Source organism: Anas platyrhynchos, chromosome 2, assembly GCF_047663525.1.
Source record: "Anas platyrhynchos isolate ZD024472 breed Pekin duck chromosome 2, IASCAAS_PekinDuck_T2T, whole genome shotgun sequence".
In the NCBI taxonomy this organism is placed as follows: domain Eukaryota; kingdom Metazoa; phylum Chordata; class Aves; order Anseriformes; family Anatidae; genus Anas; species Anas platyrhynchos.
The window spans coordinates 155,307,054-155,589,682 of record NC_092588.1 but is presented as its reverse complement, the minus strand read 5'-3'; the positions used below and the strand labels follow the sequence as shown (position 1 = coordinate 155,589,682).

General features: G+C 38.4%; 3 protein-coding genes and 5 long non-coding RNA genes across 19 annotated transcripts; 3 read left to right on the top strand and 5 right to left on the bottom strand.

Annotated features, from left to right (window-relative positions):
* Positions 1-618: 618 nt before the first annotated feature.
* LOC140001643 (uncharacterized) lies at positions 619-3,930 on the bottom strand. The gene is made up of 3 exons (XR_011807131.1): positions 3,204-3,930; positions 2,266-2,401; positions 619-1,278 (listed from the first exon to the last, which is right to left on the bottom strand). It is a non-coding gene; the product is annotated as an uncharacterized lncRNA (long non-coding RNA).
* Positions 3,931-17,963: 14,033 nt separating this feature from the next.
* LOC101799908 (growth hormone-releasing hormone receptor) lies at positions 17,964-43,884 on the bottom strand. 5 transcript variants are annotated; one of them, XM_038175642.2, is made up of 13 exons: positions 43,714-43,881; positions 36,840-36,942; positions 35,079-35,186; positions 33,797-33,897; positions 30,485-30,582; positions 28,664-28,796; positions 27,629-27,782; positions 26,651-26,711; positions 25,838-25,907; positions 24,122-24,213; positions 23,396-23,525; positions 22,508-22,549; positions 17,964-18,833 (listed from the first exon to the last, which is right to left on the bottom strand). In XM_038175642.2, the coding sequence occupies exons 1-13, from the start codon at positions 43,768-43,770 to the stop codon at positions 18,711-18,713; spliced, it is 1,272 nt and encodes a 423-aa protein (XP_038031570.1). In that variant the 5' UTR covers positions 43,771-43,881; the 3' UTR covers positions 17,964-18,710. The 5 variants fall into 5 exon arrangements, with proteins under 5 accessions (XP_038031570.1, XP_071889978.1, XP_038031571.1 ...); XM_072033877.1 differs by lacking the exon at positions 35,079-35,186 and having other exon boundaries at positions 43,714-43,884; XM_038175643.2 differs by lacking the exon at positions 24,122-24,213.
* LOC110351486 (uncharacterized) lies at positions 18,841-60,203 on the top strand. Of its 3 annotated transcripts, none has more exons than XR_011807129.1 (5): positions 18,841-20,719; positions 23,336-23,552; positions 24,644-24,727; positions 52,682-52,725; positions 55,666-60,203. It is a non-coding gene; the product is annotated as an uncharacterized lncRNA (long non-coding RNA). The 3 variants fall into 3 exon arrangements; XR_011807128.1 differs by having other exon boundaries at positions 18,841-21,060; XR_011807127.1 differs by having other exon boundaries at positions 18,841-21,236.
* Positions 28,688-30,371, top strand: LOC140001642 (uncharacterized). The gene is made up of 2 exons (XR_011807130.1): positions 28,688-28,826; positions 28,964-30,371. It is a non-coding gene; the product is annotated as an uncharacterized lncRNA (long non-coding RNA).
* Positions 60,204-74,742: 14,539 nt separating the features above from the next.
* AQP1 (aquaporin 1 (Colton blood group)) lies at positions 74,743-93,223 on the bottom strand. The gene is made up of 4 exons (XM_005012459.6): positions 92,708-93,223; positions 77,844-78,008; positions 77,353-77,433; positions 74,743-75,842 (listed from the first exon to the last, which is right to left on the bottom strand). Exons 1-4 carry the CDS (start codon positions 93,095-93,097, stop codon positions 75,663-75,665), a joined length of 816 nt encoding a protein of 271 aa, XP_005012516.1. The 5' UTR covers positions 93,098-93,223; the 3' UTR covers positions 74,743-75,662.
* LOC110351485 (uncharacterized) lies at positions 91,133-103,240 on the top strand. The gene is made up of 4 exons (XR_002398990.4): positions 91,133-91,285; positions 93,376-93,570; positions 97,693-97,893; positions 102,967-103,240. It is a non-coding gene; the product is annotated as an uncharacterized lncRNA (long non-coding RNA).
* A 25,853-nt stretch (positions 103,241-129,093) lies between these two features.
* On the bottom strand, positions 129,094-229,847 carry MINDY4 (MINDY lysine 48 deubiquitinase 4). Of its 6 annotated transcripts, XR_011807123.1 has the most exons (20): positions 229,191-229,841; positions 226,759-226,878; positions 224,776-224,984; positions 219,862-220,120; positions 218,496-218,914; positions 201,273-201,331; positions 200,758-200,873; positions 199,526-199,642; positions 196,546-196,634; positions 191,261-191,362; positions 190,177-190,240; positions 188,753-188,818; positions 188,459-188,526; positions 172,242-172,305; positions 169,823-169,984; positions 157,839-158,019; positions 153,810-153,882; positions 138,584-138,773; positions 133,357-133,469; positions 129,094-132,511 (listed from the first exon to the last, which is right to left on the bottom strand). XR_011807123.1 is itself a non-coding variant. In XM_027450343.3 (18 exons), the coding sequence occupies exons 1-18, from the start codon at positions 229,251-229,253 to the stop codon at positions 148,928-148,930; spliced, it is 2,280 nt and encodes a 759-aa protein (XP_027306144.3). In that variant the 5' UTR covers positions 229,254-229,837; the 3' UTR covers positions 142,069-148,927. The 6 variants fall into 6 exon arrangements, 3 of the variants coding, with proteins under 3 accessions (XP_027306144.3, XP_071889977.1, XP_027306146.3); XM_027450343.3 differs by lacking the exons at positions 129,094-132,511; positions 133,357-133,469; positions 138,584-138,773 and adding an exon at positions 142,069-148,976 and having other exon boundaries at positions 229,191-229,837; XM_072033876.1 differs by lacking the exons at positions 129,094-132,511; positions 133,357-133,469; positions 138,584-138,773 and adding an exon at positions 142,069-148,976 and having other exon boundaries at positions 229,215-229,493.
* LOC140001641 (uncharacterized) lies at positions 207,836-211,318 on the bottom strand. The gene is made up of 2 exons (XR_011807126.1): positions 210,770-211,318; positions 207,836-210,669 (listed from the first exon to the last, which is right to left on the bottom strand). It is a non-coding gene; the product is annotated as an uncharacterized lncRNA (long non-coding RNA).
* Positions 229,848-282,629: the final 52,782 nt, after the last annotated feature.

The window sequence follows — 282,629 nt, the reverse complement described above, 5'->3', positions numbered from 1 at the left end:
AATAATCATTTTGGAAAGTCTTTATAATTTGAAATTTCATGTTTATGTGAGCTTACAAACTCATGTTATTATTCTTTCCTTAGTCTCCTCAATTACTTTAACACCACAGAGCAAATAAATTGGTTGTTGGTTTTTTTTTTTTTAGACTACTTGGAAGGTGCTTGACATAGATACGCTTGATTTACAGAAGCAAAGGAAAGCTTTTCTGACATTCCAGAATGTGTACAATCATTGAGTTTTTCTCTCTGCTCTTTGATCACCATTGCACTGAGGACTGTTTTTTTTCCATAAATAGCAATCTTGAAGACAACAGGTCTAAAATGAGTGCCAGAAGAAATGTGGTAGGATGGGTAAGCACCCATCTGAGCAGGACTCCACCCACTTGATTAATATGTAGAGAGACAATTTATGCAATATATTAATGAAAACAGCTGTTGACAATGATATATATTAATGGTTGGATCTGTAATTAAGTCCTGATTGATTACATGACAAAAATAAAATAAAATAAAATAAAATAAAATAAAATAAAATAAAATAAAATAATAAAATAAAATAAAATAAAATAAAATGTTTAATATGCAAAATCTTTTGGAGATGGAAAGACAGAAAGTTGAATCTTTCAACTGTCCCTGCTTCAAATCATCTGAATATTAACTGTTCTCGTGTTCATTTTCATTGTTTTCATTTCCATGCCACCTGCACTTTAAAGTAAGGAAATAGTGCTAGGCTGACCCATCAGGCAAAAGAAACTCCTGATGCTCAACTGGTCTGAATAGTTCCATGTTGCTATTAACTGAAATTATCCTTACAAGTCAGTGTTTAATACAAGATGATAAGTAGGTATGTATGTAGGTAGGTAGGTCGGTAGGTAGGTAGATAGATGGATAGATATAGATAGATAGATAGATAGATAGATAGATAGATAGATAGATAGATAGATAGATAGATAGATATTTTGCTATGTAGAAGACATGAATAGGTAGATAGAAAGACAGGCAGGAAGATGAATAAATCTGCTGCTCCTTGATTGTTTCAGATGCCAAAATTACAAGTCTTACAAACTGACTGATTGATTATCTTCCTCTGAGAACCTTAATGGTTATAATAATAGCTGGGGTCAACCTGCCAGCAGTTGCTCAGGAAAAGTAATTAATCTGGTTCATACCCTTACCCAGGGGAAAATAAATAATGTATGTATCTTCTGTTCGTTGTCTTTCCCAGGCAGACTTCTGCAGCTTCTGGAGCACTCTCAATCTAGATATGGTGTAAGCGTTTCTTTATGAAAGGAAATAGAAATTTAAGGTCTGTGAATGCTCAGAAACAAAATATCAATCAACTGAAAATGAAAGCAATTCATAAACTTGAAGTCCTCTTCATTTCTGCATTTGTACTCTCTAGTATCTAGAGGAAATCAGATTCTGTGAATGTGCCATTCTCATGCACTACAAACTGCACTTGTGGGTTAACAATAATTTTGGGAACATCTATCATGTTGGTTTGGGCAGACAGACGATGTGGAATTCAATTCATCTAAAAGCTAAGTGTCTTTTGCAAGTAACATTTTTAGGCTGCCTCTATAGTCAATGGAGACATACACTTCAGATGTCAACTCAATCTCCCCTAAGGTGTGACTAACAGAGATTAGATGAAATACATGTGGGAAGTTCTAGATTTTATTTCATTGTATTTCATTTTATTCATTATAGAGGATTGACACAACGAGCTTAGATTTCATTTCTAGCTTCCAGGCAGCTAATGGAAGGTAAAAGAACTTCAGTTGCTTACTTGTTTTGTTTGAATTACTTGATTTTCTTCACTCACTAAGTCCTCTTTTACAACTATGAAGAACTCCTGCACATAATCTTCCTACTCCCATTTCCCACAGCCTTCCCTGAAGCAGTGTCTAAATTTTGCAATGCAATCTAAATGGAAGGTTTTAAGCCTGTCCACAGCAATTAACAGTATTAGTTTAATTGCTACACAGGCTGATTTACGCATCAAAACCAATTATGAACCTTTGAAAAATCTCTCCCACCACCTATGCAGGAATACAAACAACGAATATTTTCTGATTCAGTCCCTCTGTCATTTAAGAGGACTAGACACTGCAGTGATGCTCTATGGGACCATGAATTTTGATTAATTCTTCTGCAATTTGCATGTATAATTAAACAGCTTGCCTTCATTGTCATCAGTGTTTGGGTTTATGTTAAGTTCCCTTACAAAGCTTCATTTTGTTTGCACAGATTTTAAATGGAATACCTCATAAAACAAGATTCTGCTGTTTCAACTTCTGCTTCTCTTACTCTCTCAGTCTTTGCTTTTCCTCAGTCTCTGAAATGCTTTCATTGTCATCCTCTTGAGAGTGAGCGACTAGAATGAAGTCTTGCTTGTTGTTCTAACCTCCAGAAAGATATTAAAAATAAAATTTTATTTTCTCGTCTGTAACAATAGAAAAATGTGTTTCCATAGTAGCAAAAATGCCATTGGAAAAGAAGTCCTCACAGATCCCATTCAGCTCAGTTGTTCTGTCTTATCCTAAGACAGAACATGTCTTAGGATATGCATGGCTGGAGATCACAAACACCCACATTTTTGTCATCCAGCAAGGGACAACAATAGTCCCAGTCAGTAATTTCTTTTTCTCCTAAGATGCAGTTTTCAAAAATAACCAGGAGATTAAAAAAAAAAAAAAAAGACCAAACACCTAAATTAGTGATAGAGAACAGCAGTAATTATATCTAAGTCAGTATGACTTGCACTCTCTAGCAGCTTCTGAAATTTGTGTTAAGTCTTTCATTTTCCTCACTAAACTCTTACTCCCCTGGGCATCTAGCAACTGGTTCATATCTACCACCTTGAGTAATCCAAGGTATCTCACGTTATACAGAGGCCTCTGTGTAGACAACTGGATCAAGTCCTTGACATTAATCTCACATTTAGAGGTAGGATTTAGATCTAAATACAGACAGGTTTTAGCAGCGAGAGACTGCAGGTGTGGCCTCTGATCTGTCAGATCATAGCCAGCTCCAGCCAGCTCCAAAAGGGACCGACCACTGGCTGCAGGTGAGCCATGAGTGGTGCTGCTTGGGCCTCTATAAGAGCAGATTTAAGGAAGGGGAAAAAAACAAAGAAACAAACAAAAACTGCTGTGCTACAGGAACTGGGAGAGAGGAGTGAGAAATGGGAGAGAAGCAGACCTGTAGCCCCCAAGGCCAGTGCAGCAGGAGGGCAGGAGGTGCTCCAGGCATTCAGCAGCAGTTCCCCTGCAGCCTGTGAAAGGAGAGGCCCCTGGTGGAGCAGGCTGTCCCCCTACACCCATGGGTCCCACATGGAGCAGATCTCCATGCTGCAGCCCGTGGAGGAGCCCCCGCTGGAGCAGGTGGATGTGGCCTGGAGGAGGCTGCGGCCCATGGAGAGCCCCTGCAGGAGCAGGCCCCGGGCCAGAGCTGCAGCCCGCGGAGAGGAGCCCACACAGGAGCAGGGGTCTGGGGGGAGCTGCCGCCCACCCGTGGGGGACCCGTGCTGGAGCAGTTTGCTCCTGGGGGATGGACCCCGTGGGACAGAGCCGTGTGGGAGCAGTTCTTGAAGAGTTGCTGCCTTTGGGCAGCCCCTGCAGGCTCAGTTCGGGAAGGACGGCATCCCGTGGGAGGGACCCCGTGTGGAGCAGGGGCAGAGAGGGGCCATGAGGGAGCAGCAGGCGGAGACAAAGCCTCAGGACCTGACTGCAGCCCTCATTCTCCTGTGCTGCTCACAGGGAGGAAGGAGAAGAGGGTGTATGAGGAGGGTGTTTTTAGTTTGCTATTAGTTTCTCACTGTTCTGGTCTGCTCGGGATAGGTAATACATTATGTTAATCTCCCTTATGCTGAGTCTTTTTTTGCCCATGACAGTAACTGGAGAGGATTGTGCCTTTCCTTATCTCAATATATGAGTTTTTTATTCATCATATATTCTTCCCTTGTTTTGCATGGTGGAGCTTAGCTAGTCACCAGCATGAAAACACCAAAGCTAATTGCAGGGTTTAAATCAGCTGCTTGTGGAAATAAAGAATATTCTAGAACAGTTAACTGTCTCTTTTCTGACCTAGGTCCCATCTGTCAGTCCTATAGAACTGTCCTGGAAACCCTAAAGCATCTCATATGATGAGCATCTTATATAATATTCATGTAACAGATGACTGTACTTGGGCAACTGAATCACATCTTTAGACACCACCTACTTAGCTCCCCTCGTGACACGTAACTCCACTCACACTTCTTGTCAGGCCACAGGTTTCATGCAGCTCCCGTGTGATATTTGTGAACACATCTATTTGCACATATTTTAATCTTGCTGTTTGTGTATGAATTTTACAAGGTTATGTCTAACTGATACTAGATACCCATCTCTAGATAATATAAGAACACTTACACTCTTTTATGAAGCTGGATATAAATGCTAATAACTACAAATTATTATTAACGGGTTAGGAAGAAGAAAATTCTCTGCAGCACTAGAATGCAGGAAGACAGAATTCTTCTCCATCTCCTTTAACAAAATATTTAAGGATTGGTTCCCTTGGTCTGACACAGGCGTCCTCTTGGTTGCTTTTATGAGTTTAGAGAGACAGGCATCTCCAGAGCACAATTTATTTATTTTCAGGATGAAAATCCTGAAAACCTAAGATCAGAACTGCTGGAAGATGCCTTCTTCTCTCATCATCTATCCCTGCAGCGTTTTTTGACTAGTGAAGATTTAGAAGACTAATCTTAAATTGTCTAAAGCATGTCCTACCCAATGTGTTTGAAATATGTATGCAAATCACATGAATATGGGTCAATACAGTTCATACTTGAAATACATTAGAAAGCTACTAAGAAAAAAGCATGCCCTAAGGTAGCTTCAGGGTGGAACAAAATAGAAACCACAGAGCTGCAAATCTGACACTTTCTGTATTTTGAAACTTAAGTCTTGAAGAAATATTAGAAGAGTTAATAAGGTAGGGTTTTTCTTTCTTTCTTTTTTGTTTATTTTTTAATGTAAAAAATGTAAAGCTTCCCTTGATCAACACTGTCCAAGCAGAGCTGTATTGGAGAGCAAATATGAAAAACCACTTCTAAGGACCATATTTCAGATCCAACTGATATTCTTAGTTTGTTCTCTGGAAAGAAAATCAGAGCATACAGCAGCACAGTTCCCCTCTTCAAAGCCCTAACATCTTAAGAGAGAAAGGAATAAATTAAACATGTTACATGTTGAAAGTGTTCAGGGTTGTCTCCCCCAACTTCTGCAAAGGACTGTCAAATGAGCAGGGAGGCAAATGAGAGACAACTGAAGAGGCTTTGACACTTTTCAGGAAGTTCCCTTTGTTTCACCTGATACAGAGCAATTGCCTGGACCTTCTGTCTAATGTGTTAACGTTTGTACCTTCTGATTCTCCTTTGTGGGCAGTGCCACTTACCTTCTTTCCAATTTTTTTTTTGTGTGTGTGTGTTGTTTTTTTTTTTCTCCCTACTTCTATATCTGCAATGTCTCACAAAGTACCTCTCTGCATTAGTCTTTTTCTCCTTTAACTTTCCTTCTCATGCTCAGTATCATATATGTGCCTTGTTTTTCAGAGATTGATGTGGTGCTGAAAAACATCCATCCCACTTCCAGCTGAAATTTAGTGAAAACAACAATAACAACAACAACAAAAATTAATACAAATATAGACAGTAGAGACAGAAGTAAACTTCGATTCCTGAATTGGGATACATATGCTGTAACTTAGATAATTAAAATAACATAATAAAATTTAAATATCTAAATTAAAGGTAGAACCCTTTTAAAGCCACTGGTGAGTAAGAACCGTGACAGCATCATTGTTCATCTCACTGTCTTACATGTTTTGCTTAGGGAAAAATAACCGTACTCTGGAGCTACCTGTATAGCCTGTTGATTATGAAGGAAGCCTGTGATACATGCTTTGCTTTGGATCAGATGAAACCCATATGTAACAGGATTTCTGATCCTTTTTTCTTTTTTTTTTTTAATTATTTTTTCAATTATTGCAGATTATTTTATCGAAGCTTAACAATTTTAATTTAATTTGTCCAAAACTTTGAAAAGAGGATCAGAAAGGGAAATGCATGAGTCAGGAGGGCTTAGGTGGTATTTTAAACAATACACACCTAAAAAAAAATGAAGAATAGCATGTATTTTTCCAGTTATATTTTCAGTCTGACTTTAACCACGAAGAGGCCAATGCTTAAGCTTGATCTCATTTGTATTTCAAGCTTTGTCTGAAAATTCAAAACTGAAACTTTGCATTTAATTCATCTGGTTTCCATTGCACAAATAGGCAAAGGCAGTTTTCTTCAGACTTGGATTTTATCCTAGATGTCTTGGTGACTGACATATCTCAGGCAGTATTTTAGGTCATATTGTCATCCCTTGTGCAAGGGAACTCCTCACCATCACTCACCCCATGTCATCTGCTGCTGCTGGGGCTGATACCTGCTCCCCAGCTGAGCATCTCCAGCAAAGCAGTTCATGACTGCTCACTGTGCTTGGCTGCCTTTTTGTGCACAGCTCTGGCACATCTTACATCTTGTTTTCACCTGGCACATGTCAATTCCTGCAACTCCTTCACTTACAAGGTAAACACAGACTGACCATAAAGGCTAGGCACCCCCCTGCTGCCTTTTCCTCTGCATGTTTACCCAGTGTGAAATCAGCTACCTGGTGTTGGTCCTATTTTGCTGGTAAAATCCCTGTTTTGCTCTCATTAAAAAAAAAAAAAAAAAAAAAAAAAAAAGCTTTATAACACTCCACTCCAAAAAACCTGTTTGAGATTTTTATGAGAATCTCTTATCAAACAATATTCCAGTGTTGCCTATATCCCCTCCTGCTGATGCTGCATACTGTCATGGCCTCCGGCTACAATTTCTTTATTGAGATATTTCCAGTGGTTACATTGTCTGGAGCTATTTTGTAAGTGCTCAGGTAAATAGACGTGCAGAGGAACAGTAATTTTGAAGAGGTGAAGGTGTGTGGAGCTGTATGACTACAGGAAAGAAAGCACCTCTATATAGGAAAAAAACAGCATAGGTATTGAGTGAGGCTATTCTGGAAAAAGTGTGTGTATGCACTGTACTATTTTTATATGCTGTTAAAACATAAGCCCTATTTTTTTTCCCCTTGAGAAAAAGAAACTGAAGAACTTAATATTTCTCTAAGTCTGCTCCATGAATTTAAGTTTCAGGTCCATATTTTCAAATGGTTTACGATTAAACTGTATTTGTGAACAGTCATTAGGGCATAAGCAAGGCTATATCAAGCAAGGCTATATCAAACAATGCTTATTCCAGTAGCTCATGAGAGCCCTAAGGAAGATGCAAAAGTAAAACATTCAAAATGATTTCATGGAAGGAAATTGTATTTAGATAGTCTGATATTTGGGTCTGTTTTTTACTTTTTCAGACTGGTCAAACATTTCAGCAGGAATTCAAAAATCCTTCTCCAAAATCAATAGTCTGTACAAAACATCTTTTGGATCAGGAAGGAAATCAGGAAGGATTTTTGGCACATGTACTGACCTCCAAAACCAACCAAGAAATCATTAAAAAATGTTCCAGCCAGCTCTGATGGAAACATATTACTTCATTTTTCTTTCTGCTATTTTAATGCCATTGTTCAAATGTGTAGCTATAAAGAAAGAAAAGTGGAGTGCTGATAGAAATGTAGTACATGGCCAAATCCTGAGCAGTCACCTGTGAAGCAAGAGCAAAAAAATTAGAGGAATTTAGTTTTTTTTTGTCTCAGTGTGTCATTATATGACTCACCAAATGTTCCCCTCCATCACATATCAGAAGTGGAGGTACCAATGTTCCAGCAGTTTTCTTGCTGGGTACAGAGGTAACCACTTCCTGCTAAAAGCATCTGAATTGTTTTCAAATAGCTGATAAGTGCAAGTGCCAAGAAGGAAGTAGGGGGAAAAGAAAGAGAAAATATATATATATATATAAATGGAGGAAAAATAATAGAACCCAACAATTTAAATATGAGACGTGGATTAATCAAATTAAATTATATTCTCCTTTGTGTCTCTGGGAGGAAAGAAAATTACTGGTGTTCCAGTATTTGCTACTTTATTAAAAGCTACTCTATTTTTTTTCCCCAAAGCTTTTAAAGCAGAGACCAAGATTAAAATCTGACCAGTAGTTAAAAGCTACTTTCCTTTTGTTACCAAGCTTCTGAAAGGGTACTCAGGAAAACATGCATTAAAAGCTGAGGGATGAGGATAGACAGTGCAGGCACCTTGCTGCTTCAGTGTGTTATGTCCCATATTCAGGCTAATGCCAGAAACAGCAATACAAAGCAGAAGCCACATGTCAGCAAAACAGGCAAGCACCTGCTTAGCTTAAGTTCTGAAAACAAACAAACAAGCAAACAAAAAAGCTTAAAACCTTTGAGATTCACTGTGTAATTCAAAGAGAAATTGTGATATTAAAAGGCATAGGGTATACTAACACTTATTATATGTCCATACTGGTGCTGGAGATCTATTGATTTTCTCAACCAAGACTGGGCTATCATTTCATTTTCAGCATGAACTGGAAACCTTCTGCAATACCAGGAGCAGACTACAGAGAGCGATGTGCTATCACTTTGCCGATCCATGACAAAATTGGCTGTAGCGCAATGATTCCTGAGCAACAGCCTCAGCACAGTGAGGGCAGGCTGTCTTTGCTACTTGCTGCCACATGTTTGTGTGCAGAAGAGCATGGTGGGAGGTATCATCTAGTTAAACTTCAGTACAGCTGATGCAAGTGGGATCATTTTATAAACCACGGTCTAGTGAGGGAAGTCTGAGATAAAGAAGGGAAGTCTTTATAAACCATGGTTGAGATCTAGTGTGGGAAATCTGTGTTGAAATTCATCTAATTTTAAAGCAGAATATCTAAAACAGATCACATCTCAAAATGATCTCTTGTGACTATAAAAAGAAATGAGGTCACCTGGCCTGGATTTAGGGAGTGACCCTTTTAATGATTAAATAATATCAAATTAATTCCTTCTCTGAAGCTGACCAAATGATTCCACTGGGATTGCTTCTCTAAAAAATAAAAGGTTCATTCTCCCGTTACTAAGACATCTAAATCCCAAAGCACACACATCTCCGGCAGGGGAAAAAACAAAAACAAAAACAAAAACAAACAAACAAAAAAACACACTAATAATTATCAAAATTATCAATAATTATCAAAAGGTAACCCTATGATAGACTTCTTAGGATGATAGATAGGTGTTTTATTTTCCATGGTGGTAGTTGTATGCATTTCCTTCTCAAAGTTACAAGCGCAATTTTTTTTCATCAAGAAAGACACACACACACACACAAAAAATAAATAAACTAAACAAGCAGACAGACAAACAAACAAGCAAACAAAGACCATGCTCTTTGAATTAATGTAGTAGGCCCTGTTCCGGGAACAGATTTAAGCATGTGTGCCATATTAACCATGTGAGTAGGTCCAGTTGTTTTCCACAACTGGTGTGGACTTTTATACAAGGATCCAAGAAACCCAAGAAATGTTACAGAGACTGTAAAATCGTTAGGAAAAACCAACCAACCAAAACAAAAAAAAAACCTTCACCTTTCAATAAACCATTGACATCTCCAAAATTTTCCATCTAGTCCTGGTTATGAAGTAAGTAAGTACGTTAATGTTTCCAATATGTTTCCAATACCTTCCAATACCTTCGTCATTGCAACCTTTTCTGTATCGGAAGGAAAGTAAAAAACAAACAAACAAACAAAAAAAAAACAAAACCTTTTTTCAGCCAAATTGAATGATTTTCTGTTTTTTAATCCCCTACAGAAGATTTAATAGCTTTGCAATCTGTGATGATGGTGACGTGGAAAATAATTCTATTAACACTCATCTAGGTATAGCATTTACTTGTTATTGCTTTTTTCTCCTGCATCTACCCACAAACATCCAAAATACATGTTTTTAAAACGAACTCCACAATCAAACAATTGCCCACTAGAATCAGAATCCACCCACATTGCAGGTCTAGCCCTGTCACCAAAACCGACCCACACAGAGTACACTAAAAGCCTACCTTTTTTTTTTTTTTTTTCTAAAATCCATTAAAATCTATTAAAAGAACATAAATGTACTAGTAAAACAAAATACAGAGAATGGACTAGTAAGGTTTTGACACAAAGCTAGGAAAAGGGACACAATGTGATTTTGGGACCTGACAAATGTGGATGCAAATTCATCCACTGCGTTTCCAGCCAGGTGACTGAGACATCATGGGTACACCTGTGAGGTAGTTTCCTACCACTGTAAACAGACAAATTCCTGCAGCACTAAGCCCAGGTCAGCTGTTAATTTATATTTTTTTCTTGCCATTTAAGGTGGATTTTATGGCTTGAATTGAGCTCTGTCCAACTACAGCAACAATACTGGCTGTACCTGCAGTGCAGGTTTTTGTACTAAATCCACACTTGCTGCTTGATGGGGTAGACCTAAGTGAATCCTGCTTCTGGCAGGAGTTGTTTGCTCCCAAACACTAGCTCTGAGGCACTGATTGATACATTCAAGTGATTCAGCCTTTGCTTTGTCAACTTTGCCATCTGCTTGCTTCTCCATCGTCTGCCCAAATGGGAGGGAATAGCCTTACAGAATCCCTTCTCCCAGACACTACCACCAGCAACACAAGGAGTCTTGGCAGTCCCCAGAGAGATTGTAATGTGTTCCCTTCATGCTTGGAGGTGGAAATGGAAATTCTCTATGGCCCAGACTGGTCTCTATTGTGGCTGTGAATGTAAAGTGATATATATAGTGCTTAGATGTCAGCCAATAGTGGGCTTACAAAGAATTTGCAGGATGCTCTTGTCAGGTTTGGTGGTCCAGGAGCCTGCAGACCATGCTCAGGGGTGAATACAAGCTTCAGCCGTGGCTGAATCCACACCTGTAGTCACAGAACATATTGAAGGGGCATCCTTGGTTGAGATGCTTTCCTCAGGCGCATTTTTGGCGTGCTCTACAAAGGGAAGTTCAGTGTAAACACAAGGTACTACTCTGCAGACAGCCCTCCAGGTGCCTCTGTGATCATTTCAGGGATTTAGGGCAAGCAGAAAGGGAAAGAAAAGTGCAATGTCCTGGCTGTAGGATGGATAGTGGAGTCCATTGGTGCTGTATTGATTGCCGTGAGTCTCGCTGGAAAGACAGTGAAATAATTCATCCATTCATTAGAACATCTTAATTGGTATATGCCAAGGGAACTCTCAAACTGTAACCTGGTTTCAGTGGGATCAGACCTATAAAGGTCCCGGCTGCCATCTAGTGGAACTGTGATGTGTATATAGACTAAAATAAATATATAAATGGTACATCTGGGAATAATAAAAGTTTTACCTGTAGGTGAAATATCTTTTTTACTTGAACAAACAAATAAACAAAAAGTAGCTAAAAGGGTGCCTAGACACCAATGAAACTGAGGACAGCACCACATCATAATCACAGAAAATGGGCAATAAAGGAATGCCAAGGCCATCTTGCCCAGCATTTCTGAAATAGGTTTTCTGTGTCAACTCTATGGAAAAACACACAGTTCAGTTTTCATTCCCAACTAAAGAAAAACTGGTCTGCTTCCAGAGTGATTGTATGGTGCTTCCCCAGCTTGTTTTGTAGCTTGTTCTAATTGCAATCACAGCTGTACTTGTTTTACTAGAGAAGGTGGCAGACGTTTTCATTGAAAGCTCACTTTGCAACTTTCTGAACAGTGATGTGCATTGAAAAACACCAATCCTTTTCATTCTCGTACCAGACCAGCCTGAATACTCTCCTAGTTTGTAACTCATCACTGACAGTGACCAGAACTCACACCTTGAAAAAAAAAGTGCAAGCATGGAGCAGGCACATAAACTGCTTCCCTGAGAACCTCATTGACTCCAGCCCACTCATAGCTCTGGCGTTTCCAAGTTTCGAATAAAGAATTTCTCTTCCATTCATTTGTCCAATCTTGTCTTGAACACATGAAGACTTTGAATAATCTGACATAGCTTTGTAAAATAGAGTTGTACACAGGGTGAGTGAAATTTTCAGGAAATAAACCTCTCACTTCCACACTGCCACATCATCACTTTTCCCTTTAATGTACTTTTATGTTCCCTTGCAAAAATTTACCTTATTTCTCTAGACCCTGTAGTTCCTGGATGGAAACCAACCTGAGTGTTAAAAAAAAAAGCTTGTGCTTGGGCAGAGTAGGAGAAGCACTACTGCACCCTCTCATCCTTTCCTACCTTTAGTTTGGCTACAGCAGCTATAGCTGAGTTCCATTCCTATTTTAATGATGTGGTTATAGCTCTTTGTCCTGCACATGGGGTATCCAAGTAGTAATTTTAGCTTCACACATTCTTTTAGGTGACAGGGAAATGGACCACTGCAGAGTGCTTCTTTCTACCTCCCTAACACAGCTCTATCAAACTACAAGATGAGCATTTGCTGTATGTAACATAAAAGATAATTGGTGGAAGAAAGGCAAAATTTTGCTAATGTTTTACACATGCAAAAAGCATGGAGAGATCAATCTGACTCAAGTCAAATTTGGGAAAAGGAAATGGATACCAATAGCTTGGAAGTGTTTTGACTAGGAAAAAGAACCATATAAGCTAAGCTTGGAACAGGGAATATCATAATCTTCTAGATAGCTCTGCACACACCAGACTACAGCATAGACGATATGTCAAGATAAGTGAAATAGGGGAAATAAGGAAATATTTATTGCAGATATTTCTGTGTGCACTACAATATTATGGATTTTCTACATGTTCTCCAGTAATTAAAATTAATTAATTAATTAAAATGCAACTGTTTACTTTCATACATGGACTTTTATACCTGGACAAACTAGAAAAGTGGGCCTATGTGAACCTGATGAGGTTCAACAAGTCTAAGTGCAAGGTGCTGCACCTGGGTCAGAGCAATCCCAGACACGAGCACAGACTGGGAGAAGAGTTCATTGGGAGCAGCCCTGCAGAGAAGGGCTTGGGGGTTCTGGAGGACAAAAGTTTGACATGAGCCAGCAGTGTGCACTTGTAGCCCAGAAGGCTAACTGCATCCTGGCTGCATCCCCAGAGGAGTGGCCAGCAGGTGGAGGGAGGTGATTGTCCCCCTTTGCCCCTGTGAAACCTCACTTGCAGTACTGCATCCAACTTTGGGGCCCCTAGCACAAGAAGGATGTGGAGCTGCTAGAGTGGGTTCAGAGGAGGGCTGCAAAGTTGATCAGAGGGAGCTGAGAGAGCCTGGAGAAAGGAAAGCTCCGGTGTGACCTTGTTGCAGCTTTTCAGTACTTAAAGGGAGCTCACAGAACAGACGGAGAACAACTTTTTGCTCAGGCAGACAATGACAGGATGAGGGGGAATGATTTTAAACTAAAAGATGGAAGATTTAGATTAGATTTTAGGAGAGTGTCTCACCACTCAGAGGGCGGTAAGGCAGTGGCACAGGTTGCCCAGGGACGTTGTGGATGCCCCATCCCTGGAAGTGCCTAAGACCAGGTTGGATGGAGCCCTGGACAACCTGATCTAGTGGTTAGCATCCCTGCCCATAGCGGGGGGGTTGCAACTGGATGATCTTTAAGGTCCCTTGCAACCCAAGTTGTTCTAAGCTTCTACGATTCTATGATACATCAGTTTTTTCCAATCATATATAAAATGACAGAGAAATATTATTGCTATATAAAATTGCAAATAATTTTTTGACTTGCTTTTCTTATATTATAAAATATAAGAATTGGTTGGAATTAGATGATTTTTTAAGCCATTTCCAACTCAAACCATTCTATGATATAATTCTATGACACAATACATATTAATATATATTAAAAATTGATAGCAATTGAGCCAAAATGTAGTGCAAATAAACATTTCCAGTCATTTAATATGAGGATGTGTAATATGAACTTGATGTATTTTTATTTGCTACTAAATAACATTGATATTATGCAAACATATAAATAATGAAATATTCATATAAATTGAAATTCTCTTTTAAGCTTTTCAGTTATTAGATTTTCACAGTATGTTATAAAATCATGTCTGCCAAGCAAAAAACCACAATCGTTCTGTTTGAACGTGCTTTGCAGTAGGCAAACCGATTAAAAGCTTTATTCTTTGTGGAATAATTGCAAGAGTTCTACCTTAAGGACACCATGCTAATATCTTAATTTGATAATATGAGAGTGCAACTCAAGCTAGACAGTGATTGCAGAGATGTGATTGTCTCTCTTGTAATCAAAGCTGGTATAGATTGCACATCTGATCTCAGTTTTAATTTTCAGACCTCTCCCCAGTCATCAGGGAACAGTGCCATTATAATTAAAAGCCTTTTCATGCTTGTGTGCAATATACTGAAGATAGACAGAGCTCTTTTCCTACAGATATACATGTATACAGGCAACACAAAAGATATGGAATATCTTTTGGAACATGGAATGTTTTCAGGCTCTGCATATCGGGTAAGGTAAAAATAAATCTAATGCTCGCTAAACATATTGGGCTACTTCTATGTTTTTATGTTTGTCGTTCTCTACAATGTCCTATTCCAAGGTCAATGTCCTTATAAATGATGGGCACCCCTTGGTAGAGGTGGTAAGCATTTAATGTATTACAGTTTGAATTGTAATTTAAATAAAGAAAAACATTGAAAAAGACACATAGAATTAGAGTATCATATAATTATAGAATATCCCAAGTTAGAAGGGACATCTGAAGATCACTGAGTCCAACACTGTTCTCTCAAATCTGAAATTATTCAGATAACAACTGATAAAAACAAACACCTACCCTGATTTTAGATAAAGCCAGAAGAACCAAGGTTGATAACTGGCAGTCACGATATAATGCATCAATTCATTTTTTAGTATAAAATATAGACTGCTAATAGGAGGCACTTTGCCATTTCTATTGATATCTGTTGAGGTTATTAGTAGTTTATACACTGTTTTGAAGCAATATAAGGCACTAAGCTACATAGTTTCTATGATAAACAGTGTAAAAGGGTGGTTGCCTGCCTCAGAAAAGATTTAAAAAATAAAAAAAATAAAAAATTGAGGACAATACAGATGGACAAAAGCCTAATGGAAACTATTACCTGAATGTGTAATGTAGAAGAAACTAATCAAATACTCTACAATGGGATATTTCTGGTAAAATAATTACATGGAAGATGGAGTCTTTAGTGATGCCATGCTGCCAAAAACAGTGTTTATTTTTGGGAAGCTGGTAGGTGAATTTGAGGGCAGAAGGATAAAACTTAATCAATGTTATACAATTGGTTGTGATACAACATAAAAGCCAAGTCCGGATGACTGAAGTCATTTGGCAGTGGCAGAAACTGCTCACCATTTTGTTTGCTGCAGCCTGTAGTGAGATGATCTCAGCCATCATGCCCAGGAGCTCTGTTTTACTTCTGTCTTTGCTGCAGGGATTACACTGTAATGGGTAATTTCCATACCCTGAGCTTGCTCCTCTCTCTTCAGGTCAATTTTTCATTGTTCTGGCCCTACTCCAAGTGAAAACAAATCATACTTAGCATAATTTATTCTTCAAAGGTCAAGGAGTTTCTGTTACTCACACTTTTCATACCTATTTTATCAAAGTTTGCATGTGACAGACAGAAGCTTGCAGAAACAAACTTATGCAATAAGCTTGCATATGTTCCTAAGGTAGGGTTAAGCCAGGTGAAAATTATCTGAAGTCAATGCAATTCCCTTCCTGAAAAATTAAAAATTGATTGTTTTTTAATTTTGTGTAACACTTCAAAATCATGATTGAATTTGCTAATATTATAATGTAACCTTAATGTCTATGCCATGATTAGTCATAACTGATATTAATATTCTAATTAAATAGTAGGAGTCATATATTCTGATTTTAGCCACTTCTGTTTCCAGTTTCAGCTATCCTACAGGAAAGTGTTCCCTCTATGTTACCTATTTATTTTAGGAAGGAATGAAGTGCTCTGAAGATTCACATTCCTGTTCATGTTAGAAAAAGTTAAAGGACTAGAAAAGGGCAAAGGTCTAGTTTTTAATGGCCAAATTTAGGTGTGAATGGATGTTGCAAATACTTGAATGCAGCCAAATATCCTCCCTATTAAATACAGTAGAAAGCAAAGCAACATTGTTTGGACAGATTGCTAGTATGCTTGACTCAGACGGATTTGGGGCCAAACCTTTAATGCAGGCTTCTATAAAAACAGAGGACAAGAGCCCTAAAAAGTCCATGTATTCATGTGCCTTCTTATTGTTGGGGTTTAACCTAGCAGGCAGCTAAGCATCACATATCCATTTTCTCATTCCTCCTCCAACCCCTATGCTAGGATGGGAGAGAGAATGGATGGATTTAAAAAACAAAACAAAACATATATATATAAAAAGAATATAAAAAGCAATGCAATTGTTCATCACCCACTGACCAGGCCATCCCTGAACAGTGCCCCCCACCCTAGACAACCACCCCAGTTTATTGTTCAGCACCTTATGGTATGGAATATCCCTTCAGCCAGTTTGGGTCAGCTGTCCTGTTTCTGTCCTCTTCCAGTTTCTTGTGCAACCCCAGCCTCTTTGCTGGCAGGATGGTATGGGAAGATGAAAATTCCTTGACTTAATGTGAGCAATGCTCTGTAACAGCCAAAATATCAGTGTACTATCAGCATTATTATCTTCCTACATCCAGAATACAGAACTATGGCAGATACTAGGAAGAAAATTATCTCAGCCCAAACCAGGACAGTATATGTTACACAGGTGTCCATTTAATATCAGTATCATCAAGGTAACATCATTTCAGAGTTTTAGGACTTAACTGCAAGTTAAAAAATCCAATTAATATAGCCAAGACTTACAAGAGATTTAATATGACATGTTATACCTCTGGCTGAGACATAGAGAAAAGCAGAATGCCATCACACATTCAGAAACTGAGTGAGCCAGGCAATGACTGACCTGTTCATTAGAAGAACAAATTTTATTTGCTTTTTCTCTCTTCTTCTTTTATCTTTCAGTTAGACATCATAATAGTCTTCAGGGGAAATTTGCTACTTCACAGCTAGATATACAACAACAAAAATGCAGAAGCTCTAGAAATTTTTCTGTCTAAATATCTGTGGATAGATATAGGTAAAATTTAGAGTTTTTACTCTGACCTATTACTCTGGGCTTTCTAGCTGATAGAGACAGTGATCTGCTAAGGTTGAAAAAAAAAAGTCTATCTCCAGGGAAGAAGACTCATTCAAATACCTTGACATTCATGCCTCTTTTTCACATTAGCAGAATGCTATATACAAACTCATCTTTCTGTTAGTCTCTTTAAACAGATCGTCAGCTGCTCGACACATTTCCATCTAGCTCACCTCAAATCCCTCTGGAAATGGGAAGAAAACCAACATAAACATTTTAGGCCCCACATTGCAATCTGTATTCTAAGGAGTCACTGAAGAAGTGGAAATGAAAACCTTCCTCCCCTTGCTCTTTCAGACTCTTCTCCCACCCTCAGATATGAATTCAGACATTGCTGTGTTTTTCACAGACTAAAGAAAAAACAAAGAGAAAAAAAAATGGAAAGGAAGAAACCCCTTGGCATCTAGATTTTACATGAAAACTAGCTAGCATATCATCTCACTTCTTTCAGTTAGCTATAATTACACTAGCTGTACACAGCAAAGCAGAAAGGAAGGCAATTCCACGTTCCTATATTACCATTTCTTTTGTTTAATAGGACTCAGAAGCCCACTGGAATGTCCTGAAGAGCAGAGTGAAAACACATTGGCCTGACGGTCCTCACTGTTCAGTACAGTTTAGCTTTTCTGACTCCTTTCCAAACTCTGATATTCCCAGCAAAGAAGTTAATCAGTCTGTCCATCTACAGATTACAAAAGCCATTTGAAAAAAAAAAAAAAAAAAAAAAAGGCACAAACACTGGAAATGCAAGTTTATTCCCAAGCTTCTGAATATTTTACAATGCTGGAGAGCAAAAACAGTCAGACATGAGAAAATACTTTGCAGTGTTCCTAAAGCTCCCTTAGCCCTTCTCCTGTAGGTCTCATTCTTTTTCTGTGCAAAACTAATTTACTGCTTTTCTTTTTAATTTGCTTGCAACTTTGAGTCTTTTTGCTTTTAAAGAGAGAATATAAGAAGACAATATAAGAAGACTTTTTAGGCATGTGTTATAGTTTGACAATGCATTTGTTTTCCTATTTGCATCTCTACTGAATCAAAACAAGGAACAAAGCTTGAACGGAGCTGGATAGATTCCAGTTCCCATTGTGTAGAGATTGAATAACAGTTTCCAGAGGTCATCTATAGTGTCACTGAAGGGTACTACTGGTGTCCACTCCCCAGACATATTATGCTCGTATGTTCTTTAGTAAAAAGAGTGTAGATAGGGAACCTAAAAGAGGTGATATTTGTGTTTGCTGTTTATCCATGAGTGGGCTATTTTGATCAGCCAGTCTGTCTTTAATACATCACTGTAATGCTTGTTCTGCAAGAGATAGCAGGTAGGCAAAATTTCTTTAGAAGTGGATTCTCCTCCGGTTTGCCTAGAGTAAGCTGTAATCCTCTTTTTTATTATTTTTATTTTTATTTTATTTTATTTATTGTTGTTGGTTTCTTTTTCCTAATCAGGCTTCTATACATGATTACTCCAGCTTCTGAGGCTGCCTTAGCACACAGATGTAGTCATTTTTACTCCAGAACTGGTTGGCACAGTCCATCTTGTCCTTCTCCAAACTGGCATAAGTCCGTATCTCTTACCATGCCACCTCCGACCGATTTCCGTTTGCACCTCCAAAGAAAAAGAGAATGTTATTAACAAACACTGTTCAAGGAGGACATTGGTGGGAAACAGGAAAGACACAACTGGCGGTTAGAGAAGCATAAAATATTACCCTTTCCATTTCAGAACAAGCTAGCTCCTCTGGGCTCCCTTTCTATCTGATACAGAAAATTAGGATACTACAAAGAGTGGTTCAGCTGGCCTGCCCCAGACTGCTCATCCCTCTGTGTTGACAAAAAGCCTAACGTGGCTAGCTCAGAGTTGGTCTCCTAGGTTGAAAACAGTAAATAATTCCAACTCTAGCATTCAAGAATTAAGGACACATTCTCTCCTGTGTTTCTCCATAACAATTATGGGCCCAAAAATCAAAGGCATCAAATTAGAGGTGTCACACAGAAAGAAGGTAGGTAGAAAGGAAGGAAAGAATGAACAAACGAACTTCTTTCTCCCATCAAAATAATTATACTTTGGTCTACTCTCAAGCACTGAAAAATATTTTTTCCACCAATAGAATGTTTTCTCAGCTTTTTTCAGTATCTCCTTTCTGATTGCCTTTTTTTTTTTTTTTTTTTAATATCCCTTTGGAAATTTATTCTAGTGTTACCAACACTTCCTACACAATTAAGCATATTGTCTCCACATTGCTTGCTCTTCCCAATTGCTAAGAGATGTTTTCTTGTTCCCATCTGTTTCTAGAACAGTAAAATTTCCAGCAAGTTCCTTAATCTACACTTACCAATTTGTGGCTAAGAAATAATACAACTTTGATATTTAAGATGGCAAGAGGAAGAAGACACCAGCGATCATTTTCTTTCTGTTGTTGACAAGCATACATGCCATGCCTTGTCATGCTCACAGAAACACACACTGGGTCCAGACCAGCAACTAAGGCCTGCTTTAGAATCTGATTCTTATTAGAAATGTGCCTTCCCAGATGCTTAATAGGAAGGAAATACCTACATTGGAGTGCTGTATGTCTGGGACGGCAATCTGTATGTAAAACAACTGAGACTATCATCAGAAGAGACTAGAGATTATTAACAGACTGGTGAGGAGGAGTAAACTTTAAATTGGAAAATGGAGATCTAGTCAATACAACCAATGGGATCTAAAAGCTGATCAGATCTAACACAGATGATTGCAGTTTGTAATTTGAATCTTTCTCTAAATTGCACTGACTGTGATTATTAGGAATAGGATTCACCTCCTAAACACACTTTTGACATCCTAGGCGGAATGTGTGTGGGAGCAAAAACAGTCTCACCCCTGTGGGGTGGCATACATGAATCAAACTCTCCTTTCCTAGGAGCAACAGGTAGAAAGTGTATGTAGAAGAGTGCTCCTGTAAGGGTAAATCATCAAGGCCCTTTTCCAAGGCAAGAATGGATAACGGGAAAGGGAGGAAGTAATGGGAAGTGATGGCCAGTCACACTAATTTATGAGAGCATGTGAGAATGTAGGAAAGTTTACTCCAGCAGAGTTATCTGATTGAAGACTTCTAAGCTGGGGAACAAACACAAAAAATAAGCCTCCCTGTCATGGTAGTTGGTGGGCTAACAAGCTACAAGTGCCACTTCTGGGAAGGATGAACCTTGCCCTGATAAGATGTGCACCAAGAGTGCCCAGACTGGAAGGGTGCAGAAAGTGCATAGTACTGCAAATCCATGATGGTTGTGTATGGGAAAAGGGGAGCAGGAGGGGTGAAGAATGGGGATAGGTAGAAAAGGGTAGGATAAGCGCTGGTTGCTTGTAGAACAGGGACAGCCAGTGTACGTGTCAGGACGAGCCCAGTGCTTCTTAAATTTCCTTATTAAATGTTTTCTTAACTTTCACTTTGTTCATTTGTGCTCTCTCCTGAGTGTATGTGTACTGCAAGTACTCTATGCCAGCTACAGGTAAGAACTGTGTGTGTGTCAGTGAAAGTTTGTGCCAACTACTGGAGTCAGGCCAGGGGTGTAGGCCCTGCAGACTGTGGTGCCAGCTACTGGAGCAAATGGGAACCCAGCATCATGTACTGGAGTGACTGGGGGTCTTCTCCCTGCCAGTTGGGCAGTGTGTGTTCCCAAACCAACTACTGGGGGGGACGGCGACTGCAGAGTCATTCACCAAAGCACTGAGGTGCACGTGGAGCTCTGCACCGGTGGCTGGGGTGGAGCTGCGGGTCACAGTGCTGGCTGCTGGGCAGCAGGGTATGGCTGGCTGAGTGTCTGCATCTTTCACAAATTTGGACTAGCCTGTGAGTAGCTGAGGCCTCAGGTCTCTCCTAGAGTATCAGGCATGTGTGGGGTCAGTGCTGTTAAGAGGAAGGGAACTTACTAGCATGGGGTATGTGAGGGGCAAGTGTGTGAGTACTGCATGTTTGCAGTGAACTTCAAGCTGAACTAGCCAGTGAGCAGGCAGCCTGTGAAGCAGGTAAGGGGCCTGGGATCCATGTAGGGGTGCTGTGTGGACAGAGGGGCCGCAATGGTACTTGAGGAACCCATGAACTTCAAGCTGGACTATCTGGGAATAGGTGATCTGTATAGTGGGAAAGGAGGCTTGCGTTCAGTGCAGGGGTACTGGACAGACAGAAGTGCAGTATCTGCAAATAGTTGAGAGTGCTGAGTGTGTGCCTCAACTGGTGAAGTTCTGTCTCTACCAGCCCAAGAGGAGGAGGGGGACTCATCTGTCTGTGTCTATGGTTTGTGAGAGTGCTGTGCGTCACTGCTACTGGAGGCAGCCCTTGGCTGGGGCAGCCTGTGGGACCGGTTGTGTCAGTGTCTGGTGTCTGTGTGTATCCGTGTGTCTCCAGGATATGTGCTCAGCTTTGCTCCGTGTTGGGCCTGCAAAGGGGAAAGCAGCAGCCGTGTCCTCCAGCCTGAGCAAAGATCCCAGGTCCCCAGGCACCAGGCTGGGCCCATCAGCCATGCAGGAGCAGTGCTGGGCCGGAGCAGCTGGAGGAGACGGCCTTACTCTTTACCTCACTTAACAGAAACCAGCAGACTTTTAGTGTAGTCTGAAACTGAATCTCATTCACAGTCTAAAATAGCCATCTCATCTGCCCTGTATTATGAAAAGAGGGGAAAATTCCAGGTTTTCAATTTCTTCTAAAATATGGAAGATAAATGAATTATGTAGGCAACAGAAGAGTTCAAAATGCATCCTTATTACAATGTCTAGACTATGTGAATGGAACTGGATACTAAACTAAGTGGGACAATATTTGTCCCATCAACAATAAAGTTCTGACTTAAATATTCTACATGGAAAAAAACATACTTATCAATGCAAGAAAATACTAGGGAGTTTCATGAGCATAATAAAACACTACAAAATAATATTTTGGTATGGGGCAATCTGTATAAATTTAACGTTATTTACAATTTAGTCATTTAGAAACACATTGCTTCACTTCAGAAGCTTGTACTGTCAGGTCTGGACCTAGAATGGGTTTCCCAAGCCCCACTATAGTACAAAAGCATGCAGAAATGATAAAAAAAAGGCTTGATGGAATAGCTCGTTTCTCCACTAGATGGCTTCATTCACATGAAGATAATTTAAATGAAATTCATCTTCACTGATTCCCATGTTAACAGACAATCCTGCAAAACTGAAAGATTGGATTATCTACTTGCATGATACTAATTATTAACTCCATAAACCTGTCAGTGAAATCAATATTGTAAAGAATATAGTTCCCTTACCTCTTGGTTCAGGAAACAGTAAAGAACTGCTACAATAAACCCCTGAGGAAACACACAAACAAACAAAAAACAACATTTAAGTGTTAGCACAGCTTGAAAAAGCCACTTACACTACCTGAATGATAGTACTGTGCTTGTGAATCAATTTAATCAGAGTATTTTTACAAATTTCTTATGTATCAGCAATAAAGCTAGTCAGATAATCAGCTAGCTAATGGCATTTCACCTGTCAGAAAGGCCACAGAAATTCACAAGAACAGGGGATAGGACAAACTCCAAGGTTATGTTTACAAAAGCATGTCCATTCCACAGCTATGAAGCTCATGCAGCTTTTAAGTCAAGTTTTATGCCATTATATCAGGTGAGATAAAATTCTGGCCTACTGAATACATTTTTTAAGTTTCTGAACTGAGACAAAGCCAAGAAAATCCTAGGAGGTCAATGGATCAATGTGGTCAGATACACGCTAAACACCCCATTTTTTTATTCTGTTTACCTTCTTCTTACGTTATTGGTTAACAATGAAGAACAGATCCAAGTATGGAGGCTCAAGAGTAAGTTGTATAGGGTGGATTGTATGGAACTGACACAGTGAGTTAACTGAAGTTAAAAACTGAACTGAAATGTCTGAAGTTAACCCAAGGTCAAGTGTACACATGAATATGAAAGACTTGGCATTGTATTGACAAAACCTGCAAACATATCGGCTAACCTACAGCCAGGTAGGATGTGGGTCACATCTTCAAATTTGTAACACAGCAAAGAACCATGAGGAGACATTATCTTCAGTACATAATTATTTTTTGTTTGCTGCTATTTCTCATATAGAAACTAGATTAAATGAGAAAATCTGCTATGAAGAAACTGAAGATTCCTCAGTGATTTTACCTGAAAAGATCCAATGCAGAGCTCTAAATAAAGCCGAACCTCCGGGCTGGTATATTCCGGAAGAAAATTGAAGACAATATAATGGGTTCCAAATAAAGGAATTAGAAGCAGAGTTGACCTTGAGAGACGTCTAGCACAAGGCATGAGAAGAAATAAGGTAATATTATTTTTCCAGAGCAAAGACCAATGCATGCAATACATAATAGAGATGAACAGAAGTTAATAATGGGATCTAAATGTCTAGGTGTGAAGTTCTTATCTCTTGGGATGACAGTGCTGGAAAGCATAATGAGAAAAATATCTGGAGAGAGTTTTCTCATGCTTATTACCTTATTAGCAATACTATGTTCATGACTTTTCTTATTGTATTTTGTAATCCATTTTTTCTGAATGTGATTGTAGTTCAGAAAGACAAGCAGTAGAATATATTTTAACCTATCTGAGCCACTGAAAATTTGACATTTATTTGTAGACAGATACAGAGGAATTAATATGCAGGCTCCTTGTATAGTCCACATCCAGAGAAAGACACCTCTAGAAAACAGTTTACTCCTTTGACTAGTTTCCTTAGGAATGGGGTAACATTGGGAATTTCTAAAATGAAATGCCAATCAAACTGAGTCTGGTTTTGGCACTGGATCTCTGCTTCTGTTTAGAAAAGGTGATATGAACTTTTGTGACTTAAATCATTGATAAATTATTTTTTGTTTTTGTTCCATACACTACCTGTACTGAGATGAGTTATTGAAGTTGATTTGTCTAGGGTCTAGTTTTTTCAGCAAAATTCTGATGATGTTGATAAATAGGACAAAATTGACCTGTTTAAAATATTTTTGGGGAAAAAAAAGGTTACTTTCTCATATGAAACTTTTCAATGACAATCATTATTTGACTTCTATTATGTAATTTGTACCATTTCAATGAGACCTGTGTGTAAGATAATTAATATAATCCCTGTTGGCAGCATTCAAGTCTCTCAATAGGTTGCATTCCTTCTTAAAGAAATAGATCAGGCTGAGATCTTGAGAATTTAACTCCGTTAAGCAACCTATTTTTGTCAATATCGTGTGATTTTTTTTATTTTTGTTTGTAGCTCATATAATTTTAATTCTTCTCATTTGAGATTCCTATTGTATTTAATTTTGGCTAATATCTTTAGACACTTTTAGTAGAATTCACCTGGTTAAATATAGTTATCTACAGTGACCTGGCTGTATCGGAGCTTATCACCCTGTTCTCCCTTTGTAGTCCACTGAGAGTGAGCCAACCAATAGAGCCTCAGGTGGATTTGAGGATGAGTCATCTCCTCTGAACATCGACATCTATTGTCAGGTGAGTCAAAAGTGCCTATTTCTCTTTGTTAACTCTGAAAAAAGCTGAGGAGCATAAGCTCAGCTCCAAAGCTAGCTAGGGTCAATCCTAACCGGCAAAGACAATTTTCTCTAGTTGCATTTTGACACAGTTGTACTAAAGTCTATGGAGCTGCTTAGTGCTTCACAATCAAAGAGTTTCTCCACGTGTGTTTTGTGTCCATACACACCAGATTTTGTTTAGGTGAGGCTAAATGCTTAATTTTGCCTAAGAATGTACATATTTCACCAGAATGTCTCATTCTATCCATCAGTGATACATTAAGTACATTGCAGCATATCATCAGTATGATCCCCTGAATCCTTTTAACTCCAAAAGTGAATGTCAGGTGGGCACTAATAAGCAGAAAACTAATAGTGGCGGAAGGAAATGCAATATTTTATTGAAACACAGTAAATTATGAACAGAATTCACCTTGAGATTCTCCATGCTTCTTGTTTACTTATATATGTCTTATTTGTATGCATCTGTCCTCCAATTAAATTAATCTTGTGATAGATGGTCTTAAGGCCATCCACTAGCTGCTGTCTCACACATTCCTTTGGCTTAATAACATGTGGGAGTAATCATATGCCATAATCATTTAAGGCCTATCAGTTTATTCAATATACATCAAGCTCAACAACTATTATTATCACCTGTGAAAAGAACTTGTTGCTTTTGAAATCTTGTATTGAAATCTATGCCTGATTCTAGACTTTTAGGTAAAAATTCTGTTATCCTATTTGATAAGAATGGTTTAAGCCCTCATCTGCCATTAATTTCAATCAGACTGAAAATTTTATGAAAACTTCAATTTCTTTGAACAGTGTTTGCTATGGGTGATAGGGAGAGGACAGTTCTCTGCCTCCTTTTGGCCTAAATTTTTTGTAGGTAAGTGATAAAAGCGATAAAATATTTTTACAGAACAAATTCTACCATTCCTCTTCCTTATTAAAAAAAAAAAAAAAAAAAAAAAAAAAAAGTGTAGCAAACAGTATTTTTTTTTTTTTTAATTTGAAAGTCATTTTTTCTTATAACTATTGTTGGCAGAGTTAGAAGTACCTACCCCAACAGAACAGAAGTACTTACCCCAACAGAAATTATAATAGGTCCTTTGATTAGCCACCAGTAAGGAGAGCCCTGATTAATATCCCAGCATCTGAGAAAATAACAGAAAATTTAGAAGAGAGGTGTATGTAGTCACTACAATCAAGACACCACACAGCAGTGCCAGTAAAATTCTTAAGAGATATATTTTTGTGGAAGTATCAGTATAGTGCAAGTGTATAGATATTTAAGTTCTGCTTTGTACAGGACATGCTTTTTGTAGATTATTCTGCCTTTTCAAAAGGATATAGAGCTTTCTCAAAGTGTTAAGTGAGACATGGATGCAACAATTCCAACAAAAGATTTGAAAAGATGATGCCACGACTGATAGAAAGGTACTGTTTTAAAAGACAATTATTTAAGACATGAAAAACATTTTGTCTGTGTAAAGTAATGAGCACTCCAGCCCTCAAAAATATCAAAAGGTATTTTGTATCACAAGCTCCCAAAGTTTTGCTTTCTCACTCTGTTTATCTGATTGGAGTCCTTTTTTCTTTTGCAGCTGAAATAAATATTTCAGCTTCCTGAGAAGCATGCCATGCACAATTACAATAGTACTGCCATATTATGCTCTAGTGGACACTGTAAATCCCTATTCACTGTGTCTATACTGTAATGGAAATTCAGAACTCCACCTCAGGCACTTATCTAAATGGTAATGTAGGAAAAGGAAAGGTGTGTAATATACTGATATTATTTTCCCAATGTCATTGAAATGACATGAGCCTTCATCACTATCATTATTTCAAATATATAATTTATGTATGTAGAATAATGTAAGAAGTAGTGACTTACTCTGTGTCTTCAAAGTAGAATTTTGCTAATATCCATATAAGGGTGAAAAGTGTTGGAAAACCTGTCAGACAATTAAAAAAAAAGTTTTCATTGTCTAATTTCATCAGTTAATCCAAATCTTGTCCACTTAAATTCTACCGTGATGATGAAGGTCACCTGTTTTCAGAACAGGGATTACCCTTTGTGGTCTACCGATACCCATGATGAAATGAAACAAGCTGTGGCATTGACTATTTATTTGGTGATCATGCATTACTGTGGAGATATAAAGGGATACAGAAGCTACTTGAAGCTTCGTACCTACATGAGTGCAGTCCACATGTGATATTACCTGAAGTTAGCACTTGAATGCAGATAGCACATTAAAACACATTTTTTTTTATTGTGTGCTTTTTACATAACAGCATATTAGTGAGTATTTTTTATCAAATCCTCAAATAATAGCAATATGAGCAGTTTATGAATACAGACTGCGATTGTAATCCTAAACATTCCTAAAATGGTGCCCGAAATCTCCCTAAAACACAAAGAGCAATTCAGTCTTCTTAGTTGTAATGCTTACCTTAGCTGTAGTGTCAATATGCATGGATTGCCTTCCCGAACTGAACAAAAATTCCCCCTGGGCAAGTACGTCACCTGCCATATATCCTCAGGGAGGAGTACTCTGATTTTTCCTTTACACAGCACATTTATATTGGCAGTCACTTGGTTTGGATCATCAAATGTACTTAGTTTTCTACATATTTCACAGGGACTTTAATGCTATGCTTTTAAACTCTTGATTGCTCTTCACTACTCCATGTGTAAAAATAAAAGCAAAATCAATGCTTATTTATTTATTTATTTATTTATTTATTTATTTATTGCTAGCTACTTCAGTTAGGCAAACTCAGTTCCATCCACACCTAGGATATTTTACTGGATAAAGCCTTTTGTAACATCTTGCCTTTATTCATTTCATGTAAAATCCTTACTTACCCCAGCCAAAGAGAACCAGCCACCAAAAATATCTTTTTCCATGAGAAAGGGATGAGAGTAGTAGACAGTTTAGGTAGAGAGCCTCTACCAGCAGCCACATGAAATTCGTCATCACGAAGTAGTGACAGAAAACAACTGAGATCTTGCATTCAGTCTATAGATCAAGAAAGTCATAGTTTTGGCATTACATGTGCATACATATTTTTGATTTGCAGATGTAGTAAGCATCTGTAATTCTGGCTGAGATCTAAAAAGAATAAGATCTCACAATTACAGGCATGTTTAAAGGGAGATCATAAAATGTAACGTTGCTTTCTGAATAATAAGACTTTAACCATCATAGTAGCTTGGAATCTCTGTATTTTGATTTGTATCTCTTCTAGGAATACAGCCTGGTCTCCCAAGTGTGCAATTTCTCCCATAAATGCACCACTTTCAGTGTAGTATACACAAGTATATATAGTGTGTTCTAGGACCCATCATATTTCACTTTCCCTCCTTATGCTCAGTTTTAAATTTTTGTGTGGCCATGAGCAATGCAGAAGAATCAGCTGATAAACTTCTGTCTGAAAACCTCTTTAATGCCAATATTTGTGGCTGAACCACAGCTAAGTTGATTGCCTAGTATCTTCTATATCCTGTGGTCTACAATTACATAGCTTCTGGTCAGAACATGAAATCCAGAATTTCTAGAATTTATAGAATCCAGAATCTAGAATTTATAAAGATGTAACATCTTTATAAAAAAGATGTTACTTTATAAAAAGATGTTACAGGATATTCAGAGATCTTTGGTTTTAGGCTTTAGATCATAGAAGGGTAACGATATAATGATACTACTTTTTTTTTTTTTCACTTATATATAGTCATGGTCTAAATAAGATTCAGACTACTGCATTAATTACTGTTCATTACCACATCAGGAAAAAAAAAAAAAGTGGTAAAAAATAAAAGGAATGATGAAAAGCAAATCCATATATAGATGGCATGTAAAAACATCCAGTACCAGAGTATCATGCCTTTTCATGTGCTTACAGTAGAGAAGCTGCAATGGTCAATGTCTTCTTCTTGGAAAAGGACAGAATCCTTAATGAAAATGGCAATAGCTTTTAAGATAAAAGTGAAAAAGAGCTGTATGTGGATATAATTCCTGGGACAGCGAAGCCTCCTGGAAGAAAAGAAGAAAGGTTCTTCTGAGGTAATTTGCTGACTTGTGTTGTGTAGAAAGTAACTTTTAATTGACTGAGCTCTTTCTGCTAAACAGGCAGAGACAGAAACCTTCCTCATGTAAAGCAATTCACCCACAGTCTACATTTTAATCTCTTCTCTTGTTAGGTGGTGTTTCCTTGTTGGCCTGATGTCGCTTCTGGTCTACCAGATTCCAAGAATCTCAGCTTTGTTATGTGTTCAGTGTGCCTGAGCTGAGATGTCTTTTGGTTGGCATTATTTTGGGGCAAAAAGAAACTTCCATATGAAGAATTATTTCCATCGATATAATTTTGACTGTAGCTAAAACACTCCCAAGGAAAGAATGCAGAGATATTCTGGACTAACTAGAAAGTTTTCTCAATGCACAGGGTAATGATTAGCAAGATTTTTACACATCAAAATACTATGTTTGAGTTAAATTGCATTAAATGTCTGTGTAGGCTGCCTTATCCAGAATTAAGGAATACTTCCCTAGGTTACCAAAGTTCTTCTTACGAATTACATGAATAATTGCTTTAAAACAGTTTGGCACATTTTTAAATTTTTAGATTGAGATTTATTTTTTTCTTATTGTTATTATATACAGACTTTTGGAGGGAGTTATGCAACTTAAATTTTCATTTGGAGCTGAAGACTTTAGATAATTAGCAAAGAGCCCCATTAAAAGCTGAATTCCCTCCAGATCCAGTAATCTCAGGGTCACCTAATCTGAAAGCTCAGTTAGAGTGTGCAGAGTTTTACTACTGAACTGAAATGCCAACCCCATTGTTGAACTGTAACTCTTTCCTCCATATTGCTAAGTTGTTTTCTGTCAATTGTTTCTTTCTTTCCCCTTATTTGAGTTGGTTTGTTTTCTCAAGGTCATAGTAGATGTCAATACACATAATCTGTTGACTTCCAGACATGAGTTAGGAAGCTGCAGAGGTCAAGAAACTTTCCCCAGAGAAAGCTAATTCTTACAGCATAATAATAATAATAATATGTATATATTATTACTACTTTTCCATTTTGCACAAATGCAAGAAATATAGATTAATAAAATAAATCTTACGTCAGCAAACATCAAATTACATTAAATAAGAAAACAATAATTTTTACTCAAAATTTTGTACATTATACATGAGAGTGTCTAATAGATGGGCAATTCAAAGGGAAAGAGATGTTACCAAACTTGCCAAATTCAGCCCCTAACTTTCAAAGTATGTTTTTTGTTGTAAAGGTTTCAGGAGTCATATATATACAGTGCCATAGGAGCGCTGACTCAGAACTGAGGTCTCATATTCTTCTTATTAATACAAGATTTACTGAGTCCGCATAAGGCAAGAATATATGGTTTTATAAAAAATTCTCTTGATTCCAGCTAAAGCAAGCAAATATATGTAGTGGTTATTAGGATCTGAGTTGCTGACTTCTGCCAGCAAACAGCCAAGGTTTATTTCACAGTTCTGATTCTTCTTATTTCTGTGTTTCTCTGATAACCTTTCATTTGTAGCCCTCAATTTAATATGATTAAACCAATACTGCCTGAAAGTTTTATTTTTATTCTTCTGAATTTCTGTCTCATTACTTTGTTATGTCTAATGTTTCATACAAACTAAGATATAAAGAACTTTTAAATGAATCAAGTTAGAAGATAACTTCACATACCTGAATGCAATAAGAACCACCACAGCAATAATAAGTGAGGTGATAGATACACTGTATCCTACAGTATAGATGATCTTTATGGTAGAAAAGTAGGATTGCTATAAAAGAAGAGAATGATCCATCATAAATTGCAGCTAAATGGCACCTATTTAAATGATTTTGGCAGTTTTGCTTTATTTGATGCTTCCAATCTGTTCACACCCCTGAGTGCCTCTTTTGTTCCTTTTAATTCTGCAGCAAATTTCAACTGAAATTAATCATTAATGCTTCTTTTATGAAGACCCATTCTATGGGTACATGGATATTGCCCAGTTTGATAAAGAATCATTTATTTTTTAAGATGGTTTCAAGCTCATTCATAAAACCCTGAAAGACTAAGTGAGTCTTCCAAGAAAACATTGTAAAAACTCAAGCATTTTTTTAAGCATTTTATTTCATAGTGTGTTTCTGCACAACAGTAGTGGAAGGATAATCCTTCTGGCAGCTGGCTACATGATGAATACAGAGTGCTGTAAGCCTTTTCTTATGCCTCTCCACTTTCTTTTTCTCTGTTTCCTTACTTAGAATTTTGCCATCTATAGTCTTTTCCATTTTTAAAAATTGTTGTAGTTATTTTTTTTTTCCTGGGGTTGTATTATTTCCTATTTCTGCTTTCTTCCATATTCAACTTTAACTTAAGAGTGTCAATCATAATCCATTTCTGTTTAAATGGAACCTCTATCAGACGTGATCTCTGAGTAGGGGTTATCTGAATTCAACTATCATGCATGGAAGCAGAAAACAAAATGAATAAGCTCTAGGCTGCAGATCTTTCCCTTTGAACTCATGTGGTGTTTCTCTTGATCCCCAGCTCAATATTTGGATGTCGTACATAAGATCATTATAAGGCTGAAACTGGGTAGGATTTACTTCATTTATTTTAGGTACTTAAAAGTTCGCTTTCTAAGTATAAGCAGCTGAGTCTATAGTAAAATGAGTAGTGTGAGACCATGGTCTCAGGACTGTGCTGCTCAGTTGTTAACACAGTTCCATTTCTTGAAAGCTCCATTTCTGTTTAGGGAAACACATCCAGAAGGCAATTCATCTCATAAAATGAGGCCTGATCACTTTCCATCAGCAAGAAAAATAATCTGTCACTATGTCTACCTTAGTAAGTGGTGCAAGGCAATAGCTTTGGTTTAGTAGGATGAAATCTTTGGTGCTAAGGACCCAACATGCACAGTGTGTGCATTTCTGACTAGCCACGGTAGTCAGCTAAGTCCTCTAGGCTGGACTTTTACTATTGCTATGTGCAACATGCATCTGTCTTCCAGTTTAGTGTCATTCATACAAAACCAGACCAGCCTTTCTGAAAACATGCCTCAGTATAAGTGAAAGTGCAAAAAGTGCCAGAGATTTCCTTGAAAAGCTCACACCTGATCATGACCAAAGCATTAATGTAGATCCACCGTGTAGTCATTAGGTTAGACTTGCACAGATTTATTTTATTTTATTTTATTTTATTTTATTTTATTTTATTTTATTTTATTTTATTTTATTTTATTTTATTTTATTTTATTTTATTTTATTTTATTTTATTTTATTTTATTTTATTTTATTTTATTTCATTTCATTTCATATCATTTCATTTCATATCATTTCATTTCATTTATATTGGTAAAGTTAAATGATGTGGAAAGTGCACAGTGGCCTTTTCTGTCTGGTGGATGAACTGTGAATTGTATTTGATTAGCCATGTATCTGACTGCACACAATTAAAACCAGAGCTCTGAGAAGGCCCTGAGAGCTACAAAGCTATCCAGTAAGTCTGGAAGGCACTGCTCCATAAGAAGTGTATCAAAGCTGTGCTGGGCCTGTCTTAGCTGGCAACTTCCACTTAAAAATAAAAGATGAAAAACATAGCAAGCAATAATCAAACCCTTAAGTAGATTTACTGAAAGGTAAAATGTGAGTTACTGCTTTAAAAAAAAAAAAAAAAAAAAAGTTTTAGATTCATTTAGGATTGCTTTTACACCAGAAATGCAGGGAAGCCCTAAAAGAAAGAAAGAGAAGAATTGCGTTTCAGTGGAATTGTTATTCATGCAAAGCAGCAGGTACTGTCCCTCAGAGGCTGGAAAGGAAGTTTGAGTTAAACAGCAGGACAGCAATCAGTACAGAAAGTAATGGGAAGACAAGAGAAATCTCTCTGTAAGCACATAAAGTAAGCTTCCTCCCACAAGTTGAATGGATTTCGACAACTACATGTTACATACATGTTAGTGGACTAAATAAATAAATAAATAGTATTCATATTACTTGTGAAGCTGAAGGCAAAAGTGCAGTTTAGCTGGTTCAAAGAGTGGGCAGAGGTCAAGAATTAGACAAGACAACTGGTTTTTAAGCATGTAATGTGATTCCTACCTCCTCCTATCAGTTTTAACCTGGTGGAGATTTAATCTGATTCTTTCCACTTATTCTTCATTTTCTCCACTGCAGCTAAAGCCTGGTCACAACAGAGGCTTTATATAATTCTAATATTTTTTAGGAATGTGTTATTTTTCACTAAGTGATGTATCTTGCAGTATTTTAGCTGGCTTCTTTCCTCTGAAGAAATATATTCAATATTTTTGCATCTTTATTAGATCAAGAATGGTTTTGTTTGTTTGTTTGTTTTGTTTGTTTGTTTTGTTTGTTTGTTTGTTTTTGTTTTGTTTTATTTTTCCTATACAGATAAATTCTAAATATCACTGAATGTGCAAATCTAGCAAATATAGCTGAAGCAATATATATAAATATGAAGCAAAAATACAGATACAGATTTTAAAATATTCTTTGTTTTTATGTCCTTGTTTTTATTTCCTTGTTGAATTAGATACTTCGTGTTAGTCAGGATGAGAACTCATACAGCCCTCTTGTCCTCACATATTGCTGAATTTGGAATAGTGATGTTATAACAGCACATTTGCTGTACAGGTGCTGTGATACCACAGAATCGTCTTGCTGATTGGTCTTATTGAAATGTCTTAATCTGTATTTTATGAATATTTTGGGAGATAGCCTTAACTGTTATATCTGTAAGCAAGTGCAACAGAGCTGCATGATTTCATGGAATTTGAAAACAACTTTATTTTCATTGCAATCTTATACCTGAAAAATAAAATGTCATCAGTAGTTCTGCAAAATATTTGATCAGAGTAAAATTTGAATCACATTCCATACTTGGTAAGAAATTTTAGCTTCAGCTGAGTTTTCTTCCCAAGTGGTCTTCAGGAATAGAAAGGAATCCTGTAACGTCAGCACATCACTCACATATGTTTATTTAGTTAAACTTACTTCTTCAGGGGGAATCTCATCTTCAACAGGACAAGCAATATGATAGGAAGGGAATGGGTCTGACCAGCCTTTCTTTGTGCAGTTTCTTCTTACTATCCCAGCTGAAACAGAAACACTTTTTACCAATGAAAAGCTGCATAATGAAGGAAAAAAAAAAAAAGCCTAGTATGGAGGTTATACTAGGAGAAGAGGACCGCCATCCTCAGAGCTGACAGGAAACTTTGAGTGTGTACGTCCAGTTAGTCAGGTACAAAACTTCTAACTTGTTTCTGACAATAAAGAGCAGGAAGAAGTGAGAGAACCAAGGACACAGAGGTAGAGGTGAAGGAGCAAGGATGAAATCATATTAGGGGCAAGGAACCCTATTTAAGAGTGGGAAGCACTGCCCCATAAGACTCATTCAGAGCTAACCCCTCTAATGTACCACTTCTCACTTCTCACTGTCATTTTTCTTGGGGCTTACTCTGATCTCCAAAGAAAGACACTGGAATAAGTAGTTTGTTCTCTAAGGACAGTAGATTTCCACAGAAAGATTTATGAGTCAGATGAAGGATAAGTAAGAGAATCCCAGAACAGGAAATGAAGGTACACAGATGAAAGGGATTTTCCTTATCCTTCATTTATAGCTAGCATGTGCTGGGTGAGGCAGAGGTTGGGATTTGCAGTTTCTTTTCCTTGTGAAACTGCCAAATGTAGATCTCTCTTGGAAGATAATTTCCTCCTTATGGGCTTGCAGTTTGTTCCTGGCCACATTTACCCAGAGAGTAAACAGTCACAAAGGCATTACTTTGCACAGTCTTGCATTTGACCAAACACATATGCTACTTTAATGACAAGATTCTGCTTTGTATTTCCAACCTTGGTCTTAAAGAACAATCACGTTATTCATTCCTCCGTCTTTGATTTCATCCCACACTAATCAAAGCATAAACCTCATATAGACCCATGCTTAAGTTCTGACCTAAATGACCCCTCTGCAAGCTCTGTAGAAAACTTACCAAGCAAGCTGATATTGAAGCTCATGGAAACCAGTGGAAATCACGCCATTGATTTCAGTGTTCTTTGGCTTGGGTTCTCATCACAGTCTATGGGATTATGTTCAGTTATACATAGTGCATGAGATGTGAGATGGACTGCAAAGTATCCTCAGATCTTACTGCATGCTGTGCAGTAAGGCTTTGAGCAGGAACTTGGAGTAGTCTGTCTTTACTATTCGTTATTAGAAAACCTTGTGCCAGGTATGCAGCATAATAATAGGAGTACAATCAAAAGAGTACATCACCTGTCTCCTTCATGAAGTGAAAGAGAATATTTGGGCACGGTAAGGCAAGAGTCTCTCCAGCATCTGCCTCTGGCCAGCACAATAATTTGTCCCAGGTTCTCTTGCAACCTCAGATAAAAAGTGAAATATATTTTTGAACTTAATTATATCTGAGCAAAATCAAAGATATTTTTTTCTGACTTTGATCCTCTGCCCCTTACATTTCTTATAAAAATACATGTAGTTAATCCTCAGATTTTATTTTATAGTGAAAGATAAACACCTCCAGATGACTACTTACTCTACTTTAGTTAGATACTTTTTTCAGACGCAATGCAACAAATGATAGTGTGCTGTGGAAATGGGAGGAAGCATGCTGCTGGAACACAGACCAGGTTATGGTTCATGTTAAGTGGCTACCATGTTGTTAAAGGTTAACACATCTCCACTAAAAAGTATGATGTCATGATAGCACCCAGTCAGAATCACAGAATGGTTTGGGTTGGAAGGGACCTCAAAGCCCATCTAATTCAACCCGCCTGCCATGGGTAGGGACCCCTCCCACCAGCCCAGGCTGCCCCCAGCCCCATCCAGCCTGGCCTTGGGCACTGCCAGGGATGGGGCAGCCACAGCTCCTCTGGGCAGCCTGGGACAGGGCCTCACCATCCTCTGAGTGAAGTATTTCCTCCTAGCATCTAATCTAAATCTACGCTATTATAATTTAAAGACATTACCCTTGTCCTATCCCCACACCCCCTGACCAAGAGTCCCTCCCCAGCTCTCCTTCAGCCCCCTTCAGGCCCTGGCAGGCCGCTGTGAGGTCTCCCTGGAGCCTTCTCTTCTCCAGGCTGAACAACCCCAACTCCCTCAGCCTGGCTCCACAGCAGAGGTGCTCCAGCCTCTGAGTGTCTCATGGCCTCCTCTGGACTCACTCCAACTCTTTCTTGTACTGGGGCCCAGAGCTGAGCACAGGGCTCCAGGTGGGGTCTCACAAGAGCAGAGCAGAGGGGGACAATCCCCTCCCTCGCCCTGCCGCCCATGCTGCTGTTGGTGCAGCTCAGGACACAGTTGGCTTTCCAGGCTGCCGGCACATGTTGCTAGCTCATGTCAAGCTTCTCATCCACCAGCACCCCCAGGGCCTTCTCCTCAGACCTACTCCCCGCCCAGCCTGTGTTTATGCTTGGGATTGACCTGGCCCTGATGTAGGACACACAGAATCACAGAATCACAGAATTTCTAGGTTGGAAGAGACCTCAAGATCATCGAGTCCAACCTCTGACCTAACGCTAACAGTCCCCACTAAACCATATCCCTAAGCTCTACATCTAAACGTCTTTTAAAGACTTCCAGGGATGGTGACTCCACCACCTTGCACTTGGCCTTGCTGAACCTCATGAGGTTCACACAAGCCCACCTCTCAGGCCTGCCCAGGTCCCTCTAGGGACATTTCTTCCTTTCCACACCACATAGCTTGGTGTTGTCAGCAAACATGCTAAAGGTGCACATGGTCCCACTGCCCATGTCACTGACAAAGGTGTTCAGCAGGGGAGGAAATAGGACAAAGACATAAGTTATATAGACTGTCCACATTTGAACGTGAAAAAAAAATGTTGAAAAAAAGAGAATTGAAGGTATGAGAGTAGGTGGAAAAGAGCTGAGCAGAGCCCAGGAATGTTGAACAATGAGTAAAACATTAAAACATGCGTTGGCAGCATGGATGTATCCTGATTTTGGCAGGGTGTTGCTTCTCTGTCACTCATTTCATCTACCACTCATGGATACCTGTTGTTGCATTCCCATGCTTTTCTGACTCCTCCAGACATTCAGCCTCCTTTTTCTTCAGCTCTGTTATAAAATCACATTCTGGATGGACATTCCCAGCAACCTACAGGGAGAGGAGTTTCAGCTAATTAGGAAGAAGGTTTGGGGAAGGATCTCACAAGCATCCATGAAATCCAGCAGCTATGTTAAGCTGTATTAAGGACACAGAGCATTGTCTCAGTGCTTAGCATCCAAAGAGATAAAGCTCTGCCTGCTGGCAGACAATGTCTCTGTACAAACCATGATGCTCACAGCAGGTGAACCCGGCAGAGCCCTGTCAAAGGCAGCTGAGCTGTGCTACAGTCCATCAGAGGAAATACTTAGGCAGCATAGCTGTCACAGGATGATAGCTACAGCCCAGCTCTGCCCTGGGAAGTTTATAAGATTTCACTGGTTATATTCATACTGAAGGAAATCCTTGCTAAGGCCCAGGTATGAGTGCAGGACTTAACTTGCACCCTGACTTCAGACCCTGCCAAATCTGGATCCAAGAAACTAGAGTTTGAACAGATTCCTTTTCTTGATAGTGAAGGGCATACTGCAGAGCCCACCTGCTTCTGGGCATAGACATGTCCCTGCCAGCCTCCAAAGAAACATTTTGAAACTACATATGATTTTTGTAAAATTGTCTTCTGAATGAGCTCTTGTTCTAAAAGGAGAGAATCTGATCTCTCCTTTCTGCCATCTGCCTTTCTTTACACTGGGTGGGAGACAAAATCTTCTTTGAAATAAAATTCTGCACCAAAGCATTGGTATGATGGTGTAGATGAAAAAAATGACATCTAGAGTTTTAACATCAGGGAATGCTGCATCCCTTTGATTGTTTTAGTCTTTATTAGACGTGTGCCTACATGGACACCATAAGAGAATTTGAAGGGATCCAGAGTAACCTTGGCCACCAAAAGATACTGTTTGCAGCAGGTTGTTACAAAACACAGTCACTGTGGGTGTCCTGACCGTAGGTGCCAGTGTGCTCTGTAGGTGTGGATATAGATATAAACACACAGATACACACAACAAAAAATAAACTCAGGATGAGAGTTGCATGGTGAACAGGTGGCTGGCATATGGCTCAGCTTTGTTTTATCCAGGGAAGATTAATATTCAGGGAATTTGGGAAATAAATAGCTCACTTTCAGGTCATTCAGAGGGCAGGTCCTATCAGTTCCAATAAGCATTGCTTCCCCTCCATGCTAATATCCTTATCGCAAGTCGATCTGCAGAGCATTTGAACTGCGTATTGGCTGAAAACTCAAGGCTCTCAGCCTGCTTCTGTGGACAATATTGGATTCATTGCAGAGCCTTTGGTCTCCTGGGTTTTGGACCCAGGCGGTTGGAAATGGCATGTATCCACATCTGTGCACTTCAAGAAGCTGTTTTCCTTCCCATTTATTGCACTTTTAGGAGGTCGTTGTTTTCCTGCCAAACTAGCAGACAGCAGTGCCATGGATCAATTTGAGGCAGCAGTGAAAACGCAGGCTCGATACTCAAGCTTGGTGTATGAGAGAAGGGTAACTATGAGTGAACAGGACAGAGGCCAGCTCTTAGCTTAGCGCTGGCGGGTGGACATCTGATGTGTGGGTTGTTCACTGATACCAGCCATCATCAGTAAAAACAGATACTCCAGGGAACCCCTCCTCTCCACACTATTAAGAAATGCAACAGTGGGCAGCATGACAGAAAACTGTGATCTGTCTTGAACACCTCTGCTCATCTGATAGCTCTTCTCATGCTAACATGTATTTTATTCTTCCTTATATTCACCCTGGACAGTGAAAGTCATCTATGCTGAAAAGCTCACTACATGTCACGTACAGCAGCTATTACAGAAGTAGCTTTATTAGTCGTTAGTAAAAACAGTCATCCCATTTTACTGAAAAAAACGTTTCGCAGCATTCTCTTGGACTGGTGAACTGCCCAGAAAAATCTCAGCACACAATAAATGTACTCGTTTGTACAGTCCTAAATTATTTCTCCTGGCAAATAAAATGACTAGATCTTGCCCGTGAAAACTGTCTTTGCTCACTGAAATGTTCATGGTGAGAACAACGAAAGTTTGGCTTATTCACCAGTCCTGAAAATCTGTTTTTTCTTTCTGTCTCCAGACTCGTGAGAACACATTACCGCATGCTTCTGAAATAAAAAGGTGAGGTTGATCAAGTGCCAGCTATTTAAATTATTACCTCTTCATCCAAGAAGTCTTGATCTTAAGTGATGCTTTCACAGTTTATACTCAAGTCAAAGGTAACTACTGCTTAAACAAACACTGAGTACAAGATCTATGACAGAAATAAAATAAACTGAAAATATTTATCCCACTCCTGGACTCTGTTCTAGGTATATTCGTACCCTTAGAACATTGGACTACCACTAAAGTTTTAAACAGCTCTGAATACTAATCTGAAACAAGGTATAGAATTAGTTTCCAAACCAAAACATCTATAGACTTACTTGTTTAATCCCATTTTATACCTTTTACCCTTCTTACCATCTCTGGAAGCATTAAATTATGGGGTAGAGGTGTGAGCCATTCTTTCAGACAAGAATAAATGTGCATATATGTGATTCATCTCCCTTTGGTTTCTATACCTACAGAGACATCATTATCTCATCCAGCCATTTTTGGTTCCTTTCATGAAAATATACAAGAGATGACAGCATTTTTGTGCATAGATAACTGAATTACCTTATACATTTACTTTTGGATGAAATGAGCTATGGTTTAGTCTCAGATCAATAGGATTCCCCTGACTATTAAATTCACTGTTACTTACTAACTTTCGGCTTCAGCACTGAGTCAGATGAACCCCAATTACCACAGCTACTGGCATTATGCAGACTCATGCATGGATCATCACTGCAGAGCTATTTTGCTTGGTAGCTCAGATGATAATAAGCCACGTTATTGGTTTCTAGGATCCCCAAAGAAATGAAACTCCCTAAAGTTATTTAGTTTGCCATTTTGCTGGTTCACTTGTTTTAGGATTGTTTCTACAGAAGCTCCCTCTGTAGATCGCAGATCACATAATCTAAGAATCACTGACTGCTTAAGTCTGGCAGGAACCTCTGGAGATCATCTAGTGCAACCCCCTGCACAACATACGGTCTACATAGAGAAGTTTTCTCAGGGTTGCATCGAGTTGAGTTTTAAGTATCCCCAAGGATGAGGACTCCACAGACTCTCTGGGTAGCTTTTTCCAGTGTTGTACACTGTCACAGTAAAAAGAGGCTGCTAGTATTTAAATTGAAGTTTTGGTACGTCAGTTTGTACTGACTGCTTTTTGCCCTTTAACTTTATAGCATTGCTAGAGGGCCATTCAGATTACCTAGGAGCTGAGTTGTCCTCAGGAGAGATGCCTCTCTCAATTGACTGGGCATAGCTCTGAATAACTGCAATCTTATTTTAGGCTCTTCAACAAAATGTTTACCATTACAGTATGTGAGTATGGATTCTCTCACCACAGGCAGCCTCTTGTTTAGGGTAGGTGAGACAACACAGGAATCCAAACTTGGCTTGTTTCTTTTTCTGAATTCTCTAAATTAGTAGAGGAAACATGAAATAGAGGTTCTAGAAAATTTAATGGTTATTTACATGTGTCAATAATGATCACTTGACAGATGTCAAGTGATACTTCTCTGATAGACTTAAATAGGTATTTGCTTTAATAGAAGCATGCCAGTTTTGAAGACACTGCTGAATTAAGGAACATGCTCAGGAGATAATAATTTCTGATGTGGGAAGAGGAAGATGGAGATTTTAAATCAAATAATCCCTCATCATGTGATGTCTTTTCTGAGTCAGTGACCTCCAAACACCTCTTCTATCTATTTGCAATCTAGAATCTATAACCCAGATTCTTCTCTGTAAAGTGATTATCTGCAAGCATTTCACAAAGCTGAAATGCTTTTAAAACTGTGCTGCCACATGATGAATTGCTCACTTTTTAAAGATTCTAAGAGGTTAAAATGTTAATCTAGAAAGCATTTGCAAATCCCAATGAAACTTGAATAATTTTCATTTCCCATTTCTCAGGAGAATAAGTATCCCAGTAAGGCTTGGTTAGGGAGAAGATTCATAGTCATGCAGTGTGAAACCATACTGTATCTGCACATGCAACTTTCAAGTAAAAAATGGGATGTGCCTGATGAATTTTGGTAACTGTTAGCAGAACTTGGAAGAGAGGAAAACAGAAGGAGAACAGATGGATGGCAGTTTTGAGATGTATAACCCCAAGTTCATGACAGTCTAAAGACATCAACTTTGTAGCTAGTCTTTTAAAAGACTTTTTTTTTTTTTTTTTTTTTTTTTTTTTTTTTCCCCACAATAACTACTGTTTGGCATCAGTGATGGGCAATCTTAGGACCTCTTAGAGGGCCATGATTTTCCAACTGCTTTATATTCCCAGAATATCCATAACTGTCCTTCAAGACATAGTCTTTTGGATAGCAAACTAATTGGACGCAAGGCACCTCTTAAGGAGGTGTTGAAAAGTCAGCTGCATCTTCAAGTTTCCACTGGCCTGAGACAGAATAAAGGAATAATGACTTAATGCCAAAGCTAAGCTGATGTCAGTGCCTCTAGTCACCCTACCCAGCCTGCCGTGGGGAAGCCCACATAGGCCCAAAACCCCTTTTCAGCTAAGCCCCTGCCCCAGTGATGCTACAGGATGATGGTCACAACGTCCACCACAGGCCTGCTCTGCCAAGCTGTGGGCTGCACTGATGTCTCAGCCTGACCTTGCTCCAGTCCTGTTCCCATTGCCCAGTAAACCTGGGCCACGTTTGACCCTGATTCCCTCACTGATCCTCATCCTGACCACCCACAGACTGCCCTGCTTCCTTGCTGGAGGTGGTGGGTTGAGTTTTGTCTGGCAAGATCCACCTCTGTGTGTCAGCTTATAACTTACAGTATAAATAGAGCTCAGAAAAAATATAAGTGCTTTTCTTGTTCTTACGTGCATATGCTAATGAAAGGGGTATTTCCCCAAATCCTTTTTGAAGGGCAAAAATTAAAGGAATTGTGTAACAAGAGCCAAACTCTTTTTCTGATGGTATCATAGATAATATTTCAGGTTGCCCTCCTGAATAACTGTATCCAAAATTCTCCCTACCGATGGGGAAGACTGAAACTGCAAATGAAGTAAATGCTGATAGGTTCCAAACAGAAGATTATTTTGTAGTTGCTGCATCCCTTAGTTACAGTATTAATGAAGTTGTGGGTAAGCATAACCTCTGAAAATCAAGCAAATCTTTGCCCTTGTCATAAGGCCCCAGCTGAAAGTCCTATTAGTGCAATAAAAACAAAAACACAAATTGTACCAGATCATGCTCTAAAGAGGGGCATGAAATGCACAGATAGGAAAGAAAACTTTTTTTTTTTTCCTGTTATTCTAGTTGTTTGTTGTTTTTTTTTTTTCATGCAAAATTTACTGCTTTCATGTTACTTCTCTGTTTTCTGTCATATATATCAGAATGGCTCAATATTTGCATTCTTTTCACATTACAGTAAGCACCACACAAGTGATGACAGTAAAAAAAAACCTCAGTTTATAGAAGGTGAGAGTCAGCCTCTTAAACATTTAAAACCTCTCCAAAAGTTGATTTCATCTCTTCCAAGGAAAGTATGCCATTAAGTTATACTAACAATGAAAAGAGATGTCTGCTTTTCCACCATTTGCTAGGCACAATAACAATTGTTACTGTAAGATATGCAAATACACAATAGGAGATTTAGTTTATACATTTCTATGTAAACGTGTGGTTTTTGATCGGTGCATAATTCCATCATAATTCCATCATAACCAGCACAACTATGTAGAAGAAGATGCTATTTCTCTTGCATAAATGGTACAGGTCCTTACAGAGACCTTCAGTGATATTATTGCCTATTAGCACTGGATCCTGATATTCCTTTTATAAGCATTCGTACTCCTCACACCACAGGGAAGCAGAGTTTGTCACACAGGTGATGCAAAGGAAACCATACCCTTGCATGACCAAAAAGTATTTTCAGTCATTTCACAGTACTTTGTTTTTCTTGATCCATAAAAAACAGGCGGCTGTGCCATCCCTTGCAAAATGCTTAATCAGAGAACGGATGCTCTGGGTTATGATTCCCAGGAAAGAGGGAAGGATACAGCAGAAGTATAACAAAAGGAAAATGCTGAAAACATCATTAGTCTCAAAAGCAAAGCAAATATCCTTCCTCCACTTTTGACATACCTTTCCTGATATTTGTGTGATCCTGAATGCTGTTTTTCTAATCATTGCCAGAAGCTAAATATCAGCAAGACCTCTAAGCTATTTAATGGCACCAGACATTTCTAAATCTGCCATAAGTAACCATGCTGATTCAACTCATTTCTTACCTGTAGTATCTCAGCTGCTCACATTAGATAATGTTCCACCAAAAAGGCAGATGAAATGATAACCAATAAGACTGCATATTCTGAAATTTAAGAAAACTGTCAAGACTCAGCTGCTCTGCTGTAACAGCTCTACTCCAGTTTCTTCTGCTTAGTTGCTGTCTTTTATAGCCTACACACACACACACACACAAACAGGGCTTTTGCAGATTATGTTGTTTCTCCTTAGCCAGCATGTGGTAAGAAAGCAGTGAAGTGCACTGATACACAGATCCTACAAATTGTGTCCCTTCTGCCACCATTCACACTTTTCATAGCATCTTGCCTCATTTAATTGGAATCCAAAGCAAATAAAGACAAAAAGCACCCATTCAAAGAAATAAAGCTCTATCCAACCATCTGCTCCAAGTAGAAAACAAACAATTATTGAAAAACAATGATGTAAAAGCTAATTTCATGCAATTACTCACAAGCACTGCAAGAGTCAAGGTATACAGGACACAGTGGTATAACATGCCAGAGTCCATGTTCCAAAGAAAGAGTTAGAATTCACTTCTTTAGCTTTCCTTAGCATCTTTCACCTTCTTTTTCACTTCCCTTTCTCCCATCAGTTGCTGATCTGAAGCATTTATCTTTTTGCACAGAAGTGACGTAACAGTACAGTGAAGTGGGAAATAAATATTAACAACTCTCTATCTAAACTGTTTAACCCGCTTTCTACTTTTTTTTTTTTTTTTTTCTTTATGTTTCTGCATGTGCACAGGCTGTAATGGATTATTTGAGTGATTGTTTCCAAGATTAAGAGAATTCCTGTATGTCCTGGAGAGACATTTCTTTGTCTTCTCTGTAACACAAAAATATTTTAAAAGGGATGAACAGTTCCAAGTATTGCTAACACTGCATTATAAGAGCATGGTTCACATAATTGAAACCCTTTCCTAACAGCTATTGTTAATACCAATTTATTCTAAGAAAACATGCTTCTTTCTGTAGCTTCAGTGTATCTGAGTGTGGGCATGTTTATATGGCATATAATAATCATGGTCATACATTTTAAAATACAAGGTCAAAATCTACTCACAAGCATGTGAGCACAAGTTATGCTGGATACATTTTGTATGTTGATTTGAAGGTAAAAATCACAAGGACTTCATCTCACTTTGTTTCAGACTTTTGAAATTTCAGTGCCTAAATCTGAACTGATAGTCCTCTGTGTTCAGAACACATAAAGATATACACTCAGTTCATTCATCTCATCCAAACATGATCTTTAAGACGGATAAGATGAATGCGGTTCCAGAAACACCCATTTTGCTTTACTGCCAAAAAAAGGTAGTTTCACTTGGTGCTACATGTGTAACATCTAGATGCCATCAAGTCTGATGTATTCTAGCCATCTGGTGTATATATTAAATTTTGTCTATCAGTATGTACTGTCCTGAAGGACACCAAATTCCATATCAACATTAAGGAAATGTTAATATGGCAAAAGAAGAGGTACAAGATATGAAATACCTTTAGAATGTTGATCTCTGCTCTTCTCTCTCCATATCATCCCATTCCTCATAGTCCTTAACCCCAGCTCCATCTTCCCACAATGGTCTATACTACATGTCTGCTTTCACCTCTAACTCTGCTTTTTCTCCATCTTCTCTATCTTCTGCAGTTTGTCTGCACAGCTTGGGTAGGAGAATGGCAAGACCTAGGAAAGGAGCTGCCCAGCTCCTGGAGCCACCACAGTCATTAAGAATACCTAAAGTTGTGCTTATGTGCAGCTGAACTACACTTGGAAACATCTGTGGTGATGAAACAGTCAGGGTTTGGTTGCAAGTTGGAGCTTGCATGAGAGGTGAGCCTGTGCAGTGCAGAAAGTATCTTCGGAGAGATGAAGTTGGCAAGCTTTACTTTTAGTGTGTGCATAAGGATTTTTTCCCCAGAGACTTTTACACTGCCTAAATTGGGGAAGCTTTCACAGGGCTGTCTAAAACAAAATTAGAGCTGTGTTATTGCCAACTTTCTTCATCTTGTTCCAGAGGATGAAGCTCTAGACTTTGTAAATGAACACCCATAAGTGCTCTTTGTCATTGTCAAATTCCTATATTTTTCTTAATCTCATTTCAGAAGCTACAAAATCTGGAGAGCCGAAAGATTTCCCTGCAGAGGAATATCATGAAAAAATAAAAAATAAAAATAAAAAATCAACCCCTAGTGTTACATTTACTTTTTCATCCAGCAAGGCTATGAAAAAAGTTGGTAAGAGAACTTTAACCTACAGAATCTTAATTCACCATGGAACATGATTTCAAAATAATATCTGGCAACAATATTAAATTCCTACCAGTATTTTACTGATTACCTCAAATTACTATTTGAGGAGGTAGATGGCTGAATATTTGACCTACTCAAAGTGCTGTCAGCAGTAAGACTAGAACAGGGAGTTTTAGCAGTCTTACCAATATTTAATATTGTTGTATTACTTGAAAATCTTGTAAAACTGTAGCAATGGGTGCTGTCATCACAAGCTCATGCCAGTAGAGGCTGTGTTATAGCCTCTTCTTTCCCCTTCACATTCCCGCTCCTTTGTTCTCCACAGAGATTGCAGACTAAAGGAAAATCCTTGGCTTAGCATCCATCAGGCTTCCTGTAATATGTGCTGTTAAGACCAATGGACTTCATATTCAGACTATACCACAAATGGTCTAGAGATAGTGTGTCCTACAGCCATGTCAACCAGTGTTTGAATCAGAATCATAAACTTCTTCATATGAATTACACCTCAGCATTTCACAGGGATGCGCTTTTTCGGCCTAAGTATTAGGAAAAAAAAAAAAAAGAGTTGCTTATGAGTAAGCTTTTGGTGTACATATCAGAAATTTCCATTTCAGCCACAACATTTGTTTATTCAGTACTGTTGAAGTCATGCCTAAAAATAAGACAGAAGACATTGCTTACCACTTTCCAAGGCACCAGAGCACGTAAGAGAGTCCTATGTAAGACATCTGAAAAGTCTTCCGTTTTTTAGGGTCAGGGAGCACTGATACAGAGAGCTCTTGCTCACTCTGAAATTCACTATACTGAAATACTTGTGACCATGGTTCATTTTGGAAAACCTTGCTTTTCTGATTTTTTAACATTATTTTGCCAATCTGCAGCACAGACATTCCATTAAAATGAGTTCCTTCCTACTGTCGCTGTTCTGTGCAAATTTGCAGCTGTTTGTGATTAAGAAGGACTTGTCTAAGAAGGATGGACTTATGTGTCCTTTTTTCCTTAAAAAAAAAAAAAGACTATTTTGTCATTAAAAAAAAAAAAAAGTTTCCTCAATAATTTGCAGAACTTGAGCTTCTTCATTTCACCATAAAAGCACATCTGAAGGACTAGTATGCCACAAGCACAGACAAAAGTTATCACTTCCTACCAGCTCTATCAAAGCTTTTCACTCTGGAATATCACCACCCCTGCAAGTCCACTCCCACACTTCTCCTGAGCAGAGACAACTATTTGATGCATCAGTAATTCCTAAATCTTTTCTCCCCTTGTTGTTCTGACTTCCATGATCAATGTACTCCCTGGTGCATGATGTTTCTCTGCCAAGTTCTTTCTAGTCATGGCAGATTGCCTTTAGGATGGCAGAGCTGCAGAGGAGAGATTGAATATGCAGCGAAGGAAATATGCTTCTCCCCACGGGATCTCCAAAGGTGAAAGCCTGACATTTTCACAGATCTTTCAAGGATTGTCTTGCTGCTCTTTGTGGAATGGCTTTAGGCCAGCTTGTGCTACCAACTCACTTAGTTTGTAAGCTGCCAGCTGCTTACATAGCAGCTTGTTGCCTGCTCCCAGCCTTCCTACCAGTTCTGCACTCTTCTCCCTGCACAGAACAGCACCCCCAAATGGTTCTAAAACCTTTTTTTTTCCTCCCATTTTTTCTTTCTCTGAATGATCATCTCTAATACTGAGACCACGAGGAGATTTACACAGAGATCAGTCCAATACAGATAAAATGCAGCTATGTATTTAGAATTCAGCATTGAGAAAAAAGCTACAATTAACATTTTGCCCTGAAATTGTTCATCCCATCAGCATGGCCAAAACTAAGTGGATATGAACTCAGGGCTACTTTTGTGGTCTACCAAGGTCAGATCCATGGGCAGACACCATCATGATGAAGCCCGTAATACTACTGCAAGTGTATGGCAAATCTCCTGTGGAATAAATGGGAATTTTCTGTCTCTAAGGTTGTCTTTCCAGAGGCTCTTATTGCCATGACGATTCTTTAAAACTATTGAAATTTAGAGGAAAGGTGTGGGAGGGGAGGGGGGGAGGAAAGTTGGGTCTAAGTCATTTAACCACAGCTCCAAGAATAGGCAATTTTGTTGTGCAGACGTGACAGATGAATGTTTAGTTTCTAGAAAAAAAAAAAAAAAGAATGCTTGAAACAGGGCAACACAATCCAGACCTTCAAAAAGTTTTAGAAATAGAGCTTTGAATTATCGTTTAAATACTGAAGAACAAAAATATGTAAAGTCATATTTATGCAGGGAAATTAATTTTTCTTTCCAACACAGTGTAAAATGATGATTATTTTACTTGCATTTTGTACACAATGAACTCATGGATTTTAATAAAAGCTGTTTCAACATAACGCAAAATGTAGAGCATTAACTCATCACCATGTTAAATAAAGTTAAATCTGTTTAAGCATCTGTATACTAGGGGTTTGCACCAGCATGCTTGATTGATTTTGTTTCCACTGGGATAAATTTTTTAGCTTGGCAGTAAGGCTGTGGCACAGTTATTTGACCACAGTGCTAGCTTCAGCACTTCTTTCGTTTTCCCTTTCAACTTTTTGGGCTGCTTACTCCCCGCCAGAGCTATTTGTGGGCATAGTGGGGAACTGGAGCAGGATCCAGACTAGAAATAAACATTTTTTGCCCCAGAAGAATCAGTTCCCCATCCACATCACCGTGTGTTGTAAATGCTGTCAGTGTAACAGAGCAGGCAGCCTTTGGAAGAGGAGCCAGGGCCAGTTCTGGGAGAGAGCAGGCGCTACTGAAACAAACCTGAAACCATATCTTGTGGCTACCTAGGGAACGTCAGGTGATGTTTTCAGACACACACCTTGTCATTTGAGTGCTGTATTTAAAACCTGTCTTAAGGCAGGAAAAAAAAAAAAAGTTTTTACATGCAGAAATAGGAGATAAACTCATGCACATGATCTCTGTGAATGATCAAAATAGACTACTTAGCTTTTAAAATGGCAATCTACTATGGAGAAATATAGGTTGAAGCAGATGCATCATGTATGTTTATTGCCTTTGTCTTTGGTACACTGCAAGGTTAAGTCAGTGACATTTGACTTAACTTTACATGTTAAAAAGTTTTCTTCCATATGCTTGTTAAGAAAAGTCAAGGCTACAGTTCAGTGGTAGGGCTGTTAGTTTTTATATGATAATATAATGAGAAGGTTTTTATTCTGCCAGATAATCTACAAAAGTCTTCATCAGTTAAAACACATTTCATAAAACTTATATGATATTAGACACTTACAAAAATACCAAGAGCTTGAAAAATTTATATATGTGTGTATGTGTTTGTTTTTTTTCATAGTGCAAATAGAAATTTTGAAGGAAGGAAGTTTTCTATTTCAGAGGGAAAAAAAAATCAAATTAAAAAAGAAAAACAAAAACAAGCTGAAAAGAAAATGTTTGTTTTTTGTTTGTTTGTTTATTTTTGTTACCAAAAATACTGGAATATAACTGTAAAACAAAACTTTATAACATCAGATTTTCTTTGCAAGAATAAGAAAAAAGTACATAGTTATCAGCTATGATGGGTTTATTTCATATTTTGAGGTGGGAACACCATTCTCCTCTGTAAAAACTTTGAACGATTACTTGTTTGACTTCTCCATTGATTAACTATTTTCTAAAGTCCACCACTGACTGTCTATTGTGCCACAAAAAAAATAACAAAAGTATTAGTTTAAATTTTAACAAAAGTATGTATTAACCAAATAATTAATAAAATTGTCTCTAAAACATTCCTCTATTTCTTATGAGTTCTACAGAAGATTTCAAAATTTCAAGTATAGACCATCAGAATTTTTGTGTCCTTATTTTTTTACCAGTTTCTCCTGTTCTCTTTTATTTGGGCTTTACATCAATAGATGAATGTAATAAACACTCATTTCCAAATCTAGTTGTTATCTGGAATCAATAATAGAATCTTTGAAATTTTTCAGTTGAGGATATTCAATTTAATTTTTAAAAGAAAAATTGGCTCAGATGAACAGAATGTTCATCTTTAACAAAAAAAAAAAAAAAAAAAAAAAACTTTTTCCAGACAGAGAGAAACATTAGTATTATATTGTCCAAAATTACTCTCTCTTTTGGTTCTCATTTAATCAATTGTTCATAGAGAACCTGCAAGATCTAAAAATGGTCCTTGTTTGATTCATCGCCCATTATTATTATAGAGAAAGAAAGTAATCCATTTTCTAAATGAGTATTTTGGGGATGTAATTTAACAGAAAACTGCAAAATGCAATACTGGGCTGTAGAAAATCAGGTACACAAACACAGTGGATGAAGTTGCTGTTTAAAGAGCAGCTCTGCAGGAAAGCATCTGAGGGTCAAGGTGGATAAAAGGGTAAGTAAATGATGTAATTGATGCTATGGGACAGAAAGGCAAAATTATTGGGTGTATAAATAAGGGTATCAATTATTACATGTATAAAACAATGCTTCATACTGGTGGGCAGTCAAATGGCTAGAACAAGAGGACTGGTCAATGTTTAGGGCTGTTTCTGAAGTGCCATTCAAGAAAGACTTTGATGTGCTGGAAAGAATCTAGAGCAAAGCAAAGTGTTCAAGGAGAGGCCAGGAAACAGCAGCATAACTGCAATATGGTTTTGCCAAAAGAAGAGAAGATGAAGGGGACACATGAAAAGTTTTGTATTATAAAAAGACCTTTTGAAATGCAACAGGAATAATTTTGCCCATGTCAAACAGGACAAAAAGAAACCGGCTAAAGCTACCATAGGAAAGTTGTGGATGGGATGTCTGCAAAAAATATTTCTTACAGTAAAATCAGTAAAGCCTTTGATAAACCACAGGAAGCAAATGTAGACTCTCCAACTTTTAAGGTCTTTAGAAAAGTGTCCAAAAAACACCCATGGGAGTAATGACTGAGACTGCCTTGGGGCTGGAAAGTGGATTGGTTAATGTCTTGAAATCTCTTCAAGCCATGTTGCCCTATGCTTTGAAGGACTTCCAGCAGTCAAAGGCGATTGATCCTCAAAGTGCAGTACCAACAAAGATCTCTTCAGGGGTGGGCAGAGTAAATAGCCTTTGAAAAAATTAAGAATTACAGGGGATTTGAGGTATATACATTTATAAGTTTATACATGTGCAATATTTCCTGTTCCCTAACAGTAATACTTTTCCTGTTCAAAATGGTCAAGAAAATTGATTTAATTTTTCCTCCTTCTTTTTTAAGAAAGATTTTGTTTTGTTTTGTTTTAGAAGTTAATGGGAGAACGTAGCATTTTTTTCCCCTTTAGAAAACAAATAAAAATCTGGCACCGCTTACCAAGCCATTGAGATGAATTTCAGTACGAACTCTATTGTGCAAATGTTACAAATCTTATTAAATCACAAAATGTCTTCACTGAAGTGACAAGATTAAGGTATAAAACAACATTACTCTATGAATTTAATGGACCAGTTCCTACCAAATAAATACTAGCTGGGGTGAACAGGAGTGTCAGTCACACTTAGTAAGGAGCAAACCTCTTTGTGCTTGATACACAATACTCTAAAGAGCAGTATCCTGTCCTTAGCTGATCCCTCTCCCAGAGTTGCTCTCCTCTCATAAGAATTCATCTAATCTCACTGGTGTAGAGAATGTGTGTAAAGGAACCATGGCTAGAAATGTTTGGTGGACCATGTTGCTGATGGAGACAGAAGATGGTGCTGTACTTGGGAGAATTTTGGTTATTGCCATGATAGCATGAGTTTTCTGCATTTTAAGAAATCTTGTGGAAGCTAAAGTCTATGTATTTCTTAGCTGAACACCATGGACTTTGTCTGCTACCCGTGCCTCTGTTTCCTCTTTTCACAGTGAGAACAGTGATCATGAAAATTGTAGAGTAGATACAGTGTCACATTATCACAAATAAATTTCTGTGTTAATGTACTTGATTATCAATAGAAAATGTGGAAAACAACATAATAAAACAATTTCCCATAGAAAGACAGATTTAGGGAAAATGTTATGACAGTAGGACTGTCATATACATATACATACATTTTGGACTAGTGTTAATACCAAAGAATGGCAGAAGAGCATGTAGGAAAGGATGTGTTAGTTTCTGAATGCTGAAGTCTAATAAAGAATAGGACAGTTATTAGCACAGCCACATACAATACAGGGAATCATTTATAGCAGCAGGATGTTAATAATAAACTAAAAAGCTCCACAGAAACAGATATTTGTTGGTTTTATATTTTCATTGAACAGACCAGTAGTGAAGTATGATTTTTCTTACGATATTCTAATAAACACCTGTTTTCCTGACCAGACACTGAGTAAAAATCACAGATGAAAGAGCATTTACTTTTAATTAAGAGCAGGTGCATAGTTACTTCATTACCAGCTGCTAATCACCAATAAAGATTAATATTCTTCTTGCCAAGGAAAAAAAATTTGGCAATTAAATCTACACTGAAAAGTATAAACTAAAGGCTTTTTTGTTTGTTTGTTTGTTTGTTTTTGTTTTACAAAATTATATTTGTTTCTTTTGAGCCACTACAGAGTCTATATTTACCTTGGGAATTAAGAGTACAAAAAAAGATTTAAGACCTCATGGTCCTGCTGTATTGCTCTCTGTCCTGCCCATTACCAAACCTTATTCTCTTTGCTGCAAACACATAAATTTTTCTATCTTGTGATCTTGATTTACCAGTTGTGTGATTTGGCTCCTGCCTATTAGAGATGGATGAACCTCTTTCTTTTGGCAGTGAATTTTTTTTATTATTTTTTTTATTTTTTTTTCTTTCTTCCTAATGGAAAATTGCCTCCTTACATATTGAAAAGATCTCCATGGACTTTAATGTGAGTTCTGACATCTGGGACAGGATTCAGTTACCTGAACATATGTGGCTATTGATATCTTCGATGTTCTGGTTCATCCTATTTAGCTTCCATCTGGTCAGGAGCAGTACAGATGCTCCCTCGATCCACCAGTGTGGGTGTCTTCAGTAACCTGAAGTTTCTCAAATATCAATAGATGCCATATTAGGACAAGTAAACTGAGCACCTGGGCCAGAATTTTCATCTCCTGCATACCTATATTTAGATGCAGAAAATAAGGTGTCCAAATATCAGTGTGGCTCTTGTCCCTAACCTAAAAGCCTAATTATGATGTTCTTTTTCTAGATTAAAGTGAATCATCTCCAGAAGGAACATCAAACAAAGCTTGGGTGAGTTTCTTTATATTTTCTTCTTGTTCTTCAATCTTAAATCTAGGGACTTAGAAATTAGTAATCAGATGTATACAGTCCCCAGCAGAATGGGAGCTCAAACTGGAAGAGAAGCTAGCTCTTAATGCAATCCGTAAGTTACAGCAATACCCAAGAGGTGGTCATGATGTTGACTATGCACTGTTAACACCAGCGCAAGAGGAGTTAAGTCAAGTGTTCGCCCATGGTGGTCCTGGGACCACAGATAAGCCTGAGTTTGTGGTTATTCTGCAGATGGCTTAAAACTGTAAAAAGTTTGGCCAAAAAGTAGGGGTTCTGTTTGCATTGGTTACAGTAGTAATGAGAAGAGCAAGAAACATATTATTATTTTGATTACACAGTAGTAACTGAGGAATTACACAATGTGGTAATTCAGGAATGCTTAAAGAGAAAAGGGAACCATAATTAACTAGTCTATCTTGCAACACAGTCCCTTATTTGAGGAAATGACATAATAATATGGGAATAATCTCTCCTTACAAACCTAAGTACCATAGAAACAGTTCTCAGCTCAGACAATTTTGTTCACCTTAGGAAAATACTGGCACAATGCTTTTTGAAGGAAAAAATAAATAATAAATGGAGATGGGCTAAACTATGATGGTTATTATACATTTTCAAGTTTTGGGGGAGAATACGTTCTAACTATGACTGTTTTCCAACTGGGCATCAGATTCAATGTCTTTTCATGTACAGGTTGAAAACTCCTTTCAGTGTTTTACTTTAATTCTGAAGACTATATAATTAGAATCATGAATCTACCTTCAGGATTCAGGAGAAAGACCAAAGATAAAATTAGCCCAATAAACAAAAACTCTGTTTTTGCCATCCCAGCCTCTATTTATTTATGTTATTTATTTATTTATTTTGATGTCTTAGTTTCAGCTGGGATAGAGTTAATTTTCTTCACCCTGGCTAGTATGGTGCCATACGCTGGATTTAGGAGGAGAATAATGTTCATATACCAATGTTTTAGTTTGTAAGGGGTGGATTAGACACCAAGTCTATTATTTTGTAATTCAGAAGTTGGATTAGCTGCAGTATCTGTTATTTTGTAATGAGATCCAGAGACCTTCTCTGATAGTGCTGCAAAGTGTTGAACAGGGCTCAGTAAGCATGTGCCAGGCCCCAGCACGCTGCAGTGATTTGTATAGCCCTGGAACTGCCAGGGTGACAGCATACTTTTTTTCCAAACATTTTACTAGTTTTTCAGGATTCTGCACTTGTTCACTCTATCCCAGACAAAACCTGGACAACTTATTAATTTATATTTTAAGACTGCATCATAATGTCACAGAGTACAGGATATCTATGATCTAATTGTTATGCCATCTGACCCATGCAGAGACTTAAACTCCATCATTTAATGAGGACTCTACATATTCTCAGGGGTTTTCTCCATAAGAACTTTATTTTTTTTTTTTTCTACAAATTCTCTATGTTCCCACTCTTCAGGACTATATATAAAAATTAGACTTTGTGGAGTAAGCAGAGAACAATGATGACAAAGCTTCTAGTACCTCCCAGAAGTATACATGCTCCTTGACTAAAGTCCTAAGAAAAATAACATTAAAAAAATAACTTGCCCTGGAAAAAAGGGAAGAGATCTATCAAAATAATGACACTCAAGTTCATCCATGGAGAAGTTCTGAGCCTTGAGTCTATCCCATAAAATTGAAATGTCACATCTAATTGAAGATCTTCCAAAAGAAGTTGTTCCACAACTGATGAAGCTCTTTGAAATATATCAACACATTTCTATATTGTCCTTGCAGATCCTCATCCACCTATACATTATATTTGCCATATTTTGATGTCTTTCAGTGACAGATATATAGTAGAAAAAAACAATAAGTACCAGTTGTTTTATTATTACAGTCTCCCATAGACACAGGGAATAACAAACCAATCAAACAAACAAAACAGGTTTCTCTTGGATTACCCATAACTACAAATACCAGTTTTGCAAGCCTCAATCTATCTACAATAATTAAAGCAACTATTTTAACCCCTCTTCTAACACTATGATAATGCTGATTTTATTCTTGTATGACAGATGTCTGCTGAATTTCATAGATCTGCACTGATAGTGATTCACATCCTCCCTTGGCAGCTAATTCTACAGCCTAATCCTTCTAGTTATGAAGTTTTTCCTAATATTTGATTTAATGCCTCCCTGCTGTCTTGTAAACCCTTAATGATGAGAGGGAATAACTGATGCTTGCCTCTTTTGTAACATCTCTTTTAACCATTCCCAGTTAATCACCTCTCCTTTTCTCTCTGGAATCACGAGCCCAATTCTTTAAAGCTTCTCTCTGAGGTCTTATTTGCCCAGCTTCTTCATTCTAACAGCTTTCTTTGAGCTCCCTCTGGTCCCTCTGTCTTATTTAATAGCAGTTGCAGTGTTTACAAGCATATGGTAACAGAAGGAAAATATAAGAGAACCTTAAAAAAGTAATAAAAGTAATCCTGGGATATTTCCCCCCCCCGCCTTTTTTTTTTTTTTTTTTTTTTTTTTTTTTTTCCCTAGATCAGAGCCAGGAAAAAGCAGCTCTGCAGAGACACTTAATTTTGGAGATTTCTTTTGAATGCCATGTTAAAGGCTGCTCTTCTATTAACGCCTAAATGTGATCAAAAGGGCCACGACACTTCACCTGATGATGGCATAAAGGGAGCAACAAACAACTTGGAACATTTTACATATTATTGCAGCTACAGCTTTGCCCAACAGACCTAGAGGAGTTCATGCAAGGACTCAAGCTGTGCTGCACATCAGTGCCTTCATTCTTGCAGACTCATTGAACTTGAATCTGCAGTTGCTGAGGTGTTTCAAAAACTGACAGAGAAACATATGCTCAAAAAGAGGAAGTAAAGTGAAATATATTTTTTATTTTATTTTAGTGTCGTGTGCACCACAGCAGCTGTGCCAGCAGGGACTCAGGAAGAAGTTTAACTCCTCCAGGCAAGGCCATGATGAAAAGACCATGTTTGGGAAGAGTTGATACCTTCCATCTTCCACCTACAAGACTTTCTCTCACTCTTTCCCTAACATGTTTGAAGTGTTACCTGGCCATACCTGTAGCATCCTGACCTCCAGCTGACTTGTGCCTGCTGCTTCTCTGCAGCTCCCTGTCCCCTCCTACTCACTGAAATCACCAGTTTTGTAGCTTTTGGTTTTCCAGATCAGTGAACTGTATAGAAATACTTAACTTTTTTGTCCAAAAGAAAATGACTCTACCGTTATTATCTCCTATCTGATCAAAAGCCTGCAGGAAGTTGGACTGAGGGCATTCTCTCAATGTTGTGGTTTTCCGATCTTTGTTCCTCATGAAGACAAAGGGAGAGGGTAGAAAATGACTGAACCATACTATCGGGAATGGATAGTATGACCAGCTGACGTCTGAAATAGCAAAAGTCATAAAACTTCTTATTTGTTCTCTGATCAGAAAGGGGGAAATGTAGTAATTTCCCTCTCCAATTCCCCTCTCCCTGTGTCAGGACACCCACGTATTAGCAAAACACCAGATCCATACCAGGGTGGGGGCAGAGACTTGTGCAGGAAGAAATAAACTGCAAACAAAGCAGACTGGTAACCTTATCAAGAAAGCTGTGTCAGAGGCAGGAAGCTATTTACAAATCTAGTCCACTGCTGGGAAGTTGGTGTTGTCAGATATAAGTGTGTCAGAACTTGTGGCAGCGGTGATTCTCTTCTGGTACGTTTTTGGTGGATGAGCAAGGAGGTTCAAAAACTGCATTATTTGTCACGCACAAATGTATGACACATTGCAATGATGTGCAATAATCAGCATCAACAGGCGGTAATTGAAGATTCAGCATTCATTGTGTAACAGCAATAACCAGCATTTCACATGGCTGGTAGTTGCAGTGAGCTGTGTTGCTTTGCACTGAGGAGTGCAAAAAAATACACATTTCCCCCTTATGTGAACGGCAAGGAAGATGCAAAAATCCGCCTTCCAGTCTGATTCACCATTTCTGTTAGTAAAACGGTGAGTATCTCATTTCCTGGGAAGTTGCAAGTAGTGAAATGATTCTTGATGCGTAGATTCTACACACGAACCAGTAATGACTAATCTGGAGTTTGGATGGGGGTAAGAGGGCAAAGTTTCAGGAATGGCTTGATTTGTGGGACATAAGACGCTTGCACTCTCAACTGCAAAGGGCGTCTCTAGACCTCCAGACTTTGGTATTGACATCATGTGCCTCACCATGGTTATTAGATCAATGTTTGCTTCTGATCACACATTGACATGGTGTTACTGAAACTCTTGAGTATCATTACAGAAAGAGATTGGTTCCAGGTGCTATAATGTGCAAAGTAAATTTTGAAAACATTCCAGAAGAAGGTTCTGGCTTTTGGTTTTTGTGTTTGGTTTGTAGCTTTTTTGTTGTTGTTTTGTTTTATTTTTGTTTTCAACACACGTATAACTAGTTTTGTCTTTGTCATTTATATTTTATTTTTATTTTTTGTTAGGAAATATTTTTTACCTAGATGTTACCGTAGTATGCACATTCTTTTAGAGGCCTTTTTTCCACAGACCATGTGAACAATATCTTCATTTTTTTAAGTCTGTTTTCCACTTACTATAGAATAAACAGCATTTATGATGGTCTGTTTGGAATTTCATTTGCCTAAAAAATAAGAAAATATTTGACCTTTCATCTGCTACATAAACTACACAAGTTACAGGAACCTGGTTTCCTTTTGTTTTCACGTTACCTTATTGATAGAAATAGGTGAAAAATGAGTCTTGGGCCATATCACTGACCCACCATTCTATTATAAGACATTTCCTGCTCTTTAACTGAATAGTTTCAAATAGAAGCAGTGGGCAACCCTAGTACCTCGTTGTGCCTCATAAGCTCGGCTCCTTAGGTTCAAATAATGAATTCAAGGTATACTAATTAATTTTGCAAAGTAGATTTACTCTAAAAAAAAATTCTGTCTGCCCAGAATATGCCAATCAGTTTTTTGTGAACTCCCACCAATGATTTACAAGCTGAAATGGTCCTCAAACTTCACTTCATCATACCAAGCTCTGGCCCACTGGGTAAAAGGTGCCTGTTCTCATAGACTTGTGTGCAAGCTGTGTTTTCACCAGCTCTGAGTGTGAATTAACTCATCCCTTGATAGATTCATCTGATTCACACTGACGGGACATATATGGGCAATTACCAGATGTCAGGTGATAAATTTGCAACCCTGACAGTTTCCCAAGAATGTGTCAGTTTGTGTGTTAGGTCCTCCACTACTAGATCTGTCTCCCACGTTTGAAAAGGTCAGAAGTTCATTCCACTTGACTCAGGCAAAAAGAAAATCTTGCAACCAAAGATGAGAGATTGAGCAATAATTTTCAAAAGGGTGAAGAGCAACAGCTGTGAAGGAAGGGAGAGCACTGTTTATACAAAGTGGTTTATTGTAAACCTTCAGTGAGATCAGAGCAGTGCCAGCCCAGTGGTTAAAGGATGCCAGTGAATTGGAAACTATATTTAAAAAGAACAAAACAATATAAGCAGTATCTTCATCTGCTCAGAGCACTTATAACATTATGAAAGAGAGTGATTAAAAAAAAATAAAATTCAAAAGGCACAAAGTACTTGATCATAGTGCTATGAAGAGAAAGTCAGGCATCTTACATACTCAAATATTTGATGCTTAATGGGTTTTATGTCTTTGTGATTGTTCTAGCCTAGACAAGGAAAATAGAGTAGCTTAGCTACATACTTCTTCAAAACAACATTTTATTGTTTCTTCCTTTTGCTTCCTTGATACTGGTTTTCAAGAGAAGAGTGGATACAGAGTTCAACAGGTAATCTGTTGGGGCCTTTCAAACTCAGCCATTTCAGAGAAAAAATAAATAAATAAATAAAATAAAGCTAGGAGATTGCAAATACTACAACAACAACAAAAGTTGTCTGCACAAAAATTGTGGTGAGGGAAGAAGAAACTTCATATCAAGTCTGACACCAGAGTATCCTTTTAAAGAGGAATGTATTATGTTGTGTCGTGTACAATGCAGAGAGACATTCCCCTGCTCGCTACCATATCTTTTTATAAGTATAGGTCAATGAGGATCACGTTTAAACCCTCAACACCAGAGTGTTGTGGTTTAGCCCTGGCAGGTAGCTAAGTACCATACAGCTCATTCTCCCCCCACATGGGATGGGAGACAGAATCAAAAGTGCAAGAACTCTTGGGTTGAGATAAAGACAGTTTACTAGGTAAAGCAAAAGCTGCACACACAAGCAAAGCCAAACCAGGAATTCATTCACTACTTCCCATCAGCAGGCAGATGTTCAGCCACTCCCAGGGGAGCAGGGCTCATCATGCATAACAGTTTATTGGGAAGACAAACACCATTGTTCCAAATGATCTCCTCCTGTACCTCCGCTTTTGTTGCTGAGAATTACCCCATATGGTATGGAATGTCTCTTGGTCAGACCGGCTCACCTCTCCTGGCCATTTCCCCTCCCAGCCCCTTGCACACCCCCAGCTGTCTCATGGGCAGGGCTGCATAAGAAGCTGAAAAGCCTTTGGCTCTGTAAGAACTGCTCTGCAGCAACTAACAGCATTGTTGTGTTATCACCACTGTTTTAATCAAAAATCCAAACACAGCATCATATGAGCCTCTACAAAGAAAATTAACTCTATCTCAGCCAAAACCATGACACAGACTGATAAAAATCCATAAATACTGTCTCTGACTTCATCCTGTCAATCAAATAATAACAATAAGCATGATCTGAAAACTATAGCTCAGAGTATTTATGAGTCAGGAAGTAATTAAACTTCACAGAACCTTTCAGAGATGATAAAAAGTTATTTTTGCAGTTTTAATAATAAAATAATCAGGCATAGCTTGTTGGTAGTGTTCTAATTGCTGCATAAATAATGGTAATTAATGTCCATATTTTGCTCCTTTGGCATAGGCATTCTCTCCATGTCAAAGAGAGGGAAACAGAGGCAGTAACTTATTACAGGCAAGGTTTTCAGAAGTATCTGAGTGAATCAGGAGCAGAAGTCACTGGAAAATAATATCCAGATTTGGGTTCCTAATCCAGTCCGGTGTCTTTGAAAATCCCACCTGGTGGAAATAAATGAAATTTGGGTGCTAATCTTGTAAATTCATATTTAGGTGCATATTGTGGTTTGACATTAGAGTGCTCTGAAGTTCTGCAAACGTTCTCGGATTTTATTTACCCGCTCTTACTTGGACATCACATCTTTCTTCCCTAGGATAGCAAATATTGCCTAATGTGGTCTGCCTAAGATCAGAAATGGAATTGGTGACTGGGCCAGAAGCAAAATCCAGGGCCCTTCCTCTGCTCCCATTTTCTAGACATTAGCTCATGTTCTTTGTAAACTGCATGCTTCAAGTTCACTGCTATCACAGCCTGCATTAAAGTTTAATATGGGATGACTTGGCTTCTGTTGTGATTGAATTGAACTCTTATCATAACCCAAATACAAGTTCTCGCCGTGTGTTTTCCCAGAACACAACAATATTGGCTTGATACCAAGCTGGCACTTGGCAGTCTTGCCCTTGGCTAGGAAATGATATTTACAGATATGTACACATGCGAACACTCCTATATACACATGCACACACACCCTCACACAGGCACATCCGCACACCATTTCAAGCACTCAGATAAGACAGTGACACTGGGGACCAGGAAATCTCCAGAAGATGCATGGGAGCTGCACGTTTATTTGAGATGTCAAAAAAATGCCTTGATCCAGTTTGAAACACCCAAACACTTGTCCGCACTCTTGGTGGTTGAGAGACAGCCAAAGCCTTTCAGAGACTGGTATTGAGTCTGTATGAGAGACCTGCTACAAATATTTAAATAAATTTTAAAAATTATTAATTTTACCTTTTCTTTCACCAGGGTCTACAACCCTGGTGGTATCCAAGACTGTCCTCCTGCCCCTGCTCCCTTCTTTACTGTGTGTGTTCATTAAAAGCAGGCAGCCCTGCCTTCCAACATTTTGGGGGGAAAGGTGGAGAATCCACACCGAACATCCCATCTATTTGAACACTGGAAAGTCACTTGGGGCTACTATCTTCTTATTATTCTCATTCACAGTACCTAGGTTTGTTAAAGAATGGAGCCCTTCAGACTGATTAGTAATGGGCTGTGTGTCCAGATGCCAAAGGGACAACACAGAGACACTTTGTACAGACACGGGTTGGCTGCCTTTTCTACTCAGAGGGAGAAAGGCCTAACCCAGAAATGCACTTGGATGGCACTGAAAGCAGTCTGTCAAGCTGTTTAGGGGTCTCTGCACCTTGTTGGAGCCAGTTTTGGGAGAGGGAGGAGGGAAATCTCCATCCCAAGACTGTCTCTGTCACACTGGGAGATACACAAATTAACCTTTGATTTTGGTAAAAGTTGGGAAAGGGAAGGGCAATTGCTGGGAGAAACCTCACAGTGTTCAATGCACTTAGGCCATCATCCTGGCAATTTACCCTTAGCTTGGCAAACCCTACTTATCTTATTCTCCCTGAGATCTTCAGGCTGCTTTTTGACGGCCTTCAAAGGGCACTTCTCCTCAGCTGAGTCACGGTGTGCTTTGTTCAGCCCTTTCCCAGACAGTAAAAAGGATGCTTTGCAAGAAGCACCCAAAGGAGCTAAATGTAATAAACAACCTCAGTGCAGGAGAGCAATTGTCTCGTAGGACTCTGACACACAACAGCTGTGAAGGCTGAATACAAAATGCACTTTCCACTACAGTGAGCCTTCGCTTGGCAAAGCTTTTACATGAAATGACTTATCTGTGTGGGCAGCAATACTTCCCTCTCAGTCTCATTCTCCCAGCCTCCCTCTCCCAGATCAACCATTGTCAACATTTCAGTCACAACTGCAACATAGTCTACTAGTCGTCATTTCTTGGCCTCATTTCAGACCAAGACTGTGTTTTTAAGTTATCTGACAAATCTCTGTCAGGTTCACAAGACCCTGAAATGACTTAATCTAAGGAGAAAATGGTTACAGGTTGATAGTGGAGTAAACGCTGGTTTTAGATTTCCTTTCCGTCTCATATGAGCTCAGATGAGGAAGTGTGTTCCCCTGTGCCATAATGCCAGCCAGCAACAGACTGAATAATGTATCCACCCTATGGTGCGATTTTCTGCTGCACACAAATTTGCACTGGTAATGATCTGCAAGGGGCTCACAAGCTTTGGGTTCTGCCTTGACAGGCTGGGGCTGTGGTTTTCTCTTCATTTCTGCACAACAAAAATGTTCCTTAGATGTCTAGCAGCAAGGGATTGCTTATACAGGCTTAATCACTCCAACTTCATTGAATGTCTGTCATTAGCTGGATGTGGGCTTCACCACCAGGTAGTTATGTTTGTGCTATGTTCCCTTTTATTTATCAGACCAAGTTCTGTAGGCACTTTGTTTTCTAATGAGGTGGTGGGGTAAAAGAAGAAAATGAAGCAGAATAACGAGGTATTTTCAGCCGGCTGTTAGGCAGTTATTAACTGCTTAGTATGCTATAGAAATGCCCCATATGAAAAATAAGGAAAACCAAGCATATAAAATACATTAGGACACATTTTTCAACCTGATATATTTGGGGAAGTTTGCTTTCTTCAGTGACAAAAGAAAATATAAAGAAATTCAAGCATAACAGAAACAAACAAAAGGCTCCGTCATGTATGGTCCTGGTCAAAGCTGTACTTCTGGGAGCTCTAGCAAAATAATGAGGAGGGAAAACACAAGGAGAGGTTGACCAAGTGTAAGTAAATGCATAGTACCATTAAAAAAATGGCCACAGCACCCAGACAGCAAGTACACATATCTGCATGTGTCGTGTGTTTCTGGAACACTTTAAGAAACAACAGATTAACTTCATATGTTAAAATGTTGGGTTTCTTGTCTCCTGTCTCCAAAGAGAGTTGTATAACCACCCTCCTCCCATTCAATCATATCTTAACCACCCTTTCCCTTGCATTTTGTACCTGAAGTAATTAGACAAAACTTGTAGGCCTATATATACATGTATACACATATATTTCAGGAGGAAAGGAGTAAGCGGAAATTTCTTACTGAGATATCCATGTTATAGCACATGGGACCTCAGGCATCAGGGTCCCAAGACATCAGCAAGGGAAAGGACAAGGTGAATGCATGTTCCATTTTAATGGTAAGAGCTAGTGTTCCTCAAAGGACTTAAAGGAAAGCATACATTATTTGTATCAGCTCAGTGGGGCCAGACTGGATTCAAGACAGCTATTTGCACTGCCTTCCACACTGATCAGTCCCAGATTCTGCAATTCCACACATCAACAGAATCCAAACTTAGCCTTTGCCTTTTCCATCTGCTCATTGTCCAACATTTCACTCCCCAGTGACTCCTCGGGCATATTATTTCTTGCAACACTTGTGGAGGTGATTAGTGAAAATTTGGAGTCAGGAACTTGGAGGTACATTGTATCTGGCAAATGAAGAAACATTAGAAGTAAGAGTTTTGGAAAAAAAAAATGGGGGAAAAAAAAAAAAGTATATACAAGTGAAAGTCAGGTAGTCTACGAAGTGCCTAGAAATTGCCTTAACCAGGCTGTTCCATGGAGGCTGTCTGTATTTCAGGCCAAGTCTCTTCAAGTGCTAATCATCTTTATCCTTCCTTTCACTTTCTATCCCAATGTTTGACTAGTAAATTTTCCCTACTCCCAAATGTCTCCTCTCGGCAGTCTGGGCTTTAATCCAGCTCTGTGCTCAAGTCCTTTGCCAAGTAGGGGTATGCTGGAATTATTGGACTCGGTGATGATCTGAGAAAAAAAGGGGATTAAAAAAAGAAAAAAGAGAAAAAGAAAAAAAAAAAGTAGAAAGAGGAACGAGAGTTCAGTTTCAGAAACATGTTTGATGCAGGACAGAGTAAATCCAGAGCATAGTGGATGTTCCAGGAACATAGTATGTCCTGAAATACAGAAGGTGCCAGAAGCCCTTTTGAAAGGATGGGATCTAAGCAGCACAGTTCCTGTTTGTGAGGTGTGCTGATGGATGAGGAACATCTGCTCTGAAAGGCAAAGAGGAAAGATGTTGCTGACCAAATGTCAGCTGAGAGAACAAATTCATGTTAAGGTAGTGACAAAGATGTGAAATCCACTACCATTGGGGCCAGGTACTTAGCAAAAAGTACTGATCCAAAGATATGTTCAGGAATAAAGCAGAAGAAAGGAAAATTATATTGAGATTAAAAAAAAAAAAAAAAAAAAAAAAAAAAAAAAAAGACCTGCAATCAAAGAGGATGGAAAAGTTACAGGGTGCAGAGGAAAGCAGAGATGCAAAAGGGATAGTGTTTTGACCCAGGATGTTCCTCTTGTTCTTCTGCAGCAAACTCAGTCACATCTCCAGTCTGCTGAGCTAAAGGGAACAAAGCAGAGCAACCTTTCTTACAGTGTCTGAAAAAAAAATAATCAAAGAACAGTTCCCACTGTGGCTCATTTTTCAGCCTCCAGTTCAAACACACCATGGCATATTTGTTCCCACAGTGCAAGGCTGACCTTAAAATCTTCCACGAGCTTTTGCTAACTGCAGCCCAGCTGGCTGCAACGTTCCAGCCATCTGCTTCTATTTTTAACACCCCAGGTTGCAGACAGTTTTCTTTAGCCACTACTCTTCTGGGGATTGCCTTAAACAGAGCTGTACAAAGCAGCAAGGCCCCCTGTTAACATCCCTGGAATCCTGAGGGATTGAAGTAGAGCAAAGAAGGCAGGACTGATCTTGTGCAAACGAGGATGTTTAATGGAAGATCCATTCTCAGAAAATCTCAACTCTGGAGGGACAGGGAGGATTCATGCTTCAACATACTCCCACCAGGCAGCAGTTAAGCCAACCCAGTGAAGTACCAGCTGAATTTGGGAAAAGAAAATGTGTAGCCTAGCAGCTCATAGGCTGCCCTTCCTACTTACATCTCTGTTAGGATCCAAGCACTCCAAGTTTAACTTGGATATCTTGTCCCCTGTCTCATGAAAGACCAAGATCTTGAAAATATTAACAGAACAGTCAAACTATTTCCACCAGCCAAAGGGACAAATTAATCAGATGACAGTGTAGTGACATGTTAGTGTGCTCCTGGTTTTCTGTTGTAGTGTAGTCATAAAATCATAGAATCATCTAGATTGGAAATGACCTTCAAGATTATCAGCTTCATCTACCATCAAGCTGACTTACGGAGTCTCATCATTAAACCATGTTCCTTGGTGCCACACGATTTCTGTCTAAAATTAGATATAATTAGAAGGCTGTTGACACATTTGAATAGAAAGTCCTTTCTCAGACTGGCTTTCTTGACAAGACTACACTGAATATCTTGTCTGGTATTTTAAATTCGTCATGGCAAGGAAGAACATTTTATCTTTGGTAATTTATGTTTTGCCTTTAAGATGTTAAACTGAAATACACGTTTTCAAAACTAAAGTGTAACAATCAAGGTCAAGTATTGTAAGCGCTCTTATTTTTGTTATTTTTAATGATTTTAAAAATATTTTATTTAACACTACAGGTCCTGTATTGGTATTCTTTTTCCATGTATACATATAAGAATATGCAAGTGAGACAGGTAACTGAGAACCTTTTAGTTAATCGAGGCCTCATCAATACTGTCAGTGAAATCTTCGGTTAATTCAGCTAACCTTAATTTTTGTCATTGGAATAGTTCTTCATGCTTTGCTAAATGAAATCAGTAAGCCTCCATTGACTTTAGTGGGAGCTTAGAAAATCACATGTGGACTCCCGTTTTGGAAATGCCTAAATTTATGTGACCTGGCTTGTGAGTCAAAACACATCTCTGGAATAATGGAATTCCATTCCATCTCAAACATTAAAAATGAAAAATTTACAGAATATAGTGTGAAAAGATCATGTTTCTCTCTTCCACAAAAAAAAACACAAAAAATCAATCAAACAATCAATCAATCAAAAAATAACAACAACAAAAAATTAAAACAGATCTGTCTGAATCATTCCTGTGAATATAGAATCAACTGCAATCTGAGTCTCTATCAAAACTCACTTTAAAAACTGTGTTACATTTTTGCTGGGGTAACAGGACATAGAAAAGTGTGTTCAACACAGATTCATTAGTAATTTTAAATAACTCTGGCCCACATACATGGTTTTCCATATGTATGTCCACATGCATTAAAGTTTATACACCTACACATACACACTTTTTACTGAGTCACATGAAAGTCACACACTAGCCTGAGAATCTAGTTTGGCACAGTGTGCCTACCACAACAGTGTATGATCCCACTGTGTTTTCCATATCTCAGCTATCACTCATCTTTGGCAATTAATTAAATTTGTAGACTTTGCAGCTCTTTCATTCCCATTCCATTTTCTTGATGCATACAAAATATTTAACTGAATTTACTAAACTATGCCCAAAGGATTGGGCACCATTTAAATCAATTGCCCTGATTTATATTTGGAAAAGTGCACTGGTGAAAGTCCTTAGTTTTTCTAAGGCCATTATTAAAAATTAACAATGATTTCAATGTTTGAATGGGCTCAGGAAACAGCTATTATTTATTGAGAAGCTAAAGTCAAGGCTTCTTAACAATATTGGACAAAACTGACTAACTGGACAAACAATCCTTTAAGGAAAGAAAGAAGTTATTGTTCATACAGTGAAAACCCTAACATAATAATTAACCACTCTGAATGTTTTGACAGATAGTCAGTAGCAATAGAATTCCAAAATGCTTGAAAAGTCATGTGGAAAGTTCTCATGTGACAAGGCAATGTACTTGAAAGTGGACATAACAGAAATCCAACACGTAAGTCTGAAGTGCCTAAATCACTTAAAAGTTTATGCAAAGTACAGATTGCCTTTCAGGTCCCTCAAAGCCAGAAGTTCAAGTTCCAACAGATCTGCACCTTCACTCCTGCCAAGGCTCAGTCAGGAGCCAGAGATCAGTTATAAGTCCTTTGAAAAAAGACATTCCCAGATTGCATTTGATCCATATCCAGAGGATCAAGACTTACCAAGCTGTCATTTACTTTGCTTGATTTTAGTTTTCTAAAAGCTTATTTCCATATACACACTGGACAGAGAGAAGTGACAACTGAGAGCAAGTCACTCTTTACTAAAATGTCACAGAGACATTCTCAGTTAATTCAGGATATGTTTGTAATAGTAAATAACATTGGCCAGTGCCTGTCTGATGGGCAAAGCAGAAGTAGTGCAATATGATTTGCAGCCATACAGCTAAATTCTCCTCCTCCCAGTCCAAGGAGGCTTCTTTCAAACTGCACATTTAGAGCAACTTAAGGCACATGCATTGTATGAAATGTACATGTAAGTGTATGTGTAAGTGTATGACCTGCACTGTATGAAACAGAGTCAACTTACACCTGATAGTAATTAAAAGTGTCTGGATAGAACCAGAACAATGATAGAAGCTCTGGTCTTAGTTTTATAGTGTAGATGCAATCTAGAAAACATCTGTAGACCTCTAGGAGAAAGAGAGGGTTTGGGGCAGTCCTAAAGGAGCTGGGTTTGGTTAGGCTGGACCCAAATTAAGTTAAAGTAGCACCTCATCACAGTCTTCCACAACTTATGGGGGGGGGGGGGGAGAAGGGGGAAGGAGAAAAATGTTCCTCAAAGGTGCATTGCAAGATAATAATAATAATACAAAGACAAGAGACAGCAGACATATCAAAGACATTCTTATGAGACATAAGTAAAAAAAAAAAAAAGGTCTGAGGCAGAATGGAGAAGGAATAGGAGTGGTTTCCCTTTTCCAACAGGAACGGTAAGCATGTTTTGAAATCTTTGCCACTGAAGATTGTCAACATTTAATTTGAAAAGACCCTCAGACATCTATTCTAATAGTGAAGCTAGATCTGCTTTGAGCATGAGATTTAACTAGATACCTCCAGATATCCCTTACTACCTAAATTATTCTATAATTGTATGAGTTGTACCCTTATCTGCATTTGTTATATTCTAGCAACTTTTTAGTTACTAAAAAGTAAAAAAAGTTTAGTTACTAAAAAGTTGCTAGAATATAACAACTTTTATATATAAAACTAGTACTAGTTCAGATGTAATGATACTCACAGCAGATGTCTTCATCTGGTTAGACGAAACTTCTAGGTATGTAGAAGTCTTTATTGACTTTAATCTTGAGATTTCTACTCCTATAAAAAGGGGTTATATAGCTCCTAGATATGATTTGAGTAAACATATATATTTATACATATATATTCTATATATCTATTCTAATTTTCCTAACCTGGACTGTCTCAGTCTTGACTGTTTCAGTCAATTATTCAAAATTTTTAACTTAACAGAAAATTTATACAATGTCAAGTTAGATTTTTAAACACTGAAGAAAACACTAAATTGAGGGATTTGCAAGCTGAAACCAGCAGATATTAATTCCTTAAGAAATGTATTCTGTATCTGAAGAAAAATGTTGGGTCTTGGCTGATTGGACTTGAACCATTTTTTTAATAACTTTCTAGAGTGTCATTGCATCTGAATGTATTGCTTCTCAACCCTTCACAATCATTACTGCTGGCATCAGACTCTTGTGAAGTGGGTTAATATATGACTTTATGAGGAGGGAGGCAAAGGCCAAGGAAGAGAAATTAATATACAATGTTTTCAGCAAAGCAGAAAATGTGACCAAGTTCTTCTAAGCAGACAGTCTTGACTTTTGCAGAAAACCATAGCTGATTCATGGGCATGACCACTGGGATTTATGCTATGCTGGGATTTTTTTTTTCTTTCTTTTTTAAAGGAACATTTTAGATAAAAGTATTTTCTTTCAAGTACAATGCACTATATTCATCTTTGGCTAACATCCTAAATAGCATATGGCAATAATTTTATTGACAATCACAAGATAGGTGAGCTTTCTTGATTTTTTATTTATTTATTTTGAAGTAGTGAATTGCAAGTTTCACATTCCTTCCAGTCTTTTACTTATGAGCCATGTAAATGGAAAAGTGAACCCAGATTCATAAACCATTCCCCCTAGATTAGACAAAGGCCAATGCAAAAAGAGGTAAATCTTCCAGCCTCAGCAATGACAAGAATGAAAGAAAAATTTACCCCAGAGCCAAAATACCGACCTGTAGCAAATAAATCTCGGTCTGTCAGTTCATGTGTCCTTCATCAATAACCTATGCAAAGACATTGAAGCTCACTTTGAAGATTAACAGAAATGAACTAAAGTGGATTTGCAAGGAACAAGACCTCCAAAACCAGAGTTCCACTGGGTAAAGAAAGCTTCTTGTTGGATTTTTATTATACCCGTAGCAGATGTGGTAGTGCTCTTTGGGAACAAGGTAGCATATAAAACTGAAATATCATAGATCTTTCAGGATTTCACAGATTAAAGAAAGTGCCTAAAATTTATTCCCATGCCTGGCTAACAAATGGCCAGAGCTGAGATCAGATTTCTTACAGCAGACATGAAAGTACTGATCCCCTGTATCACAAAAGGCTACACTACCATGACAATCCAAAACAGTGTAAAGCCAGATAAGACTGTAATTTAGCTCTTCTTTAATTCCTCAAACAATGCAAAAAGTTTTTGGAGCAAAATGGATCTGGCTCCAATATGAAATAGGCACAAGACATGCAACCTTTCTTCCCATACAGGGACCAATATAGGTAAATCTATCACTTCCTCTTCTCTCCTTTAATTCTTCTTAAGTAATAATATGAAATAGTGAAAAAAGAAAAAAGTTAGAGAAAGCAAGTGTGTACTACACCTTGTCATTTTTATAGCCACATCCGCCTTTTGCCCAGATTGCTACCTGCAAGTGCTCCATTTACTCTTCAGGAAAAAAAAAAAAAAAAGTATGCTGTTTCCAGCAATTGCACTTAGCGTCCAGTTTTTGCCAAAAGCTGCTGTTTGGCTCCCATGCTTTCAGAGAACATTGTTCTGTTTGTATTCAATGGCAGAATAAATAAATAAATAAGTAAAGATGGGGGCGGGGGGAGAGGTAATTAATAGCTTGTCCCTTGAGATTTTTGTCTAGGGCTAAGGATACACCCTCTAAAAAAGAGAATTTACCAGGCTAAATGGAGAATTGGTCAAATGAAGGGACAACCATTAACTGTTCATAGTCCTTCCCATGACATTGAAAATTAAAAGTGTATTAAAAAAAAAAAAAAGATAAAGGGGATAAAAGCTTTTAGAAATGGGCAAATGGTATCATTACATTGATCATATTTCACAAGCTGCTTAATTCCTGCCCTAAGACAAAAATAGAAACAGAAAGGAGGAAATGGCACAATGAGGGCAATTCATGGTAAATTATAGAGCGCAACAAATCAGGAAGTTCAGGAGATCATAAAAAAGGGAGTGTGTTGAGTTTCTGGGTTCTTTTATTTTATTTTTTTTTTTAATCAAAATCTATAAATCTCATAACACAAAGAGTGAAAATGTTGAAGACTTTTTATTGAAATTGGCATGACTTAAGGGCAATAGGGTGTATAGTTCAAGCAGGGTGAAAGTAGAATATTCCCTTTGAATACTAACAAAATCCACAGATCGGTTGCCTTTCCTGCAGTCTGTCACTTCCCTCCATGCATTCTTCATTTCTGTGTTCATTTTGTGCTCTGCCTCTTTTCTGAATTCCAAGGTATACAGTATTTATTAAAGTATTACAGGCAATAGGGCTGACGTCCTTTGTTAACAAGTTTGGAGTGTTTTGATAAACAGAGTTATATAAGGGTTACATCATTGTTATATTCTACCGTATTCTATTTTATTCTCTTCTATTTACACATTGTTTTTCTTTATTGCCATAGAACCCACAAGGTTTCCAGCAGTACTTTATGGCTGGGGACAGCTGTATTTCATGTCACATACATGACATTATTTTCCTTTCCCTTAGTGTGGACGAGAAATATGTTCAACAAAGAATCTTGTTTGGTAAGCTAAGTGCTGCGTTTGGCAAATATATGTATTTTTGGAAGCTGTACATTTGCAAGGTATTTCTGTCAGAGGAGAAAATGTGAAGTGGGAGGTAGGGTCATCTGTTTGGACTTCATTCTTAAATTCTTTAGGTTCCGTCTGAAATTTAGGATCCATCTGTACTACAAAAAATGGTTCTTGATACAGAGATAACTAGCCAAGGTGGTGTCAGAGCTGAATTCAGTGTGATTATATTAGTTTGGTGTACTGGTTAATATTTGCAAAGAATTGGCATGGTATGATCTCCTTCTTTAGCTGTTCTATGAAACTCTAATTCTATGACATATCTAATACAGTTATAATACAGACATCCATAATATCACACATGCTTATCTTCCGTCTTCTCCATATTTCATCTTCCTCTATTCTGTGTGACTATCCAAAGAACTGCTTGTGGTTCTCAACACAGTGTTTGAGAAAGTTCACAGCTTAGGCAAATGAACATTTTGAAGATCAGGATTAAGATCATGAAAGTGATTTGATATTTTAGACAAAGCAAACATCAGGGCAGATTTAATGTGTTTATGGTATCCCTGATTGCTGAAATATTCTCCTGACTTCTCATTAGTTGGAATCTCCCCAGCACTGAATTTATCATGCCCAGGTATGTAATTTTTATGTCAGTCAGGTTAGAGGTGACTACAGCGTGAAAGACAGGTTATTACTCATGCTTCAGGAAGGAACATTTCCTAGGCAAACAGTAATGATAAGAAACATCATTTAGGAGTCCTGCAATAAGACTTCAGTGCTAGGAAGGATTCAGAAATATGCTCCAGATATGGATTGACTGTGTCAATTGTAGGATTGCTCTGTCTGCCAAAGGAAAGCCTGCACCATTCCATATCCTTTCCTCGGCCCACAATTCTTCCACATTTTTCTTCCTCCAACATGTTCTCAGAGAAACCTTTCTACATTACTCAGCTGTATTTGTCAGATCACCCAGCCTTAAAATTATGATACATTCTTACTTGGTGAAAGACAAGTCAAGTTTGCAGATTATCTGCTCCTGACACAGCACTCTGCACTGAATCACTGACCAAGTAAAAGGATAAAAAGAGAATAATTGCACAGAGTTCCTCAGGACAGAGGTATCAACAGAAACAATGGGAATCTGAAGACCCTAAAAGCCCAGGTAGCTAACTAGCTCTGTGAATCACAGTTACCTACCCATCTCTCCCTGCAGATGGCTATACAGGGTGTATAGGAATGAATGAACAGGAATGCACAAGGCAGGCATCCGTGGTTATATGGAGTTGTCCTATTTAAACAGAGGTTTGAATTGCAATTAAGGTTTGGAAAGCCTGTACAACAGTGCACTTGTCCCCAGAAATAGTTCTGTGCTAAATCATTTTTGTACCGTCTTGACAATTTATAAACAAAAAACGCGGTCTTTTCAAGGACGTCAGGTTTAAATAAAATGAAACCCAGAAGCGTTCTTGACACAGATGTTTACTAGAGCCCAGACTTCAATTGAATCATAACAGCTATATTCTTAATGTGACTTTATTGTGTGACTTTTGGCACATCCCAGCTTCAGCTGGGTAAAAGGAGGGAAAACACTGAAATACTATGAGAAATTCTTTATTAGTATTATTGTGTTATTTTATATTTTAAAAACATTAAGCTGTGAATTGTGACTGGTGCAGCTGGTGGATATGGAAAGACAATGGAAGCTTCCTGGCTTATTGGCTGTCATTATGTTATATTTCAATCGCCTTTCTTTCCTTGCATGTGTTAAATGTCGACACAGAGTCGAGCAGTGTGAAATCTAAAATTAAATTGCCACAGTTACAATGGGGAGGTGGAGCACGTATTTACTTCTAAAGATAGATGACTGAAGTTAGGATCAATATCTCATTAGATTGTGTATAAAATCAATGGAGTGGCAAGGGTTCCTCCAGAGATGAATACAAAGTACCCTGCTTAAGCTTCTTCTAAATTGTCTTGTGCTGGAACATGTAAGAAACAGATGATACTTGGTTCCTGAAGGTCAGGAACTATTAGTGCATACATAATGGGAACTCTTTTAAACAACTCTGTTCCAGGCTTCCCCTTGACTCTAGGGAAATTTTGCTGAGTTTCTGGGTGACCTCGTGTAAATACATTTCTCCACTTGACATTTGATAGTGGGTTTCGATACTTACTGCTTCATTTTTTTAATTCCTTTTCTGGGTATCCTCCAAATATTTTAATGGATACTGATAACTTTTAAGTGTGCTTGTGCAATACAAAGCAAAACCATTTGTTCCAGGAGTGGGGAGACCATTAGTAGCTATGGCTTTGTATTGTTTAGAAACTACTGGTCTCAAATCAGGATCTTAGTACTACAAAAGCACTTTATGTGAGCAATTAAGGTTTTCCTTCTTTAAAAAGAAGGGGGGTGGGGGTGGGGATTTAAGAGTGGAATTTTGCTGTGAAGTGTTTTCATTTAGTTTCCAGGATCTTTGGAAACATTTTCATTGTGAATAAACATACCAACAAATCACACATCATTTATGTTGACCTATTTTTTTAGTCTCTTCACTAGCAAAATAGCTATTGTATATTTTGCTTCTAATTCCTTTATTAGCAGGATGATCATAAACAGCAGCTAGAGCAGTGAATATGGCATAGGTTTATTACAGACCTAATACAATTGCAATATTGCTTGTCTTCAATGTTTTATATCTTGAGGGGTAGAAAATAGTCCAAGAACATTTCTTTGTACATGAAGTAGATGAAAGACCAAATTGTGAATTTCACACTTTTACCATTAGTATAGGTGTTGAGTTAGAATCATATCATAGAATATCTCAAGTTGGAAGGTACCCACCAGGATCGTTGAGTCCAACTCCTGGCTACACATGGAACCACCCCAAAATCAGACCACATATCTGAGAGCACTGTCCAAATTCTTCTCAAACTCTGGCAGGCTTGGTTCTGTGACCACTGCCCTGGGCAGCCTGTCCCAGTGCCCAACCACCTCTGGATGCAGAACCTTTCCCTAACCCCCAGCCTGACCCTCCCCTGTCCCAGCTCCATGCCATTTCCTTGGCTCCTGTCACTGTCCCCAGAGAGCAGAGCTCAGTGCATGCCCCTCTGCTCCCCTCATGAGGAAGCTATATGCTTAGAGGTGGGCACTTGAAAAATATTATAGCAAAGGAAATTGTGTTGCAGAACAACATAAAAAGCAGAAATCATGAACATTTCATATGTTAGCACAATTGATTTTGTTTATTTTTAAACCACCCCAAAATCCAATCATGCTGTATGTACATAGACAATACATGGGATAAGACACCAAAAGTAAACATGAAAGATAAAACACATTCTGTTTCAGTTTGCTGGTGTTTCTTCATTTTTTATTTTTATGTTTCTTTTTCATTGTACATCTGCTCAGCTCAGTGAAATGATCCAACCTATATGGATTCCCATGTCAACCCTTTCTCAATTCCTATTTCCATGCTGTCTCTATCAGGAGACACCCATCATATTGCGTCTGGGGTGCTTGTCTGAATGGTTAAGTGTGCAGTTTTTATATAGGCTTCTCTGGGTCTCATTTCTTATGCAAAACAGTTTAGTGCAGAACAAGTATATCAGCACCTATCTGCTTGACCTATCTTCTATAGTTAGTATGTAAGACCAGCTACTGCTATGGGTTACTCAGGAAATCAAAAGTAGCGCACACACAAAAACAAAAACAGAAAATAGTCTTCCACATTGTTTAGAGTGTTAGTTTTCTTTACATTTCCAGTGTCATTTATTTTGCTAAGCACTTCTGAATTTCTTTCCACTTATCTTCTGCTCTTATTTTCTTACAAAACAGTAAACTAAACTTTCTGTATAAAACATTTATATAAACATATATATATATATAAAAAAAAACAAAGAAATGACCCCCAAAATGGACTTACACACAGGTATGTATTTGTCACTTTTTAGAAAATATACTGTTTGTATATCTATTAATTGTCCCTGAATGTCATAACACTGGCTATTAAAATGGGGTCAGAAAGATAGGGGCTTTTATTTTTCTTTTTTAATGTAGAGTTAAATTACAAAAGACACGGAAAAGCAAGACAGTCACAGGAGCAATCATGTCCTGTTTATGTATCAGGACCATGCTGTTTCTGTTGCCATTGTTACTATTACTTTCCAATTTCATTTCTAGTTATTACTTCCCAGGAATTCATATAGCTATACATTTTTTGGTCATATATTCTCTCTCTTCACAATGGGCTGGATGCAGGTTCAGAGAGGATCAAACACTGGAAAATGTAAATAGATCTGGGGACTCTGAAGGTTCTTGTTCCACTCAACAACATTTCTGGTCCTCTTTCTTGAAGATTATCAATCATTTAGAAAATTATGGTTCGTTCTACATAAGGAATAGTTATTAGTGGTTTTTTCTTCCAAAAGATGCTTCTGGAAAATGATAAAAGATTTTTTTTTTTTTTTTAAGCACTGCTGACATTAGATACCAGCCTTGCATGTCTGTATAAATACATTTATTTTTTTTCTGGTCCAAACCCTCTATTATTGGTACAGTTGGCTCTTTGTCCTATGTATTTATTCTTTCAGCAAACAGACTTCTTACCAATACTGCATGATGTGCTGGGAGAACTAGCCACGCAAAATACACCAGCAAATTTGGTGGCGGTGAGGGAAGGGTTAAAATTAAACCCAATTTATTTAACTCATGCACAAGTGTCTAATGAATTCTTGGCCTGTAGACTTTGCAATTGGAAAACCCCAGGTATGAAAGTGTTATTAAGACTGGGGGCAAAAAATGGACAACCATATTGAATTAAAAACAAACAAACAAACAAACAAAAAAACAACAAAGTACTTCTTGCTGGTTTACAAAAAGTCTATAACACTGATAAAATCTTCAGAAACCCATATGTTCCCCCCTCCCCCCCTCCCTTTTCCCCCTGTCCTTCTTTATTTTGGCTTCATTTCCACCCTGGAGTTCATATCATCTCCTTCCAGATCGTACTCTTCTACTTGGCCGCTGGTCCACACCTTCACACGGTCAGTCAGGTCACTGCTTCTGGGTGCCAGGATGAAGTCGTAAATGAGGGCAGCACTTGCTCCTCCAATGATTGGGCCAACCCAGAAGATCTGGAACACAGGTCCAAGCCCAGTTAGAACCTCAGGTATTAATGCATTTGAAGCTGTTCTGAAAATCTCCTCTGAAGTTTCTATGCATGATATTTCCAATGAACACATTAAAAGTGTAGGCTATCACTTGAATATTTCCTTAATTACATAGGCAAGAAACTGGGAGTTTCTCACCCTGAATTGGACAACAGACAGAGAGATGGACACCTGTGACTATGCTATCAACATCTGGTATTTAAAATTATGTACCTATTGGTAAAACATCACTGTTGCTCAAGCTATATTTGGCAGGGAGAGGGGGAACAATTTCTAAAAGTAGCAGAGGTATTGGATTCCTTTCTCAGTGTAACCTTCAGTGATACTTAGGTGGATTAGAAAGTAATACTTATTGAGGATGTAATTATGGTCTTAATTTGCTACTAGCTACTATTTTGTTAGTGATATTCCACATAAGGCAAACGAAGTTTGGAAGGAGAGGTAATAAAAACGTTTTAGTGGACAGGCTGAATTTATTGACAATAATGGAGGGTTTGGGGATATATACAACCAAAGAGATACTAGGTCTGAAAAAAAGTTTTAATTATTCAGCAATATCAGAGGTTTAATATGAGTTAGTACCTCTCCTTTTTTTACTCTCTCTCTCTACAAAGGCAAATAATTTTTCTACACATTTCTGGAAATATTAGCTATTTCTTTAGAAACATTATCTTAGAATTCAATAGAAGTGTTTAAGAGGGAGATAATGACAAAATTTCAAGTGTCCTCATTTTATGTGTTTTAATCTTTAGATTAAAATGGCTTCCATACCCAAAATTTCAGAACTATGCTGTACTGCCACCGGAATTCCATGAATTCTTATGCAAATAGCTGCCAAAATGAGTAGGAGAGTTGAAACAAACTAAATTTTAAATATCTAAGAACACATGTTCATTTAGGGCTTTTATATTAGTTTGCTTTATTCAGTTGTATTGAAATGAATTTTAATGAAATATCTCATTTTAACCACAAGGAATAATTGTAAAATCTATAGTGTTTCCAGTGCACATATCCATGCATAAGCAAACACTTAGCAATAGGCAGATAAGCATTTTATTAGCTTTCAAATATTGGATGATCCATTTCAGTTCATAAACATGTTTAGGAGCCTTCCTAAATTAGGTTTGACTGGATTAAGCAGCAACAATTTGCAAACTCAGTTTAAACAATATATGCCCAAAACAGGATTCAATACAATGAGGCTTTAAAGTTTAAAATAAGTTAAATAAGTAAATAAATAAATAGATAATGGGAAATAACCAAATAATATCAGCTGTGTTACTTTGAACATAAAAATTCAGTTTGAGGAATTATCAGTCTCCTTAGTGAGCACCAAAGGAGATTATTTTTTTAAATGAAATAGAAACAGCAGTTCACCAACTCAGTGTTAATGATATGGATTTAAATGTTTCTGATCTTGAAGATCATGTATATGCAGAATCTTTTGTGAGCTAAACTAATTTCTTCAACTTACCCAATGATTTTCAAAGTTGTTAGCAATCAGTGCTGAGCCAAAAGATCTGGCTGGGTTAATTCCACATCCGGTGTAATCAATCTAGGAGTTGAAAAGAGAACCAGTGGTGAGGTACTGAGGCACATGTGGCATCTTCATTACACAGGAGACTAAGTAGCTGCCTACAGAATGGATTAGATGCACATAAGAGCATCATTCATCCCACACACTTTTACTCAGAAAAGGGGGGAAAGACTGTTTGCCACATTGCTGTCCCATCCCAACCGGGAAACAGGTCCTACTGCAGTGACTCCTTCTCACAAGTGTTCAATCTCAGCACTTAGAGCCACAGCTCCATGGCTCAAGGGAGCAGGGCCATGTGTGTTGCAGAAACAGCCTCTGAAGAGGAAGGAGAAGGATGAAAGTACCATGTTGCCCATCATCTACCTGCATTCACTGCCCCGTCTTGTTGTGGAACATAGCAGGTATCAACTGTGAGATCTAAAACTTACAGCAAGAAGGTGTCCCAGGGCAACAGAGAGACCAATGGCCAGAGGTGCTGATCCTGAGACATCAGTCCTTCTCCGGTCTGTGGTGGCAAGGACACACAAAACCAGCTGGAGGGTAGCGATGATTTCAATTCCTAGTCCTTGGCCTGCATTGACTCCACCTGAAAGCTATATGGAGACAAGAAGGAAAATGTCAGCTGATATTCCTACCTGTCTTCAACCAGACATCAAAGTTTCAGGATGTCTCAATAGGAAACACATTCTACTGTACATAAGGGTAAATGTAGCCAGCTTTTGCTGTTGATATAACAAAGTTGTTGCATCCAGCCAAAGTGAACACTCAGCCACTAGACACAATGAGAATGTAACTGGTGTACGTGTGAAAGACAAATGAGTCAAAGATTTGCCTTCAATAGAGTTTACCCATAAAAATGAACTCTAGTGTCATGACATTTATTCATTGCTTCTAAGAATGAGGATGTTGTGGTCAGGTTAAACATTGCTCAACTTGGCATTGGCAAAGATTGCCAAACAAGCAGGGGCAGGAGGTGGAAGATACAAATAGAGTAAGAAAGGTTCATAGCTCTGGGTCGCTTGAAGAAGGTATCTATCTCTGTTATTGACAAGTGACATTAATTGTATTTTCTCCCATCACTAACTATTTTCTGCTGTTCAGTATGAAATCTTCAGAACAAGGACTTCATGTGGGCAATTCCCTGCAGAGTGCAAGCACCATGGGTAGATTTTCTCCTGAATATTAACTCACCTATACTGTGATTCCGTTGCCTGAAAATATGCATCTAACATGCATTTGAAACACCCAGGGATATTGATGGTGTTCATGTGGGACTAGCAGATGTGACACAGGAGACCAAAGGTATCTAAAATGGCTCTAGAGGCCAGTGTTCAGGCAGTGTATCTCTAAACTTGGTTTGGTGGCAATGAGCACAGTCAATGGGGATGAGCTGTTCAGCAGGTGAAACGTAGGTGATAATTTGAGAGTCAACTGAATAGCTCTGTCCTTTATTGACTGTATTTCCTAGATCACATCTGACTATAACTAGAGCTTTAAAACAATTTATACAAAGACTAATTTTGTGTGTATCTTAGACCTAAACTGAATCCCACCCAATTTCTTTGGGAGTCAGAAAAAAACATCCACAATATAGAAATCGTACAGGGCTGATGGAGGAAGCAATTCAGTTTCTTAATGAAGTAAAGTGGGTTCTCCAGCAAAACTTACACTGTCAGATGTAGATATTCCATCTGTATTGGTAACCATGGAATCAGTAGAGTTTGTTAATAAAGTAAATTTTGTAGAATGTACAGAAGCCACAGTAATTTACATAAATGAACATTAAACAGTAGAAATTTCATATATCAGTAGTACTATTAGAAACTTGTGCTTAACAAGAAACCATGGATGTAATGCTATAACAGATGTGATCTGCTTCTAATCTCTGTATTCACTGGCATGCTACTTAAGACAAAACAAGCCTGTATTTGAGCTGAATAAATTGTTGTTAAGCAGAAGTAATTGCATTTCATGGATTGGATAAAACATGAACTTGGACAGAGACCAGAGAAACTGAGAATGTGAGTGACTCAGTGTAGGAAGCAAGCTCTGCAAAATTTACACTCAAGAGTAGTGCTATCAGTAGGTTATCCCATCTGTCATAGCCTCTGCACAAAAAATTGCAAGGTCATACATAACAAAAACATAATTGCATGTTATTTTGATCTCCACAGAGTAATGAAAGAATGGGAAATCACATTTTATTTATTTTTTTTTTCACGGTTTTACAATGTTATTTCTCTAAAACTAATCTTTGAATAACCTTAAAATATAAGGATGTTTAGCTAAACTCCTTCACTTTCCACCTCATTTTTCTTGTTTCTTCTATGTAATGTAGGATAATATCACATGCCTAACACTGGAAAATACTGCCTGGGTCTTCAGCTAATATAAATTTGATCAGGTACATTACTAAGAGTGAAAAGATATTGATTTCTAAACTTTGGCAATCCGAAGCATAAATATTTTTATATCTCATTAATATGTAGAACTGAATTAGAAGCAGTTTATCCACATAAAAGGGAATTTTGGTTGAAATGATAGTCATTTTGGTTCCTTCAGCCTCCATGCAGTAGAAACTAAAATCAATTGATGAAACCTTCAACGCAAATAGGACTTATGTGTGAGAAATAAAAAAATAGACATAAATATACATACATATAAGCTGGCAATGAAAATTACATGTTCCAGAAATTCATACTGAACACCTGATATAACACTAAATTAGTATTGTATTACTTCTGCCATCATCCTTTTAAAATAATCACTTTATTTGCTGCAAAGACAGTGGGATTTGTGAATCAACAATCTTGTCTTCAAATACGTCCTACTGATATAAAAGAACTTGTAGTATAGACTCTGGAAAATTGTATCTCACATTTGGAGGGCCAAATGGTCAATATTAAAGGTGAGTGTATTTGCAAATGAGTGAGTGATATACAGATTCCCCAAAGTGGATATGAAACTAGGATTTCCTCTATTATAACGAACCGTTAAACCCCAGAGAGTCTAGATCTGAGATGTGACGTGTTCATGTTAGTATTAGAAAAGACCTTGGCATTTGAGATGATTAAACACTGACCTATCATAAGTCTTTCTCTTTGCTTTGAAGGGCTTCAAGAAAAGAAGAAAGACAATAAGAGCAAAATTACGCTTTCAAAACCTGTGATAATCCTTATCTTTGAGAGGCGGAAATCATAGTCTTCCTTTCCCTGCAGGAAAACACATCCTAAGGTTGACGTGACTTGAGGTCATTCTCCTTGCTAATCAACAGTTATTGATGGGCTGTGTGGAATCAAATAAAACCTGGAAATGTCATAGGAAACCTTTTGCTTTCCTGTAGCATGTAATTTTACGCAGCCTGCCAGGGACATAAGATTACCTTGTGAGAGCAAGAACTCTGGGCTGTGTTCCAAAATACTGCAAATTGAGGCAAGCCTTGGATGTCCTTGTTTGCTGTGGTTTGTGGATATGCAGTATATAAGTATATTATCACAGGTGTTGGTTATTTGCCTACTCGTCAGAGTGTCACTACAGCAGCGCCCTGGACCTATCAGGATACAGTAACACATGGAACATCATGCACCTTTACCATACTAACTACGTCCCATCACAACATGAGTAGTAGCAAGGTGCATGTCCTGATATTCCCATAACCAAGGAGAGGTGTCAAGTTAAAATGAACATATATATACATATGCATATATTTATATTTGTATAGTCCTTGGTCACAGTAGATTTGTAAGGGTTACCCAGATAACAGATAGAGGTTGGACTAGGTGATCTTAGACATCTCTTCCAACCTAGATGAATCTGTGATTCTGTGATTGCAGAGACCTGACTATATGAGTATATAAAGATACACGAAAGTAAATATCAACTACTTGTCTTAACATTTAGTATTCTTCTATTGATTGTATCCTGAATTTAAGGTGACCATATCTCTGGTTCTTAAATAGATATAATAATGTCTTGAAACATAAGATGTAGTCACCTCTATTATGGTGTTGAACTGAAGGAGTCCTTTCCAGTGACCTGCACCCATACTGCAATGACTTGCTCTGCTGTATTAGTAGGCACTTTACTGGTGGTCACAACAAGGTAGGTGGGCAGGGTCATGGGCTGACACTGCTTTTGCCCTTTATATATTCATGGGGTGGGGAAATCTCTGGCCTCTTCTCACCTTAGGCCAATAACCCTCACATGCTCTGTATTTTGGGTGATGCTCATTAGGTTGCAGAAAAAAATGTCAGAGGACAGGGAACAGCAGATTAATTCCCCATCCACTTCATGCTTCAGATTTGTAAGGCTCAAAGGCAAATACAATGCTTTAAGGAACTAAATCTGCTCTAAGTGAATAAAATGAAATGCAGAAGGTCACAGTGATTTCCAACAAAGTTTCCATACTGTAAGAGGCAATCCAGTCCTGTACACCTTTGTGTTCTCATTAATTGTTCCACTGAAATTCATTTCTAAGTCACTCGATTATTTTGACGTGAGAAGCACCAGAAACATACCCAATAAATGGGTTACATTATTGGCAAGATCTGAGAGTTATATGTAGACATAAATATATCTGATCAGCTGAATCACTCTCTTGTCTGCAGTAACTTGCGCTGAGTAATTTTCTTTGACTGAAATAGCACCCAGACCACATGCAGAAGCATACATGTAGACAAACATAGTGAGGTGTATCCTTCTGCGAGCTGAATCCCATCATCACAATTTTTACCTGAGTTCAGTGTGGTATTAGACAGGTTAGTGGGGAAAAAAAAATCCAGTGGAATTTGATAGATTTATAGAAATCACACATCATTCAGAAAGTTTCTGTAGCCCAAGCTCAGTCTGGTTGGAAACTAAAGAAATACTTCAGGCATACTGAACCCTTCTTTGCTACATTACTAGAGATAGGGATGAGGCATCATTTTCCCATTCAAAGATTGGTTTATCTGATAATGCAGCTGTTGCCCTAGAGCAATCTGATCTGAATGTAGTGCTGACTCTGCTTTGAGCAAGGGGCTGGACTGGAGACCTTCTGAGGTCCCTTCTGTCTTGAGCTATCACATGAGAGACCTCATTTTTTTGGCGCTGTGGGAAAAATTGGGAAAGAATTGTCTCACCCTTGCTGTGGCTCAGCTAAGTTAATGCACAGAAACAGTTGGTGACATACGTAGGTAGTGGAGGCACAGCTGGTGGATCAATGACTGTGAAGGCTCTGCACAGATACAGTCTGTAACAGTGAGTAAGCCAAGAAAGAGGTAATATGGTGAGGACTATTAGACCCGAATGCAAAATTTAATGAAAAATCACTATCCAGTTGTGACCATGAGAGTAACTATTTGAAATGAGCACCTGCTTTTTTGGTCGGAGGAAATGTGCAGCAGTCACATTACTTCCATTTCTCTACAACATCAAACAGTTTTGATTTATTTGTGACTGGAATTGCGGAAGCTTCTTTCTTATAAGTGCCCTTAGCTGCCATGTTTAACTGACTGACTTCCATAGCTTCAGGCAACAATGTGGGCAAAGTAATGGTATGTTTTCTCTGTGTTTCTTTGTTTGTTTTTTTTTTCTTCTTTTATTTTTTTTCCTTTTTTTTTTTCTTTTTCCTTTTCCAACATGATATTTATTAGTTGTCTGCCTTCAAGAGAAACAGGGACAGGAAATTAAACTGGCCCAAGGTAAACCCAACTGTGCACTTCTCCAGTGGTTTCATATTTTTCTCATTAGAAATAAAATTATATCAAATTCAAACCTGTTTCCCGTTATACGGATAAGAGAGTTTGTTATGCAAGGTGGTTTCATCATGTGATGCTGTGCCTGCCCTATGTCATCCAACAAACTCGTAGCAATGGATTGTATCTTCTGGGGTTGAGCTTACTTTCATATAACAGGGATTATTTTCTCATTATTCCTGAAAAATGGTAGGCCTCTGGAAATGTACAAATCTATTTTTCAGTAGGGGAATGTCACTTTTCTCCATCCTTATGAAACACTTCACTGTAAGTCATGATGGTTAATGTTTTTTTTTTCAAGAGAGAAAAATGAAACCAAAGCCTCATAGCTATATCAACGTATATAACAATGCTGTTGGCTGGGCCTTCTCTCCTTTGAATATCCTAGCCATCCCCTATGTTAGGCTAGCTTTTGGAGAACCCCAGCAACAGTATGTCTGGGACATAATAATAAGAGTGTTGTGGACCACCTATGAATTTGCTACCTTCAATAAAAGTGTATTTAATGCTCATGCTAGGAGAACTATGTTCTTCTGTCCACACAAAATTTAACATTTTAAGTAGCATTGCTGCCATAAATAATGTCTTCATATCAGACAAACTTTGTGTACTGAACTCAAATAAAGAGCCAACAATTTGCACCAGGCCTGATGTTTTCAGCATTCCAAGTTATTGTTTATTTCTGACATGGCAGACTTTCCTCTTAAAGCAATATGTTTGGCATCTTCCTCAACCAAATTTGAATCTACTTCCTTGGATATATTTCTTGCTGGCTATTCAAAAGATAATAATAATAATAATAACAACAACAACAACAACAACAACATCTGTCTTCCTATGCTTTCTTCTTGTAGCTTAAATTTTTCTATCTTTCATTTTCCTTATTTTTCTTAATAAGAAAAACCCTTCACATGAGTTTAAATGGTTCATCCTCTCTTCTTCATCCCTACACTGGAAATATCAGTTATGCTTCTTTATACCAAACTAAAATTTAAGTGTTTAACCGGGCAGTTATTTAATAGGATGTTCTTTAAATGTAATCTCAGAAATTAATCTTCCTACTTCCCTTAAAACTGCCAGTAATTTTGTCTGACTCCTCATTCTTTCAGCTCCAGGCTCCATCATGAATATAAGTTGGTAACTCCTGTCTGGATGACACCCCTTTCTCCTGCTGGAAGGGTATTCCAGAGCTCCATATATATATATATAAGCTTTGATTTAACTGACAGTCAACGAGCTCCATATATATATATATAAGCTTTGATTTAACTGACAGTCAACGTGTATTCTGAGACTTTATCTGTTTAACTACATTTATTATCTTCTTTCTTTGCAATTTAATAGCATTGCTCTGAAATGGATGTTTCTATACACATTGTTTGAGTGTTATGGATTCAGAGAGTAGAAAAGTCACATTTCTTTAATAAGCAGAGTCAGGTAAAGATCTAATGAGTTTCACTTAAAATTATGCAACAGGAGCACTCAGATGAAGCTGCTTATGAAGCAAAGGATTTGCTTTGGATCATATCCTAGATCAACAATAGAAGCATTTATCAGAACCTAAGGACAAAACATATTGTCCCCTGCTAGATTATCCTTCCTATAAATACAGCCTTAAGAGCTCTAGAGGGGGCACATTCAATTCCCAAAGCACAAATCATATTTTCCATTCTTTGGACAGCAGACACCCTCCAGGAACAAGACTAACCTTCCTCCCACCCTATCTTCAGGCTGATGAGAAACTAGCCAAGGCTTTGTCTTGCAGCAGGCTGGTATGCCATAAAGAGAAGAGTGATGGCTTCATTTATATTAAACGAGCACATAAAGCTTACATATGAAGCCAATGACAGACAGTAAAAGTCAATAGCTCTATAGGACTTTCATTTAGCACAGACAGTTGGAGATGAACCACTTGTTTAACTGTCTCATTTGCACTTTTACTTTTTGACGTGACTGTGGGAAAATTTCTCTTGGAAATGTTGTTGTTGTTGAGAAGTATAGCACTTCCATTCAGAGGATAAAGTGATTTTTTTTTCTTTACCCAGCCAAACTCAAGTAAGTAGTTTATTTTCACTAATACATTTGAAGCATTTATTTATACCAGTAAGTTATTTATGATTGCCTGTATTGTCAGCCAAGAAGGAGATGGTGTTTCAATAGGGAGTTGGGGGCATATCTGAATTTTGAGTTTTATACAAACTACTTTTCAAAGTTGTTACTGGAACAACTATCCAGATTTGCACAAACATCACAGTGTGGTTGTTGGCAGTTGCGCCAAAGCAATATTCATTTTATACTTCTAGACAAACACTACAGCCAACCTGTGAAATTTTCAAACTTTCCAAGTCTGAGGTAGTTCAAACAGTCAGTCTTGTGCAGAGCATTCAAGACTTGGTATTTCCATGGAGTTAAAATACAGCTCTGGATATATGCACTGGACTTCAGAAATTAGGGGAACAATTCCAGCTCCTTCTCCACCTTGTTCATCAAGTAAGAAGTCATATCAAAGGAAGCAATAGGGGCAAAGCTTGACTTTATTCATTCCTCAATTCAAATACAGTCATCATTAACTTCAAGGGAAGTTTTGTGAATATGTGAAAGGAAACGTGCCACAGTTCTGCTTTCAAAGCATTCATTGATTTCTCTTGGCACAGAATGTGTCAAGAGCCTGGAAAAATTTGGTTTTCTGTGGTACCTCTCAGTGGTTCCTGGAGAAAGGATGCACAGCACTACCAGGAAAGTACATATAGGATTTCTTGGCTCCTTTCTTATCCTCAAATGCCAAAGGAGAAACCCCTTGCAGACTTTTCAGCACACATTTTTGCCCTCTTGCTGTTTAAAGAGTTTTCTCCAGGATGCCTTCCAGGCTCTGTGTATTTGATTTAACAGGTTAATACTGTGCTTTAACCTCACATCATTGACATCAGCGGAGTTGCAGCAGTTAAATACCAACACTAGCTTTGGCTCTGAATGCCAGAAAGAGTAGTACTTTCCCATCATGTTGTATATTAATAAACACACAGAACCATGTACTGCTCCCAGCCAGGAGAGGAAAACCTCCAGGAGACATTCACTTGCTCCATGGCGTTATTATTACATTATTCCAGAGGCACTGAGGAGCACAGCCACAGCCTGATGTCTCATTGTGGCAGATACGACGTCAGCCCACAATGAAAAGGCTGCCTATACCTCTGCATGTTTCTAATCAAAAAGCAGCATTTTAAAGGCAGGAAAATATAGCAACACATAGTTTGTATTCATGAAGTTATGCATTGGTGTAATAGTTTGGTCTAGTTTTTTAACTCTGGAACTCTGGAATTTTTCTAAGAATAAAGATTTCTTCAACAGTTTTAATTATGATATCAGGTAAAGATCTCTCTGTTATTGAATACTTCCTATTATGCTAGAGGATGACAGATAAGCAAGAATGTACTACTGCTGTAAAGAAAACAGGCAATTTCCTCTTGAGAAAAACAGGAAATTTTTAAAGGCATATTTTTTCTTCCTTTAGTAGTTGTGATCTAGTTTGGTATCCTTGTTTTTAAAAATGTTTCTCATAAAGGTAGCTATAATACAAACCAGATAGTGACATTTTTTAGGACTAAAGAAATGTTATTCTCAGCCCACTCAAAGGTCCAAATTATCTGCTGAAGAGCTCTGCTACAATGACTTATATATTGTTTTTACCACCACAAATTTGAATTAATCTCATCTGAAAAATCTCTCTATCCATCTATCCATCCAGCTGTCTCTGGTGTGTGGGAGCATGTGCAGAGATAGATGTGCATACTGATACACAAAATATCCAAATATATATGGCATAATACATAGGGTGCCAGGTAAAGTAAAATAATTTTAACTATTTATTCACCAGTCAGGAAGGATGGTGGAAAAACGAATTTCCTTCTTTGTCATACTTAATCCTTCTTAGTTTGACAGCTAGTCAAACACAGGAAAAAATGTGTTAAAAAAAAAATAATAATAAAAAGACAAAACCAGCATGAATTAATTTGAATTATAACATTAACCATAATATTGTTTTAGGTCTGATGCAATTCAGTATTTTAAAACATTCCGTGCACACTTTTCATCAATCTATTTCATTTCTATTCAAATAGGACCTTAATTAATGCCTGCAGAGTGCTTTTCAAACAATGCACCAGTCATCCTTAGATCATCCGGACATGGACCCTGTTCATGGTGTGAAACCCACTTTGAACCACTCTACTGTAGCTGTTTAATAAGATTTAGAGTGATAACCTCTGTTATTGTCAAAGGTACTGGAGGATGAGTGATAACCATCAGTTTTAAATCTCAGCCCAAATGTTTCTGCTTTGTCTGGGTGAGCTTGTTAGAAAGCAGCCATGACTATGGCCATTTCTGAGCAGGTGCCTTTCCTGTGTCCCACCTCCCTGGCATGGTGCGATTTTCTAAAATGCTGGCATGCCATAAAAGACTGCTGCTGCAAGATCGAAATCGAATAATGAGGTATTGTTGTGGTGCTCTTTGTTAAGAACTCAAAATCATGGACTAATCTCATGTACAGGAACCATTTAGAAAATGCAGCCACTTCTGGTCCCATGCCGCAGGTTGGACGCTTAAGGAGCAGATGTCCCAGCGCAGGCAAGTTTGGCAGAAGGACCCTAAATCTAATCAAAAACAGGGAGGTCGGAGGACAATGTCACGGAAAATGAGGCTAACTGTATGGAAACTTGAGGAAGGCCCAGGACATAATGTGCATTGTAAAAAGGCGTCAGAAGGTTTTAATAAGCACAAGAGGTCAGGAACTCAGCTACTGTCTCATCCATCCAGCGGCACCTCTGGAACTACAATTCTCCATACTGACTCAGAGGAAAAGCAGCATCACTTACACAATTGTCCACTCACTCTGTCAAGCTCTCGGTTTATTTTGGAAGTTCTAACACCACAACCAGACTTTGCTTAATTTGAGGCTGGAGGAGAGCAGACTCAGAGGGTGTGGGCACAAAGGGAGGGAAATCACAAAGGGAAGCACTGAGTCATCAGCACCAAGCATGCAAGTCCTGCTCCCATGGTCAGAGGTCCATCGCTGGTTGCTTAGGACCAGATGTGGTGGAAAGTCTGGTGATTCCTATCATCCATGATACCCCCTGAAGCAACTTTCCAAAGGATGGGAAAGATGTGAAAGAAAGGAGACAGAGACACAATCTCACTGAAAATCCAGTGTTCCAGGAACAAATGGATTTCCACACTGCTGGAGTGGTATCTATGGCTATTCATCTGTCTTAAAAAATTAATCCAGATCTCTTAATCTGCTGACCACAGATCTCTGGCTCTTCTAGAAAGTTCTTCAGTTGCACAAATAACATTTGTTGGTCTATGAAGCGGTTCTGAAAACAGATTTCTTCTATTTGTTATTCTAGGTTGTTTTTCTTTTCTCTTTATCTACCCTGAGCAAAACTACCTTCAGGTTTGTTTTTCTTGCCTACAGTTTTTGATCCACTTGGAACTTTAAAATAATATATTTTGTTTTATAAACTGCATGGCAGAGTTTTTCAAACTGTGACCCATGAAGCTTATGGGGGCACATTTCCTGGCATTTTAATTAGTATACAGAAATACAGAAAGTATTTAAAATTATGAAATTGTAAAGCCAATGTCTGTATTTTTCATGAAACGATTATTTTCACACAAAATTAACAACAAAACCAACCCTGAGATAAATTTGTTCAACATGCTTTTAATAGCCTGATAAAAGTTCTCAAGATAAACATTACTGAACAGCAAATATTGTGTTACCTTACAGTACAGACATCTCCTCTCACCCGCCTTTCCTGCTTGAGCTCTTTGTTGGTCATTAATTGCCCATGATGAATAGTTTCTTCCATTACCCAAACTACAGATCTGTCCTCACTAGACAATAGCCAACTATGTTGGCAGATGAGTGCACTCTGGATCAGATTTTCTCTACTCTTACAGTTTTACCAATGGAAATTTGTAAAATGTAGTAATCCAGTTGAAAAAAAAATAAATTAAATTAAATTAAGAAAGATATAAGACGCTGAAGGAAAAATATTCAAATATTTAGAAAAATAAAAAAACATTGCATACTTTCAGCTTTTCCAATTCTCAAAGTTTTTACTTTGGCAGCCACACCACTATCAAAATATATGGGAAGTTGTGTCTTAACAGATTCAATAATCTAAGTACCTTTCTGAATATTGACCAGAATTTCTTATTTAGAACCAGACAAAGTAACTAAAAAACATTTCCATTGACTTCGGTGATGTTTAGATCAAACCCTTCGTATGTGACCATTTTGTTTGTCTCTCAGGGTAAAACAGACCTTAATATTGAACATGTTAAAGGATAGTCCTGCTTTGTACCTTCTTTCTCTTCAGCATTGTACCTTCCATGTCTGCTTTTTGTGCTTCATTTGCTTTCATACCCTTTTTCACCTCTGAGCAGTAAGGCGTGGATTCATCACACTTTAATTCAGGTACTTAACAGGGACTCTCAGGGCTGGAACGTCATCATACCAAATTGTCTCTACAGCCAAGGAAGAGAGCAAGGTTTCTCTAGAGAGGAGAGCTGAATGGATCTAAAAGCTGAAGTAAATTTATTTTTCTCTCCTTCTTTGTGAACTGGAGGGGAACTTTAGAAATTGAGCTCATCACTTTGGCCCCTCAGTGCAGGACTTACAGCTGGGTAGGATGAATGTAAGTGCATGCAGTCCCACCCAGCATCAGTGAGGACACTGGATAGCCACTGACTGCACTAAATTGCTCCCACCACAATTTTCCTGTCAGAAACACCTTTCCAAGGCCATGGCACTGTCAGAACAGAGGCCCCAGCCACAAATATCCAAGTCTTCTTCCCACCCTTGCCAAAGAAACAACACTCCCTTCCTTTCTATTTTTTTTCTAAGTAGTGAATCTATACCTTCTTTCCTACCAGAAGGACAAGAAGACAAAGCAGCTGGCAGGAATGCCAGCTCTGTCCCTCCCCTCCTTGTCCTCAGGTTAAAAAGCATGACAGGAAAGACAATCTCTGTGGTTTCTCCCTATCCTGTTTGCTGAAGAAGGCAGAGTGCTGGGCTGCGATTCCAGGATGCACCCCATTGTGATCAGCTTTGCACAAGGAGAAGTGTCCTGATGTTCTTCCCTGCACTGGGCTCAGACCTGCTGCCCCCTCAGACCCTCCCCTCTCCTCTCCAGGCAGTCCCAGCTCATCAGTGGGAAATGAATGGACGTGCTTTCCTCTTGTTCTCTACCACAAGGGAAAAAAACAGCTGCTGCAGTCCCCATCTCCTGGGAAGTACCCCCCACTGCTCTTTTATCCAGAGCATTTAGAACTGGATGAGAAATTAAATTAAAATAAAATAAAAATATAAAATCTCAGCATTTGACAATGACAAGCACTGAGACCAGAGCTTTTCACAATATTTGAGAACCATTTTATCCATTAATTCACAGAACACAGAAAGTGTTGCCAGATTTGTAAGTAGGCATGGTGGAGACTTACCATATGTTTCCTCTTACAGTCAAGTTTATGGTATTGGAAAGGATGAATTTGACCATATTTCAGAGGTGTTCCTAGAGGGAGGAAAAGCCTTCCACCCTCAGATGTAATTTTTGAGATTCAAGGAATCTCAAAAGCTCCTAGGCTTACCAAAATCAGTGAGGCTACTGTTTTTCTTTTCTGAGGCGCCCTTGTGCAGGACTCTGAATTGTAGCTTTGTAATTTGGAGAATCACCGACTGAGGAGCACGAGGCTGGGGTGGTCACCTACACCCACTTTACAAATGGCCAGTTTCAAGGCTTTGGGATGGAGCAAGGAACCAGCCATTAGCACTTTGTGGCAAGCAAAAGGCAAAGCCCAAATGCAAACGGGACCTCCCGTGTTTAATGGCAGCTGGCAGTCAGACCTCTCGAGGAAACCACTTGGGCGGATACCCTGTCCCACGCAGCTGAGCAGTTCCCCTTGCCAGTGGTTGCAGAGGGAAAGATCACGTATCACACACACAGCCAGAGACTTCTGGACTTAATAAAAAAAGATTCCCTCTTCTTCCCCAAAATGTTTTGGATTAACCCATCAACATTTCTGGATTGATGACGTGATGGAATCCCTGCAGGCACCAGGCTTCAGCAAGGGAGGTAAGCGGACAACCCACAGAGTGACAAAAGGGTGGATGATACTGGGCTACTCAGGAATGACCTCAATGTCAGCTTTTGTTTTCAAAAACTTCACTGCCTTATTTTTGGAGATAACTAATGTCACAGAATGCTAAAACATATATTTTTTTTCATCCTTTCTTTCCTTTTTTTTGCCAAAATGTTTTCTGAAGAGATATTGTATTTGGAGCTTTATGTACCAAATATCACAGTGAAATCTAAGAGGCATAAAATTTCAAATAAGTTCAAGTTTCAGACTGCAGCCAGGAATGTCCTGCAAGAAAGGGGCCACAGAAAAGACATGAAAAACTTATTCTTAACAGAATCAGGTGAGATAAGTGACAAGAATGGAATTTCCATTTATAGCACTCCTCTGTGTATTGCTGTGGCTGTAGGACCATCTCACTGACATCCACTGACAATGGGATGATTTAATGTTTAAAAGGGTAACTACCACTTTTGCTCCTGTTATGATACAATGACAACAGCAAACGGACAACATGTTGAGGAGGAGGAGCTGCAGTCAGGCAATTTTCTGTGCAGCGTGACTGTCAATAGCTGTGAGCAGCTGGATGGGAGAGGGCTGAAACCTGCACTCCTGTTAAGTGTGGCTTCCTCTTTTTTTTTCCCAACCTACACTTAAGAATTCGGTTTGCTGTTGTTCCTTTTTTTTTTTTTTTTTCTCTTCCCCATTTTTGCACAGCTAAAGGAACAAAACAAGGAAAATGCAGCTGGGATTCTATATCAGGCAGGATGTTAGCACTTTGCCTAATGCAACAGGTGATTCTCACACCTTTTGTGATAGAGTTTCTCCTGCTACCCATCTCTCTCACTGTTCCCATAGCTTCTTTCACTGCAGTCATCATCAGCTTACACAAACAATTAATTAGGTATTGGAAAAAAAACACATTCATAGAAGTGAATACAACATCGATATATACTCATTAATCAGCATCATGAGCCAAAGATGTGTTACCTGAGACCTACAGAACCAGCAAAGGGACTCAGTCATGCAAGTGCCAGTGATTTCAAAGTTAAATCGGTGTCAAAAGGCACCTTTCAGCAACAAGGATGTACAAAATTGAACATTCGCAAAACTGATAATAACCATAGTATCCGATAGATCTGAAAAGGGGGTGTGGAGAAAGGACCATTCCTATGACATCTCTTACAAAATAAAAGGATTTTAAAAGTGCTTAAATTGATGTCAGTTAATGCATCTACCCTAGATCTACCCTGGCATCAGCCAGGACTGGACCCCCTGCTAAATAAGCAATTGACTGCCTGAGCTCACCACCACACCACCACCACCACCCACATCCTCTGTAGCTTACAGGTGTTGCACTCACATTTCTACTTGAAAAAAAAATAAATAAAGAGGGGTAATAAAAAGTTTCTGCTTACCGCATTGAGTCCCAGGAGGTTGTTTGGGACAGAGGAGGTGACTCCTGACAGAATAGCTGTGGCCACCACTGCCCCCAGGCACTGGGCAATGATGTACATGAGCGCCTTGAAGATGCTGATCTGGCAGCTCAGCAGGAGGCCCAGGGTCACGGCTGGGTTCAGGTGGGCACCGCTGATGTGGCCCACACTTTGTGCCATGGTAGCGATGGATAACCCAAAAGCCAGCGAAACCTTCACGTTGTCCTGAGACCTCGTCGACGTTTTGTTGCCCACCACTGGGAAGTTAATACCCAGAGCTGAGCCTATGCTGATAAAAATAAAGAGGCTCATGGCAAGGAACTCAGCCACCACTGCCCTCCAGAACATTTTCTTTTTGAATTCACTAGCCATCTTTCCTCTTTCTCTCTATCCCCTCCTCACTTTTCCTTCTCCTCTCTCCCTTCTCCTGCCTGATATTTTCCCTCTGAGGTCTGAAGAGAAAGCTGGAGAAAAAATACAGTCCTTGGATTATTTATAGGGCTTTGGGTGGTCTGTAGGAGGGAAGGGGTGTTGCACAAAAGGAGGAAAGAACATCTACATAGATGCTGACTGCTAGATTGATGTAAGACACTGCACGCTTGCCAAAGTTTTTCTTCCTTTTTTTTTTTTTTCCCCTGCTCCCTTAACAGCCTTCGATCTCCGCTGCCGTTTTTAAGAGGCTTTTAAAAATCCTTGGAAAAGCCTTTAGGAGCGCCTCAGGAATTTTACCCCGACTTGTTTAACTTCTGTATCGCCATTCAGCACACAGATCGGAGTGAGAGCTTTTGTGGGATTTCTGTCTGAAGCTGGACTGAAAGGAAAAGGAAAGTTATCTGTGCAGGCTGGTAAGTTATTCACGCTCAGCTTCACCAGCGGCTGGTGACATCCAAAAGTAGTAAATAAAGCTGACAACTAAATCTGCACTCTAGAGATGGAAATATCTCTGTTTCATTTGAAAACAGGTAGAAAAAGTCTCTTTTGCTGGCTCTGTGGAGACGTGGATGCATTTCTTGTGCCAAGCCTGACGGCTGTGCGGACAAACACACTATTGACACAGGCTAACACAAGCTGATCTTAGCTGACTGATGGTAGGGATCACTTCTAATCCCTGTGACTGCTGTGTAAATCCTACATAACACCACTATAAGCGGAAACTTTCTATCGATGTGATTTGGATGCTGAGGGACAGATATTTTTGTTTATTTTTTTTAATTTACTTAATTTCTTCACTTTTTTTCTTTTGGACACAGAGGTGTCTCAGGGTTTCTGCAGGCTTGCCCTCCTGCATCTCATCAGATCAGCAGGACAGAAGCCAGTCTGGGGGCTTTCTAGCCCATGCTCTGCAGTGAAAGTACATCTAACACTGCTCTGCTGAAGGTCAGCTGCGCCGGTGTCACTGGGCAGACTGAGCCATGGGGCTGGACAGACACAGGGACAGAAAGGGAGAGCGAGGGAGAAGGGAAATTACATGCTTGGTTTTGCAGACAAAATGAATCTCCCAGCAGTGCCAGAATGTCCTCCGGAGCAAAAGGTCTAATCGCTTCTGGTTTTATCACAGCGGGACTTGTGTACACGCCTCAGATTAACCCCTGAGTTATCGGACCTGTGTGGGCTTTAGCAGCTGGTGTTACTCTGTAAGCCAGGGGGGTTGCTCTGGCTTCAAACTACACAAAATCTGATCCAGAGTCAGAAGCAAAGTCCCCAGGCACAGGTCCTCAAAGAAGAGCATTTCAAATCAGCCTACCTCTCTGCCTCCCCCCCTTTTTTTTTCACTTACATCAGTGCACTTATGTTAAATTCTAAATTGTACTTAAATTAACTCAAGGCTTTTTCACTTGGGCAATAAGTCACTATGAAGATAAAAACAAATACACACCTGCATAAGAGTGTTTTGTTTTGCTTTTTCCTTTTTTTTTTTTCTTTTTTTTTTTTTCCGTAGTATATTCAGCTTTCTATTCAGCTTTCAAAAGATGATTCAGATACAAAGCTGAAAACAGCTTAAATAAAAATCTGGATGTCTGAAGCCTGTTGTTCTCAAGTTCTTATTCTTTCTAGTCATCAGATGTTTTTGATTTTCCAAATATCCAGTTTTATTTCATTCCATTTTATTGTGCACTTACACAACAGCACTGTACCATTGGGGGGAAAAATGTGAAGGAATGGGGACAAATTAATTATTAGTTTCACACTTCTAATTACAGAGGAATTGCAATGAGGAACAATGTGACAGACAAATCAAAAATCAAATTTAGCCAGAGACAGTGTGTGGTGGAATTTTAGCATAAAATAAACTCAATGCTAGCTGTATTCTGTTCGGCAAAACTTTTTTATTTACTGTAGACTGTCTCTGAGACTAGAAGATCATATGTGACCATGTTCTCTGGTCATAACAACCAGATGCCCAAGACACAGGGCATATGTCATCCTAGGGAACTAGGGAAAGAAGAGTCTAGAAATAGTTCACAAGAGCAAGTACTTTCCATGTGTCCCAAACTGGCACCTGTGGGATGGAGCTGCCCATCCTATTCAGTTGTGTTCACAGGAAATTCCCTCTTTACTCACTTCTTCCTACAATTAGGGTCTGGATGACCAAACAACCCCTGTACCACTACTGATAAGGTGAGAAGAAATCCCTCCAAGGAAAATTACTAGAAGCCAGGAAAATGGGCTGGGGAAGTGTTACAGCATGCTTGTTTGATTCCTACGGTTTCCCCTAGGTACTCCTGACTGGCCCATCCTACAGACAGGGTACTGAGCAAGCAAGACCTTTAGTATCACCACTGAGGTACCCTTGGCATCCCATGTTCCTCAAGAGCAGCAGATTGAGGAACAATCCCTCCCTTTGGGGTTAGCTAATATAATATATTAATATTATATATAATGTATGTTCACCCTGGGACTCTCCATTTGTCTCTTGATAGCTACTACCCACCTTTCATATTTTGGAACTAGATGCCACCAGAAGAATAAAACTATCATGCAGACTAAAACAAACAAACAAAAACAATAAATAATAAAAAAATAAAAAAGACAGAAACTTTTATAATATATAGAATCATAGAATCATAGAATATCCTGAGTTGGAAGGGACCCTTAAGGATCATCAAGTCCAACTCTTGACAGCGCACAGGTCTACCCAAAAGTTCAGACCATGTGACTAAGTGCACAGTCCAATCTCTTCTTAAATTCAGACAGGCTCGGTGCAGTGACCACTTCCCTGGGGAGCCTGTTCCAGTGTGCAACCACCCTCTCTGTGAAGAACCCCCTCCTGATGTCAAGCCTAAATTTCCCCTGCCTCAGCTTAACCCCGTTCCCGCAGGTCCTGTCGCTAGTGTTAATGGAGAAAAGGTCTCCTGCCTCTCAACACCCCCTTACGAGGAAGTTGTAGACTGCGATGAGGTCTCCCCTCAGCCTCCTCTTCTCCAGGCTGAACAGGCCCAGTGCCCTCAGCCGTTCCTCGTACGTCTTCCCCTCCAGGCCTTTCACCATCTTCGTAGCCCTCCTCTGGACACTCTCCAACAGTTTCACGTATATACATACACAATGCACATCTGAAAGAAATACGGGGAGCTGTTAACCAATCTTACCTTTCTAAGCTCTGATGTGAACAAACTCATGATCATCACTGATGTGTTGTTATTAATTGCTAACACGGTGATTATACCAGCACCCCCACACCTCCCATACTGCATGAAGAGAAGCAGCAAAGACAGCCTTGTCCTGTGTGTGTAGATGAACCACCAAGTCGGGAAACATAAGGAGATATTGGCAAAAGAACAAATATTCTGCACATGAAACAGAGGGAACTGACAGATAGCAACAACATAGTAGGGAAGGAGAAAAGATAAGATGTGAGTAGAGCAGCAACACATCAGTGGAAGATTCAACCCAAAGTGATGACTGCAGTCCAAGGGCACCATAGTTCCAGGGCAACATCCGTTCAGAAATGTCCTCCACAACACAGATCTAAATGTCCCTTTTTCCACCAAATGATCTCCTTTCTTCTTATTCAGGCTAAAGGCAAATGCCTCAGCACTTGGCCAAGGGCTCTGAGGCCTACATGCCCCACCTCCATAAACTACCCTGAAACAAAAAAAGGCCAAATTCCAGTCTCCCCAATATCAGATGACCTGGGGTTTGTGCTGAAAGTTTGTCTAGGCATGACTTAAAGCTTATGTGCCAAATCATGTTTGAAGGTGGAGTTGGAGTTTTTCTGGAACTATGTATCTAGAAATAGAGGGAGACGACTGCCAACCTCATGTAAGCGTTTAGGACAGGCAATGAAGAACATATCTGATGGGAACAAGAGGGAGAAAGTAGCTTTTGAGCTGAGGGCTGATTCTTCACAGATGATTTAAATCAGTGTACTCTCAACATTATTTAGTTACGCTAGAGACAGTTGAGTGAAAACTCTAGCTCACAGGACTGGATATTTAATTGCCAAGATCCCAGGGCCAACTTTTTTTTTTTTTTTTTTTTTTTTTTGTCTGAAACAAATCAGGTTGTGAAGGTCTGTAGCACAATCCTCATTTAACATTTCAATCAGAAAACAAATGTACTTGTTGGTTAAGTGGCAGGCTTTGTTCTGTGCTCCCACATGTCAAATTGGTCAGGATCTCTCTACTATTTGAACAAGAAACAAATGTTAGTGACGGCAAATTCGGTCTTGGCTAGCAGGACTTGTCTGGGAATTTTCCACTTAGGTGAAGGAACAGTCAAAGTTGAAGGGCAGACGTGCCATATGTCGGTCCAGAGGCCAAATGAACAGAGGAATCAGGGAAAGTTTAGCAAACTATAGTTACTCTTCTCTCAAGAAGGATTTGGTATCCTGTAACTCTGCCAGCCAAGTGCATCAGCAGGCAACCAGCAATTGCTAGGACAACTACGTTACAGTTTCAGATACAACACCAATTTCTACCTTCTGCCCATAGATTTTCACTCACAGATTTTCTGGCACTTCTTTTCAGGCACTTCTGGCTGGAAGGAAAATGTTTTCCCATATATTCTGTTCAGTGCTGTCCATACAAAAAGTTGGAGTACAGAGGCTGTGTTTCCTGTAAGAATGGCACTGACTTAAACAGATTTACACCAACATTCAGGAGGTGCTCCTTGAAATCCACTGTCTGGTGAGGAGGAGAATCTGTCTTGTTTGCCAACATAAGCGTGAGGTGAGTGCAAAACCACTTGGGAACCTCTCTGCAAGAAAGGTGCCTGAGCACAAATGGCACCTTACACCATGACTAAGAGTAGTAGCCAAGAGTGGTTTTAAGTGGGAGTGGTTATAGTGTGAATCCTTGACTTACACTCCTAAATCCAAGAAAGAAGGAATATTTTAGACACATCCCCCTCTTTAGCATTTGCTATCAGCCAGTCTTGGCACCCACTTGCTCCATATGCCGACTGCCGGGAATTTCCCTCCTAGCTTCTCATCCAACTGTTCACTGTACGGTAAACTCTGGGTCTGTAATATCCTCTTACAGAGCTGGACACCTAAATCCCTTTGGGAGGCTGGATCTCAGCTCTCAGAAACCTGTCCGGTAGTTATTTGTGAATTGCCTCATGTACCAGGAACCAACACGGTGTCATGCCCTATAATGAGCAAGATTTAAAGACATAAAGTCCATACAATTTATTTTCATTTGGCTATTTAATTATCTATTGAAATCAAAACAGGTCCTAAAGACCAACCAAGTTTTTCCTTTTCTTATGAAAAAAATCTGTAATTTCGCCATGTTAACCTCATTAGCATAACCCTTTTGACAGATTTTCTTAAAAAATAAAATAAAATAAAATAAAATATATGTGAGCATGCTTATTACAAAACTTCTCAATTTCTGCTCTTTTTCCCTTTTCTTTCATTTTTTCCCCTCCAAGTCATAAGAGTAAAAAAGAAAACTTTATCAGTGAATATATGAAGTGACAAAATCTGTTACTGTATGAATAAATTAATGAAATTCAGAGCAGATGTATAAGCAGACATAAACCTATTTACATCAATGACAAATTTAGTTCAGATAGATAGAGAGAGATGATGGTTGGACAACTGTTTCCTCTTGAAGGAGGTATCTAAGGCATCTGAAGAGAAGATCACTCAGGAATGTCCTTGGAGTGTTTGCTTCAATTTTCATTTAAAGGTGTTCCCTTCTCTGAGAGGAAAAGACCCTCAGTGTCAAATGCAGAGGTGAATGTGTTAGCACAGCAGGCTTTTTCATCACAAGTACAAGGAAACTCCAGGGGTGGCATTTGCCTCCCCAGGCTGTAGGTATCTACCATGAAAATGGCTCTAGCTGAGCTGGTGTCCTTCAGCTGCCTCTTAGTGAATGCAGCATGGGCCTTATCAGGGTGTGATCACTGATCAGTCTTAAACATCTATGCTCCACAGGCTCCATTCACACAGCTATTCAGGGTTCCCAGGCTGCCCAGCTCCAGAATAAACATTTACTTTTCTCTGGAAACCTCAGTTCTATGTCCATGAAAACTGTACAGCTGTACAGGATATCATGTTGGTGAAAAGTGATATCCTTTTTTGACACTTCTGTGACGTGAAATAATAAAGATGACTGTCTTCCAACTGGAACACAGAAGGGAATTTCCCAAACAAGTGCTAAATAAACTTGCATAAGGAATCAGCTTTTATTTCACCATGATTCTCTTGTACCTCATAGCCTCTCCAAAAGAGGAAGCGTTCTGCGTCATGAATCTTTCAAACTGCCTGCAGAGTGCGTAGTGTTAGAGAAAGGGTGCGGCTAAGCTGGCTCTCATCAAGATCATCTTTTGTTTGAAGGCATCTTCCAAAATAGGCATTTGTTCTCCCTGAGCTTATGCTGGGGAGAGAGAGCCACACACTCTGCTGCTTAGCAGCAAGCAACATGCAGCAGCATTAATATTGTCCCTTTTAGACTAGCAATGTTATTTGTTAACCAAACAAATGTTATTGAACTTTAGGAGCAAGACATTTTTGCAAAAAAAAAGGGGGGCATGAGTCTCTTACCCTAATATAGGATAATATCTTATGTCTTTCTCCAAACAGATCTTGTCATATATGGGTTATTTGAACACGGGTGTCTTGTGAAACATTTGGTTTCTCTGTCAGTCCTAGAAAATGCCACCACACTGAGGGTTAAATTCCAATTATTATGTTTTCTAAGCAAACATATTTAGCAACAATTGTCCTTTTGAGTTTCCTGTGCCCAGTGCATCACTGGGAGGTTGACCAATTTTTTTTTTTTATTTTTTTCTTTTGCCCTGCACATTGTGTTATATAAAACGACAAGTCTGCCAGGAATACCGGGCATGACACATCAGTGACTGTACTAATGAAAGCCTTGGTAATTCATTACAAGCACAGGAGGTGAATAAACCATTGTTACTGCTATAGGAAAGTTTTCAGTATGGATCAAAATTCACTTGTTGTTTTTTTAATGTGTAGGGAAAACCAGGTCAAATCTTCTACTCCCATAAGCTGCAAAGCTCCACTGGAGCAATGCTGATTATTTTGTTGTTTTGTTGCTATTTTTGATTTTTTTTTACCCAGATTTCAACATTGCTCTATATTCTATGATCTGTTTCACCATGGCTCAGCTGTTCAGGCTCACAGCTTGTCTTTGGCACAGTCCAAGGTGCTGATTCAACATCAGAGACTTCTTTATAATAGTGAATTTCTTTTAACTGCCAAGTGTTATAGGGCACTGGATGTTGAAATGATATGAAAATAAAAGGGAGACCTTGAGATGAAACTTGCAACCTAATTCCCAAGCAGGAAAAGGCCTTGAGGTGAACTTTGGTAGGGTTATCACAAAGCAACAGTCTGCGAAGTGTCAGCCAGATGTGTCAAATCTATAAGAACACATTGCAACAGCAAAGTAGCTTACTGTCTTCACACAGGCTGCAGAAATAAAGTGGTAAAATAAAGTATCCATAGGCAGAGCACTGGTATGCCTTACAGAGTGCTGTGTCAGAACAACTTAGTAAACAGAGAATCTTAGGAGTTTACTTAGTGTTTCTCCATCTCCAATTACAATCCTCCTGACAGCAATTTGTCCAGGCTGTCTTAAAGACCTTCCTTAAGGATGGTGGTTCTTGTCCCCATCTAGATGATCTAGTACAGTGCTCACCAGTAGGAAGGTCTCCTAACATCCAAACTTCCCAAGTCTCCCTTGTTGCAATAAAAGCCCTATATGCACATTGGAAAACAATTTATTCTCTTCCGCTCAAAAATGTTTGAGATCTTTGAAGACTAATAGTTTTTTTGTTTGTTTGTTTTGTTTTATTTTTCCCTAGACTGAAGAACTCATTTGCTTACAATATTTTCTCTTTGGTCATATTTCCTTTTCTTGACCTGCAAATATAATTCTTTCCTATTGGGCTACTGGGTGTTCATATGATTATAATGCTTGCATTTTCTCTATAGGAAAACATCCTTTGTACATCAAACCAGTTTTACAATTTAGAAGGTTCATCCTAAACTCTCATTGTGCGTCTTCAGTCTACTGCCACACCTTCTAATTTAATAACATCTGAAAATTTAACACCTGTTCACTACTCCATCATTCAGGATGCAATACAACTGAACAATACCACACCAGAACAAGATCCTAGCATAGTCACTACCTCAATAACACCCTCAGTTTTGACAATGAACCATTTATAACTGTATCTCAAGTGTAGTATTCTGACATTTATGCATTTGTTATTATTAGACATGATTGCCCTCATTTGCTTATGGAGACAGAATACTCAAAGTTTGTCTAACATCAAAAGATGACGCATTTATGACAACTCACCTATGCACAAGCCTTAAAACAATAAAAAACCTTCACAATTGTGGGACTCATATCATTTAACTTCAAAGGGTTAGCCTTATGTTAGTCGTACTTGCTTCCCTTACAGTCAGTGGAAAGAAATAGACATTTTTTTTATGCTTGACTCACTGAACCTCTTTATACAACTACTTTGGGTGCGTGACACCAGAGACAATACTGATCACGGCTAGATTTTTATTCAAAGGGAATTTCAGTACTATGTATGTTGTGACACAAATTATTAGCAAGACGTACTGTAATTCTCCTGGAAGAAGAAAAGAGCAGAGTGGCACTGGGAAAGCAGTAAGAAGATCTGCCAACATTGACTGTTTTGGATGTAACAACGATGTATGTCACAACTGGGAATTGGTTATGGTCTTGTGGACTTGAACTATTCCAGACTGAGTGTGTTTTCTAGTGCTTGTATTTCATCAGGAAGCACTATATTTAGCCTTATGATTAACCAGAACACATGCGAATAAGTCTAATGAGCCTCAGGAAATTTAGTTCCTTAATAGAGCATGAACCTATGAAGCCCAAGTATATGAGCACATGTAGGCAAAGTATCTGGTAGTCCTTGTGCTATAATTTGTCCTTTTTTACACTGCATCTCATACTGTTTGCATTCAGTGCCATTTGCTCTTGCACAGCTATGGCAAGACAGGACATGACTATTCATTACATATTTGGCACCCTGAAAATCCCCTAGTGATCTTGGTCTGAAATGACTGAAGATGGGTCTATAGGGTGGATTTGGAGGCAATGCAGTGACCTCCACCATGAGGAGGTTCTACCTTTCTTCTGCTACACACCAGGGTGACACAACCTTTGGAAAGTGTCTGTCTTCTTCTACTGGCAGTAGAGGGACCTCAGGCGATCAGTATGAACTCAGTGCTTTACTTCTGGATAGTTTAAATTAGGTGAAATTACAACACAGTCCCTTTCAGTGAGTATCTCAGATCAAGAAACTGCCTATATTTAAGCATTTCTTTATTCTCAAGTGAGTGGAGAGGGGTTGTCTCTGGCACAGCCAACACACAGAACAGCTCACACTAATACTCTGAGTTCACTGCACAGTCTCCTGATGCACTTTCGGTGATAAAACTCTCCTATACACTGTCTTCTCACTCTTTTTTGAAGGTAGCAGCTGTCTTTCCATTTCTGGATAGGCAGGAAGAATAACATTGGGCATTTGTGAACCTTTGAAGGCACATTGTATAGTTTCATCCCTATGCCTATATGGATACCATAACTGGCTTTAAACACTGTCCAGCCTTTTGCTGAGTAGTTTTTACTATGTCTTCTTTGGGATCACCAACATTTTGTAATGTACATTTGTATGTAGCCATTTGCTTGAGCACCCTTCCCTTCCTTTCTCCTTTTGTCTATTCTTTTCTCTCCCTCATTTTTATCAAACAGATACTCTGTCTTTCTTTCCAGGTTTGAAAATCCTGTTCATCTGAAGCTAGACTCATATGCCAAGAGTGAGAGTTACCTTTTGGTATGGCTTGTTTTTATCTCTAAATGAGAACACGATGACACCTGCAAAGCCATCAGCATTGAAGCCAACTAATTAGAAGTGAAGTAAATATTGTGAGTAACCTTCAGCTCTATCACTACATGATAATGATCACTGCAAATATCTAACCATCATTATGACTTCGGATCCCACTTAAATGTAAAAAAAATAAAAACAGACTGAAATAAATTAATTATTTCGTGCAGTGGTAATTGTAAGTAAATGTAGCAATGTCTCATTCTTGATTCTGTAAATTCACACTTGTAATATGGATATACATATAGGGATCACTCTTTTACTTCCTAGCAGAAAAACATAATTGTGCAGAATCATGGAGTCTCTTTTGAAAGTTTTCCAAATAAAAATGAGCTAAGTTGCTACAGAAGTAGTCTGAGATGCAAAACTAAAGAAAAACAAACAAACAAAAATGCTTTAAATTATGTTAAGTCTCAGTTTTCCTTCAGAGAAGCAAAGCTGAGATCTACATGCAGGAAGCATTAAAAGAGTTGGCTTTTCCTCAAAGTCACCTTCTATCTGTTTTGTGGTTATATAATTCTTTTCTCATCTCACCAGGGTGAGAAGTGCATGTGGATTTGCACTCTGTAAAGGCATGCTAGCACCTCAGTGACACTGAGAGCATTCACACTGCTTCATTGATGCTGCCTCAGGACAGGAAAAAGCAGTGCTGGCATAAAATGAGCTTTTACAGAGCTTACTCTATCAGTTTAAGACATGCCTGCTTCTAGAGTCATCCATGCAGTGGACATTCCCCATCACACAGGTAAATTAGGGTCAGGATCTGTGTTCAGAGGAGGCTCAAACATGCTTACCCAGCAGTGATTACAATAAACCCACTGGCTTGGACAGGAATAGATTATGAATGTGCACATCATGTGGTGCTGTGTCTCAGCTACCAGGGGAGAAACTTTCCTTTAAAGGATGGTAAAAGACATCCAGAGAGGAACCCACTTCAGCTGTGTGGCATAAAGAGAGCTGAGCCACACCCTTAATTTCAGTAGCGTCACATTCATTCCTTTCATTCAGTGGAAGCTGGGATATTTATATTCCCAGCCAGGGTTTGCAGAGCTCTCAACAATTCCAGACTAAGTATTTATACTCTGCCGTGAAAGTGTCCATGTGGTTTTACCTTATGCAGTTTTCCAAGCTTCTTTTTCTTCCACTGGGGCTATCTGAATTCCTGAGAATGGTGCAAGCAATATTTTTGTATGTAGCTCTCTTCTTAGAGAACTACAGTATATAGACATATAAGCATTGTGTCAATCTGTTAAATACCAGAAAGTGAGTTAAGAAGCAGAATAAAAACCACTGGCATGTATCATGAAGGATGGAACAGATTCAGATAAGAAGTCTTGTAAGACAAAACCTACATAAAATCATGTCACCACTAGGCATATTCATTTAAAATCTGAATATCAGTTAATACTGGCAGTGACTTAAATAAGCCTTTGAATATAAATTAATAGGGGCAGCCTTAAATAATCCTGCAAGAAATTGTAGTTTCAAGATCCAGCCTTGCTCTGCATTCCTACATTGTCATATGGATTACGTGGTAGGAAGCTTTATGTATCTTCAGTGAGCGTGTACATACGGAAAGAGGGTCACATTCAACTGGGGAGACTTTCTGAACAAAGAAGAGTGGTTTCACCCTGCTGGACAGCTGAACTCCAGCACTGCACTCTCTCATCCCCTTCTTCAGAAGAAGAGAAAATATAGCAGCAGAGCACTCAAGGGCTGAGATAAGGACAGGGAGAACACCCACCAACTACCATCACAGGCAAAATAGACTCAGCATAGGGAGATTAATGTAATTTATTGCCTATTGCTAACAGACTAGAGCAGTGAGAAACTAAAAGCAAATTAAAAACACCTTCCCCCCATCCACTCTCCCCTCCCTCCTCTCCCAAGTGGCACAGGGAGACAGGGACTGGAGGCTGCTGTCAGTCTCTGAGGCTTCATCCCTGCCGCTCCCTCATGGTCCCTCTCTGCCCCTGCTCCATGCAGGGTCCCTCCCACATGCCATCCTTCCAAAACTGAGCCTGCAGCAGCTGCCCACAGGCAGCAGCTCTTTAAGAACTGCTCCCACATGGCTCCCTAGCACGGGGTCCATGCCCCAGGAGCAAACTGCTCCAGCACGGGTCCCCCACAGGCAGCAGCTCCCCCAGACCCTCTGCTCTTGCATGGGCTCCTCTCTACAGGCTGCAGCTCTGGCCTGGGGCCTGTTCCTGCGGGGGCTCTCCATGGGCCGCAGCCTCCTCCAAGCCACATCCACCTGCTCCACCGGGGGCTCCTCCACAGGCTGCAGCGTGGAGATCTGCTCCATGTGGGACCCAGGGGCTTCAGGGGGACAGCCTGCTCCACCAGGGGCCTCTCCCTAGGCCACAGAGGAACTTGTGCTCCATGCCTGGAGCACCTTCTGCCCTCCTGCTGCACTCACCTTGGGGACTGCAGGGCTGGGTTTCTCTAATTTCTTGTGTTTCTCTCCTAGCTGCTGTAGCACTGCAGATTTTTCCCCTTAAATCTGCTCTTGCAGAGGCCCAACCAGTATCACTCACAGCTGAGCTCTGGCCAGTGGCAGGTCTCTTTTGGAGCCAGCTGGAGCTCATTCTGGTTTGACAAGGGACAGCTGCTGGGCTCTGCTCACAGTGGCCACCCCTGCAGCCCCTCTGCTACCAAAACCTTGCCAACACATAAAATAAATAAATAAATAAAATTGGACGTTTTTCTCCTCTAAACTGAAGATCCGTTTCAAATAACCGTACTTTTCCTCATAGAGAAGAATCACCTCCCCAAGATTTCTGCAATACTTTGGGATTGGGTATCTACTTGCCTCAGCTCACAGGGAAAAGGGGATGTAAATGAAACACAGTTGACTTGCATAAGAGTTGGATCAGGTCAACATAAACTAGGATGGGGACTGATTTTCTTAGTAGGCAGGGGCTGCACATCCCTGTTTTTCCATGGCTGTGCAGGAAGAAAAGTGAGAATCACCTACTGAATGCTCCCTGATATCTTGAAAGAAAAAGAGGAAGCTCCCTAGTAAAATGACATCCAGAACTACTCAGGGTTTGACTCAGTTTCTGAGGAATTTCTGAGGCAAAGATTTAGCCCCTGCTTCTCTCCCCCGATCTGATTCAACCTTGGAAAGGAGGATGAAAATACATGTAATGATCACACACTTCAAAATTTGCTGCAAGAAAGATGTGTGTCCTAGAAGGATGTGTCTCTGCTCATCTGGTTGTTTGCAATGCAGACATATAACAGGGTCTAAAAGGTATTCTATAAATCACTTTCTCATAATGGGTGGATCAATGGTGAGAGAAAAACAATGGTGAGATTGGATGATTTTCTGGGGCCTGAAAACCTTTAGAATTTGGCAGGTTAGAATAACCATGCACCTTGGACTTGTAGGTCAACTGTATGAATGCAAACACTAGCTGTGAAGACTTCTTATATTGACTGGTCTGGAAACAGAAGCCTCCAATGCTTCTTAAAACACAGATGAACTTCTTAAAAGTCTGGGACAGTTTCTGCAACTACAGAGCAGTGGTAGTTCTATTAGCAGAACATCTACAGATCTGGATTAGGATGTGATCCTGTTGTCTTCAGTTATACACCACTAGAGATTTGAGTTGCATAAAATAATTATAACAGGATAGAGTATGGTGAAGGGAAAAATGGCAGACATTCTTACAAAGGGAACCTCAATGGAAGTAAACAGAAAAGAAACAGCTGACCATTACTACTTGCACATACAGGCAGAGTTTTGGCTGGTGTCATTGTTGCACAATTTGTCTGAGACCTAAATGTTAGCCGAAGTTCAGAAGGTCTTGCTAAATAGCTTCTCTTAAAATAATACATCCATTAGCATCTTTTCTATCCACATGGAAAAGTTTCTTCATTGCTTAGAACATGAGCCCAAAGCTTGAGTTCTAGCCTCTGAGCATATCAAGCTTGCCTTCCAGACTACAGTCCCCTTAGTGCCATGCAACTATGAAGACCAACCACAACTTGGGTTTCCAACCATCTTTGTCTTTGTAAAGGTCATCAAGTCATTACCACTATTTTGGATATTCTTGACAATTAGGACACTGTCTGCTAGAAGAACTCTCCAGCCTCCTCAGATAGATTGGCAAGGTAGTTCAAGGTGGAGATATTGGGACTGCTTCAACTGGTGAACTAGGAGCTTTTTCATTAGATGGTGTTATGCCTTCCTTGAAACAAACTGAAAAGTTATGCTTCTTAGACCCCATATTGAAAGATTTATTTTCCTGTCATGGATTGCATTTGCAGCTCTCCTTTGAACTATCTCCACTGTTTAGACGTTTTTCCAGAAATGTGTACTCCAGAGCTGGATACATCATTTTACAAATGTTTCAACTGGTGTAGTTTAAAGAGGCAAGGTCATTTCCCATTTTCTATGGAATGTTCTCTGTACACATCTAAAAGTTGCACTGGCTTCTTTTTTGGAAGTTTATGTTGAGCTAGTTACTGATGCTTCACTTGCAATTTGCCAGACAAATTTCTCTCCTCCCACACATAAAACTTTCAGTCTTCTCTCTCAGACATATTGCCCTCAATATGATTTCATTAAAACAAATTACACTGGAGTATGAATATTTAGACATTCACTATTCTGTCCTATTGATTGTTTGCTAAGCTACCTTTGTTATGGCAACTGCAAACTGATTTCACAGACAGTGTATTCTCATGGAGCGGTTCCTAAACATTAGAGAGCACTCGACCAAATTAGCTTTATCTTTTTCTCTCGTAGGTGCTTTCCTGAAGCCCTGAGGACTTGAAGGGTTTCTGGAAAACTGGGTTATGTAGAGTCATTGTTGACATGATAAATCACTTCTAAAAGTGTGTCTTCTTCTGGCCATTCAATCTTGTCTGTTCTTGGTGTAGGTCCTTCATTTTCCTATCAGGGCAACAGAGAACTGTCCTGATTTTGATTTTATTATGCATTTTATCATAAGGATAACTTGTCTTTCTTACCAAGTTCTGTAGGCATTTTAAAATCTGTCTGATGTCTACTGAGTTTAGGCTGAAGAATTTATCAGTTCTTTCTGATTCTCCAAACTTTCATTTGCATTGACTTTTACAGCATGCTCAAAGTGTCTTGTTCCAGCCATAAAATCTATGAAAGAAGGGGAGAAACACATGAAGTCCTAAATGAGAAATATCTTTTATGCTTACAGGAACTTTTGTCATCAGTGGTGGGTACACTTTGGTTTGAATTGCCCAAAGAATACCCAGCCAAGTACCTAAAGTCTTGCTATCTTTGGCAGGATCACATAAATAATGTTTGTGCTTGAATAACATGTTCTTGAACAGTTTCTCCAGTGTATTTTCTGCACATATGTTTCCCATCAACAGCAGACAGAGCAGGCTTACCCAGAAACACTTATATGTCCAGTTTACAGAGGTGAAAAGAAGAAAACCAAAAGATTTCTAACATTGTCTTCAATTCTTCAGTGGACATGGGTGTAGAAAAATGCTAGTGGATCAGCACGTTTATATCAGCAACAAACTGCATTTTACCCATATTGCCCAATGAATTTAGTCAGCATAGTCAGTGGACACCAGGAGTTGGTCAGTGGACCTGTACATGATGTAATTCATCTGCATAAACACAAGTTCCAAGCACCATTTTATGCATTGCAGTGTCTCTTGCCTGGCCTCTGGCAGCTATGCCACAAATGTTTGGGTCTCCTGAATCTCTTGTACTGTCTCCCTTCACATCTGACAGCCTTCTGTGGATATGTCAGGTATCCAGTGATATTGTCAAATTTCCTAGGTATTTAGGCTAGATGTGTGGGAAGCTAGAATCAATGTCCAAGTAAAAGACAGTTGCCTGGGTCTCCTTTTTTGACAGCAAGCACCGATATGGTCAGAGCTACGTGAACCCTGTTCCGATATATTGTCCAAAAGAGGGGGCATTAGCCATTCCCTGGTAGTACCAACCTCTCATAGAATCACAGAATCATAGAATCATAAAATGGTTTGGGTTGGAAAGGACCTCAAAGATCATCTAATTGCAATCCCCCTGCTATGGGCAGGGACATCTTCCACTAGAAATCCCTTCCCTACAGAGGAAGCTGCTCCTTTATATTCAGATAACTAAAGCTGATGTGGGTCCCAAACTTTATATCACACTTGGTGAGCTTTCATCCCATAGTGTTTCTCTTACCAGGAGAGTATGAAATATAGCTAGGCCATAAGGAATCACTTCAGTCTCACCTAATTCTCTTAGGAAGGCTCTCTGACACGCATGCATGCTAGTGCTTTCCACCTTAACAAACATACAAGACTGACAGAGTCTCATTCCAGGGTTGGAAACATAGTTAATGGTGTGTCAGAATGACTCACATCACCACTTACCTAATGTTTCCCTTTCTACATCTTAACTTCACATATGCTCATTTTCCAGCTGCCACTCCTGTGCAGGTGGCACGCAGACATGGCAACTCGAAATCTCAGTGTGCTCACTGAGAGCACACTGAGATTTCGATTTTCTTCCCAGATCCCTCACCTCACTCCTTTTCTATTGTATGAAACAAACTGCTAATTTTCAGTTTCAGAGCCTTTCATGGAAGATATTTCTTCTGTTAATTCAGTACTAGCAAATTTGCCAAAAGAAGAATGCTGAAGAATATATCATATATAACAAAATCTTTGCAGTTGTTAAGAACCTCATGATTTTTATTTTTATTATTTTTATTTTTATTTATTTTTATTTATTTTTTATTCTTATTTTTATTTTATTTTTATTTTTATTTTTTATTTTTATTTTTTAATGGCTATTTCTGATGGTATTCAGCTATAAAAACAAAGACAATAACAACAAGAAAAACACAGAAATCTCAATATTGATATCGACATGTAAACTAGCTGCCCCAAAACTTCTTATATTCAGTTGACATTTGGGTTTTTTACTCAGCTACTTTAATACATGCATCAAGTTGGCATATTTTTGTTTCAAGGACATTTGATATTCCTTCTCCCACCTGATCACCAATTGCCTGTCTGCACATTTGCAGATCTCCTGTATGCCAGTATTTCTGTTTAGATTCTTTTCAAATGGCATTATTTAGGCAAATGAATCATTTAGTAAAAACAGTGGAGCCTATGGACTTATTAAGCTTATGCTGTAGAAAATGCGTGCATTTGATAAAATAAATTGTTCTTTAGACTCCCCTGGTTGTACTGGCCAGCTATCCATGAATTGTAACTGCAGATGGTGCGTTTCCACGTAGACATTTAGATGTTGGCACCTACATTTAGGTGTCTTAATACATGAGGTGAAACCCAGTTCAGATTTCTAGACAACCTGCTGCATAATATGCTGCCTGAGTCCCACTATATTTTGCTGCTAAGGCACAGTTGCAAATAACAGCTGGAAAAAAACTTTGCAACAACAAAAAAAATACCATATATTTGTCACATATTCTTTCACAGAACTATTTATTAATTCATTTTGGAAGCAGAAGGTTTGGAGAACTTCCAAGGAAAGTGTAATCAGTAATATTATATTTTGTTCAACAGCCAATTATTATGGACAATTCCAATTATATATGAAACTGAAAAAAAAAAAAAAAAAAAAAAAAAAAAAAAGCATATTGAAAGGGTCAGTTTATTTCTTTTTCCAAAAAAAAAAAAAATCTCAGAAATAATATCTAGACTCAGACATTGAGTAAGTAAATACTTTCAGATTGTTATGACTTTATTCTAACTGCAGTATTTATATATTGACTCTGTCCTTGCTTACTACCTACAGTATTTTTATAATCGTCTGTCCAACCTGGACTTAGACCTCTTAAGTTTGAAGTTATTTTAATACCCTTGGAAAACTGAGAACATGCCAAATGTCACCATTATAAAGCTGTTCATTGTACATTTAAATTATTAGTTTCTTATTCCATTCTGTTCCATCTTCCTGATTAAGTTCTGCTGCATTAATAGTGCAGAATCCCTTTTCCCCTGCTGCACTTACCCTGCTCATTACTTTAAGATTGCTCCTAGGCCCTTCAACCATTGTTGGATTAGGTTATTTAAAACACTTATTTTTTATCATAAATCTTAGCTCTTTCATAGCTTTTGCTGTTTCTCTGAATTCTTTCCAGTCTGTCTCCATCTAGATTTAGACTACATTTAGAACAATGTAGTTCATAACAGTTGTTCCAGCCACAATATGTCATATGTAAGTATTAAGAAAAATAAATGTCTTTATGTGGGTTTTCTCTGACTGTATTTCTGTATTATGACGTTGCTATTTCCTGCACACTTAGCATCTTTTATTATTTGTCAAACACGATAAGTCTAAGTGTCTTAGTTTTGAGTTGCATCAGTTTTAAATCAAGTGTTCTCTTCCACAAGGAGCTGTATCTATTCTGAAGAGAAATGAGAGGTTCTGCATAACGTTTTCCATCGTGGATTTACAGTGCCATTTGGCAAAGTAATATACAAGTTATTCATAAGAACAAAAACAGAGTGAACTCAAAATAACCAGCTTTTTTTTTTTTTTTTCTCCTTTTTCTTACCACAGGTTAAAATTAGAATAAAATAATCGGCTAGATATAAACTTGGTGAACTTACAGTTTCCAGCTGCATTTTTCCTCTAACACCTGAAAATATGAAACTAACATCCCTGGGTCTGATTACAAACCTGTTTACCCAGATGTAAATAAGCAGTTACTCTATTGAAATGGGGAACTTAAAGAATTTAAGAATAGTAAGTTTGGAGCCCTGGTGATAACATTTGCCAGCATCGATTCTTCCAATACAATAATTGGAAATGATCCAAGAGAAGAAAACAATGAATCTATCTATGGTGGTGTACTACAGAAGAATAACAGACAAAAAGCATTGTTGTTGTGTTTTGGAGAGAGCAGCTGGTGTTATAAGGCTACCCTTCTGGCAATACATTTGTGGTCCTAGTATCAATTCTTTAAAAAGCAGACATAATGAATGGGCTTTTATGCAGTAACTTACTCCAAGGTCCAGTTCTTTTCTAAATCATTGTCTGCTTCCCCCTGCTTGTGGTGTGAACGTGTTGGCCCTGGGCCCTTGATTGAAACCTAAAAGTACTCTTAAAAGATGTTCCTTGCCAGTGTAATCCTCCCATACAGTCCAAATTGCAGATTCATGGTTAGTCATTCTGCCACCAACCACAGCAGGACATGATCTACAGCAAAGCCTACACTCAAAGACATTAAATAACATATAAACTCTCTTTAGAACAACGGTATGTCATGCAAATAATACACTAAGTCCTTTCTTGCTATGTGGCAAGCCCACTTTCTGCTTTAAGTTTCCCAGCATAGCAGAACTTCCCTTGTGTATGGTCACAGGAAAATAGGACTGGGAACCAAAGCTCCAGTTTTGAGGGGCCACACCATTTGTTTTTTATTATTACTCTAAGAAGTTACACAGGTTAAAAAAAAAAAAAAAAAAAGAAAGAAAGAAAGAAAGAAAGAAAGAAAGACATTTTGCTGCACTTCAGAAAATGTACTCATAAAAAGTCAAGTTAAAGCAAAATAGTCTCAATCACAGTTTCTGTGAAGACAATGCATGGAGACAAAAAAAGAGTCCTAGAAAATAAGAAACAGAAATTCTTCAGTGACATATAGCCTGTTGAGGATATAAAGTGAAAGCAGATTTCTTGCATTGTTTTGAAAATTTTAACAGGGAAAAAATTGAATATTTCAGACTGGGGTTTAACTGGTATTTGGAAGACTTCCAGTAGTTACTGAGTGATTAAGCCTTGTGCTTTAAAAGCAAACACAAATAGATTGACAAACCACTGGGACTTTGCATGGCCAAGGAAAAATAAAAGGGCAGAAGAGACACGTTCCTAGCTCTCATTTGGATGGGATGTTGAGTGCACCAGTCCTTGTCTTGTGTCAAGAATTTCTGGTAAGAAGCAAGTCTGGCAATGTAAAGGACATGGGTGCCACAGAGCTCTCAGAGCAGTCCTTGGGTGATCCATAGCCAGGGCCTTAGTGTTCACTGCTCTGCACATTCACTGCTCTGAAAGCAGTCAGAAATTCTGTTTACCTTTTGAGCATGCCGAGTAACATATACATAAGGCAGAAATGTGTAAATGAGTAAGAATTCAAACAGTTCTGTAGGAACTATGCATACGTGTATTCAATACAGGGAATTAAAGCTTGAAAATTGTTCTTAATAAAAAGGAATCACTTAAAGTAAATAAATAAATAAAGGGAAATAAAGGTAGATGATGCATATAATCAGCGATGGTTGTGCTATCAGTGCCAAGGGACAGATGGCATGCAATGACACATGCTAATAAACATTCAGATTGGCTTTTAATACACTAATTGTCAACAAGAGAAGAAAAACATTATAAATAGTATATTGGTATTTTCTATTATGCTTATAGATTGCATCTGGGAAACATATTATTGGGATCAGCAGTAGTGAGCATTCAACTGAGCATGGCTCCAAATGATGACAGAAAGTATACTTTTAATTCTCTTGCAAAATCTATTGTATTTTCCTCCATGTTCAACAAGGATTTGGGGACTATGGGGCCATGAGACCACACTAAAATAAAATGCTGTGGTGCCTATACAAGTGTCTAAAGCAGTATGTGCTGTTCAAGAGAAAAATATTTAGCCCAAAACCATGTAGGCTCAGCTTTTCTATACACACAGTGGTGGAACCAATATATGAATGGAAATTTAGCTAGTTGTCTTCCATCAACACAAGCAAGAAACCAGTGTAAAACAACATGCCACTCTTGCAACTGACGTGAAAACTAGGTTCTCAGCTCTCAGCTTCAGTGTTTCATCCAAAAAGCTTGATGTGTTGAAATTCCTCTCTGCGTCTCTGAAGAGTTGCTTGGGATGCCTACTTCTCTGAGCAACAAGTAAGGAAAGCCAGCCACATCATGCTGACAACTGTGTTGTCAACTTAATGATAAAAAAAGTTTTCTGCTGGAGTCATAGCTCTGGCACTGTTCAGTTTGCTAGTACAAACAGAAGCAATGTTAGTCACTTGGATCCACCAAGCATTGTTACAAGAGACACAGTTCCATGTAGACTTCTTCCAGGACTGCTCTTTGTGCACCTGTGCAGGCATTAGGATAACATGAAATATTCCCCATTTTAAGTATTTTTGCTTAAAAAATTAGGAGGCCAAGATGACACAAGATGACATTATCAGCAGAAGAAACTGGATGAATGTCTTTTGGGCAGACATTTAATTTGGAGGGCTCTTCCTACTTTTGCAAATGAAGGTAGATATGGTTCTTGCTCCCAAAAGCTTGCTCCTAATTACTGTAGTGAACAAGCTATGCTATAGGGTACCATAATAATTTCTCATTTTTCCTAATAGGCTGCTGTATTTTTCCATTTCCTTTAGCTGGCCTGACAACAGGGCTTCTGTGTTTCTTCATGTACTTTTATGTAACAAAAATATCAGGTAATAAGATCAAGTGGCTGATTCACTACTTAGGTTTATTTAGCTAAGGTAGTCGTTGTGGAGCATTAGAAGTAGGTGGGTGGAAAGAGGGTGGGATTGGCATGAGATAATATTCACAAGTTCAACATCTTTCTTTTCTTTTCGTATTCAGTGTTCCAAAACAACAAACATGAGTCTCTCCACACTTTAAAATGCAGACAAAATTCCTATATTTTTGTCTTTTCTCAAATACGGGAGTAATATAGCATGTCACTTACTAGTAAACAGCAGAAGTAGAAAAGTTATCAGCAAGCAGTAGAAAAACTCCTAGGATGACAGCAAAGGGTTTGTGTAATACAAGAGATAGAAATATATATATATATATATAATATACTATATATAATATAGTATATATATATATTCATAAATTACTTGGATACTGGACTTGCAGGTATACAAAGTTTGCGGATGACACAAAACTGGGAGGAGCTGTTGACACTTTTGAGGGTAGAGAGGCCTTGCAGAAGGATCTTGACAAATTAGAGGGCTGGGCAATCACCAACCATATCAAGTTTAACAAGAGCAAGTGTTGGATTCTGCACCTGGGAAGGGGCAGTCCTGGATTTATGCACAGACTGGGGGTCAAGAGGCTGGAGAGCAGCTCTGTGGAAAGGGATCTGGGGGTTCTGGTCAATGGCAAGTTGAATATAAGCGAACAGTGTGCTGTAGCAGCCAACAGGTCCAATGTACCTGGGGTGCATCAAGCATAACAGTGCTAGATGGTCAGGGGAAGAGGTTGTCCCACTCTGCTTTGTGCTGGTGCAGCCTCACCTTGAGCACTGTGTGCAGTTCTGGGCTCCATACTATAAGGACATCAATCTATCAGAGAGTGTCCAAAGCAGGGCTATGAAGATCGTGAAGAATCTGGAGGGGAAAACATGAGGAGCTGCTGAAGTCCCTTTCTTAGTTGAGCTCCGAGCAGAGCAGGCCAAGGGGAGGCCTCATGGCGGCCTGCAGCTCCCTCACGAAGGGAGCAGAGGGGCAGGCGCTGAGCTCTGCTCTCTGGAGACAGCAACAGGACCCAAGGGAATGGCATGGAGCTGGGACAGGGGAGGGTCAGGCTGGGGGTTAGGGAAAGGGTCTGCACCCAGAGGGTGGTTGGCTGCTGTGACAGGCTGCCCAGGGCAGTGGCCATGGCACCAAGCTGCCAGAGCTCAAGAAGCATTTGGGCAATGCTCTCAGACATATGCTTTGATGTTTGGGTAGTTCTGTGTAGAGCTAAGAGTTGGACTTGACAATCCTGGTGGGTACCTTCCAACTCGGGATATTCTATGATTCTATGATAAATCTGAGTCTTTTCTATCCTTTAATGCCAATGTAGTCTAATTTAACTTGAAATCTCCCAGGCACACCAAAGAAAGACCTTCAGAGGAACAGCTGTATCAAATTGAACTTAAAAGCCACCATCTTTGGCATTGGTTGGCAATCTATAAAAGAAAGGGCTAGCACAGAGATCATGTGTGTTTTTCCAATGGGATAAATTATAAGTTGCTTCCAGTTTTGATTCTGTTGTTTCAAAATCATGAGCTGACTGAAAAAAAAGGGCTCTGATACTGTTGAATGCAATAAATTGGTCTGTGAATGAGTACTTTTAGGTATTCAACCCCAAAGATTGACTGAGATATCTACTTAATTTTATTAAACATAAAACAGTCTCTTCATTTGCTTAGAGCTACAGCTTGATCTCAAAAACTGACCTCTGCTGAAATCTTCCATATCCTGTCCCTAATCTCCTAAACCATCTCAGCCCTAAAGCACAAATACTAGGAAAAAAATACACCACACACAAAAAACAGGGAGATACATTTTTCATTTCATGTGCTTCCTCTGCTTGGATGTGAACAGTGTTCACAATATCTTAGCTAGCCCATGTGCAAAGAGGACATTTGGTTTTGTCAGCATCTGTTTCTTGGAAATGAAGTGAACTGCGTGACCTCCACTAGCAAATCTAGTTCACAACTGTCAAAAAAAAAAAAAACAAAAAAAAAAACCAAAAACATATTCTTGCTTCAATAAATACATAGAACTCCATATTAGAAACAGTTCTTTCTCTCCTTCCTCTGTTTCTCTTATTAGGATGCTTTCCACAAACTACAGTGAAAGTATGCATGCGAGCTTCTAATTTAAAATATATATATATATATATATATGTATTCAGTATCAGCTAATCCCTTTTATTCCTGTGCCATGATTTACCTTTTAAAAAAATCTTCTCTTTCTGTCCTGCATGTCTCCTCAAAGTAATTATAAAGTACAGCCAAAGTCCTTCACAGTCATTATCTTTAACCAAGTTCTTACTATCTCTGCTCTGAAGCCAATCTGACTGATTTTAAACAGGAGCAGAAACACTCCATAGAGGAGTCTTCTACATTTGCAAGATTTTAAGTTTATAAAGATGAACTTTGACTCAGATAAAATTCTATTTCTATTAAAGTTCATTCTGTCTACTGATATTCCAACTGTCTCTATAATTTCTAGTCTTACGATTGTCTAGTGTTTTGGCATTGAATTTAAGCAACCAAACAAGTTTCTCAGTTTAATCTAGTTTGCTCCCATAAAGGGCATCTTTTGATATCATGGTAGCTTGACAATGTCCTTATAAATTTTTATTTAGTCAATATTCCTAACAGGAAGCACATTCTTCCTTTTTTTTCTTTCTGCTTACACTCATGATTATAATAGGGGGTCACTAAGTTCCTCTTTGCTGGCCAGTTTAAGGTATATTGCTTTACCTTGTTTGTTTGTTTGCTTGGTTGTTTTTTGTTTGTTTGTTTGTTTGTTTGTGTTTTTTTTGTTTGTTTGTTTGTTTGTTTCTTTTGGAATTGAACTAAATTATCACCCAGTTCCATTTCTGGCCCTAAAGTATGAAAATTAGGTAGTCTGTGTCAGGCCTAAACTCTTACTGTTTGATGATACGAATAATTGAATTGACATTGAATGTGTCTAACAAGAACAAAAGACAAGGATGCAGAAGTAAGTTCCCCATGGCTGGCTCCAGCCAACTTCTGAATTTGGACCCTGAATGCTGTGGTTATACTAGGCATGGTAAAGGGCATGCCTAGTATATAGATGATAACTCATTAATGCTCCCCTCTTTAAAGCACCCTCATTTATATGCAATTCAAACTAAATAATGGAAATGCAAAGCTCTGGAAATTCTGCAGCTACAGCTTTCAGACCTTTTTTCTCTTTGGCACTGAAGACATAGAATATGTTTTTTAGATATGCTGTGGGCATTTTCCTTGGATGCTAACCAAGACTGCCAAGCACTTCTGTGCTCTCAGAGAGTTTTAGCTGTTCACTTGGAGTATCTTCTACTAACCAGAGCAGAAGGGTATTGGAGTTAGGATTAATTCTCCCCATCCCCCAGCACTGAATCAAATAAAACCTTCTTCCACCCACACATTGCTATCTCAGCTTAACAACAAAAACAACCTGCCAATCTCTCCCCACACAAAAACCTTCAGACTTTTCATCAAAAGTAAGGGAAAGGTACTGAAAATTTTCTGAAGTACACAAGGCAGAAATTGCCATCATTCCTTTCAAATCGTCTGCTATTATTTTTATTTATTTTTTATTATTTAAAAAAAAAATACACTAATGAATCAGATGAAGTGCAAGGGAGTGGGGTATTTCCTGTATGCAAAAACATGCCACCAAGCAAGATGAGAATTTTTTGCTCCCCTCTAGAGGAGCACATTTTGGCCAGAGATTCCAAGTGCACTGAGCAAAAACTTTATGTCAAACAGTCAGAGAAGCGAAAAAAACTGTGAGACTTTAAATGCAAATGGTGGTATAGGGGAGAATAATATGGCAAAGGCTACAACGTTGAGGACAAAAAGTAAATTCGGGAAGTACCAACTCGGAACAGGGACAAGAAAGAGGACGGGAAAATAAGACTGTGAGATTCAATCTTTATAAAGCTGAGAGTCAGGGAAAAGAAAAGTATCCAAAATATTTGCACTGACATGGAAAGATGAGAACTAAAGATGAATGTTCAGAGTCTGATGGAAAGAATATGGCAGGGCAAGAAGTTGAATTTAGGTCTTCTGGGCTGGCTTATTGCTGTAGTCATTGGACTGTGGTGACTTACTGGAAGCAAGCTGGAGAAATTCATGAACATTAGTAAGGGACTCATAGGAATCATTTGTTTATCCAAACTGTAGGCTATGCAAAGCTTTGGGACATCATATTGCTTAATGATATGTTAAAAAATAAATAAATCAGGAACTTATCTGAATCATCCACATTTTTTGAAATCCTTTTAAGGATGCCCCTCCCTAATCTGCAAACATGGCCATGAATTTATCAAGAATCACAATATCTTGCAAGTCTTTGTTGGCCATGTGCATGTTAGTGAATAACAGTTCAGAGCCCATTCTCACGACAAGATATGGACAAATGATTAAGGCACCCTGTTAAAAATTTAATCGCCCTTCTGCTCCCAAGATGGCCTTATCCATACCCTCCACTGGGAATGCATCCCTATTACCCAAATTATATCCAGGCCCTTCCTGAGGTGGTGCTGCTTATCCCAGGCCAAAAAAAAATCATTAGGGGTCATGCTGGCAAGTTACACAGTGTGGACAATTGTTAGCATGTTCCTGAGCCTCCTTCCTGGCCATCTTTGCTTTTATAGTGTAGGTGTAGCCTAAGAGTTAGAGAACCAAGAGACAAAAGTATGAGAAGTACACTGAATGGACAGAAGATGTTAGAATATACATGAGCTTGAACACAACTCTTCTTTTACCAGTGAGTCACTTACAAAATCAGTGTGTTTTGTTTTTGTTTTGTTTTGTTTTGCTTTGTTTTACCTTTTTTTTTTTTTTTTTTTTTTCCCCCATGGTCTTCACCATCATTATGAGACAAGCTTAATTACAAGCTGTATAGGACTTTTCCTATATAAGCAACTGCTTCTTCAGTTCATCTCATTTTCCAGCCAAGTGCCATCTGCTGTGTCATAGGGTGTACAAAACAGAGTCCTGAAAACCAGTTAACTCCTATATGTCCTTTGAGTAGTTTCAGTGATGTATGAGAGTGTGCTTAAATTAATGTATATGTTTTTGTTTGTTCATTTGTTTAATCTAAACAGTCTAAGGCTGGTTTCAACTATGTTTAAAAGAAAGGAGGAGAACTCAGAATAGGTAAAAACAATACATGTTTCCTAAACATGTATTAATAAATGTAATAAATGTAATAATAAAATAATTATGTAATAGTTAATAAAAAATAATTAATAAAATAATAAAATGTAATTAATGAATGTAATAATAATGTTATAAATGTTTCCTAAAACATTTATTAAAATAGGCAGCTGAGTAGAAAAGTCCTCTTACTGAACTTTAATCAACTTTAATGAAATTTCCTAGACATCCCAAAATCTACTTATTGGGGAGAATGCATGAGAGGGGGGAAATACACATGTAAACATGTCCAATGTAAACCAGTTTACTCCATTTATAAACCATTTATAAATAAAATCTAGTTGTTGTTTTTTTAAAAAAAAAAAGTAAATTCCATATATAAATAAGCAATTTATCCCACTGCTCAAGAAACTAATATGTTATTTATTTAAATTCAAGTCTCATTATATCTTTAGCCCTTTGGCATTTCATGCAACTCATTACATAAGAAAGTATATTCATCTAAGATTCCCAGCCATGACACAGTTTCTGACATTCATACTGAAGTGACATCCATGCAGAATAGGAAGCCATTTGCTAACTGTGTTATATATACATGAGATATAAGCTGTGTCATTAGCATTCAGGTTGTTTTAGACCTCTTTTGCTGCCATTGCCATAGTTTCCCAGAATTTCTTTGTAATTTCTTGTCAGTTTTCTACTATTTAACTTTAGAAACTGGAAAACATTTGTCCATCATTTCATTTATTCATCTTGACATTTCCCATTAATACTGCATTAATTTCCCATTAATACTTGCAGAGGAAATAAATAAATAAATAAATAAATAACAAAGCAAAACAAAATAAAATTAAAAAAAAACAATCAACAAAACAACAACAACAAGAAAAAATGGCAGAACTAGTAAAATTTAGATATATGTGTGTATGCATATATATATGTATATACTCATATATATAAACCTTGGGAAAAAAAAAATCTCGGATAAATTCTCAAGGTGGAGGGGAAGGCTTCAGAGCAAGAAAACCTACTGTGTAAAAGTTACCCTAGGGAGGTGCCCTAGGGAGGTGATGAATGCATAATTGCTTGAAATACTGAATAATTGCTTTCTCAAAATTAATGAATAAGTGTGCACTAGAGAGAAATCCCCTACTGGCAAGGTACTGGACCATTAGTAGTCCTTTCCCACAGTTCCTAATTCTGTGTATATCTCTGTGGTCTAAATGAGCCACATAGATTTTAACAACACTTTCCAATAGATTTTTATCAGCTGACAGTGAGAAAATATCTGTGGAGTTACTCCAGCAGTCCATGCAATTTCCCAGATCAGGTCAGACTAAGCAAGCTGTCACCAAGACTTCCAAGGCTAGAAGTAATTAATACTGTGTAGTATCCAACTGTGCTTTCCATACAGGTCTGCCATAAAAAAAATAATAATAATATATTTTTTAAAAAGTTCTCTCGTTAGCAAAGACATTATTCATTAATTCTTTATTCATTTAACGTGGAAAATTCAGGGAAAAAAGGTAATAAAAAAATAAACAAGGATGAAGACAATCAAAACTGATGAGGTGCAGGAATAACATTTTTCCAAGCTTCTTTCCAATACAGCCCTATTAACCCACCAAGCTCGAGGTTCTGGTCTGCATCCAACCAGCCAAGGGCAGCAGGTTTGCTCAAAAAACAAGCTTGTATACCCACTGCGTATGGGTTTTGACTATGAATCACCTTCTGATGTTTTTCCATTTATTTTTTTCTGTGCATTTTCAAATGCAAAACATTTCAGGAGTGATATGGACATCAAACAAAAGATGCCCTGGAAAAACCTGCAGTTTCTTACGGAATTGCTTCAGGATTTATCAGTATGAGGAAACTGCACAGATGGTGTATTTCTAGGCATTAGCTTATCATTGAATAGACACTGTTTCACATAATTTATATTTCAGTCTTGGGATTTCCCTGACAAGCTCCTCCAAATCATTCCTAGCTGTTAACGTCCTGTCAGATTTAATGATTCTGGCTTCTCTGACAGTTTTATCCTTAATGTGAAATAAATGCTTTCCTGATGCTCACAATGTGCTGCTAATAGTGTGGGAGCTCAAGAGATTTTATTCATGTTTGTCTTTTGCTCTTCAGAGGCTAATCAAAGCTGACCGCTGAAGGCCATGAAATGGATCCTGCTGGCTTCACTGAAAGTTAGGCAAGCCAGACCCAGTACAGCCTCCTGGCCAGGTGGGACTGCAGTGGTCACTGAGGCAGATGTGGAGGGGATAAATCTCAAAGGAAGCCACTCCTACTGGATAACTAAAGACAGACAAGTTACTTGAGAGACAAAATATTTTTGCCAGAAGCTGTAGGAAAAGGAATGCATCTTTGGATATCAGCATGGGCTCAAATCAGCTGCATGAAGCAAGATGGAAATGTTTTGCTTACTAAAACTTGGTTTTTTTTTGGTTTTTTTTTTTTTTTTTTTTTTTTTTTCACTCTTTACAACCAAATATTCTGGTTTCACAGTGGAAAAAAATCTAGTCAGAGTACCACAACCTGTATAACCAGCCCTGAGGTATCAGACACAGAAACATCAGAGACCTGATGTTTCCTTGCTCATGCTTTGTAAGAAGCAACATCCCTGACGCAGGTGAGTAATCTTCCATATGGCCATCCTGGTTCCCTTTACACTTGCATAGTGGGACAAAAACTGTTCAAAAACATTTCTAAGCAACAATTTCCTGTTCTATCAAATATACCTGATGACACCACAAGGCAAATTGTCCTTTCTGGGAAGTTCTCTTTGCACATCTGGTTCTCAGGATCTGGTTGTGCTAGGCAGGAAATCTCTGAACCCTAAGCCCTAAGAAACAACTGTAATTGAAAGAGGGTACTTCTGCTGGGTGATCTTCCTCCTTGACTATCCATGAAGAGAGAAGCTCCTCCAGTGACTGGATCCAAACACTCATCCCTCCTCACTGAAGGGAGAAGTACACAGAGCCTAGATTACTGACTTCTAAGTCAAACTTTCGTGCTCAAAGTTAGATGCTATGCAGTGTCTCTGATACAAGCATCTTTCATGAGGATTCAGGAAATTTGAGGTTCTTAGTTACATGGGTGGAAGAATGTGTTCCCATCAAGAAAATGATGACATTCCAGGTGCCACCACTCCAGGGATTTTTTTGAAACATTGGCAGCAAGTTCTGATACTGATAGAAGATGATAGAAATTTCCAACCTAGAGCTTGGGACTAACTCTTTTCTCCTGTATTATGCAAGTTACAAAGGGATGCACATTCTTCTATGAAAGTGAGGGTAGAAAAGAAAGACAATCAAAGAAGCATTTTTCCTCATGGCCAGACTTGATTCTACTTTATTTGGATGATATTTTTGTGCCACTTAATGTAACCCAAACATCTTCAGAACAAGATTATACAAGAAAACAAGCACAGCCAGAATCATAAAATGTGAGGTGGAGAAGGGACTCCTATCTCTAACATGGCAAGTACTTCTAACACAGAAAACCTAATTTTTTCATACTGTTTCTTCTCTGATTTTTTAATCTCTTTTTCCACAGGACAAGCCAGAAAAAAAAAAAATCTCAAAAGGTCAGAATGAAAAATAATATTAGATATTGCAGAATGTCAAGCCATTGCATTCCTTTTTCAACAACACCAGAATCACATAAAAAAGTTTGCAAATACCATTTAAGATAGCACAGAATGAGTCACCTTACATAGGACCTTATTGTCCTATTTAGGCAATTCTCAATCTAGCTAAAATTAAATAACTGGTACCAGTTATCACTATTAGTAACAAATACTCTATAGGCAGGTCATCCGTTAATCTGCCAGTGCTACTGTCAACATTTCATTAATCTGCATAAAGGCCTCGTGTCGCTTTGGTGGGGTGAAGGAATGTTTAGCCATTGATTTGGAGCCAAAACATACCCTGACTGCCATTTGCAGGCATTTTAACACTGTCTGTTTTTGCAGATGTGCCACACCACTCGTTTCAACAGCATAGACACCTAGCTGTTTTCTTAACATGTTCAGAAGCTCAGTTTCTGAACTGGCAAATTTTTGGTAATATTTGTAATGTTTAGACATCTGAAGCTCTGATGATCCTTTGCCATCATTATTTTTCTTCCTTCTGTAATGAATAGTCATGAAATTACTAAATCCCAAGGCAAAATGTAGGGAAAAACTACTTCTATTCCATATGCTGTTTAGGTATGTGAAAAATACAGGTTTACAACTTTTCTTTCCAATTCTTTTCCAATTCAGTCATCCTACTGGAAAGGGCATTTGTTCCAGAAACCAGTCTGGTATGAAACCTATTCATCCCATAGGCTGATCTATAAGAAGTGCATCTTATATCCTCCTTTGTTGGCTTGTTTACTCTTGAAATATAAAAGTCATCACTACATATGTAATTACTGTTTTGAGATCACAGTAGTCTTTTCTTTATTAGTATTTTCACCAGCACTTTCAGCAATCACTCATAGAGTGAAGTAATTCATACATACTAGATCTAAATTTCATACAAGTCCTTTCTCAATCTAATTTTTGAATTGGAATCATTTATTTCAGAATAAGTAGAGTAATTATATTCTTGGGATTATCCAACAATCAGTAAGGCAGAAACACAGGAAATAAGAACCCAATTACTTTTATAAAAGTACATACATTTGCAAACTCACCCCTTTTGGCCAATGACCACACCCAACGCAACCTGGAGTTCATCCTGTATCCATTTGTTTAACAACTAAAGAACAATGAAATATTTCTGGACATTCCTCCCATTGCCTTCTATCCATCAGTTCTGGCAGCTGCTTGGCAACTCTTTACTTGGCCTCCAAAGTAAACCCACCCTCTGAAGAAAACACTGCAAACCTCTACAGCCAGCCTGTTTGCCTGCAAAGTGATTAATTTGGAGTGTATTAAAACCAAAGCCAGTGTGCTGATAACATGAAGCAAACAGAGGGAGTAGTGTGTTGAACAGCTCGGAACGAACAGTTCCTGCTCTGCAAGCCAGGCTGATATTCTCACCACGCATTACGTTTTCCAAGGGATGAGAAATGAGTACCCCGGGTAAGTTCAAAAGGCTCAAGAGATCTTCCTTGTTATCCAGCTCTTCATCTGAAAGATTGTGGAGACACCTTTGATAAACATACATTAAAGCTCTTCACGTTGCTCAAGTCTGAGATCAATCTCTCCAAGTGTTTGCTGAAATTTAGGGGTTTCCATCTCTGAGATATCCCTGAAAATTCCTTCCCTTATTCTACTGATTAAATAGGAATTTTTCGTATTATAGCATATGATAAGACAGAAAGGTTGAGATGAAGACAACTTTTATAAAAAACATTTAAGAAATCTTTGGGTTATCTTAACCAGATGTTATTAAACTCACCACTGGAATTACTGGCTTAAATATGCTGGCCTGTGTTAGCCAAATATTAAAGCCATGATAAAAGTACTGCTTGGTTTTGTTTTGTTTCATTTTAAGCTTTAAAATACACATATCCTTGCAGCTATTGAATTTGCTACCTCTTCTGTTCTCAAATTCATGTGACAATATGTTTATACCTTTTTTTTCTTCAGAAAAGTGTTTGCAAAGAAAAGTTTAAAAGCATCAACAGAACAAAAGATTCCCTTTTTGTTTAGTATTTTTCAAGTCAGTAGCACAATCTGGAGGGATCTGCCACAAGATTTGAGTTGTCTGTAATGTTAACCTACTTATCTGCCATACACACTTTTAAATCATATTCATCCCACAGTTTCTGGGCATGCCTAGTTGTAGCCAAGGAAAATAATTAATCTAGACTAAAGTCAAGGTAAACAATTTAAAGCATTTGAAAATGCTCCCTGGGGAGTAAAAAAAAAAAAAAAAAAGCAAACATATTTCACTAATGGAATGAATATGTGATTTCATTCCATAAACCATTGCAGAAGTTTCTTTCTTCTGTTTGGTTGAATATCTGTAATAATTGTCTAAAAGAGAAAGAAATAAGTATTGTTTTTAGTTAAAGGGTTTGATTTCATGTCCCATATGATTTTTTCCTAACAGCTCTTGAGATGCTTGAATGTCCTGGTGTATCACGCCCCCTGTCTCCCCCACCCTCCCACCTCCTCCCCTCTTTCATGCATGGCAAAGTGTCTGTAGGAACCCCAACAGACAGGAAATGGGGGTGCCACCTGCTTGTTCACTTTAACTAACAGTATACTCACAGCATGTTATACATAACATTAGACATATGCATGGGGATGGTATATGTAGGGTCCCTCTAAAATGTAGACTTCTTGCCTAATTGTTTTTGGTAGGATCTCAAGTTCATGTATCATTGCAAACAGCTTCCTGCACGCACCTGTGTTTACTTAACTTCAGAACCAAGTTTGTGCTGGATGTTGCTGAATAAGGTGTTATCCTCTAGAGGGTGGTTAAACTATATTTTCCTTATAAAAACACTGAAATTAAATTGTTAGAGACATGTTCTGAATACGTTTCAGAGAACAATGAAGGTAACCTAAGTGGGTGGCTTACAGTTCATTGAACTATCACACATCCAGTGCTCGTGTAGCCTGGAAAGACTTCCAAGAAATACAGACTGAGCAAAAAGGTGTCAGACAGTTCAATAGGCCTACCTACCTGGTTGTCAAGGCCCAAGCATGACCACTCTCCTTCCCAAAAGCAAGAGAGTGACCTGAGAAAAGCTTTTACACTGAGAACAACGAGAAGTCATTGTGCTAGGGCCTGCTATTAATAGGAACCTTAAAAATGTCCATTGACTTTTGCCAAAGTTTGATAATGCCATTGGGAATCCAATCATGACTCCTAACTTCATCTTTCCTTTAGAGGTGACAATAGCAACCTGCTTGGTCCTTGTCCTAAACCTCAAAAGCACAACAATCATCACATCAAATTACCAAACACAGGAACATTACACTTAGAGACACCAAAATACAGCTTCTAAGGCCCTTTAAGAAAGAATATTATCTGCTGGTCTGTCTTGGGGCTTGGCATCCTGAAAGGAAAAAGTGAAAGCTCACTGGAGGAGGTTGGCTTTTGTTTTTTTTTTTTGTTTTCAATGTTTTCACCCAAATATAAAATGAAGGGAATTCCCTGTTGCTTTGTACTGGGCATCACAGTTCTGGGCAGCAAAAAATTGTGATACTAGCTTTCAACGCAGAGGAAACTGTACCTTTAGAAAGGTGAGAAAACTTCCCTTTAAAATTCTTAAATAGTCTTAAATTTTGCCAGTTACAGAAAAACTTGATGAGAGTTTTGGGAAGGAGAATGATTTTAAGACAGTTAACTTTTTTGTTTCACATTAAATCTAAGTTCTGTTATCCATCACAATGAAAATATGGCATAATTTAACCATACTCAGATGAGTTCTGCATTTCTTTATTCTGCCCAAATCCGAATCTTTCGTTTCAGGTAAGTATAGAAGATCACAAAGGTTTCTCAAACCAAGCAGGAGTGAAACATTAAGATATCGTCATTGCTGCAAGGTCTAAGCATCAGAATCCTTTTGGTTTCTGAGTTTATTCACATGTTTAGTTATTTTGTAGCCATGATTCACTTTCTTTTCTTTTTCATTATTCTTTAGTTTCAGGCACTTATATATTTATTTATTAATACATATCACTTCCTCATATTTGATTGATATTATGAATTGTTAAAGCTATTTAAAACAAAAAATCTATAGAAAGGAAGGGATTTTTAAAAAATAGCAGAAAGTACTATCCTGGCTGTGTATGTATATGCTTCACTTCTGTTATTTATTCACTTTGGTAAAATAGATTCATTTGAAAAAATATGCACCAGTACAATTTTGACAGATGCCATCTGTGTTTTTGTTTGCTTGCTTTTGAAGATTTTTTAATGTATTTTTTTTTATTTTTTGCAAATGAAATTATGAATGCTTTAAAAATGTAAATGAAAATGATGCCTATGAAAAAGTAAGATGAAAAAATAATTTGAAATACCCACATTCTGTGCCATTGCCCTCTTCTGGATGAAACAGCAAACCTGTCACTGCTTTTGTATATTTTTTTACTTCCCAATAATTGTTGTGGGGGGACAGAAAACATATCTGTTGTTGTGGGGGGACAGAAAACATATATATTTCCTTCATGAGCTGTAAATTTCAGGTGTCACAGTAATAAGCACTCACTCACAAACAGTCCACACATATATTACAGCCTTTAAAAATGTCTCATTCCTATTTCTTGCTTTCTGTAAGTGGCAAATGCCAGCATTGTAGTGTTGGTGTCTAATGTACAGAGAAAAAAAAATCTCTCAGCAAAATAATTACCGTGTGCTGATATTTGTGCTACTACAGCTTCTTCAGCTTGAGTGCTGGCTTAATTGAAGCCTCGAGGCTCCTCATGTATATATTTGCTGTGACATTAGATGTGTCACATTCACATTTCACAACATGGCTTTAGAGCTCAGTTTCAACTTATTTGTTGCAAACAGGGATTTGTGAATGTAAGGAAGCTGTTTAGGAGAGGGTTTAAACAATCAAAATTTCCCAGCCAGCATTAAAGATCTACATGACTGCAGCATTAGAAAGGTGAGGTTTGGGATTCCTAAAATCCCATGCTTGCTTTACGTACAGTGGAAAATAGGGAAAAAATAGAATGGGAGAAAAGTTTACCTTCCAAGCTGCCCACATATCACTACCGATAAACATGTCTGTCCTCCCTGTTCATGGGGGCATAGCCCTTTCCCTCTGTCCCAAAGGAAAAAATGTCAGAAGGTTATTTAAACCCAGCAAAAATCCCATGAAAGAGGCTGCCATAATTTGTAATCCTCCACCTCGTGCAAAACATGCGGTCCATCCACGTGTTCCACTGTACAGCAAAAAAAAAAAGGATAATAAATATGCCAAGAAAGGTTCTTGACTGTATTTTTTTACTTTCTGTTTCACACAATAAAATAAAAAATAATAATATATTATAAATATAAATATAAATATAAATATAAATATAAATATAAATATAAATATAAATATAAATATAAATATAAATATAAATATAAATATAAATATAAATATATAAATATAAATATATTGTAAATTATAAATATGTTATAAAAAATAATAATAAAAAATCTGTAGGTGGCTTGAACATCCTATATGCTTTCTTTTCCTCATCAAAGAATGGCTTGTCTGTCACATCCCTCCTGAAATGTCTTTCCTGGGACAGGCTGGGATAGGTATTTTTGGAAGCAACAGCGCTCCCAAGTATTGCTGGTTAGCTGGCCTGGGCAGCACGTGAGTATAGATAGATCAGACTGCTTGGATGCATGGCAAGCCTGCATCTACAAGCAAACCTGAGCTTCCATGGATGTATTACAACCGAGCCTTTGCCAGTGGGTGTCACTAAAAATTAGCTGTAAGAGATTTTATTTTTTTTTCCCTAAAGGTGGCGGGGGGGGCAAGAAAATCTGAATATTAAAAAAAGCATTTTAGGACTTATTTTTGACCCCAAGCCTTGTTTTGAATCCTTCCTATGGTCAAACAATGGCAATGAGATCAGAGCCAGGCATCTAGTGCCCTCTAATTACTTATCTGGACTGACGCTTGCAGTGAATAGCTGGTAGGAGGCCCAGATTGGATGGGAAATGATTTCGTTGAAGTATCCTGCATGGATTCCCCGGTGGTGGTGGCATGTTTCTTTATGGGCTTCCTACGCTGCTCTCCCTCACGCAGTGGGGGAACGCCCGCCAGGTGACTCACCGAGGTTCTGCCCCATGTTTACTGCAACAGCCTTCTCCACTGGGACTTAGTTGCTGCGTGGATCCTGACTTTCCCAAGAGCAACTCAAAGGGCTAATTTTAAATTAACAAAAGCTTTGGAAGGCAAAGAGAGGGGAAGGGGGAGGGGGTTTTCTTGCAGGAGGAAAGAGATGGCAGAAATAGACTCCTTCCTTTTTCCTTTCTCTTGTCCAAGATAAGGAAACATCACAAGCTAAAGGCAATTTAAAAACAACTTAAAAGGCTGATAAATTTAGTTACAATATTCCACTGGCTGGACAATCGAGATATAGAGCAAGTCTTTAGTCACAATTTTTTTAGGAAAAACTACCAGTGGTCATGGCAAAGGGGCAAAACCAACGAAAAACTTCATATTACATAATACCACAGGACCAGGTCATAAAAAAAAAGTGGTCCAGTAGTTTGCTGAAATTATCATTATAGAATGAAAAGTTGTACCCAGGCCTTAAGATGTCTCTCATACCCTAAAAATACAAGGCTGGAAAATTTCACTGGGTGAAATTTTTTCACAGGTGTTCCTGTTACTTTCCAGTTCATGGTCCAAGTTTCTAACTAATTGGTATATCCTAAAATGTGTGAGCCCTGAAGACTGGTCCTGTAGATGATGAGATTTGCCTCTTGAGCATATGAAGACAAAAGCAGACTTTCAATGTGTCCCATGGAAAGCTGAAAGCCAACCGATCCACTCATTTGAAAGGGAAGCTAAATTCAGATACCTCAACATAACTCGGTTGTAGATATCCTTCTATAGTAGGGCTGGAACATAATGAGCATAAATATTTAATCTTCAGAAAGACTAAAAGGAGATGTCCTATACCATCTCAAAGACTTCATATTCCATTGCAACCAAGACACAAACTTTCAAATCCCTAAAAGGGTGAAGAAATTCATAATTAAACAGATAAAACTGAACATGATTTATGAATATTTATGGAGATTTATGGGACTCATACAGCCTGGTGATCCTTCTGTCAAAACCTGTAGCTCTGAAGCAGAGAAATGCCATCAGGAAATGGCGTGAATGACTACTCAGTACTAGTAAAGGTTTTTGATGAAACTAAACCTAATATAGCCACACTAAATATTTAGATATTTAAATCCCGCTCATTTTATGTTTCTTGTCCACTGTCATTTTGCTACTCTTATTGACAGTTTTCTCAGTAGGCTTTGGGTTGTATAGGGTTTGAGCCAATTTCTCAAGTCTGACAGGCCAACAAAGACATTCTATCCCTTTTTGTGGTGAACACGAACCAAAACAGGTCAGCACTAACTTGGGGATATCTGTATAATGCTCCATTGCACTAAGTAAACATGTCTTTAATCTCTCTGTACCATCTGGAAAATAATATTTCTTTTATTTTTCCCTTTTGATTTTTTTTTTTCTGCAGAGATTACAAGTATTAAAAGGCAAGTCCCTTCTCTTATTACACAAGGATAGAACAACACAAGTATAGCAAACAGGCCAGAAACTGTTCCTTGGCCCTGAAGGCAAGTGATGTGATTCATCTCATGTCCATAAGGTTAAAATCTTTCTTCCATGTTAAAAAAGCAAGACCTCACCCACATTGCCTATGGGGAACAGTCTCTGATCTGTTATATTATTTGAATCATTTCTGATAGTTGTCTGGAAAAGAGCAAAATGATACGGGGCAAAGCTGTTCCAAGGAGCATGGTAACACTGCATCACTATGGAATGTCGTAGGTCCAGCCATGGTCTTCTTTAATTTAGTAGATATACCCAATTTACGTGTACAAGTGCCCAAGACAAAGTACAACAAGGTTTAAAAGGGACCATAGACATTATCATAAAAAGAAATGAAAACAGATTTTTCCAATTCACTTTTTGATTTTGCTTCTATTCATTCAAATCACTAGTCATGAACATCTCCCTGAAGGACAATACAGACCCAGAGGCAGCACACAGTCTCTACACAACCATTCTTGCAGCAGACAGTCTTGTGCACACCCAACCATTCTCTGCTGGTTTTCTAGCTTTGGAAAATCAGCACAATATCTTACACCAGTGCTTGAGAGGAAAATGTCATTAAAGAACATGACTCTCTTGACAGAGCAACGGAGGTCTGTATTGCTTGGATTGATTATGGTGTATTCAGTTGTCATCTCTGAAACATGTGACTGAAAGCAACAGCACTCACATAATCCTTCCCAAGGGTAGTGAGAAGGAACTACTGGTGTAACATGGCAAAAAAAGATTTCCAAATCTTGATTCTAATTTCCTAATTTTTTAGAAGAAATTGCTCATCTGCAGCTAATCATGTTTTTGCCTTTTTTAGTCTCCAAGAACAATATTTTTTAAGGTGCTCTTAATGAGCTGAACAGCCTCATAAAAGCTCACAAGAGACGGAGAGATTGTCAAAGACAAATCACTTTCTTTGATTAAGCCTCACAAGACCTTGGTACATTCTTAACTGAAAAGAACACAACAAAGATTGATCTTCCTCCCACTTAAATCAGTTGGACTTTTTCTCTAAGGTGGGATCAGATCCAGAACAGATTAATTAGAAATGTGTTTTGATAAAATGCTGTTATGTAGTATGAGGCGTGTAACCAGAAAAGGAGGAAACAGGAGATAAGTTAGGAAAACAGGAGAGACATAGCTGGTGGTGACTTCCAAAGGGAGAAGGGCCAGGAAAAGCTGAGGTAGTAGGTTTCTAAATGGAGGGCTCAGCAAGAAATACATGTAAGAAGGGAGATCCACACAACCTCACCCTCACCTCTCACGGGGGCTTAGACCTTTCTGGCTTGTGGCACACAGTGCCACAACCGCACCTACATTCTCAATAGCTTTGCCAATAGATAAAGGCATTTATTCATAATGAAGTATTTCATGCGCCTTGGCAGAAAACCACATAGTTGCTGAACAGTTGGGAAAAAGTTTTGTCAGAGAGTCTGTCTGAAGACTTGCCTGTAACACCACTTGATAGCTCTCTGTTAGTCTATATCTCAGATCTCAAATATAGTCAACCTTTCCTCCAGCAGACAATCTTGTGCACTCCCAGTAATTCTCTGTTGGCTTTTCAGCTCTGGAAAATCAGCAAAAGAACAAACAGACTTACAATTTGTTCTGCTTTTGCTATTTTGTTGTCTTAAATTATATTTCTAATATTCCTAAAGGAGCTCTCTACCCCAAGCCCAGATGAAATTCTGAAAGTTCTTAATGCAGTCCTTTTACAGCAGATTCTTGCAGGTAATGTGGTTCTGATAGCAGCAAACTTCATAAACTGCTTTGTCAGAACTCATAACACAAAGCCTTCTGCACTTCCAGGTGCAACCTTTGGGTTGTCTGCCAAAACATTTCTCACTTTCATTCTCTTCCTATTTCTGGAACTCAAATATTGTAGAGCGTAGATTTTGAATCACTTTAAGCCAAAACTGAAACTTCATTAAAGCCTTGTTCACATGTTATAGATTCAGATAGAGAAAAATATACCTTCCTTTCTGCTCTTTTTGAAAATAAATTGCTTTTGAACAAATGAAAACCCACTTAAATTTTCATCTGTACATTTTCTGGTGAAGGAAAAATTGACAAACTTGAAATAACGTCTTCTTACATGTTTTCTTTCTTTGATACAACAGAGATTTGGCTAGGACAGAACATCAATCTGCCAGAATTATGCGGAAGGCGTAGGATTCGTGGTATTTCAGACCCAGTCAACACAATTAAGCAAGCTTTGTTCTATTTTGAATTCACAGAACATGTCCATCACCTTAGAAGTAACTTCCAGAAAGTTTTGTTTTGTTTTAGTTTGTTTTGTTCTTAAACCATGCTAGTTCCAGGCTGATTTCCAGAACATTTAATTTTCAAATCCAAACAAAAACTTCTAAGGAATTATCTGAGCTGAAACTCTAGGTTCTTAACAAGACTTACCTGTTAAGAAGAGAGATGTTCCTTGCATACATAGCTCTGTTTAACTTCAGGTGTTGCTGTAAGACATTCTTCTGTCACTGAAAGATTAATATTTTCAGTAGAATCTGACATCTCTGTGAAAGAAATAGAGTTGTAAATTTCAATAACTGTGTCCAAGTTTGTTAAGCAAATGAGAAATAATCTACCAAGCCTTCTTATGTTTAAGCAGTGTTGATCTATGCCAATATATTAAAACAAACAAACAAACAAACAAAAAAACCTCAATGTCTACATTAATATATACATATATTACTCTTTGTTTTTATTAGTTTGTAAATTAATTGAAACCATATCTAACTCAGCCTTTTTTAAATATGTAATATCCCCAAAGCAAATTACATCTTCATTCTTAAGGGTCATAACTCAAAATTCCATCACTTTGGTGTACAGCCAGGATTTTTGGAAGTTAAATTAAAATAATAATAATAATAAATATAAAAATAATAAAAAAGAAAACCAAGCAAGCTTCATGTGAGTTCTCAACAGATGAAAACAATTTTAATAAAGCTAAATTTCAGTCTGGGACCTAAACTTCAGCCTGGGACCTGAATGTCCAATTATTTTTATTTCATTTCCAATTTGTTTTGGAGCCCATAAGGGATAAGAATGATTTGTGCCAGATACTAAAATGTACAGTTTAGACTGTGGTTGCTGAGTACTACTTATTCTACAATATCAGCAGAAAGATACAGAGAAGAAATAATTACAAAGCATCTTCTGGGCTTGCTGTTCTCTCAGTTTCCAAATTCATTTATTTATATATTTATTTATTTATATATTTATTTATAATTATATAATTTTTGAAAATTAGGTCACTTTGATGTATATGTTTGAGCCCAGATTTTTAATTTTTTTTTTTTCCCCTTCTGATGATTTAATTATGGCAAGAGCTCTTCTCTGGCATTTATCATGCACCAGAAAGATGTTTCCCCTTACAGTTTACAACAGAATATCTACAATTTAACCTAGAATCACAGAATATCCCGACTGTGGAAGAACCCACCAGGATCATCACGTCCAACTCCTGTGTCCCGGACCACCGAAAAAGCAGACCCTATGTCTGAGAGCACTGTCCAAACACTTCCTGAACTCTGTCAGGTTTACTATTTTCCAGAAATAATATTAGGAAAGTGGGAGACAGGATGTCTTGGGGATTCTAGTGTTAAAGCAAACTGTGTGACACATTTCTGTTTTCTTCTCAGTTCTTATTCTTACAGAATAAGCCAAGAGAGTGATTAACTACAGCAGATACAAACTAATGATTCTATTTGCTCCTTGGCATGCGAAGGCTCCAGGATTATCCACTCCACACAGTTTCCCTAAAAGGAGAGAAGGATAGTAGGCAATGCACTCTATAAATTGCTTCTCAGGGAATTTTAAGTGAGCGTTCACACAGTAATGATTCTCTTCGGCCTCCTTGTGCAGGGAAAGGCCCCATTTGCTCTGGCTCAAACTAATTTTTCACCACATTTGTCTTAGTAGGAGCGCTGCTTTTTTCACATCCCCATTTTCTGTTGAATCAGTGATTTGGTTGTTTCAGTTCCAAGTTTTCTTAATGTTTTCCTTTTTTTTTTTTTTTTTTTTTTTTTCCCTATGAACATTTGGTGAAGAGTCTTTTATTTATGCTCAGGCTCCATGTCTTGACTCATTATTTTCACAAAATACACCTGGCTGATGACTTTGCATCTTTCCTTCTTTGGTAAAAACTGCCTGGATGTAACAATTTATTCTCAGTTGCAAAAGTTTTCACTCTAATTAACTGACACAATGATTGTCTTGGTGTAGCTTATTCTTTAATCAATTGGACATAGTTTTTGACATCAAATGAATAGAATTTTTGTGTTTAAATCAAAGCTCTGTTTTGTCTAGAAACCTGTAACTGCTTATCCAGCTACTCCATCTGTCCATACAATCATTTGAGTGGGGAAATGGATGTCATTGATCATGATCTTCATTTTAGCACTGACACTGCACCATGACTATGAAAGCAAATGGAGCTGAACCAGGCTAGCCCAACGGATTAAGTAACCACACAGAGACTTTTGACTTGAGTTACCTTACACAATATTTTATTTATATTTTATCTATATTTGATTTATTCTGTGCTTTGGGAGCTACTGAATTTGCCATATATGGCAAAACTTTTTTTTTCTTTTTCTTTTTCTTTTTCTTTTTTTTTTTTCTTGAGTTCATTGAATTATTCATTTTTGAAACCAAATCATATTGATGGCAAAGGGAATATAAGTTCACCCTTTTGATGGGATACCGAACTTTAAAAATTGAGTTATTTTCCTTCATTCATTTTCACATTATTTTTTTTTCCCTCAAGAAAACATATGGGTAAATCATCTTTATTAAGTGGGTCATTAGAAATACATGTGACTATAAGGTTTTTCTATTAATTACTGTACAAGGCTTATGTCAATATTGACTGGAGGTGTTTAAGATAAAATGATATTGATTATTATATTTAAAAGCAGGTCTGTAGTTCTCTCATACAAATTTTCTCATACAAATGTTCAGTTTCTAATTTTGCAATATCCACTCAAATTCACATAGTAATTTCTTTTGATTTTGCAAAGAAATCCTTAGTGCTAAAGTATGAAGATGCTAGTTCTGTTCTCCATTCTGTTAAGAAACAGGGATGGAAAAATATAACTTATTCAATAAAGATTTTCCTAACTATCCTTAGGAGTATCAGGGCAGAAATAAACATACACAACAATTGGATGGTGGTACCCTGTATGTCCTTGATTTCAAGTCATCTTCTTTAGTCTTTGAATTTCCCTTAACTTTATTCTAATCATATGATTTGCTGTTTTATTTAAATATCTATAATTAAATATATATTGCATCATATTTTTCTTTTAGTTTCAAATATTGAGGTGCAGGCAGGAAGATTTAATTATTCACTTTCAGTTTTTCTCATTTATTTTTTACACATAGCAGTATTTAACTAAATATTCTACATGGATGCAACTCTGCTTATGCTATAACATTTACTGAAAGTTACTGACCAAACCCAATCAAAGTATACTTCATTTGTTTGTTTCAAAAGGGGTTCTGAATCAGTACTGTGGAACTGTGTAAAAAATTCTGAGATCTACTCATTTTCTCACTATCAGGAGATGCTCCAGTGTTTTAAGCAAATGAAGTTCAGTCAAAGCTGTTCTTTTTGTAACTTACAGTGATCAGGGATTGTTAGAAGAGTTTATCCTCCCTGAGCCCCTTGGGTATAGAGGGCTCGATGAACAAAATGATTGATTTTGTGTGCTATGACTCTTAGCACAACTGCTTGTTTTTATCTACTTATGTTTTCATATTCAAACTTATGTCTATGTATGTCTTCATTTAATTTCAGACTCCTTTTCTCTTGCCTTCTTCCCTAAGCTCAATAAACTGTGACTTTTCACCAAATATTAATAAATTAATAACAAATTTTGGTGTCATGTACAGCACAGATGCATTCAGAATACATACACAACCTGAAGTGGGGATGCCACAGGCTGTTATTTTGGGGGTAAACCAGCCATTTCATACTTTTGCTTTGGAGAATGTTAGGAGCATTCATGGCTCTCACTCCTAATTTAGAACAGGGCAACTACAGCAAGGCTTAGTTTATTTGTTATAGTAGCAATCAATTTGGCACATTCTGGCACTGTCACTGAAAGCAGAAGAAAGTCACCAGAGGCCGTTTCCTACACACTGCACTGGAATCGCTCAAAAATCTCATCTGGAAAACAGCCGTTGAGGCCTGAGATCCTAAAGGGCTTCTCTTGCGTAAATGACACTGATCATGATGCTGGAAAAAGTAGTTAAACTCTCTTGGAAGCCAGAAAATAAACTTTGTTTTTGTAGTTTTATATATATATATATATACATATATGTATATATACACATATTGCTGAATCTTCTGCCTAGAGGGTCTAATGTCTAATTTCAGGGTTGAGATCTACTCGTCATCATCTGGATATTAAGATGTTAGACTCCTGTGTCTGAGGTAGTCATGTTCAGCACAATTAATGATCACTGGAGAGAAGGACACTTTTAGAAATGGATCTGTGGATCTGTGTTTTCCTAAAGTAGCTCTTAAAGCCAGGTCAGGAGGAAGAATCTGTTCATCTATCCATAAATGAAATGTAGTTTATAGACTGAATGACATGTTTAGATGTAACATTTCACGCTTAAATTGAAAAGTGATGGTTTCCACCTCAGGAGGACAATATCATTTAGTGAAATTATATTATTCAGCATAAAGGGTGCTCCAGATCAGACCATCATTTCACACACCTGCCTACACTTACACCTCAAGATAATCACGTCTTTCCTGAGGGCATGAAAAAGCAAAGCTCTTTCCCTCATTTTGCTCCATTTTTTATGCGAAGGAAAATGGACTAATGCTGCAGTAAAATAAATGTATTTGTACTTAGCCTGAAGAGACACTTGTTTTAAAACATAATGTAATGAGTTGTGTTCTTTGGGCATGTCAAATGAGTATCGAGGAGAGTCTAAACTACACAGCAAACCTGGTGCAGCAAGCTAGCAGTGATTACAAGAAACATAATAGCCTTTTTTTTTTTTTTTGGCATGCAAAGTGTTCAAATCTTCTGGAGGACTATCCCTTTCCCTACCTAAACATGTTGCTTTGTTTCACCAGTTGGTTTCTCTTTTCACACTTAAAAATATGATTTGCAGACGTACATAGCCAAACAACTGGTCATGAGTATAAGAACCTTCCTAGGAAATCATAATCAGGATGGCTTTTTCCTTCAAAAAAAAAGTATTTTCAAAATCCATAGAAATAAACTGGAAAGCACAAACCACAGATGAAAATAAAGGTCATAAGCTGGTAAACAGAAAGTGAGCATGTCTAAGCCGAAACTATTTCTGAAATTGAAGAACAGAAGACAGCAGACATGCATATACAACAAGAACATGGGCAGTGTTCACTTTGGGTTTTGATCATCAAGTAAAATTATCCATGATATAAAGACAATTCGGTGGGGCTTTGGCTAACCACATACTGATCGTTCTCCTTGGGTAGCTCCAGGAGTCAGGTTGCTCCTTTGGCACTAATTACGTAATTGGGTTTCCTCCACCTGGGTTTTGCTTGACTTCTTGAGGAGCTTTTGTGGTTATGGTGATTAGCTTTTTATTGTGTACACTAACAGATGATGACAACACTTACCTGCTGCCCAGTTTATTGCTCTTTCAGCATGACACCAGCCTGATTTTCCCACCTTCTCATCTGAGGACATCATTCCCTTCTGTTTCCCATTGCGCAGACTTCATTAAGTTCCCAAGTGCAACGAGTACGTCTCATTATACTCTTCCTTCCAGCCAGCCAATATCAATCAGCAGCTTCCACTCATATGTGTCTGTGAAGGTTTTGAGATCCTATAAAACTCTTCCTGAAATAAAACTGCTGTCAATTTATTATTGTATGCTTTTCCCTTTGGCTTTGTACCCCCAATTAAAACACTACTCTTTCCTCTGGGTTTCCTTCTCATTCACTCTAAGTCAAAGACATGTGATGGACAGCCTTCAATGGCCCCATTCATGTTCCTACTCACAGCTCCTTTCCCTGGAAGGCACACCAAACCAGCTGGTGAAATATCTTTTCCACAGCATTGTGAGATACCAGGGCAAGAATGGAGAGAACAGTGAAAAAGAGAAAAACTTTTGCTTTAAGTAGCTATGGTAGATATTGCATATTGGTTTCACAGCAAAGAAGAAATCATTTTTTAGCAGGGTCCATGCAAAATATTTTCCCTTTCCCAAATCTACTAACAAACATGAGAGTACATATCTCTTCCCTGTGGACTCATTCCAGCAGCCACAGAGACTACACAACCATTCTTCTGCCCCTGACAATCAGAGGCACAGGCAAATGAAAGATTCATCTCCCACAGCGTAACATAAAATTTAGCAAAACCCCACCACACCTTCCCCAAAGCTAATACTCTGAAGACCCTAACGAGAATAATTTGTTCAGTCTCTGTGTTACCAGCCATTCTAGGGCATAATTTTTCCATTTCCATGGCTGGAGATGGAGCTTGTGGGGAGTAATTAGATACTTTGCTGGATAGTTTAAACTCGATGCTTTATTAGAGCAGAAACTATGCTCTGAAGGTGTGGAAATGATAAAACTCAACTAAGTTAGAGGATTTACGCAGTCTGAAGACCTGGCCCTGTGTTTTACCTTGGCCTTTCCAGCATGCTCATTTAATTTAACCCAAGGCCGTGAATTAAAATAAAAAACAACAATTCATGCCTGGTTACATTTGTGCTTGTAACCTACGCCTGTCCGATCAGGAGTTGGACAGGACAAAGCACAATGCACTTCCTTGCTTTTATTGCTCTCATTCACTTCATGTCATGCCAAAGAAGGTTGATTTAGGAAGTTCGAGTAATTAACTGCTGATGTTTTTGACTGCTGTTCCCAAGAGACTTACAATGACTTGTAATGGTTGTTCTGTAGGAAACTCTTTCTGGAACGATTGTAGATAACACATATTCTCTGCATGGCTTTTCTTTTATTTGATTATATTTTTAAGCAAGAAACATAATTTTTCCTTTAAGCAAACGTCACCTGTTCCATCCATCCTTGAAAACTGATAAATCTCTCTTCTGTTCTCAAACCATACTGACATTTTGCTGTCAGAGTCCACAAAAGAAAGAGGGTTCCTAATTCACTGTTACACATTAGACATAGGATATGTAAATTGGACAAAACAAACAAGGAGTAAAAAAGTATGCTGTCTCTATATTTTAAGTTACAGAGACCCCTTCATGGCTTTTAGAGGTTGAGAAAATTCAAAGGATGAAGCACAGGGGCAATGGGTATTTGGGGAGCACAGGTTATCAGAAGAATTTAAATATGCGTTAGTTCAGAGGAGAGTAACAGCTCCTAACATGGTCTGATGGCTCTTTGGTCTCACTCTTCAGGATGCTTCCTTGTACTTTTAACTCTGTGTTTTGCTGGAAATAAGCAGATGCCTTAAAATTGCCCTATCAAACCTAATAAATTGTATCCAAAATTAAATGTGTATATAATTTATTTTTCTGTGCCCTCTGCTATTCATGCACACACATTTCTGAAAGCATATAGCATACAGCCAAACACCTATTTTCTCTCTTACATGAATAAACATTTGGGTACCCATAGCTATAACTCATACAGTAGAAAAGGAACTTCACTTCAAATTTTCACCTCCAAGTTTACATATTCACCTGCTACTGACATTGAAAACTCCTGAAAAAGAATGCCGATAAAAGCAGAGCAGACTCTAACATGTGCTCAAATTTATATTTGTCCTATCTGCAAACTGGAATCATAACTTTAAACGAAGTGGGTTGTATCTTACAAAAACTGACCTTACCAAGAGTGACTCAGGAAGGATATTGTGCGTGATAGGAATTCAGCCCTGAGTAGGATGTCAGTTGTAATAAAACTGTTCTGTATTGAAGTGCTCGTAAAAGACCTACTTTCTTCACACGCCATGCAACGCCAGTACAAAGCATTATTCATTTGTCACACTATCCAGGATTGATAGTCCCAATTTACTACTGTGATATTTTTGACTTTTACTTCTGTTAACTAAATGTAAACACCATTTGACAGTAGATTTGAAATTATATCAACAACATATTATAACTGTTTAAAAACATGAATACGGAGATGTATTGTAGCAGTGAAATGCTACGTTGCATTTACTCAGCCAAAATGCAATAGCATGCTGGATTGTTATTTTCCATGTGAGATAAATAATCATACTGAGAATGCTAAAAACAGTATTCAGCTGATTGGCATTTGGTATGAGTTTGGTTTTTAATGTATTTTTCTCTTGAATTTAATGTTCGATAAAGTAAACATTGTATAGACCTAAAACTGCATCTCAAAGAAGAAAAAAACCTGAGTATTACAAAAATCTCTGAATCCTGATCTCCTGTTTTTCTAAACTAAAATGATTTGTAGCATTTTCCGGGTTCAATTTTTAAGGTGGCTATATATAAATATTTATGTATATTTATATATTTATTTATTTATTGGGTTTATAACAATATTTTATTCCATCCTCATTTATGGTGGTTCCACCTTTAAGGTTTAGGTTTTCATACCTACCAAAACATCACCAATGTGACCCATGTCATGCACAGAGCTGAGTAAGGCTGGTCAGTAACTCTGTGATCTTCAGCTGCAGTTTTAACTTCTCTTTGAAAATAACCGTGCGGAAACCTGGGCGTCCTCAGGGAACTGTGCCACACAGATCAGCGCAGGTGGAGACTGTGGACCACTCCCTTCACTTAGCCAGAAAATGTATTTATCTATGCTATAATGATCCTGAATTCAAGGTCTAGAGACCTTGGCTTATATCCACAGCACTTACCAACCAAGTACATCTCATCAAAAGGTATGTTTGCAGAACGCAACTTTTGACCTCATATTTTTTGTGTATTTTACAGAGAGGAGCTAAACAGTATATATTTGTTGTTGTTACACATTCTTTTCTACTGTTTTGTCAATGAATAAATATTTGCTGAATTCCAGAGCATTGGAGTATTTTTATAAATGCCCAGAATACTTCTTAGACTAATCTGGAAGTCCTTGCCAAGTGATAAGATAATGATAAAAAAAGTAAGGAGAACACCCACACAAGGTACAGATCTATTTATTTATTTATTTATTTATTTATTTTTAAATCAGGATTTAGGATTGTAACACAATCTTAGTGCTGTCGTACAACAAATCTGTGCTTGCAAGACCTCACATCCAGGACACCTTCCAGGTATCAACTTTGATATACAAAATATATTCTCCAAACACTAGCAAATTCCTGCTGCTAACTCCTATGATTTCTTTCAAAAAGAGATATTTCTCTAGTTCACAGCTAAAACCTGCACAGTAGAAGACAGAGGTAAGAACAGTGCAGCAGCCAGGAGGAATCTCTAACCATTCATCTTATTCACACATTTTGTCAATTATATGGGTCTGTAAACACATTCTTCTTTCCTGTCTTTATCATTCACACACAGTGGGATTAATTTGACCTAGTCATACTAGCCTCCGTAGTCAGTTTAATCCGTGGAGATCCAGCCAGAAGCAGTCAAGGAAGTGAGAACTGAAATTAATTTCATCGTACAGTAGGCTCCTAAAAGAAGTCAGGTGACTCATGCTCATACAGTGCCTATGTCTCACCAGTGACTGTAAAAATAGTCCTGGGTCATGAGCTTACAAGGAGAGATTATCTACCCTGTAGACACCTCTGACTAGATTAGATGGATCCCACCTGAGATTCACAGATGAGACTAAACATTCTACAGCAGGAAGTCACTTCAGGAGAATAACTATTGCCAAAAATAATTGGCAATGTTGGAAGATTTTGGTTTGGGATGACCACTATCAAACACATCAAGTACCTTTATTTTGAGATTGTGGATGCTCATCGCCTTTATAGGCACTAGTACATCAAGCAGCCAAAACATGCTACAAATATCTTCAAGTAAGCAATACATGGATCAGCTGCAGAAATTAAATGTGTTCCATCTGAGCCCGTTAGCTTTGTTGCATCTCTACCAATTAGCTTCCACAATAGAAAGCATTTAGCTTCAGAACCATGTTAATGTCACGATCCTGTTCCCTGATTTACTAGTTCTGGGTGTGTAGATCTGGTCCATGCACAGGACTGCCTCTTGTCAAGCTGTCTACAGCTAACTCACTGTACTCTATTTTTTCCATAAATGATCTCATGTTTCTCAAATGGGCCTTGAAAATAAAGGCATTTAGATCAATGAGATGTTATAAGACATCTTAACCTGTGTAGATCAAGGATCTGATATGTAAAGCATGCTGAATAGCATAGTATGCAGTGCCATGGAAACCACACATGAGCTGAAATTTACCTTGATGCCAAGAGCCAGAGCTCAAAGAAAAAGTGCTTTACTTTTTTAGTCTAGCAAAAATCTCAATGCCGTCAATTCTTCTCAGTACTGAAGAGCAGTGCCTCTAAATATTGAGTTGTGCCTGTTTAAAACTGCTGCAATTTAACATAATTCATTTAAGTAAAACAACAATAACAAACAGATGGAAGTTGAAATTTTGGACTGCTGGTAAATATTTATCTTAGTAAAAAGTCACTTTACATTCTTAAGAGGGTTCTTCATTTTAAAATCTATGCTTGCTTCAATGTTGATACAGTCAACAACTGTTGTTAACGAGGGACATCACAAAAATAGGTTGTGTTCCACTCTAACAACAACTCCTTCCCACCCTGGTTGAAATGACAAATAAAATACCTGATTGAAAATGCCCTTTTTCCTTCTCTAGTTTTATAAACAAAGCTGCTAAGGGGAAACTATTTCCTTATTTCAGAGCTATGTTGGATTTATTATATTTGAGCCAATGAAAACAAATAAATGAAGAGTGCTAGTATATACAAAGTGTTCTTAATGAATTTTCCTTAGTTTATGCAGCAGACTGGGCCCTGGATCATACAGACAAGCAGGAACAGTCATTTTCTTTCCATGAGTAAACCTCTCTGTTTCCGCCATAATCTTACAGATCAACAGTAAAACAAGATAATGCACATCAGTCATAAAGGCTTTGGTGCTTGATTTTTAAGATTTAAGTTTCTATGAGGATAAGCTGAATAGGCAAATTCTTAAAAGACAAACTTGGGTTCTGGGTTTAGTTTTTAACACCTACTCCACAATAGTTGTCCATATACCATACCTGGTAAATGTGAAATAATTGAAGGCAGTTTCCTCCATAGTAAACTTACCCTAGGGCAGGAAAATTACACAGACTTACCAGCAAATTTGTATACCTATATTTTGTGTGAAATTGTTTCCATAATCATACCCCAAATCATATAGGTGCTGTGAAGAACTGTTTTACTTCCTTAAAAAAATGTATCCAGCAATTTCTGAATCAATCAGTGATTTGGGGCCCTTGTACTTTAAAGAAGATCCCAATCACAGCCAGAAAACTGGGCTTCCTTCAAGTATCTCAGGTGCAGCAACTGAATCTTTAGAGCCCCTCGCTTATCACTTCTAACTAAACTTGGCTTAAGGCTGTGTCATTTTTCCAAGCTCTTCAGCTTTCTTCTGATTTCTAAAGTGACTATTTCCTGTCATTATATATTAGTCCATTAGATATATTAACAACAAAAAGAAATCTGCCTCAGAAAAGTGAAGAACTAAAACCAGCAGACTCAAGTTACCATTTTTGCGCTACCTGGAACAAACCACAGTGATAATAGAGATTCGTTCGTGATAATAAACATATGATCATAATAATGAAATACTTTTTCTAGTCTAATGTAGACCTGCATACATACAAGAAACCTACTCAGTGTCTGCACATACCCACACTGTCACAAACCTCCCCATACAACTCTTACTTGTCTACACCTCTCCTGATTTTGATCAGGATGATGTGATTTATCTGAGACTGAGATGATAAAAAGCCATGAGGAGTAATGAGATCTTTGTAGTTTCCATTCTCAGCATTGGGTAGGTTTCAAACAGAAGATGGTGGACGTATTCACGGAGGCAGATAGTACCTCGTGCTATAAATTAGCTTCACACTAGTTAGTTTAAGCACTAAGTAGCTGCCTAGGTGTGAATCCTGTGAGCTGAGGAAGGGTTACTCCATCCTGCTGCACCAACTGTGCTACAGTTCTGCTCAGAAAGAGGGAAGCTTAACATCTTGTTATTATTCCACTGACATGATGAGGCCCATGAAACATTCATAATCTAATCTCTCAGATTAATTTCCACTAGCAAATGAATTATTAAAAAACATGCAGAGGAAATCTGGGATGTTACTATTATCTTTGCTTTAAATGTTTTATTTGTATGAGACATTCTGTACAAGACAAAATTAAATATACATTTTGCACAAATGCGATATATATGACACCTTACCAAAATAGCACTTCTGATTAGACATTCTGCATATACAATATGCCATCTCTGTTGTTAGCTAAGGCATCACATTTCAGCAGAGGGTGCATTTTTTATATCACAGAAGGAAAGAGAATGAATTTAAGATATACATAGAGGCCAAGTGCCAGTGTCTTTTAATGTACAATTAGCAACTCCTTGCTTTGTTCACTTCAGGAAGTCACGTTTATCAGGCAATGAAAAAGAAAATGGGAAACAATGAAAAGGAAAAAGTAATTAAAAAAACTAGATGTAAACTGCTACAACAGGATATGAATTCGCACAGGTCTGTACAAAGGTTTTTGTATTGCCATATGACATTTTGTATCGTCTTGCCTGATCATTTGATTGAAAAAGCTCTGTGATATCTTAAATAACCTCCTGTGTTTTGCTATCAAATTGAAATATATAAGTCTTGATGCAGAAAGTGAGAGAGGCAATACTCAGGTTTCTTTTTTGTCATTCTTTTTTTTTTTTTTTTTTTTAATGTGTTTTGGTTTGTTGGTTGTTTTTTTGTTTTGTTTTAGTTTTAGGGTTGGTTGATTTGATTGTTTCTGCAGAAGAGGTAGCTCTACACGAGTAATTTTGTTACACATTTCCTCTTTACTGAAAGATGCCTTAGTAAATCTCAAGAGCCATCTCTCTTGCCTAGTAAGGGCAGCATCGTTGAGCCCTGGAGAAGGCAGGTACTGCCTGTAGGCTCCAGGAGCAAAGATGGTGGAAGGGGCTTAGCAATTCTGTGCTCAAGCTTGGTGGAATTACCCTACAGCGGTGGTAGTTTTGGTCCAAGTGTTTTATTTCTGCCTTTGTGAGTGAGGGCACAGGTGAATCTTGAGTTAGACCATCTTAAACAGATGGCAGACAGTGGACTTTGCATAACAAATATATGGGGACTTAATTACAGATAATGAATATGAAAGATCTGGCTCACTGGGATTCTGCTGGAATAGAAATTAATATTCAACAAAATTATTATCCATAACCAGTGAGGATGGAGCCTCAAAAGTCTTTGCAGACTGATTTAAAAAGAGAAACAGAGCTCAGGGCTCCCTCTGATCTTCATTTATGCTTCAAAATAAGAAAAAAAAAATATATAATCCATTTCCATGCCTATTTATTAATCTTGAACTCTTTGTTATGTCCTGAAAAATCCTTACATCTTTAAGGGTGAAGTTGATCCAAGGCTATCCCCTTAGGCTCCAGCTATACTCAGTTTATAATCCTATAGTCTGGATCATAATTCTTCTTGCCCAAAAGCAAAGATATATCACATCTTACTATCTGTTTCAACTCTAAAGGTAGCCCAGAGAAACAGCTCCTCCAAGCACATCTGCACTGGAGACATCCATATTTTAATCAGATGAAATCAGGGCTGTAAAAAGGCAGCTCTCTTCCTCCCCAGGGGAACACTTATGTTCACTGCTCTTCCATCTGGGAGTGGAAAGTCATCTCCTCCAAACTGACATAGTTTAAAGCAGTGCTTTTAAAGCAAACGGTGTAGGTTTAATAAATTGAAAAATTCAGAAAGGAATTTTCATCTCTACACTATTTTCTGTCCAAATGCATTCTGTGAAAAGTCTTATGTTATAGCTGCCCTGTGAGGCAGCTGGGAAAATCAGACTATATTCATACCATGAAACAAAGTGTGGACTATAGATCATAAAAAATAATAAATAAATAAAAGAGCAAAGGTTTTATGCAGGCTGGTAGACCGCCTGACAACACACTCAGCCAACGTTATGTCTGTGATTTTTCAAGCTGTATTATTGAATCGCCTGGATCTGGGATCCTTGAACATTTGGGATCTCCAACTCCTAGAAATACTGAAGCTCACTGAGGCAATGTCTTACCAAGGAACTGGTGTGCTTGAAGTTTAGATGAATGCATCCTAAAGGCAGTCTTTAGTCCACCTACAGCTGACAGTACAAACATATCCCTAAATACACTGAGATGAAGGGGGCAATGTAATATTCCTGTAGGAGAGTCAGGAATGGGCTCTGAGTAAGGAATCTGATGCTGTCTATGGCTTCAAGGCTGAATGGGAGATCTTCATCTCACAAAGTGTAAAGAAGGAAGTTTGCCTATCTGATCTAAAACAAATTACACTGAAACAAATAAAATTGAAATAACTGCAACTCTGATATGCTTTACTGCACATAGATATCTTGATGTAAATGAGAAGCAAAGGGGGAGACAGATGTACATTCACAGACTAAACTTTTCTGGTAGTATGTTATGGTTTATACTCAAGTCAGTTTCCAAATCTATATCAAGTGCTAATTCCCTAAAATTTGTATTTGCACAGACTGTTTTATATCTCTAGGCTACACACAGTAGGATATTTAATTTTTGTTAGAAATTGATTTTGAAAATAGCACCTAGTTTATCTGGACTCAAAGTTTTCATAGTGACCAGGAAGGTGCTATGATAAATATCAGCAAGTAAAAGTCTTGTATTAAACTCTCATGAAATACTTACTTTTAAGTGAGACAAATCATTCCAGAAACACCATTTACCTGCAGCTTTTCTGCTGGCAAATATTTTTTTCAAAAGCATTTTTTCTAGTCTTCAGTAGCTTGTTCCAATTTTAGTAAAATGTTGCCAAAATAAAGAATTCATTTCATAATACAAACTGTTCTTTTAGTACCTTACGGTACATCTCCACAGTACACCATTTTCACACATGCATTTTATTTAATCACAAAAAACAGTATCTATCACAGATCCTCTATCACTCTTTACATTGCAAACCTAACAGCATTTCTGTTTTCTTGTAATAATGAAGAAGCAAACCACAAATTTTATCTAGCACTTCAGTGTAAATAAAACCTAGAGTATAAGCAGTTACACTGATATAAAAGATATTTAAACATCTTTCTCCCATCCAGAAAGGAAATGAACTACATCAGTGTGAGGCACTGTGCACCACAGAATTTCACCCAGAACAAGGAACATACCAGTATGTTCTGTTAACAGAAAACTGAAGCTTTACTGCAAATTTTAGAACACAAGAACTTTGTGTAGGTCTGGCTCTATCTGAGAAGTCCATGTGATCACCAATACATTCAGTGCAAAATGAGACTTATTAATATAAGGTAACAAGGTGAATATATATATTTCTTGGATGACATTTTATACTTGCGCTGTAGTGTTGTAGGTGAATAATTAGGCAACACAGAGAAAGCAGGTACAGTGACAGAAATGGATTCAGCTTCTTTCATCAGATTTTTGGAAACAATTGCAGGATACAGAGTAGATCCAGAAAGAGACCTCAAGGGGACATTGACAACTTCACTGCTTCGTCTGTAACCATCATTTGGCATGGGAAACTCAGTCAACGCTCAGAAACTGTATGTTATAATCAGTCTCAAAGAATTTATGTAAGTGTCGTTTATATTATAAGCAAAATATCCGAAGCATGAGGTGAATGAGGTGAAACTCTTCCAGCCTGCACACAACCATGTCATTCTTCCTCATCATAAACAGCATAACTCTTGTCCTATTTCCTGTATTGGTGGGAATAGGAATGTGCTAGTTCTGTCATTTCCCTTTTTTCTCTTTACAAATAAAGTGCGGGTCAGGTCAGTCACAAGATTGGTTCTGTGCCATTCCAGTCAATAACAGCTCCTTGCCACCTAGGAATAAAAGCAATATTTTACACCTGTAATTTAATCAGGGCATTGGAAAGGTAAGCCAACACCTCTCAACCACCCACCCAACCTTAGAGAGTTTAGGATAGACTCACTTGGGGTAATGACATCTTCTCCAAGGGAAAGAAAGGGAAATGTGCCCCCTAATTTTAGGTGCCCAACAAAGAGAACTCAGCAGCAGCTGATTCAGAATTAGAACCTTGGTTTGGCAAAGACTTTAGGCAGTCCCCAGGATTGGGTACAAGAATTGACCGTGTATAACCAGAATGATCAGTCTCTAAGCTGTTACAAGGCAATTTGCACATTCCTATACAGCCAAGTTTCTGATTAGGAGCTGTGTGACTGTAAAATCCCAAGACAAGATAATTTCATTTATCAGCTATCATTGCTCCTGTCCTTGGTTCCTTTGAAATATTCTGTGGCTTGCTCTGATGGTAATGTTTTGATATTAATGTGAAGATCCTTTGCTTTTTCTCCGTCTCATCATTTCATCAGAATACCACTAAAGATGTATACTGAGAACAATGTTTTCAAATAAGCCCACAGGCATACGCACAAAAAATCTTCAATCTTTTAAGTTACTGGCTTTGTATTGGCTGCTACTGTTCAGCTGTCCACTCCAGGAATGTGACCAGTACAGTGAGTGCTAAGAAGGTACCAGTCCTGAATTTGTCACTAAATGTGTCTTCAAAGCAGGGCAGAATACAAAGGGGTGAACCAAGAGGTGAACTAGTGAAACCAGGATAAGTCTCTCCAATGACAGCACTAAATTGAAGTGAGTTATTACATGAATAGCACCCTTGGCACTTCTCATATTTACAAATTCATGATCTATATATGAGAACTAAACTACTGCATTCCCAATGTCCAATATATGACCTGGTCCAAGTGTCCAATATATGATGTCCAAGATATGATCTGGTTAAAAAATCTGTCTCAAAGAGCAGAAGCAGAGTGGTAAGACATGGGTGAGGGGATGGGGACAACAATGACTTGACAGTCTGCAAGACACATTCTTTTTGTCACAGAGGAAAGGATATGTCAGCAAGGGTATGACAGCTCAGTCCTTTCATTTGTCAAGTCAATTAATTGTAAAACAAAACCAAGAGCTGAATCCATGTAGTATTCAGCTCAAGGTCTCAAAGAAAGTGACCACCTGAGGGATTTTTTTTTCAGTACACAATTAACCCCAGTGAAAGTGCAAGTAAACTGACATTGAAAATTGGACTGCTGTGAAATTTTTCTTTCTTTCCTTCCTTTTTTTTTTTTTTTTTGAACTTGCTGAGAAGATGAAAAAAAATGCAGAATGAAGACTGGATTTAGTAGTAATAGGCAACAGCGATGCCTCACATTTAAGCTAATAATTGATTGGGAACAGTTGACACAGTTTGGCATCTGCCAGTGCAGAAAGTTGTTTCTGCCAGAGTTTCAGAATATCACCTTTTCCCAATGAATAAGTAAAGGTAAGTGGGAAGTGCAATTGCCCGCTGTATTTTTCTGGTAATGCCACCAAATCATCCTTTATCTTTGTGTACAGTCTTTCCAAGGCAACACCTTCCATCTCACCAGAATGATTAAAGTTTTGAGAGGGATTTGCAGGGGCCAAATGATGCTGAATGCAACCTGCTGTGAGGACACACTGCACTCTGTGAAAATATTAACAAGTGCTGATACCATTTTTGCTGTTACGGCTTAAGATATTGCTAATCTCTATGCAGTGAAGAACTGGACATTTTTAAAATAGGCTTTCAATAAGGAGTTTAAACAGCAAAACATATTCTGAAGCAGGACTCAAGGTAACTTTCATAACAAGCCTTATCTTCTGTATTTATTTTCCAACTATTTTTCTTGGGCTGTTTGTGAACTGAAAAGCAGCCCTTGCCAGTTTGCTCAGTCCTTTTGGAGAGGACTTTGAAACTTTTTCATCTATTGAATCTGCACAAGAAAAGGTGTCAAATAATGCTCATTCACAGGTGCTGAACAAGTCATTTCTTTATAGACTAAAACAAAATGAACCAGACAATGCAGTGCCATCATTTCCCCAAACTGTCCTGCTAGAATGTAATTCAAGTGGAACCCACATTCTAGCTGCTGATTCAATTATAATTTATCAAATTAGCAATGTGAAAACAACACTAATTTGGTTTGACTACAACCTCATCCAAGGGTCATGGAAGATAACGGGAATACATCCATTGAATGTAAGAGGAACTGGTTCAAACCCTGAACAATGCTCAGCCTGGAATAACATTCAGAGAATATCTCCTATACTAATCATTTGGCACCGTTTTAGAGTATACCAGTCATTTATGGTGAAATACTCTTGCTCTCTTCTTCTCTATCAAATTTCTACCAAATGTCTCACTTTGAAGGAATACAAATCAACTATGTGTACCACAAAAGAAAGCTGTCACTAGAGGGTTAACAAAATGCATTGCTGGATTTGGATTATAATATCAGATCAAAGTTTTATTCCCCTCAAGCAGAGCTAACAGATGTTATTTCCGCCAGTGCAGACAGCCGCTGAGGATCGTGACTGTGATATAAGAGTATTCAGGGGAGAACGGAACCAGACATCTGCATGGCATCTCCCAAACAACCCAGGGATGCACATTCCAGACATCTCTTGGTCAGAATCTGTCTACTTCCACAGATGTCTAGGGATGAAAACTACAATAAAAGTTCATTTAATAGCACTGACTCTTTAGCTGCAAGCCTGCAGGTTGAAGCAATATCTGTTGGTGACTAGTTGTTTTAGCCATGTGAAGTGTTACCTGCTTTAAACTCAAATCTCTCTTTTCCAACATTGTGTATAATAGGTAATAAAAATATGAGCCTCCTCCTTCTGTAGAAGCAAAACAACTCTTCTCCTCTGATAATAATCATAATGAAAAAAACTAAATATAGAAACAATCTTTTAAATATACAGTTCTTCCATTGGGAGAGGATAAGAGAACAAAGAGCTGACAGGTGTTAGGCATATAAATCAATGCACTACAGGATGGTGGTGTTCAGGTATGGGGTAAACAAGTGGTAAAACTTTTCATGGATTGAAATAGAACTAATTGGTGAAAGAAAAATCCCAATCAAAATTTGGAAACAATGTTTAATTTCAGTTCTGATTGTACAGACTGTGAAATTCTCCATGCTGAGAAATTATCCTACATTTTTTGATGAGATAAGTTTAAAAATGAGCTTCATTATGAATGCTTGGTCAAAAGGAATAATGTCTCTGTTTGTTTTGCTTGCTTTAATAAAAATATTTTATTGTTATTTTCCATAGTTTTATGATAGAAAATATTGCTTTTCTCTCTGTCAGTTTGGTAAAATGTTGGTTAGTTTGATTTGTTTTTACTTTTCCTTATATATTGTTTCATAGTTGAAAGAAAAGTTCTTAAAACAAAAACATAAAATATAACATGAAAAACAAAAAGCAAGTGGAGAATACTGAAAACAGGGAGACAGACTGATCAGGGTAAATCAGGCAGTCCTAGGAACGGTACAAACAAAATTAGCTGACACTGGAATTTCCTGATAATTTACTTCTCTAACAGATTAGAGCACGGAATTTAAAATAAACAAATATCACCATTACCAAAACTGTGTGCAACTTTGATGCAATGCCAGGAATGTTCTAAGAGTAACTTTAAATAGTTGCATGCATTATTCACCCCAAAGCATCAGCTATGCATTATCTTTGTAGTAATGCTTGTGTTTCACCTTGTGTCTGAGAGCAATCTATCAATTCAATCTATGTGTATGGAGCCTGAACTAATGTCACCGCTGTCATGTCACAGGATACCTTTTCTACTTTTCTGTAACTTTATAATCGCAGCTCTCCATGAACATGCTGTTTGGCAGTCACTGTCCTTATTTGTTTCTCTCTTTTTGTTTGTTTGATTGATTCTTCTTGTTGTAGCTTTTTGTTTGTTTGTTTGTTTGTTTTTTATATGTATTATTATTAACAGAAAAATGTGCCAGAGAGAGGAGAGAAATTACTAGAGAAATATGAAGCTGCTTGGCTTTTATGAGAATTAACAATGAGGCTTTTACTTCTTGCTCCAAAGACACTCACATAACAGCTTTCAAAGTCCTGCTGGTGGAAGTTGATATAAAGCTGGTACAGTGAAAGTTCGCTATTTTGCTTCATTTCTTATCTCAGTAAACTGAAAATGTTCTTTAGTATGACTTAGACAAATTCTTTAAAAATCCATCATTTAATATCATACAGACCTTAAAATGGTCATGAAATTCCTAACATGACAGTAACTGGCCCTGAATTTAAAAAGAAAATATAACCTAAGAACCATCAAGAATGACTTGAAAAGCACTCCAATTTGTGATTTTGAGAAAGTCTGCCATGGACAAATGGACAGTTTGAGAGAACTAAGACCATTACGCACAGCTTCATGAATCAAAAATGTACAAATGCCCCAGTGCAATTATATTTTTCAGAAAAGACTGATGAAGATGGAAGATATTTTCTCCTTTTCTCATTATACCTCTACAATAGGAACCAATCACTTTTAGGAAATCAAATTTTGATCTATTGACATCAAGTTGAGCTCTTAAACTACCTTCGGTTCAGTCATTACTTGGAGATGAAATGAAAGTTCCTCTAACAGCCAAACGAATGTCTCAGACAGTTTGATGTTAACTGCAATAACATGCAAAAAAAGTGATATTTTCTGATTTTTAACCAGTAACTTCACAAGATTGACTGCTGTAATATTTCCTTTTAACCACACACCATCCTTACATATATTATTTATATCAATGAGTGAAAATATCTATGAAAAAAATGTAGTTTTCACTTACTTTGTTCTAATGCAGTGCTCAAGTGGAGGAATAAGATCATTTTCTTTATCTTCAGTGAACATCTGAGTTGTGTCTGCAGAGACATAGCATACATGATTAGTGACTGGAGTACAAGTCTATTTATTTCTGCACTGCAGTGGCTTCTAGGAAGTCCACCCATGGATGTAACAGCACAGACTTTTAGCTCATGATCTATTGCCTGTTCATGTGATGGTGGCCTAAAGGCTGAAAGGGGGTGACTGAATGCAAACTTGCTGTTGGGAATGGTCCCCAGATTTTGCCCAGCGCTTGTTGGTTTGGGCCAGAAACTTGTCCAGAACTGTGCTGACTACTTAATGGTAAGGATAATCATGGGACAATGTTCAGACCCATGATCTGACCCCAGTTAGTTTATCAATATAGAGATGGTCTCAAGGAAAACATGGACTAGAAGATGAAAGAACATAATGCCCAGTGGAGCTATGGCTGCCCCATCCCTGGAGGTGTTCAAGGCCAGGCTGAATGGGGCTTTGGGTGGCCTGATGTGGTGGGAGGTATCCCTGACCATGGCAGGGGGTTGGGACTGGATGGACTTTAAGGTCCCGTCCAACCCAAACCATTCTCTGATTCTGTGAAGACAGTGTTGTGTTGGATATAAGAGAACTACCACAGGTTCTGAGCATTCCTTTGGGATGGAGGGCAATTGCAGTGTTCCGGGGAAAACAGAGAGGTCAGTGTCTCAGACACAGGATCTGTCAACAGTGAAAGTAGCTGCTGAATTTCCCAGGGAGAAAACATCCTGTGACTAGCTTGGATGTCAGTCTACTCAGCTGTTTCCTGTTTTGTAGTAAAACATTTTAAACTAGCAGCAGACTAGTGTTTTTTGTTTTTTTTTTTTCCCTTCTCTATCTGTCATCCAGTCCATGGGAAGGTTGTGAGCATCTAGCAATGCCAAGGCCGGGTACAGGATATGCATCTGATTAAGAGAGACTGATGTAGACAGAATGCTCTTACATTCTCTTATATTCACTTCTGCCAGTGTCAGATATTTCTAGCTTTTACATGTCAGGGAGAGTACCTGACTATCTCTTGTCTGATGATCTGGTTGAAGGGCTGAAAATGGTGGCTATGGCTCTGGAAGAATCTTTGAAGAAATCCAGTTATATTTTTCTTAGCAATTATTCAGCTGCATTTTGAAAATACCTTCGAAAGTACAGTGAGTTCAAAGTATGCTCCAATGAGATATAAGAAGATTTATTAAAGCAGATTGTATAAAAATTCATTGTATCTTCACTTGGAGACAACATAATGTAAATGTTAACATAGGTAGGTATTAACTGTATATATTAGAAAAGAGTACTATTTCTCTAAGCAGAGTATACAAACATGCTATGTGACCTGTAACAAACATCCCAGAATCTCTACTGAGTCCTTAAACACAAAAGCACATGAGCAAAATGCAGAAAGTGATTAATTTAGATACACTGGCTAGTTTTCCTTCTCTGCCTATTAGAAATTTCTACCAAAAGGGAAAGAAGGACTGATGATCTTTTATTTAGGACAGCATGTTGCACTCACCAGCAGATGTTGCCTATTTTAGAATAGAACATCACATTTCTTGACTATGTTTTGGCAAATGGTTATGAGTACAAGAAATGGGACAACGTCTCAATCCCACATAGTTTTGATGATGACTTAATACAAAGCAGCAATTGCTATTACCTACAAAAATCTAATTCTGCCCTTACCTTGTTTTTGCTTTTACTCGCCTAATATAATTTCTTCAAGATTTCTTGAAATGTTACCTTGATTGTAATCTTCGTAATTCTAAACAATATCTACACTTTGAGGAATTCCCCTTTTTGTCAGTGAAAAGCAAATGACCTTGCTAACCAGCACCAGTGGTTGTGCATCAGCCAGGACTTCATACTACCCCTCTGCCTGATTATCTTAGCTTCCATGATGGAAATACCAATCATACTTGGCATTGTGGTATTTCTATCTGATACTATATGCACAGTTTAGATTTATGACCAATGGCACCTTTAAGATGTAAAGTAATCTCAGTTTTTCTCCAGATCTAATAAGGGATTATTGTACAATAATCAAGAAGTAAGCAAGAAATAAGAAAGCATTTCCCTGGAATGAAGAAATTGTTTGCATTTTACAGCCTTTTGCAGAATGTCATAGATAACAAAAGATTTACCAGGACACATCCCTGCAAGAGGCTTTAGCCACAACAAAAAATAGCTACCTCTCAATGCAAGTTTAATCTTTGAGAAAAAAATACACAGTTAAGCCACAACAGGTTGAATAATGAATAGAAAAATATATACAAACTCTAAGCACTTTCTCATCCGGGGATCACAGAATGATGGGTACAACTGGATTACAGAAATATCCCTGATTTATTAATTAGGGAAAGACAGAAAAGAACCACAGGTTATACAATGCAACAGAATATAACGATTGTGTCTCAGTCTCCACAGTCCTATGGAGAACTATATCATCCATGTCACTTGCAAAGAATCCCCTTACCTTAGGGAAGACTCCCTCTTTACTTAGTCATGAGTACGTGGCAATTCTCTTGAATCATCAGACACTAGTAAGACTACAGACACCTCCAAAGCACAGAACTTCTAACAAGATCGTTTTTCTCATAATGACAATATATAATTGCCAAATAAATCATGTAAAAAGTTCACTTTAATAGGCATGCTTCAAAAAACTATGAGACTATGAAAAAAGTGGTGGGTTTTTGGTAATTATTATTGTTTTGATTGTACCGTGTTCCTATTTACAATATATTGTCTCCAGGTGAAGATATAGTGATTTTTTATTATTATTATTTTTTGTACAATCTGTTTTAATAAATCTTGTATCTGGAACACACTGTGTGGGAACCAGTTGGCAACTATATTTTGTGGAGGTTGAACAATTTCTTGAGATAATATATAATGTGATCACTGCCATAGAATGTCATGGAATTTAATTAAAATAAGAGGATAAATAATAGGGAGAAAGACTATTACATTCATTACTAAATCTTGTGAGATGGCAAAAGGCCTCCAACACTCACATCACACTAGCAGCTTTGCCACATGGCCTTAATTAGAACATACAACACCCATGTATAATTCATCCTGTCCAAGAATCAGAATGTAGACGCAAACAAGGAACACCAACAGCTTATTTTTAAAGGGAGGACTACAATAGCATGGCTCCTTAAGATGGAGAAGGAATTCCATTAGATTGTATAACTATATTAGAGGAAAGAAAACAAAAGATAAGGAGGATATTATTACCAAATATGAATTTAGTGGTCAAGAATATCTTAATATGGAAACGAGTAGGAGCTTCTAAGATTCAGAATACTGCTTGTCCAATTGTCTTCCAGTTCAAGAAACATTTCTGTAAAAGGAGCTCCATAATTTGACATGGTTTCCTGAAAGAACGAGCTTAACAAGTCAGATCTGTCACATGCTTGTGCTCCTAGGTATGCTTACAGGCAGGTAAGAGATTAGTCTTTGTTGGCAAATTACTGCCATCTTCTGAAGCAACTTGGTTTGGGGGCAAGGATTTCATGCTTCCTCACCTTCTCTGCTCACTTTACCACATGCATGTAAGGCTCAGGATCAGGAGACTTGTACTTGCTACCTGTAGAAAATATGTGATTCGCTGCGGAAATGTGAGAGAGAATGGGAGTAGTTAAATATGGTTTATAGCTTTGGAAGTATGAACAGGTCAGATCACAATCTGCTCCTTGGAAACCAGTGTCACTGAAAGATTTAGTAATCTGTATCAGTGAGAATATGCTCACTTTTAACCCTTTCAAGAGCTTGTTCTCAAAATTACATTGTGAACTCTAATTTCAAATTAGTCATCAAAAATAATTATACAAAGTAGAAAGCAGGCCCACAAATAATATTTTTAATGCCTGAGACCATCATAAATTTGCTCAACTTTGTTTGTACTACTGGATTCTTCTTTTTAATGTGATGTTGTTGCCACCATCAGAGGTGAAATGTGGAGTTACTGTGTTGTACATACCAACTGTTAACCGTATTTCCTCTTCCTGGTTGGCCAAGCCATCATAATAATATAGATCAAATCTCCGTTCTGTTTTCCAGTCACTTAGTAAATCCTTTTCCAAACAAAAAAGCACACTGAAGTGGCTTTCACTGCACACCAACCAAATTGGATATTTAGGGGTCTTCAAGTAACAACCAACCTAAATTAAAAAAAAATAAAAAAGGAACAAAGCATTGGAAAAACTTGGGAGTAAAAATAAATAAATAAATAAATAAATAAATAATGTGAAAGACAGGAGCTGTATTCTTCCCTTAACTACAGTCTGCAAATGTTAAAGAAGCTTCTTTATATATGACTAATGAAGTAGATCAGGATAGCACTGGTTGAACATTTAAACATTTGAACATTTAAAACAAGAATCTGGCCTTGAGTTATAGGCAAGTGATGAAATCCAGTTTGCTTACTGCAAACAAAATCACGTCCCATATGCTCAGCACCATAAGAAATCCTGTCCTCTGGAACAGCTATAAACCCATAAAAAAATTGAGTCAGCACTAGTACACAGGAACACCTTTATGGAACAGTACCTGGAAGCCAGGAGAAAGACTTCCCAGGATCGCAGATGACATGAGATACCCATGTGTGGGCAAATAAACCGGGCCCAAAATCTTTTATTGGATTAAAAATATAAAAAACATTCCCTTCATTTTAGCACCCTCTTCTAACTTCACAGTCCAGATATGTAAAATATTTTCCACTACTAGAAGAAAACAATAATAAAAGCAATAACTTGTTTTGATTTGTTATTCTTGACAAAAATTAAAAATTCTCAGGTGAAGAAAAATTGAAGTCTTTTTCAAAAGATGACTTTGCTGAGCCTCTTACTTCCTTTTGAAAGCTTGAAAGTATATTTAGTTATATATATCCTAAATATTTTGTATATAAATAATATTCATACTAATTACTGACATGAAATATTTAGTCTACCCATTATTTAAAATGTGGGCTACTATAGCAGTTCTTTGGATTAGTGAGTAGTTTTAGATACACTTTTACCTATATATGTACCCATTCACGAGTTCTATCAGTTTTTTTTTTGTGTTATTTCACCCCATAGTCTTTAAGGTCAGTTCCAGCAAAGAATTGAGGGTAATTTTATGCTTACTTATGCTCATGTCTATTATTTTTCATGGTATTTATGTTTTAAGGCAGATGTATATATACTTGAATACCTAGAGGTGTGTATCTATAGCTTTGAAACTTAACCTATGTAGATTTAAAATGAATCATGGAAGTTTCTGCATTACCTAAGGTGAGTGAGTAACCTGTAGTATTTTCTACACCTCACACTAACGTATTCACAGATAGCTACCATCCTCCTGTTGCATGCTGCTGCTTAAGAGTATAGCATCATTTAATGATTTTAACCCCTTCAGTAGTAAATAATATAGTGAAAAATAGTAACTAGATTATTTAATGAAGCAAAGAAACCCTATTTATCACAGCTGGGATTTTAATATTCAGTTACAATTGATATTTGCTATCAGCTACATGCCTGTCATTGAAAGTTACATTCTAAGTTCCAAAGAGTTTTTTTTTAATCACTGTTTTTATTTGTTTGTTTTTATCTTTGATAAATTTTTCAGGAAAACTAAAAAATAAAATATACCTTTTTGCTTTCAGTGGATTGTTTCTAACTGCAGCTCTGCCTAGCATTCCTACAGTGGACAGAATCACTGCTGTACTTACTGGATACTGTGCATAACCATCTTTATTTTATCCCCAGTTTTATCTATTGTTTTCTAAGCAGCTGTGGCACTTCTGGTAAACTTAGCAATCTGCAAAGCAAGGAATGACAGGCAAATGTGCAAAGATACACACTCAAAAATGAAAGATCAGTTTCTGTTTCCATGATACAGGCATTTGGTTCAAGAAAACTGCTGGTCCAGAGGTTCAGGAAGTTTCATAGAAGTTTGCATGGTAACATGGAAAGTGATATAATCTACAGAAATTCTCTCTGCTTATTGATGCCTTTACATTTACTTCTATGGGATTTAAATCATGGTTCAACAAATGCATTATGTGCTAGTGGGGATTCGTACATGTTTTCTAGATACAGATTCATTGATATGGCTTCTATAGTACAGCACCTCAGTTCTTCACCTTGAGCACACTGGTTCAAATGTCATGAAAGATATTGCTAAAAAGCAGAAGCCAATATATATGCTGTTGTAATTAAAAGCCTAAACAGTATTGTAAGTGATAAGGAACATACATTTGTTATTATTAACAATTCAGATATAAATTCTAAATCTTGTATGAGCACAAAAACAATTATTTTCCCAAATGAGAGTTTCTTCTGATGTTAGATAACAAGTCTCTAGCTACTTAAGTAACTGTTCCCTGACTCATTACTTTGCTATTATCTATTTAAAACAGGCTTTTATACAACAGTTTTGTGGGTTTTTTTTGTTGTTGTTTTTTTTTTTTTTTTAATGTAAATTCTTGGCTTTAAAGTACTGATTATTTTTTTTACAGGCTTTCAAAAATACTCATAACAGGAGTTATCAAGTAAGCAAGTACACAGATGCAACAAAAGACGGCAAATTAGAGGGCAGTGGATGAAAAGATTCCATTTCACAAACACGCATATTTTAGTATGCTGATAAATCACAGCCAAAAGGGAACAGTCAGTCTTCTCTTTAAAATGTTTTCTTCCCATATATAACTGCTAAAGTAACTTCTAAGCTTCATCAAACAACATTTGACAAAACAAGATTAGAGAGATACAGAACTGTTTCAAAGCGCACATTTACTCCAGTTCTTACTCACATGAACAATCCCATTGAAGTCAGGACAAATTGTTCTGATGAGTAAGGTCTACAGGAACATTTTCCAAATATGTATAGTTTTCAATTACAATGCTTGAAGAAGGTGAGGGAGTAAACTTTAAGACAATAAGGAGAACATAAAAACATTGGAGGTCAAATCCTCATCTCCCATAAGAAATAAGTATTTGTTTTAGTTACATCAGCTTTACTAGATGAGGATCAGCTGCTGCTTTTAACATCAAATTGTTTCCCAGGTGTTGCTTGGTCCCTCCAGATATGCATTTCACCAAACCCCCTAGCCACTTTATTTTACTGTAATTACCTTCCAGGGGCCTCTGGATCTCAAGATACCTGAGGCTATTCCTACTCCAGCAGAGAAAACAGGCTCAGGATTTGTTCACCAGGTTTAAGGTCAAGTGATATGGAATGATGTATGACTGTATTGCTAATATTTTCTTCCCTGCTCCAAACAGGTTACTTTTTCTAGACCTCCTCAACATCCTTGTCCAAACTATGTCCAGGTTTCTTTCTTCAAAACATAACAAAATATGATAAAGAACCATGCTGCTGAACAATTTAACTTTCAGAAAATAAAGACAATCACAGGTCAGTTCTGAGACTCATGCCTTGGCTTTGGTTAGTTTTGTGTACAGACATGGCCTCCAAAAAATCCCAAATGTTAGTGCTGTGGTCCACCCACCAGCTGATTGTTCCAGAGTCTCTTTCTAATTTTCCTTCCACTTTAACTATCGAGAAAATTTTGTTCTACAACATTTTTTTCAGACAAGTTTCTTCACGTGCATTAGTGTGCTAGGTAAACTGTGAGACTTCTTTAATGACCAAATAGTCCACTGTAAAGTCTAATTATTCAGCAGCCCAAATCCAAGAGATCCCTCCTTCATATACATTTAATCCATTCTCTTATTGCTTATCATCTTATGACATCCATCTGTCACGAAGAAACAAGCACACAAGTCTAATCACTAACAGCATTCATCATGTGTTCAGTTTACACTGTCTTTAAACATTCCCCTGCCCTTCCATCCTTCTCTGTACAATATGCGCCAGGTCTTCTGCAGCTTTTATTTGGTCTTTTGGCAACTACCAATATCTGCTATGAGTTCTCCATTATAGAAGTTCTTCATTGTTTCAGTTAAACAACTTAAATAATTAGGTTGCATATTTCTCGGGATCTTACAGCCCTACTTTAGCCTGTGCCTGTGAGAACTGATAATGGAGGGCATCTATGTTTCTGATGTTACACACTGCAAAAACACCCCACTGTGCGAGACTCAAGACCAGGATCCAGTCACCCTACAACCAGGACAACACTCTAAGTCAATGGAACCTAACAAAGTTGACAGAAGAAGACTGAGACCTTCACTGAGGCTTCTGAAAAGCCCACTGTTGATAGTGGGCTAGCAGATGTAACTATGATATGCACACCTGTCAAACATGCTGCAAAAGGAGATGCCCACAATTCCTTAGGTCCAGTCACTCACAAGGTCTTTACAGCTTCTGATGTCTCACACAAGATTTTTCCTAATACATGTATATTAAAATCATGCAGAAATATCCAATCTTCTTCCCCAACGTTTATGTTGCCACTGGGACCTGTAGACCTCTAAATAACCTGACCAGATAGTTGCCAGACAAAGAACTAGAAAGAGAAGTTTGCTTTGTAATAAAGAATGCATGGTTTGTGTTCAATCTAAGGCAGTATATACATGTATATACAGAGATCAAAGCATAGCAATAAGAAATACACACAAAAAAAGTAAACAAGCAATCAAAACAACAGCAAAACAGAACAAAACAATCAAACAAAAAAGCAGGAAGGAGTGGATGACATGACAAGCAAAAACTGCAAGATGTAAGAAATAAGGGTCAACATATGGTGGACTAGTCTGAACCCTGACAAAAGAAAAAACAAGTGGTTTCACATCACAATTAAGAATTTATAAAGAGTGAAAAACAAGGATACGTGAGAGAAGAAAGAAAAAAAAAAAAGAAAAAAAAGAGAAAAAAAAATCTTCTGGCCTAACAACCTCAAGAAATGATGGAACTCAAAAAGCAAAAAAAAAAAAAAACCACAAAAACAAAAAACAAACAAACGAAAGCCACAAAGATCTGAGAAACAACCCATGGACTTCAGAAAGAGCCTGTATACTGATATATCAGATGGGATCAATCTCACTTAAATGTGTGTCTGGTTAATGAGATGATATGCAAATAGTGATCTTTCTAGTTTGCTGAACATAAAAAGAGTCCTATTATTTTTGCTTTTGCAGTATCATAAAGCATTAAAATAATAATAATACTTCACTATTCAATGTTGATTTTCATGAATGCTTATTACTCTTTTTCAGGCAAAAATAAGGTAAGTGGGGAAAGAATGAGTTAGGTGACTTTTCATGCTGCATGTTTCCAATTCATATAGAGAGTTCACTAACACTAATTGCCTCCCTTACAAATCTCATAAGAATGCTCATAAATTTCACAGACACAATTCTCATCTTCGGAAAATGTCAACCTTTCTAAAGCAAGAACCTTCAAAGGGCCCAATTTCAATGGTACAGGTGATCTCTTTCCATATCTGACTTCGGTGTGTACTTGCACAGTGTTAAAACTAAATCTACAGAAAAAAATATTTATTACTGAAGAATTATTTCAATAATGATTCCATTATGATTGTACAGTATTTTACCATTCAGATTTTATTTGCTAATTGAAGTAGGATATCTTTTCCAATGAGTAAACCAAATGAAGCAAACAAACAGCCTATTGTTTGTTCTGACAACTTTTTTTTTTTCCTCAATTGCAATGACCTTTACTGCCTTGAATCAATATTAAACAATGTTCCAACAATTTTAAGACTGAAGTGTTAATGATGTAAAAACAGATACCCTCATAATAATGTTTGGGTGATAAAGAACACCACAGACTCAGTTCACCTATTCCACCAGCATTAATAAAACAGCAGGTCAACCACATTACTATTACATTTGCACTTATATTTGCATTGCTGTTATATACAATAATATTTTGCATGTTATTAAGGGACATTGTGAAGTTAAAGTTACTTCCATGAATATGTACTTGATTTCCATCAGATTAAGATATACCCAAATAATGTTCACAACTTCTGATATTCAGAGTATGCACAACTTAATCACTATGCCCAGTCAGGCAGAAATTAAAACTGTTTTTAGCCAGATATTTATAAACAGTAGTAGGAAACACTATTGCTACATGAGAATCCTATATAATTTCTCTGCAGCTTTGAATACTTTTTGTTGTTGAAAAGGAAGTCTATCTGATGATGAGTTGGAGGGAAAAAGTACAAAATTAATGTAGAAGAACAGAAAGAGATGCGGGTTCATTCCCAGAACTACCAAAACAAAGACTCCAGGAAAGCATTGTTTTTTGACTAAGGTCCATAAAAGAACATAGCAGTTGTGGCAAAGCATAAAGATCTCAACGTGCCAACTAGTCTCCAGATCTTTTCTTCATCCTTGCCCCATTCTGCTGATTTTCTTGTATGTCCCATTAAGAGAAGAAATGTTGAGAGTGATTCAACCCTTCTTTTAGACTTCAGGACTTTGCTATTCCTTCAGTCCATGTGGAGGTGTTTATAGTTCATTTCAATAAAACTACAACAACAAGTTTCAGGCCACTTATCTCCACCATTTATTTGTAGGCCCTCTAACTTAGGTTGGCCCCTATGCTTTGGCTCTCTGTAAAATCAAACAAGGAAGGGATGGGTATTACCAGAGATGTGGACACCCCTCTTCATCATCTATAAAAGGATTTGGCTGGACTTCTTTCCTAAGCATTTTCAGCCTATGAATCCAGACCCAAATATGAGTACTTAAAATCTAAAGGGATATGCGGACAATATTTAATTTGCCATTTTCTGTTTTGTCTGTTTGCAAAGAATAAAAAATTCTTTTAAACATGTGAGGTTTATTATTCTTATTGTCTTATATAAAAATGCTGTGATTAGATTTTATTTGGAAGAATGTTGACAAGAAATCAATGCCAATATTTCAGCAACAGTGACCCTGAGAAAAAAGAAAATGGCCAGGAGGAGCACAATAGGACCTCATTAAACAAAATTTCATTTACAAGATAGAAAAGGAGATTTAAAAAACAGGAATGAAGAACAAAGTTTTGAAATGCCCAATATCTTTTCAGCTTTGTTTCAGTCAAACTTGTACATATCATGTGTGTTTGCACCCGGTAGCACTCACAGAAACATAAGAAGTGTTTGAAGAAGTGTTTGGACAATGCTCTAAGACATATGATCTGATTTTATTGGGTTGGGGACCCAGGACTTGGACTCGATGATCCTTGTGGATCCCTTCCAACTTGAATATTCTACGATTCTATGAAATATCCTACATGAATAGCAGGGTCATTTGCAGAAATAAGGCATCTACGAGGCACAATCTTTACTGCCTACCCATTACTGAAAAGTAATTGGAAAATAAAACTAACCATCAGTTTCCATTTTGCAAACACATATTTTTGTTGATGGTTTCTTAAACAAGATGTTTAAAAACCCTCTTTCTAACCCTCTCCCTCCACAGCACCACCAAAGACCTGGCTTTAAGCCAGTCCAACTGACTGAGAAAGGCGCCAGTTTAGCAGACGTATTTCCCAGTGCAGAAGGTTATAGGAAGGATGTTCCACAGGGCAAATAAACAGGTGAGGTTCCACAAGACAGAGCATGTGTGCTGAATTTAATAATTCAAGTAGGTCTTGTTATAGCACAGACTGTGCTGGTTTCATCAAAGGGCCTGAAGATAATATGTCCCATCTGTGGAATTTTAATGAATAAATTCTGTTCATTTATGCTTCCTTCTCTTTTTGAAAAGACATAGGAAAAATGTGTATGTAACTTCTTTGTCAACACTGATTTCTCTTCATTTTCAGAAATGCAAAAACTAAAAAGCAACGGTCTCTTTTGAAATGCCGACAGCTGACACAGAGACTTGGATGCTGACAAGAATCAGGGTTGTGTGAGTTTGGGAGGTCAGCTGGTAGGTAGGTGGCTTAAATAATACAGCAGGACTGTCTACAAGCAGGAGGGAATCAGTGAAGACTAAGAAATCGAGTCCCCTTTCAAAAGAGATGAGTAGCCATGAATACTTCCATTATATTTTCGTACAACAATACATATTTAAAGTGCTTTCAAAAAGCATTTCAGAAGTAGAGCTAAATTCATCAACCAGTATTGTATAAACTACAAAATCAGAGATTCAGAGCACCTGTACTCTAGGTTAACCACTACTAGCTTGTTGGATGACCTTCAGAAAAGCACTTTGCATTTTGCTCATCTGTCAGCCACCCTCTAAAATGGTAATGCAAAGCACGGATTTATTCATAAGGATCGGTACATAAATGCTAGATGTTATTATTAATATTAGTATCTTTTAAATTCTTCCTTTGAGAATGCACAGTTTTTCTCTTTTGTCACTGTTAGTCTGTTAAACCATCTGATATAAACACAAGGAACTTCTGTTTTCATCTGTTTCTACTTTTAAGTTCACAATAACTTTTGAAAATAACTTTTCATCGTCCTAAGTTTTTTGACCTGCAATTTTAATGCGTCATTTAGGCCAAAGACTCTGACCGAAAAGAAGGGACTTTCTCTTAAGACTGCTATAATTGGTCCCATCCACTTCTGTGCCTCAACCCTTTCTCTGAGGTCTCATCCCTGCTGCAGAAACCACACAGCTTCTCTGAGACTACTACTGAAATGCTGCATGCTGCCAGCCAGAAAACAGAGGGAAACTTGCACCAATTTTATGTGGGTTGAGCAAGTTTTGGAAATGTTTCATCACTTTAAACTGCATTAAGTAAATCCCAGGAAACCCAAAATCTTAATTTAGTCCTCTTGGTTAAATGTGTAGGATCAGATGGAACTAATATAGCTTGAATATGGGCTTGGCACAGACAGAAGAAATCCAAAGATGTATAACTTGCATATGGAAAAGTAACAGCACTGGACCTTTAATTTTTTGCCTGAAAATGTGGAAATTCACAATGAAACTAGATGTTTGCATATGAATTACATTGAATGAATCCATCTGTCACTTTCAAAAAAAAAAAAAAGGCAACAATTACCTTGCAAAAACTATACTGAGTATGATGATATGTTAGGACTAAGAGTGATGATTAGACTTTAACAATTTTAGACAAATTACTTGAAGCACACATTTTTCCAATCAGTAAAGATAACACATTCAGCATGATCCACTCAAAGAAATTATTGGATCAGCAACAGAGGGATTCTTCAGGCAATCTTGGGGGAAAAGGGGACAGATCATTTTGGCTTTATTTGCTACTGTTGAAGTTTGACAGAAGGATTAATTCATTTCTCATGCCCTGTAGACATGCCAATGAAACTGGATTATATACAGATACTCCACATTTTAGACAATGGAGATAAAATGATACAGCATGGATTTACAGCATCTAGTCTGATATCTTGCATATCTCTTCCTAACCATTTTTGTAAGTAGGAAGAAAGCTACAGAAGAAAAATAAGCTTGGAGTTTATAACAGAACAAAAATAAGCTTTGTGCTTGTAACAGCTTTCAACAGCTTTGTGCTGTTGAAAAAGGGAAGAGCTGTTACATCATCTTGCAAATGTCGAGTCAATGGGGATTAATTGTTTAGGTTGCAGGTTAGAGTACAAGTAAGAGCGTTAATCAGAGGAAACTAAGTAAGTGATCAGTCACGTTTCATGTAAGAAAGAACATCCAAAGCACAAGATGTGTAGTAGATAACATCAAAATCTTTACATTTAGTGTTACAGGTACCTGCCAATCTCTTTTTAAACTTGCTTATATTTTAAAGTAGACATGTGAGAAAAAAATATAAGATCATAGTTATATACATTACAATCAATTGATAAATGTCTACCTGAATAGGTAAGAACTTCATGGATACAGATTTTTAAAAGAGAGCCTACTTTACATCAGGACATAAAAATATCCTGCATTATCCCCTGAGAGACTGACTGAATGTGACCTAGAGGGAGTTTTCCAGCTCTAATGTCTATGATTCACAATATATCATGCTTAGAATCTTCTTACTTCTTGGGAAAAATAAAAAAATAAAAAAAAATAAAAAAAATGACAGTTCCAGTTCTTTCCATTCCTGGTTTCAGTTACCATCCTCATAGCCGCAATGTAACTGGATGCTGGAGGTACTTACTTAAATGTGGAGAGGAAGAAAACAGTCAGTTTGAAAGACTTGCAGGCAAATTCTATTCTAAGTTCCAACACAGCATACTATCAGTGCCATTTATTTTATCTAAATTGCTCTAAACTAGTAAGTTTGTAACAGAAAGCAGAATCTGTCCCCTCATGCTGAAGCCACAGTAAGGACTCCCCTGATCTGTGAACAAAATCCAACAGAAAGTTTTGTCCTAGTCCTTAGACGGGCATGCGCTGAGATGTATGAACTGAAATGCAGAGCAGATGTTCTTAAAAAAAAAAAAAAAAAAAACAAGACACAGAGAGAGAGACAATTTTCATCAGATGCTTAAGTGGAGTAGAATCAAAACCCAAACAACAACAACAAAAACACAACGTGTACCAGAGCTTCTGTAACCAATTAAGAAAACAGATCACTGCTCCTGAGTCCAGCTCCCAAGCTGGAAGGAAAGGACACCCTCCATCATATAATTTGCAGAGTAAGTGGAAGACAGTGTCTGGTTCTCTGAGTAACTTTATTTTGTTTTTAGAGGGCAGATGAGAAAGAAATAGCTCTTACTTACACTGACCTCACTGACCATTTTGCTATTTAGAAGTCATTTTCCTCACTGGAGAATGGAAAAAATGCTATAGCAGTGTAAAACCTTTTTTTGAGGTTTTAAGTGTTACATTCTTTATAGGAAAGGGCAGAGAGCTTGAAATAGAAAAAGAAGTTAAGATATTTTTAGTTCAGTTTACTCGGAATTTATCTGATTTAAATACACTGATACTCTCTTGACTGAATTGAAACCTTATTATGATCTTGTGAATAATGTAAAGCATTGCATTAACTAAAAACAATAAAAATTAGAATTTTCAGTAGTAAGAAAATGTAACTGACTTCAGCCATATGGGAAATAGTTAAAACCAAGCTTTGCTTGTTTTTTTTTCAGTCACACAATAATATTAGATCAGTACAAACAAATTCTTTGCTAATCGTTTTCAAATTTGTATAGAGGCACTGACTGCAAATCCAGATGGGACCATTGCAATTATCTAATCTAGCATCTAACACAGGCAAGAGACTTTCAAATAATATCCCAGCATCAAACACAAGATTGCCTGTTTAAGATAGAACAAGTCTTTAGGAAAGACGTCCGTAGTGTTGATAACATCTGTTGATGGAGAATCAGGGAAATCCTTATGCAATTTTTTCCAGAGGTAAATTAATAGCTGTTACTTCTTTGAAAATTTTAATCTGTCTTTTAGTTTTCATGATAAATACAACTAAAATATTAATTTCAAAGCCATATTAAAGAGAACATTACCATTTTATAGCCAGCTTCATCAATTTTCTGTTATTATTATTGCTAATACAATATTATTAATTCCACCACAGCATGGAGCAGACGATGCAATCAGTCTGGCTCCCCATCACATAGGAATTCATGGAAAATGGAGTATTTAAGGTGAGCTTCAGCTCCAGATCCAGTCACTTATATTTATATGACTAAAATATGTACTCACATGAGAGCTGGGTGTCTCATGTCCACTACTATCAGTGGAGATTTAATGAATACAGCCAGGGGAACTTGTTCTGCAGACACCTACGCTTAGTCAGGTCAACAGCTTTTGGCTCCAGAGACTGCACTGACTAGGTCCTAGTTCACATGACGTACGTAGTAGTGTTAGTCTGTGAGCTGACTTCCATTCCAGGAGATCAATTAGAAAAACACAAGATTTAGATGCTCTAGATTACCCAAGCCATTTACAAAGGGTTGGCAGTTGTGACACTGACCTCCATCCAGAAGGAAAACCATGCTCTGCCTTTGGATATCTGAATCCTCTGAGTGAGCAATTGAATCAAGCCCATAATTTCTTAGTTGCTATATTCACTCCAAGTCAATTTTAATTTTGTTAATTGTTTTCTTTTTAATTAAAATCAGAAGAATGCAAAACATACCTGGCAAACATCGTAGTGCTCAAAGAGAGACAGCAAACCAATATCACTGCGGCTTGTGATGCCTTTCAAGATTGTAATATTTCCATTTCCAGAATTCAGCTCTATCACATCATTGAAAACATTGGACACAGCTTTGCCAGTCAAAAGCAAGTTCACTAATTCCTGTTTATGACATTAAAAAAAATAACAACAACAACAACAACAACAACAAAAATAGTTAACTATCTTGTCTGTACCAGACATTAGTACAAGCTTAATTCACTGTTGATAAAGTTACACATAAAATCACAGAATGGGTTGGGTTGGAAGGGACTTCCAGGCTGCCCCCAACTCCATCCAGCCTGGCCTTGGGCACTGCCAGGGATGGGGCAGCCACAGCTCCTCTGGGTGGCCTGGACCAGGGCCTCATCAGTCTCAGAGTGAAGAATTTCGTCCTAACATCTAATCTAAATCTCTTCTCTTTTAGTTTGAAACCACTCCCCCAGTCCTATCACTAACTGTCCGTGTAAGAAGTTGCTCTTCATCTTTTTTATAAGCTCTTTTTAGGTAACAAAAGGCCACTATAGGGTATTCTCAGACCATTCTCTTCTCCAGGATGAACAATTCCAGCTCTCTCAGCCTGTCTTTGTAGGAGAGGTGCATCCTCATGGCCTTCCTCTGGATGTACATATCCACATCCTTCTTGTTCTAGGGCTCCCAGGCCTGGATACAGGACTCCAAGTGGATCCTCACAAGGGCAGAGCACCTTCCTCCCTCCACCTGCTGCCCTCTCCTCTGGTGATGTAGCCCAGGATGCAGTGGCCCTTCTGGCCTGCAAGCACACACTGCTGGCTCATGACAAGCTTTTTTCCACCAAAACCCCCAAATCCTTCTCTGCAGAGCTGCTCTCAATGTGTTCTTCACCCCCTATGTACTCATGGCTGGGATTGCCCCAACCCAGGTGCAACACCTTGCACTTGGACTTGGACCTCATTAGGTTCACATGGGCCCGCTTCTCAAGCTCATCCTGGTCCCTCTGGATGGAATCCCATCCAATTTGCAGATTAGCGTTTTTGTTTAACTTAAAACATTATGGTGTCCCTTTTTCTGTACAATGAAAGTTACAGCATGAATGTTATCAATTAAAAGCTCTACACTACTATCCCAATACTTCTGCATGTGCATAGTAATGTGTTTTGCACATTGGACAAGGCTTGTTAAAAGATTTTCTTGCCAGGGTGTATGTGTGTGTGTATTTGCACACATGCATGTGCATGAAGCTCAAGGAACAATGACACCAAACATTTTGCATAGCATAAGAGCCGGAAAGGGTCAACTAGGACATAACAGCAAATAACATATGTAGCAGCATATGTTAGTCTGCTGATAGATAGCAGGAGACTGTGGTACAGCAACGAATGAATGGTTAGCTTCAGCTAACCACTAATAAATAACATATGGCAAGAAACATGAAGGAAAATAAGAATGTAGTTTCCAGAAGAAAAAAAAATATATATTATGCCCTAAAACATGACTAACACTGTTATAGTCAGTTTGGACTTGATGTTTGACTTTAGAAATAACTGCACACAGTTATATCCCAATGTTTCTCCTGGAGGACTCCCCAAAGTTTACAGGTTTTTACTGATGCTTATAGGACTTCCAAGACCACCAGTGATGTTCCACCACTTGTTTGAGGAATCACCATGTAACCACAGCATAAAAGTCTTGTATTGATAGTAAAAGAGAAGAACATGAAGCTTGCCTTTTTTTCAGCCAGAATGGCAGTACATTTAATGGCTGTCACCATATTCAGACCACATAACTTATGCCCATGTCACAGTTTTCAGGTAATCCATGTCCCTACATTCCACCTTCAGTGTTTTCAACCAGATGGACACCTCTGCAGGCCTAGAGCCAGGCAGTAGGAGACATTTGGTACAGGGCATGAGCTAGAATTTGACTACATAAATTTATGAGCCTAAGTGACAGACAGCAATTCAGAATCCTTATTTCAAAGCACCACGTGTCTATCGGGCACAGCTATAAACAATGAGTCTCCAGTTTGAAGCACCAGTTAGCTTTAGTCAGCATCAGCTGTTAGCTGAGCAGGGCTCATTTATGGAGGAACTGTACAGTGGGACACGGTACCTCGATCACTCTTCTGAAATGCAGGCAGGAAACACAGGTTTAGGGATTTCAAAGCGGCAGATGAGAGGAATAGAGGTCGATTCAGACCAGGAAAAAAAAAAAAAAAAAGCAGAGACTCTGAAAGCAAAAACAACAGTCTGCCAAAGTGAAGTGCAAGGATAAACAATAAAGATGAAGATGCTTAACATTCTGGGGAAATGCTAAAGAAATGCTATCTCTTCCCAGAGGTCAGTTCACAGCTCTCTGTGTAGAGTCATATGATATCTCCAAGACTTCATGTTTAACTTACCTGAGTACAATAGCCATGGCTGCCGATCAAACGGTTCGTAAGCACATCAAAATCATTGCGCACCCTGAAAAGAGTAGGGAATACTTAAGCCCAATTGCTTCTTTTCATTTGACTTAAAAATCTCTAAATCTTGGGGAAAAATGCTGTTTCCCAAGTATGAATAGAACTTCACATTTTGGAATTCTTTTAAGCTGAATTTTCACACAGGGAAAAAAGTTTATATCAACTAGACCTGTAGCAAGCAGAAGTTAATTACAGCTAGACTGAGGAACACAGATGTAGAGGAAAGGAGAAGCCGTTCTTGCACAAGGTAGAACTTTAAAAGTCAGAACTACTGACCATTTGTCTTACAGAATGAGCTAGATAAAGTGTTCTCACAGATACATGCATTTGTTATTCCTGTCATTAACTCTTGGGATATATCCACAAACTGAAGACAATATTATCTATGCTTTATATTCTCAATGAAAAGGCTCCAGGTGTACACTTATTATAATACTGCAGCGTGGTTCCTTCTATTTTATGACACCAAAGACAAAAGTCCATGAAATTGCATCACTGATAATTATGGAGTAATATCTCTCAAAGCCAAGTTCCCTCTCCTATAACTCCTGGAATAATTCAGTTATTGATTGGTTGGTGCCCTAAAACATAAAATTTGAAGAAGGAAAGCAGAAAGAAAGAGAATGCTTTGTTTTGTGATAAAGCAACAGTTGAATTGATCTGGTTACACTAGAGCTACCTTGAATTTTTCTTTCAACATGGCATGCTCTGTTAAAAAATTCATTTTTTAAGTAAAAAGCTGGGATATCTCTGCATTTACTGTCTTCATCCCAAATATTACAAAATTATTTTTCACCTGGGATTGATGTGAGTGACAAAATTGGAATTTTATGTATAACTTTCAAGATCTCCAGCCCTAATGATCCTTACAGTCATGCAAATTTGTCATAGCCATCAAATTACACCAATTCCCATTTTATTTTTAATTTGAAAGATAATTTACAAGTTAGTCTCAATAATAAAAAAGTTTTATAATAGCATCTCTTGCTAGTGGGAAATCAAAGAAATGGCCACAGAAAGTGTGCCTGTGATATGGAAAAGTCTCTCATGCAACATTGTGAGGAATGGATGGGATAATAATAATCTTTGGATTTCAGCCATTTTTTAGTTTGAGAAACAGTTTCATCTTGAAAATGCTGTTGCCTTGTTTGAAATGAGTAGACTATACAATATGCGTCAGTTAGGGACGATGGGACATACGAGAAAGACAATAGGAGGAAGTTCTAATTTCATCTGTAGGTACAAACAATATGGGAGCTGAGGTGTATCTCAGATTTTTAAGAAGAAACACATCTGCCTTTCAAATCATCTCTGCTGATGAGGAAACAAACATCAGGCATATAGCTAGAAGATTTACACCTATTCTAAATCATTTTAAGATTATTATTCATACCTCCCAAAGACTTACAAACTTCATTGCAGGTGTATTCATTGTGTTACAATAAAAGGCATCAGCTTTTCAGAAGTGGAAGTACCCTTTGTGTATTGTAAACATACCAGATAACTACAACAATGTGTTTTGTTTTCTGCTGGACTGTGAAGAGATTCATTGATGACAAGCAAATATGAAGCATTTGTCCATTCTGGTATCTTGGCTATCAGGTGTGAAACCAAATACAACAAAAAAATTGTTACCACTAATTCTACTTTGTCCCTGCGTGGAATTTTTCATTTCTCACTTTATAATCACATTAAAACAGAAAACCCCATTCATTTTAAGCCATGAGACTTTTAAGAATCCTGGTCATCCTCAGTACATAAGTCTAAGTGGAGTGAAGCATAAGTACGTTGACTGCTGGCTCATAATGGTGGTCATTGCCTCAACTGGTAATATTGTAGTCTTTGAAACTACTCAATTAGAAAACAGGATATGATTTTGAAAATGAAGAAATATATGAAATTGAACGTATGTAAGCACTGCCTTCAATAGGAAGATGTTCTTGAGCCAGTTCTTTAGCCAGTTCATAATCAAAAGAGTGATAACGAGATCTGCTAAATTTCAGATCAGTACATAAGATCTCACATGACATTCACCTTCTCGGATTAACATAATAATGGACATAAAGTCTTGCTTTCAACTTTTGCTATGTTTCAGTTTTTGCCCTGAGACTCCTTCAGCTGCTGAATTCTCCACTCAGTGGTGATTGAACTGTCCAGCTTTTCTGATGCATTGACAAAAATGTAGATATATTTTATATGATTGTAGAACCTAAAAAACATGGCAAAACTAATCTCCATGTAGTTTAATTAATTTGGTACTTTTTTTTTTTTTATTTTTATTTTTTTAAAAATTCAAATAGTGGTGAGATATTTACATCATAGGGCATAACTTTTTCATCATTCAGTTTGCAACCAGATTTTTTCTTTTTCAGTATGTATTCAATATATAATGTAATAATTATATAAATAATAAATAATTTTATAGTAATATAATATAATGTGTTTTCTTATATAATATTTATATTTTTCATTATTTTTATATAAAACTAGTGTGTGTTATTATGTGGCAAAGCCAAAAATGCATAGGTGGCTTTGGAGCCAGCAGCTGGGGAAATCTTATCATGACAGAAATCAATCAAAAACACTTGATGTGAAATGTATGTATTTTTTCATGGTTTCTAATGCTGATAGTTTTAGAATGCCTGAAAGTCTTTCCAAAAATACATGTATGATCATATATTGTAAATTTCATTTTCTTCATGTTCCTGTTGATGATTCTGTGTTAATATTCAGCCCTGATGAAACTGCTAATCTGAAGTTAAAAAATCTCAGAAGAAAAAAACACTGAAAGATTTTTTTATAAAAACAACAACAACACAAAATCAACTAATGTATTTACGGAGGGTTTAAAGTACTGGAGATGTATAGATGTTCTGAGTCAACCCTTCCGCAGGTCTGAACTGTGACATAACATGCTGACATCAAGGCAGCTGTGACAGTTCCTATTAGTCAGAAATTTGCCTCAAGTTTTCAACACACTCATCCATTCTGGGATATACACATTAAAAACAACAACAAAAAAATCTTCTAAGAGCTTAGGACAGATGAAGAAAGATAGCATACTTAGATGAAACTGTAAAAGCAGTATAAGCCTTAGCACTGATAGCGTGTTAATAAAATAAATTATTGTGAATTGTAGCACTCTAGTGAAGTTTTAACGTGTATAAACACAAATCCAAAACATAAACAATTTGAGCACTGTAATCAGATGAACTTTTTCTAAATAACACCAGGTTAGATAAATAAAACATTTTAAAAATGCTTCATACACACTAATTTGCAATGTATTTCCAGGAAAACCCTTGCCAAGTCTTTAATGGAGAACATCTGAACATTGCATATTAAATACGAAAGTCAGAGACAAACTTAACAGTAGGAAGAGTTCCAGCCTATCACTAAACGAGCTGGTTAATGCTAGTTATTTTAACTTAGATATCATTCAGATTGATAGCAACTTAAGAACACAGCAAAATGAAATAATATAAAACAAAAAATGGTGCGTTTAAGTAAGTGTTAGCCGTTTTAAAGCCTTTAACTCTGTGGCAAAGCTGTAATTGAGAATTGGTGACCTCACTTTGTTCATGGCAACAGACAGCTATATTAACAAACACACAATTACAAGTCTACTCCCAAAATAGAATTTGGGTTGGGAGGGAGAAAAACTCCTCTTCAAGCACAAGGATTTCAAATAATTACAATGGGGATGTGGAAAATGACAGGATGGGTGACTGGCTTATTGTGTAAATGTTCCTTTTTTTTTTTTTTTTTTTTAATACTGGCACACTGCAAAGGTTATAAATGAATGCTTAAAAAAAAGGGGAAGAGCTGCTCTGTTAAAAATAAATAAATAAATTGCTGTTTGGGATGCAAACCAATAAAAGCAAGGAAGTGGTTTCAATTCTTCATTTATCACTTTTTTCACATGCCTGATAATTTCACAAAGTTCTTGAAATGTACACGTACTTGACAATCATGCACATTTAATTCATCAGCTCTGCTGCTACAGGGTGCTTACACCCTATAAGAAGTATTTACGTTTCAGAGGGATAGGTCTAATGCAGAAAGTGATTAAGCAATTGGCATATTCAATACATTCCATTTTTCAGAATAAATTATCTTTCTTATTGAATGCAACATGTCCCTCTGAGCTGAGCACGTTATGGAAAGATATTAAACTAGGATCTTTTTAACCATAGTGACCTTATGTTTAGCAAATGGAGCTGAACAGTACATAGTAGGTACTCGAGGCTCGCTGAAATTTGGCAAAAATGTGACCGTATTTTCATTACTGCTCTACTTTTTAATAGAATCAGACTTCTATTTTGCCTCTTTGGAGACCTTTTTAAAAAAAGCTGTAGCATTCTTTTTTAAAAAATACACCTTATATCCCTAAAATCAAAAGCATTCATTTCCGAAAGGCTTTAATTTCCTCCAGGAAAGGGAAAAAACAAGACTGGGAAGATGACAAAGCTAATTTGTCACTTAGGGATGGGCAATTTTTTTATATCTAAAGATGAACACATAGTCTTTAGCTAATCATTCTTGGCTTCTTTACATTTCAGTATGTGGAAAAAAAAAAAAAAAAGTAGTAAATCCTGAAGTAATTTACAAGACCTTCTAAATAATGTTCAGAGAAGAGGAAGAAACTACTGGGAAATGTCTTTTCCCTGTCTGACGAATGTGAAGAGAGCCTACCACGATTTGGGTATGACCATCTAATTGTTACATAATGAGGTCTGGAAAGATAAATCATACTCACGAATACGTCAGCATTGCAGACAGACTCAGTATATATTTTTGGTTTACAAGCTGAGAAATACAGTTGCTATAGAAATAACGTCTCATAGCTAGCTTTGACAAAACTGTCCTTGCTCAGACAAGCCAACTAAATGCAATGCATGAACAGCCACTTTTGAATAGTCAGTTTGATTCAGGTTTTAACTTGACAGTGACAGAAATTGAACATTTTGATTCTTGAGTTTACTGGAAGCATGCAAAAGATGAGTTCACAGACAGAACAGATGAGTTCATCTCATGGTAAGTTGAGCTGTACAAAGATAGAGTGAAACTAGAAAGAGTTCAGAGGGCCAGAAGAAACCCTGTCAAATGGACCAGCTTCCCTATGAGAAGTGACTGTACAGACCATATACAGACAACTTACAGCCATAGCTACAAAAGGAGACAACTGATGTATTACAACAGAGGATCAAACATTTCTCAATGATAAGGAAATGAATAAAGAACGTGTACTCAGCGCTTTTCATAACATGAACTAGGCAACACTCTTTAGACTTACCAGGCAAGCTGTTCAAGCTAACAAAAGGAAAAACTCTATAACACGGCACATAACTACATTGGGGAACTCATTGCCACAGGATGTTCTGGAGGCCAAAAGAATAAAAGGGTTCAAAAAGGGTTTAGACAAATTCATGGAGGATAGGTTCATCAAGGGCTAATAAACTCGATGGTCCGGATACAACTGCCAGCTTAGGAAGTCTCTGAATTACTGACTATCGGAAACATGGAGAAAATACCAGCACAATAATTGCACTATATTCACCCCGTTTCTTATGCAGTTTCCTTCAGCAGCAACAGCTTTCCACTATCAAAGACAGACTACTAGGCTGGATGGACTTTTGCTTTAATCCTAAATGGACAGTCTTATTAAATCCACATATCTCAGATAACTGTCAGATTGATGCTCTGCATTTACATAAGCCATGATGTAGACTATAGCCTGGGATAATGTTGAGCTGCAGACACAAGAAAAAGATGACATGCTCTGACTGCTAAACTCTGGCCATCTCATATCTCCTTCACGGATAACCACATTTCTTAGTTGCTTCTTGGTTTCTCATACTTTTTGCAGTGGTAGCTTAGAAACCCAAAATCTAATCATAGTTTGACTAGGTTTATTGAGTCACAGACTAAGTTTACTGATGCATTTTCATTTTGTACAAATATTGTTCTTTAAATTAAATAACTCTTCTCAGTCCTTCTTGTTTCCTTAGGCACACTTCCCTCCTATGTTGTAGAATATATTCATGTCCTGTCTCATTTTATTTTATTTTATTTTATTTTATTTTATTTTATTTTATTTTATTTTATTTTATTTTATTTTATTTTATTTTATTTTATTTTATTTTATTAGGTTAGAAAAGATAAACACTTTTTTGTGTCCTTTTATAAGTCAAATTTCTCATTACCCTGGTCTTCTCTTCACCAACGCTTCTTCCAGCTTTAATGGGCGAGCCAATGCGTAACACAGTATTTCAATGAGGATATATCAGTACCTTGCACTATTCTGCAGTATTTCTTCACCTCCTCAAACTATTTACTGTAATACATCCTAAGAGCAGATCCAATGCTATTTTATATTGCTGGCTCAAAGACATCCTGTGCTCCTCAGCTTTTCTCAACTCTTTACCCTTCCATTTATAACTCATGGACTGTAACAGCACAGCAGTGAGTACTCTCTGTTTGCATGACCCTGTAGTTTCTGCAGTTAAAACAAATTCTTTTTTTTATTGCCCTCAGCATGAAGCAAAGCCAGCTCTCTGTACAGTGATTCCTTTTCTGTATTGACAATGCCTTTCAATTTTGATTCATTAGTACATTTCATTAGCGCACCACTCCCTTCTCAACATAACTGAAGAGAATATTAAGAAAGATTAATCTCAGAGTGATCACTGATCAACTTTATCAGTAACCTTCTCCTTGCTGATAACTCTTCTGAGCACCTTTCTTTATCACCCATACAATTTTTAAAAGATCTCTTATCTTCACATTAGTAAATGAATTCTCAGGTGGCATGATATCAAGTGCAAAAACATCTTATTATCTCACCCTTAACTAATTTTATTCTGATGTTATTAGTTGTTGTTGTATTTTGTTTGTTTTTGTTTGTTTTTTCCAGTTTAACTAACAATTCTCTGTTTGATTCTATAATTGCATGCTTACTGAAGTTCAGATAGAATTCATCTATTTAATTTCCCATTTTAAAAATTCTGTTCTTTATCAAAGTAGAATATTAGTTCAGTCTTGTATAACCTATCTTCATTAAAAACAGACTGCATTCTCCACCATTTTCTATTTACCTTTGCAGTTAGTTACTCTCTTTTCAGAATTTTGCCTATATCTTTTCAACATGCTGAGTTAAGGACTAGGTTGCTTGGTTTGATTTTCCATCTTTCTTAAATGTAGGCATTGTTTGTTACTACAGTTATATGGTGACCTCTACTGTGAAAAAAGACATTAAGCATCTTTGTCATTGTGTATATGTTAAGTGTTAGTTTTGCCAGTATTTAGAGATGCACAGTATTAACTTCTCCAAATTTACTGCACCAGAGATACAAGGTAACTGCCTGTTTTAATGGGCCAAGCCATATAGTCTGACAGAGTAAGTAAGGTTCCAGGATCAAGCCCATTCATAAAGTCTGACGATAGCTCAGAAAATCTTGCATTAGTTTAGAAGTGAGACCTAGGCAAAAAGACTTTTTTAACTTCTGTTCCATCTCCTACGTAATTAATACTATTTCTACGCATGGATTCCAATTAGTCATCCTGACCATTCCCTATATCATTCTCCTTAATGAAATTTAAGACAGAATATCCATTTGGATGTGGGGCATTCCTTATATTATTCCTAATGTCAGCCACATTCACCCAAAACTAAAACTTCACACTTTCCTGATATCTTCTTATTGATGTTATAAGGGAATTGCTTGTTAATTTCCTTTACAAGTTTTGGGTCTGAACTTGTCTGAATCACATTTTTCACCAAAATTCAGACTAACATTGCTATTTGTTGTTCACCACACTTTTTTTCTTTATTGTTCAGAAGATTCTTCAGAAAATGAGCTAAATTTTCTTCTTTTTATGCATGTTCTCAGCTTTATGATTTATCCTGATTAGTTCTAGAAGGAACTAGACGTAGCAGGGGAAACAGTATTGATTTTCCCCCTGTTGCCATGTGAAACCTTTCTGTAGCAAACACCCTACCTCCCTTCACACTGTCCAATTCACAGTTCTATGGACCTATGCTGGTTACAGGCTTCCTGAATTTTATTAACAGGGAGACAAGGGTCACATGATGCTCTATTATTTGTGTAAATACTAGCTCTTTCTCTTCTTTCTTCTCTTTCTTTTTCTTTCTTTCTTTCTTTCTTTCTTTCTTTCTTTCTTTCTCTCTCTCTCTCTCTCTCTCTCAATATATCAAGTGAGATATACACCTAGTGAGATGTCAAACAGAAAGAATGCAACAACCCAGGACATCCTCTTTGTTTCCTTGATTCTCCCCCATTTGGCTGTGTTTGGTTTCATTTTTTCTATTTCCTTATCACTAGCTTTTGTTCTTTGTTCTTCAGTTCAGCAAACTTCTTTACATCTAATGCAATTCTTCCTCTCGCCTTTGTGGTCATGTTTCCCCTTGGGTCCCATTCTGTATCTAACAGGCTCTATAGTTTGCTTATCTCTAGATCTTACTGACAGATGCATATGTTGGTGTTGAGTCACACCCTATTCTCTTTTATCTTGTCTTCAAAATCCCATTCTACCATCATCTCCAAGTTTATTCTTTAGTCCACGGATCATCTCTTCAAGTGTTGTAAGGTGACAGTTCAACAGTTCATAAATCAATACATTCCACGGCTTATCCAAGTTTGAGAGAATAAAAATCATAGCTTCAGATCTGTCTCTCACCCTCCTTTGAATGTTATTGAGGCTGTCTCAGTTACTACCCCTGACTTCTTGTTTTTCTTTGAAGGAGAAATATTAACTTCTTACAAGCAAACTCCCTTGTTTATTGCCTCTTAGCAGCTGAAGCTGCAATCTGTGCTTCATTAAGATTCCACTTAATAAAAGCAATGCCTGTCCAGTGATCACTCAGCTAGAAGGGCCTCTGTCCAATTCATACAACAGAGCACCAAAGACATGAAAGATCCTGAGGACTGCATGCAACCTATCAAGCAGCAGGTATAGAAATTCACTTACCCAAACAAACAAGGACTCGATTCTTCCCTACCAAGGTCTGGATCCCACACAAACTCTCCCATTTACTGTCCTCTCACTGCTCTTGGTAAATCTAATCTTGTGCTTCCTCCATGTTGTAAAGTCACAAACGGGTCTTAGAGAGATCCGAGACTCCCAAATATGGATTAGTCTGTTAGGTCTAGTTGCTTGTTTTTTTGCACTATAACATAATTAGCAGCTGTTTCCCCTTAAAAATAACTGCTTCCCTATCTTTTTCAAACACCAAAAGACTAAGTGGTAAAATACATGATGACATGTATTTATATTAGAGAGCTGTAAACACTGAGTGAAAACTGGTCACACGCGTAATTTCCCCTTGCTGATGGTCTTCCAGGCGTTCTCAAGTGGGGGGAAACTGATTATGAAAAGCCATTTTCCCAGAAAACTGTCTAATAAAAAAAAAGCATATTTCCATCAAGAATGCCTCATGTGACTGGATATTTTATGTGAACTTGCAATTGCTTTTGCCATTGGACAAGCCACATGATCGTTTCACATAAAGGTTTTTTTCACCAGCCAAACAACATGAGGAGATTTTAAAATGAGAATAGGTGCACTTTAGGGGAACTCTAAATTAGCAAATGGCTCTGTGACAGGAAAAGGTGTCAGTTAAAGAAAATGGATTGAGGGTGGAGGACCCATTGTTCCACCCACGATTCATGCACCAACACAATACCACTTTCTTTTTAATGTCCTATGTGATTGAAAGAGGTTAAATGTAAAGTAACGTGTCAGAATCTAGGTTATTTCACAGTAAATGATATAGCTGGGAAAGATACAGAAAAAAAAATGGTTTGATAAAGATTACTACACTGATGCTTATCTGATGTTATAACTTTCTTGATAAAAAGTTATCTTACCGAGTAAAGACCATCTTACTCTTGGGCCCCAGTCTTTCTGTTTGACAAAGGGCTTCTGATCTTTATTACAGATCATTGCTGTACTATAAATAAATAGTGTAAATATGTAACAGTACATCTCACAGTGAAATGCTGTCCTACAGAGATAGAACAGGTCAAGACAGAACGGTCATATTGTACCAAAGCGGGAAGATTCTTGGCATACGTCTTGCAACCAAATAGTTACAGAACTACTACTGTTCATCAACCAAGCTGATGAACAAATATACATGAGCACAGTACATGGCATTATAATGACAACAGTGCAAAATTCTTCCGAGATCCTCTGAAGACCTAAAAATCAGTTTCCCCAGATGAACAACATACTCATTTAGGAAGGTATACTTTGGTTTATACATGCTGGTTCTGCAAATGCTGAATCTAGATCTTTTGCATAGCCAGAGAGGGATTGTAGCCACTGGTCCTTTTGCCTGTCTGATTAGGCTTTCCTTTCCTGTGAAGTCTAAACAAGTCAAAATTTCTCTCCCCTATAACATGTCTAGTGCAGCTTGGCTTCATTTATTATGGAAAGGATATATTTTTTTTTTTTTTGCAGTGGAATACGTCTACTGAGCAGCCATCAACATGATTTGTGGCATTTATTACATGGAAGGATTAGAAAGAAAAAGTTCAGAAAAATGGTACCTGTCCTGGTTTCAGTTAGAACAGAGTTAATTTTCTTCCTAGTAGCTGGTAGAATGCTACGTTTTGGCTTAGGATGAGAAGAGTGCTGATAACACCCCGATGCTTTAATTGTTGCAGAGCAGTGCTTATACCAAGCCAAGGACATCTCAGCCTTTTGCTCTGTCCTGCCAACGGGCAGGCTGGGGGTGCAGCAAGAGCTGGGAGGGGACAGACCCAGGACAGGTGACACAAACTAGCCAAAGGGGTATTCCATACCATCTGACGTCATGCTAAACAATATATAGGGGTGGCTAGCCAGGGGAGGGGGGCCAGACTGCTCGGGGTTAGGCTGGGCATTGGTCAGCGGGTGGTGAGCAATTGCATTGTGCATCACTTGTTTGTACACATTATTATTGTTATTATTATTATTGTTATTATTATTTTCCTGTCTTATTAAACTGTCTTTATCTCAACTCACGGGCTTCACTTTATGTTTCTCTCCCCCATCCCAGAGAGGGAGGGGGGAGGGTGAGTGAACGGCTGTGTGGTGTTTAGCTGCCAGTCGGGTTAAACCACGACAGTACCACAGGAATGAAAGCTAAATGCTCAACACAGAATCTACCTTTACCTGTATGATTCTCGTTAGGAAAAAAAAAAAAAATCACTGTTAGATGGTGGAAGATTTCAGAAAACTAAGTTAGATTTCTAAATTACTAGTAACTAAGACTTAGTAGGTGTGATGAGGCCTCAATTCATAAGGAATCGAACCATTATCCCATTTAATAAAAAGGCATTAGCTTTTTATTAGCCCACAACACCAAAACCTTCTAAGCTCACTAAAGGAAAACATCACAAATCATTTTGAAAGGGGTCTGTACACTTATCTGGAAAAGAAAAGGCTACAGCAGGGGATCACATTAAAGAAAAATGTGTGGACTCATATTTTACTAAGCTTATTAGCAAGTGGCCTGCTTAATGAAGTGCACAGCCTCCTTTTGACTTATAAAACTTTTTTTTTTTTTTAACAGATAGTGCCATTGTTTTCTTAATTCTCACAAAAACACTTCAGAGAAAAAAAGTGAAGAGAGAGCCAAATGACCAGTGCTGACTGCAGCATTACACTTGCAGTCTGTTATCAGTAAGTGATAAAGTATCTGTGCATGACTCAACTAAAGAGACCTGCAAACAGTGCTGATTTGATTGTACTGGTCAGCATATTTGTGAGTAAAACAGCGAGTCTGTCTTTCAGATGAAGCTCTCTTTAGTGTCTGCAGGTAGCTTGCAAATGGCAATACACTGTTTTTCTACAAAGGAATTTGACCTAAGGCATTTTCTTAGCTCTAATAGCTTCTAGTAATTATGGTTTTATTCAATAAAGTTATTACACAGATTAAGAAAAATATAGCAATGAAAACAGTGGGTCTGGTTGGCAAGAGGAAGAAATTTAAAGGCTCTTCGATGAATAGATCAAAGCCAGCTACATCACAATATAGCAAGGGTTTTGCATGGATAAGCACAATAAGGTGTGCAAGTGCAAAGTGCTAGATGTGATGAGATGGTTCACACGGAAGCTCACAGCCTGCTTTTTAGCTTGGTCTCTCCCAGGTACATGGAAAATATCTCGTGGCTGTTAACAACATGAAGATTTTAGTACGTAGTTTGCACATTCAGGAAGATCAGTCCCCTGAGCAACTGTAACACGTCCACTATTTTTTAATTTTTCGTTAGTCGTAAAAAAAAAAAAAAGTTACAATTGTTAGTGACTAGCATTCCTTCCTGTACCAGAAGCAACAACACGTTCTGAGCAACTTCCTCAGGAATTCTCACTCCTCTTTGGCCATTTGTTATCAGTCCTACCAGTGATGACCATTAGTGTATGAAGTATGATAAACTCATTAGCAAAATCTACAAAGCAGTGCGAAACTCCGCATTTCCTGGCTGTGTGGACCCATTAAATAAAAATACTTAGGGTTTCGGTGATTTAGGGTAATAGACCTAGCTGCAATCTGGAATTTCTGTTTACAAGAAAAACTTGGTAACAACATAAAAATCATGGAGCCAGACCAAAGTCAGCCTAGACCAGCATCCAGTCAGCAGCAGCAGTAGCAAACATCAAGGCAGAACAAAAAATCGGGCCACATGGAGGCTACATTCAGGCATGTGGGTTTAAAAGAACTGAAGCATGCACTTTCCAGTAAATTTATGTGACTTTCTTGATACTTCTGGCCTCCTCATCTCTCAGTACCAAAAGTTACTTATGCTACGGATGAAAAAGTAGCTTTTTTTTTTTTTTTTTAAAGGTTTTTAAATCTGAGGCTTGATAATTTCCCTGACAATCATGTTTTTAGACTGTGTGAAACAACATATAATCATTCCATATTAAACCTTGTCATGGATTTCCACATTTTTATCATATCCAAGTCAATGCTGAAGAGGAAAGATTTAATCTGCTCTCACAGAAACTATTCCACACTAAAGGGAAAGCTTCTAGCTTTTGTCTTCCAGTGTGTTTGGGTTCTATTGTGTCTTTACTGACCTTGGGAGACAAGACCACATAGAAGATACGGACAGGAGAAGATCATGTATTTATGCAAAACACTATCGCCATTTGATTCTATTCTCTTACCACCATAATTCCCAACACATTATTTCATTTTGGCTATCATAGAAAATTGGGCTGACATATTCAGAGAACTACTAGTAATGGTGCCAGAATTTCTCTCCTTTTACATAATAATTTTTTTAAGGCTTTTCACTAGCTTAGTATCTTTGAGACTGTTTTTTCGTTATGTATAATTCTTAGCAATATTAACATGTCACCTCCCATTTTACTGACCAGTCACTATAAGACGGAATTATTTGACTACATGTTGTATATGGTGTAGAGCCTCTTTATGAGTAGAGTTTCTTTATATACAGGGGAGATAAGGGCATTTCAGAAGATGATTTATCTCATTCTAAGGTTGATATTTGATATGTCAAATGCATCATGACCTTTTTCTCTTTTTATAAGCATAAAGGGAGCCTAGATGGAAATATTTCCATAGAATTTAAATAAAGATAAGATACAACATTATCCTTAAAATAGTAAAAATCTAAGAAATAGGAGCCTAAACTAGTCATTCCCTCTCCAAACTCAAAGGAAAAAAACAAGCACTGCCTATCAGCAATTCTCCCCATGTTTCTTGATATCTTTGGATGGGATGACTCTCTTAGAGAATGTTCTCTCTTCTCACTGATTACAGAGGGAGCTGGGACGACTGGGAATAATTTTAGAAGGCTAAACTTAAGATGACATTCTTCCATTGCTGGTAGGATTGAGATCCTTCCGAATGGCCAGAAGTTAGTCAGAGAATAAAGGTACAAACAGGTCTTTATCCTTATGAACACCACCAACTATTGCAGCTATCATTCCCAATTATTTGGCAGGATCACAACAGCATGAGGTCTTCCATCTGTACAGGTGCAGAAAACATCTGCCTGCAGATGCTCTAAGGCAGTCCGTATCCTTCATTTAATAAACCGCACCATTTAGTCTACATTCAGTTTTCTGTCTCTTAACCACTAATGAATGCTTCCCCACTATACAAAATAATGTGTTATTATTTTATTCTAATCATGTCCTGAATTGAAAACTTAAGTAAATATTCATGAAACAGAAAATATTGGGAAGAATATTTCTGGCAGAGAGAAACATTTCATTACTTATTAATCAAAATGTCAATGTTATATTTGTTAAATCAAATGTAAATGCTTTGTTTTCTTTTAGTTGGACAGACCTTTACATCTTACACAGTTCTGTTTTATGGTAACCATGGTGCAAGACTATTCCATCCTTAGGCTACAACTATCTTAAAAAAATATCAATTAATTATAAAAGAGAGATTTACCTATTTTTACCTCCTGACAGTCAACATTGTGGTAACAAACTAAAACATTTTAACATGATTTGAGAAATTAAAATATGCTGGTTTCTTAACAAAAATTAGATAATTTATCTAGTTTTTTCAATAGAATATGCACACAAACCAGGACAATTGAAACTTGGCATTTTCAATTTTATGTAGAAACTGATTTTCTCTTAAAAGACGGAGGTGAAAAAAATGTCTTGGAAGGTCTACTGCTGGATGAAAATTCCATTACGTAAAAAACTTCTCATTTGTCTTCAAATATTCATCCAGAACTATGCCAGTTATGTAAATAATGACTTATAATGCCTGTAACACCCACTAAATGGTACATATTTCTTGATGATATGAGCAGCGAGTTATTTGTCTTGATATTTGTAATATCCTAAGAGAAGTACTTTGACATAGCCATTCGAATCTATTACTGAAAATTACATAAGTGAAATTTAGTTTGCACTTCTAAAACAAATCTTATGCAAAGTTTGCAAACACATTCCACTGTATCTAGTGACACAGAAAAATTCTTGTTTCTTATAAACAAAAGATAGGTACCTATGTAATGTATTACACTGTAACAAGCTAGAAGAGTAATGGTACTTTAAGATGAAGTTCTGTGAAAAATTCGTGATTCTTGCTCAGAAAATAACTCCATTTTCTAAACAATTCTGCCATTTTGAACTAGACTTTTAAAACTATTTAGATATCAAAAAATACAAATAGATGCTGCAAGGAATTTTTATCTTCAGTTTAGACCAGAAGTGCAGTCACAGATAATTGACTGGCCTTGTCATAACATACTGTTAAAAATCGAGAAGAAAAAATAGTTTTTTTGTTTAAATTATTAAAGAATGTTTACCATTTTATAGCAAGTAAAGTAATGCAATCAATAGGAATTAGGAACGCTGCTGCCTTTGATAATCCTACTAAGTGACAAGTATATTACCACTTGCTCAAATACCTTTAATAATGTAGACCTTTCTGCTCTAACTAGCTCAGAAAAAAATGAGAACGACATATGCTATAACATTATCATGTCATTCATGTCAGAGTGCAAAAGGGGAGATAAGCCAATGGTCTGTAGTGTTACTGTCAGCAAAACAAAAGAGGAAATGACAACAAAACCAAAAAATAATATATCTGTAAATGATTTTAGGAAGTTCAGTGGGTGAGCAATTGAATGAACAAAATCAAATCAAATCTGGACTAAGTCATTATTTATTTTCTAGACAATGTAGTAATGCAAGAAATAAAAGCACCATTCAACTTATACAAATCAAACCCGTGCTGCTTTCAAGTGCAGCTGCTCTTTTCATGTCAGTTGTTATTGTAAGTTGTCAAGGAACATTTTTCACTTGCAGATAATTCTAGGAGATTATTACAGAAGTGGAATTTGACAAAATGAAAAAAGCTGACATATTCTGAGCCATACTTACCTTGTGTTCCTGTGTTCTTAACTCCATCCATATTGGTGACCCACAACTAAGTATCTATTTAAAGGGTGATCTCAAACTCACAACAACAATGAAAGACAAGATTAAATGTGTAAATCTAAGTAGCAATACCCCTATATTTAACAGAGTAAGCATCAAGACAGATTAAAAAAGCCAGCAACTTCAGTACATCACGGCTGCTTTTTCGCTTTGCACACCTTGGTTGCTTTGCAGTTTATGCAAATGGATATAAAGACACTCACAGATTGATAGATCTTGATAAGATGACAGACACAGTCAGAAGAATGCACCCACAGGGGCCAATTTCAAACTGAAAAAGAAAAGAACTGTATTTACATTGTTGTACATGTTTTTAAGCCCAATCCTAAGGAAATGCAAGCCAAACAAAGCAGAAAGAACTGTTCTCATTTATGTTAAAACAGACTTTTTCACTCTATTTGTTAAAATGTGAAGCATGTTTTTGAAACTACATCCAGAAGACATCATATCAGATTGATAAATATGGAAAGAAAGACTAGCAGCTGAATACATAGTACCTGGTGAATATTCTGCTGAAGAAGTACAATCAGATCTTCATATCTTGTGGAACTATGCAGTATTAGCTGGGAAGAAATATGAGGAAAAAAAAATGAAACAATAACAATTCCTTTTTAAAACATGAAATTACATGAACATAAGGAAAACTTTAAATCTGAGTGGTTGGATTTCAACTAATATAAAATGGTTTAAAGATCTAATGAAATCTCTCTCGATAAAAAATTGTATCTCAGCAATTCATGTATTCTGAATTTATAGATGCTGCTTCTTACAGCTTTTAAATTCATTGTGCAGCTAGCTTGCTTCACTTTTAATAGTTTATGCAAAACAACTCTTAGAACCTCAGAATAATGAAGCTTCAGAAGACACAAAAGCAGCAAACAGCTCAGGAGCTTGTACCCATGAGGTGAGCTTTCTATAGCAGGTCTCATCAGAGCACTTCTTATCATACTTGGAGAATAGTCTCAAAAATATTCCTTTCTAACATGAAGTTCAGAGGACTTCACAGGTCCAGCCACTTACTTTCAAACTGTCTCTCTCTTTGTCTTTGTATCCTAACAGCAATTATGGTGTTGTGGATACAGTGATGGGGAAGATCAAGCACTCTGACTTAGATTCCTGGCTCTATCAGGAGTTTCCTTTCCATCTCATTTTCACTGTGCCTATGTCCACATGATCTTTGATAAGCAGTACTTAGAGGCAGCACAGTAGTGCTAGTTGCATTCTGAAATGGCCAGCAGTTCAAAATTACTTTAACATATTAAATAATACATCTTTTCTCTTGGAAGAGCATATGATAGCCAAGTTTTTATGCTGCATTCACTCTATTTATACAGGTTTTCACTTTCAGTTGCTCCAAAAATGTCTAGTGCTGAAAAGTTGTTGACATGTTCATTCCTCCATTTGGGAGGCCAGTAATATTTCCTTAAACCACTAAAGTCTGGCTTATGGCATCAATATTTGCAAAGCCATTTGAGGGCTTCATAAAGGCACAACTGGAAAGTATTTTGCTATGTGGAGATACTGGGGGGGGAAGGCAAAGAATTCTACATAAAACACAATAAAGTACTGCCTTTTCCTGCTCACGGTTGCACTAGTTGACTTTAAAGGATCTGCTTTCATTTTTTACTGCACACCAAGAAAAGAAGGCACAGTTTATAAGCCTGAAAGGTAGATGGAACAAAAAGGACTTCACAAAGTCCAATTGCCCACAGGCAGTGGGACACTTCAGAGCCAGAAAGACTATCGGATTTTGTTATTTCCTATTGGTTTTTGGATGCCAAGTAAATAATGTGACATTAAAGGTTTAAAAACACTTAAGAGAAACATAGGATATATGGAAATCAATTTCATTGTGCTAAAATAAGAAAAGCTACAAAAAGGATATACGGAAAATGTTACTGCAAGTTACACAGAGCCTTACAGTTTCTAAGATTCCATCTGCCTTGTATTTTCCTATGGGAGTGAACTGCTGTCTTCCTGATGGCCTAAATAGGATATTCAAACAAAACCAAAGCTCATGTTAAAAGGACCACAATCACATTAAAGAGATATCAACATCGTATATGAACTGAATGATGAACCAAAGATTTTGTACTATTATTATTTAAATTACTTAAAGCAAACAAACAAGCAAGCAAGCAAGCAAACAGACAACCTCTTGCATAATAAGCTAATGTTAGGTATTCAACACATTCATCAATAAAACATTTACTTTAGCTGTGTTCTCTCAGTCTATCTAATATGAATTACAAGTTTCTCTATAGAGAAGGAGGATAAACGTAAGTTTAAGATGTTAAAGACAGTTTTTATTGCAGAAGAATATGAGAGAAATGACATTAAAACAGAAGCAACAGAACAGATGTACAATATCATCACAGAGGAAATATTTTATAAACGGAAAACATTCAAAATATCATTGGAAATATCTTTGAATTTGTTGCTTCTATTTTAGGTTTGAAGAAGAACTTCTGGGTCCAGAAGCTTGTAAGTTATTTTTCAGCTATCTTAGTTGAGCTAATAAAAGAAATAATTTCTTCTTGCAAAACCTAGCTCAGTTAAAAATATAGTGTAGGATTCAGTACAGTCAAAGCTAGCTAGCACAAAGCTAGATGTACTGTCTACAAGCAGCCTAATTGCTTATCATTAACTAAGCAACTTAGGCAGCTGCAGGAAAATGAAATTAATTCCAGCCATAATAGAATATCCTGCAGTATAAACCTGCAGGAGTAAATTTTTGCTTCTGGATCAATAGCTCTTGGTAGAGAGTTTGCAGGAATTCTAGCCTTGATGAAATCCACAAGGATATTTTACAGCAATTTCAGAGAGTTTGGTGATGTCCCAGTTACTGGGATAGAAGAAATGGCATTTTCCTTTTCTCCCTAAGCCATTTTAGACTATATAAATACATCTTAAGGAAGTTCCATTTGTGCACTACGTATATGTATAACAGACTGTATATGTATAACAGATACAATTATAGCAGTGTTGTGCATTCTCCTACTTACAATGCCACAACTGCTTTTTCATTGCCTCCTGCACGCCACAGTATGTCTGCAAGAGCCATGGTGAGGCATTTGGTCCTGTGCACTTCTGAAGGCTGAAGACAGCTGTGGTCCGGGAAATACAAGATACAGAGATCATCGCAGTGTGTACTGAGAAGTTTACTTATTAGACAGCAACGTGCCCCAGTTACAGTATGCACAGATTCACAGCAGTTTTTAACAATTGATATAAGGAAAAAACAAAAAACAAAAAACAAAAAAAACTTTTTTTTTTTTTTTTAATAAAGAGATTATTTAGGTGTTGTAAGGCTCCAGCATGTAACCTCAGAAAATTATCATTTATGAATCTCAATTGCTTCTATAGTCAAGAAAAAGAGTTAAGACAACTCTGAAGGCCAGTTCAAAAAATCATTTCAGTTGAACAGCAAGCCACTATGGTTACTGGAAAGATACACCAGGTGTATGACACAGTTGAAACCAAACTTTCTTTGAGGTTTACACATCTGAATGAGACACTATGAGAGCACTTACTGTGCACACAGCCTGAAGACTTCTCAATACTGGACTGAACAGGCGATAGGAGGGCTTGGCGCTGCTGTTCTGTATCTAAGGAGCTCTAAGTGGGGAGTTATAACTGAAGTGGCCAATGGAATGTGGTCTTTCTGGAACCATTCCTTGGAGTGAACCACCTTAAATCTCATTTTAGTCATCTAAGAAGGTACCTTGGATCTCACTGAAAATAATTACATACAGTAAATAGAGCTGTATCTAGAATTTTCTGCTTAGATTTCCAGTAAAACAAACTCTGGGCACAGTGGGTAGGTCTCTTCTGCAGTCAGAAGCAAAATGAGAATTTGAGGGAAATATAATTCATCTAGGTCAAGAGTTAACAGCAATCTGTTGCATTTGGGGGATCCAATTGAGCTCATATGACTCACAGTGATCGTTAGACTGCTGCTATGGGTATTTAAGCCAAGGAAATGAAAGCTTGCTGGTCTATGTCTATATGTTCTATGACAATAATCCTTTAATACAGGTGAATATTAGATGTGACACACACAATCTAAACTTGTAGAAGACTAATACTAAAAATGGTATCAGATGTACAAGTAGTGAATAATAATAAATAAATAAATAAATAAATTCTTATAATTAAGCTCAATGGATCGAAGTTAAGAAAGGACTAAATGAAGTATGAACAACAACTGGCACTGTTCATACACAGATCTATAATCATATACCGAAAACTAACCTACTAAAAGAAATAGTAACGGCTCTTTCAGAATACATATTTATAGCTGGTTAGGCAAAAATACAGTTACATGTACTTTAGAGAACAATACTGGACATGCAAAAAAATGGACAAGATAAGTTAGTACATCATTAAATCCATTATAAAAATGTTTGAATATTCTGTATTAGGATTGTTTTATACATTCATACATAATTTCTAGTTTATGAGGGTCTTCATAATTAATTTATTTTTTAAGCTTTGATTTCTTAACTGTTATTTTCAAATCTACACCATAATGTTCCTACTTAGCCGTAAACTTTAACTAAAATACCTTTTGCAGTAAACATTGTTCTTTACATTTTTTAAATAAGGTAAGTAAGATTCCAAAGTGATGACCTAAAATATTATCATAACTGACCCAGTATTGATCTGTGGAGTCCCACTGATTCTGATTCATTTACGTGCTTGGCTTGGAACATACACAATGATGTGCAAAACTATTGAAGTCTTAGTTGTATGTTGATCCCAGACACGTAAGCAATGATGCCAGCACCACATTTCCTACAAATTGCATTTTGTGAAGTCTTCCAGTACCTCCTGTTATTCTAAATTCCAAGTTGTGAATTGAGAAATAAACAACTTTGAAACCAAAACTCAGAAAACTAGCAGAAAAGTAGCACATCGGCGAATAAAACCCAACTTATATGAGCCTTTATATATTGCATGAAGAAGTAGACAACAGATCCATCTCCCTGTAAAACACAGCACTGAATTTTTCTCTACTGGTTTCAGGAATGGCAGTCTTTGAAATTCAGATATTATCAGTCATGGGAGATGACATCAAAACCTGTTCCCAGCATTTGAGTAAAAGATCTAATAACTGAAAGCCCAAACAAGAAACACCAAAGATCAAAAAAATTAAACACCCTTTCAATTTCAATGTCTGTCTTGAATATAATATGCATTTAGAAAATGTTTCCTTTCTGAAGGATGTGAGATATGGGAAATAATAGGTGACAGTTTTAAAGTAAAAAATAAAAAATAAATCACAGTTTTTTCTTATCTCTGCCTGTGTTCTAACACAGACATTGAAATTTATGGGATGCATAGCAATTAATTTATTTGTCTGAAGAGGTAGCAGAATAAGAAGGATACATGATAATTATTTCTAGAACTGTGAAGAAGTCTGAAGTCAAACACTTATTGTGAAGTGTCTAACACTTTGAAAATTTAGGTTAGAATTAAATAGGAATACTAATCCTCTAATTTCAAGCTCTGGGACTCCCCTTTCCTTCTGCTTGACTAAGAGTTTCTGCCCATGGCAAACACATCATAAGAAAAATATGCTTATCTTGTGAATAAAGCAGTCCATCTTGCTGTTCATTTTTAGGAGCCTGAAGCCTTTTAGCATTTCTGTGCATCAAGACAAGGAGCTCAGCTGCTCACCTGAAATTCCTTGGAGACTTTTGGCATACTTTAGCAGCATTTTTCATATACAAAATATGTAAAAACAAAATACTTTAAAACCATGTGCATAATTGGAGGAGAGAAAAAGGAGAGGCAAATACTGCGAAGTACACAGGATAGGTAGTAGCTGGCATGAGCTGGGGCACTTACAGGTTAAGCAATCTGGCCTATACCCACTTATTTGGGTGCTACATGTTTCCATGACATTTACCATTACTTCATCATGATGAAAGAGTAAAAAGTTAACAGCTTTAAGGGTGTAACTGAAGGGTGACCTGAGACTCAAGCGGCCCAAAGAGCAGATAATAAAAGGCTGTCTACTTCTGTGGAGATTCTTGGTCATAAAATCTAAACGTGTATTGATTTTCTGCCTTGAAAAATCTATCATCATTATAATCTGAGTTAGAATAATTGTTGTACTGCTAGCTAATTTTTGCACCAATCAGCAGGTGATTTCTGAATTGATATATTACTAGTTGGAAAATATTTGCAAAGTTTTAATAGTTTCTCCCTGTACTGTTAGTAACTTTATTCCTCTATATCTCAAATGAATGATCTCTGTATTCCCTAAAAAAAATAAAAAATAAAAAATAAAAATGTGCAAATACTCATTGACTGAATTCTTGAGAAAATTCTCAAACTATTGGCATGACTTTTAAGATATTTTGTAAGCATTGTTAGTTAATTTTAAACGTCTGCTCTTAAATGTAGGCTATGTAGGTGGATTACAGACAGATGTGATGTTCTGAAAGTACTGAATGGAAAAAGGAAGAGGAACTAAACTACATAATATTATAGAATTAACATGTTATTACACTCTGAATATGTATCATAGCACTGAATCCATCTCTTTACCAGTCTATTCTAATTATCCTGAAGTGACTTTAAAGAACAACTAATTTTGAAGTGAGGAATTCATAGCATCTCATTTGCTTGGACCCTTTTCTTGAGGTCAGTGTTGCTAATACCTAACAACAACAACAGTAGCAGACATTGTAAAACTTTCAATATTTTATTTAGATTTTGAGCCTGATTCTCAACGTTTCTAATGCCTTACGTTGAGGCATCTCATTTCAGGACTGCCTACCAACTACTACTTCTGGACTTGTGCACCTGTGCAGGCCTCTTAGGCCCTGGTAATCTTTCAATTAATTGTCACCTCCCATCCTTAGTGCTAAAACAGATAATGATTTCCATTACTGATAAAAATAGCCCAAGCAATTAATTTACATCAAGTGTCAGACACCTAAAAGTAAAGAAAAGTCAACAGAGACCCTATTAACTTTCCAAAATAGTTCCAATCAGAAAAGGTGGGCATTCAAGGCCAAATTTTTACATATCACAGAATCACACAGAATCACAGAATCTCTAGGTTGGAAGAGACCTCAAGATCATCGAGTCCAACCTCTAACCTAACACTAACAGTACCCCCTAAACCATATCCCTAAGTTCTACATCTAAACGTCTTTTGAAGACTTCCAGGGATGGTGACTCCACCACCTCCCTGGGCAGCCCGTTCCAGTGCCTAACAACCCTTTCAGTAAAGAAATTCTTCCTAACATCTAACCTAAAACTCCCCTGGCGTAACTTTAGCCCATTCCCCCTCGTCCTGTCACCAGGCACATGGGAGAACAGACCAACCCCCACCTCACTACAGCCTCCTTTAATGTACTTAAGAAACTTTTTACATTCCAAGGTTGCTTTATGAAGTCCAAGTGAAATATCATCACAAAAGTTTTTCTGCTGACTAAATCACTGTCACTGTGTCACCCACAAAGAACAGGAGGTAGTGGCAATGTAAACCAGTAAAATACTGTTATTCATAATGAACGAACTGTACCTGTAAAGCGCAGGAAAGGTTTGTGATTTATTTATCTTTTTCTGTTTCTTAATGGACTTAATTGTTTACTGCAAAACAACAATCAAACAAACAAACAACAACAACAACAAAAAAACAACAAAAAAGGCAAACACAGCAGGTCTGTTCATAAAGTAATTTTTTACTCTTCTCCAACTTTCCATTGAATAAGTTCTGCTTGTGTAGCAAAGTGACAAACGTAGGAATATTGTCAGAATAGCAGTATAAGCAATCTTCCTTAATGCTAACATTACTTAAAATTATTTCTACAAAGTAAATGGAAAACTCATACAGAATTTAAATTCTGTTAAGTGTTTTACTATGAAAGACAAAACACAGCTGTAAGGAACAACAACAACAAAAAATAATCAAACTTTTAAATTTCATCCTTATTGAGATTCTCGGTGTCAAAAATTGCATGAATTTCATGGTCTTTCAAACCTTGATTACATTTCCATTGAAATCACATCTCTATGGAATCTCAAAGTTAAATAATTTTAATTGTCCACAATTCAAGCTGTTGGTAATTTCAAAAATAAAACACAAACCTTTAAATTTCTACAGTTAAAAGAGAAGTAAATGCAAAATTCACGAGCTACTTTAATTCTCTCTCAGAGACAAAGAAAAGCTCAATAAGTTCAAATTCAAAAAGGTTCCTGAGTGGTTGCATCACAGAAATACTTTTTTTCGCTTCTGTACAGAAAAGCCTTCTATTCTCAATTGACTTACCGAGCATCTTTATTCCTGTTACTGTCTCCAAAGATAAGCTGCTGTAGGACACATGCTTGAACTGCTGCCAGCACTCCACATGGGCCACCCTGAGGGAAATAGTAGGACACTTCATGAGCAAAACACTTTGCACTGTTTGATGCTAGAGAAAACTATTTTGCAAGCCATGTGTTTGTATTCAGGTTTAATCCATCCTTTCATCCCTCTTCCTATCCATGACTTTGCAATGCTCTCTGTTTTTTTGCAAGCCACTGAAAATCAGTATTGAAAATCAGTATATTATCAATAAAATCAGTAAACTGGTATTGTGTTTCCCATCTATTTTTCCTGAAAATAACTAGAACATGCCACACGGATACCTATAATATCAAAGGAATATTTTGTTTTTTTTTTTATGTCTGTTCTGTGATCATGCAAGCAAACAAAAGATCTCCTGATTCCTATTGAGCAAAAAACTACCTTCACGTTTAGCTAAAAAAACAAACAAAACAAAACAAAACCCACAATCTGACTGTTTTCTGAAGGGTGAAATTAAGCCTTTCCCTTTAAGCTCCTCTGAGGTCCATGCCTCCCCTCAAATTCCCACTTCCATCACTAAACAAATATTTCAGTTTTATGTATAGTCCTTTGCACTGGGGAGCTGTCTCACTGCAGAAGAGGAAGAAAATGAAAGAATTTGTATCTACAAAAAATCAATGTTGGAAAAATCACAATACCAAGACATACAATTTTAACATGAAACGTTATGGAAAATTGATTAATGGCCATTGTGACAGACTGTGGGATGGTGTAGCAATGCATTTCCTTCTCCTTTCATATTCCCTGCCACCCAGCCTATCTTATTCCATTGAATGACTGAGACGTGTTCCTATATGTTAACTGTATGGCAAGGGCAGCAGCACAAGTTGACCTGAGAAGGAAATGGTATGTCCTCTTCTCATCTAGAGTACATCATCCAACACAACTCTCCTTCCCTTGTCACTCAGTTGTCTCTCAGCCACCCTCTATTCTACTATTTGTTCCAGTAGTTTGTTGAGGAGACACAGAAAAGCCATCATTTGTCTGGAACACCTATGTGCAGATGGAGCAGGCTCAGCAGGTCATAAGACTAACATCATGGATACCACAACACCACATTTACCACATTGGTAGTGCTGTCAGTCACTGCAACTTAACAGAATCAACATAATAAATCCTACAGAAGCTCTCCCATGTGTCTGTCAGCACATGCTACCATTCCCACAAATGGTTTCATTCTTGACATTAAAGTCAATTACTTAAACTCAGGGCCGCCCTAAAATGACATCACATAGAAGCTGACATACCGATGCTAGCTTTGTCTGCCAAGGTGAAGTAAGATAAATAATGAGGATAAGAAAGCACAGAACACCCAGAAGATTCTCTGGAAAGTTTATGCTCAGATTTCAGCCTGTGTCAAATCTATGCTGCTGTTACCGTCCATAACATGACCCAGGATCACACTGCTTTCCCCGTGATTTCCTGCGTAGAGCACAGAATCACAGGCTGGTTGAGCTTGGAAGGGACCTCGAGAGGTCATACAGTTCAAGCCCCCCACTCAATAAGGGCTACATCGAGCATGCTGTCATGACACAATCACATAATAAAGGTCCTATAATCCAAAAATAAATTAGATATTGATACCTTCTATTTTCTCATTTATATTATACACATACTATTTCTCTATAGTTATCTACATATCTAATGAGTGAATTTTTTGAAATATATTAAGGAAAAAGTAAGGTTTACTTCAGCCCACCAAAAAGCCTCTCAGTCCAAATAAATAATAATAATAAAAAATAAAAAATACAGGAAACATTCTATATATGTTCTTATAGAACCACAAAAACCTAATGTAAGGATAGAATAAAAAAATCTTTCAGCTGAAATGAGTTTTGAAATGAATTTCACTATCTGAAATAAACACATTTATGCAGAACATTTTTTTTTACCATTTACTATTTACCAGAGCAGTATTACTGTCATAGTTCCTTTTGGAGTTTAAATTAGCATTTAATATCCTTTTTTTTTTTTTTTCACTAGGTTTTATTTAAACATAAACAGTTATCTTCTAAGATCATCAGCCTAATGAAATGCTTCACTAGACTACATAAATTCATTAAACATCTAAATTATGTTTATTAGCTCTTGTCCTTGCCCCAGATCCTCTCTTCCTCTCAATTCTTTATAGTAGTAGTACATCATAGTCTGTTCCTCTTAGGCTATTTGAAGATTTTCTGCATCAGAAGCCTGATGAATGTTTTGTAATGAGGAGTTTACTCCTTCCCATGTCTCCTTTGTACTGAAGATCTCAGATCCTTGCTCTTAAGAGAACCTGTGCATGGGTATCACAGGAGCATGTGAATAGTCACAGGGCAGGGAGGGGCATAAACGTTAAGCTGTAACTCAGGAGGATGCATTTTTCTATGGGATCTGCACATGGAGGCAGCTACACATCACATCCCTTGCATGAGATCCCTGGTCTGCCCCTATGTATCAGTCAGATTAGAATCCAGGCTGATCAGCTGCCTGCATAGGGTAAGATCCCTTTTAAAACATGTTAAACTTTCCCCTACAATTCCTTTTTCCCTTAATCTCCACCCTGACTTTATCTTGATATATCTCCTTTTATTCTTGTACCTTCGCTAGCTCTCAGCTGAAGTGGCTTGTCTTCCTCTGTACAAATAAGCCCCCCAACAAACCCCACCCCTTAGTACCACTTTCTGTAGCTACTTTTCATTTCCCTCAGAAATATTCTCTCCTTCTCAAGTCTCCTAACGTGACCTGACAAGGTGACATCATCAGCAATAGTAAAAGCAATAATAAGCAGCAATAGTAAAGAAAGAGAAGACTCTGAAAGACTTCTTTTTTTTCACTGCTGAAACACACAGCCTCTGTAAACTTGGTGTAAAAAGCAAAGATCTTTTTTTTTTTTTTCTTTTAAGGAAGCCATTTACGTTACCTTTTTTTGCACAATGCCATATTTTAACTGAGGTATGTTATTAAATGTAAAACTCTGTATTTTCCATTCTTCACTGAAGCAACAAAGACTGGAGCCAAACAAAAGATTTTTTAATTCCTATTAAAAAAAGAAAAGAAAGAAAAAGTTCTCATTTTAAAAATAAGTCCGAAACACGCTTATGTTTTCCTGCAGTAGTTTGTAGAAAAGAAAGGAGTGTGGCGGGGTAATGACTAACTCACTATAGCCACCCTTTTCTGTTTTATACTTAACCGTAAATAGCAACTCTCAAATGAAACAGAGTAATTTTTTCCTTTTCCTGCAATATTACTTCAACTCATAATGCTATGTGTTGCTCAGCATTAGGAAACTGTTTATGCAGATTGTCTGGGCAGTTTCCCATGAAGGCATTACAGAATAATGTCTTAAAGTAAACAGCTAGAAAAGCAAGGGTTACTAATGGTTTACGTTAGGGAGAAAAGGAGCCTGCTGGGCACTGTATGGAGAAAAGGCAGACTATTTGGCTCGTCAAAGTTGTTGGTATGAGACAAATGTTATTCAAAGGTTTGATTGCTCTACGTCTGTTAGCTTATCAGCCTATGCCAAATTCAGATCTTGGCCCTGAACAACTGCAGACCACTACTATTCAGGAACAGCTAAACTAAAGAAATTGTATTCATTCTAAAGGAAAACTGAGTAAATAAGAACTCGCTGCTTGGTGTTTGCATAGTTACTCATGTCTTTGATGTAGAAATGGAGTTGGAAGAAATCCTCATTATCTTTTTTTTTTTTATTGTCTGAACTGGGAGAGAAAAAATTAAAAGTACTTAATGTTTCCATGGCTGCTCAAAACAAGGAAGATAATCTAGGGAGAAACACTGATGAACCACTGTCAATTTAAAAGGCAGGTAAACAAGCACATGTAAAACTGACTAGGTGACTAGCGGCATTAATACAATAATACACACTTCTATAGTGAAAGCTGTTACCCATGGTTCAAGCGGCTGATGCGTTCTCACATGCTCTTCTAGTATTTTTCTGAATTTTGGTCAGGCATCCCTACATTACTTTTTACATTACTACATCTGAATACCACATAAGGACCGTACTCAGGAATGAATATAGCACATATTAAATCACACACATAACACAGATTAATCCATTGCAGCTTTGACTAACTTAGCAGAAATAATGTTTTCACACATCTATTTGTATATACCGTCAGTTAGTCTTACTTTTGCAAGCGAGATATCAATTGCCTTTGATACTGATACTTCTTGAAGCATATGCAGTGTTGAAAGATTCAGGTTCTTACTGACTTCTCCAGTTGTTGCTTCATCCTCAACATCAACTGAAAGTAAAAAAAAAAACACAAACAAACAACAACAACAAAAAAACACCATGTAATATGTTGGATGAAAAATTTCATGTCTGTTTCCCCAAGTAGGCTTTGTGTCAGGGGGTTATCAAAATGACAATTAACACTTCCTGTCATCTGTTTTTAGAAAAGAGAAAGTATAGATTTAGACAGAAAAGACAGATAAAAATACATAAGCCACCTTTTGTTTGACTAATTCTTAATGACTTCTTTACACAGTCTTAGGAAGAAGTTAATTAACCCAATAAGTTAATAGCAAATGCAATTACTCTGAATCAACTAAGAATTACAAAAGAAGCACTTCATATATATCTGGCTACATCTGCTCTAAAGAATAGGATGAAAGTCAAAATGAAGCTTGATGTACCTTACCTAATTCTAGGACATCTTTTGTCTGGTCTTCTTTATTCCAAGTAGGTGTTGGAGACTTCCTACATTAAAATTAACAAAAAAAAAAAAAAAAAAGCAAGTGTTCCCTTTAATACGAAAAGTGTTCTGGATAAACAAGAAGAAATAGGTCATATAGCTACACAAAAATACAAAGTTAAGTTATACATATATATATATAATATATATATATCCACACATATAGACACATAGGAAGAGAGAGAGAGAGGTAGTAAGAGATGCAAATAAATAAAAATTTATTAGTGGGTTTTTACGTTAGCTTTTAAAGTGTTCTGTACAAAAGAGTTCAGTCGCACTAATATTTTTGTATAAATAAATGATCTTAGAGCAAAAACATTTTCAGTGGAAGAAAGCTGAACTTCAGGAGTTCAGAAAGGCAGCCAACACAGCACAACACAATGCAATTGATTAAGGATTTCAGTCCTATTTCAACACTGATTTAATTTCATTTGTGTGATTTCAGTATTGGTCAGATCCTGCCAGCTCATAAAAGGGCAGATTCTATACTGCCCTGAATTTCATGAGGATATTAATGTATGTGGGACCGCCTCTGAGTTTAAAAGATCTGGGCATAAATGAAATTTGCATCTCTAATGGGAACCAGAATGAGGTTCAAGCTAGTTATTAAACTACTTTAAATATCCAAATAATGTAAGTGGGAATCAGTGTTAAATTGTCTTCCTTTACCAGGGTAATTTTTCATCCACTGATAGGCAACAATTATTCAACTAACCTTGTGGTTTGTCTACTACATAAATGACAAGTTAAAAAATGATATAAACAACTACTAAAAGAACTAAGAACTTCAACTTGGCTGTGAAGCCAGAACTTAAATAGAAAGTTAGATTTTCAGAGGTAGGATGGATTTCTTCCTCCTGTGAAATTCAAACCAAAATGAATTCAGAACTGAGAAAAAGTTTCAAATGGTTGTAAAAAAATGGAGCAATACTGTATCATTGGTCTTTGCTTCGGAAAAAAAAGTCTTGCAATGACAGTCCTTTCAAAAATAGTATGGAATAATTTCCTCAGCAACATTCCTTGTATGCATGATATTATTATAGCAACAACTGCTGTCATATCACATACTTTCCATTAATTAATTTCCTTTTACAGTGTGTGAAAGATGAATGAAAACAGAACACACACATATCACACTCATGACTTTTCTAGTTTAAAACCACTTTTTTTTAAGTGGTTTAAATAGTACTATTCTCACAGTCTTTGATACTATATAAAAATAAAAATAAAAATCTCTTTCTCTATAAACAAGTTAAAGGATTTATACAATGAAATTTGCATGGACATGATTAACAAAAGTGAAAATAAATGAATCACCACATTACGAGGGATTCAAGGTAAAAAGAAATCAGATGCCCAACAGATTAGCATAAATGAGAGAATTGAGAGCAAATTTGTACAGTGCTATAAGTAGTACTGAAATCCTACTGAACAAAATAGTACTTTTGTTGTGTTATAGAGTTTAATAAAGTTGTCTCTGATATATCTTAAAATACAAACAGAACTCCCCTTGTTTTCTTCTAATGCTGGATTTCTGCTCAGATTTCTTTCTGCTAGTTACTCACTATTATTTTCATCTCTCCTGATCAGGAGAGGGGTCTCAATGACACTGCATTTGCAAACAAAATGCTTTCAGCCAAGTACCAATGTCACTGAACTACACAAGCAGAACAAGCAGAATCTAAATTTTTGTTTTGTCTGAGACTGAAAACTATTATCTCATGCTTCCCAGAGAATAACGTGCTTCCTCTTAGGTCAACTCATTTGGGTCTAGTTTTGTAAAAACAGATCTCTTAGCACTCAAGAATGCAGTACTACTGTTTACAGCTGCCTAACCAGGTCCAGAGGGCACAGGATTTAGCACTGACCTGTACTAATCCATACTGTTTTTAATTATCACATTTCCTAACACGGGTCTGACCCACACCAATCACTATTCTTCCAAGCAGTGCCTAAACATAGCTCACAGAAGAGCACTCTCATTTTCAAGAGGCAGTACACAGCAGGTCTGGCTCCCTCTTTGGTCCACCAAAACCATTCCAGGAGGCTCTGTGATCTCAAATATCCCACGATGCCATCAGACCACGCACCAATACAAGTAGCATGCCCCTCATTTTCATCCCAGAGGATGCATACTTTTACAGAGGATGCATCAAGTAGTTGATATTATTTCAGATCTAGAATAACCCCACTTCAACAAGAACAACAATAAAACCAACAACAACCCACAAACAGGAAACAAATTTATATTTTACAGCAACAACAGGAGACCTGTAAGGGATCTAAAGCTAAATGCTGCATAATGTGAACACAACCAGGATTCAATGAGAAGATTCAAGAGAACTGTTCCTAGATCTATTTCATTTAGCAGTGCAGTTGTATCTATAGAGTTTCAATATAAAAGGAGGCAAAGCAAGGTGTAGTTAATCATCTTTTTATATCAGGAACAGCTTTCCTACTGTAACACCATTATTGTTAAGGAAGTCCATGACATATTAGAGAAGTTGCTCATCTTTTATTTATTTTTTACTGCTCTTTGCTACGTAGAAAGGCCAGGATTTAAATGCAAATTTAGCCAACATGGACAGGTGTATTGCAAAGAAGTGCAAATGTTGCTCTGGCAATCACAAATGCAAGGACAGGATCTACCTTTTGCTGTTGTTGTTTCTCCTGTGCATCTTTACATTCACTTACCCTTCACCTCTCTTTCATTTTTATTGCCACCATTAGTGTACTGAGCTCCTCACCAAAAATAAACTAAGCCACATAGTGAGACATAAAGCATAGATTTCCCACTTCATACATGGAAAAACTTAGGTTGATTAATTTGAAAGGATGATTTTCAAAATCACCTGCCTAGGTGTTGCTATAATTATTCTGTCATAGTTCAAAAGAGCCATAAGCAACTCATATATCTTTCTCCAGAATTAAACTCTGTCACATTAAGTAGTTAATAAGGAGACATCATGTCATACCTGTTAGGTACTTAAAACAGACAGTTGGTGTTTAGCTCTGAGTGACTTTCACAGCATTATAAGGGGTATGGGATTCAATTTGCAAATTAAGAACCCTAAATTTATTTGCCTACACACTTGGGTGTCAAAGCTTCCATGGAAATTGATGACAACCTAGTCAGTAGTCAGAGGGCTCAGGTCAAGAGCTTGGAAATCCCTTTAGGCAACTAAATGTGGGTGCCTACTTCTGGGAACGTAGATGCTCGGACTTTCATGCAGATACCTACATGTGGCTATGTACATTTGAGTTACACAACCTGAGCTAAAACCAACCCGACTGGTCTCAGACAAAAACAATCAGGAAACGGTGACTTCTGAGTCTCAGTCATGCCACTTTTTCCACAAGACCTTCCTTTTGTCTTGGGCAAGAGGAATGATTTTAGGTCATACATTACACCTGGATCATATTTCTTTGGGCATAGTCTGTGCCCACGGGATGTCTATTGCCTGCCCCTATCCAACAAACTTGTCTCCAGTTTCTGCTTCCAATATTCCTCCCTGTTCCACCACACTTTGCTGATCCTTTCTGTCCCGTGTCATCTTGCCTCCTCTCACTGAAGCAAAGATGTGGGAGGAGTAGGAAAGAAGCTTGGCAGAAGGGATGCAGACTAATGAATGCCAGGTCTGAGGAGGGTATCACATCAAGTAGCTATTTGACGTGGATATGGGAAGGGGAGCTGTGGGATAGCAAGCTGTGGGAAGCAGAGATGTTGAGCATGAGGAGTTGACTGAGGTGAGAGCAACGTGAAATGCTGCCTGGGGTTATGGCTGGAAGCCCTCAGCTGGGTACATGTGTCTAATGAATGGTAGAAGGGTGATCAGGAACACTGCTCATGAATTTACAAATCCTATTTAGCTACCAGTAACAAAAAGCCTCGCTGTCCTCAACCAGTACCCTACAGCCTTGATACCCGAGTTCTTTCTGAAACAAAACAGGAGGAGACACTTAAGGAGTCCTTAAATCTAGGTACACCATCCTCAGCAGCCTCAACTGCTGCTTCAGAAGGAGTTGGGCCTCCTCTAGGTACTGTATCACATCTGCTAGCTTCATTAGATGTCTTGGATAACTTAGAATTTCAAATGGCCCTATATGTGCATATATATATCATTCCCTACATTAAATGAGCATTCTTCATTCATTATGGTCCCAAACACTTCTGAGTAGTCTTTCATCTGAAAAGACCTATAAATGAAAATTCAGCTGACTATGGCAAAATTCATATATAGCTCACCTGGCACCACTTTTTGTAACACTATTAATTTCTGGAAAGTCTAAAAGATTTTGGTTCTACACCCGTTCCTGGAAGAACCATGCCCTGGATGCAAAATGCTTTGATTTCTCAAGGCACAAGGAAATTCCTGTGTTGACATGGAAAGCGCTGACATCAAAGATTGATGTAGGGTGTTTTCTGGTTAAGTGGGGTATTTTTGCAGGTGGAGGTTATTCACAAGTTCCCTCCTTAAGGTTTCTCAAAACACTGTAAGGACGTTTATTGCAATTTCCATTTCAGCAGATGGTTACTGTTCCAGGAAAATTTATTGTACATGTAAAACCATACAGTTAGAATACTTAGGAAGGGGGAAGTCATCTGTCATGACAGAAAAATAGGACAGGAAGAAAATATGTTTCATTATAAACATACTATACAGTACTTTCTCTAAATATTTGTACATTCTTATCTGATCTTCATATATTGCAGAAAACAGAATTTACACAGAATAGCTGAACATGCAGAGAAAGCAGCTCTTTTCACAATAATGCATGTGCATTCCACTATTTCCTATTTATACTACCCTACAGAGGGGTTAAATAAACAAAGGGGCTTAAAATATAAACATTGATTGTCAGTAGCTTTAAGGTTACTACGTTGGGAAACCTTATGTTCACTGCCTGATTACAACAGCTTTTCGTCTGGACATATATATTTTCTTCACAGTAATATACAGAGTCAGAAGGATGCGTTGAAGTCACAATGCAATCCTGTGGTCTTGTGATGTTAGGGCACACACAGACATACAAGACATTCTTGGTATAGTGAGTAAGGTCTGGAGAATAACTAAGAGACAAATTAGACTGTGTTACTATTTGCAAAAAGATAAAAAAGGCCACTATAGGCAATGAAGCTTGCCACTGCTTTAGGGCAAAATTTTGAAGACAGAATTATTAAAAGCAATTGTAAAGATGCAAAGGAAAGGATCATAATCAATACCAGGCAATATATTTTTCTGGAAAATGACCTTGTCAAGATTTAATATAAATTCTGCCATGCTTGCAGGTCTGGTTGACAAAGGTAACAGAGCTTCTACATGTAATTTGTCCAAGCTTCCTTTCTAATTAAGCACTGCATCTGATTTGAATGGCACATTAATTCATAAACAGATGGCTCATTGATAAATGAGGCAAAAAAGGTAAATGAAAAAAACCTCTTATTGAAAGGGTCATTACTAATAAGCTTATATATGAGTCTGCTTTTGTGCTGTTGAATTTTTAATAACTGTAGTGACAATTCAGGAGAAAACAACATCTCTGCTGGAAAAGTTTGTACATTAAAAAAAAAAATAATGCTTACGATGGGTCCAGCTACAAGATAGTTTGAACTAGGCTTACATCAACAGAATGTCCCCTCAAAGGTGATGAAGGAATATTTATCTCCAGCTATAAAACCAGACTTAGTATAATAAACTTGTAGCTCAGTTATTCATACTGTACTCCATCAGAGATTTTTCAGCATGATACCCCCACATTGAATTTTGAAGGGGCACAATACCACTCATGTAAACTGACCATTACAGTCACCAATCCAAAATAAACACTTATCAATAAAATAAGACAGCTAAAACTCCATTAAATAAAGATGCTTCCAAGACACTACAGCTAAGAGACACTACATAAAGCACTGAGATGGGTACCCAGCCTTCAGTACTCAATTAATTCACTTCAGCTAATGTGAATATGTCCCCCCATTTTGCTTGTCCTATAAAGTCTCTGCTCCTTCTGCTTTTGGCCTTCAAATTTTAGGCTATTTATTTTTAAGGATGTGAAAAGTTCCTGGCCTCACATTTCCTGTCAAATACCTTGGATTTGTAACAGTCCAAAATACCACAACCTAACAGATTTGAGCAAGATAAATTATCTTCCAGAAAGCTAATGTTAAATTGGAAGAAGACAAGAGCTTACACTGAAGACTGGGCTAGTTCTCATATCTTATTTTGCTGTGAAGAAAGATGAACGTAGATAACAGCCTATTGGTAAACATGTACTACAGGGAGAGCTTTTATGTCCTGTTTCAGCAGTCTGAGGGGGAATAACACACAGGTGGAAACAAATTCCTTGTGCTACTCGCAATCAAGTGATTGTTTTTAAGGGGTAGGTGATTTCTTGGGCTGCTTCCAGTGGTGTGAAGTTCTGCCAGCAAAAGAGGATGTACACTGTCTGTTCTTGCTTTAAATATGAGAAGACCTAGAGTCCTGGTATGCACACATGAACAAGGCAAATTCTCAATGACTGAACACATTTTAGGCAATGGGCTGGACACTTCCAGTTTTACGTCCTTTCCAAAAATAAAATTAAAAAAATGATACAGAAGCCATTTGCCATTTCCAGTAATTGCACAGTGCTCCTTCCTATGGAGTGCTGGAAAAATACTAAAAGGGCAAATGGCAGCACACACAGATGTTATGTCGATGGCTCTGATGCCATAAATCCATTGGCATAAAACAAGAGTCACAATAGTTTCTAACATTTATTTTAGGCTCTTTTTTCCTGTCCAATCATTATGTTATAAAAGGTGTTATGCAACTCCAGCTACTTGAAGGTTTTTACTGCTGAGTGATTTGGCAACTGCAATTTCTCTCTCTCTCTGTTTCTCTGTCTTTGTACATGGGCTAATTAAATCCACAGTCCCCAAATACGACCCCATTTTGTTTGACAGCCATTCTTCTGATTGCTAGTTGCAGGAATCAAATAAAAACATATTCCCAGCTGGCAGCTGAGCACGCTCCAAGGAGGGTTGTGGTTAGTCTCTCAGGGAAGGTGCCGACTGCACTATTCTTACTGGGCTTCCTGTCTACAAAGCCACACCGAAGCATTGACGAAAGCTTGGGATGATGCCATGTGCTTCTTCGTGTGCCTTAAGGACAATGCCTGGTGCTACGCACAGATCACAAACAGACAAAGATGGAAGGAAATATGCAAAGGTAATTTACTATTAGACTGCTCTGGCTCTGCGTTTTTTTTCTGTTCTCTTATCTAAAACACTGCAGTCTGACTAAACTCGCATTTCCTAGAAATGCCACCATTGCCCAGTACATCCTCTTCCTCTTTTAGTGGGAGAAATTTAATTAATTCCTACAGCATTGCTCATACACACTGCATGTCACTGAGTATGTTGATATATACTAAATATCAACTGAAATTAGTTGGTGTTTTCTGACAGATTTAAAACAGTCTCCTGTATATTAAAATACAGTGATCTGAATTCAGCCTTCATGTCATAGAATCACATATTGATGTGATGAGTACCTTCAGAAAATGCTCAACCTCTCACAGGACCAAAACTTAATTACTTAACAAAATGCCAGATGTCATTTTAGACAAATCCATCTCATATGACACTCCAATTTTATACGTAGCAGTGAAATATTACAGCCCACTGGGCAAACAGAACAGTTTTAAAAATATTGATTATGCCCAGACAAGCTGCTTTTATGCTAAAATGCCCAGCAGGAAAGACTGGAGCCAGTCATAACTGAGTTCACAACCACTGAATAGCTGAGGTTGGAGGGGAACTCTACACCTCCCTCAGCCCAACCCCTCTGCTCAGAGCACGTTCAGCCAGGGCAGGTTGCTCAGGGCCCTCTCCAGTCATGGTCTGAGTGTATCCAAGGATGGAGACACCACAGCCTCCCTAAAAAATCTGTTCCAGCATTTCCAGTCTCAGAGGATTTTTCTTCCCTTGTGGAAATGGAAGTTCCTTTATTTCAATTGGTTTCCATTGCCTCCTGTCCTGCCACTGGGCACCACTGAGAAAAGTCTGACCCTGCCATCTTTACTCCCTCCCAAACCCCATCAGATATTTCTTACATTAGTAAGATTTCTGTAAGCTTCCCCTTTTCCAGGCTGAGCAGCCTCTCATATGTCAAACAGTCCATTCCATAAATCATCTTTGTGCTGCTGTGCTGGACTCACTCCAGTATGTCCACACCTCTCTTGTACTAGGTAGCTCAGCACTAGACTCACCATTTAAAAATGCATCTCAGCAGGGCTGAGCAGTGGGGAAAATTCACTTCCAAGATCTGATGGCAACACTTTCATAAAGATAACTGAGTATGCTGCTGGCCTTCTGTGTCACAAAAGCACATTGCTGGCTCATGGTCAATTTGGTGCCCACCAGGATTCCTGGGTCCTTCTTTGCAGAGTTAGGCAGCCCTCAGCCTGTGTTGTTGTATAGGGTTATTCTTCATAACCTTTCTTTGCATTCTTCCTTTGCATTTGCCTTTATTGAACCTCATAAGATACCTGTCAGTACATTCTCCATACCATCAAATTCTCTCTGAATGGCAGCATAACCATTTAGTCTGCCAGTCACTCCCAAATTTGTTCCACCTGTAAACTTGCTGAGGATGTATTTGGACCCACCATCCAGGTCATTAATGAGAATCTTGAACAGTATTGACATCAGTATCAGCTGCTTGTGGAACACAAATGCTGACTGGCAGCCAGCTGGACTTCATCCTGCTAATCACAACCATCTGAGTCAGCAGTTTTGACTATTCTCAGTTTTGACTATTCTAGCCCACACTTCATCAGTTAGTCTGCAAGGATGTTACAGGAGACAGCATTGAAAGCCTTAGTAAAGTTGAGATTAGCAACGCCCATTGGTCTGTCCTCACCTACTAATCTAGCCATTCCATCATCGAAAGCTATCAGGTTGGTTAAGGATGATTTCCTCTTCACAAATCCGTGCTGACTTCCCAGTCACCTTCCTATCTTTAATATGCTTGGAACTGACTTCCAGGAAGATGTGCTTTGTTACCATTCCAGGGATTAAAATGAAGCCAATCAGCATATTGTTCTCCAGTCACTCCTTCTTACAGATAGCAGTGACGATGTATTTCTTCCAGTCTTCAGGAACCTTTCCCAATTGCCACAACCTTTCAGTGATAATCCAGGTTGCTGTCTCATTGACATTAGCCAGCTGCCTCAGCACTTGCAGATACATCCCATCAGGTTCCATGGACTTCTGGATGCACAGTCTATTTAAATCTTTCCTAACGTGATCTTCCTTCTTTGTTTAAAAACAAAATATTGTTTTTAAAGTCTCATTTATCTAAAAGAATACAAAGAAATGACATATATTCTTAAAGGACTTAGAGGAATTATTTGAAGGAATTTTTTTTTCCTACTTTTTTTCTCTAAATATCTCCTACCTCCACAAAAGTGACTCTTCAGGGACTTTTTATTGGGATAAATGAAAGGGAGAAGCCACGGCTTATTATCACCTCTGAAAAAAAAAAAAATCAGTAATACAATGAATTTACCAGTACCGATCTCTTTTCAGGATAAAGTCAACAAGCCACAGGTGGTTCAAAAGGCAAAGTAAAGTAATTCACTCCTTCCTGTCAGTCCCACACACAAATGCAGGGAATAGAAGGGAGGTACCTTTTCTACCAGTAAATAGGAACACATATTGCCTTACCACAGATGATTAGACTATCTTCGCGATATTATAAGGCCATTTTGAGGAAAAACATAGTAAAATACAAAGGAGAAATTATGCATTCAATCAGCTTGAAACTTAAAGTAAGTAAGCATATGTTTGTGGTATGCTGAAGTGACAAATGTCCTAATGGGATTTTGTAATGCTGAGAATCATGTCATGAGCAGAGGGTGACTATTCTTGTCCCTGCTGAGAGGCACAGTGCTTCTACAGAGTTATAGCAGCCTTTAAGTACATGGAATAAATAAACATAAAACAAATCAATAAAACCTAACAGAAAAACAACAGCAAAATTTCAGCGTATGAAAGATAAAAATACAAGCAGATGACACAAGCATTAGAAAAAGAAATGGTAAAGGGGGCATGAAATTATTTGGAAGTACTTTAAAAGAGATTAATATCCGTAGAAGGGAACAGAAAGATCAGTAAAAAAAAAAAAAAAAGATCAACTTCAGCTATGGATAACAGGGCAGAAAAAAAAATGCAGGGAAAATCTCTAAAGATTAAGGTCTACTAGACATTGGAACATATTCTCAGGGGAGAGGTGTTACTTGAGTCATTTAAGGCTGGACTAGACAAAGCCGTGGAAAAAAGTATTGCATCAAATTATATATATACAGTAATGAATAATCTGCCATAGAAACAAATGACCTTAGAAGGTCTTTTCCATCTGTAATTTCTAAGGCTCTATGAAATATGAGTAATGTTCCACTAAAAAACTTGGTATCTATGGCAATTCACTAACCCTCCTCTCTTTGTGTTAGAATGCAGAGCACTGCTAGAAAAAGGTTTATTACCAAATAACCAGTGATTTTGGGGGAACCACTAAGGAGTGCCCAGCTAAAGCAAACTTGGTTGAGAAAGTACCGCAGGAAGAGAAATTCTGGCTCTGGACTCACTGGCACTTGGTCTCCTGGTGCTAGAGATGAAGTGCATCAGAGATACTTAGGTTTTGGTTGGAAATGACAACTGAAGCCAAGCCACGCTCTCATAAAACAGTCCCTACTGTCTGAAATATCCATCTGCATTGGCAGACTCCTGAAAGGAAACCACTAGTTCACATTCAGTTTGTAGCCAAGACTGATGGCAAGGCAAAGGAGGGTACGGCAGAAGTAATTAGAAGAACCGGATAAGTAGGGCGATTGTTCACAATGAAAGGATGAGTGGAGAATCAATTATCCTCCTTACTCCCGAAAGTGTATTATAGATCTTTCCCTTTGGACAATGGGATCCACTGCTTTACGCTTTTGATTGCTAATGGCAGGAGGAAATTTTTGTTCTGATGTTAAGATATTGTCATTTATTTTTGCCTTTCTGATAGCCATTCCATTTCTGCTTCTATGAAATTAACAACATGTCCTTAACTTCAGGTCCTGATTGCTAATTCATTTTGTTCCCTTTGGTCTTTGATTCCAGTTTTACTTTTTTTTTTCTTCTTCTTTCATTACTGTGAGTCTAGTTTCTATGCTATTTTTCTCAGTCCTGTGGAAGGAAGGGTGATTTGCTTTATACATGACAATGAGAAGTTCAAACATCTCCATGTGCAGTTCTTTTTAACTACTAGAATTGAAACTGAGGTCTACAGATAGTATCTGCCCATCTAACAGGTGGTGGTGCCAGTAGCATCCATTAAGAACACAGCTGGACAGCTCAGATCTACTCATTTAGAAACTGTTCAGCTAAGTGGGAGGGTTACCACATCACCACCAAGCCTTACATTTGTAGAATTAAGGGGAATGGAAAATTAGGAGAGTGCTTCAACTTCAGAGGCTGCATGAACAACAGTAGTTGTGGCTGAGACAAAAGAATTGTTTCCCAACTGCCGTGAAGTGCTTTTACTTCCTTTCTTCTAACACCATTCAACCTTCCCAAACAACTCATTATTCATTAAGCTTTTTTTTTTTTTCTTTTTCTATAAAAGCAGTAGAGTGATTTCAACCCAAGGTCAGGCATCAAACTCAACAGCTGTTCTTTTTTCACACTTCCCAAAGATCTCAATTTCCATTCCACCGCGTACGCTAATTCTTTATTCTGTGCACTCAGTTTAAGGGTCAATATTTCCTTCCCTTAGGGGATTCAGCATTAAGAAGAAAACATCACAGGTGGCAGAGTCTTTTGTCACTGCCATTCAAAGTTCTGCCCTGGTTAAAAAAAAACTAGGGGAGGTCTTTAACAGGTTGCTGCCTTTGATCTGAATATGTTCCTTCAACATCATCTGTCCCAAATTCCTGTGGAACTTGAAGAATCGTCCCTACAGGTATGGCAAATTTTTAGATGGAAGCTTGGATTTTTTGCTTACACTGTGTATTTTTCCAAAATATTTTTTTTTTAATTCTGTGAAAACCTCAGAATCAAAAATAAAAAAGAGGTCGGTCATCCAAATTTTAGTTGTGCCTTGCACACAATTAACAATTCTGAGAGGAACAACTACTCAATGACCTGGAGAGTAATGAGAAATACTGTTTTGAGAATGAGGATAAACAGCTTCAAAATGACCTGAAAGCGTAGATGGGGTTTCAAATTCTCCTCTGAACTGAAACAGAGATAAAATGTCATTTTTAATTTGTTAAGTTTAATTTGTTAAGAAGGGCCGTAGAGGAATCATCGATATAATTCTGTATACATGTCAGAATTTAGCTTGATGTCAATATACAAATATTGGAGAAATATTTTTAATGTCCTTAAAATGGAAGGTTCTTCAGTCAAATAATAGGAGTGCTGTACACATGATAATAGTTTATAAAAGAGGAAAACTCAAAGTCTACCCTTGCGTGATCAAGTCACATGGGAAAGTACCACAAACTTATTCACTGTTAATTACTTCTCCATTAAAGCAAAACTTTACTTCTCCTTATTTAATTCATATATTTCTGTAGTTTAGGCAGAAAAGAAAAAATGTACTGTGGCCACTGAAGCACTATATCTAAGCTATTAAAAGCTAAAGCCTTGGAATATGAAAAGTCAGACATCCGACTCTTGAGGAAAATAAGTTTAAAACTCATATTGAAATACTGTCCTCATGATAACCTCCAGTGCCTACAGCTTCCAGGGACCAGCACAGTTACCATCATCACCACCACAACATACACAGTACAAAAAACAAGGCTGGATGAATCGAGAAATTGAATTAGCTGCTGTTTGTTTATAGGCAAGGACACATGAAGATTTGCTGCCACCTACATACTGCTCTTTTCTGGGTTAATTAAAAATAAGGAATTCTAAAATAAAGGCATTTACAACAATTACACCTGAGTTGGTATGCAAACTAATAATATGTACAGCATATTATTAAGTATGTTAAGCATTGATAGGTATTTTTAAGTATTGCTAAGTATTATAAAAGTAAAACAGACTGTCTTTATGGAATAACTCCTACTAACGTGAAACAGAATACAGTAATGTCACAGAGAACTACCCAACAGCACAAAAGCTTCTGTTCCCCTGTAAAACAAGGAAGAAAATAAACCCTTTGCTTTTAATGAGTTGCAATCATTATTCCCCCTTTTATGTAGTGGAATTCAGACATTATACTGTGATGTACAATGTAGATAAATGAAGATGAAAGTGAACAAATTGTTCTTCACATCTGTCTTTCTGTAATTAAAGGAGTGTGGTGCACTTGCTATATAACAACAATGTTCCCACAAAGTGATCAACATTAAATCCAGACTATAGCTGAAAAAAGTAATGAGTACTTTCCTACAAGCAGTCAGTATTTTATCACAGTTATAAGTAATTGGGTAACATCTGCAGTTAAACACTGAACTTCTAAATGGTCATTACAGTTACCTGAATCTGAAAGCAAATGCATTCAGCAGTAGCAGTTCAAAACACAAACAGACTGTATCTGTATCTTTAGTCCCTAATTGACTTCACTAACTTTATTCCTTTTTTTTTTTTTTTTTTTTTCTAAAAAGAAACAAGGAGTTGCATCAATAGCAAGGCAAGCAATTTCTTTCTTTTATTTTTTCATATCTCTGGAAGATATGTTGTTAGTGTTTAGTGCCTCCTCACTGACAAGATAGCAAAATTTTATCTATTAGAACAAAGAAAGAATGTCCAAATTTTATTTAAGACAAACGTGAACTACGGTGCTCAGAGGGCTACTTTCATGTTGATACAGCAAGACTGAAATACGAAGTCACAAATCTGGCCTCTCAGCACAGTTGCCCACCTCATGCCACATTTCATGCAGTAGCTAAGAGTTAGATAGCTGATGGAATAACAAGCACGATGCTATGTCCATCATTTCTTTCATTAAACTGTGTGAGTCAAAATACTGTGGGATCTGTATTTCTCCAGGGTATTTTTATAGCTAGGTATTTCTGCCCACTCAGTTTGTAAGCATTTATTCAATAATATTCAGCTTGTCTTTTGAAGCATGGCAGCATTTTTGCTTTGGTGTTTTTGTCTCATATGCAGACAATGGATGCCTGCAGCCTGTGTGCAACAATAGCACATTTTGCATTTAACAAAAGAGAATGAAGAGGTACATCAAAATGGAAGGAAAAATAATATTTGTAGGTCTTCACTTTGCTACGGGAAACAAAAAACAGAATTTCAGATGCCTGGAAATGAACTAGCTGGGTTTAATCCTAAATAGATTTTCAGCTACTTATCTAAACAGATTAGCACTTATATAAGTCTGGAGGCATCAACAGTAAACGGAAGGATCCAGATAAATATCTGTTCTTACATTGTAATTTTTGATGCCTCATAATGCTGAAGCACTCTGAACAAATCCTGAAAAGCTCTCAAACACTGCAGGATTTCACCAAAAGGATAAAAGCCTCGCAAGTGCCAGTCCTTACATTGTAATAGTTGATGCTTATTTGGAGTCTCACTTCCACTCTCTGTTACTTCCACTTAACTTCGGGAACATCAGCAGTCCTGCTGATTTCACTGAGAGTTTTCAGGAGCTCAGAGCTCAGCATGAATTCAAATGCTTTACTGGCCTTAGCTCAAGATATCTGGCAGAACTGTCCCAGTTTTGCTTTGAAAACATATTAAATGGAAATAGCTCCCTCTTCCGTTCCTACTGAGACCAAGTCAGTCCCCTAAAGGAATCCAGCTACTGCAAACTACTGACTACAGCAGTGGAGCACAGTAGTGCAGTACAGCGCACAGAATGGTGCCCTGGGGATGTCCCCTTTTAGACCAGCTTCTCTTTTTCTGCTGACTCCACAAGCACTGCACAAGACTGGGAAATGTCAGCACGTCCAGCTACAGATGAGTGAAGCCAGTACAAGTGATTTCTTGGTCAGAGAGTCTTCCCAAAGAATTTTATCCAGTCCATCATGTAAAAAATGCTCATAAATAACCAGCAGTATATTAATTGCTTAACAAATACCAGGAGTACACCTACTCTTATCAGCTTTGTTTGGGAGCTGTCAAAACCCACTGAAGCTGTATTCTCTACCTCTGTTAATCCTAAAGCATTTTGAAACTGGAAAGGATCGAGTGGTGGGTTAGCACTACCTTATATGCTCAGTGAAACTATATGGAACAAAAGCCATATGGAGTCAGACCCCAGTGTTTCTGATTTCTGAGTCCCTTATGAGCTGGCTTTGTGCACTTCCAGGAATCTGCAGGCACCGCTTCCAGTTCAGCAGCAGTCACACTTTTATTGTCTAGCTTCAGCTTTTATTTGACACATCTCAGGGTGCCAATACTGTACATGAAGGAGAACTGACCTCTTGTGAATTTTAAGACTTCAGATTATAATACTTTGGCCCATCATTCAATAGTCTTTTTCAAAAAAGGTATGCTAACACAGGTAAATAACTGCATAACGTTGGTTGCTGTTTTCAGTTGCTTTTTGGTCCCAGACAGGAAGCAAGTGCCACTCTGGCCCATTTGTACCTTCAGCAGACATGCAGTTTGTTAACTCCCCCAACCCCTAACACAAATGTGGACAGGCCCACTATATCATCATTTCCTCAAGATCTCAACAGGGCCTTGTCACTCTGTTTCTCAAGATTAAAAAGAAATTAAACAGGAAAATAATAATAATAATAATAATCTGTGGTTGGAGTTTCACCATATCAATGAGGTTTTTTTTAGCACTTAAAAAAAAAAAAACACCAAACTAGCCATCAACATGGATCAAGTTACATTTAATAAAACAGATGTACTACTTCATGGCCCACATCATATGATGTTGGCATTATGTGCCTTAGTTTATGAAGCAGGAGGTGGTATAAACCACACATTTCTACTGAATATAACACATTCTCACCTCTAGCACTCAGAGTGCAGTACAAGACCAACTCACAGGGTGCCTGAGCCCTGTGTACGATTTTACTGACTTTCTGTGTGAGCTGCTGCATACAAGTTTCTCTATACCTGCTATAGTGTAGTATCTGTGTATCTGTAGTATGGGCAGAGAGATAGTAATGCCTTGCTTAAAGTTTGAGAGCTGAAGATGAAAAGCACTAGGTATGAGGCAATTGTTTTTACTATGATGTTTTTCTAGAGGCACAGTCATGGCACCTTTGGCCTGCACTGCACAAACTCAGTGCATCTTCAGCAGTTCAGAATTGGTACAGCTCTGGTGGATGACTAAGCCTGAAGCTTTTCAAAACCCACACCAACTCACAGCCCCACTGTGAAGCCAGCTTTGTGATGTTGCTGTCTGGAGACAGAAAAAAAGCCCAAACTATGTATTTGGAGCTCACAGAAGGAGTCTCTCTAAACCTTTTATAACAATGTGAAGCAATGCATTCCAAAATAAATAAATAAAAAATCTGAGTGAACTTTGAATAAAATACTTTGAGACACAGGAGCAGTGTGGATGCAGCATCATGGTGCATGGGGATGCTAATTGGGTTCAATCTAAACGCTCCAATGATATGGGATATCCTGCTTCAAAAACTCACCACAGTGCCTCATTGTGGTACATAACTGTGCTGGTAGCTAAACCAGCTTGTTTGGGCATAGCTTGGATAGCTCGACACAGAACTGCACTGAGCCACGTGGATATGCCTATGCCCTTGGCTGGTGTTCCTTCATTTTATCTTCTGAGGCATTTCTGGATGTACCACTACAGTGCTGAGAATGGTAATCAACACTGTTTCCTAAGATGTAGGTGACATCTGCAGGTGGGAATCACTTGTACTGCTTGTATGTCTGAGGTTTAGTGGTCTGAGTCTGAAACGCTCAGTAGAGTAGACGCTACGCTGAGTAGAAACGCTCAGCTCCCTTTATAGGCAGGTAAAAGAAACCAGCACCTATGGGGTCTCTCCACTGACCAAGAAAGGAGTCCTGAATGGTTTGGGATTTCAAAAGTAGTAATTTAAATCTTAAAACTTCTCTGCCTTTCAGCACTTTCACCTCTGCTTCTCATCAATGAAACCAGAATGCATATCTCAGTCTCTTTTAGTCCTTCATCATATTTCCTTGACTTTCTAGTACTATATTCTTACAAATATTCTTACCTGAGGCCTGATAACCAATTCTCACTTTTCTTGAGGGACCTTTCTTTCTTCTCTTTTCCAGTCCCTGAATGTCTGTGAGAGGCACTCACTTTAAGGCTTTTTTCATTGCTTTCTGTACAAAAGTTTGGAACCAATTTTCTTTCTTCTGTCTTCGTCCTCCCTCTTTCAGAGAACAGTTTGGCAAAAAAGTCATCTGTATCTTTGGGGATGTTTCTTAGTTTTTCAGAAGCTGAAATCGTGTGTGAGCTTGACAAAGTCCTTGGTGAAAACTCTGTATTTACTTGTGTTGAAGTTTCTTTACTTTCTTGAGAATCAACGCTTGGGACACTCAGGTCATTTCCTTCCTCTTTTTCACCTTTGAGCTGGGCTGCGCTGCTTATGCTAGTGGAGCGTTTTGAAAGCCTCCTTTTCTGCAGATCCTAGAAATAAGTTCCATTAAAACTAAGATTTGAATTTGAGCATCTTTACACAAGCATGGAAAGCAAAGGAAAGCTCTATCACTAACACTGGGCTAAAAATTTATTCATGATTAGAAACCGGCCAAAGAGTAAATTAGGTAATTTCTTTTGTATAATAAACAGAAAAAGACATACACTTGTACTTACAATTTGAACAGTATCAAAGATGCTACATACTTGAACAACTGTTTTCTTTTACCCAAGAACATCAATTAAGTAGCTTATAAAAGCTTAGCTTGGGGGTCGTACTCAGAGAACCCAGATTTACATGCCATTTTCCTGTTAAAGATATCTAGTCTTTTTTTCTGAATCAAAACTCTTTAGAAAAAAACCCAAGTAATTTATTTAACTTTCATATTTACTTCAGTATTAGCAAAATTAAATGTTTAAAATCCTTTAATTTTTATAAGCTTAATTTTACTTTAGAATTGTGTTTTAAAAGCAATTATTGACAGAATATGGCCTATTTGGACCAATTTAGAAACACAACTTTAATGAAGGTTATATTTTAATTCCATACTGCTACTGATTAAATGTGGGGTTTCAGAAAAACCTGTGGAGATCAGACATCCATAGCTAAGAAAACTTTAAGATCTAAAGTAAAGAAGCAATTTCCTGAGACTGAAAATCCCAGCTGTCAAGAGAGATGAGATACCAAAAGTGGAAAACATTTATAAAGAAATGCTGCAACCAAAGATCACAGATCTGTGTGCAGTGGTTGTTCCTGAAACAGTCTGACTTTCTGAATTAACCACAACCACTGCCCTAACCTGCCACATCTTTTCAGAGCACGGATTTCATATTAACATGCAGAAGTTACTTGAACATTATTTGCAAATTACTTCGTTGCAGAAGGTTACATATAAAATCTCTGGTCATGCCCAATATTTTATAAGCACTGGAATCACCTCTGGTGAACTTGCTACTGGTCCAGCCATCATTCCTCTGACAATGAGACCAGACCTGGGCCTGTGCTTGTCCTTCACTGTTGCTTGAAGCTCTTCAGATATCATTGTTGCTTTTAAATCTTCTTGACTATCTTTTAACTTCTTATCCCCATCAGAGGTTAATTGGCTATTGCATATTGTCTCCGTATGGCATTTTTCACTTTTGTGCTGGTGTTTTCTGGATGAAAGGATTTTATCTAGTGGATTCTCAACATGGTATCTACAAGAAAGAAACAGAAACAAAAATTCAAACAGCCAAGTGATACCAAATGAAATCAATGAAAACAGCACCTTGGCAAATTAAATCACTGCTGTCAAGTTAAGTTGCATGCAGTGGTACTCAAATACAATCACTTTTCACTTAAACATCTTTATGTAGGTCTTCAGCAGATTATTTCAATATTATTACTCTGTGTCACAATATGTTTAAGACTTTATTTTAATCGTATTTTTACTTATTTTGATATGTACCATATTAAAATAAATAATTAAATAAATAAATAAATAAATAAATAAAGCAAGCCATATATTTCAAATGAGATAGGTCCTAGTGATAGGACTAGAGGGAATGGCCTCAAGGCCATTACACCAGGGGAGGTTCACTTTGGAAATGAGGAGACATTTCTTCTCAGAAAGAGCAGTCAGGCATTGGGACAGGTTGCCCAGGGAGGTGGTGGAGTCACTGTCCCTGGGGGTGTCCAAAGACAGGTTGGACGTGGTGCTTATGGACATGGTTTAGTGGTGACATTGGTAGCAGGGGGATGGTTGGACCAGATGATCTTGAAGGTCTTTTCCAACCTTAATGATTCTGTGATTCTACCATAAGCAGTTCCCCTTCCTTCTCCATCTGTTGAATGGCAGTTTGAAAATCTGTTAACATTTTTGCTAACATCCTCTGTTATCATATAACTCAGACCGACTCAACTGACCTCCTTCACACTTTGTTCAAACACAGAACATTTATTTTAGTTCAAAAGTAATATGATAATGTGTTGCTACATCGCTGTCATTTGACCTTTTCCATATTCATCAACCTAGTCCTCACCAGAAGGCAACTCAAGGTGTAGTTCACTGTTTGCATTGGTTTTCATGCACATATTTAATACTATAAACAAGCCTCTCTGAAATGCAGCTGAGATTCATTTAGATCTCTCTGTTTGTATTGCACTATATGCATTTCTTTTTCAAAAATACTTTTCAACAAACCATGTTCTTACTGATAAAAAAAAAAAAAAAATAATCATAATTTCTGCCTTCCTACACATCCTGCAAGAAATCATGAAAGGTTCAATTTTCTTCATCAGTATCTTTTTCACTGGTTGCAAAACATTAGATTCTTAAGGTTCCTTCCAAACCAAAGCATCCCGTGATTCTATGATTCTATGATACAAGATCATTGTTAAATGAAAGTTCTTTTATTTATCTGTTCCCACTTCACTGAGACCTCTTCTCCATGATTTGATAAATTTATATTTGAGATAACCCAAAGATACTAGCCTTCTTCTATGATAACTTCTCCACTTTTGTTTTCAGATCTAAGATGTTTTTCTCCATCCCATTTCATAGTAAAGTAATTACATGAGCTGAAGCATCTTGTATCACATAAACATTCATTTTATTTAATCACTGTGGGTTTGTTTGTTTCTTTGTTTTCAGTAAAATATCTCTCTGCAAAGACATGCTTCATATGTAAACAGAAGGGTGCATGATCAATCTCTGGGAGCATTATGAAATCTGAGAACTGTTAATCCCGACCTAGGACCACATAACTTCTCATTGCCAAAGGGCACAGCTAGCTCAGAGGTCACTTTAACACCTAGAGACATAGTAAAAAACAAAACAAAACAAAACAAAACAAAACAAAACAAAACATAATTCTGAGGTCAGGTAAAAGAAAAGAGATGGGAGCAGGATTCTTATATAAGGAACTGGTGAACAGAATCTAATTACACTCTCCACTTCTGCTTCCATTATTAAAAATTATCCAGGTAGTTACAATTAAACCTAATTTCAGGCACTGGCTGTTTGACCTGATAATGTCTCATTTCTCCATAGCCAGAGGTGACAGAAATGGCTATGAGGATCACACAACCACACTTCTGCCCTGGTGTTTCTCTCACTGATACAATTTATAGGCAGAAAAAGGACATGGCTTATCCAGCCTGGCAAGCTGCCTATGACAGTCCTTACAACAGCTTTGCAGCTTCTTTCCATGGCCAGAAACACAGCCTGGCTGCATGGCTGGGACTATACCTGATTCGAGATATAACTGGGGTATCTACCTGTGTCCAAGGGTCCAATCCTCAGCTGCCTTGAAAAGAAAATACAGATACAAATAGCAGAGATACTGTTATATATCAACAGACCCTAAAACCCCCATTCCCCAATCCTATTGCAAAAAGACGATTTCAAACCCACTTGGTCCATTTTTACTGCAGCATGATAGAATATCCTGAGTTGAAAGGGACCCACAAAGATCATTGAGTCCAACTCCTGGCTCCACATGGGACTACCCTAAAAACAGACAATAATGTCTGAGAGCATTGTCCAAATTCTTCTTGAACTCTGGCAGGCTCGGTGCTGTGATCACTGCCCTGGGGAGCCTGTCCCAGTGCCTTCACTTGGTGAAGAACCTTTTCCTAACACCCAGACGGACCCTCATTGCTCCTCTTTCATCGCTCCCACAATCACTTTAGGCCTCACACACCCTAGGAAGGCATTAAGCAGTAAATTTGCTTTGGTGCTTAAGAATGCGTAAAAATAGGTAAAAACTCGACCAGGATTTAGACAGAAATGTGCAAGATGGTACAGGATTCTGTGCCCTTATGTGCTGGCAGCTTTCAGTGCACACTTGGGTTTTCAGGCTTGTATACACAAAAGGTTCATAGAATCATCTAGGCTGGAAAAGACCTTTGAGATCAGCAAGTCCAATCATCAATGTGACCTATCAAGTCCCATCACTAAACCATGTCCCTAAGTGCCACATCCACATGTTTCTTAAAAACCTCCAGGGATGAGAACTCCACCACTTCCCTGGGCAGCCCATCCCAGTGCTCGACCACCATCTGTGTGAAGAATTTCTCCTAACATCCAATCTAAACCTCCCTGAAGTTGGACGCTTCTCCTTTTCACTTTTCAGTTTTCCGTTTATCTGGTGTTTTTGCTTCCCTTTACCCCTCTGGCTTGGGCAGAAAAAGCAAAAATTTTCCTCCATAGAATTATAGAATCGTTAGGGTTGGAAGAGACCTTCAAGCTCATCTGGTCCAACCATCCCCTTACCACCAATGTCACCACTTAACAATGTCCCCAAGCACCACATCCAACCATTGAACTCCCCCAGGGACGGTGACTCCACCACCTCCCTGGGCAACCCGTCTCAATGCCTGACTGCTCTTTCTGAGCAGAAATGTCTCCTTATTTCCAACCTGAACCTCCCCTGGTGGAACTTGAGGCTATTCCCTCATGGGGATCAGAGCCCGTGGTGCGACGGGGGGGTCCTTCCTCACAGGCCTGTGCTGCCCCTCACCCCTCACCCCCACTCGTCTGCAAGCGTGGCCCCTTCACATGTGTATGTATGTACAGTATGCTTGCTGTGGGGGGGGGACACGTGTAAATGTGGGTGTTTAGGTGAACTCAAGACCCCCCTGCTCACAACTTCAACCCCCAGTGGAGGACTACAACCATAGAGTGCCCTCCGGCGCAAGGCAGAGCGGCCCCTTAACGCCCCACTTCCTTAGCAACCACGGCCGCTCTGGATCTCTATCGCGGTGCCGTTGAGAGGCGAGCGGGGGAGGGAAGCGCTCCGCTACCAATGCGCATGCGCTGACAGGGCTATAAGTAACGGGGAGGGGAAGGCGGTGCCATTTTGTGGAGGTCGGGGGCGGGAGCGATGGGTTGAGCGCGTCGCTGTGCCTCGGTCTCAGGGTGTTTCCTCATTAGGAAAAGCTTTTTGCTGTAATAAAAGGATCTTAAGACACTCAAGAGGCTTACAAAGAGATTAGGGTGTCTCGTAGAGTGGGGAGAAAATGCAGGTCTGAGGCAACTGAGCTGGGGTAGTGTCACACAGGGGAGTGATGACTGCTCTGTATGTGACACAAACCCCTCCATCTGAAAAAGGATATATATATTTATTTTTCTTCCCTGCACTGCATTCTCAGCAAGTATTGATTCGTGAGTGGTCATGTCCACTCTCAACATCTTGGTTTTCTTCCCCAGTGAGTGTGGATTTGCTGGGGTTTTGGAAGTGCTAACAGCACAAGTGCAGCTAGCTTGAGCGTGCTGTATTCAGGATGAGTAATAAAATGGGATTAATACCCTAGAATTGGGGTGGAAAAGGCCAATTACTTCTACATGCCCATTTTAAAAGCTTTCTGTGAAAGCACAATTGGGGTTGGTCCTCCCATTTTGAGACACTAACAAAAATTGAAAGACTTCGCTACGTGCTATTTTCAAATACTTTCAATGATAAAAATGACTAAGCCTATACTGTACGCAACAGTACTGAATGTAAGAATGTAGGCCTTGCTTTTGACTGTCTAAAGCAAAGGTATATTCATAGTCTGAGTGCAGGTGGTTAGTTACCCATCAGACTATATAATTCAGTTTGAATACTTTCCAGTTTACCACGCATAAAAGCTTAAATTTGTATGTGCTTCATTGACTGAAAGATATAGTTGAGATTATCAAGTCTTTGTAGTCTCTAGGGAGTATAAAAGAGGGCGGCTTACTTTAGAGATGTTAATAATTTGGAATTTCACGTTTTGTGTTATTAAGTTAACTAATACAAGGTGCTGTAGCTGAAGGTATAAATGACAAACCACTTAACATGATTTCACTTAAAAAAAAAAATAGGGCAAAGAGAAATCAGGACTGTACCTGGAGGTTTGAGTTCTGCTCTCATCAGGCGTACTGGCACTCCCAAATGCATGATCTTCATCTGAGAAGTCAGGTGGATGAGATGTTGAGCTCTTACTTTGAGGAGCTGGCAGAGTAGAACTTGAACCGGTGATTTTGGAGGTCCCACGGTGCTCAAGGAAGTACTTAGTAATAATTTCAAGAAGTGTTTTAAGTGGGTTCTCCTTTGCCTATTCAAGAAGAAAAACAGTTTGTGGTGATTATTGAAAGTCTTATTAACCTTGCTGCAACCTAAGACGGGATGGTGTTTTGTAGAGTAGCTGAACATGTGAACTATTTTCTAGAGTCAGCTGTGGCTCTACAAACAATACATAAAGGGAGAAGCTGCAAGGAGTATCAAGACCTCCCAAGATTTTGATGTGTTAAATGCATCACACAAGTAGCAACCTGTCCTCAGATAAATATTGAGAAGTATGGTAGCTATACCAGAGTACACTTCTAATCACAGAATTGTAGGGGTTGGAAGGGACCACAAGAGATCATTGGGTCCACCCCCCCTGCCAAAGCAGGTTCCCTAGAGCAGGTTGCCCAGGTAGGCGTCCAGACGGGCCTTGAATATCTCCAGAGACTCTACAACATCCCTGGGCATCCAGTGCTCCACCACCGTCACCATGAAGAAGTTCTTTCACGTATTGGTGCAGAGCTGCCTCTGCTCCATTTTGTGGCCACTGCCCCTTGTCCTGTCCCCACAAACCACTGAAAAGAGGTTGGCCAAATCCCTCTGTCTCCCACACTTCAGGTGTTTATAAGCATTGATAAGGTCCTGTCTCAGTCTTTTCTCCAGGCTGAACGGACCCAGGTCTCAGCCGTTCCTCACAGGGTAGACGCTCCAGGCCTCGTATCATCTTTGTGGCCCTCCACTGGACTGTTTCCAGGAGATCCCTGTCTTTTTTGTACCGGGGAGCCCAGACCTGGTCACAGTTCTCCAGGTGAGGCCTGACCAGGGCAAAGTAGAGGGGGAGGATCACCTCCCTTGACCTGCTGGCCACGCTCCTTTTAATGCACGCCAGAATCCCGTTGGCCTTCTTGGCCACCAAGGCACACTGCTGGCTCATGGCCAACCTGTCGTCCACCAGGACCCCCAGGTGTTGCCTGGGCAACTTCTGAAGAATCTAGAATGAACTGCAAATAATACCTGACACACAAACTCTTATTTAACTGTTTGATTATTTATTTATTTATTTATTTTTTGTTTGTGTGTGTGTGTGTGTTTTTTTCGTTTGTGTGTGTTTGTTTTAGCAATCATGAGAGATGGATGATATATATATATTGCCTTCTCATTAAAAAAAAAAAAAGTCTAAGTCTATGGCTTAAAAAATCTAATGTCTGCTATAGTAGTACAGTTACTAGGTAGTATAGTATAGTATAGTAGTACAGTTACTAGAGAGATTTATTTTTTTTAAGTGACCTAGTAGTCCCACCATTAACACTATTCAAAAAGCATCATGATGCTTTGAGCTAACAATGAGCAGAATTGGGTCTAGGGACTAATTGGGAATTACCTACTGATGTCCCTGACATCAAACATTGTGGTCTATATTACATTTCAAAGAACAGTAAATGCGAAGAGTATAATTCTGTCTGTCAGATCTTACATAAAGATGTAAACAGAAATGGGCATAAAGAGAGAGTTCCAAAATTGAATAGCCATGATAATGGAAAAGGTGTTGAAGTGAATAACTGCTCCTAGTTTATTGGAGGATTTGTAACAAGGATTCATTAACTGCCTGGTCCTCGGCTTAGTCCCACGAGCTTTACTGCAATCTCAACTAAATGTTGTGCTCTCCATTACTTCAGAGAATTATAAGTGTGTCCACAGCAATGCAGTAGCAGGCACAGGCTTGAGTTCTCTGCAGTGTGGACGTAACACTGCAGTCTTGATTTATCTGACCTAGTTCCATAGGTCTGAGACCAGATTCTGGGGAGCACCGTCTCTTTCCTTACCTTGTTCTGTTTGTACAAGGAGTGCAAATGTAGGACGTTTCGAAGTTCATTCCTGTTATTGATGCTAAGTGCAGAGCGTGGAAGCTCTCGGTCCATGGTACTGATGGTTTTCTTCAATCCCTGAAAAGTCCAAGCAGCACATACTAGAGTACCTGAGACAGTACAACCAACCAAAGCTTTCATTATTCACTTTGTTGCATGCAATATGAAATTTCTGGGTACATTAAAATGGTAGAAATTAATAACATTCTAAGTGCTACAACCTGTACTTTAATGAGACAATTTAGCATTACTACAGCTGATGTAAAAAATACTTAAGATGATACTGCTGTCAGTGAGGTGGAAATAACCAAACGTGGGAAGAAAAAAGAAAAAAAAAATAAAAACAGAAAAAAAATAGAAAAAAAATAGAAAAAAAAAAAAAAAAGACCCCCATGCGTCTGACTTCAGCTACATAACAGCTTTTCCTAAGATTTGAGTGGTCTGTGTGAAGGCCTCTGCCTTCCTGGGCTTCTGGTTCAAATAATTCCAGGAATACCAAGTTGGCTTTTTCTATCAAGGTGTGATACAGCTTCTAAATGGGATTCTGACCTATGTAATTACAAAGTCTGAACATCAAGCGTAGTCTATGTTTTGGCAGGTTCAGAAAAAAAATCAGGGCCTTTATCCTGATCACATTATTCTGATCAGTGTCTGTGTTGGAAATCAGTCTGATCCTCATGGCATCAACTGGTTCGGAGTCTTCATGTGGTTCAGTACATGATGGTGGTTTATAGGATCATATGGACATCATACTAATTTAAATTGTTACAGGTGAATCCAATTATAGCTTTCATTCTATTAAAAAAAAAAAAAAAAAAAAAAAAAACTAAATCCCTTGGATGACTTTTTTTAAAACTGAAATTAAAAATCAGCAACTCCAAGCATATTCCACTTGTTCACCACACTTCAGACTTCCTCAGGTGCTTTGAATTTATAGTCAGCATATATGGGTATGATCATGGGTATCATACAGAGACAAAATGTATAGGCATCACACTTTATGGAGGGGGAAGGATTTATCATGCAATACCGGAGTGAGCTTCTGAGCTAACTTTAGTAGTACAACATCAGACAATTTTTGAGAAAGAAAGCCCCAGTGAATGATTATTATTACAAGAAGGAATTTTCTGCTTTTTTTTTCTGCAGATTTGTGTTAGTGTGCTGTGAACAAGTGGTGGCAAATAGGATGGTTCTCACAGCTGCTTCTGAGGAAGATTTGGGGAAGGGGAAGGAACACTTGTGAAGAAACAGGAAAGTTTGACAGCACACTGTAATATGAAACAGCTGCTGCAACTAAAGCATAAAGTATTAATGGATATGGTATGGTATGTTTTACCAGCAGGGCATTCCCTTTCCTTTTATGCTTTTCTTCAATTTTACTTTTAAAAGTATGTCAGAAGTGTGACAGTGTTTCATTTGAAAAATCTTCCCAGTCAGATACTGTAAGGTACTGTTCTCTCATACTTCTAGAAGTAAATGGCAGGTAATGAATTCTGCACTGGAAATTCTGTTGGCAAACGTTTCACCTTTGTTCACTAACATTGAGAATGTGCCTTAGTAGGCTGGATGCACAACAGATGAAGGAAAGCAAAGTTTCTCTAGCAGCACTTCACCACTTCACCACACAGTGGTTGCTTAGGTTCTGGTACAATCAACTCATTTCTGACACGGGAGGGTAGGGGATGGGGGGGGGAAGGGGGGGGGATGTTTCTGCAGTGTTTCCTTTGGATTGAGCATAAATGCAAGCAGGTAATTTTACCTGGAAATGTGAAGGTGTCTTTTCCTCTACTCAGTCCCACTCTACCGACACCCAAATGATTTCTATTACAAAGTTTTGGTGGTGGTGCCTTTTTTATTAAAAAAAAAAAAAAAAAAAAAAAAAGACCGCTTTCTTCCCCTTCTCCCTTTCCTGCCAGATAAATCTGCTGTCTGCCAAGCTAATACAGAACACCACGAAAAGACACGTGACCATTTTCCTTAGCACCAGTACCTCTTGTTTTGTTTTGTTTTAGTATTCATCTGGGAAGCTGTGTGCATCTCTTGTAAAAAGAAGGGTAGAAATAGGACAAAGCGAGGACAATAGATAAGCAATTAAGGGGGAAAACAGAAGCTGGAATCAGCATGTCTTGACTTGTTTTCTTTTGCAGGCGCCTGTGGGTATGAATCAGGTTTTCTCAAACGAGCAGGAAGCTGCCTTCCATGATCAGAAATAGAAGGCATTGTGGGAGATGTAGTGCAGACACTCACCCTAGCAGCTTGTTGCGGTTCAAGTCTGGCTGCTTTAAGGCTGGAAGAAGCCCCCCCTCGCCCCTTCCCATTATTCCTGAATCTTTAACATTTGTCGTGTGTCATTCCCATTTTTCCTAATGAGAAAAGCGAGAGAAAGTTACCTTTCTACTGAGAAATTCCCTCACCAGTGATGCAGCCACTTCTTCCACAAAGGAGTTGTCCATTTTTTAGCCCAAAGCGCGCTCAGGGGGCGTATCCTTTACTTCATCCGACAAATCATTCAAGCCCGACAAAGCATCCGAGCCCGCCGGCATGGCAGCTCCTTGGTGCCATGGAGCAGCAGCAGGGCCGTGTTGCTGCAGAGACCCGGTGTCATCGGAAGCAGGGAGAACTCCTCCCCCGGGAGCAGTGCTTGGTGCTGGGAGAGCTCGCAGGGTAACGCCGCTGCAGGCATCTCAGTAATTGCTTGAAAAACTCAGGAGCTGCTCGGTAATAAAATTTGAGAAAGGAGTGTTTAAATCTCAGAGTCATCGAATTTTAAAGTCATAGAATCATTGAATATTCTGAGTTGGAAGGGAGACACAAGGATCACTGAGTCCAACTCCTAACTCACTTAAAGAAGCATAGTTACATGCAAGCTATCACTCCCGTGCTAATGCTACTTCCTAAGGTGTTTCTTCTCCTTGAATTGTCCTCTTGTTTAATACAACAAAAATGCAGCTGTTAAATAAGCCTTGTCTCTAATATTAGTGAGATGTTACCCTCAATTCAGTCTTTCCTTTCAGGCTGAACCTACCAGCCCTACAACATGATTGTGGCACGTCAAGCTTGGGGACCTGATTTAGTTTGGAGAGGACCTCCAGAGGTAATTGCAGTCCAACACCCTGCTCAAAATAGGGTTAAATTAGATTTGATTGCTCAGGGTAGCCGTGTCCAAGGATGGAGATTTTGATAAAACAGGATTGGGGAACATTAATTTCTTGCCCATTTAAAAAAAAAAAAAAAAAAAAAAAAAAAAAAAAAAAAGCAGGATAGTGCAAAACAAAGCCAAAAACTTCAACAGGCTCAACTTCAGTCCTTCATTTCTGGCTCTTCCATCCCCACCAAGTGGCATGGGGAGTTGCGGTCAGTCCATACCAGCACCTCTCTGCTGTTCCTTCCTCATCACTTTTCCCCAGCTCCAACATGGGCCCTCCACAGGCTGGAGTTCCAAAGCAAACCAACCAACCAAAACCAAAACAAAATAAACAAACAAGAAACTTAGAGGTGTATGAAACCAGTTTTGATCAGGTGCCTGAAGGGAGGTCCTCCAGGTGGAAGCTGCAGGAGACCTGTGGAGAAAGCAAACGTGGGTGGTGTTCAGGGAAGAAAAAACTCAAAAAAAAACCTCTAGTCATTGGTCATAGATACATTAGGAAACTATAAACAACGGGTCAGACAGGAAGATAAAAGTCTTGGTTGGGAGAAGCATTTTGGTTCTTCATGTTAAATTAAGCATGCTCCCTCTCCTGCTTACCAAACAATGTTGTGGAGAAAAAATAATGGGTTTGTGGAATCAGAGTCATCTATATATGAGGATTTTGAGAAGTAAAGTGTGACTTTGTACCTTACAAAAGCAGGAGCTGCAGGAGCAAGCCCTTGGTCCTGACCAGAGGGCAGTGGTTGGTTTCTTGGGTGAGACCTCAAGATTAAAGCAGGCCTCTGCTGCACAGGGGTAAATCACATGGTGTGGGTGAAGCGATTTACATACACAAGAAGTGAAGTTGTTTATGGAAAACTTGTCGGGGGAAAATGAAATCGGAGAGAAGAGCGAAATGAACCAGAAGTTGAGATGTGTTACCACAGAGCAGATGGGAGCTGGGAGGTAGAAGGGGCTGTATGAGCCCAGCACAGCGCTCAATGCAGGAATTGAAATGCAGGAGCATTTTGTGACACCGATTTCAGTAAAGCCTTGTGCTTTTTCAGAAATCTGCAAGACAAGATTGAGTTGTGTGGTGCTTGGAAACATATTTAGAAGGAGCTTTTAAGTAGGTATTGGTATAACATTACAATGAGGGCTGTAAAACATATTGCAAATGAATTAACTCAATGGAGAGAGTTGGGCTTGCAGTATATAGCTATTTCCAAAGAGAATGAGCAGTAATCAAGAGCTTGCAAAAGTCAGAAGGGAGGAAGAGTGAATGTTTCTTTTCACAGGAATGACTTTTATCCCCAGAAAGATAAAAGTCCCCAGTGTGGCAGCAGTTGGTGCAGATGGATGTGCAGGTTTAGTGCTTCTTTACAGACAGGAATGGAGGAGACACTTGTAGGAACAGGACGTAAATGCAATGCCTGAAAAAGTCTTCTGCGCCTGTTCTGTTCTTAGGGTCTGCTTTCCTCTAAGAGAGAAATGCAAAGATACTGTGATAAAATATAACGACAAAGCATGGGTCTTAAGAGCTTTTACTTCTGAATAATCAAATATCTAACAGTCTTTTTAAAAGACGGATGCTCTTATGCATGTACACGCAACAGTACAGCGCTATTAACTTGTAGTCAGCTTTTGTGTCTCTGTTTACTTAGAAGAGCAGTAACTGCTCTAGGTTGTTTTCAATTTTCTCAAGTTGAAATGTAAATGCCTGGAATGCCCTCTTGCGTTTAGAGGTCAGTATTACAACAGCAGGAAAAGCTGCTGGCTACAGCTAACCAATTTTGTACAGAGGGTGACTTCGGTACCTTCTGTACCATCTGGTTTTCTGTGACGGTTCGTTGCAGTAATGTTCTCAAGGTTTGATTTAACGCTTACTATCAAAAATAGGTTGAGTAGAACCTGAGGAGGAAATTAAGTGAGGTGGTGATATAGGACTGGTTTTCCCTGAAGTAGCTCTTAGGGCACTCCAAACAGGGGGTGCTTGCAGGTGCTGTGACACAAGGTCTCACAAGAGCACAGAAAGCAATCTGATGGGATGCAAACAGAGAGAAATCAGGAAACTGCATGTCAAAGCTGGTGAATGTGTACTACTGAGCCATGACAAAGACCAGTGGGTTCCTGAAACAGAATGTCTCTAACAACCTGGTTATAGTACTGATTTTCTGAGTTTTACCTTTAACTAAGCTACACACAGTGTCTCATTCTCAGTGTGTCTCCATCGGGTGGTTATAATACACAGTGAATGGAACTGTTACAGGACCTGGGTAGTTGTTGGGCATGCGGGACAATGTCTCTCCAATACTTACACATACTATACTAAGTACTTACACACACTATGCTAAGTCCCATAGAAGGGGACATTTTTCTATACAAAATCCTTTTGCTAGTTTGTTTTAGATATTTTGTGCTAGTGACATTGTTAGCAGTCACCAAAATGTGTATGTTAAGTGGTCTGGCCAGCATCGCATACCTGCAGCCTAGAGGGACAAGGGGAACTGGCTGTCAAGCTCTCATTGTGTCCTTTGGGTTCTTCTTAATCAGCAATGATGAGCACTTCTGGCCATGTATATCTTACACTCAGCACAAGCACAGTTGGGAAAATGTTTAAGTGGAAGCCTCTGTTGCTGTTATCCATTTTCCCCATGTCAGAGAAGAACAGCAGCAGATCTGCTCCACAAAGGAAGGGGAGCTTGATGACCTCCCCAGCAAGGTGCAGGCCGGCATTGCCTGAGCAAGGGAGCAGGTGAGGGCTGCTGGCAGCAGTGGCCTTCATCAGCATTCCAGTGACCACCAGATGTGAAGTGAGGAGTTGTGTCTGAGACCCATCTGGGAGACCAGACCATCAAACTGGGACAGGACTGGGCACAGGACTGCCAGTGCCATAGCTCAAGGGAGGAGCCAAGGCCTAGGCCTGAAATAAAGTGGAGCTCCTGGATCCATGTGCAGTGTGCTTAGGGTGAAGGCCTCAGGGACAGCTGTGGCAGAAGCAGAGTCCTGACACTTAACAGATGCATCTTGGAGAGTGTGGAAAAGAACATCCAAAATGTCTGCCACAAGCTTCAATTCAGCCTGCCACAGCCAGAGCCCTGGTGTAATGGCCGCCTTCTTTACAACTGCAACTGTTGGTTCCTAGAGCTGTGTTTCATGGCACTGAAGTCACAGCGACAGCTTGTTAACATTTTAATAACACTTTAAAAATTGTCCTTCTCCTTCTGCAGTTGTATATCTACTGCTGCTTGTTTTCTCCAGCCCCATGAATCTGCACTAGCTTGTCTTGGTCAGACTTATCTGGAAAATGGATGGATAGTCCAGACACTGGGAAGTCCTGTTCCCAAATGCTACACTTATTTAATGAAGAGTATTACTTAAAAGCATTGGCGAGACTATTTTTACTGTGTTCCTCCAAAACTTGGTGCCATGTCTAGAGTACAGTAGCCACAGCCTTCTGGACTTCTGTAACTGCATGTGATGGTCACTGGAGTTAGTAGTGATAGTGCCAAGAAGTTTCTTTGCAAGCCACAAGGCAAGCTGAGTCATCCATGGTGCTCCCAGTCTAGTGTCTTGTGTAACCACTACTCACAGTGTGCTCTACAGTCCAGTCTGATCAAAGAACAGGGCTTACAGCTCTACATGGCCAATGCTCTTTGGGTTGAAGAAACAGAATGTCGCAGAGAAGCAGCAGTCTGTAGTTGGGGTATTTTACTTGAGTTGCTTTGTTATCCACCAACCTTTGACCGTGATTTGGGCATAGGCTAAAACAAAAAAAAAAAGAAAAAAAAACAAAAAGAAAAAAAAACACAACTGACTATTAAAGAAATGTTTACAAGAACATCCATCTTCCTTTTTTCCTTATTTTTACTACGATACATTCAGTCTATCAAAATTCCTGTGACAAACAGTAGGACAACGTGGGAGTTTGAGGTGATAAGCATAGTGATTCCTGCTCCAGCATGGTGTCAGTCACTGGCTGGAGCTCTCTCAGCAACATACCTGAACCAGCATGGTATGTTCTTTTCCCTTGAGAGTCTCTTGAACATTTCCAGATGTTTCCTGAAATATATTTGAGCTAGAGTACTTCTCTGATTTGATTAAGTTTTGGCACACAGTGTTTTTTTCCACTGCTGTTTCATTTGTCTGAAGACTGCCTGAAAGTGTTTTTTTGTTGTTGTTTGTTTTTTACTTCTTTGCCCAGAGGAGCTGTGGCTGCCCCGTCCCTGGCAGTGCCCAAGGCCAGGCTGGATGGGGCTGGGGGCAGCCTGGGCTGGTGGGAGGTGTCCCTGCCCATGGCAGGGTGTTGGAATTAGATGAGCTTTGAGGACCCTTCCAAACCATCCTTTGATTCTATGATCTTCACTGTCATATGAAGATTTGTGTTAGCCTCCCATACTGGTCACTGCTGTGGCCCATTGCTCCTTACAACCTACAACATTACAAACTCCATCCCTCCCACAGTGAACTACACACTGAAGACTAGATTGTAAAGATTATCATCCTAACAGTTTGAGTCATAACCAAATGGTTATAGTAGCAATGTACAGCAAAGTAAATAATACACAGGCCAAGAGCAGCACCACTATGGGTACTGTAGGTTCATAAGCCTAATGGCTCTGGGGCTCCATGTGAAACCAAAGTGTGTGGTGAACAATATAAACTCATTATAGCATAGGCATTTCACCATGAGTAGTTTCCCTTCTTTGTCAACATAACTTTATTCATACTCCATTCTACTTTTTCTATGTAATGGTACTCATTTCAGCGCTGTCAGCTGCCACCCAGTAGGTAAACCTTGGTCCTCAGGTTGTAAAGACTCCCTCCTCAGGGATTTCTACTGTTGCAGATTGAGATGCAGCATCACCTCCTGGTCCAAGCACCCTCAGGGCTGGCTGGTAGCATATCACCTAATTGGGTCTGGAGCGTTTGGTCTTCTGCAGAGATGCAGGCATTGTGTTAACTAACTGTAGTATAGCTTCTTGGAGCTGAGATTCTCACTGCCTGAGATTCCTTTTCCCCAGGACCTTCCACACGACTTTTGGTTGCATTGGCTGACAGTGTCTGTGTAGTGCTGTTGAGGCACAGGGGTGCTTGGCTGACTCGTGTGAATAGTCCAAGAACCTGGATTATCCTGATGAGCTGCCAGGTCAGTGGCAGGCCCCCCCTAATTCAGCAAGTCCAGTTTGATAGCATGTTGCCGTGTAACCTGTAGATCAGGGCACCAGCTTCTGATGCTTTAATTGATCTCTGACCTTTCCCCTATGCACTTAACTCCTTCTTTCTTAAACCATCAGCTGCATCCCAGCTGCTCCAGTTTCCCAGCATCTCTACAGATGCTGCAGAGGGTTTTCCAGAGACGATTACCTGCAGATTTCTCACATATCCTTTATCTCACTCTGAGCTGAGTGGTCATGCTCTGGGGAAATAGCACTCCTGTCTGTGTAGGTCTGTTAACCAACAGTAACTGAGGCTACCTTCTGTTTTTAATTAAGTATCAAACTCACAAGTATCACCGCCCAAGATTTCAGGATCCCAGTCAGTGACAGTCGTGGCAGAAACGTTGATCTCACCGACCGTTCGCATAGCAGCTGGGATAGCATTGTGGGTAGTGAAATTTGGCCCGTTCAGCATCACCAATTGCTGAATATTTGTGGTCTAGAAATATTCTTCCAGTTAAAGGCTAAAGGCAAATGTTGTCAGTAATTTGAGTGACAGTCCCTGCAACCCAGAAAAATGTGAGGTCTGGAATGGCTTCTTAAAATATTTTTTGAAAATTGTGGAGTCTGTAAGTACTGTTATTTTCCAGAATGAGTAATGCACAGTGAATAGAATTTGGCTTTTAAAAAGCACCTGGAGTTAGTTGTCATCGTTTTTGACAGTTTGAACTACAATAGAATCTAACCAATGCAAAGTAATTAGAACAAGTTATGTATTGCTTGTATAATTGTGCACAATTATGTATGCGTTGCAGTTTGTTGGCTGCCCTTGTTGCTCTCTGCTCTATGCTATAGAGAACATAATTGCACATAATCCTGAGGTTTTATATGTTGTTTAAAATGACCTTTATTTGTCTAGTTAATGTTCCTGAATTTTGTTTTGTTGGTGGTGGTGGTTTTATTTTTGTTGGAAAATGAAGAATATTTCTTTGTTTGTTAAAGGAAAAAGTGGAATGTACATGTATGAAGAGTTTTCTAAATGTAAAATGCCAACCTTTTGTGAACAAAAATGGATGAAGCTAATGCTGAACTTTTGAAATAAGGTTTTATAAGAGCTTTGAACAGTGACTGATTTGCACTGGAAGGGACTTGACTGGGTGCTGTGTAGGGTGCTGAACAAGAAACCTGGTTGAACTCCTTGTTGCCAGTACATTTTTTCAGGTCTATTGTTATTTCTTCACCTGCTTGCCTCTTTTTCAGTCCTTAGCCTTGTCAAATGTGTGGGAAAAATGGCTGGGTTCAGAGCAGAAGGAAGAAGATGACTCAGCCCTCCATACACACATGCCCACAGAATAGTGGCACTCACCCAGGACAGTAGTTAGAAATTAAGTTTATGAAAAGACAGGACTAACCGTGCTGATCAGGACACAGAACACGTGTACTGTATCTTTCAGTTTTCCTGTATCTAATCCTTCATAAATCACCTTGATCCCTACCTTTCCCTACCTTTGTTTCCTTCCCTAAGCATCCCTTCAATTCCATGATGTTCTTCCCTGCCTCGCATTCCCTCTCAGTCTCAAAGCTGTGCTGGAGAGCCTCCTCATTGTCCCATCCTCTGTGACAGCCCCCTTTTTCTCTGGGGAGGTTGCTGGGGCTCTCTTGCCTGTTCCTCTGTTTTCCACTGAGCTGATGACTCTCCTGGGATAGCCCAGAGTAGCCAGGGCAGGGTGTTATTCAGGTTCCCCCACCTGCTGTTGTCCCCAGTCCTTTGTTTTGCTGGGGATGAACCTTTTCTCACATAATTAATATCCTTTTCTCCTTGAAGCCTTGTCCAGGCTGAACAAGCCCAGTTGCCTCAGCCACCTTGCACAGGCCTTGTGCTCCAGACCCCGACCATCTCAGTGACCTCTACTGAACTCAATCCAGTTGACCAATGTCTTGTACCAGCAGTCCCCAAACTGTATGTGATCATGTAGATATGATCTAATGAGCCTTGAGTAAAAGGGTTAATCATTTCTCTTGATCAATTTTCCTCAGTTAGTAGGCCATGCTCCTGTCAATACAGCCAAGGATGTTGCCAGCCGCCTTCGCTACCAGGCCCCACTGCTGGCTTGCTGACTACCAAGACCTCTGCGTGCTTTCCACAGTGCTTCTGTTTCATGCACTCAGAGATGTGTTCCGGGAACACTCCAGCATCTCAGTTATTTAGTTACTATCACTGTCTGGGCTTTCTGATCGAAAAAGTCAAGTGTCTGGTCCTCTTCCTACTGAGAACAGAGGTCCTATCCCTGAAACCTACCCTCTTTGGTTTTGCTATGGGATGAAGTTTTGTCTTAATGGTACTGGTAAGGGCACTGGGGCCTTAGTAGCACCTCAACTGACTCGGCCAGAAGCTGTGGTGAACCACATGCTTTTTTGCTTAAGAAAAAAAAAATACAAAAAACTGTATATAGCTATAATTTTACCCTACAATTTATATCTCCTTTCTTTGTGTTGCCTGGCATAATGGATTGATCTTTGCATGTCTGCATTATATAGATATAATTTGCTCTCTTTTGTAATTCATGTTTTATTCGCATGAATAATTGTCTTCCCTTGTTCACTGTGTTTTTCCAAGATGAATTATTTCATGCAACAGTACTTGAAATGCTACATTTTAAGCATTAAATTAACCTTGGATGTGAGACATAGATCAGCAACATTGTGTTAAGAATGAATTTCTATTAAATAATTGACAGATTCTTTTAAAGTAGTGCTTAAGCTCCTCAAGGCTATGACACCCACTTCAGTTTACAGAATTTGTGTTTGAGTAAAATGATGAATTTAATTTGAACTTGGCTCATTAGTGTGGATATTCATTAGAAATAATTTCATTTCAGTGCTGCAGTTGTACATTGTATTTAAAAATGTAAAGTAGTTTGTGTTGACTGTTCTACTCTAGATCTGCTGAGAACAGGAACATTGGAAATCACTGATAAGCTGGAAAAGTATTAAAATACTTAGTAGGAAACAATACTGTGGAGGGAAACTTGAGCTTTTGAACTGTCCCTAGATTCCCTTTACCCAAACTCCCCTTTACCCAAATTCTTTACCTAAATACTGACTGATATCACTCACACATAAGGCCAACAGCCTGGTGGGGCTCAATTTCCCATTATGAATCTATACCATTCTTTTCCAAAGAGACTGTAGTTCTCAGTTATTCTTTATTATGGGCTCTGTCCCGTTGGCAAGGAGGTCACTTAAAAGCCTTACATAATTCTCAGATACTTTCTGAAGCCCTTCTTGAAGATGGGATTACGTTTGGAGGCCTCTGGCAGAGCAGCTCTTTATACAGGTGGATAGCACACGTGTGCTGTGTGCTAGCAGTTCTGCCACTTCACATTTGAGAGAATGCTTCCCACTTTTGGTGATTTATTAGCATTATCTGTTTGGTCTAATACTTCTTCTGTATTGAAGTTGGTTCACTATAAATACCAGTGCAATAAATTCACTTGATGTTTTTGTTTATCCCCAAGTGCCCCTTTTATGTTCTTAATCAAGCAGTCCCACTAATTCCTCGTCTGGCTTCTTGCTTTTGATGTTTTAAAGGACTTTTTGCTATGAAGTTGAGTATCCATTATAAAGTGCTGTTCAAATTCATTTCCACCCTCTTAATTTCTTTTTTACATTTGATCTGTCATGCTGTATGGCTTTTCTGTTCTCTGCATGTGGGCAAGCTTTCCATTTCTTTAAATTCTGTCCTTTCTGAGATCCTTCTTAACTCCCTATTGAGCCAAATAGGATTTTTTTTTTTCCTTTTTGTATTTCCTTTTGGTCGATGTTTTAGCTGTGCTACTAATGCAGTGTTCTGTCTTCTAGATGGTTTGTAGGCTTCCTGTTTTTGGGGATGTTCTTTTCAGCTTTTTCTTGACTAATAGTGTTGTTTTTATATTGTTCCATTTCTTCACATTTTTATTTTATTTTATTTTATTTTATTTTATTTTATTTTATTTTATTTTATTTTATTTTATTTTACTTTATTTTACTTTATTTTATTTTTATCTAGGGCTCTTTTCAGTCACCTGCTCTTTTCTCTAGCAACTTAATCATTACCACTGCTAAAGAATAGCTCTTCCACTGGTTCCACTTGAGCTGGTTCCCGAGCATCACTTGAGTCTCTCATGTGGATTCCCATGCAGGTTCTTCCAGGAGTTTTGTTTCCACATATCCTTATGAATAGCTGACCCATTCTGTATGGAGGTAATTGAACTCCTCCCATTACTACCTGTCCAAAATTTGCAGTTTCTGTGCTCAGCATTTCATGCTCACTGTCATGGGCCTGACAGGGCTCAGTAGTGTCTAGTTCCAGTGGTAAACTGGAATTAGATTATGGGATTTCCAACCTCAGAGTTTCTGCCATACCCCTGTTTTCACTGGATCTTTAGATCTCTGTTGCTATGGGGGTGGATGCTAGATACCAGGCATTTCACTCCACCACAGCAGGTCTCCAGATTCAGTGATTTGACCAGGGCACACCTGCCTTGGTGAGGCTACTGAAGTCCCAGCCCTGGCCCTAGGAAAAGGAACCCAGTGCTCCACAGCTGCACCTTCCCTCATGGGCTCCCATCCAGGTCAAGACCTTGCACTGACTCTTCCTGGACAGCACCTCTGGACCACCCCCTATGCTATCTGCTTAGTCCCTTTTTGCACACACCAGCCATTTTATATCTGGAGGAGTAATTTAAGTACCAGATCTCATTGGAGTCTGCTCTGTCATCTCCCTCTAGGCAGCTGAATATCTGTCATTTAAAGAGGAGACTTGAAACAAGTTTCATCTTGTTGCCTCTGTTTAGCAGAACTATCTTCATTTAAGCATTACAAATCAAAGGTAACAATGACTGAAAGAGTAAAACAACAGCAAGAAATTTTGGGAAGCTTTTCAAGGATGAGATGTTAAATTCTGTTGTTTAAAGGTTGTTATGCTGTTTTTCTGTTCAACTCTACTGCTGTAAATGGTGCTGTAAGAATTAGCTTGTCAAAAATGATGCATGAAGAACACACTGTTATAAAAAAAAACATGCTGAAATACCACCCTCTGAACACTTCACTCTCAAGGTCGCTTTCTGCTGTTTCATTAATGCAAATAAGCAGAATCTGTCTGGTCCACTCTTTATGTCATTAAATATTGTTTTAAAAGTACATTAAATCAAAAGATTTGCTTTAATAACTGTCTTGTTGGAGATGGTTGGGATTCTTCCAATATTGTTTGGCTAACGTTTTCTTTAAAACTTTGTTTGATGTGGGATTGAAAATTTATTTCATTTTGTAAAACTAAAAGTCATAGCACCATTCCTTTTTTTTTTTTTTTTTTCTTGCCAATTATTCTTGACTCCCATCAGTTTCAGTAGGACTGGGAACAAAGGATTAGGGCTTCAACCTTTGTTTCTGTACCACATGGTAGCTTTGACTGTTTTTCTAATGGTCTGTACCATTTTGTGTATTTCAGAGTTACAAACACAGAGCAAGTAATCACAGAGATGCCAGACACAGTTTGAAACACAATAATGTAATCCTTTGTATAACTCATAAAGCATGAGTTATGGTGTTGTTTCAACCTGGAACTTCATCCATCTTTTTGTCTTGCTTCTCTGAAAAAGGAGTGCTGGTTTAATGGGTACCTCAGCTTTGTGTTATAGAAAAGATATGAAACATAGGTAAGAATTAAATTTCTTAGAAACCAGTGAAACACCAACAAAAGCAAACAATATGTACTCGTCTACCACTGAGTTTTATAATTTCATCTAAAGCCTTGAGAGTAAGCAGCTGTGTAATTCTTAATATTATTGCAATATTTCATATAGGAATGTGATGGATGCCTTGTTCTTCATCAGCCCTGCTTCTAAGAGACTGCTGGATATCCTGAAGCATAGTTCACTGTTAACTATCCACATGTGTGTAATGACATTTCTATCTTTTGGGTATGATGCAGCTATTAGTTTCCTAATATCAGGTTGTCATACTCCTAGGAATAGTTCATTTTAAATAGTTAAAAACTAATTCGCTGGGACTATTTGCTAATGCAAGTTGTTAAGCAGCAGGAGTCAGACAGTAGTCTTACCTTAATGCTCGGAAAATAATTATATACAAATGTTTGTCATTATCTTGTTGGAAATATGGAAGCAGTGCAACTTAACAGCAGGACTGTACGTGGAGAATTCATACTTCTCTGAAAAAGGAGCATCTGATAACATTCAGCTATGCTGTTCCTTCTTTGTGTGATTCTTACATGGTAGCTGATAGCCTATTTTTCTTGTTTTCTCCCCTTTTTAATTCATCCTGTCTTACTGAATAAATGTTCTGATGTCTGCTGTAATCCATACAGAACTATCTTTTCCCATAATTAATAAAGCTGGAGACAAGAGAGAACACAGAAGCTATGGATGGATGCCCTTCATATCAGTCAACATCTGGCCACTGCAGTCTGTTGTTTATTACTATACTATACTTCAACTTTATTATTATTATTATTTTGTTTTGTTTTGTTTTATTATTTTTTTACGGTATGCATTCTTTGTTTGCTGGAGCAGTCGTATGGTCATAGAAGTGCTCATAAGCCCACACTGCCATGGAAACAAGCTCCATTGGCTTGACACTGTGTCACTTTGGATGGTCTGTTTAGTATCCTGAAAGCATGGAGCTCTTGTGCAGTGTTTATGAGCACCCTTTGTAAAGTGCATTATCGCCCATTTTTCTTGGCTATGTAAACAACATCTATAAAGACAGCAATTCATCTGGTCAACATGAAGGGGTATTCCTCTAGGTGGCTACTGCACTCCCAATCTTCCCTACATCTTTGCAAAGCTCCTGTATAGAAATACTTTGGTAATACTCATTCTTCCTTTTCTGAGTTCACCTGTCACCATCCCAAGTCAGATCATACAAATAGGGCAACTCTGTGTGTCCAAAATGAGCAGATGTATCCTCTCGTAGCAGTTCATGCAGTGCTGTAAGGGGAGTTGCTGGTACCTGTTCTGGACAGGAGTTAAGGGGCTGCTGTGACCAACATGCCATTCTGAACTCAAATCACTCCAGAGCACGGAGGACACCAGATCTGCTAAAGAAATCTGTGTAATCTTCCTGGCAACTAAGCAGTGAGGGTGATCTTCCCTCCAAGGCATACTCAGGAAGTCAGAGGAAGGGATTTCCTCTTTTGGGATACCCTCGAGAGAGGAACAGGAGGGGAAAAGGGCACCTGATGGAAGGTCATAGCACAGAGCATCTTAGGGAACCCTAAGGCAGTACACATGGTCTCCTAGCAGCACCCATCTGAACAGTAACAACACTCACTTAAATATGAACATGGATGGCCCAGTGCTTTTACCCTTCTCCTGTTAGGATTAAAGTTCACCAGTGAAAACACATTCACATGCCCTCCTTATTAGAGACTCACATTGGCAGATCCAAAATATTATCACAGGCTTTAATTTCATCAACTATTCATGCCTGGGCTTTGCCTAAAAACCTTACGGAACTATCAGCTGAGACTTCGGTCCTTACTGTGTATCACCTCATACTCACCAGCTGATCCAGACTGACGTGTGTAGGCACATCTCACATGCATGCATGCACATGGAATCGAAGTCCCCTGGTAAAAGATCCCCAGTCCTGGTGCCTCCAGTTGCTGGCACTGAGACCTACAGACCCCCGTGACCAAGTCTCTCTTCAGTTGCTGGCACTTAGACCTTCCACAAACACAGAGAACAGAGATCTCACACAATGGTTAAGGTTGGGATTTAATAAGGAGATAGGACAGACTACTGTGGTCAGGCACAAGGGCTGTCAGAGAAGGGTACTGACCTGCTTGCATGATTAACTCCATTTATTCCCCTTTCTCTCTGTTTCCCCATGTTTCTCCTTTCCCATTCACCTCGACCTATTCCTTTCTCCACTCCCACATCCTCCTAAATAAACAACCCATCCTTAGTAACTTTTACCCCATGGTTCACAGTTTTGCTACATCTGCATCTGGTATTTCTGATTCTGTTACTTAGGTCACCTGGGCCTCACGAGGCATCACATTGCCTTGTACGATCCCAATCCTGAAATGATCCCCAATACTCCCCTTTAATTATCCCTGGGAAGTGGTTGCCTGTCACATAACTCCCTCTTTGTCATGCGAGAAATCCAGGCATCCCTCACAGAGGGATAATTTTTCATAATGTATATGTATAAATTTATTTTTTCAGCTTTTTCTCTGTTATTTATAGTCAGCAGTTTCTGGTGGTGTGTCTGGTAATTGTTCATGGTCTGGTCCAGTAGCTAAACCCAGGCACCTGGCTGCAGACCTTGGCTGAAGCACCTGCCATTTCATCAGTTCACACTGCTTTCTTTGTCAGTGTTTTGCATCTGAAAGACCACAAGAAATTTTGCATCTGAAAGACCACGAGAAATTGGTACAGTTTGTGAGAAGACTTCACAATTTTTGAATTATCTCCAGTAATAACAATGTGACAGTGTGGAAAATCAGGAGCATATTTTCTTATTTATATAGTAATTGGTGGTGTTGTCAGGAAAACAATTAATGCAGGACCAGTAGTAAACAATAATGTGCTTTGGCACATAGACTGAGAAATAAACAAAATGCAATATCGGAGAATAAGATTAGTGAAACAAAATACGTGCTCTGACTGTTAAGTCACTTTTCAAACATCCTTTTTCCTCTTTTAAGATTTTTTTTTTTCCCCTTCAGACACAACATGTGTTTAGTGCAAGAATATGAACCAAAAGAATAGAGGGGATGCTTCATTTTTCTCTGCATAACATCGTCAGCAAAATAAATTGCTGCCTTGACTCCATCATGCTTTTGCTCGATTCTATGGATTCTATAGGGCTTCCTCTCCAGGCTAGCTGTGCTCTTACAGCTCCCCTCCAAGGCCTCTACCTTTGAGCAGTCACTCCTTTCTACTTGCTGAACCCAGTTACTCTGATTGAGATCAATATACGATATTTTTGATTTGTGATTGAGATCCCATGTATATTTTTTTTTCCCTTTTTCTTTTTACTTTTTTGTTTGTTTTCTTTTTATTTTTTTTGTGGGGGAGGACTTTTTTGAGAAAGAGGTGAAGAAGATGGAGCAACCAGAAAGCTCTGCCTTAGCATCCTTTCGGACACTTCAACAGCTGTTAAGAAAAAGCATGAAATGCTCTCCTTCCTTTAGTTTCACCCCTGTATTCCTCTGTGAGTCTCAGGCTTTTCTTTCTCTCATGTATTTGCAGTGGTTTTGACTTCAGGTGTGAATCGATCGCTGCCATCTCATACCAAATTACTGCTATTCTTCATCCTTTACACACAGTACCACTGATGCAGCTGCATAAACGACCTGTTTTCTTCTTGTTGTCATCCCATTGTCCCTTTTCTTAAGGGAAATATCATAAATAACTGCATATCTTTGGAGCACATTTCTGTCTCAGGGAAATCTCAGTGGCTTCCCCCAGTCCATCTCTGTAGGGGACCTGCTGGACAACAATACTCAGCATGCTGCAAAACGCTCTTTTCTTCCCCTGAAATGTGCAACCATCTTCTAACTTGATTTCACCTGCTGTGGGCAACACACTCACTGTTGTGTTTTTGTTTTTGTTTTTGTTTTTGTTTTTGTTTTTGTTTTTGTTTTTGTTTTTTTTTCTCAGCACTGAGCAAACTGCAGAAGGTTTCTCAGCCGTCCTTGAAAACCTCAGTAGTATTCAAAGGCTTGTTTTGTACTTTTCAAAGACTCGAAGCCTCCTTCCTTTCCTTCTCTCCCACAGTTTGCAGCCCACAGCTCACTTCTTTTAAATGCGATGTGTATTTCATCCCACTCCTCTTGATATTTGCCATCTTCCTGTTTGAGGGCAGACTGAAGAGAGTTGCTTTGCGGCAAGAATTAGAGAGATGTGGCTGAATGCAGGCTGTATTCATGCAAATTCATGTCATTTTCTAGAAAACCAGGTCACGAATGAATTGGGAATTTCTTATAAATCCCACATGAAATGCTTCTGATTTTTAGCTATGGCTTTTCTTTCCTCATCTTTCTTCTGTCTTGTACCTTGTGCTGACAAACTAGAGAAAAATCTCAACAATAAAAATTTGCTAGGGATTTTCCATAATAAATTTTCCAATGCTTATAGTTAGCAAAGTAAACAGTAATTACTGCTTTGACCTTAATTGATGAATTGGCTTTAAAATGCACATTAAAACATGTATGTTCAATTTGTTACCAAATGGGACATCCAAATGAGTAAACATTTCTAAATACTAAGCACAGAAATCATAATTTCAGCAATGAAGCTATGGTTATAATATATATATATAATTAAAATATATATATATATAATTAAAAATATTTATGAAGGATTTTCTAATGCCTCACTGCAGTTTTACTTTAAAACACTAGGGTATGCTCATGTTTCATAGTTTCTATTTTTCCAGAAGCTTGAGTGTTGAGCCTCCTCATGGTCTGCTACACAGAAATAAAAGAAACTTTAAATAAAATGCTGCCTTTTACTCCATATTGTCCCAATTTTCATTGGTTAAGTGAAGCTGAAGTGTAATTAAATATTGGACTTAAATAATTTTCTCAATAAGGAATTAGCAAAGCTGTAATTTTTGCAGATCCTCACGCACTAAACTAAACTTTTTGTTTGTTCGAGTATTGGTTGGTTGGTTTTGTTTTTTGTTTGTTTGTTTTTGTTTTTGTTTTGTTTTGCTTTGCTTTGCTTTTGACATTTCCAGGTGGTTTTGAAGTCATTTCACACAGGATTTTATTTTTTTTTCCCAGACAGTGGTATAGGAATTTTAGTGTAATGTTAGAATTTTTATCATGCATTTTTCGAATATTTTCACTGTCATAGTGGTCCCAACTATTCTAAATTTCCGTTGTGGTATTCTGGAGCATTTGGGTAAATGAACCACAAGCAGTAGTAGCATTTCCGTTCCTTGATTGGATGAGCAGTTCTGGCATGAATAACATACTTGTGTGTGTACAGATATAGTCTTTGGAGTCTCAAATATGCACCCATGAGATCTTGAAACTAATTTCTTATGAGTATTTCTGCTAAAAAAGGAATGTTTGGGTATTTGCTGAGACTCAATGCAAAAGGATCTGGCTGTTCTGAGTTCCTGCAGGAATTCAAGCCTAGTTACATTCGTTACACTGTAATTTGAATCAGTTCCAGTCCAGCAGTTTATAAAGTTGTTTGGGTTTTGTACTCAAACTGAAAAATTAAGTTTATTGAGATCTGCAGAAACTACACAATAACTGAAAATGGTTGATGATTTCATTGGAAAACAAGGCTGAAATTGGTCATACTTTTTCAGGCTTATACTTCCAGTCGTGTACGTGCGTATGTTGAGAACAATCATCAGTGGCCGCAGTCCTAGGTATTTCCCCAGTCCTCAGCATTGCCACCATCAGATACAAGGCAGCAGACCTCAGTTCGATTGCCTGTCTCATGTCTTAACAACAGCTCTGATTGTGGGAAATCCATCCATGCCTAAAAAAGCTTTGAAAAAAAGGCTCAACAGGAGTAAGCCCATGAATGGTGTCTGGAGTAACAGAACAAGCACAGAGACTTAGGGGAAGAAACACATTATAGCTCATCTGTATCTCATGTACCTGGTTCATGCAGGCTTTGCTACACAAGTGAGCCTCAAGAAGAGATGCTTTTAGATTTTACCAAAGACTTTCTGCACCTTTTAAATCAGACCGAGAGAGAAAGTCTTGTGGCTCTTAAGCTTTTAATGACAGGGACCTCACATAAGTGCTCTATAAGCTCAAGAGGCCACAGCACAACACAGCATACTTGCATACAAAGAGGTGTTTATAGTCTTTTTATTTGGTCCTGTTGTTTGTGGATGTTCTCAGACTTTAATACTTTATTTATTGAGACCTAAGCCATTCTTATATTTATTCATGAGTAGTTATCTATTTACTCCAGCATGGAGAAGAGGCTATAAGGTTACAGTTGTTTCTAACATCTCTCTGAATATCAGTTCTTTTGATTGCTCTGCTTTTCAGGACATTTGGTTCACTCTAACAATGATGTTCCTGTGTTGAACAACTGTTCTCGTTACAGTTATTACAATAATGTCTAATTGTTATAGCCTCTGCTTCCCCTAGCATTTGTCTAGATGTGTTGGGAGGCTTTGTCTGTGCTACAGAATTGTTTAAGGAAAACCTCCATAGATTGGCATTGGGTTGGAAAGGTGCGGTAGGGGTTAAACAAGTGATTAAAACAAGAACATTCAATTGCCATTGTGCACAATGCAATTCAGGAAATCATGGGGGAAATAAAAAAGATTTTTAATTGAGATTCTTTAGTAAAAGTAAGGCCAAATCTTTCTACTTCAGGCAGTCTGCAATTTAGTGTTAACCTACTATTAAAAATTTCAGATTTTCTCTTCCATAATATCAAACTTGTATGTTGATTCTGATATCAGTTTTGTTCTTCCCTCCTGCAATAGATAGTCCCTGAACCTTGAATCTCTTTCAAAATTCAGAGGTATTTAAAATTTGGATTTAAAATGTTTTATGCCCGAGGACTGTTCCTACTTTACATGTTCATCTAATTTGAATGAAGACCTCGAGGTCTGTGCAACAATCAAAGGTATTGGAATTTGCTGTTTTGGAGAAACATTAAAATTTTTCATTGGGGGAAGGAAAAGGTAAAATTCCAATGGAGATTGTACACTGCCTTTCCAGCAGCCCTAGCAAGCATTTATCATTTCATTTCTGTTCTTATTAAAGGCATATCTCTGATATTTGAAGCTTGTTATAAATTACAAACATGCATAAAGTAGCTCTGAACATTTGTGGCTCTGAAATATTCCTGTTCTCACTTTAGGACCAGAGCTCAAACTTTATCAAAAATATCACAGTCTTATGTTCATGTTTTTGAAAGAAGCTAATTATAGACTCTAAAAAGAAACTAGCTGAAGTGGAAGGCTGTTTTTTTGGTGGAGGCATAAAGCCAAGATCATCGTTGCAAGGTTGCACAGTTTGCTGCCTGCGTAGGCCCGGCAAGCAGATGGAGGGAGGTACAGGGACTCTCTCAAGTAGAACTGGCTGGGAAATCGTGCATCTGCTTTGTGAAAAACGGGGAGGCTCTGAAATATGTGTGGATGTTCATGTGGAGCGAGGCGTGGTGCCTCCATGAAGGATTGGAAGAGTGAGCAGCCTTCCTGTGACAGCAGGCCTCGCTGTTGAAGGCCTCTCTCAGTGGGGTCAGGTTCTATATTCACAACAAGATTTGAGCCTGGGTGTTGTCTTCTCATGATTATACAATGCCAGGGGGAGAATAGGGAGAAGCATATGTGTGTATGCAGAATTTGCTTTGAAGCTCTTTTAGTTTTTCTTTCTCTAGGAAGAGGACACTGCTTTTAAGCCTAAAATGGCACTGGAGGACTGCACTATTCTATCAATTCCCATGCTTGTAATCAATTTATTTCAGTGTTAGCTTTGCCTCAGTTGTACCCAACTGATGATGAATGGAACTTCTGTGATCCCAGCTCTAAAGAGATTGTGTTCATGTGGTTTCAGCTCAGGTGATCTCACATGAGTCAAACTCACCTCTACTTGGCAAGGTAGTTAGAAATACAAAATTACAGAATTATAATTCTGTTAGAATTATAGAACAACTTAGGTTGGAAGGAATCTTTGGAGGCCTCTAATCCAACCTCTGCCCCAAGCAGGATTGACTTCACAGTCAAATCCCGTGGCTTGATGTTTTTACCAGCTGATCGCTGAAAATACCCAAGGACAGAGATTCTACAAACACTCAAGGCACCTGTCCCACTGGTACCCCAGTCTTATGTTGGAAAAAGCTTTTCCTTCATGTCCTCCTGAAATTTTCCTTGCAGCACTTTGTGTCCTTTTCTTCTTCTTTCAGTGTGCACCTCTTGGAAAAGTTGGGCTTCTTCCCTGTTGCCTCCCGTTTGGTACCTGAAGTGAGAAATTTGCTTGCAGTAAACATCCTTTCTTGATACAATTGGAACAGAAAAAGAGAATGAATGCAACGAAAAGAAAAATTTGTGTTAAGATGTTCACAGACATTTTTGAGTGCCGACCCAACTCACCTAATGCAATAGACTTTATTAGGATGTCTCTATCCCCCAGTCTAATTACTCTAAGCAACACATGCAAGAGAGTGGAATTTTCCTGCCTTTTATTTTAAGTGTTCTAAATTAGATAATTACTTAGAGCCCTGACAGATTTACAAAAGTAATTACCTAATTTTATGATGCAGCACTACTGAAAACAAAGATTACTTGATCTAAATCATGTCTTGAAAAGGAACGTCTTGCTGACTGTGTTTGAATAACAGCTGAGAAATACACCATCTAAAGTCCAGCCAGCCACTGGGGAAGAGCTAGTTTAGCATTATAGAATCACAGAATAACATCTAGCCATGCCAGCTCCTGGGAAGAAGCTCAGAGAAGCTGGAGATGCATGAAATATGAGTTTCCTTCATATGTAAAGAGAGGAAGAGAAGGGTGGCTGTGGGAGACACATAAGAGGGTTCAGGAAAATTATTTAAATGACTTGATGAATCCTTTATGACATTCAGCAAGCTCAGTTCAATTTAAATCAGTCTTTTTCCTTCTTTGTGTTTTTCTCCACTTATAGTAATTCAAAACAACAACAATATTGATCTTGAGATGAATTTGATCTGCTGTAGCTGGTGCAAGACATCCTGTCCTCTCTCTAGTTGACTGGCAGCAGTTTTAGACTGTTAAAGTGCCAGAGTACTCTAGAAGGAGAGCCTGTATTGGAAAAATAAAATAATAAAATACAATGAATAAAATAAAATAAAATAAAATAAAATAAAATAAAATAAAATAAAATAAAATAAAATAAAATAAAATAAAATAAAATAAAATAAAATAAAATAAAATAAAATATTATGGGAAGTGTCACTCTTGCCATTACTAGAGTCTGTTTAAGCATTTTTTCTGACTCTCTTCCTAAACTTACAAGGTCATACTAGCAGCTGAAAATCAAATGGCATTCTTTTGGTCCCTATGCCTCTTTGTGGGAAACCTGATGTGCAAGTTAGCAGTCCAGGCTACACCTTATATGTGGAGTTCCTCCTCACCCCACCACCCTGCATTGATGATAACCCAGACTAGCATCTAGCTAAATTTCTTGCTGTCTTTGGTATTGAAGAGCTAACCTGAGAGAAGGCCTGCACATATCAACATTAAGTAAGGATGTGGTATAACTGCTACATACAGAAAGACAAGATGTGGAACAGGAAGATCCTCTTTTCTTCCTAGCGGAAATACTTTCAGGTCACTGCCTTTCAGGGCTGCACACTGTAGCATTTTTTCAGTACCAGCTTCAACACTGGAACCAGGCAGTTTTTGCTTTGTCAGTATTATTATAGTTTCATTGTATTCTATCAATTTTAAATATCTTTATTTTATTTTATTTTATTTTTTTTTCATGTTATATGCAGCTTGGAGATGCTGGGAGAATTAATAATGGACTCTTCTGCATGTTCACTAAACCTGCACCAAACACAACCTGTTTCCAAAATAAGATAGGGCTTTTATGAGAACTTCTGTCTTGTAGGTAAGGTCATGTACTAACTCTATAAGTGCTGCAGTCTCTCTGCAAAGTCCATCCAGTGGACTGAGGTCCCCACAATACATTGCACAACTTAAAGAGATGGATGGATTTCTTCATGCAACAAGGGTCATCTGACTTTGGACCTGGTGCTAAACGTATGAGTGGCTCACCAGGTTGCCTTGTCAGTGCATGAGGAAGGTGGCATTTAGTGAATGATTTCTGCCATCTCTTTCAAAGATGTATCTGAATTAGATGGATTGATTCATCTGCTGGCTGTGGCTCCATTTACTAATAGGGAAGTCTAGAAAACTAGCCAGGGCCCAATAGGTAGACTCAGCATGCCAGCTGTGCAGCTGGTGGTTAGTGCCCAGTGTTAGTGGTGCTTAGGAGAAGAGAAAATCAGAGAAAATATTTCTGCCTGGGTCTCATTTCATTTTATTTAGCAAACTTTGTTCAGACCATGTAATTAAATAAATGGTGTATTCCACTGAAGGTTAAAGAAAAAATGTAAGATTGTTGTAGAAGAACAGCTGTCTTAGTCAAAGAAATTGTCTTTATGTGGAAATAATGATTAGTGGCACTTACAGTGACAAGACTCAGAAATAGAAAGGTCTGCAGTGACTGTTGGTACCATACTTATTACTGTACTACTAGTGAATTCAAAGACAGCTTACCATAAAAAAGAAATATATGTTGTTTAGATGATGATGATGATTATTATTATTATTATTTATTATTCCTATTCCTATTGTGGCTCTCTAGTTCAAGACTTTTTTCTCTGTTGCGACCAAACAGTAGGTCTAAAAACTTACACAATTTTCAAAAGTATGCGGAAGGAAGAAAACCTGAGCTCTGTTCAGTCCTGGCTCTGGAAGGTGAGGACAGCTGAGAAACATTGGCAGAGCCCCCTCTTTGTGGGGAAAGGTGAGGAGACAAGCACTAGTTCACAACTTTGATTTTTCAATTCCTATTTACAAACTCATATGTCTTCTCTGTATTGCTCTGATATGTGTGTTGATATGTCTAGACATTAAGGTTGCTGCTCATTTAATACTGCTTCTTGCTGCAGTTCCCCTACTGAACTATTTTTCTTTTTTTTTTTTTTTTTTTTTTTTTCAGTACCAACCATCCCACTGCAGATTGCTATGGCGATATAAATCAAGCACAAAAACAAGCCTTCCCAGACATGTAAAGGTTTATTTACCCACATTAATTCAACTGCATACTTTCTCATGAACATTTTCAGGGTATTGGTCGTGGAACAGAATGAACTGAAAAAGATTGCATTTATTATGAAAAATGTGGTGACAAAATGACAGATCCTGGATGCCCAGTTCTCCTGGGGGAATTGACTTGCAGAATGTAGGTATTCTTCATCTTTTAGAAACCAAGGACCCTTCCAGCAATATTATGCCTCTCAGTCCCTGATGGGCTAATTTACTTTTTTTGAAAATATATCGCTACAGACTCTGCTGTACTAATATAGGACAAGTCTACACTGTCAGCTAACTTGGCTCCTTACTTTCTTGGGTCTGTGATTTTCCATGTTAGTTAATTCCCAGGCCCTTTACAGGAGTGAAACATTATTTCCTTCAGGAGCGAGGCTTGGGATTGGTTTGTTCCAGGATTTCTGTGGGCAGCGGAAACAAGACTGAGATAGATTTGGCTCCTCTTGTCCTCCAGTGCTCCCCAGAAAGCTCTGCATTCTCAACCGTGTGTTGTGTGTCCTCCAATTTACATCTTAAAAGCCTCTGGTTGGCTGTGGTGTAGTCCATTACCATCAGTATGTTGAGTACAGAAAGGATGTTCTCTACAACAAGAATTGTGAAACAGCTCCAGTAGTGCCCCAAAGTTGACTGAAATGCTCCTAAGTGAAGCTATCAATTCAGCAGGAGCTTCTCTAAGACCTTGGGGTTGCTCCCTGGTGTATGCATTTTTAAATGGAAGACTTGCTTTGTATAAATTCTGTGCTGTTGCCTAAATGATAAACTTTCAAAATACACTACTACATTTCTATGTTCTTCTTCAGCACTATGTTAAGTCCTTTAAATCACTACATCTTGTCTGAATGCCACTAGAAAATCATAAACTAGGCTTTCTGTTTCCTTAATAGTTTTAACAGAGGTATAGATACATGCTTGTAAATGTATAAATGTTTACAAGAGGAAGAAGAAGGAGAAGGAGAAGGAGAAGGAGAAGGAGAAGGAGAAGGAGAAGGAGAAGGAGAAGGAGAAGGAGAACAAGGAGGAGAACAAGGAGGAGAACAAGGAGGAGAATGAGGAGGAGAAGGAGGAGAAGGAGGAGAAGGAGGAAGAGGAGTGGGAGAAGAAGGAACTTACAAAAAAGTAAGTGTAAATGTTCCATATGAAAAGAAACAGAAGAACTGACTTTATGGTGGTAAAGCACTTCCTCTCGAATTAAATCCACCATGTAATTTATCGCTGTTTTATTAACAGACTCATATCTCATCAAGTGATTTTTCATATCATCATTTAATTAAAGCTGATTTGTTTCTCCGTGGAAATTCTTAAAATGAACTATCATTATCATAAGTCCATAATCAATCACTTGCAGCATGTAAACAGGCCAATAACTGCATCTTTTTTTCTTTTCAAATACTTAATAAAAGACGTTTGTTAAATTTCCTTGTTTACAAGTCAATCTCTTCTAACAATGCATCCCAGAAACAAGTCTGAGTCTAAACTCTTGCAGTCTACAGCCCGATCAGTAGAGCAATGAGCGTGGCCCATACGTTTACTGGACAGTGAATTTATAGCATACCTAAATACAGTCTGGTACAAAGAAAAGAATAATTCTGTGATTTGATTTTACAGGGCCTTTTCTGGTATAAAAATATCTTCTGGGAGGAAAGGGGGGATCTCTCCATGATGCTTTGAAGATGGATGGAAAGGAGAAAAAGCAGCTGTTCTTGAGGTGCAATATGGAAAGAACTGACCCCTTCATCCAAAATTACATATGCCTATCATACAGTGTTGTAAATCTAAATGGCAACATCAAATGCATGCCATTGGGGTTGTAGCAAAGCTCCATCTATCAAAAACAAAGACTTTTTAATGAGGCATTTACTACAAAAGAACATTTAAGTTCAAGTTCAATTGCTTCCTTGCTAGTGTATCCTAAGAGAGTGCTGCTTCACCTGGCTGCTGGGTTGCTGATAAATACCTGCTGGTCCACTGAAATGATTATGATGTTGCTCCATCCAGCAATGGAAATTCATCAAATATAAATTGATGACATATTTATAGCACATGTGTGTTTATGGAGAGGCACTGAAGCTGGTTCCCTAATGAAACTGACTTACTGGCTGGAGTGGCTGACATTCCTTTGTGCTGCTCTTCAGGTGTTCTCCTGCTAAGCTCTGCTCCTTTTCCTATCTCTGGGTCTTAATAAGCTGCAAAATTATTGCTTCTATATTGTTTTCTGGATCATCTAACCACTCTGCTGCTAGGGCTCTTGATAAGAATATATCTGCTTTGTAGGCAAGATGCAGTTAAGTAATATTTCTCTTTCATTTTAGTCCAGATATACAACATTTCTGGCTATTGCTCATTTTAGTGATGCTTTTTATATTGCAGTGGCATTGACTGAATTTCTTTTTGTTACTTTTTTGTCATCACAATAAACCAACAGTAAATGGAGGATGGATGAATGAGTGTGGTTCCAGGAGGAGAGCTCGTTTGAACATACACACCAGAGATTGTCAAGTGTTCCAAGGGGATTATGCTTCTTACAGTGATAGAAGTAGTCTATGTCAATGTTTTGGATGTAATTGGGGAAAGGGTCTTTTTTGTTTGTTTTTGTTTTGTTTTGTTTTTAGTGGGTGGGGTGGGTTCCTCCCTGGTAGGATTAGATGATTTAGAACAAAATGTGGAATTAATGATTTGGAATGTAAAGACCTCAGAAATCCTTAGTGTTCCTGAAAGTTTTGTGAAAATCTCTGGCAAGGGCCTAGCTCACACCAATTGCCATCCCCAGTCCTGGTGCAAGAGATCAGCTCCATGACTAGCATCCAGACAGTGTGAGAGAGGAAAGTTGTGAATGCCCTGAATGCAGATGAGCATTGGTCAGTGCTGGATCTCGCTTGGAGCAAGATAACCTGAACAGAATGTGGGAAATCCTACGGATTGAGTTTTCCTGAAACCCTCTACTTGCAAACTACTGCTTTTTCTTTTTTGGGATGAAGTTTGCCCTGAAGACACTGTAGAGACTGTGCATTAACTTTCCCTTCCCATCCCCAAAATGAAAAAATAAAAAATAAAAGCGAGAGCAGTATCTAACCACTGACCGGTACCTGCAATTTTTCAGCTGCTGTAGAAATGTGCCAAAAAGATGCAGTGCTGCCTAATTGAAGGGCAATTCATTTAAAATGAGCAAATAGATCTTCCCATGCTGTCAGCTGTGTACATTTAGAAGTCTGTAGCTGGACAGAAACTGGCATCTGTGTTGCAGCTTTCTTTGGATGTTTGCATAATCTAATGAATTAAATAATGTAGTCATAGACAGTGATTGTAAGTTGTTGAATGACAGTATGCCAAGCATATTGTAACAGCAATTAAGACACAAAAGGTAATAAAAATGTGGGTGGGTAATGACATAATGTGCAGCATGGCTTAGCTGTTCTCTGCAAGAGCCAGAGGAACTTTCTTCCCTCAGGAAGCATTGTTTTCTCAGATGGGAGGTCTGGTTAGATATCCTGTTTGTCTTTTCTTTTTACAAGAGGTGACGTATCAGCAAGCAATGAATCCTCTTTGGCAAATCATGTTTTTAACAGGTATTTCTGTGTCCTGGTGAGCAAAGAGAATGTGATGAGCTCTGAAAATGACCACCAACCCCTGTTCTGAAGCCTCTGTGATGAAGCGTCCTTTTTCAAATATTGTAATAGGGTCAATCATTGGCACATCTTGCTTTGGCTGAGGGTGAAAACACCAGAAAAATGGTTTTCCCCCTTGAACCATGTACTTATGTGCAATGTATTTGCTGTGACTGGTGTACTGGTTTGTGTTGACCTTGGCAGTTTGAAAGCAAACAGCAACTTTGTTTTGCTACTGCAAATCCCATAGCTGGTCTTGTCAGTTAAAGCTGTGTAAGCAGTTGGTTTATTATTTAGATAACATGATAAAGAAATTGCTAATGGAGAGTCCCAGGAGCTGAGCACTTACTGCTATAGAGAAGGAGGTACATTACGTCTTGTAGCTTCTTTGTGGGTCCTTGTTTTATAGTGAGTGATAGAAGAATATGGATGTCTAACTCCTGACTGTTGAGATAAAACCCTGTGGAGTGCTCTGCAAGTAAGGGAGAAGTTTGGCTCTTGAAACCCTTTCCAGAATTGAGCCTATGTCTCTGAGATGCTACTTCTCTTTTTATTATTATTATTCTAAAAAAAAAAAAAAAAAAAAAAAAAAAAAAAAAAGCTTTACATGCATCCCAAATGTCAGAGGAAAATTGCTGACTCTACAAAGCATTTTTATCCAAACCAAATGCTGGAGCTGGTCACTAGAACTTGACCTCGGACTAACTGTGTGCTAATAATAATACGTTCACATACCCGCTGGTGCTAGACCACAAACAAGTGGACAGGAGCCAGGACAACACTTCTTTACAAATGAGATAATGCAATTCCAAGTGAGGCTGTGTGAGAAGTGCAGCAGCAGTTTCTCAAGCACTGCTTCTCCCAAGCAATCTGAGGTCAATGAGGGGGAATATGTACAGAGAGATTAGGATGCTCAAGACTGTAATCTAGTCTTGTTTCACTCTAAGCCAACCAATATGTTACAGGGCTAGTAATTAAGCATTTTATGATATAACCCTAGTGTTGCATCAGTAGCAAACCTTGCATCGTCTGCCCATCTTTAGAGAGAGATCTTTCCCAGTCACCATTGCTGAGTGAAACTTGGAACTGTAAGTGATCAGCTCAGAAGAGGGAGTTATTTTTAATTAGCTGTAATTGAATTTGGAAGGGATTATACCACTGGTGCAAAATAAATCACTCAGAGGAGCTAATTTTTTCTTCTCTTCAGACTCAGTTATCAGAATTGGCCTTCCTCTCTCTGCCACTTTTTTATAATAATTGGGACTGAGATGAAGGAGAATTTCCAATCTATGCCCCGTTGAGAAGCTCCAGGAGGGCCTGGCACAGAAAACAGTCGCTGCCTTAGGACCTGTGTTCTCATTCTTGATGTGTTGTTATTTGGTGTGAAAACTGCCCAGACACAGGGCTGTCTGCCCCACAGAGCTGACAGCTGAGCACATCGATTGCAAGGGGAACTGGAGGAGGTGAAAGCAAGTGGGTTGGAAAGAATAAATAAAAGCAAGAATAAGACACTGTCAGATGCACTATCTTAGACAAAAGTCTCTCTCATTGAGACCTGCACTTATTTATCACTCTCCCGAACTGTGATGTGGCACAGTGGACTGGAAATTGTAAGATTAAGTTTCACTGGTGGAGCAGTTCTCAGGCCTGCATGAGGCAGTTGTACTCCGGCTTATGCTCGCTTGCCCTTCCTATGACTTCTTAGAGGGAGCAAAGAGGAAAAGGCAAGTGTGAAAATACAAATCTGTTGGAGGAAGTTTCTGCTAGCTTGCAGCTTTGTGGAGTGATACAGAACAGATGCTGCACTGCCACTTTTCCCATAGCTTGGGCAAGATCTGGAAAGATGCTCCTCAGCCCTGTTCAGGAGCTTCAGGGACTACGGGCTACCAAAGTACATCCTGTTTCTCTCTCCCCATTTGCTATCCTACTCTAGAATGGGGATTTTCTGCCCCGTTCCACACTGCTGTTCTCTCAACCAAGCTGAGGATGGTTTGGTCACTTGGGTGATGGGTGCCTCCATTACCTCCAACCCCATCAGCGCTCCGTGCCATGCAGAATCTCTGCGAGGCTGTGCAGGCCATAGGAGGCTGCAGAAACATCATTGTTCATCCCAAGTGACAGTGCATGGGTGAGCAAGTTCATTGCTTTTCACACCAGCAGAAGTGTGGATGCATCCATGTGCAGCGGAAATGGGGGAGAAGAATCAGCCACCTCAGCTGGCCTCTGCATGCTTTGTGCTAAAATAAGCAGTCTTCACGCTGAAGTTATCACTCACGTGGGTATACGGCAGGCATGGGGCTGCGATGGTTTGCTGGATGGAGCAAATATCTCCCAGGGCATGCTCTTCTTTGGGGTGTCCCTACCATGAGGGTATGCATGCATGAGCTGTGACACACTGAATGTGGTGCCAAGGCTGGGATGAGCCCTTGGAGGGGGTGGGCGATCTCTGATGTAGATGGTTGTCTCTCATGTTGTTGCTCTGGTGGCTCGTTGTGTTACACACACACCTTCCATGTGGTCCCTGAGACTTGGTGATTCTCCTTTGTCCTTGGGAAAATGGTCTTTTTTTTTTTTTTTAACTTGATCCAGTCCTCATTGCCAGTTATCTCATCCCTCTCAACTCTCATGCCCAGAGGCAGGTTTGTAAGATGCAGTATCACTACTTTTTCACTGTGCTGCCCCTTGCCAAAGACATGGAAAGCCTCTTCCCAGCTCACAAATTAGCTGCTTCCTTTAGAAATCTGTTGCTAGATAAAGGCAATGAGTAATCAAGTGTGCTTGAAAAGAGTTAGGGAACTGAAGGAGTAAAATGAGAGCTCTGCAAAAAGAAACAGGAGCAAAGAGAGTAGATAAAGTTGGAAAAGGATTTAACACCCCAGCAGAGGTGTTAAATAAAATGAATGAAGTGAGGGTGAAAGAAGGAGGTGCATGTAGCATTTGGCCATTTGTACACCACATGAAGCCAGCCTTAAACCTGCGTGTGGACCCAGTGGTGCACATGGTGGTTCCATCACAGTGCAGCCCCCACATATCTGCTAGCCCTCCCTTCCTCATTAGCACAGAGCACATTTGGGGAAGGGGTTGAGGTTCAGCTTTATCTGAGAAAGTATTTACTTTTGTACTCTGAAACCTTCTGGTCTGTCTGTTGCTTTGTCACTCACCTAGCGTATAGCACGCCCATCTCACTCATCCTGAATTTAACTTTTTTTTTTTTTTCTGTAATTAGTATTGAAGTTTTTAATAATTAGTAACCACACAGGTACATTTTTATTGCACTGTAATGATTTTTATTCTTTTTGTCTCAATGGATCTGCTCTCATTTTCAAGCACTCCACTGAAAGCAATGACTTGGAGTAAAACCCTGTCATCCTATCGATTATTTTTTTTAGTGAGATGTAACCACCACCAATTTTGTCATAAAAACATGTTCCTTGGAACTTATGAATCATTAAAAATACATTTTTAATGTTTCAAGAACACCAGGCTCCACCAGAATTGCAGCAATTTTCTCTTGCTGTAAAGTTTTTCTGTCAATACCTTTCATGTACAATGGTGTATGCCCCTTTCCGAGAGGGACAAAGGCCTTTTAGGTAAGGGAGAAGTTTTCTGGGTTTGACTTCTTGACATATCCCAAATGATTGCCTCATCAAGACAGTGATCTAAAGTGTGGGTGAAAATATATTTGAATATAGGCATAAGTGTCTGAAAAACTACCCAGGGTGACTATCAAGGGAGAACTGTTGGAGCTGGGTAGGTGGCAGGAAACATTGAGATGAGACAGCTGGACACAGCACTTCAGATGTGTTTTCCTCATTAATAAGTAAAGAGGAAGGTTCATGTCCCTGACCTCCTTGATGCTGGTGGACTTCTCTTCTGCAATTGCTGGCACGTGTTTGGCTTGGTGTCACCCAGGACCCTCAGGACCTTTTCCATGAAGCTGCTTTCCAGAAGGACAACTTCTAGCCCATCCTGATACGTGGGGTTTTTCCTCCCTAGGTGCAGGACTTTGCATTTCCCTTGGCTGAAGTTGGTGAGACTCTTTTCTGCCCATTTCTCCAGCCTGTCGAAGCCCTTCTGAATGGCAGCACAAACAACCATCTGGTATATTAATCACTCTTCCCAGTTTTGTACCATCTCCAAACTTGCTGAAAGTGTACTATGACCACACATGCAGGTCACTAATAAATAAATTAAATGGAATTGACCTCGGTATCAACAGTAGCAACTGGCCTCCAGGTGAGCTTTGTGCCACTGATAACAGCCCTTTGAGCTCAGCAGTTCAGTCAATTTTCAGTCCACTGGACTGAGGTTCCTATCATCCTGGTGGTGGCTTCTTTTTATGCAAATGGACATGTTTGGTCTGATTTTCTGGTTGTTGACACAGGTGCCTAAATTGGAGATCTAAGCTCAATCTGCATGGTCAACAGATGGCTATGCCAGGAGGTGCTGGTATCTCTACATTGCATAGAAGGAGAGAAGATGATGTTGCTAATTAAGAGTCTGATGTTATATGGGGTCAGTCTGGCCTGTTCCCTCTCTGGCATTTTCTCATTCATCTGTTTTTCATTTCCCCAGCTTGAAACATAAGCTCCTGGAGAAACTGGAGGCAGGCTCATAGTTCTGCCATGCTAAATGCACTGCCTGCTTCTGCTCTTCCCTTATTTTGTCACCTGGTCACTGGGTTGACTCCATTGACTTCACTGGCATATTCCTGATGTACTTCTTTAAGGGAGGGATTTGCAGCTCAAAACTAGGGTATGGTTCTTTTTTTTTTTTTTTAAAAAAAAAAAAAAGTAAGTTTTTAAAAGCCCAGAACATACCTGTCTGTTACCAAGGGCATGACTCTCTTGTAAAGCAAAGCACATCTTCATCATTCATTTAAGGCAGAGTTAGTGTAGGAGACTTAATGACATCAGGGAGAGAAGTGACTCTCTTTAGCTGCCGGCAGTAAATTTTTTCATCCCCAGGTGTGACATTGCGGTTTGTGAAATACACATTTCCTGCATATTTTGTTTCTTGATTAAATATGAATAGAAAGTTATATGATAAATATGAACTACTTGTGATATTAGTGTTTTTTTTTTTTTTAAAAAAAAGATTAATTATGTTTGATATGGGATCTAGCCCAGTGAGATATTACCATTTGGTCAAGTACACTTTGTTTGGTACCACGTGGGCCTTCATTCTGCTGTAGGTCTTGTACATTAATTTTGAGTAGATGTAGAGAATGTAGATGTAGAAAATGACTGGATTTGCATCAAGGGTTAGATGTTCTAGACGTTCGCCTGTGAAGACCCTAACTATGATTCCTTAAAACATTCTGATAAGGGAGAAAAGAAACTGATTTTTCCACATGGTTCAGTGGAAATAGGCTGTTACAACTGAAATTTCAGTAAAATTTTGCAGCAGTGAAACGTGGTAAATATCAGGTTATGTTAAAAATAAATAAATAAATAAATAAATAAGCAGTAATTCCTGCACAGATGATTTGCTGTCCAACTTATGAACAAATCTGGAAGGTCAAATTTCAGGCTGCCCTGGGAAGAATGACTATATAAAGAGGAGACAAAATTGCCGGTACTAATTCCATTGCAGTTCATGTTTACTGACACCAAACCTGTTATAAACACTTCCCTTGCTACTCCAGTCCTCCTTATCACTTAGATGGTTATAACTGTTGGTTATCAGTGGGTGGTGGACTCACCTTTCTGCAAAAGTCTTTTCCATGAGGCTGCTTCTGGTCTGGCGGTAGGGCTGGTGCGATAATGGTGTTGTGGCTGTGATGGTGAGCAGTCCATATGTTGTGGCTGAAGCACTGGTTTTGGACACATTCATGTGATGTTATGAAGGCTTCAGGCTGTGATGTGGAGGCGAGATGGGGTTTTCTGTCTGATTTGAGCAAAAATACTCTATAAAGCTTTACCAGCTTGGTATCATGGACAAATATAGCCTGGGCTGTGTTCCAGAGAGACCAAAGACACTCAGCTTGAAGACAGATTTCTTGTGACCTGTTACAAAAGCCCTTTAATCATCTTACCCTTCTAGTCCTCCAGTATAAAATAAGAATTACTGTTCCTTTCTCACTCTCCTTCACTCTTTTCTCCTTAGCTGTCGAGCTTTTGGCACGAAACTGTTCTTGCAGCAGTGTTACTGCAGTTAACCTGCCAGGGCCCATCTCACTGGGACCCCTGGCGCAAACACAGCTAATAGAAATAACTGATATGAGGAGCAATCATCATACCAATTAAACACTTGCCTGGAAGTGCACTTTGCAGGGCACTTTGGAAAGGACTTTCAAATAGCATCAGTGGCAGAGGGGAATCCTTCATCACTTCTTTTTGTAGTTTTTGCTGTGACCAAGTTTTTCCACTCAGAAAAAGTTTTGTCAAGTCATGCAACTTGAGGCACCAGTGTTGCTTGGTATAAAACCTTCAGGTTTCTGTTGAATGAACATGGAAATGGAGAATATTTGTCTCATAGGGAATATATTATATTTATTGCATATAAATTTCTAAGCAGCTCTAACAGTGCTCGTTGAAGCACTCTTTGAAAAACCAACGTTAACTTCCATGTTCTCTGTGCTGTTAAAATAGCCATTTTACCAGGAATGTTACTGGGCAGCAACAGAAGTGGCAGAAGTAATGCAAATTCCAAGGAAGATAAGAAAGATGGAAGTTGCTAAATGCCTAGAAATTGTGATAAGAATCAATACATTGACATTATGTCTTCAGTGGATGCATATAATTTTCCCTTACTAAAAGAACTCACTGCTGCACTTCTCTGAAATTCATTCCTTTCACAAGTAGGTACTTGAATATACATGTATATATATCTAAGATGTTGCTCATACTCTGGGAATGAATGCATTCATTGCTTGAAGTTCACATGTGGGGACAGTGTAATTTCTTGTCCTTATTTCAAAATTATTTGGAGAGAAGAAATTAACTGCCTTCCAGGGGAAAAAATAAAAATAAATAAATAAATAAATAAATAAATAAATAAAGCAAACCAGGTTGCTTTTATCATTCTTCCTACAGAAGTACACTGGCATTGAAGCATACAACTAGACAGATGTAGAACCCCTAGGACCAAGAGCAGCTAGCTGCAGATACAAAAGTGGCAGCTTTCAACTAGAAACCAGGTTAAGCTTCCTCGTGGTTAAGATGTGCCAGCTCACAGTCTTTCACGGTCCCATTGTAGAGTCCTTGTGGCTGACTGGTATTTATTAATATCTCCAGAAGGTTGTGGGTTTTTTTGTTTGTTTGTTTGTTTTGTTTTGTTTCTTTGTTTGTTTGTTGTTGCTGTTTGTTTGTTTGTTTGTTTTAGGGGGGTGGAATAGAACTGATAGAATGGCTCAGCTTACTTATTCTTTGGAGATTTTTCATCCTTCTGGCATATGCTTCTTCCCTGTTAGGAAGGAACAAACTTACTTCTTATAAGTATTTGAGTACTTTTGCATGTCATAGCTATGGTTGTTTGGCTATTTTTGGATCAGCTGGAGTCCATATTCAGATGTTCACTCAACCTTATCCTAATTCTGTGCATAAATTTGAGCCCATGTACACCTCCAGGTGATTCCTCACAATGCGACATTTATGTCAGATGTAGGCTCTTGAACGTCTATTGTGCATTATTCTTTTACTTTGCACATGTTTCTCATCCATTTCTCTTTTTTAAAAAATAATACTGTGCACTTACAGCTCATCACCAAAACCATATGTAGAGCTGAAGTTCATGAACTTCAACTGAAAGAAAAAGGAGGAAGGAAAGTTAAGAATTTGGATGAGGATGGGGAAGTTGCTGGAATGAAACTTGGGAAACTGAGATAATTGCTGTTGCTGCCAGGAATGAGTGTAGAAAAATCACCTAACTCATTTTGTGGTTTTCAAAGCAATAAAAAGAGCACTTATTTTCTTTTAGCTGGTGTCTGTCTTGTGTAATGCACTTTTACATTTGTAAAGCAGTGCCCAGTATTGCTGGAGCCTTGACACATCTGTGATGTTTAACTTTAAAATCACAAAACTATTTAGGTTGGAAATGACCTGTGAAATCCATGTTTCCAACTCCTACTCAGAAAAGCTCCAGCTCCTATCAGGGTTTCAGTGGAGTTCTGAAAATCTCTGGTGATGGAGCCTCATGAAGTTTATCAAAGGCAAATGCAAATTCCTGCCCTGGGGGAGGAACAACCCCAAGCACCAGTACATCTGGAGGCTGGATGGTTGGAAAGCAGCTTTGCAAAGAAGAACCAGGAGGTCAATGAGTTCAACATGAGCCAGCAATGTGACTTTGCAACAAAAAAGACCAATGGTTTCCTGGGTGGCATTAGGAAGATCATTTCTCCTGAGAGAGTGGGGAGTGCTTAGCCTGGAGAAGGTGCCAGCAGTGGGGGGAGGCTTTTATCTGTAAACAGCTGATGGGAAGGTGTACAGAAGATAGAGCATGACTCTTTCAATGATAACCACTGACAGGGCAAGAAGCAATGGACATGAACTGAAACAAATGAAATTCCATATGAAAATTGGAAAAGCCATTTTTTATTGTGATGATGAGGTTGAACATTCAAACAACCTGCTGTGAGATTTTGAGGAGTCTCTGTCCTTAGAAATGTCCCAAACCAGACACAGTATTCCAGATGCATCCTTCCAAGTGGAGAGGAATAATTACTTCCCCCAGCAACCAGTATTACACCTGAATGTTTTTTTGCTGTCACCACAGTTGTCAAATCTTGGTCAATAGTCTAAGATGACAGTTCAAAGACAGATGAAGTGAGGTAAAATGAATTCACAACTACATCTTGAAAGGAATGATTGATGCTGTGCTGGGTCTGGTTTCTCCTTAATCACTTGTGCATCTTTCTGGATGTGCAATGTTTAACTAGCACACGCATGCAGTCAAATTTCCAAAATGAAATCCTACTGCTGGCCTGTGACAGCTGGTAAAAAGTCTGCATGTATCCAGAAAATCTGGATATAACTCCTGCATGAGACAGAAAAGGAGATTAGCAGATAGAGCAAAAATTGTTTCCAGTTACAACCAAGGTCACCTGTAATACATTCAGAGGGGAGGAAAGCTTTATTTATTTTACTATTTTATTATTTTATTTTATTTTATTTTATTTTATTTTATTTTATTTTATTTTATTTTATTTTATTTTAATTTTATTTTATATTTTAATTTAATTTAATTTTATTTTATTACTACTTATTTGACTGTGCCAGTGTGTTCATTTGCACTCTGCATACCTGAACCACTCACTGCTTTTTAACTACAGTTCATAGTTTCATAGTTTTTTGTATAGTGCATCTGCCAGCTGCAGTGTGCATCTGCCAACTGTAGCATCCGCACTCTGGGTTAAGCTCTCTGGTCCTGCTGCACAAGGGTTAGTGAGAGAGAGATACAAAAAACCTGCAAAGAGGAAATAGCTGGATTTGAGAAAGTAAAGCTTGCCAGATCAGCCTGTTATATCAGTTCTGGTATTTCAGGAGAGAAAAGGAGAATAAATTTGGAAGAAATTCAGATGCTTCCAGCTGGAAAGAATAGCTGCAGAGCTCTTGCAGAAGTGAGTTAACACATACAAGTTTTCTTCTGCTACTTGCCATGCCATACATCAAGCCTGTTTAGTGATCAGCACCAACCTGAAGAGAAGTCAGATTACTAAAGGCCAGCAGATCAGGGTACGTTTTCATTAGCTGATTTGGGCTTTTGTCCCTTCCCACCATCCCTAGATGGAGGACTGCTGTGTAACTCAAGGGCTCTATCCCCAGGTCGTGTATGTGGCTGCAGGCTTGCTGGCTCCATGGCTTTGACAGATTTAGTCATACTCATCCAGAGCTGGAAATGGAGAATTGCACTGCTTCCTATATGCTGTGCTGTGGAGGGCCACATGCCTATTGGGAGGAGTGTAGGCAACTACAATCATAATCCTTTTTTTGTGTGTCTGTAGGTTTGTTTCTTTGAGGTCTGTCATGGAGACCTTGGACTTCTGTCTCATTTATGAAAGGATGCTGTGATGCATATTCTGTAAGTGAACCTGTTCTACTCTGATAAAACAGACCATTGTCGTGGTCTTTTCTGTGCATGGCAGCTCCGGAGCTGGCAGTCACAAGCAATTGCCTTTCCATCCCCATCTGGACTGTGCTTCTCTATGGGAGCTGTGGAGGAGGCACTGTGGCATCTCATTGGGTTGATATTCTCAGACACTGTTGCAGACAAGACACCTCACTTATGGACAGTCTTAATCTCCAGGGAGCTTGTTTCCCAGAAGGGCTGACAGTGTGGTTCAGGCTTCTAGGGTCACACGAGGATTTTCTAACACATAAGGACCTTCTGAGGTCACTATCCTATTTTCCACATGTGTATCAACAGACTTGAAGTTCAGGTTTTAAGAAAGTATCTAGTCTTAAAGATGGGGTATTCCCCTCACACACACCTCCACTGCATAGGGGCACAAGTTCCTAACACCAGATTAAGGATATGCTCACTTCATACATAATTCTTAGATCTAGAGCTTGAGAGAGATCTTTAAAGGTATTTGAGCAATTTCAAAGGCATCTAAGTACCTGTGTGTCTCTGAATGTAGACCTCAGCTTCCAAGTAATCTAATTCCATGCCAAGCTTTTAGTAATTCTAGTAATTTCCAGTCTTAAACACCTCCAAATTCGAATGAGATTTCATTCCTACTAACTGGTAACACAAAAACAGGCTGCCAGGGATTTCAGTGGAGCTAGATTCATCTATCATTAAGTCCAGATCATGTCAGAGCCATTTATGGTACTTAGCATTGCACTGCTCATTTCTGTCACAGCTGAAATATTCAGTTATTACTGCTGAATCAATAAGGCTAACTGATTAAGGATGGCTTTATACACTGATCAATTAGGAAGAAGAATTAGAATTGAATGTTACGGTGTTTTCTGATGTCTAAATTGTATAATGCTAGCAAATTCTGTCATAGAGCACGGGTCTGAGAGGCAATATTGATGGATGGTTAAAGCAGTAGGCTTTACCCTAAGGTCATCCATTCTGTAAATGGCTGTACCAAGAGGAAGGTGGGAGATCCTGCACAAAGCAACTGTGCTACAGTTTCTTATCCGTGTAAATCAAAGGATGATGCTGTTTGTCTGCTTTAGATTGGCTTTGAGCTCTCTAGGAAACAGGACAGCACAGAAACGTTGTCATTATAATCTATTTTACATACCATATGCACTTCTACAAAACTTTATGGTGCTCTTTACAAACACTGTGTCTGTACCATAAACTCTTGCAGTGTTTCCAAAATGTATAGTAAAGGTGGGATAAAACTGAGTGATTTTATGGATAAAAGCTCTTGTAATTGTAAATTACAAAAGATTTTAAATGTCTGACTTCATCAGAGTCTCTTCTCACATCAAACTGTCTGTATTTTGTGGGGTTCCATATTTCCTGACAGTGCAAATATGACATTATATTTAAGAGGTCAGAGGGGATTTTGTTTATTTTGTAGTTGTTTTTTGTTTGTTCATGGAGTCTGTAGATGCTCTTACCATAATCTATTTAAACCCACTACCATACTTCTAAATGCACTGCAGCAAAATAATCCTGCAAACAATATGTTCTCCAAGCCAATTTAAAGCCAAGCTCAAGTAATCCTAGCTAAACCTGTCACCAGAATCTGCAGAGCATGGCCCTTTTGTGACTGAGCCCCAAATTTTTCTTTATAGAAGCTTCAAGTCAGCTGCCAAGAGTAACTTCAGTTCCCATCTATCAAAGGTGAAATAGCAGCTCTCTGCCCTTAGCTATTTGGCTCTTCAGCTGTGCATGGAATACAGCCAAACGTAACAAATGGAAAGACTGGAGGCAGGAAATAAACACAAAATAGACCCTGCCGTTGCTATATGGGTAGTGGCTGGGAGAAGAGGTGCTTGACTATCCTAAACATGCATGACGCAACAGCACTGTCAGTGACAGCATTCAGACTGCATGGGCAATATTTCGAACCAAGCAGTCTGCCTGGACGAGCAAGGTTTGTGGGAGTGGACGATGAACACCAGCTTTGAAGGACAGCCATGAGCTGTTTCCATCATGCCGTCATCAATGGGCTATGTTCTATTTTTGAATTGACGGCTATTCTGATATGAGCCATCTGTCAGAAGGGAATGAAAGGAGCCGTCAGCTGCTGGGAAGGTTTTGGCTGAGGTTGGTGGTGGAGGATGTGAAAGCCACCGCTGGTGGGAGCGACAGATTCTGGCTGGGGACCTGGGGAGAGGGTGCTGGGGTTAGTACTGATGTGCTCACAGAGAACTGGGCTCTGATTCCAGGTCGGTCTGCGATGGGTGTGGGAAGGGAGCTCTGCCCATGATGGTGATGCATGTTGCTCATTAAACAGCAGGTTTTTTCCACTGTGGAAAGAAACACTGACACACAAGTGCCCTGCTGGTGGGAATTTACAGACTAAAAAGAAAAAAACAAACAAACAAACAAAAAAAACATACACAAGAAAAAAAAAAAAAAAGAAGAAGAAAACAAACAAACAACAGGTGACCTATTTTTTATCACAGAATCACAGAATTTCTAGGTTGGAAGAGACCTCAAGATCATCGAGTCCAACCTCTGGCCTAACACTAACCAGTCCTCCACTAAACCATATCACTGAGCTCTACATCTAAACGTCTTTTAAAGACCTCCAGGGATGGTGACTCAACCACTTCCCTGGGCAGCCTGTTCCAATGCCTAACAACCCTTTCGGTAAAGAAGTTCTTCCTAACATCCAACCTAAACTGCTGGATAGTGGTTTTTAATGCTGACATGTATCAACACTTAGTCTTGTGGCATTGCTTCATTCAGTTGGGCTCCTCTGCAAATTTGCTATGACTTCCTTTCCTCATCCTCTCCCTCTCTTCTCAAGTGATATTTCACTTGGTCTTGTTCTAGGTAGGATACATTCATTTTTCACTTCTGTTGTTTTCCCATTATTGCACACTGTCATCCTTTGTAGTGTTATTGGTAGTGTAGTATCCGGTTGTAACAGTGACTAATTCCAGATTTTGTTGAAGAGAAACATGTACTGGAAGACATAGGGTCACAATACACTTATTGTGGAAGTCTCTTTTCAAGCGCAAGAAGGACTTGGAGTATCTGTCTATCCAACCCAAAGTACTGTAGAAGGCTGAAACTGCTGGATGTCTAATTTTGGCTACACTTAAAGTGTTCAGAACTGTAATTTGTAGTTGCAGTAGTTCAAAAGACATAAACCAAACCTATTAACTAGTTTTTAATCTGACTTTTTTGCTGTTCTCCAACATTTGCTGTTTCCAAGTCAGGCTGATTTTCCAGGACAACCTTTGAGAGAAGATGACAAGGTTTGGAGGGGTTGTGGAGCCAGCAGTTTGCACAGAAGACAAAATACAGATCAAGGTCCATTGTGTCTGTCCTCACAAGGACTGATGCAAAGAGATAACATCTTGTCTTGACTCCTAACCTTATGGATCCATTATTCTCCTGAAGCCCTCCATCTAAAAAGTGTATTACACCTACATATTTTCTAGCTACTTCAACTTCAGAATTTGTTTCAGCTTTCTCGTGGCTCTGCTTATGCACCAAGTACGACTCTTAAACACCTTTGCTAGGCCCAGATTATAATAGTTGAGGGGCTTCTCTTTCAGCTTAATGTTTCAGTGCTCTAAAGCCAATTAAACTTATTTATCATGGCTTCTGTGTTTTCTTCCTCCTCTGTATAATTATGCAGTCATGTAGCTTAACATTCATTTATATAACTGCTAGATGAAATGGTAATAACAACAGGATCAAAGGCTACAGAAAATAAGCTTGAGTATAGAACATGGTGTCTCCAGGGCATGGTACAAAGCCTGCCTAACCCTCTGAGCTTTGTTATACGGCAAGTAAGTCTCTCTATCCACATTCTAGAGATAGCAGAAATTGAGTATCAAACACTTTCTCTCTACCATGAATTGCCTTGACCAAGAACACACAGGGAAATATTGTCTTGGCTGGGTTAAGGATTTATTTTCTCTTCTTGCTGGATCTGGGTGGGATGTTTGTCTCTTGACTGGAACATAGCTGAGAAGATAACTTCAGTTTTGCCTGTTTATGTAGCAGCAAATGTGTACCCTAATGTTTGATAGAGAGGACTGTAGTGACCACACTATATGTAATTTTTAAACCTTTCCCGGATAAAGACTCTCAGCCTTGCTATGACCACAGTGATGTGTATGCTTTTTGCTTTCAGGAATTAGATTTCTTTAAAGTTTCCAAAAAGTTATCTACTGATTTTTATACTTTCCTCTTCAATGAGCTCTGAGACCACACTAAAAACTCCACTGTCTATGATTTGAAATGGGGAGTTTAGAAAAAAAACATACATTCTACAGATTTTTTCCCCTGCTTTTTCCTAAGACTTGTGGTAGGATTTTGACAGCTTTTTTTTTTTTTTTTTTTTTTTTTTTTTCCGTGTGGGTTTTTAGGACAAAGTCTTGTCAAGATATGCAGTTCTTAAATTTTGATCATAAATACTTGGGGATGTGATAATCTGTGATAACCTCGGCAGTAGTAAACATGAAATAGTAGAGTTCAGGACCCCAAAAGGAGCAGAACACAAACCCTAGATTTAAGGAGAACAGAATTCAGTTTTATTTGTATACTTCTGCTTTTAAATATCCCTAGATCTAGGCCCTATCTGAAGATCTGAAGCTTTTCTGTTAAAAAAGAAAGAGAAAGAGAAAGGTCACAAATAGTTTTCAGTGTCTGAGAAGTGTTTCTGCTCTCATGAGAGAGGGAGTGTAAGTCTTGAGTTGTGAGCAGAGCTCCCTAAAGCAGTAAGCCAAACTGTTCACAGTGAAAGAAGCAGGCTAACTCATCCATAAATTCAAGTGGTAAGTTTCAGACTTATCTTGAAACTCCTTCATGGTTACGAGTTCACACATTTGTGCTTGCTTGGGTTTGCAGCTATAGTGTGAAATGAGGAGCTGTGGGGATTAATGCAGAGCAAACCAGAGACATAGATGAAAGATTAATTCCAAATGCAGTCACTTAAGTCATAAGGTTATTCTTAGAGTATAGTATTTTGGTCACTATGGCAATGAAAAGGCTATATAATTATATAGGGAGCTAAAGGAAATTAAGTTTATGTAAAGATGCTTACATGGCTGAGGTGCTGAGAGCACCTTTTATTCAACCTCACTGGCTTCATTGCAGCTAAGTCTGCCAGAACCCATGTGCTGGGGCCCTGTGTTGTGTTTTCGAAAGTGGATTAACCCCAAACAATCGGAAATGTTTCAGCATTTCATCTTATCTAGATTCAATGGGATGTGTCATGGTATTTTTGAAAACTCAGCAAGGAACTAATTTTAGATGTCTAAGTATCAGATAATCCAGTTAACTACATGCCAGTTTATTGGATTTTGAGCCCTGGGGAAAATTATGGAAAAGCTGATATGGGATTTGATTAGCAAAGACTCACAGGATAGCAATGCAATTATAATGTTTGTCATCATGGCTTTATTGACCATAGGTCTTTTTGGACACTTGATAAAGGGAAATTGGAAATCTTTGTGCATAAATAGATGAAAGAATCTTTGAGATGCTTTTAATTAGTATTGAGCAATATTTTGGACAATGAGATCATATGAGTAGATATTCTTTTCTGTAGAAACACTTTCAAGTGATAAAGAGCAAGGGAAATAGTATTCCTACAGTTATCAAAACGACTTTTTGAGATACTATACTGGCATTTTACAAAATTGGCACTGAGCCCAGCACTAGTCAACAGTGTCATTAATGATCCAAAAGTAAATATGCAATCACAGCTGATAAAATGTGTGGGTGTCAAAATGATGAAGCACCTATAAATAATAATGAAGACAAGACACTTAGAGAGGGGAATTTTGGCTGCTTTTCAGCTAGGTCTGTGCTAATGGTCTTGTTATTACAGACATATGCAATCCGCTGCATGTTGGAATGCAGGTAATTCTTGAAGAATAGATTACAGTCTTTTGAAAACACTGAAGATTTAATAAGTACAGGTCTGAGCAGTCCAGTCTGCACTGGTAGTCACAGACAGGGACCTGGTGGAAGGGCAAGTGGGCAGGAGGAAGGCACTGATCAACCTTTCAGGTGTACTGGGAGAGGAGCAGTTTCTATGAAAAAACAGCTTAGCTGAGAGCATTGAACAGACCCACACTGGCATGTTTTGGTGTCAGGACATGGATAAACCAATCAGGCAGGAGAAGAGGCAACACATGAAATGTTTTGAAGACTGGGGAAAACACTTTTGATAAGTGATTTAATGAGCTCAGTCTCTTCAGTTTGTCAGGAAGATGATTGAGAGGTGACATGATTGCACCCTAGAAGTACTTTCTCCAAAAAATAAAAATAAAAAGGGAAAGTAGTTAAGAGGCTCTTCAAACTAAGAGCAACATAGTAAGAACCAGTGCTGACTTGCAAAGAAAAACTCAGGCAGCAAGACCCCTGTTTTTATCAGAAGCAATTATCATTGCAGCCAAGGATATGAAGGACTGAGCTCTTGATGTCTCCAAACAAACTCCAAATCATCTCTCTGAGAAATGCTGTTACCAGAAGCTGCTGGGCTTTCACCAAGCATAGCAGGAAAATGACAGATGCTGATGATGCGTGACAAATCTCTTCTGCCATTCACACTTCCAGAACCCTACTTTTAGGCCTGGCCCAGGATCCTAAGACTACACGGGTATTTTGGTAAACATCTTCACTACTGTAGCTGCAGCCTGTACAAAAAGCCTCCATAGGTCATTCAAGATATTTAAGAGAATGAAGTAACAGTTATCTGATTACATTTCTCCCTGTGATATTCTGAAAGAACTTCCAAACCACTGGGGAAAGCCACATATGAAGTGGCTGGCCACATGAAGCAAGCCAGCCCTGGGACCAGGCTTGACAAGATAAACCACCTTTGCTCCATCATGTCTATGTGTGCCATCTACAGGGCTGGTTTTAGGAGGCACGCTGAGGACCTCGTTTTCACCACCTTTCTTCTGGACACTTCCAGTCCAGTCTCTCATCATTGTGGTGTTTATGTGCTGCTTAATGCTCCTCTCCAAGCAGAGAGGCTTTCAGACTGTATTTTATTTTATATATGTGTGTAAAGGGATTCTTTTTATAGCTGAAGCTTCTTTGCTTCACAGCAGTGGAGAGCTCTGTGCCTCTATTTCATTACTCTTTCCCCAGAGCATAGATATAAAACCTTCCTGTTAGTTGCTCTTAATGTAGTTGCAGTCTGTTGCACTGTGTTAACTTGTGAATGCATTGTCTAGCAGGCTCATTTTTATGCTAAAAGAAGACAAGAAAGAATGGGGAAAGGAGAGGAGAAAATCATGTTAATGGAAATAGCAAGATGGGAATTTGTCAGAGATAAGAATAAGCAGTCCTTAGCACTGCAACACTCTTTTGCCTAACTTCTGACAATGGTGGTTCAAAGCCTTTTCAGTTACTCCAGAGAAAAGGCTCTTGGTACTGAGGTTTCATCCTAAAGTCTGGCAAGTAAATCATGTATTTGAAGCCATCCACTCAAATGTACTTCTACTCCCCTGTAGGACCATTGAGAATGACTCCCTCTGTCCAAAGAAACCAACCTTGAGTCTTGGAGTCTAAAACATCTGCTGTTTTATGCTGGAAATAGTAAGTCACATATCCACTGGATTAAGTTGCATTTTTTGTTGGAACTTGAACATGAAGGTTCAACTGGCTTACAGCAATGTCCATGTGTTTGAATGGCTGGTGAGACCTAGCACACAACCTGTTATTGCCACAGGATCTTGTTCAGAAAAGAGATCCAGAATCCCATGGAGAAGAAACTGTCAGACAGGTTAGGCCCTGCTGAATTACCTCAGCTATTTGATATATCTGGTTGGATACTCTTTCTTGGAGAGACTGGTTCCCCCTACATGTTCACTGCATTTTATCTGTCATTCCAGTCTTTCCTCTGCATTGGAACACCAGGTTTTTAGGCTGTCTTTTTTGGCTTCCTAGTAGATTTCCAATTACAACCCTTCTGGAAGATCACTATGACTCTGTTATTCAGAGGACAAGAACTCCTCTTTTAAAACATGTTTCTTGTCTAAAATAATACCCCAAAAGAGCCTTGTGATATATGATTTAGCTCTTGGAAGCATTTTTCCTTCCATTTTTTTTCTTCCCTTTCCCTTCCTTTCCCTTCCCTTCTCTTTTTGGCTGACACAAGAATGAATCAGTTACAGTCACTACCCAGGAACTGCAGATACAGGAAGAGATGTTTTCATATATTTCTGTGGCCTCTGTTGAGTCATAATTTTTCACAGTTTGTTATAAATAATATGTCAGCAACACAGGTAAACATTAACGTCACACAAAGTATTACACTTTACCTGATTTCTCTTTACCTATCCGTGTGAGGGGGAACCTGGTCATTGAGTGCTCCTGGACCGGGAACAGGCTGGAGAAAAAAGAGTCAAGGAGGAGAAATAATTATGGGCACAACCAAAGAAGAGAAAAGGGAAAGGGTGTAAGGGTCAAGGGCTCAAACACGGGTAGAGAAAGCATAACAGTAGGATGGTAAGTGAGACATCCCTGACAATGCCTGTTGCTCCCCAGAGGCATCCAGAGAGCTGGGAGATGCCAACCACAAGTGTTTGTATTGCTGAGAGGCTGGAGGCCCTGTCATCACCTCCATCTTCTTCATCAAATTCCTCGTCTTGAAGGACCAGATAGGCCAGGGTTAGGAGGAGCTCAGTGAGGTAACACCACAACTTTGTGGGGCCTTGAGTGGGAGAGGGGGGTACATGGAGGGGGCCAGGGATCAGTAGAGCTGGGATCAGGAGCTGTGGCCAGGAGCATTCAGGGTTGCTGCCTGCACCAGAAACCCTCAGGATCTTCAAGTTAACACTTGAGCTGTCTGTCACAGGCACCCTCAAGTGTGGGAGTAAAAGGACAGTGAAAGTTCATAGAAGGCCAAATCATTCCCTCTGTCTCCCGAGGAGATTCCAGGGCATGTGTTTACAGCTTAAAAAAGAGGATGGAGGAAATGGAAAAAGCTTTGAGTGATTTCAGTGAATCAGACCCAAAGGCAGTTTTAGAGACACATCAAATGCAAAGACTTCAAAGAGGAACATTTAGGAGGTGCACATTTAGCACAGCTTTGGCCCCGAGCTCTTTGCAGTATGTTCCAGCAGCTTTATTGACTCTATGGACTCTCAGGCAAGGCTGTATATTGTTATACGCCAACACATGGTGGACTTTTATGCACACCTTGTTGGGAAGAAGCCATTTCTCTTAGAACAGACCCAAAATCCTAGTCCCTTCTGAGAAAACTGGGCTCCTATCTCTTTGTTATTTTTATTGGTCTCCTAAAATGCTGAGAACTTTGGAGGAGAAACAGATGGGCAAAGATGCCCCCCACTACAGGTTCTCATTTTAACATTAAATATAAAGCAGTTTTTGGCGAATGAGTAGAATAGACACCTTGGAGATTACCAAGGACAACTTTGCAGGAGCATAACAACATCTGTGTGCTGCTGCTGCAGCAGCATCATTTTATCTGTTTAACTACCTGGCTTGTGTTTTTTTAATTTATTTTAAGCCAAAAACTACAGGATTTTACATTGAAGGCTTAAAGGTCAGAGACCTACAAACAGACAAAGGTAATTTATACCCTATAAATATGACCTCAACATGTGAGCTTTAAAACAGGATGCAGTTTAGCCTTTAGGCACTCAATTTTCCCCAGAAATCTTTCTAAAGCTGGTATGGTTATAAAGGTATTACAAAGGTTCATGACCTTTCCGGAGAAATCTGCATCCAATTTGAAGCAAACCTGGACTGTTCAACAGGTTTGCAAGAATCTGGAGTTAAACTTAAGAGAAAGTTCATGATTCTTAATAAAATCACTTTTTTTTGGCAAGCTTGTCTCTAAAGAAAATTGTAGCAATTTTTGTTCTAAAAATCAAAGAAAGTGGCAACACTAAAAACAGATGAGTTTCACTTATATGTTCCAGATTTCCTGTTTTTAACTTTGGTGTCCTGTGAAGTTTGAAAATTTGATATTATTACTCATTAATCTGCTGCAGTAACATGTGTGTAACAGTTCAAGCAAATTATATTCTGTGCAGCACAGAGAGCTGACAACTATTTCCAGACCATTCAAGCAACAGTTAAGGTGTTACCTCTGTCGAAATAGAGGGCACACAAAAATGAAGTAAAGTCTCACAGGGGTCTCACAGCACATCTGCCATAGAGATGGGAGTTAACTCCTCATCTGGTGTGCTACATCTACTGGGCTGCCGTCTGCTTGGGTGTTTGTGGGCAGGCCAATGTGTGGGGCTGTTTTCAGTGTGTGCAATGAAGAAAATCTGGCATTTGAAGAGAGTATTGGGTTTAATTCTCACCTGGTGAAGATAATACCAGCATTTCTGGATGTGCTGCAGTTTCAGACTGAGCTTAGCCAAATCCACTCAGTCAAAATATCCAGGAAGAAGAGATGGCAATATCCAGTGAAACCTGGGTTTTGTGATGGCCCCATCAAACCTGGAATATCTTTGCTTGCTAAAGCAAACATAGCAAGACATTGTGCAGGCTCAGAGGCTATGTTAGCCACATTCAGACATCTCTTCCTTACTTCATCACCAGTTATTGCAAGTGGATGCTGAAATTCAAAGCACCTGAAGCTGTCAGAGCATTCAATGTGCTTCGAGGACCAACTGGATTGGGCTCTTCTCCTCAACTAGCTTTGCAATGCATTTTTAAAAAGTGATTTTGTGTCTTCCCAGCTGTCCTGCCTCTGAGGTGGAAGTTCAGCTTTCACAGACAAAGCCAGCAGCATTATCCTCTCATTCACACAGTGCTCTGTCATGTCACTAGCCAATTTCAGTGATTGGCAGGCAGCAACAAAAATGCAGGTCTTGGCTTCATGCAAGCAAAGCAAGTGGCTGCTGATAGCTTTGTTCTGTTCCTGGCTCTGCCAGGAGCTACTGCACGCCAGCAGTGGATTTCACTTTCCTTCCTAACTCAATTACAGACTCCCTGTGCTGGACACCAAAGAATAGAACTAGGAAAAAGTGCAGGTGCCTAGCACAGGTTCTTAGAGATGTTAGTTCCTATTTAGGCATCTATTGCCACCTGATGAGCCTTAGGCATTCATGACTTTCCTCCTGGGTTGACAGACATGCCATATAGAGCAGTCCTTTTCTGGAGGTTGGGGGAGATGCTCTAGAACATCATAAATAACATGACACCTATATGGGAACGAGCAAGTGGAGCCACTCATGCCCATGTCTGCAATTGCAGCCCAGCATCCTTTTGTTGGGCTGCCTATTTACTCTGGAGGCACTTTTGTGGTTCTGCCCTCCCTGGATGTCATCAGTCCTGCTTTTGCATGTGCAAACAACTGATCCTCAAATGAGTGAGGCTGTGGGAAAAAGGCAGCTTTGGCTCAAGGTGTAATTAACACTTATGAGACGATGCCCTATGCAGAGCTGGGGAGGAAGATGTGCGTGTGCTTTTTGTTTAATGCTTCTTAGTGATTGAGGTCTTATCCTAGGAAGGAAATCTAGGAAGAAATCTAGAAAGCCACAGAATGTGAACATTTGTCCTGATTAGGGAAAATCTCACCCTGTCTTTGTCTTGAACTCAGGACAGCACAGGTTACTTAGGCATGGTCTGAAGACACTTAACCCATTCATCTCACTTCTCTCCTGGCTACGTGAATGATGCAGAACTGGTACCCAAGTGATGTTAGAAAAATAGTGGCCTGTTAAACAGTTCACCTGTTAAACATGTGTCCCTCTGCTTAGGTACCAAAATAAACCTGAGCTCCAGATCTGTATTACTTGATTTTAAAGGTGAGGCCTGTTTCAAGATCTGGGCACCTGAACATCTGAGCTGGTTTTGCGGTCAGGGAAAATCTAGTAAATAAAGCCCATGAAGCCCAAAAAGAGTTCAGATGGGCAGATTTAAACACCTAATTTAGGGTGAGCTGAGCAGGTCTGTAGGCTTCAGCAAGTGTAATTCCATTACAGTCAGTACAACCAGATCCCAAAGTTCTGATTGTGGGACCCGACTGGCACCATAAAATCTTCAGGGAGGAAGTGGTGATAAAGAAGAAATGGCTCAAAAACCTCCCTCTAATCTAGGTGTGTAATATCCCCTTGAGATGGAATCTAAAAAGACTAAATAAGGGCTGTTTGAGGGTCAGGAATGCCTTTTAGCACTTACACAGTCAACACATGGTCAATTTAAGTCTGAACTTACTTGAGAGCTTCTGGACCAGGTCTAATACAAGTAGCCATTCTCACAGCATCTCTTTCTGATGTGAGCAAGGCAGCTCCATGCTTATTCAAGTGAAAACATAAGCATCCAAGAAGTGACAGTGAGCTGAATTGCATTCAATTCTGGGATTGATTTTTCACACATCTCAGTGCTGCTGCTCCCAAGTTCCCTGCACCCTCTTTCTGCACACAAAAATTGATGCTCTGCTCTTTTTTAGCACCTGTGTGCCAAAACCCTGTGAAAGCATTGGATGTGGGAAGGAGCTAAACAATGCTCTGTAATGTTTTCTATCATGCTGTTTAACCGTTACCTTTTATAGTGCTTTTTTATTTATTTTTTTTTTTCCCCAGACTGGGGCTCTGCTAAAGCTATGTGCTGTTTTGTTTGTACTCTAAAAGCTGTTTCTCTCTCAAATACTTTTCCTTCTTTTGCACTGTTGTTTTAGTTTTGTGCCATTTCAGCAGCAGTAGTGTTGTTATTGGAGTGTGTAATTTAGTGCCTCGTGACTGAGGCAGATTTGGAACGGGTGAAGTCTTGGAAGAGCAGTCTTGAAATCTATAGATCTGTCCTTGATCAGCAGCTTTATGAGAGAGAAATGCATTTTGTTGTCACATATATGCCCCTGCAAAGGCTTGACCTCCCATGACTTTTACAGATTTTATGTATTCCTGTGCCGTTTAAGAATTTCTAGCATCCTTGTGTCTGACAATGATGGCATGTACTCACACAGGCTTGTTTCAGTTTATCATTGCAATTTACAGTGCACCTCACAGAGAGGATAAGGCAACCTACGAGTCACCCTTATACCCAGAGGCTCTGTAGGAGAGAGGTGTGTGTACAGGACCAGCAAGAAATCAGTTGTCCCTGAAAGAAAAGTGAAAGTTTTGAAGTTTTTCAACTATGGATGTAATGTTAATGGGAAGAGAAAGACTAATACACAGTAATCTGATATCTCTGTACATACCCAGATTTCTTTCTTTTTTAGATCTGGTAGACTTTAAGGAATATTATTTCCCTTAGTGTAATGCTGTAACACACCTTTTGGACTAAGGTAGTTTGGTGTAAAAATAAGAAAACTCTACTTGAGATGGAGTATGAGTAACTTCATGGCAAACACTCTGATGTTACAGCACTCTCCATTTTCAAAAGAGCTATGTGATGCTGATTTGTCCTGCCAAATTCAGCCTTTTAGTCACTTTTGGCTCACTCAGACAAGGATGTTTTTGTGAGGTTCATGAAGATAAATGTGTAAGTACAAATGTTATTTTACTGCAAGACACATTTAGGGGAAAAAAGACAGGTTGTTTTCAGGATCTTATGGCAAGTGAAATTCCCAGTTGAGTAAGTGAGATTTAATTGTATGTTACATGCCAGAGTAACAATGGGTTTACACTCAAAAATAAATGCATTGTCTTGAGGGATTAGAGAAATGAAGCTGAGGGCGAAGGCACACTGGTCCTCCCACCATGGCTTTCTGACCGTAATGCATGGTGTAACAGTGATTTAATCCCGTTTGCTCTTTTTCCTCTTCTTCTTCCACTGACCTGACCAAAAGATATGCAAATATGTGTTTAATCCAGCACCCATAATGACTGAAGTCTGTGCATTGCATAGGCATAGAGAGATGACATATGGATCCCATCTGGCTTTATGATCTTTGTGAAGCTATATGCTTTGCCCATGCATCTTTCAGTCAATGTATTACAATCACATTTTATCAGTGCAAAACCCAATATGAGATCAACCCAACACAAGATCATTGGAACAGGTTGCCCAGGGAGGTGGTAGAGTCACCGTCCCTGGGGATGTTTAAGGAAAGGTTGGACACGGTGCTAAGGGACATGGTTTAGTGTGTGACAAGGGTGATAGGGGGACGGTTGGACCAGATGATCTTGGAAGTCAATCTTAATGATTCTATGATTCTATTCTATGATTCTATGATTCTATTCTATTCTATAGTCAAAATGCTTGAATAAAATAGCTAGTATTGATTTCCACAAAGGAGAAACTCCAAATATATTACAAAAATAAACTTGTGTGTGTCCCACCCCAAAGTGCTTGCAATGGAAGATCTCACTTAACAAGTAAATAATGGTGGAGTTTAGATTGAATTGGATATTGGAGGTCCAACAAAACTGCAATTGCTATCATCAGTACTAATGTTGGAACTCCCTTTCTCCCTGTCTGCCATGTCACCTGTTTCAGGAATGCTAATGTGTTACAATCAGAAAGAAGGTTAAATACTCAACATCAGTTTTGCTGGAATTTACCGTGGATCCTGACACATGCTACTAAGGATCACTGAATTCTTTTGGGAATATGTTTTCGTTGATATAAAGGTCTTGTCATGGCCACCCATTGTTCCTGCAGTGGTTGCAGGCATTTCGGGGCTATCTCAACCTTTGGTCCAAAACAGAAGAAATCAAGACAATCTTAATATTTTGTTGTGTCATGTCCTCTGGTGCAAAATAAATAAATAAATAAATAAATCATTGAAAGAAAGTTAGTCATGGGCAGACAGATTCTGAAACTCAGTTTTTGCCCGTTACAAGATGGGCAAAACTTTCTTAACTACTATCGTGTATGGCACCGATTGCTTCTTCTTGGAAACCTGATCACCTAACAGGTGAGCTTTTCACATTGTTATCTTTCTACATGGCCTTTCCAGAAATGTTCAATTCTGTCTCTAAAAGGTTGTTATGAGGGACACGTCATAAATAATGTGCTTTCTCCTAAGGGAGGTATTGTGAACCCATACTGTGAAAGGGCTGCTCTACCCCATGTCATAGTGTGCAGCTTTGGCTTTGGTTCCACTTAGAAAAATTGACTTAATTTCACCCATGGCAGTGCTTTCTGCCTAGCTCCAAATATGGATACAGGCAAAGTGACACCCAAGAGAAAGCCTGTTGAAATTTAAATCACTAATTTGGATGCAACCTAACTGTTCAGAAACCTGGAGTTAATTTATGTCAAGAGTAAATTATGAATGTGCCTGCTCTTCTGAAGACAGCTTTTTACCCTATATGTCTTTTTACCCTATGTCTTAAACTTGAGGCAATATTGCTTAAGTGAAAAATGTTGATTCAGTGAAATTTGGTATCCAGCCGAAATGTATCTACTTGATGAAACACTTCAAAAATAAATTAACAGTTTATCTTTGTCTCTCATGTTGATGTTTCCTGTTCAGTAATAACAATATTAAACCAATAATATTACATGTTGTCAGAGTGAAGTATTTGGCACCAGTGCAGGCTAAAAAAAAAAATTTGGAAGTGTTTCTCTTAGGATGAAAATTCTAATTTTCAGTAACCTCATTCATTCACATTTTTTAATAACTTGAATGAAAATCAGAATGGTGCAACTAGCCTTACAAGCAAAATCTCTGTTTACCTAGTGGATATGAATGTATTTGAATGCCATAATGGAATCTGGCTTCATTAATCACTCTGTAGAGAATATGATAAATGCTGAAGTCTAGCCAACTTCTGTTGGTACTGATAGGCTTATCTGTGCTTAGGTTGATCAGTGTCTTAAATGTGCAAGAGAGATGCATAGAATTAGAATCTTTGACCTAATTTGGTGTATTCCATGTGGACTGTGTTATACACAATTGAACATAGGGAAAGATCTAAGCATTTATCAGAGTGACAACTAGAGATAGTTTTTCAGTACTTATTTCCATCATTTTGGATCGAAATGTTGTGAAATTTGCACAACTTTGAACCTCAATGCTAGCTTTAATTCAGCTTTGAGTGAGATTTCACAGTCTGCTTCAAGGCCCAGATGCTTTCCTCTTTGTTTGGCACTATGAAACTCTTCCATTGCTTAAAATACTCTTTTTATTCCCAAAGATACTTGCAACTTTCTAAAAGTTTATAGAAATCTGAGTATCCCAAAATGCTCATTACTGACCGTACAGTGCCCTTCCTTAGATAGTCCATAAATACACCCCATTTAACTCAAACAGCAGTTTTCCATGAGCTCCAGGGAGCTTTAGGGCAGGATTCAGTTGCCTGAGCGCAGCCATTGGTGCCCTACATGGATATTTGTGGGTGGCCAGCAGAAGTGATACAGTATTTGTGAGAAGCAGCAGAAATTCTAAGGCTGGGCAGGATGCTCCCACGGTGTTTGAAATGACAATAGATGCTAAGATGTTAAGGCAGCTGGACTGGGAGTTGCATAGAGCTGCACATTGCAGTTCTTGCTACATTTGCTTCTTAAAAATGGTTTAGTAAAAGTCTTTTCCCTCACATCTCATCTTGTCTCCTAATTTGTTCATGCACTGATCAGGCAGAACTAGTGCAGCTAAAGTTTATTATACGCTTCCTATAGTAAAAAGATTTATTTTCATAGCCTGTAACTAGATCTGGCTGGGAACAAGGATGTTTGTGAGCAAGTTTACATCAAAAGGTTTCCCTTCCCTTCCTTTCCCTTCCCTTCCCTTCCCTTCCCTTCCCTTCCCTTCCCTTCCCTTCCCTTCCCTTCCCTTCCCTTCCCTTCCCTTCCCTTCCCTTCCCTTCCCTTCCCTTCCCTTCCCTTCCCTTCCCTTCCCTTCCCTTCCCTTCCCTTCCCTTCCCTTCCCTTCCCTTCCCTTCCCTTCCCTTCCCTTCCCTTCCCTTCCCTTCCCTTCCCTTCCCTTGAATGAGGGTATGTCTGGATTGAAACTTATGGCCAAATCTGTTTTTCATATAAAAATAGAATCACAGAATGGTTTGGGTTGGAAGGGACCTCAAAGCCCATCTAATTCCTCCGTCACACCCCCCACATCCCCCACCCCATGGGCAGGGACCCCTCCCACCTTCCCACCAGCCCAGGCTGCCCCCAGCCCCATCCAGCCTGGCCTTGGGCACTGCCAGGGAT

What these genes read in the sequence shown, in the direction of transcription:
- LOC101799908 (XM_038175642.2), bottom strand. Translation starts at nt 43,770, where the DNA reads ATGGACTCTGGCATGTTATACCACTGTGTCCTGTATACCTTGACTCTT. An exon ending in CCTTGACTCTTGCAGTGCTT is followed by an intron (nt 36,943 to 43,713) that starts GTGAGTAATTGC and finishes CTCTCCCTGTAG; the next exon opens with GTTGCTGGGAATGTCCATCC. An exon ending in TCTGCATTGGATCTTTTCAG is followed by an intron (nt 22,550 to 23,395) that starts GTAAAATCACTG and finishes GTGTTTCCTCAG; the next exon opens with GGGTTTATTGTAGCAGTTCT.
- AQP1 (XM_005012459.6), bottom strand. Translation starts at nt 93,097, where the DNA reads ATGGCTAGTGAATTCAAAAAGAAAATGTTCTGGAGGGCAGTGGTGGCT. An exon ending in ACCTCCTGGGACTCAATGCG is followed by an intron (nt 78,009 to 92,707) that starts GTAAGCAGAAAC and finishes GTCTCCATATAG; the next exon opens with CTTTCAGGTGGAGTCAATGC. An exon ending in CCCTGGGACACCTTCTTGCT is followed by an intron (nt 77,434 to 77,843) that starts GTAAGTTTTAGA and finishes TTCAACTCCTAG; the next exon opens with ATTGATTACACCGGATGTGG.
- MINDY4 (XM_027450343.3), bottom strand. Translation starts at nt 229,253, where the DNA reads ATGGACAACTCCTTTGTGGAAGAAGTGGCTGCATCACTGGTGAGGGAA. An exon ending in GGGAATTTCTCAGTAGAAAG is followed by an intron (nt 226,879 to 229,190) that starts GTAACTTTCTCT and finishes TGGACTTTTCAG; the next exon opens with GGATTGAAGAAAACCATCAG. An exon ending in TTGATATCTCGCTTGCAAAA is followed by an intron (nt 199,643 to 200,757) that starts GTAAGACTAACT and finishes TTTTTTTAATAG; the next exon opens with GAATTAAAAAATCTTTTGTT.